Below are 252,356 nucleotides of genomic sequence, written 5' to 3'. Positions count from 1 at the left end.
GGATTATCACAAATACATAAATTAATGAAAAAATTCAAAAGGCCAGGAGCTCAGGAGAAGTGATAGTCTCAAAGGGGGAACCAGGACTCTGTCGTGGAGGAGTCCCGTGGGCTCAGAACAGCACCAGAAGGCACCAAGGTGTAAAAGGTAGAGAGTGCAGCTGAGGTTGGGCACATAGTGGAAACCCACCAGGGTGTGGGGTGCCCAACAGGTCCTAGCTTACTGCCACCCAGAGTAGTCTCAGAAAGACAGTTGCTGAAGATGTGAATGAGTGTGTGAAGAATGCAAAAGAACAGAGAGGAATGGCTCCAGGGACAGTTCTGGTAAGACCTGCCACAGCCAGGGTTCAAATGGGGAAAGCCTCGAGAGCTTTGCCAAGGATGGAGGACTTTATTCTGGAGGAGGCGAGGAGATTCTTAAAGTGGGAGTGTTGGCTATGACCAGATCCACAAGAGACCTTGGGAGGGATCCAAGGCTGGGACTGGATGTGGAACGCAGGGGGTACCCTGCAGCGCTCCAGAAGAGAATGGAGAAGGGCTGAAGTGGGAGGGAACTTTAGAAGGCTGGAGCCCACGGCAGCAGACACTGCCTTGCCCCCATCTGCCCTGCTCCTGCTCCATTATTTATTGTTGTCACTACTCAGAGGGGCTGATAAGACTGTTCTCTTAGAGAAAACCCCAAGGCAGCCAGATGACCCCAGAGTTGCTTAGGAAAAGGGGTGATCTCAGAGAGGGTTGAGGTTCCCATGGTTTCCCCCTGGCCCACAGAATCCCTCCTCCCAAGAACAGCAGCTTCCTGGGGATCTTGCCAGGACCTCACAAGTGTGATCACTGCACTTTATCAGGAACAAAAGAAAAGAGCCGGGTGGCATGGTGCCCAGGTCCTCCCAGCCAGCCAAGCGAGTGAAAGGCTGGGCAGAGTGGGGGAGTGCTGTTGGAGCCAGGGTCTGAGAGCTGGAGCCCGTGCAGCCAGGCCCCACAGAATGGCTGAGGGGGCCTTTGGGTCTGTGCTCACAGAGGGGGTCTCTCAGGTATGCTGGTGGATGGGGCAAGGTCACACGAGTGAAGAGACAGGTTAATCAGAGGGAGGGTGAATGTGGAAAACACCTTTGGGAAACAGCAGGGGTTTGGGGTAGGGAATGGGGGGGGACACAGTTCTGACTCAGAGCCCCATCAGAGGCAGAGGGCCAGTAGCTGAAGCAGCATGCTCCTCCTGGCTCCTTCTGGCTCTTCCTTTCATTGGTTGATAAAGATGGCCAAGACACCACTAATCTGTAAGAGACTGTCACTGGTGACTTTCTGTCAAGCCATGGCTCCTGGCTTTCACCGTTCATGCGTTGTCAGGTTTTGTGAATGAACAGTCAACCGTCTCTGGGTCTCCTTCCTGTCTCCCATTCATTCCTCTGATCGTTACCAGCTTCTCCAATTTTAATAATGGTGGTAACGATCCCTCGTGTTGACCTATTGCATTAGGGTATCCAAAGGACTCTCAGAGGGTAGACAAAAGCTTTTGGCACAATGCCCAGGACAAAGGAGGCATCAAAGTGGCTCTTGTCCTTCCTCCTCTGGATCTCATTTCTCACAGCAAGGCTGAGAATAGGTACTCTTACTCTGTCTTTGCAGATGTGAACATGAACACTCAGTGTAATGACAGGTCTGGCCCCTCAATCAGCAGATAGTAGACTGAGTCCTAGAATGCAAACCCTAGATTCCATCAAATCTTCTAGAATCCTCTCCGAAAGGTCATCAGCAAATCTGACTGCCTTTCTCAGACCTCTCAGAGACTTCTGGCAGGCTGACATCCTTTCCTCTTGCTATGTGATCCTCTCTTGGTTCCTTGGCAATCCACGATCCCAATTCTACCACTGAACCACCCCCTTTGTGGTCTCCATTTGCTTGTCTTCCTCCTCCTTCCCTCTAAATGTTCTTGGCTCTTGGCTCACCCAGTATTTCCTTCTTCAGGGGCCACATTTGGGATGTGACCGCCTCAGAGATGACTCTGGATCTCAAATCTACATCCACTTCCTACACAGGCAAAGCTGGATGTCCCACTAGCACTGCAGACTCAACATAACCTCCCAGAGTCAAGAATTAGGTCTCAGCAGATGTGTCCTTTGGACCTAGCCAGGTCTCACCTTCACTGTTTTTGATGCAAAGAATGAATTTGATGCTTCCCTTCCAGAAGACAGCCCTTCCTTTTAACTTCCTCATTTCTATTAATGACACCACTTTGCTTCCTGTCACTTGGGTTCAGAATCTCAGAATGCCTTTTACTCCTCTTCTCTTGCCTCTGACCTTTGTAAAGAATAGTCGTTCTGCTCAACAGATTCTACCTCTCCCAGTGGTTCCCATATGCCCCTTTTATTCCGTTGCCACTGCCACTGTTAGGGCAGAGGGTGTCTGACACTCAGCCATCGTTGCACACACTATGGCAGTGTCATTTTGCTGAGTAGGACTCCTGCCCATGGGTTTTCGCTGCCTAGGGAGTTAAGCAGGGGTGAGGTAAGGAAGGAATGCATGTAAATACTAATAATGTTCCCTGAAGGCATTGGCTTTACTGCAGCTCCAACCAAATGGCTAAAGAAGTATAGGAGAGAAAGGAGGATGGGGTAAGTGGGTGATGGGCATTAAGAAAGGTATGTGATGTCACGAGCACTGGGTGTTATGTAAGACTGATGAGTTACTGACTTCTACCTCTGAAATCAATAAGACATTATATGTTGATTAATTGAATTTAAATAAAAATTTTTTTTAAAGTGTAGGAGAGGATGCTAGGAGAATGTTACCTTATTTTTGTACAAAATCATAGTGGGAATGCTCCGCATAGTTCTGATCATGAAGCCAACCGATGACTAAGGAGATGGATGTTCTAAGTGCAAAAGGACGCTCCCCTGTTAGTCTGCAGATTGAACGAAGTGAGAAAGGATAAACTGGGGGAAATCAGACTTGTTCACTAAGTCCTAGAATACCAGAAGAAGAGGTGCCTCCTTGAGATCTGAGAAGAGCTAACACAATGATGCATCTCACAAGAAGGCTTACTTTATAGAGTTGGAAACCAGGGTAAGAACGAACGGGTAGGTAATGCCTGCTGTGGAATGCTTGAGTAACCCAGGCTGGGTGCAGTGTGTCTACTCTGTGATTCTCACCACAGATAAGATCATCGTGCACTTTTATGGCGTGTCTCTCTTTGTCCCTGTCAGGGAAGGAGAGTAGCCTGATGGACCATGAGCCAGATCCTGGAGACTCCAGGTATTAGAAGGGCCTGGATTCAGGGCACCCAGCCAGCTCAGTAGGTGGAGCGTAAGACTCTTGATCTTGGGATCATGAGTTCAAGCTCCATGTTGGGCATAAAGATGAGTTTAGAAAAAAAAAAAAAAAAAAGAGGGAGGCTTGGATTCTAGTCCAAGCTCTGGCCCCTACTGGCTATGTGACCTTCCTTGACCAAGTTACTATTTCTCTGAGCCTCAGTCTCCTCATCTGTCAAATGAAAGTAATACCTACCTCACTGGATGATAAGATGAAAATCAGGCAAATATAATAAAAACTAAAAACACTTGACGGTTTATGAAGTGACATGCCTGATATAAGGAATTTATTCTTATTATTTTATCAAAAGTGGCAGGTTTTTGGTATCACTGTCCATATCTGTTTCTCTGGCTACCAATACTGATAATTAACATTTCTTGAGCATTTGCTATGCACTAAACACTATGTTAAATCCCTTAAATCCTTATCTATTTTAATTCTCATAACAATCCTGCAAGTACCACCCAAGACATGCAGGCTCAGAGAGGTTAAGTAACTTGCCCAAGGTCCCACAGCTTATAAGCAGAGATGGAATTTGTCTGATTTTGTGGCTCTTGCTCTTTGCACGAAAGTGCACTACCTTGATGAGAGTAGTGTCCAAATGGTAAAACACAAAACCATTGATTCCTTCATGCAACAGCTATTTTTTGAGTGCCCCCTCCTGCTGGGCTCAGAGTAAGCAAGCAAATAGTGTCAGCGAGCCAAACAGTCCTACTCCAGGAGGAAAAGTGGCACCTGAGACCTTAGGTTCTGCTTTCAAGTTAGTAAGTTCAAGTGCATTTGTTCATTTTTTAACCTCATAGTCTTTAGAGCTACAAGGACCTCATTACACCCACAAAATGGCTAAGGCCTAGAAAGGATGAGGGCTTGGCCAAGGCCACGTAGCAAATTAGTGGCTGAACAAGGACTGGAAATTCAGATTTTCTAGGGCACCTGGGTGGCTTAGTGGTTGAGTGTCTGCCTTTGGCTCAGGTGGTGATCCCAGAGTCTTGGGACCAAGTTTCCCATCAGGCTCCCTGCAGGGAGCCTGTCTCCCTCTGCCTATGTCTCTGCCTCTCTCCGTGTCTCTCATGAATAAATAAACAAAATCTCAAAAAAAGAAAAATGAAATTCAGGTTTTCTAACTCAACAGTCAGTGTCAAAAAAAAAAAAAAAACAGTCAGTGTCTTTCATGTATGATCTTGTTGTCAGCACTACCCATGACAAATTCGTACAGTGAGACGTGATATGCCGCCACAAATCATGCACACACATTTGAGCATGATGCTCATGGAATCCAGGAGCTCCGAAGTGTCCGAGCCTGGACCCTGAGGGTTCCTCCTGCCCTTTGCTGCATCTGGTCTCTATCCCCTCACCCTGCAGAGACCCAGGGTTGGAGGCGCCAATGTGCTTGGTGCTAGGGCTTGTGGAGCCTCAGCAGACTAGCGCCCAGGCCCCATCCCCAGCTTCCAGCTCGCCCCACAGCTGGCTCTTACTGCCGGTTCACAAACATGAGGTGACTTCAAAGAGGGAACACTCAGAGAGTGGGTGTGACCTTACTGTCCCTATTTTATGGTTGAAGAAATCGATCATCAGTGAAGTTTAGTAACTGGCAAAACTAGGATTTGATTTTTAGGTCTAATTCCAAAGTACAAACTCTTTCCAAACTAGTATCACTTCATGCAACTCATTTAACTGCCGTTGTGACAGTTGCTCAATATAATGGATAGAAAAGTACTTCGAAATTGTTTTAAATAGCGGTTAAATAATGCAGGTGCACATCTATATATAGGTATAACATTTACATACATCTATGTAACGTTGGAGCTGGAGGCAACTTAGCATCTAAGCTAGTCATGTGATGTCACCATGGGTGGTTGCAGAGCCCTGGGACAGGAGTTTTTGTCTTTGGGTTTCTATTTCAGGGCTCTTGTACCAGGGGCTGTCAGGAGTCAATAGAGCTGGGCAGAAACGTTGTCACTGTGCTTCGGTGGCTTTCCACCCACATTCATTGTCAGGCAGGACAGAGTTTGGCCCGTGTATGAGTGGCAGAGGAAGCGGTGTCAGGAGAAAGGGCAGAGGGGGAGGCCCAGGAGCTGAAACTCTGGAGGAGCGCAGTCACAGGGGGCTCAGGCAGAGTGTCACCAGGGTACACAGCTCGAGACGTAGGCCAAGACGGGACAGGGTGGCAGGAATGCTGTCACTTGGGGTGGAGAGGAGCCTTGCAATGATCCGTTCTCACCTTTGAGACAGAGACACGGAGGCCCAGAGATCGGCTTATCCAAAATCACCTGGAAGTTAGGAAATCTGAGGGGTTCCCATTTCTAATATGAGTTGTCTAGGCACCTGGATCCACCCTCAAGGACGTGCAACAAAAATCTTGGATCAAATGCAGTAGCCAATGATTGCCTCTGCCCTACAAAGGCTTGTCAGTCCTTGGGGGACCTGTCCCTGTGCTGACAGAGCAGCATCCCTCACGCTGAGGCCAGGCTCCAGGAAAATGACATCCTGCTCTGGCATCACCTTTTAAGGTCCTCAGCATCTCTATCTGGAGGCCAAACGAGGCAGTGGACCACCAGATTGGTAGGTGTGCTGTACAGGTGTGCTGTAGTGAGAACACCAAATGGGGGCACAACAGACCCATGTTCATGGCCCTTACTCAGCACCTCTTGGCTCTCTCCTTTCTCATAAAGGAAATAGTTCCCTAAGTCACAGAACTTGTGATTCAACTTTTCTCCAAGAGCAGTAGGTGGCTTCAAAGTCAAAGTCCCACATTCCCTCATTTTAAGGTGGAATTGGGGCAGTACGAGCAGGGGCCAGCCCATCCCTGGAGCTGGCTTATGGGAGGAATGGTCTTGCCAGGTTTCTGAGTCATCTGTGGGCCTTGTCTAGACTGATTCTGGTAGACTAGGAAATGTTCTTAAAAAAAAAAAAAAGAGGGATCCTTGGGTGGCGCAGCAGTTTAGCACCTGCCTTTGGCCCAGGGCGCGATCCTGGAGACCCGGGATCGAATCCCACGTCGGGCTCCCGGTGCGTGGAGCCTGCTTCTCCCTCTGCCTGTGTCTCTGCCTCTCTCTCTCTCTCTCTGTGACTATCATAAATAAATAAAAAAAAATTTTAAAAAAAAGATTTTACTTATTTATTCATGAGAGATGCTGGCTCAGAGCTGAACCCTGGGCACAGGGCACATACTGGGTGTGATCATGATGCATTTGTACCAGCTCCAGGTAGAGCTTCGAGGAGAGACGTCTGAGCAGTGTAATGGGGTGTTCTGCCCTGTGGCCCCATCACAGAGCTAAGAAGCCAGGACCTCTCCACAAGTAACTGTAGCGCGGTGGAAAGTCGTGCTCTGTGCTAGAAGGCCACCATTCACATTCCAGCTTCACATCTCAGTTGCTTTCTCTGTGCCCTTGGGCAATCACTTCAACCTTTCATTAAGCATTTATAGGCATGGAGGTGGCTGAACTGCATTTCTTGGAATTCCCTTCTTTCTAGGGTCCTGGCCATATTGGCATTGGCCACAGGAGAAATGTGTGCAAGCACAGCTCTGAAAGTGATGTGGACCAGTCCCACCAGCACGGGAGCTCTGACCCCTTATTCTCTGTGGCTTACAGAGCTTCTGCTTCTCTGATCAGACCTTGCCAGATACTCTGTATCTGGCAACCGCAGGCATCCTTCCGAGGCATGGGAGACAGAAAAATAAACAAATTATCCTTCTTCTGGTCTTGGATTCCCCACCTATACGATGGGGAGGAGGGACGATAAAATGAAATAAGACTCCCAATGGCTCTGCCAAATGTCTGACTGGACGAGCCCCCAGTGAAAGGCACATGGAACCACCCATTGCAAAGCCTGCGGGTTTAGGGAGGCATTCCCTTGGAATGGGCTCTGTGAGACCAGGAGCCCCCAGGGGCCAGGCTTCTGTGACCCTGAGATGTGTCTGCTCAGGGCTGAAAGAGGGACCTTTGGGCTCAGTCCACCAGTTAGTCCAGACAAACAGCCATATGTTACTTCTCTTTCTTTAATCCTGAGGTCAAAGACCTTCCACGCTGTGTGTGGGAGGCAGGAGGCCCACAGCCTCTACACCGTGCTTGTGCTTCTCCAACTATTGGTGGTGAAGGACCAGCTTTAAAAAAAAAAAAATCCCCCCCATTACAGATGGACACTTTTGTAAAAATCCGATAAAAATAAATCATTAGAAAAAATGAAAGAACAAAACAGATTATGCAATATCCAAGGCTAGACTTCTTTTTATTAGCAGAGTTAGTAGGTATAAACCCTCTCCGCAGAAGTACTATAAACATCTCCAAAAGCTTATTCTCAGTTTCTGTACTTACTTCAGCACCACTGGATAATGATTTGCAGGCAGGTGCTGACATGGGAAGAGCACTTTGGGGAGGTCTGTGGCCCTCGAGAGACCAGAGGCGCAGCACCAGCGTCCTGATGCGTCTGCCATGCTGCTGAGGCTCCTCGCTCTTCTGATGTAGAACGAAGAAAACATGCCTTGGAGCCACTCACTCTGTGACCTTGCTTCTAGCCTTATCCTCTCTAGATGCTGGTTTCTCATCTGTAAAACGGGGTGCTGTCGGAACGATACAGTGACGCCTGTGAGGGCACAGTAGAAACTCTCCAGTGTGCGGGGAAGACGGCGGCTGCTGATCAGCAGGTGGGGAAAGGGCTCTAGAAGGAGCATGCTTCGGGAGTCCTGGGGCAGACACAGAGATGCCGAGAGTGGTGTCCTCCACTGAAGGATTGTCTTCTTTTTCTTTTTTAAGATTTATTTATTTATTTGAGAGAGAGGGATGGGGAGCACAGAGGAAGAGGGAGAAGCAGGCTCCCCACTGAGCAGGAAGTCCCACGCAGGGCTCGATCCCAGAACCCTGAGATCATGACCTGAGCCAAAGGCAGATACCTAACTGACTGAGCCACCCAGGAGCCCCTGAAGGATTGTTTTCATGAGCTCTCTCTGAAACTAAGGGTCCATGGGCCACCAGGCCCAGAAACACAGCAGGGTATGGATAGAAGGTCACATACCATCTTTCTGAGACACCAGCAGAGTGTGTGATGGTGAAGTCTGCAGGGAACCCTGTGGGCTTAGCTCTTAAGGCTTCTTAAGAGCTTCTCTTCCCAGAGAGTCTGGGAAGGTGATCCTGGGAAGCACAAGGTTTCCTGCAGTACTTGTTTAGCTGGGGCGGCGGCAGATTCTTCCAGGAAGAAAAAGCGGACACATGTGGGTAAGTCGCATGAAACACCCTATGTGGACCCCATAAGAAGTGGAGGAGATTGATTTATGGCTCACTTTCTCAATGAGGCAGGATCACACCCGGGGGGGGGAGGAAATGCTTCTTGGAGGGCAAAAAAAATCTCGCTCTTCTTATATATAAACACAAATGTACATACAGTAGGTACACAGCTACCTGTGGCATTCCACTTTTAAGAGGGGTTATGATTAGGGTGGGGGGATGTCTAAACTGGCCCTTAAGGGGTACAATAATGAAGAAAGGATTTGAGTCCAACATCCTGCCCTTATGTAGAAAAATGCAATAAGACCATGAAATCCACTCACCCAGGTTGTGTTATTGGTAACAACAAACCCCAAAGTCCTGAGCACCCTGCAGAAGGGACATCACAGACCCATGCAGCCCTTCTAATGCCCGCCATGCTTCAGCATCAGGCTACTCTCTTCCAAAGCCCTGATCTGTCCATATGTCACCCCCAGCTGTCTCTTGCCAGCTTCAGAGGTCTGGTTAGCTCTAACAACCCAAGTGCCTGCTTCTATACCAGTTCCTGAAATGGTGCGCAAGCCCGTGGCTGCTCCGGATGCATTAGCTAAATGGTGATCTCTTCCCTCTTCACCCCGTGTGCCGCTCCACACAGAGCTCATCTGCATGGCATCATTTCCAAACTGCCTCTCCCTCCTGGCACAGAGCCTCCTGACTCTCCTGACCCATTCTGACTGAGCGATCTTAAAATATTCATTGGATCTTGGCACTCCCCTGCTTACAGCCTTTCCCATGGTACTTAGAATAGCCTGAATGCCTCACTGCTTTCTGGTTTTACAAAGTCAAGTTCTTTCGCATGTCATGGCCTTGGTCCACAGCGATGGACCAAGGAAAATTGGCCTTCCCTAAAAATGTTCCTCCTCTGCCCCTGCCCTTGTCTGGCTCAAAGGTCATCCCTCAGAGAAATTTTCCATGACCACCCATGTCTTCCTTGTTCTCTAGCACTTGGTTTTCATTTCTTCAGATCTGTTGTCACACTTTGTTGACTGGTTTATTGTCTTTCTTCCCATTAGACTAGAAACTTCCTGATGGCAGGGACCAGGGGTCCATTTGCCCACTGCTGGATGCTCAACCCCTAGCAGAGTGTCCGGCACACAGCAGGCTTCTGTGATTTCTTATTGAGGGTGAGGATGCATGTGTGAGCAAACACCCTGCTGTTAAAGGAGCCAGCTGGTATGAATGCATATGGAAATAACAGGGACCTGGACGATTGTTTCCCAGTAGGCCTCCTACCCCACACTCAAGCCCCAGCAGTGCTATTAAGGATTCACTGGGGCAAGTGACAAGAAGGGGCTGAGGCCAGAAAGATTGCTGCCCAATATTGCCCAGGGCATAAGCCCTGAATGACCCTAGAAGATGTCTCGTTCTTGACCATCCCCAGAGTCTATTGGTAATTAACTCAGCAGATAAGTTTCAAAGTCTTACCTCCTCCCTGGGATGCCCGCTTAGTGAGCTGGTAGGAAGGGTAATTGCTTTTGGACCTGCTGTAGTGACTCTGTCCCCAGGGTTGGACAGGAAGGAAAAGGAGGCTTGGTCACCACTCCTACACAACCTCATATTTGTTTATGATTTATGGTGATGGAAAATTTCTTCCCAGTTAAATGGCATTTTCTAATACTATGTGTGTAGTGTTTTACCATCTTCCATTTGATCCCATCAGAAAGAAAGTGTACCTCAGCCAGTACTCTGGGTGCAATAAACCATGCTTATGAAGTGTCCCAGTGCCCGCACAAGCAGTGTTTCTGTGGAATGTTAAGGGTATACACTTGTACTTTATGTAAAGTGGTCCTTGTTCTCCATAACTGTGACATGAAATAATTGTGCTGTTACTGCACACTGGGAGTTAACGGGTGGGGAAGAGATGAGTTTGGCTCCTGTGAGGTCCCACTAGTGGTATTACAAGTGGTTATAACTGAGCTGTTGGTGCCCACTTAACAGTATGTAAACTTGGTTTGTAATTAAAATTTTTTTCCTTTTAAAAAAAAAATGTACCTCAGTACATTAGCAACACCCATGCCTGCAAGCACGGCACGCTCTTTCCTTTTCAAGCCACTGTCATGACTTCTACCCCATTTCCAAGAAAAGTATCCCTCCCCCCATTGCCACCCACCGACGCGATCCAGCCATGCTAATTCATTGTGCTGTTAGTTACACCAGGGAGTTTCCATTTTTAAGGAATTTTCAGGTCTTTGATCTCTCTGATCCAGCCAACTAACTGCTGTGATTAGCCAACCTGGTCATCTATGCCACGCTCTGGAGAAGGGACGAGAGCAGCAGACATCTGGCATATCCTAGAGCCATGCTTGGTGCTTGCCATCCATTATCTCACAGAGAAGTCACTACCTGAGAGGGAGCTTGTATCATACCCACTTTACAGAAGGGGAAATGTAAACTAAAGGACAACAAACCGTGTATCCAGAAACACCGAGGTTATCATCAACCGAAAAGCCATTAAAAAAGTTGTCTTCAGCAGAACAGGTTTTTAAGTCCCAAGGGACTGTGATAAAAGATTGATGCTTGGCTTATATTTAGACACCCAGTAGATGATCCTTGACCGGGCAAGTGTTCATTCGACAGGATTTGATATGACTAAAGGGAAGTACCATCTATTTCTCAGCCAGCATACGTGCATTGTGGGGGTCCTGGCTGGGGTGAAGTGAGATTAGGGAGGTTCCAGTGGCATGGAATCAAAACCTTGCTGGACCAAATCCTGGCTCCAGTCTCATTTTCCACACACCATGCATCTGTAAGCCTGTCCCTTCACCTTTCTGGGCCTCAGTGAAACCGAGAGGGAGAACTGTATGTCACCTACCGAGCCCATTCTAGCTCCGATATCCTATAAGTGAATCACTCATTGTGTCTAAGACTCACCTTGACCTTCCTGGATACACCAGCTCCTTTCCTGAATTCTTTCTTGGCAGGCGTTACCTTATTTTCTTGCTCCAAGTCACAAAAGTTCAAGATCCCCATTGCCTTCTCTATCTCCCTCACCCCAATATTCTTTTTCTCGTGTCATTCAGATTTCACTGATTCTTGTCCCTGCCACCCCCATCCTGCTGCAGGTTATGGTGGCTTTCCACCTGCTACCTTCCTCAGCCTCCATCTCTCTGGTCCAGCTTCCAGATGCTACCTCGTGGGTCTCAAGAGGCCACAACTCTGGTCTCAACCCTTCAGTGACTCCCCCAAAGCTTTGGCCCTGACTTCCAAGCCCTCCAAGGCTTAGTCCCAGCCTCTTTTTTTTTTTAAGATTTTATTTATTCATTCATGAGAGACATAGAGAGAGAGGCAGAGACATAGGCAGAAGAACAGGCTCCCTGCGGGGAGCCCGATGTGGGACTTGATCCCAGGACCCCAGGATCACAACCTGAGCCAAAAACCCTCAACCACTGAGCCACCCACGTCCCCAGACTTTTTGCCTCTTAATGAATCCCATGGGCACATCCCTTCTTGTGGCCTCTCTCCTCATCTATAAAATGCAGAGATTGGGTAAGGTCCCACTCAGAGCCCTTTTCAGATCAAAAATACCCTCACTCCTCTAGAGCCAGACTGCTGTATTTGCTGCCTTCTGGGTTCTCCCGGCCCCGGGCTGCCCACTCCTATTCTGTCCAGATGCCTCAGGAGTCCCTGAAAGTCTGACTGGTGGAGGGAAGGGGAGGCTGCAGCATGTTGTTTCACTCTCTGAGCCCGTTCAGCTGCACAATCAGAAAAGTCATTCTGTTCCTGCCTCCCCTAAAGCTTTTTTTTTGAGAATATCAAGTAAAGAAATGACTCTGAAAACAACCCTTCCTCCCTCCCTCCCTCCCTCAAATAATAACCCTACAGGCCATGCACTTACCTAGGCATTGGGTACATTGTGGTAAACCAGATGGATTTGGTCCTTCCGCAGGGGAGATCGCACAGGGTAGATAAGCGCTGTCTAATGGCACCTTCTGGATTGATGGAACTTTGGTAGCCACTAAACATGTGTAGCTACTGACTACTTGAAACATAGCTAGTGTGACCAAAGATCTCAATCTTGAACTTTATTTAATATTAACCAATTTTTAAAAATTCTTTAAAAAGATTTTATCCATTTATTCATGAGAGACACAGAGAGATAGAGAGAGAGGCAGAGACACAGGCAGAGGGAGAAGCAGGCTCCATGCAGGGGGCCTGATGTGGGACTCGATCCCGGGTCTCCAGGACCAGGCCCTGGCTGAAGGCGGCGCTAAACCACTGAGCCACCTGGGCTGCCCAATATTAACCAATTTAAATTTAAACAACCACCCATAGGACCCGTGGCTACTGTTGGACGGCACAGCTACCGACAGCCAGGGGTAAGGGGAAAGAAGACATCAAAAACAAATCAACAGTTCCTCAGGAAATTAACCATAGACCACAGATCATAACCTTAGATCATAACATGATCCGGCAGTTCACTCCTAGGTATATGCCCAAAAGAACTGAAAATAAGTATTCAAACAAATAGTTGCACATGAATGTTCGTAGCAGTGAAAGGTGGAAGCAACCCAAATGTTTGTGAATGGATGACAGAACACAGTATGTCCACACAATGGGATATTATTCAGTCAGAAAGGAAAATTCACAGAGGCAGAAAGCAGAGTCCTGGTTGCCTGAGGCTAAAGAGGAGCAGGGGTAGCAGGGACGGGGGGTGACTACTCATTTGGGGACAGGGTTTCCTTTTGGGAAGATGAAAATGCTTTGGAAATAGAGAGGTAATGATAGCACAATATTGTAAATGTACTAAATGACACGAAATTGTACACTTTACAGTGGTTAGTAGCATGTCTTGTGAATGAGACCTGACGGTGAGGAAGGGCCTCCATGGGAGGAACGGGGAGCAAGGTACTCTAGAGAAAGGCACCAGCTAAACAAGCCAGTCCGGAGTGGGGGGCAGAGCCCACTGCACGTGGCGCTGGCAAGGCAGGTGAGGGCCAGGCAAGGTATAACCTGCAGGGATATGCAGTCTGAGGGAGAACGTGGCTAATGCCCCTGGGGCTATAAGTGCCCTGGAGAAAGGTGTGTTGGCCATTTCTCTACCAGTTCCAGATATTGGCCCTTTGCTCTCCCCAAACCAAATCCTGAAGGTTTTAGCAGGTCTTGCTGTAGGTTGAAGTTGGATGAGGGGCTGTGCCTCCCATCTGCTCTCCTTTGTTCCTTAGTCTCTAGACTTCAGAGCATGTCTCCTGGGGCCTCCACCCGCCTCCTCTTCTTTCTCTCCCTTCCCCAAACAAGTCTCTGTCCCCCACCACCCAAATACCCCCATTGGGTGGCCCTGTCCACTTCCTCTCCAAGCTCCATCTTTCCCTAAAGAGCACTGAAGTCCCAATCCCTAGGATTTGTTCTCCTGAGGGGGCGGTGGGGGGCTTCCTCTGGAAATCAGTGACTCTGCTCAGCTCACCTCCAGCATGCCCAGTGGAGGGAAAAGTAAGCCATGGCTTCACAATCTACTAGCATGAATGTCCAGGTTGCTGGTTCCTGTGGCTGCCTTGATGGGAGACTCCATTCCTAGGTGGAGAAGACTCGAGCAACAGAATTAGGAGGAATGCATGAGCTCAGTTTTGACATATTAGAGTTGAGAGCCCCATACCCCTGTCTTATTTTCTCAGTGTTGTCCAGTGCTCCATGCAGAGGGTCAACAGGAGCTAAGGCCTGGGAGGCCTGGCAGAGGTTCCAGGGCAGGGAGGGGTAGACTATGATTGGTAGAAGCCAGAAATGAGGGCAGAGGGGTTTCCTGCCATGAGAAGAGTGCTTCACATCTTATAACACATTTGCACTGAGTTCACAACCACCTGTGGGTTAGCCAGGCCAGCTGGCTTCCTCCTTGTTTTATAGGATGAGCCCGAGACTGACTTGTTTCAAGGTCATCTAGCGAGGGTTGGGACCCAGGTCTCTGGACTCCCTAGTTTCAAGATCTTTCTCTGTTCTCCAATGCCTCCTGGTTACCCCCTAATGGGAAAGGCCCTTCTCTTTCAGAGTGTTTTCCATGAATGCTAGGGTGGTGGTGGACAGGCAGGAGGAATGACCATCTTCAGTTCTGGGAGTTTCCTACATGAACAAGACTATCCTTGGCCTTGGAAGGACGAGATGTCAAAGTCCTCTGGGCACAGATGCGTCCTAAACTGTTCTTTCTGAGTCATCAGCCAGGCAGTGACCAGGCCTTCCTCATGGCCCCAGCTAACACAGTCCTGTCACCAACGTGCCCACCAAGGATCTTGACAAGGCCAGAGATGCTTGATTCTGCTGAAAGGTCTAGCTAGGGGTTGCTGCAGAGACCCAAACTATCCACTGTCGCTCCTACTGCAGAGCTGCAGACAGAGCAAGCAAGGGGTTCTGCTAAGGTCACTGGGGTCCCAGGAGGCAGTGCAGAGGGCAGCAAAATGGTGCCCTGGAAACAAACACAGTCTTTGACCTGAGATATCCCAGGCTTAGCCAGGATCCCTTGGAGCAAACCCAAAGCTGGGCCTTCCTCCCTAGCCTTACCTGGCACAGAAAATGCCAATCTGGAAAGAGTGCCACCCATCCCCACTGTTTGCCTGTCTGAATGTTCATTAAATTTACCTTGTGGAGCGAAAGGGATCAGAGATGAAAGGTCATGGCTTCATTTGGTGAGAGGGTACAAAGCCCTCAAATATTGGGTCCATTTCCCCGCTGCTGTGGGGCCTCCAAGGGAGAACGTTCACCTCTCCCAAGCCCTAACTTGTCTGACCCTCAGCCAGACTTGAGTTCACTGTGGAGGTGGTTTCCTGCAACCAGGCTCCAACATTAATTTGCCATATGGCCTCCAGCAAGCCTTTCCTTCTGAAAACCTCCAGGTCCTATCTGAGTAATGAGGCCCCTAAAACCCTCCTCACCACTAGAATCCTGTAGCTCAGTGTTTCAGGAAGAGTCAGCATCAGGCCATCTGCCAGGCTTACAGGCCTGGGAAGTATGTCAGCATCCTGCACCCTGAAGGAATGTTGTGCCTATGCCTGGGCATTCATACTGCTGCCTTTTTCTAGGCAAGACCACCATGTAGAGAGTAGACATGTTACTGGCCAGGTCTTGGTCCCAGATGCCCATGCCCTCTCCGATGACATTGGCACAGTCCACCTGGTTTGGGCCACCAAGCCACTCTTACCCCACCTTGCCCCCTATAAATCATAAATACATGCAGATCTCCCCTGAGGCTTCATGATTAGCACAGGCAAGGGCTCTCTAGCTCTTACTTCGACCCAGGAGGTTTGGGCCACCAAGCCACTCTTACCCCACCATGCCCCCTATGAATCATAAATACACACAGATCTCCCCTGAAGCTTCATTATTAGCACAGGCAAGGGCTCTCTAGCTCCTGGGTCCAACTACCAGGGAAAGTAGGGCCAATAAATCCTTCCACCCACATGATCCCATTTAATCCCTCCATCACGGGATCCCTGGGTGGCGCAGCGGTTTGGCGCCTGCCTTTGCCCCAGGGCGCGATCCTGGAGACCCGGGATCGAATCCCACATCAGGCTCCCGGTGCATGGAGCCTGCTTCTCCCTCTGCCTATGTCTCTGCCTCTCTCTCTTTCTCTCTCTGTGACTATCATAAATAAATAAAAAAAAATTAAAAAAAAAATAAAGTTACCTACTTTAAAAAAAAAAAATTTAATCCCTCCATCAAAGCAGTTGGAGGAGGTGTTACAGTCTTAATTTGAACAAGTAAAGACCTCCTGGTGATATATAGGCAGGTTTGGGAAAAGACTGACGTCTGCTCTACTCCCCCAGCCTGTGTCTTGTGGCATAGCCCCGATTGCCATTTATCTGCCCCCTCCAGTGTGTCTTCATTGGAGACACATTGCCCCAGCCCCCTCTGTATCCCCATTCCTGAAGCCTGGGACCTTTCTGGGGTGGACAGCTTCATTTCCTCTGTTTTCCCATATGTCTGGTTGCACAGCCAATCCTTCAGGCTGATGGCCCTGGCCTCCCCTGCCCCCAGCAGGAAGAAGGAGGCCGTGCTGGGTCAAAAAGCCTCTCTCAAGTGGGGGGATTAATCCTGGTATTAGCTCACTCCTTGAAGCTCCATTGGCAGGTCTCTTCCCTTCACCTCCCAGATCTGCTTAGTCATCCTTCCCAAGAGCCCAAGTACTGGCAGGAGCAGCTGGATGCAGCCACCACACTCATCTGGAACCCCCAGGGTGTGGCTGAGAAGGGGCTCCTGGAGGGCTATGGCCCCGTCCAAGAGAACAAAGAGAGAAGACCCAGGGAGATAGGAGTTAGGGTCAGAGGACCCAGGGAGATAGGCGTTAGGGTGATCCTGCTGCTACTGGCACTAGGCCTGGGCTTTGCGAGGCTACATCCTGGGACACTGTGCAGCCAGAAGGGAAGCAGAATATCTTGAAATCCCTTGGACACAATGCTTCCTTTGTATTGGATCCCACTGACCTCACCTCCTCCTGTCTGCAAACAGCCAGCAGGTGCACTTGGGGGATCAGCGATGATGAGGAAGAGGTGACTGTGCTCCTCAGGATCCACAGTCTAGTGGAAAAGATAAAGTGCTTTCGATTTTGGTAAGTGAGAGAGTGCCCCAAAGCCGCAGGGGCTCAGGAGAAGCCCAGCTCACAGAGGAGGGTGAGAGAGGCGTCAGAGGAGATGGCACTGGAGTTGGCTCTCTGAGAAGGATTTGTCAGCTAGACAGGTGGAAGAAAAGAGTGCATTCCAGATAGTGGGCATGTCATGAGTGAGGTGCAGAAAACATCGTGGGGCCCCAAAGCTGCCCATGTACAGGAGCCTGATGGAAGGAAAACATGAAATCCATCTGAAATTATTTTGCTCATCCAAGAATCATATCCTGAGCTTCTCTGCATGGACAGCTGTACAGTGGGTCCTGGGGGCAACAAAGAACAAATTAGTCTCCACCCTAAAGGATATCCAGTCTGGCAGGGAAAGAAGGAAAATAAAATAATTGAGGATTATAGAATTTCAGCTGTTGGTGGAAACTTCCAGAGGACCCCGTACCCATTTCCTTTTCCTAAAGATGCAGGAACAATATGAGGTTTGACTCACCCAGGACAAAAAGCCAGCTGGAGAGAAAGCCTGGATCAGACTCGGATCCTTAGATTCCATTCCATTTTTCCCTGCACCAGGCAAGACACACACCACTGCAGGAAGCTTTGGATGGGCCAGGGAACCAGGAGGAGAGTGTGAGGACTTCTGGCTGGGATGGGGTGCTGGTGAGGTGCCCCAGGTGAGCCTTGATAGCCAGGATGGCACAGAGTGTGTGCTTAGGAAACAGGAGCGTCCAGAGGCCCTGACACAGTGGGGACAGCCGGGGCTCCCCGGAGCCAAGGCTGGGAAGGAAGGGTGGATCAGAGCTTGCACTGACCTAAGAAGTCTATACTCTATTTCTGAGCATGAGAAAATGAAGAGGCAATGAGAGTGCTGTGATATCTGGGCTGAGAGGGTGCCAGATGATGGAGAGAGGGCAGAGGCCAGAAGGAGGGAGCCTACTGTGGCCACTCCCTGCTGCAGCTCTAAGGTATTCCCAGCCATGCCCAGCATGGTCTTTCGGGCATTTCTAAATTGTTTACTTCCCCCACACACAGAGGGTAAGCTCCCAGAAACCAGGGATTATTCAAGATGACAAGTGTGCTGGTCACTGAAGGGGATACAGAAATGATTGTCTCTGCCCAGAGGATGTGACTATCTCGCCCTGAGGACACAAGTGACTCGGGAGGCAAAGCACCAGGGGTAGGGGAAGCATGTGGTAGGCCCATACACCTAGGAGATTAGGATGACTATTACTATCAAAAAAACCCAATCCCACCCCAAAACCCCCAAAATAAACCAAAACAGAAAATCACAAATGTTGGCAAGGATGTGGAGAAATGGAAACACTTGGTGGGAACGTAAAATGGTGTCATTACTGTAGAAGATAATAGAGCAGTTTCTCAAAAAACTGAAAATAAGGAACTTTCTAGAATGCTCAGTGAGACACGGAGAAGCAGCGGCTCCTGGAGCTGCGCCCAGCAATGCAGTCCTTCCCGCTCCCCCACACCGGCCTTGGCCCTCTCACCAGCTGTAGAAAATGGTGAAAGAAACCACTTACTATGATGTTTTGGGGGTCAAACCCAATGCCACCCAGGAGGAATTGAAAAAGGCATACAGGAAACTGGCCTTGAAGTACCACCGTGATAAGAATCCAAATGAAGGAGAGAAGTTTAAACAGATTTCTCAAGCTCATGAAGTGCTCTCTGATGCTAAGAAAAGGGAATCATATGACAAAGGAGGAGAACAGGCAATTAAAGAAGGTGGAGCTGGTGGTGGTTTTGGCTCCTCCATGGACATCTTTGATATGTTTTTTGGAGGAGGAGGCAGGATGCAGAGAGAACGGAGAGGTAAAAATGTTGTCCATCAGCTCTCAGTAACCTTAGAAGATCTATATAATGGCGCAACAAGAAAACTAGCTCTGCAACAGAATGTGATTTGCGATAAATGTGAAGGCCAAGGTGGTAAGAAAGGAGCAGTCGAATGTTGTCCCAATTGCCGAGGTACTGGAATGCAAATAAGAATTCATCAGATAGGACCTGGAATGGTTCAGCAAATTCAATCTGTGTGCATGGAGTGCCAGGGCCATGGGGAACGGATCAGTCCTAAAGACAGATGTAAAAGCTGCAACAGAAGGAAGATAGTTCGAGAGAAGAAGATTCTAGAAGTGCATATTGACAAAGGCATGAAAGATGGCCAGAAGATAACATTCCATGGTGAGGGAGACCAAGAACCAGGACTGGAACCAGGAGATATTATCATTGTTTTAGGTCAGAAGGACTATGCTGTTTTTACTCGACGAGGAGAAGATCTTTTCATGTGTATGGATATACAGCTGGTTGAAGCCCCGTGTGGCTTTCAAAAGCCAATATCTACTCTTGACAACCGAACCATCGTCATCACCTCTCATCCAGGTCAGATTGTCAAGCATGGGGATATCAAGCGTGTGCTAAATGAAGGCACGCCAATTTATCGTAGACCATATGAGAAAGGGTCGCCTAATCATCAAATTTGAGGTAAACTTCCCCGAGAATGGCTCTCTCTCTCCTGATAAACTTTCTTTGCTGGAAAAACTCCTACCTGAGAGGAAGGAAGTAGAAGGGACAGATGAAATGGACCAGGTAGAACTGGTAGACTTTGATCCCAATTAGGAAAGCCGGCGCCATTACAGTGGGGAAGCATATGAGGATGATGAACATCACCCTAGGGGTGGTGTTCAGTGTCAGACCTCTTAATGGGGCCGGTGAAGAACACTGCTGCTGGCATTTTACATGCAGTAGTGGATGGGATGAGTGAAGGACTATAATCATAGCTCACAGTGCTATTGTTTTTGTTTTAATATTCAACTATAGTAGTGTTTTAAAAGTTAAATGAAGAATACACTCAAATATAAAAGCTCTGACTTTGCCCTGTATGTATGATGACTTCAGTGTGCAAGATAAGTTTAATACTGTAAAAACTACTTTTAAAAAATCTCCCCTAGCGTTTGTTAGGCCATACCTTGTAATTGTTTGCAGCTCTATGTATATGAAACAGTTCAGACTGGACTGAGATGCTAGGTGTATGTATTGACTTCAGTGTATGACCCTTAACTGTTAAACTATGACGTTAAAACTTGTATTTAATTGGCAATCAGACGAAGAATTTATTAATTTGTAGAGAAGTGTTGGTCTGTAGTTACGTTAAGTGGGATTCATTGTGATGCCTCTGCATTTTATTGTCTCAACTGTTACTTGAAGATGGCATGCTATGTAATTTGGCCTGTGGCGTCAGTGATAGAAAAGATACCTCTAAAGAGGGGTTTATCATATGCTGCTGCTTGAGGGCTTGCACTTGTAGAATTGCACTCCCTTCTGCTGTGCCATCTTTTTTTTAAAAATATATATATATATTTATATATATATATATATATAAATATATATATATCAGTCCTGGTTACACTTTTTTTCCTTCTCTTTGGACCATGATAAACTTCAGAGTAGTGACTTCGGGAGCAGGCCAACTTAGAGTGAAGAGACATTATATGGAGAAGTTAATTTGCATGTATGAGACAGGAAGGTGTCTTCTAGGTATGTGACAGGCTTCCTTTAAACCATTTAACTTATGCTCCGAAGTAACTGTAATTTCATGTTCGTAGTATAGCAAATTATGATGAATAGCTTTAATTGAATGTTTAAAAGGCATGTTCACAAGCTTAAATCTGGAATCAGAATTAAGCAATAGAAATGTATGAATGTCTCCTTAATATACTGATTATAAAGCATTTCCAATGTGTCACTACAGGCTCCCCTCCCCCCCCGTAGATTAAAAGCACTGGTTTTTCACTAAGGTTAAAAAAAAAAACAAAAAACACTAAACTAAAAATAGAACACCATATGATCCAGCAAATGCACTTCTGGGTTAACATGCAAAAGAACTGAAAGCAGGGTCTCAAAAATATATTTTACAGCCACGTTCATAGCGGCATTATTCATGATGCTAAAACATGGAAACTACGCGAGCATCCACTGATAGATGAATAGAAAGCAAACTGTAGTCTGTCCACTCAATGGAATATTACTCAACCTTTTACAGGGACACCTGGGTGACTAATGGTTAAGCATCCACCTTCGGCTCAGGGTGTGATCCCGGAGTTCCGGAATTGAATCCTGCATCGGGCTCCCTGCATGGAGCCTGCTTCTCCCTCTGCCTGTGTCTCTGCCTCTCTCTGTGTGTTTCTCATGAATAGATAAATAAAATCTTTAAAAAAAAAAAAAAGAATATTATTCAGCCTTACAAAGGGAGGAAAACCTGACACACTTTATATTGAGGACATTATGCTAAGAGCAATAAGCTAGTCACAGGCTCAGTTGGTTACGCATCTGCCTTTGGCTCAGGTCATGATCCTGGGGTCCTGGAATTGAGCCCCGCTTTGGGCTTCCCTCTCAGTGAGCAGCCTGCTTCTTTCTCTCCCTCTGCCTTTCCTCCTGCTTGTGCGTGCTCGCTCGCTCTCTCAAATAAATAAATAGAATCTTAAGAAAAAATGCCATAGAACCGTACGATTAGAAATGGTTAAGATGATAAATGTTATATTGTGTGCATTTTACCGCAGTAGAAAAATTTGAAAAAGAAAAACATCCAACGAGAGATTAGAGGTCAGCAAACTTTGCCTGTAAAGGGCCAGGCATTAAATATTTTCAGCTTTGCAGGTCATACGATTTCTGTCACAAAAGTGCTCAACTCTGCCGGTTTGGTGCAGAAGCCACCATAGATAATGAATACACAACTGAGCATGGTGGGTTCCATGAAAACTTTCCCAGGTTTGGCCCTACGATTATGGTTGGGGGACTCCTGATCTCAAGATGCACGCGTGTATCTGACTTTCTGTTGAGAATCGGTGGAAGGCCTAGAATCTAGGTCTGTGAAGTTTCGTGTTGACTTGTCTAGCCTCTTGTCAGGCAGAGTGCAAATGATTTCCCTCAGGGAGAAAAGATAATTCCAAAGGTTAAGGATTTCTGCCCTGGAGGGCAATACCGGGTTTGTATCTGAACCACAAAACCTATTCTAACAATGCCTGTTCTTCAAATTCTCCTCCTGGGAGCTATCTCGGCTGTCCTGCTGGTTTCCCTCACGAATGAGTTAAATAAATCTCTGACGCATGTTCTTTCCTTACACACAACACAAAACAAAAACTGTAAGAGATCAAAAAAGGAGCGATTCAAATTGCTGGGGAGATCAGGGAAGGCTTCTTGGAGGTGGCAGCATTTGAGAAGAGCCTAGAAGGCTGGGAAGGCTGGTTGGTTTGGGGAATTGGTACCAATCTGTGGAAGGCTAGGGAAGTGTCACGGGGTGGGAAGGGTGGAGCCAGCACACTGGCTGAGAAGGTCTTCCAGTGGGTGATGGCTCAGGGATCACAGACCAGTTCCCTAGGCTCCATATGGCCTCCTGCCTGAGTCAGTCTGTATCAGGGTCGGGATCGGGATCGGGATCGGGATCAGGATCAGGATTGGGATCGATTCTGCTCAGGAGACACTCTGGAAAGGGGTACTTAGAGTGGAAGCCTGGCTCCCACACTGCTAAAGACCATGCAATCCTGATTTCATTTCTTAACCTCTAGCCATCAGTTTTTTCATCTACAAACAAAGATAATAATAATTATGGGTGCGGTAACCCTCTGACTCAAGGCCCTGGCGGGGACGTGGCCTCCTGTCTGGCTCCTCACAACTCTGATCACATCTGTCCTCAGGGTCACTCCCTCCTCCCATGGGCTTGGGCTGTGCCATCTACTCTAGGCCTGGGAAGGGGGAGGTGACAATGAGGCCCAAGGCAGGGACCTGTCCTGGCTGGGCCACCCTCAGCAGATGCCACTTCAATGATCATTCCCTCATTACGACCATAAACGATGACTGATATCATAGTTTATATTTATAGAACTAGATCTAGTCCTTCTGATGAATAACAATGATTAGGTGATTCTCAAAACAACTCTAGGTGTACACAAGAACCAGTACTGTTGGCCCATCGTACCCCTGACCAAACTGTGGTCCCAGAGGGAAGTTGCTGGTTGGCCTGGGGCTTAGGCTCCGTGCTCTGGCTGATGCTGATTCTGGGCCCGCTGCCAGAACACCAGGGTTTGTATGAACACCAGGGGCTGCATAGCAGGCCCAGAGGCTGCCCTGGGTGCTCTCAGACTGACGCCTCTAAGTAAAATGGTCTCTTAAACCCATCTCCAGGCAGACTCCAATGACACTAGGGTGTGTCTGGTTGTATAAAGTACACGCTAGGGGACAGGTTCAGCTGGAAGCCTGCAGTGTCCCAGACTGAGCCCGGCCAGCTGGGAGGTGCTAGGCATGCAAGGCTATCTTCATCTGCTTTCTGGGGAGATTACTGCCTCGTTTGCTTTCAGACTCTGATTTGCTGGCCCTAGTGGTACCACAAGCTGAACGCCTCGGGAGCTCTGGTCCTGCTGTGACTGGGTCTGTTGATTTGTTCTCTGGCTTCCTGCTGATCAGGGCTAATTCCTGAAAACTCAAAGTCCCTCTACAGGCAGGAACAGACCCTGGCCTGAACCAAGCAAGTCTGTCTGCAGCTCTGAGAATGTGAACTTAACCCCCCACCCCAAATACTCATTGAGCTACAGGGTGGAGTCACAAGGCACAGATAAACAGCCAGGGAAGTCAGTGAATCTCTGGCCTTGGAATGGGCCACTCAGCCTCACTCCTGGTGGTGGGGATTGGGCAAGATGACCCCTCTGGGTCCTGGGTCTCTTAGGTCAACCTCCAGCTGCTGCCCCTTCCAGAGGGGGATGACCTTGTCAGGCACATTTCTCCCCCTTCCACGGTCTTCCTGCAGCTCCTTCTGGGGCCTCAGCATTCATGGCCAGGGCAAATCCTTCTGAACATTTCCTTAAGGAACAAATCATGAGGGAGGAATTCCACTCCTAGGTAGATCCACCACAGAAACGAGCATGTGTGCCCATCAGAACACACGTACAAGAACAAGCAGGGCAGCTTTATGCATCATAGCCCCCAACTGAAATACAACAAATGTCTGTCAGTAGTAGGAAGTGTAAGCAAACTGTGACACAGGCCCACAGCAATAAGAAGAATAGGCACTGCTATATGCAATGACTTAGATGAATTTCACAGACATAATCATGATCAAAAGAAGGCAGACATAAAATACTACATGCTGTGAGAGTCCATTTAGATGGAATCCAAGAACAGCCAACATGAATAGAGATGGTGATACAAGTCAGAATAGTGGTTACCTTGGGATGGAGGGACTGCCTGCTAACGGGCCTAGCAAAATTCCAGGGCATTAGAAATGTTCTTTGTCTGGGTGGTACTTGCTTAGGAGTGTGTGTGTGTGCGCACGCGTGCATACACGCACGCACACATGAGTGCATGTGTGTAAAAATCTTCAGGTTGTATGCTTAAGATTTGTGTATTTTACTATTTGTACTTTGTACCTCAATTATAACAATTAAATGACCAAATGCATTCAAAATTTGTCCTTATGGTCTGCATTCTGGCTCTTTCCCCACCAATGGAAGCATCACAGCCACACTTGCTCTCTTTGTCAGCTGGGTGTTGGGTTGGCCAGCCCCAGAAATGGCTCTTCAGAGGTTTCCTGCTCTGAAGAGTGTGATGCTTGGATTTCTACCTCCATGACCAGCCCACAGAAGCAACTGCTTCTCTTTGTCTCCTGTCCCCTTAGCCTCTGTCTTCCCATATAAAGTGCCAAGGGGGGAAAATAGCAGGACAATATGGGGCCTGGTACATTGGAAGGCTGCCAGAAGGGATGAAAATTTGAGCAGGGCTGTGGCAGAAAAGAAGTCTGGGAGGATGTATGCTACCCAGGTAATTGTGGTTAACTCTGCAGAGAGAATGGCACAGGGAACATTCACATTTTACTCCACGTATTTCTGTAATGGTCAAAGATTTTAAAAGAACATGAATTACTTCTATATATATATATATTTTTAAGATTTTAATTATTTATTTGAGAGAGAGAGAGAGAGAGAGCATGAGCAGGGGGAGGGGCAGAGGGAGAAGCAAACACCCCTCTGAGCAGGGAGCCCTAGGTGGGGCTCGATCCTAGGACTCTAGGATCATGACCTGAGTCAAAGGCGGATATTTAACCGATGGAGCCATCCATGCGCCCTAATTCTATATTTTAAAATACTAATAGCACCACGTATTCACAGAAGTCATATAGTCCAACTTCTCAGTTTGAGCAGGAGTGAAGGTAGGGGCAGAGGTGGCAGTGTTTTGCCCAAGGCTACATGACTACCTTATGGTAGGCCATGGCTGGCCATCGGTCCCTCTGGTTACCTGTGTCTTGCTCTTTGGAACTTGGGTGCCTTGCTTGCAGATGGGACTGCCTTCTTGCCGTGTCTTCCATGGTAATTCCTGGGTGCAAAGAGAGAGAGAGAGGGAGTTCAAGCTTTCTGGTGTCTCTTCTTAACAGACCAGGTAGGTACCCACCCTCATGAGCTGATTACCTCCCAAGAACCTCGTTACAAATACTGTAACAGGGACGTCTGGGGAGCTCAGTGGTTGAGCATCTCTGCCTTTGTCTCGGGGTGTGATCCTGGAGTTCCGGGATCGAGTCCCACGTTGGGCTTCCCGCAGGGAGCCTGCTCCTCCCTCTGCCTGTGTCTCTGCCTCTCTCTGTGTCTCTTGTGAATAAATAAATAAAATATTTTTTAAAAGAGCAAATACTGTAACATTGGGGTTAGGGCTTCAACATATGAATGCAGGGGGACACAAATATTAAATCTATCATACATAATAATTCCTCCTACATGACATGATTTTTTAAAAGATTTTATTTATTTATTTCAGAAAGAGAGAGGGTACAAGCAGGGAGAGGGCAGACGGAGAGGCAGGAGCAGACTCCTCACTGAGCAGGGAGCCTGATGCAGGGCTCAATCCTAGGACCCCAGGATCATCACTTGAGCAGAGGGCAGACACTAAACCGATTGAGTCACACAGGAGCCCCTACATGACATGATTTGAATCCCTCTTCCATCTCTGTTTTTTTTTTTTCCTGAATTTTATTTAATCAGCAAATATTTATTGAGCACTTATTGTGTTCTAAGCTCTTAGACAGTGAAAAAGGGACAAAGATCTCTGCTTTCATGGATTCTTTTTTAATGTTGGTGGGCCCCAGGGCTTAGTCCTTGGTTCCCCTTATCTTGTTTTTTTTTTTTTTTAATTTTTATTTACTTATGATAGTCACAGAGAGAGAGAGAGAGGCAGAGACACAGGCAGAGGGAGAAGCAGGCTCCATGCACCGGGAGCCCGATGTGGGATTCGATCCCAGGTCTCCAGGATCGCGCCCTGGGCCAAAGGCAGGCGCCAAACCGCTGCGCCACCCAGGGATCCCCGCCCTTTTCTTGTTTTAATCTACTTTCACTCTCTTGGTGATCTCATGCAGTTTCACAGCTGGCTGTAGACAACATCTGTATGACAGGCTCCCACCTTTCTATTTCCAACTCTAGCTATCTCTCCTAACTCCAGCTGCCTATTCAACATCCCCACTTGGTTAACTAATATCTGTAGTGGAGGCTGTGGGATGCTATCTGGATTTTTTCCCCCTCTGGGTCCAACGCATTCATTCCCCCAGCTGTAGGGAATGTTGTATGCTCATAGCTGAATCCTTCCCAAGGAACCGCCCTCAGGGGCAGGGAGCTGCCTCACCCAATCAAGTCACTGGTAGCAAGATAAAGGATCGTCCTCTTGCTTCAATTCAAGTCAACCCTGGGGAGTCTTTCCCATTCAGGTACATGGTATATGGTCATTGATATGACAGAGAAGTTCTTTTCTGTCCTATCTGGAAGGAAGATAGGAAGCTGTTCACGTTTACAAGGGATGAACAACAGCATCCATTATGGTCTTGCCCCAGGGCTGTGTTCTTTCTTCTGTCATGAAATAGACTAAAAGGATTTGGAAAATCTGGGCATCCTGCAGAATATCTTATTGATCCACTGTGTCAATGAACAAAAGTGGAAAGTACATTGGAGTCTTGACAAGATATATTTGTTTCAAAGGATGAAAGATAAATCCTATGAAGAATCAAAGTCCCAATCGAAGATTTATGTCTACACACACACACACACACACACACACATACACACAAACCAGGCACACAGATGTTTATAGCAACTTATTTCATAATCGCCCAAGCTTGGAAGCAACGGGATATTTTTCAGCAGGTGAATGGATAAATAAACATCCAGACAATGAAATACTCTTCACTGCTAAAAAGAAATGAGCTATAAGCCATGAAAAGACACGGAGGAATCTTAAGTGCATATTACTTAGTAAAAGAATCTAATCTGAATCCAATCTGAAAGTGTGGCCTTTTGTGTGACTCCAACTATATGACAGTTCGAAAAGGCAAAACTATGGGGATGGTAAAAAGATCAGTAGTTGCCAGATCTTGGTAGGAAGGGAGGGATGTATAGGTGCAGCACAGAGGGTTTTTAGAGCAGGGAAACTACTCTATATGATACTACAATGGTGAATGCCTGTCATTATACATTTGTTCAAACCCATCAAATGTATAACACCAAGAGTGGACCTTAATGTAAACTATGGACTTTGGATGATTATTGTGTGTCAATATGGGTTCCTCAATTGTAATAAATGTCCCACTCTGGTGGGGGATGTTGATAACGGGAGAGGTTGTGCATATGTGAGGCCAGGGGTACATGGGAAATTTCTGTACCTTCTGCTCAATTTTGCTGTGAACCTAAAACTTCTCTGAAAAATAAGATCTATTTCTTAAAAAGAGAATTAAAGGCACACTATATCAGTAAAATTTTCAGGGATCTTGGAGCATTTGAGGACATCCTTTTCCAAGTAAAGAACAAAGGAAAGGATAAATTGCATCCCTCATCAAACAGGAAGCATAATGCCTGGTAGGACTCTTCAGGTTCTGGAAGCTGCACAGTCTACACCTGAGAATACTACTCTGACACATTTGCAGTGTGGCATAGAAGGCAGACTAGTTTTAAGTGGGGTTCAGCAGAAGGAAAGGCTTCTACAATAGGTCCAGGCTGAAGTACAGGAAGCCATACTGCTTGGGCTAAAAACTGGCAGACCCCTACCATAATATTAGCGTTATCTGTGCTCTGAAAAGAGATGTCGAGTTTATGTCAAATCCCAAAAGGAGAATCCCATCATAAACCTTAGACCTCTGAAATAAAGCTTTGCTGTCTGCAACAAAGAATTTGAAAACCAGCTCCTGGCATGCTCTGGTTCATGGTAGAAATGGAGTGACAGACCATGGGACATCAAATAATTATGTGGCCAGATTGCCCATCATGAGCTGGCTCTTGTCAGAGCCACTGGGTCACAAGGTCAAATGAGTCCAGCAGCAATGCACTGTAAGACAAACCAGAGGACAAGTAAGCTGGAATGAGCCAAATGCCCAGGTTCCTGTGTCATCTGGGATTATTATATCAGTATCTCTCCTAAGCTTGCATGTATGGCTACATGCTCAGTGCATTCTGACCAGCTGATGGAGAAGAAAAATGGCCTACTTAGTGCACATATTGGTCAGCTTGATATGTGGGTACAAAGCGAAAATGGACTTCTGACGTATAGCTGCTCCAGACAGTGGTAAGGGGAAGTCCTCCCAATGGGCATAACTTCGTGTTGTGTGGAAAGGGAAGTGGCCTTGGTTAAGAATTATGTAAGCTCATAGACAGTGGTGATGACTTGGCTGGTTGGTCATGGGGTCTGGAGGGTAGAAATACTGGCAGATCAGGGGCAAAGACGCATGTGAGAAAGCCTGTGGTAGTAAGTACAAAGTGTGAATATCTTTGTATCACATGTTATCTCCTAGCAGAGAGCATCCACCGTGGAAGAGGCACCAGATGCTCACGTGGTCAGAGTAATCCAGCCAGTTCATGGCAGTCAGCCTCTGTCAGACATTCCAGTGCTGAGACCGTTGTACATGAACAGAGTAGCCATGGTGGCCACGACGGAGGTTACATAGGAGTTCAACAGTGTGGGCTCTCCTCTTACCCTCTACTGTCACTGTTAAATATCCAACCTGGTTTGGGAGAGTCAACTGTTTACTTTTCAGGAATTTTGGGAATCAGTGACACCATGTTGAAATTGGCTGTGGTTGGAGTACTTACAACACAGAAATCAGCAGATTCTACGCGTCAGCCCCCACCTTGCCCCTGCTCAGAGAAGAGGTTGTTAAATGTTAACCCAGCATACTACTCAATAGAGACCAAAGCTGAGCCCCTGTTATGGTTCTATCCCTTCAACTGCCCCTTGGTGGCAAGTTGATTACTTTGGACTTCTTCCAACTTGAAATAGTTAGCAATTTATCTTGACTGTAATTGATACATGTATCAAGGCCCTTTCTGCCAACAGAGTCTCACCCAGCAGTATTATCCGAGGGCTTACAGCTTCAATGCGCTACCACAAGACCTCATATTATCTGGTATGGGACTAAGGAACATATGTTAGAGCAAAGGAGGTATGGCAGGGGCACATGATTATGGAATCCAGTGGCTCCATCACATAGGACAACGCCTAGAACCTGGTAGCCTGACAGAAGGATGAAACAGCATTTTGAAGGCACAGCTGGATTATCACCTTGTAGACAATAACTTACAAAGATGGAGGACCATTCTCCAAGATGCAATATATACCCTACATCGGTAACCTTTATAAAATGCTATGTTCCCAATAGATAGAATACATGAGTCCAAGAATCAAGAGGTAGAAGTATGAGAGGCCTTGTTTACCACCAGTCCTTGTGACCCAACTTGGGGTATTTGTGGGTCCAAATCCTGGAACTCTAAGCAACATCGTGAGTTTAGAGGTCCTGGTTCCCGGAAGTAGAACACCACATTCAGCACGAGTCCCGTTAAACTGCAAGCTATAGTTTGTTCCTGATCACTTTGGGATCCTCATGCCAATAGACAAGCCTGAAAATAAGTCATCATCTTGATAGGGCTAACTGCCCTCATTCATCACAAAGAGACAGAATTTTGTTTATTTGACAGAGAGAGAGAGAGAGAGCAAGCAGGGGGAGCTGTCAGGAGAGGCAGAGGGAGGAGAAGCAGGCTCCCCACTGAGCAGGGTGCCCCATGCAGGGCTCCATCCCAGGACCCCAGGATCATGCCCCAAGCTGAAGGCAGACGCGTAACCAACTGAACCACCCAGGTGTCCCTAACAACCATACAGGTCACTATTTTTAAGTGGACAGTTTAATGTTTTGACAAATACATATAGTAATGTAACCACTGCCATAATCATATTATGAAACATTTCCACAACTTCCCAAAAAGTCTCCCCTATCCCTTTGCAGTCAAATCTCTCATCCTGCCCCTTGGCCTCTGGCAACAACCATGTGCTTTCTATCACCATTGTTTTGTCTTTCCTAAAATTTCCTATAAACGCAAACATACAGGATGTAGTCTTTTGCTGTGACTTCTTTCAACTAGCGTAACACTTTTGAAATTCACCCAACCGTACTGTTGTCCAGTAGTAGTAGTTGGTTCCTTTTTGTTGCTGAGCAGTATTACTTAGTGCGGCTAGCTCACACTTAGTTTCTCCATCCACCAGGAGCTAGACATTTGGATTGTTTCCAGTTTGGGGCTTTCGTCAATAGCAGTGCTGTGAACATTCTATACAAGCCTTATATGGACAAATACTTTCTTTCCTCTTGGGCAAATGCCTAAGAGTGCAATTGCTGGGTCATATAGTAAATCAACGCTCAACTTGATAAGAACCTCCTAAACTGTTTTCTGAAGTGGCGGGTCATTTTGCATTTGCACTGGCCGTGCATAAGAGTTCAGGTGGCTCCACATCCTGCCAGCACTTGGTATTTTTAGTCTTCAATTTTAGTCATCTCATTGTGGTTTTAATTTGTATTTTTCCCAATAACTGATGATGCTATTTGCCACGTATCTATAACCTTTGGTGAAGTGTATTACGTGCCACCCATCTATATTATTTGATCAAGTGTCTGTTGGAATACTTGGCCAACTTTTTAAAAAAGATTTTATTTATTTATCTGACAGAGGGAGGTCGGCAGGTGGGAGAGGGAGAAATAGGCTCCTCATTGAGCAGGGAGCCCGATGTGGGGCTCCATCCCAGGACCCGAGGATCACGACCTGAGCTGAAGGTGGACACTTCACCGACTGAGCCACCCGGGTGCCCCTATTCTGCCAACTTTTTATTGGGGTTTTGTCTTCCTATAATTGAGTTGTAAGAGTTCTTTACATATTATATGTATGGATAGATGTTATACAAACATGTTCCTTGGTCTGTGACTCCACATCTCATTTTACGGTCTATGTATGTCATTTGAAGAGTAAACATTTTTTAAAAGATTCATTTATTTATTTGAGAGAGAGAGCATGAATGGGGAGAGGGGCAGAGGGAGAGAAAGAATCACAAGCAGAGTTCCTGTTAAGTGCAGAGCCTGACATGGGGCTCCTGACCTGGAGATCACAACCTGAGCCAAAAACCTAAGAGTCAGATGCTCGACCCTCTGAGGCACCCAGGTGCCTCTGAAGAGAAAACATTTTTAATATTAATGAAGTCCAATTTGTTAATTGTTTTCTTTTAGAGTTCATGGCATCTTGTGTAATCAAGATATATTTTAACTCAGTCACCAGGATTTTCTCCCGTGTTTGTTCTAGATTTTTATCATTTCAACTCTTACATTTAGGTTCATGATTGTTTTACAGTTCTTTTTTTTTCCCCCCCATGGGAAGCATTTCCTAATCTTCTATTTTCTGGAAGATTTTGTGTAGAATTGACAGTTCTGTTTTGTTTTTTTTCCTAGATGTTAGGTAGAATTTACTGGTGAAGTCATTTAGGCCTAGAGTTTTGTTTTGGTTTTGGTTTGTTTTTTGTTTTGTGGGAAAGCTTTAAAACAAACAAAACAAAAGAAAGCAACAACAAAAAATGAATCTAAACTGAAATCCATACTTTATTCAGAGCTCCTAGTTTTAACCAAATGCCCTTTTTCTGTTCAATAATCTTGTCCAGGTGACCGCATTATATTTAGTCATCACGTCTCCTTAGGCTCTTGGCTGTGACAATTTCTCAGACTTTCCTTGTTTTTGATGACCTTGACAGTTTTGAGAAAAAAAAATATACATACACATATATATGTGTGTGTGTGTGTGTGTATGTGTATGTATGTATATATATTTTTAATTAAGTAGGTTCCACGCTGAGCATGGAACCCAACCTGGGGCTTGAACTCACAATCCTAAGATGGAAACCTCAGCCAAGACCAAGAATCAGGCCCAAGTGAGCCACCCAGTCAACCCCTAGTCAGGTATTTTATAGAATGTCCCTCAACTGTGATTTCTCTGATGTTTTTCTTATGACCAGACTGGGGTTATGGATTTTTGAGGAGGTAGACCACATATAAATCAGCTATGGCAATAATTATCCATGATTTAAGTTCCTCTTATAAAAATTCAAAGACTCAAAATGTGAAAAAAAAAAATGGGAGTCAAACTATAGGTTGCTCACAGGAGACTCACCTAAAATGAAATTATCTCAAAAGGTTAAAAGTCAACAAGATGGCAAATGCAAATTAAAAATGAAAAAGGCAGTATTCATATCACACAAAGCAGAAACCCTCATTCAATGTCAAAGCCACTATCCTTTAGGTGTACTGAAAACTCACCTCTCAGCATCTCTGAGGGCAGAGCTTTTGGGGGAGGGAAGGATCTCGGGAGAGCCTGGTAGAAAGGCATCAGGCAGGATTGCCAGGGACCCAGGTCACCAGAGTGGCTAGGATAGATCTCACTTTCCTATTTCCCAAGCCACAGATGATTAGGTTGGCATCTTACCAACTTTGAGGAAAGCGAACACTGCGGAGATTCTCCCCCATTCTCTGACTTCAATTCACCTCTCTTGGCCCAGAGAGAGCCAGCTGGGTCAGAGGCTGGAGAGACTCAGTGGGGATGCCCTGTCAGGCAAGCTCACCATGCTCTTCAGCGAAGTCACTTCTCTCTAGACCTCAGTCTCCTTAACTACAAAAGGAGTTTGGATTTTCTGACTGCCAAGCTTCACGTAAGCGCTAAATGTCAAGGTTCTTCCTCTCTTTTTTCTTTCCCTTCTTTTGTTATTGTTGTTTTTAAATTTTGTGATGTTACTGGTTGTGTGCTGAATCTACCAGACATGGGAGGTGTGAGCAACCTAAGTCTGAGTCCCTGTCCTGGGGACACTGTGAGCCCACACTGCCCATCTGGTCAGCAGAGGGCACTGCAGGTGAGTCCTGGAGGGCTACCCCTACCCTTCCCATTCTCCCCCGGGTGCACTAAGTGGGGAGAGCTGGGGTGCCTTTTTCCATGCTGGCCTACCCCACCCTCAACAGGAGATCCCCTTCCAACTCTAGCTCTACCTGAACTTCCTAGAGCCATGAACAAGGGGCTCAACCACTTCAGTCCTCAGTTTCTATATCTGAAAAATAACCCTTACTTTTCCCTACCTTAGTTCTATAGATAAAGAAAATGTCAGATAAAGTTATTTTGAGAGTTGAAGACATAAAGCAACTTTTTAAAAAATTTTTATTTATTTATGATAGTCACACAGAGAGAGAGAGAGAGAGAGGCAGAGACACAGGCAGAGGGAGAAGCAGGCTCCATGCACCGGGAGCCCCACGTGGGACTCGATCCCAGGTCTCCAGGATCACGTCCTGGGCCAAAGGCAGGCGCCAAACTGCTGCGCCACCCAGGGATCCCAACATAAAGCAACTTAAAAAAAATTTTTTTAGCAAAGAAAATCCTTCTGTAAATATGACCCATGTTATTAATTTGAAGCAAATTCTCCTCTTTCTATGTGTAAGTAACTATTGAGGTTTGGGAAAGTTAACTGTCTTACCTGAGATCCCGCACAGCAAATTAGAATTAAAAAAAAAAACAAAAAACACCTTATCCTATGTTCCATCCACTTGAACACTGCCATCTCTTACTGATAGTGTTTATTTAGGTGTGCAATAATGGTCTTTTTTTTTATGTGTAAGAGATACATAATGAAATATTTACATATGATGACCTTTTTTAATGTCTGAGATTTGCTTCAGATGGACCTCTGAGGGTTCATTATCTTATTGTGTCTACTACTGTAGAGGCTTGACAATAAGGTAAACTATTCTTTCCCTCCTCTTCCACATGCTAATCTCCTACACCTTTTCCCTTCAACACATTTGATCACGTTTTCTGATAACATCTAATCTTAATCTGTAATCCAAACACTGAGGTCATGAAAAGACTGGGGCAAGGACAGAGACAGGAAAGCACTTGAGAATTGCAAAGAGACACTCATCACCTCCTGAGTCCTGGGAGAAAGAAAACAATGAATCCAATGGTTCCTTATGTTCTTTTTCTCATGCAGTGCAGGAGGCAGGACCCAAGGTGGCAGGGACTTCCCAGGGCCTGTTGAGCACAGGTTGGGGGTTCATCTATACTTAGGAACTTTGCTCCTGGGACCTTGCCCTGATGACCCAATCGCACAAGTTTTGGTCAGTCTACCACAAAGAACTTGTCCCGCCAAGTCCAAGGAAAGCAAACTCACAGTGCCTGCTTGCCCCAGAAAAGGTTCAAAGACTTCTGAAGGAAATAGCACAAAAGATGAGATGGCTTTCTTCCCATCTGAAAAATCTGTGGACCTCAGTGAGGCTTAGGGAAGAAGACAAGTATAGGTCAAGAGAAGAAGAGAAAAAAACAATGAAACAGATGAAACTCTTGCCAGCCAGAAGGAGAGGTTGCCAAGACACTGTCAGGGCTGACAAGAGCAGCAGGTTCTAGACCAGGGTAAGAGAACAAAAGAACTGCCCACAAAATGATTTCCAACTTTGGTATGGAAAAGTACAAGATGAGTTAACTGACCTACAACAAATTTACAGGTAAAAATATGTTATAACTGGGGCAACTGGGTGGCTCAGTGGTTGAACGTCTGCCTTTGGCTCAGGTCGTGGTCCTGGGATCTTGGGATCAAGTCCTTCATCAGGCTTCCCAAAAGGAGCCTGCTTCTCCCTATGTCTTCTTGCCTATGTCTCTGCCTCTCTGTGTGTCTCTCATGAATAAATAAATAAAATCTTTTAAAAATGACAATATTTTTAGTAGAGAGTTCTTACAAATGAATGAGAAAAAAGACTGTAGTCTTGATAGAAAAATGGACGATGGACATGAACAGGTTATTTCGGAAATAAAAAATCATCAGTAACATAGGAAAAAATGCTCAACCTCATTAGTAACCAAAGAAATGCAATATAAAATAGCAACAAGAAATTTTTTGATCAATCATAATGGCAAAGATCTTAAAAATAGATAATATTCAAAGTTTGTGAGGATGTCATTACCGATAAATAGTTGTCTAAATCAGTTCAGTTTGTAGACGGCAATTTGATAATATATAATGAGATTTAAAACATGGGGTGCTTGGGTGGCTCAGTCGATAAAGCATCTGCCTTCAGCTCAGGCCATGATCCTGGGGTCCTGGGATAGAGCCTTGCATTGGCCTCAGGGCTCAGTGGGGAGCCTGCTTCTCCTTCTCCTCCCCACTCATGTTCATGTCTCACTATCTCTGTTGCTATCTCTGTCACTATCTCTGCCTCTCTCAAATAAATTTTTAAAAAATCTTTTAAAAAATGTATATAGGTTTTGACCCAATTGTTCCCCTTCTAGGATTTTATTCAACTGGTCAAAAGCACAAGAATGTGCATACAAGGCTGTCTGTCCTGTTACCAGAGCACTACTGGAAACACTCAAATGTCCTCAATGGGGAATGGTCCATCTCCTGCTCTCTCTTTGGTCCTTTCCATAAACATACAAATGTGCTGAATTCTCTCAAGTCTGTAACCTCACCCCTCAAATCCATGCCCCCAAATGAAGCCCTGTTGCTTTCACTTCGCAGACCAACTTTCTAAAGGTCCTCTGTGCTTTTCTCCACTCCTTACCTTCCAGCTTACTACATCTGCATCCATCTGTGCCATGCTGCTGCTCTCACTAAGATTATCTCATATTGCAAAAGGTAATGGACGGTTCACAGCCTCTTGGAAGGTTCTAGTACTGTTGCCGTCTTTCTCCTTTTGGAAATATGCTGTTGCCCTGGCTGCCATGACCCCAGGCTCTCCTGCTTTTCCTCCTTCCTTCCTGGCTGCCCCTTCTCAGCTTCCTCTGCTGCCTCCCCTTCCTCAGCCCAGCATCTTGCTTGTAGGCCTGCCTCAGGGCTCCATCCCAGGATCTCCCATTCACTTGCCACAGGCTCCCTGGGGCAGCTTAGCTGCTCCTTGGCTTCCCTCACCACCTATGTCTCTAACAGGACCTCTCTCTCCAACTGCTGACAGGACAGCCTTGCCTGGGTATCAGAATATCCAAACGTAAACTCATTTAACCCTTCAGCCTGTTCCTGCACCCCTATCTTCCTTCTGCTAGCCAATGGCACCACTGTTTTCCCAAAGCAAAAAGTCACTATTGGTTTCTCTCTGCCTGGCCAAGTTCGTCAACATTAAGGGGTGCCCATTCATTCTGTTCCACTCCACCACCATCACCCCATTCAGACTGCCGGCCATTCTCACACTGCAGCCCAGAGTGGGTCTGGTCCTCCATGGCAAGTTAAGAAAAAAGTACAAATTTCTGGCCATGGCTTACTGACCATTACTATCTGTATGACTAACTTCTTTCTTATCACTCCCATCTTGCCTCCGGCTGTTTTTACTGAACATCCTGTCCCAGAGTGGGCAGGCTTCCTTTCTAGGTTCTTAGTGATCCTCCCCTTCTCCCACCCACATGGTACTGTGTGCCTTCCTTCACTGCCTCCTTGCTTCTGTTCCTCTCGGAAGATGGGTCTCATTACACAAAGCTTCAGGGGAAACTACCAGAACAAATGTCAAGGCTGACCTATCCCTAGATGAACAAAAATGCTGCACATTTCTCCAGAAGTCCATTGACAGGGGGAAGAAGAAGAAGAAGAAGAAGAAGAAGAAGAAGAAGAAGAAGCAGCCCATGTGCTGGCTTTCTACTCCTTCCTGGCCATCATAATGCTTCAGTGGAAGAGTCTCAGAGGCAGAGAACTCCGAAAGGGTAGTGGTGCTTGCTAATCATAAAAGGAGGGCAGAAGGAGAGGGAGAGAAAGAGAATCTTAAGCAGGCTCCATGCTCAGCACAAAGCCCAACACAGGGCTCAATCTCACAACACTGAGTCCATGACTTGAGCCAAAATCTAGATTTAGGTGCTTAACTGACTGAGCTACTCAGGCATCCCAGGAAAAAATACTCTTAATGTCAGCTCTGGCACTTAGAAATCCTGTGCAAGGGGTGCCTGGGTGGATCAGTCAGTTAAGTGTCTGTTTTTGGCTCAAGTCGTGATCTCAGGGTACTGGGCTATAACCCGATGTCAGGCTCCCTGCTCAGCTGGGACCCTGCTTCTCCCTCTGCCTCTCCCTCTGTTTGCTGTTCCCTTGGCTTGTGTTCTGTCTGTCAAACAAATAAAATAAAATAAAATAAAATAAAATAAAATAAAATAAAATAAAATAAATCTTGTGCAAAATAGGGTTTCTCTCAAGGGCTTGGGATAGGATGGGGGATGGCAAGTGGTTGCTTCATAGGAAGGTAGGCAATTTCCTTAGGGGATGATGAAGACATTTTGTAATTAGAGATGGTAGTTGCACAACCTTAGGAATGTACCAATACCACTGCATTGTAAGCATTAAAGTGGTTAATTTTAAGTTACGTGAATTTTACCTCAATTTAAAAATAAAAGAAAATAAAAGGGCTTTCCTTGCATAGGCTGAGCATGGTGGGTGGATCCTCTCTCCCCCCCTCTTTTTTAAAGATTTTATTTATTTATTTATTTATTTATTTATTTATTTATTTATTTATGAGACACACACAGAGATAGAGAGAGAGATGCAGAGATACAGGCTGAGGGAGAAGCAGGCTCCATGCAGGGAGCCCGACATAGGGCTTGATCCTGGGATCAAGGATCACACCCTGGGCTGAGGGCGGCTCTAAACTGCTGAGCCACCCAGGCTGCCCTCCTCCCTCCCTTTTTATCAAGTCACTTATGCCCTCGATAAGACAGTGAGAGATTTAGCCTTCTAGGACAGATGAATTCTCTGCTAATTTTTCTTAAAAATCTAGAAGCTTCTGACACATCAATCTGAAACCTTGGGCCCTAAGTTTTGCTGTTCCAGAGTATGTGGTGTGGTCCTGCCTCATATTGTTGGCTCTACCATTGCTACAGAAAAAAAGTGAGGAAACAAATAAAACTCCTTTGGAGAGGTTTGTTTTAAAAATATGATGTTTGGATAGCCTCAGGTTACTGAATTCCTTGGATTTTGGTCAGGGCAAATCATAAAATCAGATCCCCTTGTGTTGTTACAGAAGCAAAGGACCTGACGGCAAAAGTCAGGTTATGGGTTTTGGTTCAGGGAATGATTCCGGGATGGAGCTGCAGAGGAGACCCCTCAGACAGGGATTATCTCACATGCCATTTTCTGTTGTTTTACCTAAGCAATATAATTCCCAGTTTATTATTTACTTTTTTAAAGATTTTATTTATTTATTCATGAGAGATACAGAGAGAGAGAGAGGCAGAGACATAGGCAGAGGGAGAAGCAGGCTCCATGCAGGTAGCCCTAGGCGGGACTCGATCCCTGGAACCCCGGGATCATGCCCTGGGCCGAAGGCAGGCACTCAACCACTGAGCCACCCAGTGATCAACTAATTCCAGGTTTTATTTTTTTTTTAAGATTTATTTATTTATTCATGATAGACATAGAGAGAGACACAGGAGGAGGGAGAAGCAGGTTCCATGCCAGGATCCCGACGCGGGACTTGATCCAGAGACTCCAGGATCGCTCCCTGGGCCAAAGGCAGGCGCCAAACCACGGAGCCACTCAGGCCCCCCCCCCCGCCCCCCTAATTCCAGGTTTAAAAAAATAACTTTCATGTGCCATGATATCTTGTTCCTGGAAACTCATACCTTGTTGAAATAGGAAAGTGAGCAGAGGATCATGGATAGCAAGAGCTATGTGCCAGGGAGCCACGTCAAGGTCCCTGAATAACAGAGGGGAACCCATACCACGGTTTCTATCCTGAACTCATCTGGACTAAATCACAAGAAAGTCCCAAAGTAGGTAGGAGGACTGCATAGGGAACTTCAGAGAATCTCCTCCAGTCTCTGACTGAGTGTTCAGCAGAACACACAATAGAGGAAGCCACCTGTCCAGGGAAGGAACCACCAGAAAGTGCTGTAAGCCACATAATTCCTGAAGCACACACACAGTGCTGGGAACGGTTCCAGCAGCTGAAAGGGGACACTTCACGATGCCCAGAGCAGCACCTTAGTGTGTAAATGAATTAGCCCTCAATTGAAGGCTGCTATGGACCTGCCCAAACAAGGCTTAAAAGCAAGCCTTTAAAGGACCAAACTGATTCCAGGTAACTAACAGCATGCCAGAGCAAAGCTCAGTGCTATATAAGTACAGCAAAATCCATCGTGCATCAATGCAAACTTGACAATGTCTGGCAACAGATCAAATATTACCAGGCATGTGAAAGAGCAGCAAATGTGGCCCATATCCTGGAGGAAAACAGATCCAGTATTGATGGAGATTATGGGATTAGCAGACAAGGATATGAAGGAGCTATCATAAATTCCATATGTTTAAGAAGCTATAGGGGGACAGGAACAAGATGAGAGAAATGAAAGACATAGAAAAGACCCATCTATCTTTGAAAGAATTAATAAGATAGATAAACCATTGCCAGCCTTATTAAAAAGAAGAGAGAAGAGACTCAAATTAATAAAATCATGAATGAGAAAGGAGAGATCACCACCAATACCAAGGAAATACAAACGATTTAAAATACTTATTATGAGCAGCTACATGCCATTAAATTAGGCAGTCTAGAAGAAATGGACGCATTTCTGGAAAACCACAAACTACCAAAACTGGAACAGGAAGAAATAGAAAACCTGAACAGGCCAATAACCAGGGAGGAAATTGAAGGAGTCATCAAAAACCTCCCAAGACACAAAAGTCCAGGGCCAAATGGCTTCCCTGGGCAATTTTATCAAACGTTTAAAAAAGAAACCATATCTATACTACTAAAGCTGTTCGGAAAGATAGAAAGAGATGGAGTACTTCCAAACTCGTTCTATGAGGCCAGCATCACCTTAATTCCAAAACCAGACAAAGACCCCACCAAAAAGGAGAATTATAGACCAATATCCCTGATGAACATGGATGCAAAAATTTTCACAAGATACTAGCCAATAGGATCCAACAATACATTAAGATTATTCACCATGACCAAGTAGGATTTATCCCCAGGATGCAAGACTGGTTCAACACTCGTAAAGCCATCAATGTGATTCATCATATCAACAAGAGAAAAAATAAGAACGATATGATCCTCTCAATAGATGCAGAGAAAGCATTTGACAAAATACAGCATCCATTCCTGGTCAAAACTCCTCAGAGTGTACGGATAGAGGGAACATTCCTCAGCATCTTAAAAGCCATCTATGAAAAGCCCACAGCAAATATCATTCTCAGTGGGGAAGCACTGGGAGCCTTCCCCTAAGATCAGGAACAAGACAGGGATGTCCACTCTCACCACTGCTATTCAACATAGTACTGCAAGTCCTAGCCTCAGCAATCAGACAACAAAAAGACATAAAAGGCATTCAAATTGGCAAAGAAGAAGTCAAACTCTCCCTCTTCACAGATGACATGATACTGTACATAGAAAACCCAAAAAGCTCCACCCCAAGATTGCTAGACTCATATAGCAATTTGGCAGCGTGGCAGGATACAAAATCAATGCCCAGAAATCAGTAGCATTTCTATACACTAACAATAAGACTGAAGAAAGAGAAATTAAGGAGTCAATCCCATTTACAATTGCACCCAAAAGCATAAGATACCTAGGAATAAACCTAACCAAAGAGGTAAGGATCTATACCCTAAAAACTACAGAACACTTCTGAAATAAATTGAGGAAGACACAGAGAGATGGAAAAATATTCCATGCTCATGGATTGGAAGAATTAATATTGTGAAAATGTCAATGTTACCCAGGGAAATTTACACATTTTTTAAAAGATTTTATTTATTTATTCATGAGAGACACAGATAGAGAGGCAGAGACACAGGCAGAGGGAGAAGCAGGCTCCATGCAGGGACCCCGATGTGGGACTCGATCCTGGGACTCCAGGATCAGGCCCTGGGCTGAAGGCAGGTGCCAAACCACTGAGCCACCCAGGGATCCCCAATTTACACATTTAATGCATTCCCTATCAAAATACCATGAACTTTCTTCAAAGAGTTGGAACAAATCATCTTAAGATTTATGTAGAATCAGAAAAGACCTCGAATAGCCAGGGGAATATTAAAAAAGAAAACCAGAGCTGGGGGCATCACAATGCCAGATTTCAGGTTGTACTACAAAGCTGTGGTCATCAAGACAGTGTGGTACTGGCACAAAAACAGACACAGATCAATGGAACAGAATAGAGAACCCAGAAGTTCTCTACTTTATGGTCAACTAATGGTCATTAGTTAGGTCATTAGTTAGTTAGGGTCAACTATGGACCCTCAACTTTATGGTCAACTAATATTCGATAAAGGAGGAAAGACTATCCATTGGAAGAAAGACAGTCTCTTCAATAAATGGTGCTGGGAAAATTGGACATCCACATGCAGAAGAATGAAACTAGACCACTCTCTTGCACCAGACACAAAGATAAACTCAAAATGGATAAAAGATCTAAATGTGAGACAAGAATCCATTAAAATCCTAGAGGAGAACACAGGCAACACCCTTTTTGAGCTTGGCCACAGCAACTTCTTGCAAGATACATCCATGAAGGCAAGAGAAACACAAGCAAAAATGAATTATTGGGACTTCATCAAGATAAAAAGTTTCTGCACAGCCAAAGAAACAGTCAACAAACTAAAAGACAACCTACAGAATGGGAGAAGATATTTGCAAATGACGTATCAGATAAAGGGCTAGTTTCCAAGATCTATAAAGAACTTATTAAACTCAACAGCAAAGAAACAAACAATCCAATCATGAAATGGGCAAAAGACATGAAGAGAAATCTCACAGAGGAAGGCATAGACGTGGCCAACATGCACATGAGAAAATGCTCCGCATCACTTGCCATCAGGGAAATACAAATCAAAACCACAATGAGATACCACCTCACCCCAGTGAGAATGGGGAAAATTAACAAGGCAGGAAACCACAAATGTTTGAGAGGATGTGGAGAACGGGGAACCCTCTTGCACTGTTGGTGGGACTGTGAACTGGTGCAACCCCTCTGGACAACTGTGTGGAGGTTCCTCAAAGAGTTAAAAATAGACCTGCCCTATGACCCAGCAATTGCACTGCTGGGGATTTACCCCAAAGATACAGATGCAGTGAAATGCCCGGACACCTGCACCCCGATGTTTCTAGCAGCAATGTCCACAGTAGCCAAACTGTGGAAGGAGCCTTGGTGTCCATCGACAGATGAATGGATCAAGAAGCTGTGGTCTATGTATACAATGGAATATTCCTCAGCCATTAGAAATGACAAATACCCACCATTTGCTTCGACGTGGATGGAACTGGAGGGTATTATGCTGAGTGAAATAAGTCAATCAGAAAAGGACAAACATTCTATGGTCTCATTCATTTGGGGTATATAAAAAATAGTGAAAGGGAATAAAGGGAATGGAGAGAAAATGAGTGAAAATATCAGTGAGGGTGACAAAACATGAGAGACTCCTAACTCTGGGAAATGAACAAGGGGTAGTGGAAGGGGAGGTGGGCGGGGGTTGGGGTGACTGGGTGACGGGCACTGAGCGGGGCACTTGGCGGGATGAGCACTGGGTGTTATGCTATATGTTGGCAAATTGAACTCCAATAAACAATTTTTTTTAAAAAAGAAAAGACCCATCTAGAGATGACAACAACAATATCTAAGTCAAAAACCACACTGGGTGGGATAAACAGTCGATCAGACACTGCAGAAGAGATCAGTGAACTTGAAGACATAGCCATAGAAACTGTCCAAAATGAGGAACAGAGAGAAAAATGAAACATGAGCAGAGCTCCTGTGACCTGTGGAAATATCAACCTTTCTCACATACATGTTATTGGAGTTGAGGAAGGAGAGAGAGAAAAGGTAGGTGAAGACATGATCAGGCCATTCTCCCAGTGAACACGGCGTGATAATTTTTCATGTACTTTAAAATAGTGCCCACATTCCTTAGGTTGCCTCCAAGATTCTACCCACCTCCCCCGCTCACCTCTCCGATGTTGGCGCCATCTCTCCTTCACCCACTTTCCCAGCCATGCTGGACTTCTTAATTCTGCAAACTTCTTCCCAGCCCAGGCTTTTCTACATGCTGTTCCCTCTGCCTGGAAGGCTCTCCCCATTCCCAAATGACTTCCTCCCCTCCTTTGGATGTTAGCTAAATATCTAGTCTGCAGGGAAACCCCCTCTGACTTCCCAAATGGTCACAGTCCCCTCAGCACCCTGCACACCACAGCACTCCTTGGAAGCATTTTGCACACTTAAGATGAATCAGTTATGACTGTAATCTTTAATGTCTTCCTCCTTAGAGTTTTGCTCATCATGACATTCCCAATGCTCAGGCTGGTGCCTGAGGCATTCAGCTGGGAAGGGCAGAGATGAGGCTTTGGTGCTTACGTTCATCTTGCTCTCACACTATCTCTGTTATTACAAGAAATTCCCTGGCTTGATTGCTGCTTCTTTGGCATAGAATAACTCTCAACTTAGCCCATGGTTGCCTCTCTGGTATCTACCGACAGATACCCATCCTTTCCATGAGCAAAATGTGCCAGGAGAGCCCTTGGAGAGGGCCAGAGATACCCACTGGATGATCAGAACTCTCCAAAGAAACAGAACAGAATGGGTGTATATATACATATATAGAAAGAGATTTTTTTTAAGGTTTAATTTATTTATTCATGAGAGACACAGAGAGCGAGGCAGAGACATAGGCAGAGGTGGAAGCAAGATCCCTGTGGGAAGCCTGATGTGAGACTCGACCCCAGGATCATGCCCTGAGCCAAAGGCAGATGCTCAACCACTGAGCCATACAGGCATCCCTAGGAAGAGATTATTTTAAAAAATTGTCTCATGTGAGGTTGGCAACCCAAAAATCTGCAGGGTGGGCAGACTGGAGACCCACAGCAGAGCCAATGTGCAGTTCAAGTCTGAAGGCCATCTGTGAGCAGAATTCCCTTTTGCTTAGGGGAAGTCAGTCTTTTGTTTTATTAAGGCCTTCAACTGATTAGATGAGGCCCACCCACATTACAGAGTGCAATATGCCTCACTTCAAGTCCACTGATTTAAATGCTAATCTCACCCCAAAAACACCCTCACAGAGACATCCAGAATAGTGTTTAACCAAATATTTGGGCACCATGGTACAGCCAAATTAACACATAAAATTAACCGTCTAAGAACCTCTCAAACACACCCTCTGTGAAGCTCTCACCTATCTCTACAAGTAGAGGGTTGATCTTACTTATCTCCATGTCCTTGAGAGCAGATGTATGTGCTTAGTAAGTGTTTCCTCTCTTTCCTTTATTTCCTCTTTGCCTGGTGTCCATCTTCTTTCCCCCTCTAAGAAGTCTGTCCCAGAACTCAGTGAATGACCAGCTTCAGCTCTCTGTACAGGAATGGTTTATTTTTCTTTTCCATGCTCCTGATCTTTATCCTTGGTTGGCATTTTACATTTATTAATAAGGCGAAGCTGATTATCCTAGTAGCTAGTGGGCATTTCCTCTTCCCCCACAAAGCCCTTCTCCTAACTGGCCTATCTATGTACCTTGGTAGGACTTGTTGATTTGCAGGTGTTGCTTTGGGATGAATGGTTATGCTTTGAGCTACGGGAAACCTTAAATGGCAGAATGGAGAGGGCTCTTCTCTGGGGCTCCAGAGCTCACTTTAGCTGCAGTTCATTCAGCTTCTTTGCAGAACATCCTCCCGGATTTTTGACTAAGGCTAAATGGCTGACCATCTACCAGCACAGAGAATAGGGATGGAGGGAGAGGGAAGAGGGTTAGGGAATGTGAGTGGCTGGCTGATGGGTTTTCATTAATCTCTATGTGGCCTTCCCATCTTGTTCCCACCCTGTTTCTGGAGGTTCCTACTCTCAAGGATTTTGCTCAGCAGGTTGGCTGCATTCTCCAGTGCTGTTTCTTGGCTCCATTTAATCCATCAAGCCATTCTAGCTATTTTATATCTTCCAGAAATTCACTGAAATCCCTTGTCTGCTGAAAGCCCATCCTATTCTCCCCAGTTTTATGTGTTTAGCTTTCTGTTTATTTTGTTATTTCAAAGAACCATATCCAAAGGTGAACCTTCTTTTTTTTTACAAAGTTTTAATCCACATCAAAGTTCCAATGTCCCAGGAGAGGTACTATTTATTGCTGTTAGAAACACTTATGCCCTGGATGTATGTGAAGGCCATGAGCACATCTTCTGATTGACAGAGCAATGGAGGTCTGTCTGGATGTCAACATTCATGAAGTATTGGCCATATAGAACTTGTTTCCTCCACCTGAAAATCTAAAAACCTCCATCTTAAATACAAGCCAATTAGGACTTGGAAAGGCAACGAACATTTGGAAATAGTCACTGTTTTCACTTATTCAATAAATCAAGGGTGTTCTATGTGTCACTTTTCTTAGGGCCAGGGATACAGGAGTAAACAAGAGAAAGTCCCTGCCCTCCTAGATAGGGGCAGGGGGCTGGCAAACTGATGAAAGTATATATAGTATGTACATGGAAGAATAAAGCCAGGAAGGGAGAGGAGCCAGGAGTGTAGAATACTCCTTTACAGCAGGTGGGAAGGCCTTCTGAAAAAGGTGTCATTTGAGACCCGAAAAACAATGCAAGCCCCTTCTTGGATAAAGGATAACTTAAAAAAATGAGTTTTGTTTCAAGAGGGAATCAGCTCTAATGAACTGGACACTATGAAGGAAATCTTTGGACCAAAAAGTACTTTGATTATTCGGACACTGTGGGTACTTCTGTGAGAAGATGACTTTCCATTCCAATCTCAGAGAACTGTAACAGGATCCTTGATTAGTGGACAAATCAGCTTAGGCAAAAGTGGCATATAAAACCACAGCTCCATCTGTTTGGTCTTCTGCTATAGGTTACAGATCCTTCCGTTTGTGCTTCCTCTTATTTGACTTAAGAGAGAACAACTCTCCTGTCAAACTGGTTTTTTGTTTTTTTTTTAAAGTTAGTTTGTGGGGATCCCTGGGTGGCGCAGTGGTTTGGCGCCTGCCTTTGGCCCAGGGCGTGATCCTGGAGACCCGGAATCGAGTCCCATGTGGGGCTCCCGGTGCATGGAGCCTGCTTCTCCCTCTGCCTGTGTCTCTGCCTCTCTCTCTCTCTCTCTGTGTGACTATCATAAATAAATAAAGAAAAAATATAAAAAAAAAATAAAGTTAGTTTGTTTATGTAATCTCTACATCCAATGAGGGGCTCAAACTCCTGACCCCGAGATCAGGAGTCACACATTCTTCCGACTGAGCCAGCCAGGTGCCTCTCTTGTCCAATTGTCTGACTCTACAATCTGGCTTTACCACCTAAAATGTAAACTTTTGTTCTGATAGACAACAGATTGTAAAACAGGTTTTAAATATTTGTAAAAAGCTGTAAGTCAGTATACTACCATTTATGTAAAAAGTAGTAAAAAGTGTATATATATATATATATATATATATATATATATACACATACACACACATATATCCACTCATATTCACAAATATACCTATGGTACACTGCAAAAAGCTGCCACTCACTCTTCTCATACCTGAATGTATGCCCTTTTGCAATGTGACTTTATGACTCATACCTCCAAGATGTGGAGTCTACTTTTTCAGACCCCTTAAATTCAGTCTTGGCCATTTTCTTTTGTTTAATTTTCTTTGGTCAAAGTTTCATTAGCCGGGATCCCTGGGTGGCGCAGCGGTTTGGCGCCTGCCTTTGGCCCAGGGCGTGATCCTGGAGACCCGGGATCGAATCCCACGTCGGGCTCCCGGTGCATGGAGCCTGCTTCTCCCTCTGCCTGTGTCTCTGGCTCTCTCTCTTTCTCTCTGTATGACTATCATAAATAAATAAAAAATTAAAAAAAATTATTATAAAAAAAAAGTTTCATTAGCCATTTGCAAGCAAGATGGAAACAGAGGCTTTAAAAATGTATGTGCATTGGCGATTACCCTCTCTCACCACTGGGAGCTCTTCTGTCATCACATGAGTGCCTGCATGATAAGAAGTATGTGGCTGTCATGCCAGCTGACAGTGAGCCAACTTACAGATATGTGAAGATTCCCTCATCCAAATAGCCTGCCAACTGCCAGGCATGTGACCAGGGTCGTTCTAGACCATTCACCGCACTGAGCAAGCCTGGGCGAGAGCTGTCCCTCTGGCCCATAGAATCTTTTCCTTTTTTAAAGATATGCTTTAAATTCAAGTTAATTAACATATAGTGCATTAATTTCAGGGGTAGAATTTAGTGATTTATCTGTTGCATATAACACCCAGTGCTCATTACCTCAAGTGCCCTCCTTAATGTCCATCACCCAATTACCCCATCCCTCCTCCACCTCCCCTTCAGCAACCCTCAATTCGTTTCCTATAGTTTAGAGTCTTATGGTTTGCCTCCCTCTCTGTCCCTCTCTGTTTTTGTCTTATTTTATTTTTCCTTCCTTTCAAGATCATGCCCTGAGCTGAAGGCAGACACTTACCCAAATGAGCCACCCAGGCACTCCTCATTGTATTTGCATTTCCCTGATGATGAGTGATGTTGAGTATTTTCTCACGTGTCTGTTGGCCATTTGTATGTCTTCTTTGGAAAAAATGTTTGTTCATGTCTTCTGCCTGTTTCTTAACTGGAATTTTTTGTTTTTTGGGGTATTGAGTTTGAGAAGTTCTTTATAGATTTTGGATATTACCCCTTTATCTGATAAGTAGGTCATTTGCAAATATTTTCTCCCATTCTGCAGGTCGCCTTTTAGTTTTGTTGATTGTTTCCTTTGCTGTGCAGAAGCTTTTTATCTTGATGAAGTCCCAATAGTTCATTTTTGCTTTTGTTTCCCTTGCTTTTGGAGACATGTCTAGTAAGAAGTTGTTGTGGCCAAGGTAATAGAGGTTGCTACCTGTGTTCTCCTCCAAGATTTTGATGGATTCCTGTCTAACATTTAGGTCTTTCATCCATTTTGAATTTATCTTTGTGTATGGTGTAAGAAAGTAGTCCAATTTCATTTTTCTTCATGTGGCTGTCCAATTTTCCCAATGCCATTTATTGAAGACACTGTCTTTTTTTCCATTGGATATTCTTTCCTGCTTTGTAGAAAGTTAGTTGACTATAGAGTCATGGGTCCATTTCTGGGTTCTCTATTCTGTTCCATTGATCGGTATGTCTGTTTTTGGGCCAGGATCATACTGTCTTGATGATTACAGCTTTGTAATACAGCTTGAAGTCTGGAACTGTGATGCCTCCAGCTTCAGTTTTCTTTTTCAACATTACTTTGGCTATTTGGGATCTTTTCTAGGTCCATACAAATTTTAGAATTGTTTGTTCCAGCTTTGTGAAAAATACTGGTGTTATTTTGAAAATGATTGCATGGCATGTGTTGATTACTTTGAGTAGCGTAGACATTTTAACAGTATTTGTCCTTCCAATCCATGAGCATGGAATGTTTTTCCATTTCTTTGTGTATGCCTCAATTTCTTTCATAAGTGTTCTATAGTTTTCAAAGTATAAATCTCTTATCTCTTTGGTTAGGTTTATTTCTGGGTATCTTATGGTTTTTTCCCAACTGTAAATGGGGCTGATTCCTTGATTTCTCATTCAACTGCTTCATTATTGGTGTATAGAAATGCAACAGACTTCTGTGCATTGATTTTATACCTTGCAACTTTGCTGAATTCCTATATATGTTCTAGCAATTTTTGATGAAATCTTTCGGGTTTTCTACATAGAGTATCATGTTGTCTGAGAAGAGTGAAAGTTTGACTTTTTCCTTGATAATTTGGATGCCTTTTACTTCTTTTTGTTTTCTGATTGGTAAGGCTAGGACTTCCAGTACTGTATTGAACAACAGTGGTGAGCCTGAACATCCCTGTTGTGTTCCTGACCTTAGGGGAAAATATCTCAGTTTTTCCCCAAGGAGGAAGATATTTGCTATGGGCCTTTCACATATTCCCTTTATGATGTTGAGGTATATTCCTTCTAGCCCTACTTCTTGAGGGTTCTTTATCAAGAAAGGACACTGTATTTTGTCAAATGCTTTTTCTGCATCTATTGTCAGGATCATATGATTCTTATCCTTGCTTTTATTAGTGTGGTATATCATGTTGATTGATTTGGGTATTTTGAACCACCCCTGCAGCCCAGGAATAAATCTCACCTGGTCGTGGTGAATAATCCTTTTAATATACTGTTGGATCCGGGATCCCTGGGTGGTGCAGCGGTTTGGCGCCTGCCTTTGGCCCAGGGCACGATCCTGGAGACCCGGGATCGAATCCCACATCAGGCTCCCGGTGCATGGAGCCTGCTTCTCCCTCTGCCTGTGTCTCTGCCTCTCTCTCTCTCTCTCTCTCTGACTATCATAAGTAAATAAAAATTTAAAAAAATTTAATATACTGTTGGATCCAATTAGCTAGTATCTTGATGAGAAGTTTTGCATTCATGTTCATCAGGGATATCGGTCTGTTATTCTCTTTTTTATTGGGGGTCTTTGTCTGTTTTGAGGATCAAGATAATGCTGGTCTCATAGAATGAGTTTGGAAGTGTTTCTTCCATTTTTATTTTTTGGAACATTTTCAGAAGAATTAGGTATTAATTCGTCTTTACATGTTTGGTAGAATTCCCCTGGGAAGCCACCTAGCCCTGGACTCTTGTTTGTTGGGAGATTTTGGATTACTGACTTAATTTCTTTGCTGGTTATGAGTCTGTTCAGATTTTCTATTTCTTCTTGTTTTGTCTATTTCTTCTTGTTTTAGTTTTGGTAGTTTATATGTTTCTAGGAACGCATCCATTTCTTCCAGATTGCCTAATTTTTTGGCATATAATTGCTCATAATATTCTCTTATAATTATTTGTATTTCTTCAGTGTGGGTTGTGATCTCTCCTCTTTCATTCATGATTTTATTAATTTGGTTCCTTTCTCTTTTCTTTTTATAAGTTTAGCTAGGAGATTATCAATTTTATTAATTCTTTCAAAGAACCAGATCCTAGTTTTGTTGGTCTGTTCTACTGGTTTTTTAAAATTTCTGTATCATTGATTTCTGCTCTAATATTCATTATTTCCTTCCTCCTGCTGGATTTAGGCTTTATTCTTTTCCCAAATCTTTTGGTTATAAGGTTAAGTTGTATATTTGAGAGTTTTCTTGCTTCTTGAGGAAGGCCTGTATTGCTATATACTTCCCTCTTACAACTGCCTTTGCGGCATGTCAAAGGTTTTGGACTGTCATGTTTTCATTTTAATTTTCTTCCACATATTTTTTAATTCATTAATTTCCTATTTGACCCATTCATTCTTTAGTAAGATGTTCTTTAATCTCCATGTATTTGTGGTCTTTCCAAATTTTTTCTTGTAGTTGACTTCAAATTTCACAACATTGTGGTCTGAAAATATGAATGGTATGGTCTCAATCTTTCTGTACTGGTGAAGGCCCGGTCTATGACCCAGTGTGTGATCTATTCTGGAGAATGTTCCATATGCACTCAAATAAGAATGTGTATCTTGCTGCTTTAAGATATAATGCTCTAACTATATCTGTTAAATCCATCTGGCTGAGTGAGTAATTTAAAGCCCTTGTTTTTTTGTTGATCTTCTGCTTAGATGATCTGCCCATTGCTGTGAGTGGTATTTTAAAGTCCCCTACAATTATTGTATTATTATCAATGAGTTTCTTTAAGTTCATTAGTTTTTTAAAAGATTTTATTTATTTATTCATGAGAGACACAGAGAGAGAGAGAGAGGCAGAGACACAGGCAGAGAGAGAAGCAGGCTCCATGCAGGGACCCCGATATGGGACTCGATCCCGGGACTCCAGAATCATGCCCTGGGCCGAAGGGAGGAGCTCAACCACTGAGCCACCCAGGCATCCCTCTTTAAGTTCATTATTAACTGATTTATATATTTCGTTGCTTGCAACAATAAATATTTACAATTGTTAGATCTTCTTGTTTGGATAGACCCTTTTATTATGATATAGTGTCCCTCCTCATCTTTGGTTTAAAATCTAATTTGTCTGATATAAGGATAGTTACTCCAGCTTTCTTTTGATGTCCATTAGCATGATAAGTGGTTCTCCATCCCCTCACTTTCAATCTGGAGGTGTCTTTGGATAAAAAAGAATCTCTTGTAAGCAGTGTATTGATCGGTCTTATTTTTTAATCCATTTTGATACCCTATTACTTTTGATTGGAGCATTTAGTCCATTTACATTTAGAGTAATTATTGATAGACGTGAATTGGTGCCATTGTATTACCTGTAAAGTCACTGTTCCTATAGATTGTCTCTGTTCCTTCTTGGTCTCTGTTACTTTTGGTCTCTTTCCTACCCAAAAGATCTTCTTTAATATTTCTTGCAGAGCTGGTTTAGTGTTCACAAACTCCTTTAGTTTTTGTCATGGAAAATCTTTATCTCTCTTTCTATCCTGAATGCCAGCCTTGCTGGGTAAAGTCTTCTTGGCTGCCCATTTTTCCAATTTAGCACATTTAATATATCATGCTCGTCCTTTCTGGCCTTCTAGGTCTCTATAGACAGATCTGCTTCTAGCCTTATGTGTCTACTCTTGAAGGTTAAGGGCTTCTTTTCTCTCTAGCTGCTTTCAGAATTCTTTATCTTTGTATTTTGCAAATTTCATTATATGTCATGGTGTTGACTTGTTTTTGTTGATTTTGAGAGGAGTTCTCTGTGCCTCTTGGACTGCATGCCTGTTTCCTTCCTCAGATTAGGGAAGTTCTCAGCTATAATTTGTTCAAATAAACTTCTTTTTAAAAATTTTAAAATATTTTATTTATTTATTCATGAAAGACACACACAGAGAGGCAGAGACACAGAGGGAGAAGCAGGCTCCATGCAGGAAACCCAATGTGGGACTTGATCCCAGGACCAGGATCACACCCTGAGCCAAAGGCAGATGCTCAACCACTGAGCCACCCAGGCATCCCTCAAATAAATCTTCTGCCCCCTTTTCCCACTCTTCTTCTGAGACTCCTATGATATGGAATTATTTTGCTTTATGGAATCATTGAGTTCCATAAGTCTACCTTTTTGATCTCATAGTTTTCTTTCCCTCTTCAGCTTCATTATTTTCCATAATTTTTCTTTTAATCACCTATTGTCTCTGATTCTTCAGTTTTTGTTGTGATTATATCCAGTCAGTTTTGCATCTCAGTTATGGCATTTTAGAATTTCAGCCTGGTTAGTTCTTTTATCTCTGCAGCAAGGGTTTCTCTGGCATTTTCTATGTTTTTTTCAAGTCCAGCTAGTAGTCTTATGACTGTACATCTAAGTTCTCATTCAGATATCTTGCTTACATCTGTTTTGAGCAAGTCTCTGTCTGTGATATCTTCCTGACCTTTCTTGGGAGAATTCCTCTGTCTTGTCGTTAGGCTAAGTTTCTATCTTTTGTGTGTTATGAAAGCTTGTTATGTTTCCTGCATCTCAGAGTAATGCTATATTAAAAAGGGGTCATATATTGTCGGGTGGCCCATAGAATCTTGAGTGAATACAAATTCTTGTTATTTTAAGCTATTAAGTTTTGGAGTGACTCTTTTGATGCATATACAGCAACATATGCATGATGCATATGCAAGATTACTGGTTGTCTGGGGGATAGGGAGGACTCGGTCAGGGACAGGAATGAGAGGGAAGTTTCACTGTATTCCTTTTGAAAACTTTTGAATTTTGCACCATATGTTTGTGCATAATATGTTCTTTAAAAACAAATGCAATTGGGTAACCTGGGTGACTCAGTCAGTTAGGTGTCTGCCTTCAGCTCGGGTCATGATCTCAGGGTCCTGGGATCAGGTCCCACATCGGACACCCTGCTCAGCAGGGAGTCTGCTTCTCCTTCTCCCACTGCCAATCTCTCTGCTCCCCGCTTTGCACTCTCTCTCTCTCAAATAAATAGATAAATAAAATATTATTTAAAAGATAAATGCAATTGTAAAATGTTAGAATTATAAAATATGACTGCTGGAGAAGAAAGTGTCATTTCATAAAATGTTCTTTTTGTTATTAGTTCAAAAGAAACTGAGCTGAAAATGAACATATGGACCTTGTTTTGTTTTCCTTTTTCAAATAGATCTAAGACCTTTGTCCTCTATCACAAAAGCCTGAATGTACAACTGGTGTTTGAGACAATAGCCCAGTCTCTTGTCCTTTCTGTGCTGGCTTTAATATAAGTGCATCAAACAGTTTCCAAGGTTTTCACACCATGAAACATTGTTTTGTCCTCATCTTGCTAAGGATCTTTCTCTGAAGTTCAGACTCTTTCTATTATAATATAGAGTTTGCCTCCTTCCTGGGACAAAAGGATGAGAGCTCTTGGATCTATGCTATATTGATTATGTGTGACAAACCTTGAGGAGAAAAAGGAGGAATGTGTTGCCTCACTAAATTCAAGGAATGGTGGAACTATCTAACTGTGGCAAGATGGTGATAGAGGGTGGCCTCAAGAACAAATGGATCTAGGGACTTAAAGGTTCCAGGTTTCTTCCTCCTGTTTCTTGTTTGTGTCATATCATTCTCTCTCCTTGCAGACCAATTTCTGGTGGATAGACTGCTGAAAACCTCCAGATCTTAGATCTTATGGTTTGCTGCATTGGACTGTAATGCCTTCTAATCTCTTAAGATGCAAACAAACACATGAGGAAGGGCTCTGGCAGGCACTCCCTCCTGGGATCAAGTTCCAAGGAATCATGCATGATTCCTGCATGAATCTTGCATGAATCAACTATGGCCTAGAGTTCGATCTCAAGTAATCCACGTGTTGGAGTGATGGAAGGAGCCATTTTTAAAAGTGGTATTGCAAAAAATAAATAAATAAAAATAAATAAATAAATAAACAAACAAATAAATAATAAATGTGGTATTGCCTCCGCTACCATGTGATTCTGAGCAAGTTACTTTTTTTAAGCCTCAGTTTTATCATCTATAATATCTACCCTATAGTATTGTTTAAAAAGTTTTAAATAAGTTTAAAAGTTATGTCCAAAAAAATAATGTCTTAATCTTTCGTACTAAAGTTTTTTATAATAAAATGATAACAGTAGATGGAGTTTAAAAAATATATTTATTTGACAAAATTAAAAGTTGATAACCCTGCACTGATTTCTATTTTTAATTTACTCCTTCATGAAAAACACAAAAACACAAGAACAACAGATCTCGGTCAACTCTTCATTTTCAAGTAGAACCAAAATCAAGCACTCAAGTGGTCCCATGACTTATTCAAAAGTCCTAAAGTTAGGAAGTGGGTACTATAGGAGTGCCTGAGTGGCTCTGTTGGTTAAGCATCTGACTCTTGATTTTGGTTCAGGTCATGATCCCAGGGTTATGGGATTGGGATTGGGCCCCCTGTCAGGCTCACAGCTGGGCATGGAGTCTGCTTGATTCTCTCCCTCTCCCTCTCCTTCTGCCCCTCCTCCCACTCGCACTGGGGAACAAACCAAAAGAGACACTTAACTGTAGAGAACAACTGAGGGTTGATGGAGGGAGGTGGGCAGGGGATGGGCTAAATGGATGATGGGGATTATGGAGGACACTGTTGTGATGAGCACTGGGTGTTGTATGAAAGTGATAAATCACTGAGTTCTACTCATGAAACCAATATTGCACCAACTAGAAATTAAATAAAAAATTGAAAAGAAAAAAAGAAAGTAGATACTACAGAGATGGGCCAGCACTGACTCAAGGCATGATTACCTCTGCTACAGAACAAAGTTTTTTATTTTTAATTTCTCTCTCTCTCTCTCTCTCTCTCAATAAACTTTATTCTTCAGAGCAGTTTTAGGCTCACAGCAAAATTGAGTGGAAAGTACAGAGAGTTCACACATAACCCCTGTCCCTACACACATGCAGCCTCCTCCACTATCAACATCCTCCACCAGCAGTACATTTGTTATAACTGATTAACCTGTATTGACACATCATTATACCCAAAGTCCATAGTTTAGGTTCACTCATAGGGTCGTACATTCTATGGGTTTGGACAAATGTGTAATGACATGTATCTACCATTACAGTATCATACAGAATAGTTTTACTCTTTGAAAATCCTCTGTGATCCGCCTATTTATCCCTCCCTGCCCCACTAAGCCCTGGCAACCACTGACCTTTTTACTGTCTCCATAGTTTTGCCTTTTCCAGAATGCCATATAATTGGAATCATACACTATGCAATGGACTGAATCTGTGTCTCCCTCAAAATTCATTATGTTGGACCTAATCCCCAATGCAATGGTATTTGGAAATGGGGCCTTTGGGAGATGACTAGGTCATAAGGGTGGAGCCCTCATCAATGGATAGAAAAATGAATGGGCTCTTATAAGAGAAACCCTCCACCCTACTGCCATGGAGATAAAGGCAAGAGAACAGCCATCTAGGAAGTGGATCCCCTCACTAGACATTTTGTCAGCACCTTGATCTTAGACTTTCCAGCCTCCAGAACTGTGAGAAATAAATTTCTATTGTTTAAAAGATACCCAGTCTGTGGTATTTCTGTTACATTAGCCTGAAGGGACTAAGGTGGTTTCTTTCACTTAGCAATATACATTTAAGTTTCCTCCATGTCTTTTTGTGGCTTGATACCTCATTTCTTTTAGTACTAAAAAAAAAAAAATCCATTGTCTATATTGACTACAGGTTGTTTGTCCATTCACCTACTGAAGGACATCTTGGTTGCTTCCAGGTTTTGGTAATTATGAATAAAGCCAAACACTGGTTTTAGCACTGTAAACACTGGTTGCAGATTTCTGTGTGGACATAAGTTTTCAACTCAGCTGAGTAAATACCTATGAGTGCAATGCCTGGATCATGTGGTAATTCTATGTTTAGTTTTGTAAGAAACTGCCAAACTGTCTTTCAAAGTGGCTGTAACATTTTGCATTTCCACAGAGCAATGAATAAGAATTCCTGTGGCCTTACATCATTGCCAACATTTGATATTATCAGTGTTTTGGATTTTTGCCATTCTAATAGGTGTGTAATGATATCTCATTGTTGTTTTATTTTTTAGAAGATTTTATTTATTTATTTATTTGACAGAGAGTACAAGCAGGGAGAGGGAAAAGGAGGCTCCCTGCTGAGCAAGGAGCCCGATGTGGTGATCCATCCCAGAACCCTGGGGTCATGACCTGAGCTGAAGGCAGATGCTTAACCAACTGAGCCCCCTAAGCGCCCCTCGTTGTTGTTTTAATTTGCAATTCTCTAACTACATATGATGTTGAGCATCTTTTCATATGCTTACTTGCCATCTGTGTATCTTCTCTGGTGTCTGGTCAAATCTTTTGCCCATTTTTTAAAAAGATTTTATTTATTTATTCATGAGAGACACACAGAGAGAGAGAGAGAGAGAGAGAGACTGAGAGGCAGAGACACAGGCAGAGGGAGAAGTGGGCTCCATGCAGGGAGCCCGACGTGGGAGTCGATCCTGGGTCTCCAGGATCACACCCTGGCTGAATGCAGCGCTAAACTGCTGAGCCACCCGGGCTGCCCTCTTTTGCCTATTTTTAAATCAGGTTGTTTTCTTATTTTTTTTTCAGCTTTGTGGGATATGTTTGACATATACTATTGTACAAGTTCAAGATGTACAACATGATGATTTGATATACATGTATACTACAAAAAGATTACCACAATAAGTTTGGTTAACACATCCATTACCCCATATAGTTACCTTTGTGTGTGTGTATGGTGAGAATGTTTAAGATCTACTTTCTTAACAAATGTCATTTTTTTTCTTAGCAAATTTCAGATATACAATACAGTACTGTTGACCATAGTCACTATACTGTACATTAGATCCCCAAAACTTATTCATTTTACAACTGGATGAATTTCTTACCTTTGACAACCATTACCCATTTTCCCTATCCTCCCACCAATCTACGTTTCTATCAGTTTGCTTTTCTTAGATTCCACATATAAGTGAGATCATGCAGCATTTGTCTTTCTCTATCTGACTTATTTCACTTAGAATAATGCCCTCAAGTTCCATCCATATTGTTGTAAATGGCAAGATTTCCTTCTTTTTTGTGGCCACATATTTTATTGTGTGTACGACATTTTTTTAATCCGTGCATCCATCAATATACATTTAGGCTATTTCCATGTGTTGGCTGTTGTAAGTAATGCTGCAATGAACATTGGCTTGCAGATTCTTCAAGAAAGTGATTTCATTTCCTCTGGACATATACCCAAAGCGTGATTGCTGGATCATATGATAGTTCTATTTTTAATTTTTTGAGAAGCCTCTATATTGTTTCCCCTAGTGACTGTACCAACTTACATTCCCACCAACAGTGCACAAGCTTTCCTCTTTCTCCACATCCTTACAACACTTGTTATGTCTTGTCCTTTTTATAACATATATCCCAATAGGTGAAGTAATATCTCATTGTGGTTTTGTTTTGCATTTCCCTGATGATTGGTGATGTTGAGCAACCAATGTACCTGTTAACCATTTGTATATCTTCTTTGGAAAAATGTCTATTTATGTCCTTTGCCCATTTTCAAACTGGATTATGTGGGGTTTTTTGCTATTGAGCTGTATGAATTTCTTACATATTTTGGATAATAACCCATTATCATATATATGGTTTACAAATATTTCTCATTCATTTTTTTATTTTTGAGTTAAGAGATCTCTGTACGTTTTATTTTCTTTGAAGGTTTTATCTATCTATCTATCTATCTATCTATTCATTCATTCATTCATTCATTTATTTTAGAGATGGGAGAGAGAGTGTGTGTGCAGGAGCAGGAGCAGGAGTAGGAGCAGAGGAAGAGGGACAGGCAGATTCTGAGTGTGGAGCCTGATGCAGGGCTCCATTCCTGAAATCATGACCTGAACCAAAATCAAGAGTCAGATGCTAAACTGACTGAGCCACCCAGGATCCCCTCTGTATATTTTAGATAATAGTTCTCTATCAGATCTGTCTTTTATAAACACTTTCTCCCAGTCTGTGGCTTGTCTTCTCATTTTCTTGACAGTGTCTTCTACAGAACATAAGTTTTTAAAAATTTTAAAAAGGTTTTATTTATTTATTCATGAGAAACACACAGAGACAGGCAGAGACATAGGCAGAGGGAGAAGCAGAGCTCAGTGTGGGACTCAATTCCAGAGATCATGACCCAAGCCAAAGGCAGATGCTCAACCACTGAGCCACCCAGATGCCCCATAAGTTTTTAATTTTAATAAAGTCCAGTAAATCAGTTGTTTCTTTCTTTTTTCTTTTTTTTAAGACTTTATTTATTTATTTATTTATTTATTTATTTATTTATTTATTCTTGAGAGACACAGAGAGAGAGAGAGAGAGGCAGAGACACAGGCAGAGAGAGAAGCAGGCTCCATGCAGGGAGCCCGATGTAGGGTCCCCAGGATCACACCCTGGGCTGCAGGCGACGCTAAACCGCTGTGCCACCGGGGCTGCCCTATCAGTTATTTCTTTTATGGATCTTGACTTTGGTGATATAAATGCCATCACCAAAGCAAAATCATCTATATTTTCTCCTTTGTTATTTTCTAGGAGTTTATGGTTTTGTATTTCACACTTAAGTCTATAATTCATTTTAAGTTAATTTTTGTGAAGGGTTAAGGTCTGTGTTTAGATTCATTTTTTGGTATATAGATGTCTAGTTGTATCAACACCATTTGTTGAGAACTATCTTTTCTCCATTGCATGCCTTTGCTCCTCTATCAAAAACAAGTGACTATTCGTGTGGGTCTATTTCTATACTCTACTGTGTTCCGTTGATCTAATTTGTCTATTATTTTGCCAATACTATATTGTTATAATTACTGTGGTTTTACAGTTAAGTCCTGAAATTGTGTTATTATTTTTATTAGTACTTTAACAAGAAATGTTCATTTTGAGAATCAGAAAATACAGGTAAGCATTTTAAAACATTGAAAAAATTATTATCTTGTTCACCTAGAAACAACCTCCTTTACTAGCACTGTAAGCATTCTTCAAGACTCATGTATGTGTGTATAAACATATGTATAATTAAATGGAATATCCCTAGTCTCATGGAGATTCCAGGATGAAGGAGACACAGACACTACACAATAGTTACAAGATAGTGAGTTAAAACTGAGCGTTAAGAAGAGATACAGGTTCTAGAGTGACCTGAGAGCCAAGAAAGTTGTGTCGAGTTAGGTGAAAAGGGACTGAGGAGTGATAGCAAAATGTTTCTGGAAGTGAGAAGAGACCGTTGAAGGCACAGAAGTGAGAGAGAACTTGGCAATTTTGAGGATCTGAAAGAAGTTCAGTAGGTCTGGAGCACAGACACAGTAAAGGGTTGGAAGAATGGAAGGGAGAATTTCAGGCAAGAAGAGTGAGAGATGGTGCTGGAGGAGCAAGAAGGCATTTCTCACAAAAGGGCCTTGCAAGTTATGTTAAGGAATTAGGTTTTATCTCAAGGCAGTGAACAGCCAGGAAGTTGACTGGCCATGGGAAAAAGGGAATTAGAGAGTGGCAAGACTGGATGTAGAAGGTAACCACTCATTCATTCCACAAATACTTACTGAATACCTTTCTGTGTGTTGGAAGTATAGCTGTATACAAGGAAAAAAAAGTCTCGCTCTTGTGGTCTTTATATTTTAGTGGGGAAGACAGATAACAAACAAACAACTAGCTGCAGAGAGAAATAAGTGTTATGAAGAACAAAAGCCAGGTAATAGAGAGCAACTGACAGAGGGTAGTAAGAGAGAGGGTGCCACAGGGAGACAGGTTATGTGTAGTGTTAGAGGGCTGGAAGCAGAGATGTGGTTCATCCCTTAGATGAAGATGCAGTCTTGCTGGTACAGAGTATGGTTAAGAACTAGCAGACCCAGTGCTTATAAAGATGCCCTTAAATGGAAACACACAGATTGTTAGTGTAGTCTTCCCACTTAGTGATGTAAGCCTGAGTTTAAAAAAGCAGCCCGGGTGGCTCAGCGGTTTAGCGCCGCCTTCAGTCCAGGGCTTGATCCTGGAGACCTGGGATGGAGTCCCATGTCAGGCTCCCTGCATGGAGCCTGCTTCTCCCTCTGCCTGTGTCTCTGCCTCTCTCTCTCTCTCTGTGTCTCTCATGAATAAATAAAATCTTTAAATACATACATACATACATACATACATACATACAGTGATCTGGCAAGAATCTGGTTTCCTTCTCAATTCTGGCAGGACCTCCTTGTGCAAAGGGGTCAGGAAGCAAGTGAAAAGTTGAGACAGATGGACACCTCCACTCTATAGCTATATCACTTTCTACAATCCTGTATCATAGACTAAATAAATTAAGCATTTAAAGTAGAAGTGTATGTCTCTGCACATGTGTGTGCATTTGTGTTCTCTTCTTGCCCATCTTTATCTAATCTGGAACACTGCAGAAAGGCCTTTTTGACATAAGCACATTTATTTAAGCTAAGAATTGAATAAGAAAGAGCAACACTTATAAAATGTTGAGGGGAGAACATTCCAAGAGAAGAGAACAAAAGGGTAGTTAATTTGGAGTATTTGAACTGCAAAAAAGAACCATGTGGATGGAATATATAGAGAGTGCATGGGAACCAGTTGTAAATGGGGTTTGAGAGGGAAGTAGTGCCCACAACACTCAAGATCTTAAAAGTATTGGCCAGTGTTTATATTTCAAGTACACTGAGAAACCATTGAAGGGTTTCAAGCAGGGAAGAGGAATGATCTGGCTTTTTTTTTTTTTTTTTTTTAAGATTACTTCGGTCTATGTGTAAAGAATGGATTGTAAAGTGGCAAGATTAGAAACATGGAGCCCAATTAGGAGACTACTGGAGAACTCCAGGCAGAAGATAGAAGTGGCTTTATAAAGGGCAGAAGTGATGGAGATGTAGAGAAGTGGATAAATTCAAAATCTTCTGAAGGTACAGTTAAGACATATGAATGAATTGGAAGTACTGGGAAGAGGTGGTGGTGGTGATGAAAGAATAAAAGAAATTGAAAAAAGACTCCTGGCCTTTGGCTTGAGAACTAGGTAGATAATGATACTATTTACCAAGATGGGGGAGAGGAGTGGATGCCGGTTTGAAAAATAAAAAATTACATTTTTTAAGAAGATCTATTTATTTATTTTGGCAGGGAAGGGCAGAGGAGAGAAAGAAAGAGAATCTCAAACAGATTCCCCACTGAGTGCAGAGCCCAACACGGGGCTCAACTTGGGGCTTGAACTCATGACCCTGAGATCATAACATGGGCTGAGTCAGATACTCAACAGACTAAGCCACCCAGGTGCCCCCCAAATTCCATTTTTAGTATTTGATTTGAAATACCCATTAGACATTCACATGGAGCTGTCAAATAGCTTTCATTATAAAGACTTTGTATACTTCTTGTTAAAATATAACCCTAAATATTTCACATATTTGCTGTTACTGTAAATGGTACTTTTAAATTTCAGTTTCCATTTTTCCATTGCTAGTACATAGAAATATAACTGATTTAAAAAAAAAGATTATTTGAGAGAGAGAGCACAAGTGGGAGCAGGGGCAGAGGAACAAGCAGACTCCCTGCTGAGTGGGAGCTCAACATGAGGCTCTGATCCCAAGACCTTGACTTTATGACCTGAGCCAAAGTCAGATTCTTGACTGACTGAGTCACCCAGGCACCCCAGAATACAATTGATTTTTATATATTGACCTTGTTGAATTATTAGTTCCAGTGGCAGGTTTTTTCGGTTTTGTTTCTGCAGATTCCATACAGTTTCCTACACACACGTTACCTTGTCTGTGAATAATAAGTTTCACCCTTTCCTTTTCAATCTGTATATCTTTTTTTTTTAAGATTTTATTTATTTTTTATTTATTTATGATAGTCACACAGAGAGAGAGAGAGGCAGAGACATAGGCAGAGGGAGAAGCAGGCTCCATGCACCGGGAGCCCGACGTGGGACTTGATCCGGGGTCTCCAGGATCGCGCCCTGGGCCAAAGGCAGGCGCTAAACCGCTGCGCCACCCAGGGATCCCTCAATCTGTATATCTTTCAATTATTTTTCTTGCCTATGCAACCGGCTAGGCTGTCCAGTACAATGTTGAACAGAAATAGTGAGGATAGACTAAGTCCTTTCTTTTGTATCTTAGAATATTTAGTCTTTCACTTTTAAGTATAATGTTAGATGGGAAGCCTGGGTGGCTCAGCGGTTGAGTATCTGCCTTTGGCTCAGGCCGTGATCCTGTGGGGTCCCAGGATTGAGTTCCGCATCAGGGTCCCTGCATGGAGCCTGCTTCTCCCTCTGCCTGTGTCTCTGCCTCTCTTTTTCTCTCATGAATAAATAAATAAACAAAATCTTTTTTAAAAAAGTATGATGTTAGCTTTAGGTTTTTTCATAGATGCCCTTTATCAGATTGAGGGGGTTCACTTCTATTTCAAGGTTTTGGGTGTTTCTATCATGAAGGGTGTCAAATTTTGTCAAATGCTTTTACTAGTATCTATTGCATAATTATCACTTGTTTTTTTCTCCTTTATTCTGATAATGTAATGCATTACATTGATTTTCAAATTTTTTTTAATTTTTATTTATTTATAATAGTCACAGAGAGAGAAAGAGAGAGAGGCAGAGACACAGGCAGAGGGAGAAGCAGGCTCCATGCACCGGGAGCCTGATGTGGGATTCGATCCCGGGTCTCCAGGATCGCGCCCTGGGCCAAAGGCAGGCGCCAAACCTGCGCCACCCAGGGATCCCTGATTTTCAAATTTTAAGCCACCTTTGTATCCTTGAGACAAACTTCACTTGTTAATATCCTTTTTATATATTACTGATTTGATTTCCTAACATTTTGATAGAAAATTTTATGCCTATGTTTGAGAGAGATATTGGTCTGAAATTTCAACTTCTTATAATGTCTTTGTCAGATTTTGGTCAGGGTTATACTGGCTTCATAAAATGACATTTCCTTCTCTATTATTTGAGAACAATCATGTAGGATTGCTATTATTTTTTCTTTAAACATTTGCTAGACTTAACCAATGAAGAATCTGGGCTTAGAGTTTTATGAGAGGATTACAAATTTGATTTCTTTGATGTGGGGGATATTTAGATTTTAAATTTTCTGATGTCTATTTTATTAAGTTGTGTATTTGATGGAATTTGACCATTTCACCTAAGTTATTCATTTATTAACAAAGTTATTTATAGTATTCTCTTACTATTTTTTAAAGTCTGTAAGATCTGTAGTAATGTCTCCTTCATTTTTAATTTTGGTAATTTGTGTTTTCTCTTTTCCTTCATCATTCTTGGTAGAGATTTATCAATTTCGTTTCTTTTTTAAAAAAAAACTAATTTTTATTGTATTGGTTTTCTCTGCTTGTATTTTTACTGTATTGTATTTCTCTGCTTGTATTCTCTGCTTGTATTTCTTCTCTGTTTTGTATTGATTTTGTACATTTTCCCCCCAAAATAACCATTTAAAGCTATACATTTTCCTCTAAGCACTGCTTTAGGTGTATCCCACAAATTTCAAAAATTTGGGTTTTCTCTATCATTCAGCTCAAGATATTTTCTAATTCCTTGTGATTTCGTTGACTTATGGGTTATCTGGTAATATGTTACTTCCACATTTTGGGGGGTTTTCTGGACAAATTATTGTAATTGACTTCTAATTTAACACTGTTGTGGTAAAAAAATGTATTCTAAGATTTCATTCCATTAACAATTAGTGATATATATTTATTTTGTGGCACAGCATATAGTCTATCTTGGAGAATGTTCAATGTACTCTTGAAAAGGATGTGTATGTAGTAGTTGTTTGATGCAGTGTTTGATAGATGTCAATAGGTCAAAGTGATTGATGGAATTAGTCAAATATTCTATGTCTTTACTAGTTTTTTGGTGTTCTATAAATTACTAAGGAAGTATTAAAACCTCAATTATTATGCGTTTGCCTACTTCTCCCTTTAGTTCTATCAATTTTTGCTTCATGTCTTTTACAGCTCTGTTATTAAGTGCATATAAATTTTGGATTTTTATTTATTCCGGATAAATTTATTCTACATTTATTGTTTATTCATTAAGAAAATCTCTCAGACAATAGTCCTAATTTCATAGTCTATTTTATCTGATATCAATTAATACAGCCACTCCAGCTTTCTTATGATTAGAATTTGAATGGTTTATCTCTTTCCATTCTTTTACTTATCTGGGTCAGTATAATCAAAATACAACCCTTAGGGTGCCTGGCTAGTTTAGTCAATTGAGCATCTGCCTTCTGCTCAGGTCATGATCCTAGGGTTCTGGGATCAAATCCTGCATCGGGCTCCCTACTCAGTGGGGACCTTGCTCTCCCTCTCCCTTTTCTGCTCCCCCTGCTTATGCACGCACATTCTCTCTCAAATAAATAAATAAAATCTTTTTAAAAAATGCAACTTTTATGCATAACTGAATCTTGCTCTTTTCTTCAGTTTGACAATCTGGAATACATGGTCCATTTACATGTAGTGTAATTATTGATATGACTGATTTATCTATCATTTTGCATTTTTTTCTCTTTGTGTCTTATTTTGTTCCTTTACCCCTCTTCTCTTGCTTTTTCTTTTCTTTCGTATTTCATTTTAACCCCTCCACTAGCTTTTTAGATATACTTCTTTGTTTTAAAGTTTATTTCAAGGGACGCCTGGGTGGCTCATCAGGTAAATGTCTGCCTTTGGCTCAGAGAGTGATACGGGACTCCCAGGATCGAGTCCCAGGACCAAGTCCCAAATCAGGCTCCCTGCATGGAGCCTGATTCTTCCTCTACCTATGTCTCTGCCTCTCTCTCTCTCTCTCTGTGTCCCTCATGAATTAATAAAATCTTACAAAAAATAAAGGTTGCTTCAAGAAACACAATATACATTCATAACTTAGCACAGTCTATTATGAATTATTATTATAACACTTCACATGTAACACAAGAATCTTACATTACAAACCTTACAATATAGTATTATATATATTTTTTCTTTAAACTGTTATCTTTTAAAAGAAACTTAATAAATGAGAAAACATTTTATTTACCCACCCATGTGCCATTTTTGGTGCTTTACATTCCCTGATATAAACCCCAGTTTCCATCTTGCATCCTTTTATTTTTCTACCTGAAGAATGTGCTTTACCATTTCATTTCTTGAAATGCAGGCCACTAGTGAATTCTCTCAGCCTTTTTGTTTGGAAATATTTTTATTTTGCTTTCGTTTTTTCATAGACTATTTATGGAGTAGTTTTAGGTTCACAGCAAAATTGAGTGAAAAGTAGACAGTTCCCATATATCCCGTAAACACCCCACAAACACCACCACTATTGGTCTTCGTTATTCAAAAATATTTTCACTGGATATAGATTCCTAGGTTGACAATATTTTTGACATTATCCTCTGGGTAGCATTATTTCTGGTGAAAAGTCTGTGATAATTCTTATTGTTGTTTTCCTATCTGTAATGTATATTTTTTCCTCTAGGTACTTTCAGGATTTTATTTTTTACTTTTAGCAATTTGACTATGTTGTTGCCTGAGTGAGATTTTCTTGATACTTTTTCCTGCTTTGTGTTCATTGAGCTTGTAGGATCTGTGAATTGTTATTTTTCTTCAAATTTGGAAACACTTTGGCCATTATTTCTTTAAATATTTTCTTCTACCTCCATCTTTTTCTTCTCTTATTCTAGGACTGCAATTATATATGTTAGACCATTTGATACTGCCCAATGGTTATTGATCTTTTTCCTTTTTTTCCCCCATCTATTTTTCCCCTCTGTGATTATCACTCTAGATAATTCCTATGTTCCTACATTTAATTTCACTGATTTATCCTTCTGTAGTTTCCAATCTGATATTAATTCTACCCATTGAACCTATAATTCAGATGCTATATTTCTCAGTCCCCAAATTTCTATTTCTTTTTTTTTTTTAATTGTTTCATTTCTTTAAGCTTTTCCATCTGTTTACCCAATATGGAAATCTTTTCCTTTAAGTCCTTAAGTATATTTATAGTAGCTATTTAAAAGTTCTTGTTGGGTGCAGCCCGGGTGGCTCAGCGGCTTAGCACGGCCTTCAGCCCAGGGCATGATCCTGAAGAACCCGGATCAAATCCCACGTCAGGCTTCCTGCGTGGAGCCTACTTCTCCCTCTGCCTGTGTCTCTGCCTCTCTCTCTGTCTCTCATGAGTAAATAAATAAAATCTTAAAAAAAAAAGTTCTTGTCAGGGTGTCTGGGTGGCTCAGTCAGTTAAGTGTCTGCCTTCAGCTCAGGTCATGACCTCAGGTCCTGGGATTGAGCCCTTCATTGGGCTCCTTGCTTGGTGGAGAGCCTGCTTCTCCCTCTCCCTCTGCCTGCTGCTCTCCTTCCTTGTGCTCTTTCTCTCAAATAAATAAATAAAATATTTTAATAACAAAATAAAATAAAATAAAAGCTCTTGTCTTCTGTTTACAACATTTGTCATCTATGAGTCAATTTCTATTACCCCTTTTTTTAAAAAAAAATCTGGTTATGGGTCACATTTCTCTGATTTTTTTCATGTCCAGAAATTAAACATTTTATGCTGGACATTGTAGATGCTAAATTTTTTGAGTGTCAGGATTTAGTTGCCTTCCTTTAAAAAATGTTGTGTAAAAAAAAAAAAAAAATGTTGTGTATTGCTCTTTTTTAAAGTTTTTTAAAAGTAGGCCCCATGCCCAATGTGGGGATTGAACTCATGACCCTAATCAGATCAAGAGTCACATACTCTACTGACAGTCAGCCAGGCAACCCCCTGTGTCTTTTCCCAATCAACAGTGAACTTACTGGTGGGTAAGCCTGATTCTCTTTAAGCTTATTTTTAAACTTTATTGGAAAGGTGTAGAATGACGTATAATCTAGGACTACACTGGCCCTACCCCTAATCTATAGCCTTTTTGGGTCCTCAGCTAAATGCAAGGAGCATTTAGGGAAGTCTCCTGATTCTGGCTAGTAGGAACTCTTGTCTCCCAGTACTGTGAGACCCAGTAGCAGTTCTCTGCCAGACTTGTGAAGTCTTATTAAGTCTGCAAATTAAATCTTTAGTATTTGCCTAAAAACGTCAGAATATCCATATGCAGATTTCTGGAAATCCTTTTCTGTACACCCTTCTAAATACCATGACCCACAGATCCCAGCTGCCTCAACTTTCACACATTAAAATAAATCTCTGCTGTGTTCTGCTTAGATTCTACCTCACTACAGCATCAGAAAGTTTCATCAGGCAGAAAGCCACAGAGACAGTGGGGTTCACTTTGTATATCTCCTTTCACTTGGGGATCACAATCTTGCATTGTCTATTGTATAATATTCAAAATCACTTCATATATTTTGTCCAACTTAATGATTCTTTATGGTGGGAGGGCCATACAGTGTGGAATTTCAAATACCATATTTATGTAATTTGTTCCCTACTTTGATAGACATTTAGGTTGTTGGAAATGATAATTGTACCAGTAATGATTAAATGTACAGCTCTGGATTAAATTCCTAGTCATGCCATTACCGTCTGGGGGTCCTTGGAGGAATTTACCAGCTCATTTCCCCACATACAAATGGGAAGTGGTAACAACCACTTCATAGAGTTATATGAGATACTATATTTGAGTTGCTTAGAACAATTCCTGGAACACAGTGAGTACTCAAAAATGTTAGTTATATATAATATTATAGTTATATATATATATGATTATAATATAGTTCTTACTCTGATAAAAAAAAACTACAATGAATACTATTTATTCATTTATTTGCAAGTAACATTTATTACTGTAACATTTATTTGCAAGTCTATCTCTGTTATTCCTGGGTCAATAGATATATGCTTTTATGATTTGATAGATATTGCCAAATGCTTTCTAAAAACACTGCACTAATTTACCATCTCACGATCTGTTTTTTCAAACTCTTGCCAAGTCTAAGAAATATGCCAAACCTCTAAATTTTGCCAATCTGATACATGAAAAGTGCACCCCCTTTTTAAATTATGGGACAGAATTTGAGCATCCTTTCATGCTTTTTGGCTCTCTATATATTTTTTCTTATGACCTCCTGTTGGTGTCATTTTGGTTTATTTTTTCCTTATTGATTTTAGTCATTTATCCAACTGATTGTATTGAGAACATATTAGGGATACCACAGTGAACAAGACAAAGCCTCTCCCTTATGAAGTTTATAATCCAGTCAGGGAGACAGAAAATTGGCAAAGAAAGCAAAGAAAGAATAAAATAATTACAAATCCAGAGCATTTGGGTGTCTCAATTGGTTGAGTCCAACTCTCGATTTCAGCTCAGGTCTTGGCCTCAGGATCATGAGTTCAAGCCCAACATTGAAATAAATTTTAAAAATTTTAAAAAGATTTTATTTATTCATTTGACAGACAGAGAAAGAGAGAATGAGCATGAGCAGAGGGGAGGGGCAGAGGGAGCAGGAGGGCTGACTCCCCGCTGAGCAAGGAGCCCAACGTGGGGCTTGATCCCAGGACCTTGAGTTCATGACCTGAACTGAAGGCAGATGTTTAACCAACTGAGCCACCCAGGCAACCCCAAAATTGTTTTAATTAAAAAAAATAAATTTAAAATAAAAAATAGATGTAAAAAATTACAAGTCCTGTGAAAAGAAAACAGATGATGTTAAAATCACAAGAAAGCAGCAGAAGGCAGAATGGGGGACCACCTCCTTTAGAAAGAGTGGTAGTCATGGAAGGAACATTTAGAGAAATGAAATTTATGTTGGGAACAGATGGTTGAGACAATCGTGTGAGGAACAGGGGGTCACATTTCAGGCAGAAAATAGCCATATGCAAAAGCTCTAATTCAGAAATGAGCTCAGTGTGTTTCAGAAAGAGAAAGGCCACTGTGGCTGTAGAGTACTTGGTGAGGGAAGAAAGCCAGGAGACTGGAGAGGTAGGAGGGGGCCACTGGAGTAGGGATTTTATTTCAAGTACAATGGGAAACGAGTGGCAAGTTTTAAGCAGGAAACGGACATGATCTTAAATTCTTAAAAATCACTCAAGCTGTTTTGTGAATAGACAGGAGGGAGTCAAATGTGGATAAAGCAGGAAAGATAGTTAGGAGACTATTGCAGGGATCCAAGCAAGTGACAATAGCTTGGATAAAGTGGAGACCCTGGAGACTGAAGAAAGGGAGGAAATTTATGATATTTCTGGGGGTACGGCTGGCAGGACTTGGGATGGATCGACCATGGGGGCTCACAGGGAGTAAAATGAGTCCCAGTTCTACAACTTGTTCACTAAGTGAACAGAGCATTTACAACAATGGGGAAGACAGGTTTGAGGGTGATGTGGGAGATGGAAAGTTTGGGCTTGGATATCTTACTTTGGATGTGATGGGTGTGACATCCCAGCCAAAGTGGCAAGAAGGCATTGTATATGTGAATTAGGAGCTCCAAAGACTGGTCTGGACTAGACATTGAAATTTAATGAGGAATGCTCTTCATGTTTTCAGCATATAGCCTGAAGGTAATTAAATTTAATGACGTGAACATTTAGAGTTTTGCAAGCTAAAATGATTTAGCTGTTAACTAGATTTACTGTGCTCAGCAATACATACAAATATCAAATCATTATATTGTACCTGATGCTAATAAAAATGTTATATGTCAATTATGCCTCAATAAAAAGAAGTGCAATCACAGTGGGTTACAAATTTCTACAAAATGATTTAGCAACGGAAGGATCTTGCACTTACATGGGGCCTTTCCGTCAAAAGCACAAGTTGAGTCAGAATGACTGATAAGAATGAGGAAGTCTCACACTTGAGAAGAGGCTGGGGAAGGACTGGCTCTAGCAGTGTGGAAGGGTATGCCAAGTCTGGAGCCCTCCACCACAGGGAGGTCTCCTCCTCTGCCAGGGCTGAATCACTTGGCCACATTTTTATAGAAACTCCAACTCAGTTCTTTAGAAAAAAAGATAGTTCAGATGCCATAGTACCTGGTGAAGGGATCTCTCTTTTCTGAGTTTCCATAATTAGCCTTTCTGGATAAAAACTTCTGTTTTTGGCCCAGTAAATAAAATGAAGTGTTAAGCACATTGTAAGTGTTCAACGCAATTACTAACAGCTATTATTAACATTAGGAAAAAGGACCCTGGCCTGAAAGCCAGAAGTTCTGGGTTCATTTCTTTATTCCTTATACTAATATATAAGGAAAAAAAGAAATGTATTGGCTCACCGAGCCTGGAAGGCTAACCAGATAGGTTAGAACTAAGAACTAAACAGCTCCGGAAACCAGGGCCTCTGGAAGCAGTAATTCGACACTTTCTTTCTTTTTTTTTTTTTTAATAAATTTTTATTTATTTATGATAGTCACACAGAGAAAGGGAGAGAGGCAGAGACACAGGCAGAGGGAGTGCTTCAGGCTCCATGCACCGGGAGCCTGATGTGGGATTCGATCCCGGGTCTTCAGGATCGGGCTCTGGGCCAAAGGCAGGCGCCAAACCGCTGCGCCACTCAGGGATCCCAATTTGACACTTTCTAATGTCTCTGCTTCTTTCCCCTTGTTAGCTGGATTCTCTCTTACTGCAGAAAGGTCTTCTCCGTGTGACAGAAAACTCGGCTATGCCTGCTGAGCAACCATAGGAGGAAGAATGCTCTCTACTCCCTGCTTCTATGAATTAATCCTCTGGAATGTCTCTCATGGGCTGGAAGTTGCATGTCCACCCCAATTACATAGCCAATTACTGCTGTCAGAGGAATGAGACAGTTGGCTAGGCCTAGGTCTACAAATCCAGCTGTGGATCTGGGCTGTGGGGGAACAGGGTCTGTTCCTTCTGGTGGGAGGTCACAAATCAAAAGCAATCATAGAGCACGTTAGTATCCTATTCTGTCACTTTACTGTGGGCTGCTGGATCTCCCAGCTTCTCTGATTCATGGTTTTCTCATGATAAAATGATCTGCCTAATTTTTTTTTAAAATAAGGAGGGTCAGAGGACACATTGTGTGTAAAAATGTCATACACCTCTTACCTTAGTGAACAGTGTAAGTCAGGCCAAACTACTTTAACCAAGCTCACTGGGATAGCAACTTATTAGCTTGTGGTAAAAGTCATAACTGTTTTTTAAAATATTTAGTACTTTCGACAACGAAAATGGTATAATAAAAATAAAGCTGTCAAATTTAGTTGCTTTATGTGACAGGCTAGGGACTTCATCTGAGAAACGGAGTTATTATCAAAGGCATTGCCTTTAGGGGAATACCAGAGACAGGATGTCTTGAGTAAAACTTTCATCAAAAAAAAAAAAAAATGTAGACTGGGCAGCCCAGGGGGGGGGGGGGGGGGGCTCAGCGGTTTAGCGCCGCCTTCAGCCCAGGGCCTGATGCTGGAGACCCTGGATTGAGTCTCACTTTGGGCTCCCTGCATGGAGCCTGCTTCTCCCTCTGCCTGTGTCTCTGCCTCTCTCTCTGTGTTTCTCATGAATAAATAAATAAAATATATATTTTTAAAATGTAGACTGCTAGAGATGGAAGGCATTTGGCTTCTTCATTTTGGACAAGGAATCTTGAGACCAGAGAGGTTGACATGATATCCAACAACACATAGCAGTAGGTGGAGTAGAGGACAAGATCCAAGGCCTTTCAAATACCAATATTTATCCTTTCTATTCTACCATTGCCTCCCTTCCTGGCTACGTCCTATTGGAACTTGTCTAATTCAGAAATACATTTAGAACTGAATTTTATTGCAGTTTGATATTACAATTATCTGGACACATGGTGAGGGGACATGGTGAGGGGACTGAACTCTTGGGAGAGACCAGAGTGGTGGTGCTTCATTCCTGTACGTCCGGAGCTCACAGAACTGGTGGGGAGGCAGCTGGTGAGAGTGATTCCTTTCTTGTTCTGTGGATGGTAGCTGCAGTGGAACTAAAGAACACATAGTAAGTTCTCGATAGACCTTGCTGACAATCTGACAATAAGAAGAGCCTTAAAATGTTATCATTTGATCTACTAATTGCGTATCTAGAACTTATCCTAAGAAAATATTCATAAATTAAAACTTTAAGTTTTTTTTTTTTAAGTTCATCACTGGAATAGTTATATAAGCAAAACTTCTTTTATTATTTTTTTTTAAGATTTTATTTATTTGCTCAGGAGAGACAGACAGAGAGAAGCAGAGACATAGGCAGAGGGAGAAGCAGGCGCCTCACAGGGAGCCTAGTGTGGGACTCGATCCCAGGACCCCGGGATCACGCCCTGAACCAAAGGCAGACACTCAGCTGCTGAGCCACCCAGGTGTCCCAGAAGGGGGGATGCTCTGGGTCCTACTGGTTTAGACTTGCCTTCTCCTGTTTCACAACAGCAAGTCTTTGAGGAAGAAGGTGCCCCAGAGAAACAAGGACAACCACACTGAGGCTGCCACTTACTCTCTGAACCAGGGTGGCCTTATGTCAGACACATTTATTGAACCTACTATTTAGGAACTAAAGTTATAATTGGGTCTCAGAGTGAATTCCAGCTCCAGATCTCATACTTTTCACATGTGGCTCTAGCTCTTTGGATCCCAATCACCTTATCTATAAAACAGTTGGTTTAACATACCTGTCTGTAAGGTGCTTATACTCTAGCCAGTCATAAGCTCCTACTAAGAAAATTCCATGAGTTCATCCACCATGAGCCCCATGCCCCCCAACTTCTGTGTTCTTAGAATGTGGTAAACTGAAAGAATACTGTTTCTAGCCATCTCTGTGCCTCTAGTAAAAGTCTGATCTTGAGACTCTTTTTATTTATTTTGGGGTGTTTTTTTAAGGTTTTTTTTTTTTTTTAAGATTTTATTATTTGACAGAGAGAGAGAGAGCATAAGCAGGGGGAGCAGCAGGTAGAGGGAGAAGCAGGCTCCCCGCAGAGCAGAGAGCCCAACTCAGGGCTCAATCCCAGGATCCTGAGGTAATGACCTCAGCTGAAGGCAGAGCCTAACCAACTAAGCCATCCAGGTGTGCCAAAACTCTTTCTTTTTAGTTCAACCACCATACATCATATTTTCTAAATAGTATAATACTTGACATAACTTAGAGAGGTATTACAAATGATATTTCTTAACCCAAGGATTGATTCTGTTAACATTATTAGAGTCTGCTGTAAGGAACTCACTGTGTTCCCACAGATTAATTACCTAATTTCTCAGAAACCCAGGTACTATGAAAATGGCTTTGATCTTTAATGGTCTGATGCACTGTCAGTTGAGAAAAGGCTGCAACAGGAGCCAAGCACAACCAACACTCTTCCTCCTACCCTTATGATTTCTAAAGGATCCAGTAAAGTGTCTGTGATGTTTATGATTCATTTCCTGGAAAAGGCAAGTTAATGGGATCAGCAGACTCACAGGGCAAAGGGTTTGTCCAGTTGGCCCCTGGGTTAGGCCTGGAAATGGATTTTTTACAATCTACATGATCATGTACGTAGGACCACAGGCATATAAGCAGGCACTAGAGCATCTGCCTAGTGGCCAATATGCCTGCTAACTTGTATTTTCTTCAGGCTGAAAACATCAGTTATTTCAAAAAATTTATTGATTCCATACAGAACCCCAAACTGGGCTACTTTGAATATACCAAGTAGAACTAAACAGAATTTATAGTCCCTGCCCCCAATTAACATCTAGTTAAGGAGATAGGCAAAACACATAAAACTGGCATAAGAACACTTGCAAAGGAAAGAAACATAAATGCAAATCCATGTCACACAAACTTCTTAAATGTTGAGAATTAGAAAAAGGAGTAATTTGCATCTATTCTTTTGACCAATAATCACTAATTTGTCTTTCTTCTCCGGTGTTCTTTTTTTTTTTTTTTTTAAGATTTTATTTATTTATTCATGAGAGACACGTGGAGAGAGGCAGAGATCCAGGCAGAGGGAGAAGCAGGCTCCACGCAGGGAGACCGACATGGGACTCGATCCCGGGTCTCCAGGATCACACCATGGGCTGAAGGTGGTGCTAAACCGTTTGAGCCACCTGGGCTGCCCACATCTTGGTCATTTTTAATCATTCTGTAATTCCTCATCGTGCTAATATATCTCAGTGAGCATGAGGGTTTTCTTATTGTCAGGATCTGTAGTTGTTTCCAGTCTTTACTATTAAATTAGCGATAAGAACCTTTGTAGTTTCCCATTCCTCACTTTTCCAATAGTGAAATTACTTGATTGAAGAGTACAAATCCTTTTATACCTCTGGTTACAAGCTGCCAAGTTGTTGGGCAAGGTTTATTTTTTAAGAAGGAAAATTGGCAAGGCACCTGAGTGGCTCAGTCGGTTAAGCCACCGACTCTTGGTTTTGGCTCAGGTCATGATCTCAGGGTCCAGGGATTGAGTCCTGAGGGGTAGCTTTCTGCTCAGTAGAGAGTCTGCTTCTCCCATTCCCTTTGTGTTCTCTCTTTCTCTCAAAAATAAATAAATAAATAAAATCTTAAAAAAAAAAAACTATAAATATGGAAAATTGGCATACAGAGGAGCAGCTATCGTTCCTGAACAAGACGCAGGGCCCCGTGAACCAGATGCCAGGACACTTGAGCTTCCTTACAGGCATTTGCAAAGCCCCATCTCCCGTTCTGAAACTCGATTCTCTTATCTGTAAAATGAGATATTTGGATTGAACAGATTAAGGTCCTTCTCTAGCGGAAATCCAGCTGTACTTTGTACCCAGTCTGTACTGTATGACCCTCTCCTGACTCGTAGGGGCTCAGACTCTGGCTCAGTGCTTGGGACAAGGCTCTCCTTCCCTTGCCTTGGTTTACAGCCCCGTCAAACAAGTGCCCAAATACTAGTGTCCTCAGAGGAGAGACAGCAGAAACCCCTGTTCCAAGCACAGGCTGGTTTGAATCTGCGCCCTGCCACTTACTGGCTGTGTGGACAGAGCACCTAAGGTCCCCTCTGTCCGTGAGATTAATACTAGTTCCTACTTCAGCGGGTTCTGAGAAATAAAATGAATCCGTTTGTAAGACGCTAAGGACAGTGCCCGGCGCGCAGTGAGCGTGCGATGTACATATGTACGTAGATGAATACCGAGCTTGCTGAATAAGCGAGAGAAAATTCAGCAATAGATTCTGCGTCTCTTCACACTACAACAGCTTCTTGACTGGCACCCCCGGCCTCTGGGCGCTTCCTCGCCCCCTCCTAGGGCCCCGAGGTCTGAGCCCGAGATGCCTCCACCTGCCTCCTCCTGGAGCGTCCGCTTCAGGTGACCGCAGGTGACTCCAGGGCCGCCCCTGCTTCAAGACCCAGGCTCTCCGCACGGAACCTCGCCGAGGCCAGGAGACGCTGGGGACCGCCTCCTCTTATTTGAGGATCCTGATTAATTCAGAAGACACCAGGAATTGAAACACAGAGGGGAACAGGGTCACAAAACCCGTGGGGGCGCTTGCAGCGTTACTTGGGGCGGAGTAGAGCAGGACCGCGCTCCACACTCGCTCAAGGACGGCCGCGCAGTCCGCAAGGTGACCGCCGAGGGCTCTCAGAGGGCCGGTCTCGGGCCGCACCACCGTGGGGCGGCGAGGCGAGGGGGCCGCGCGGCCCCCGGGACCTCGTCGCGAGCCCTCCGCGGAGCCCGCGAGGGGGCGCGCCCGGCCGGGGCGGGGAGGCGGGGGCCGCTGCCCGCGCCACGCGGCTCGGCCAATGAGAGCGCGCGGAGGGGGGCTCTGCGGTCCGCGCCGCGGGTGTTGAAAGCCCGGCGCGCGCCAGCGGGTCCGAGCCCCGCGCACTCGGAGCCGGCGCGCTCTCCCGTGGGCCCCGAGCGCGCGCCTGCCCGCCTCCGCCCGGATGGACTCCGAGGCCCCGGCCACGGCCCCGGCGCCGGCCAAGCGCTACTTCACGTGGGACGAGGTGGCGAAGCGCTCCGGGAGCGAGGAGGAGCGGTGGCTGGTGATCGAGCGGAAGGTGTACGACATCAGCGAGTTCACCCACCGGCACCCCGGGGGCTCCCGCGTCATCAACCACTACGCGGGGCAGGATGCTACGGTGAGCGCCGCCCGGCCGCGGCCCGGGAGGGGCGGGACCCGGCGGGACGCGGCGGCTGCCGCGGGGGTCGGGTGCGAGGCGGGGAGCTCGGCGCCCCGGGACGGCCTCCCGGGTCACTCGGGGAGCACCAGCAGGCGCCGAGCACGAGCACGAGCACGAGCACGGCCGCTGCCCGCCGCTCAGCACGGGAAGCGGGGGCAGGACGTGGGGCCGGAGCCGGCAGCTGCCCCGTGCCGGGTCGCCGAGCGAGGCAGGCCCCGGGGCAGGACCGGCCGCGAGGGAAGCCGGGATGAGGGGTGCGCCGAGGCCGAGGGAGGAGGACCGGGGGCCCGGCACGGAGGGGGCTCTCGGCCCTTCTCGGCGGGTGGGGAGGGGGCGCCGGGAGCGTCTACACTGCTCGCGCAGAGCCGAGAGCAGGGCCGGGCGAGGGGGGCATTGTCCGGGCGCCGCTGTCTGGGGACCCCCGGCCGGGGTGACGGAGGGGCCCCGCCCACCGGAGAGCGGGGACTAATGGAGCGTCGTGCAGCAGGCGGGGGAGCCCGCGTCGTCCTACACTCGCAGACACCCCCCCCCCTCGAGCCGACCTCGGACCGTGCCGGGAGGTCACCGGCCCGGGCCCGCGGGGTCTGCAGCCGGCCGCACTCCCGGGCCGTGGTCCGCATCCCTCCCGCCCCAGCCTTGCTCTTCCCTGTCTGGATCACCTGCTCTCGGAGGTAAGGCGACCGGCGCCTCCTGCCGTGGCCCCGTGCGACCCTGGAGAGACTTTGCCTGGCCGCGCCCCCTCCCCCTGCATCGTTGCCCAGCCCGCGCCCAGCGGCACCCCCGTTCCCTTGCCGTCTGGGAGGGAGCCTGCGCCCCCCAGAACCCCCACGACGTCGCAGCGGAGCGTGGGCGTGTGGGGCTGAGGCCCTGCCCTTCCCTGCGGGAGCGGGGCGGGGGCGCGGCGGGCCGGGCCGGAGCTGGCGGGGGTCGCCCGGGCCGCCCCTGGGAAGCCCAGGCTGCCGAGGAGGGCGCGGACGTCGGCTGGCGCATGCGCACACGAGGCCGGCGCCGACGCAGGGTCTTCCCGCGTGTGATTTGGGGCCGGGGCTGGGGCCGGCCGTAACGGGGCTGGCGATTGGTCCAGATGCGTGGTGCCACCGGCCGCCGGCTCCGCCCCGACTCCCGCCTCTAGGGCCGATTCCCCGAAGGCCTGGGGCCGCCTTCCAGCCCCACTTTGCAAAACCAAAATTAGCCGCCCTGGAGCAAGGGCGTTCAGAGTCTTAGGGAACTGCGGAGCCCCACCAGGAACAGCAGCAGAGAAAAGGGGGAGCAGTGCAAAAAGCTCCCAGCCCAGAGATCGGGAGTCTTCCTGATCACATTTTAAAAACAACGCTGGCTCAGAGAGGGTCTGTTAAAAGTCCCACAGGAAAGAAAAAAACAGAAGTCTCGTAGCCCCACCCACTAGTTCTAGTTGTTTCTCACCTGTATGTTAAATTCTTGTGCCAAAACTGTCCCCAGACACGGCTAGAGACGGGCAGCCCAGAGACGTCTTTCTGTGGTCCCCCTACCCACACTTCCTATTCCTTGTCGTGGTGCCCTCTTCATTAGAACATACGCAGGATGTTCCTGAGCTGTGCACACCTGAGAACGGCCCAAGCACCCTCAAAGGGCAGCTGCCTGGAGGGAAGTGGTGTCCCTTTGAACTTAGACACGGCCTCCTTGCTGGGCCAGGAGAGTGGCCTCGGGTGTGAGCCCTCCTGGAGGCCGGGGGGCCCTGGGCTGGCTTCCTAACCGCTCTGTCTTCTCCCTGTCCTTGCAGGATCCCTTTATGGCGTTCCACATCGACAAGGGCCTTGTGAGGAAGTATATGAACTCTCTCCTGATTGGAGAACTGTCTCCAGAGCAGCCCAGCTTTGAGCCCACTAAAAATGTGAGACTCTGTTGTTTGGAGATACTGTGGCTGTCTCCCCGCTAAAGGGCAGGGGGGAGAAGGGAGGCCCAGATGAGATCACAGTTGATCACCGTCAGTAGTTCTTGCAAAGTCTTGAGATCCCTGTTTCTCCCAGTCACTGGAACACAGGCTTTGAAACCTTTGGCTCTCACAAGGCTACCACTACCACCACCACCACCACCACCCTCATCAGGACCTATCTGTTAAACACTTAGTATGTGTCCATCATAACCTCATATAACCCTCACACATTTACAGATGAGCAAACAAGACTCACGGAGGGTGAGCAACGTGACCAAGAATCACACTGTTGGTAAATGGCAGGGCACGCAGGGACTTGAATCAAATCTGTTTAATCCCAAAGACCACATATTCTTAGACATGATCCCGTAGCACCTGTCCTCTTTCCTCAGTGCTGTGGTTTATTTATCTAGGATTGTGGACTCCCCACAGCTGTCTGGGGGTGGGAGGTCCTGGAGCCCAAGAGAGCCCTCTGTTTCCAACAGGGTTGGGTTACAGTTGGGAAAAATAAAGAGCCCCTCCCTCTTTACTCTTCCACAGAAAGAGCTGATGGATGAATTCCGAGAGCTGCGGGCCACAGTGGAGCGGATGGGGCTCATGAAGGCCAACCATGTCTTCTTCCTGTTGTACCTACTTCACATCCTGCTGCTGGACGTTGCTGCCTGGCTCACTCTTTGGTTCTTTGGGACATCCTTAGTGCCCTTTCTCCTCTGTGCAGTGCTGCTCAGCACAGTTCAAGTGAGAGCTCTTGGCTAGTCGAGGCCATAACAGTATTCAGCATCCTTGAATCTTTGGGGAAAGCTCTTTGTTTGCCTCAGAAGGCCAAGGAGCTCTGCCCTGTGACCAGGGCAGCATCGAGGGTGTGGGGGGAAGAGTTAATCATCTGTGGCTTTTACCTGCTCGGTAGCCACATGTGTACCATCATTTTGCTCACCGCCTCTCCAGCTGCTCCTCCAAGGGTTCCCTTCTTTCCGTGGAATTTCTCCCCTGAAACTTCACATTCAGGTTTTGCCATAGCCTGAGTATGCCAAGAACCAAGGTTCTGATTTCTCAGCAAAGCTTGGCTTTCTTCTCACACATTGCCCAATGTGCTCATAAGGCTTGGGCTTTATCGGGACCCATTTGCCAAGCCTGCTACTCGCCTCTGAGTTTGTCACTCTGTCCTTTTTTGTAGTCTGGATATTCACTCCATCGTAAGTCCTAAAACTCCAGAGAGTTCTATGGGGAGGCTTCTAGGGAAACTGAAGAACAGGGAAAGGATAGTGATTTGTCTCAACTCTCATGTGAGTTAGTGGCAGAGCCAGTTAGGATCTAGGCTTCCTGACTGCTTTCCTGATGTGCTCAAGCGACTGTGGCAATTGCAGGGCTAGGCAGATGAAGGGGTGAGGCAGAGGAGCCAGAGCCACAGAGGTGAGTGAGAGGGAGCCTGGGCCTGTGAGCCACTCTTAGCGTTAACCTTTCTCACCCAGACCCAGGCTGGCTGGCTGCAGCATGACTTTGGGCACCTGTCTGTCTTCAGCACCTCTACCTGGAACCACCTGCTACATCATTTCGTGATTGGCCACCTGAAGGTCAATGGGACGGGGAGGGACTCTTGAAACTCATCAATGAAGGGTTTCCTTGGGGGGATGGGGAACATTAGACTTTCATACTCATGTCCCTGCTTTTCTGTAGGGGGCCCCTGCCAGTTGGTGGAACCACTTGCACTTCCAGCACCATGCCAAGCCCAACTGTTTCCTCAAAGACCCAGACATCAGCATGCACCCCTCCTTCTTTGCCTTGGGGAAGATCCTCTCTGTGGAGGTGAGTAGAAATGTTAATGGAAAGGTCTTGGAGAATGGGAGCCAGCCAGAACAGAGGGCTCTGGGGGAAATGACCACAATGCTATCCATGTGGATAAGACATTGGGACCAGGCTGGCTTGCTGGCAGTTGTGGGAGGCAGTAAATAAGCTGCCCAGGACAGAATCACCTATTCTCCCTAGTGAGTTCAAGGCAACAGTTATTGCATAAAGGTACTTCATGCTGCAAAGGAGCCGAAAGATGACCAGATTACCATGCAAATCTCTGTAAACCTAATGGATGGTCCTTCTTGGGAATGCTTTTTACATGTTCCTACCCAAGGCAGTCACCACCCCTCCCAACTTTGGAATACTGCTGTGCAGTCTCCCCCATCAATACTGCTGTGCAGTCTACCCCATCATCAGTCTCCCCCATCTCCCCCATCAAGGGCTGGACCAACTGTTTTACTCTTCTTTGATGCTCGGTACCTGGAACATTGATTTGCTGAGTAATTCTTCCCACCCATCTGACTTCCAGGGTGGTCTGTGTTGAGTTTGAGTTACCACGTGAGGTTAGGAGTAAAAATTGTAATGCTGCTGCTAAAGGATGAATGCCTGAGGGTGGAGATCTGGAGAGCTTTCAGTGAACATAAGGCAATAGGAGGCTTTGAATGGGCGGAAGAGTTGCTTATAAAGTTACTTTAAAACCCCTTGTGCTGAGGCTCCAGGCTGTAGTCACAGTCCTGCCAGATCCCCCTCCTCCCACTGTATGATACGTCAGCATGCCAAGAATTCAGCCGTTCAAGACCTTTCCATTCAAGGCATGAGTGACTGCAAGGCAGCCTGGCTCTCCCCCTCTGGCTAGGAGGATTCTGGAAAGGCTTTACTGCATTGGCTGTCCTGGTGCCAGGAGCCCCTAGTTTGAAGCTTATGCCCCACCCTAAATTTCCTACCTCCCAAGCAAGGACTTGGTTTGCTACACGTCCAACACTGTGTTATGGTCAACAGTGTTTGGCAATCAGTCAGCCCTGGCCCCACCTGGTTCAGGTGGTTGTTTCAAGCCTGGTGTGGGCAATTTGTTAGGCAGAGTGTATAGCCCTTGGTAGCATTTCTACTATCACTATAGCGGGTTAAAAAAAAAAAAAAAAAAAAGGTGGGAGTTTAAGTGGGAGAGAACCTGCTCACACCACTACCTTATTGCTTCTTGATACTAGGGTTTTCAAAAACTCCTACCTGCAGACATTAAAAATTGAAAGTGATCTAGGACTAGTAGACATTTTTCTGCTGGAGGATGGGTTGCCTATTAGTAACTGTCTTGGCTACAGGCTGCTTGGCCTTTGCTTCAGCTTCTCTGGGTAGTAATTCCAGGGCATCCATCTTGGTACCTTTCGAGTCTCCTGGAAAACAAGAAAACCCAGGGGACACCTCACCCTAAATACAAACTTTCTCTGTCCTTGAGTTGAAACATAATAGGGCAGTTATTAGCATCCTAATAGCATCTGATTGCCATTCAAGGAGGCATCAGTGACTAGGGATCCCTTCCATTAACAGTTCCAAAATAGGAGGCCAGTGTTCTTCCCTCTCACCCCCCACCAAACAAGACAGGTGCTCCTTTTCTGGTTTTCCCCTCAAAGTTTCTGGAGATGGGGTGAACTTCACCCAACATCTAGTCTATCAGCAAGCTTTGTTAATACGGTCTCCAAAATATCCCAAGTCATTGACTTCACCATCTCCACTGCTTCCCATGCATCTCAGAGCCTGATTACTGCTCCAGCCTCTTCACTGGTCTCCCTGCAACTATACCTCCCCCTACAGTTCATTCTCTCCTCCTCCAGGCAGAGTGTGCCTTTCAAAGCACAAAGCCCTCCAGTGGCTTTCCATCATCATGGGAATAAAACCCTTGCTCCCAAGGTCTTACTGGGGCTCTCTAAGGTCCAGTGTGAATTGGCCATCCCTAGTTTTCCAGCCTTATCAACCATTCTCCCCCATTGTTTACTATTCCCGTCCGTACTGCCCCTTCTGTCCCTTAAACTTCCTGAGCTTTGTACCAGGTGTTCCCTCTGTATTAAATGCTCTTCCTCTGAATTTCTGCTTTATTGGCTCCTTATTCAGTTTTCAGATGTCAACACTCAGAGCGACCATATCTGACCAACCTAACCAAAATGCTGCCTCCCTCTCACTTTGTCCTGTTTTCCTATTTTAAATCTATAATTACCTTTTTCTTTTTTCTTTTTTTTTTTTTTTTTTTTAATTCATGAGAAACACAGAGAAAGATGGCAGAGACATAGGCAGAGAGAAGCAGGCTCCCTGCGGAGAACCTGATGAGGGACTTAATCCCAGGACCCTGGGATCACGCCCTGAGCCTCAGGCAGATGCTTGACTGCTGAGCTTGACTGACAGGCATCCCTTACTTTGAGTTCTGTTCACAAGTTTATCACCAGCTTCCTCTCCTTAGTCTATAAGCTCCGTGAGGGTAGGATCTTTGTTTTGTTCACCTCTGTATCTTCAGCACGTAGAGCATTGCCTGGAACGTCATAGGTGCTCAATAAATACTTGTTAAAATTACTCAGTTTATAGAAAAGAATGCTTCATTTAGCAGAAATACCTTACACAGAATAAACTCTCAATAAAGAAGAAGAAATGTTATTATGAAAAACAGTGGGTGGATGCACAAAAGAAAGATGAGCTATCATTCTACTTGAGTAGAGTGCCTCCTATGCTCTGGGGTCATCTGGTTATCAGAACTGACTGGGGCAAGAGGAACAGGACCCATCCAGTAAGACAGCAGAGCTTTGCTGTCATGATTTTGTGCGCCCATGCTAGGTGTTCGGGCTGACTGACTTGGCGGCACCAGCCTCTCTCTTCAGCAGCTAGGCTTACAAAATAATCACTACCCACTGGGAAAAGCCTTGTCAGAACTTTTGGACTGCCAAGTTGTTCTTGGTATCCTTTCCACAAATATTTGCCAGACTTGACTTAAAATTCAAGGAATTTTGTAAAGTTCATGTGGTAGACCAAAAGACAAGACCAAAAGAGGGTCTAGTTGGATGGATGTCAAGGGAATACTGACCTGTGTAGGGGTATAAATGGTTGTCTGTGGAGATTCTGAGGTCAAAAAAGTACCAGATGGGTGGGGTGCCTGAGTGGCTCAGTTGATTGAGCGTCCGTCTTGTTTTCAGCTCAGGTCCTAATCTGGGGATCCTGGGATGGAGCCCCACTTCAAGCTCCATGCTCAGCGGGAAGTCTGCTTGGGATTCTCTCCCCCCTCTGCCTGTCCCCTTCCCCCCACCCACTCATTCTCTAAAATAAATAAATCTTAAAAACTACCAGATGGGGAAAAAGGGATGTGGAGAGGCCTGGGAACCTTATGACAAATGTGTCTTTGGATGAACATGAGGAGTCCTGAGGACCTGTAGACCCTGTTGTGCTCATGCCTCATGTGGGCCCTCATGCACTAGGTGCTGAGGTAAGGCCAGGGCTGTTGGAACATTCTAATAACAGCACCAAAAAGCTAAGCTGACAGCTGCTGGAGTAGGCCTAAGCTGAGCAGGGAATAGCCAAGATCACAGGGGGAGGGGAATGGGGTGATTAGTCTGTGGGCACTGATTTGTGTTGCTTTTCTTCACAGCTTGGGAAACAGAAGAAAAAGTACATGCCATACAATCACCAGCACAAATACTTCTTCCTGAGTGAGTGTCCTCATCCCACATAGGGAGACTCTCTTGGGATGGGGGTGCTGAAGGGATGTGAGGAAGAAAGGACTTTCTGAAGGATTATGGTATTTAAGTAGAGGCTGGAGGAAGTACCCTGGCCCCAATTGGTTACTCCCCGCTCAGGAACAGACTACCATCTCAGTTGAGCAAGGTTAACCGGCTAATTCCCTGTCAGGGGTCATTTGTATCGAGGTAAAGTTCTACCCTGGCTTCCACAAGAGCATTGAGTCCGGCCATCCTGATTAAACTTTAGCCTTGTAAAATGGGATGGCATTAGGGCGGCACCATTTTTTCAACTCCTAATTTTAAGAGAAGCCCCTTCCCATACCTGCCCTCCAGGGCTTCAGGTTGGGTGGTGCAAGCTCATTTCCCTGATCTGAAGAAGTGAGCTTTCTGCCTGTAAAGCATCAGGAGGGTCCCCCACCCCCAGCCCCACCCCAGCACACACACACTGTCCTGCTCCTGTCCCTTCACCTTAATGGCAGAGCAGCCAGGAACACAGGGCAGGTGACTGCAAGGACGGGCAGGGGCAGGCCTGTGGCCAAGGAACATGGGGAGAATTCACAGTGCACCAGCTGCTTCCTTTCACTGGAAGAGAATGCCACTCCCACCCTTACCCTCCTGGCATTCTCTTGGGAGGTTCTGCCTTCTTCAGACTTGCATTCATGCCTACCTTCAGCACCTGACAGTTCCAAGGGATCGAGGAATGCCAAGGCAGCTGGAAGGGGCCACAGGAAGGGATGGCAGGGGGGCAACACCATGCCAGAGGCTGTCCCTTAGGCACTGACCCCCCCTTGTGCTGCTCACATCTCCCTCCTGCCTCCATTTCCTTCCCAGTTGGGCCCCCAGCCTTGCTGCCTCTCTACTTCCAGTGGTATATTTTCTATTTTGTTATCCAGCGGAAGAAGTGGGTGGTGAGTATCCACAGCCCCCGAGATGCACATCCTTTGTCTTCAGAACTTTGAGGGGAATGGGGGTTCTCCAGAGGAAAGCCCACTGAGATCTACTCCAGGCCTAATTTAGAGCAAAGTTAATAGAACTTGAGTATAGACCTTCCTTGTCTCTAGATGGGATGATCTGGATTTACCAGACAGCCTGACCCCAATGCCATATTTCATTTTTTAAAAGATTTTCAAAAATTCATACATTTTGAGAGAGTGCACACGAGAGGGAGATTCACTTAGACTTGGCACTGAGCAGAGAAGACCAGGCTTGATCCCACCACTTTGATCATGACCTGAGCCAAAACCAAGAGTCGGATGCTCCACTGACTGAGCCACCCAGGCGCCCCCCCAATGGCCTATTTCATTCAGCCTGTATCTCCTGAGGCTTTTGTGCTTGGCATAAAGCCAGGAGCCAGGCTTGGGAAGAGATAGAAGCAGGTGGTTCTGGGATTCCAAAAGGGCCCTGCTTGCCTCTGACTTGAAGAGAGGCATCAGAAAAGGCTTTGTGAAATTACTTTTCTAGCTGGCCTTGGAGGACAGGCAGAGGTGGGCTAGGGAGAGGACTCTGACCAGAGAAGCTGGGAAGTGAGGGGCAATTTTAGCCACTGGACATGTTGTGGACTCACGTCAGGGGAGAATTGTGGTACAGAAGAGTGCCTGCAGGTTTGATCAGGGGACTGGCACAGTCAGCCGCTGTCCTGGAAGATTTGTTTGGCAGCGTAATGAAGGCATAAAGAACTTAGATGGGGGCAGCCTGGGTGGCTCAGCGGTTTAGCGCTGCCTTCAGCCCAAGGCGTGATCCTGGAGACCCGGGATCGAGTCCCACGTTGGGCTCCCTGCATGGAGCCTGCTTCTCCCTCTGCCTGTGTCTCTGCCTCTCTCTCTCTGTGTGTCTCTCATGAGTAAATAAAATATTTAAAAAAAAAAGAAAAAAAAAAGAACTTAGGTGGGTTGGGAGGAGCTGGAGGCAGAGAGGCCCTGCAGGCTTTGCCACCTGTGAAGGGAACAGGGAAGGAGGACTGGGGACTACCACCAGGAACGTAAGTGGTGGCACTAGATATTGCAGATCGTGCGATGAAGAAAAGCTGACAGTGATGGAGGCTTCAGTCTGGGTCCCTGGCAGAATGGCCATACCATGCAAATAAGCGAAGTGAAAGGAAGAGGAGGAAGTGCTTTATGCCAGCCTGCCTCTCTGCCTCTCAATGCAGGACTTGGCCTGGATGATGACCTTCTATGCTCGCATCTTCCTCACTTACGTGCCGTTTTTGGGACTGAAAGGCGTCCTGGGCCTTTTCTTCATGGTCAGGTAGTATTTGACAGGGCAGGAGGGATGGCGAAGAAAAGCAGGTGTTTGGGAGTCACGAGTCTGGTCTGGGGGCTGTGCTGGGGATTTCGGCAGCAGGGGATGTTTCAGCTGTTAGCTTAGGAAGATGGCCAGGCTAGAGAGCTCTTATCTGTACTGTTTTTGTCTGTGCGCCATATCCACCAGGTTCCTGGAAAGCATCTGGTTTGTATGGGTAACACAGATGAACCATATCCCCATGCACATTGATTACGACCGGAATATGGACTGGGTCTCCACCCAGGTAAGGGACGGTCACCTGGAAGACCTAGGGATAATAAAAATGGTGGGTGGGCACAGGGGCAGACTAAGGGGCAAGGGCAGTAACATAAAAGCCCCCAAACAGCACCACCTTATTAGCCTGAAGCTTCTCCTGCTACCTACCCTGTGGAGAAGGGAGTGACCAGGGACAGTCCCACACCCGTCCTCTTAGCCAGCTTGGCCTTTCCATCCGGCACCCAGACGCATCCCCTCCCCGGCCTTCTTCCTCCAGCTCCGGGCAACATGCAACGTCCACAGGTCTGCCTTCAACGACTGGTTCAGTGGACATCTCAACTTCCAGATTGAGCACCAGTGAGTAGGGGGACCTGAGAAGCAGGGTCCTTGGGAGGGTCCCTGTGGGGCAAGCAGGGATGTGGAAACCGGAGTAGGAGCCTGACTGTCCCATTCTCCTTGAAGTCTTTTCCCCACAATGCCTCGACACAATTACTATAAAGTGGCTCCCCTGGTGCAGTCCCTGTGTGCCAAGCATGGCATAGAGTACCAGTCCAAGCCCCTGCTCTCAGCCTTCGCCGACATTATCTAGTGAGTACCTGAGCCTGGGAAGATGGCTGGGGGGGCCAGGGGGGCAAGCCATGGGGTTGGTGATGTGTGGGGTGGGAGCAAAAGGCAGGTTTCCCAATCCTCTGGAATGGAGGCCACCAAGACAGGCAGGTGCTGTATTGGTCTTGCGGTTGTGGCCCAACCTATTTCTCAGAAGCAAAGGGGAGAAAGAGGGCCATATGCCATGGAGATCGGTCTCCATTCCTCTCTGAGAGCCTCACTACTCCATGTCTGTAGGGTGGTTTGGCTTTTGGGCTTGGCTATGCTCTCTCACTTCCTGCTCCTATCTTGCCCCCACAGCTCACTGAAGGAGTCTGGGCAGCTCTGGCTAGATGCCTATCTTCACCAGTAACAACAGCCCCCACCCCCATCTGTAAGAGATGCCTATCTTCACCTATAACACCAGCCTGAAAAAAAATAATAATAAAAAAAATTAAAAAAACAAACAAAAAAAACAAAAACAAACAAAACAAAACAAAACAAAACACACCAGCCTGTCTGGAAGAGGCGTTTCTGGCACCAAAACAGAGGGTAGTTTGAAGGACAATGCCACTGCCATTCTAATACTCAGAGGTAGGGGTGGGTTTGAGGAGGTAATAGCTCAACTCAAACCCTTCCCCTTTATCTTCTAGGCACAGATCTAAGACCCAAGGGGCTAGGGGGACACACAGCCCCCTAGAGGGGTAGGGATGGAACTACTGGGGCAGAGATGTGCGAGTTTAGTTTCCTTTTTCTAGTTTGGCAGATGCAGATGGTTGGTGAGGAAAGGGAGGGGATCTACCCAGCCCAAAAATCAGTAAGAGATTTAGCATTAAAATTCCAGCCAGGAAAGGGGTGAGCCCATCTCACTGGTGTGCTTCTCAGTGCCTTCTACACCCTCCACTATCTGAGGAGATAAGAGTGGCTGAACCTTCTGAGTAAGATTTCTATCCTCTTTGAAGCCTGGCATAGTACACTGCCTGGGAGGCTCAGCTCACTCTAGGGCTAGGTGGGACCTAGGTCTGCCTCTAGCTCCTGGAGAAGCAATTTTCCCACTTCTAGTAGCAGTTAGAGTAAAGCCAGGATTGCAGTGCTAGAGACCTCTGACTTTGAAGGATCTTGGCACTACCGATTTTGAACTTATGTTCCATCCAGGGCACCGAGAGAGCATTTAGGTCCTAGGTCTTGCAAAAATAGCAAGAAGAGTGCCTGGCTTTGGGTCACCTCTTGTAAGCACCACCCAAGGAATAAGACATTCGTAGGATGAGGAGTCCACTTCTTGATCCATAAGTGAACAGATGGGCTAACTTCATCTCTTCCCTAGAAAAAAAAGGGGGTTCCCAGTGGTTTCCCTTTGTCATCTTCCCTGTAGTTCCAAGTTTAACAAAGTAGTTAGTTGGCACAAGTGACCATGTTGGGAGACCCTGAATTACCAGTCATGAGGAAAACAAATTTAATTCCTAAAGACTATAGGGGTTGTTAAGAGATTTTCTACAACCTAAATTATTTTAGGTATTACTTCTGAGTAGGAACAGTGAATTAAATATAATCACTTCACAGTTCTAAACCAGAGATAGGAAGATAAAAACAGAAGTTTGTGAACTATCAACTCTGTTCAAGCATCTTCTCGGCTGGACACCAGGTAGGAATTTAGAATAATCTCTTTAAAAAGCCTATCAGTCTAGTACTGAAATACAGTTTTTTAAAAAATTTCCAGGGTTTTAAGCCCTCCCATGCAGGTGAGGGAGCTATTTCCCTGTTCATCAGCATCTACTGTAAGAATATTGAGCATTTTGGATACAGAGAGGAGAAAACTCAAACCTAGAAGGCAAAAAAGAGAGCCGTAGAAGAGTCCATATTTAGTTTTAGGAGAGAATAAAGGTCCTCTGAAAACAAGTTGTGATGGGGTCAGAGGTACCACCCGTGGAAAGGCTGTTGGGATAACTTACAGATTTGTCAGAACAAAGATTAAAGGGATGACAAACAGGGGCAGGACCGGTTACGAAAGAGTTCAGATCTCCATTTGGGCAGAACATGGTTTGAAACAAATTAGGAGTGGAATTGGAAAGTTCTATTTTCATTGGCTTCCTCACCCCGGAACAGGTGCTGACCTGCCCCAACCCCTATCCCCCGCTACCTAAGGTTTAGGGGTCACCAGCCTGTAAAGCCAGTAAGGCTCACTGAGCCAAGTCCAGGCCCTCAAAGTACTTTAACCACTGTGGCCTTCTCTCCTTCACCTAGACCAGAGTGGTCTCACATGGCCACAGAGGGATGCACCAATGATGTAAAAGGCTGAGACTGTTTTAACAGTCAGGGCAGTGATCTCAAATCCAGGCCGTTATGTGAGAAAACAGGCTTACGGAGGACAGGTCACAGAGTGTGGCAAAGCTTACATTTCAACCCAGTGTTGTAGAATTCCAACCTACATGTCTATCTTTGTTACTTTCGTCTTCGCGCCCCTTTACCAAAAGCATTTTCTTTAATTATGCCCTACATCTGTATCCTTTCTGGGTGTGCCAGTTTTGTTACCGCATCCAGATGAGGTAAAGCTGAAAAATAAAGTTAATTTTGACCAAATGAAGGCTATTCACTTGTTTTTTTTTTTTTTTTTTTTTTTTTTTTTTAAGGCTATTCACTCGTAATCCATGATGTTCTTGTGCACATGTCAACGCCCACCCCCACCCCCCGCACTGTAAGTTACTACCTACGTCTATGGCTGGAACTTTCTGATCAGGAGTTCCCAGACTCTCCCCTTTGCACAAGGCCTTTGGGCAGAGGAATAACAGGACTGTCCAAAAGAACACCAAGGCACAGGGAGACTATGGCAAGGAAAAGGAAAGCCAGCCCCTTCTTGTGACCCCTGGAAAGCCAGATGGTATCTCCCACTACCATGAGGCAATACCCTCACCCTTTTGACCTTGTTTCTAGCCTCAGTACAAGTATTCCCCTAAAAGTCTCCTTTTTGCTTGAACCTTTGCAGGTTCAACGCTTCAGAGACGGACTGCAAAGCAATGCCTTTTAAACCTTAATCCAACTAGAACAGCTCCCTTTGAGCAGGAACATTAAAATGAGCTAGGAAAAAATTTGCGGAAGTGGTTTTCCCCTGCAGTGTGCAGTGATTAATAAACTTCTAGGAAAGACCAGACAACTTAGCATGAAAAGACCAGAGGAAAACCACTCTACACATCCAACTCCCACAGGGTATAAGCCCTTAACTAGAGCCACAACACTGAGGCCATCACTCCCTAAGACCTCTTTCCACTTCTGGGCCCTGCTGTCATCATTACCACAGGCTTAGAAATACTACTTGGCGCTCTCAAAAGTTATGTGGCTCGGTCCAGTTGGAGAAATCCGTTTCATTGAACTGCTGGGTATAGCAGTGAACAGAACCAAGATCCCTGCCCTCAGAATAGAACTTTGTCTACACCAGTGGTTGTCCCCTAATTATAAGAGCGATGCTGGGGAGACTGTCCCACTCTTGCTTCAACCAGAGCAGCTCTTATATCCTGAGATTCCACGTAAGATTTCACTTAAAATACAGATTGCTCCCTTAGAAATTTTAAAACCCACCAGCTTCAGTCTTTTACCCACTTAATCTGTTAGAACACTGGCAGCTTAAACTTCGAGATGGCTTCAGGGTCTCTGTTAACCTCAAACGGCAGTGACAGGAATGCTAAGAAATCAGACTCCCCACAAGTTTCACCAGGATAAAAGAACTTTTAAAACATTCCATCTCTATGGGAAACAGCAACCTGGATTTGATGTCACAAAAGGAACACACAAGTGACTTGTGAAGTGCAATTTTTTTCACGATTTATAAATTCGTGAGGTGAATGCTTGAATGAAGTAGATCAAAATTGTGAAGCTTTCCTCAAAGTAGCTTCTTTATCTCACCCAGTGGGTTGGAAACTAGAAACCCATTCAATTTATTAAAAATTCTTTTCTAGTAAGTTAAACCAGGCAGGCATCCTCCTCCAAATGGCCTAAAGCACGGCCACAGCGGCTTTGGCCAGTCTATGGAGTGTGGCTCCATCTTGTGGCCACTCTCAAACCTCTTGTAACTACGATCCCAGGGTGTTCTCTTCAGCGTGGAAAGAACATTACATATGGCCTGAATGAAGCCTGGAGGCACTTGGGATGTTTTCAGATGTTCTCAGAGAATACGACATGCTGGTTACTTTTACAGTTTTATTGACTCTTTTCTCATACCTTTAAAACAAAACAGCACATGAAAACAGCATCTTAATCTCAAAGTCTCAACTGCCAAGGCAGCTGGAAGGGGCCACAGGAAGGGATGGCAGGGGGGCAACACCATGCCAGAGGCTGTCCCTTAGGCACTGACCCCCCCTTGTGCTGCTCACATCTCCCTCCTGCCTCCATTTCCTTCCCAGTTGGGCCCCCAGCCTTGCTGCCTCTCTACTTCCAGTGGTATATTTTCTATTTTGTTATCCAGCGGAAGAAGTGGGTGGTGAGTATCCACAGCCCCCGAGATGCACATCCTTTGTCTTCAGAACTTTGAGGGGAATGGGGGTTCTCCAGAGGAAAGCCCACTGAGATCTACTCCAGGCCTAATTTAGAGCAAAGTTAATAGAACTTGAGTATAGACCTTCCTTGTCTCTAGATGGGATGATCTGGATTTACCAGACAGCCTGACCCCAATGCCATATTTCATTTTTTAAAAGATTTTCAAAAATTCATACATTTTGAGAGAGTGCACACGAGAGGGAGATTCACTTAGACTTGGCACTGAGCAGAGAAGACCAGGCTTGATCCCACCACTTTGATCATGACCTGAGCCAAAACCAAGAGTCGGATGCTCCACTGACTGAGCCACCCAGGCGCCCCCCCAATGGCCTATTTCATTCAGCCTGTATCTCCTGAGGCTTTTGTGCTTGGCATAAAGCCAGGAGCCAGGCTTGGGAAGAGATAGAAGCAGGTGGTTCTGGGATTCCAAAAGGGCCCTGCTTGCCTCTGGCTTGAAGAGAGGCATCAGAAAAGGCTTTGTGAAATTACTTTTCTAGCTGGCCTTGGAGGACAGGCAGAGGTGGGCTAGGGAGAGGACTCTGACCAGAGAAGCTGGGAAGTGAGGGGCAATTTTAGCCACTGGACATGTTGTGGACTCACGTCAGGGGAGAATTGTGGTACAGAAGAGTGCCTGCAGGTTTGATCAGGGGACTGGCACAGTCAGCCGCTGTCCTGGAAGATTTGTTTGGCAGCGTAATGAAGGCATAAAGAACTTAGATGGGGGCAGCCTGGGTGGCTCAGCGGTTTAGCGCTGCCTTCAGCCCAAGGCGTGATCCTGGAGACCCGGGATCGAGTCCCACGTTGGGCTCCCTGCATGGAGCCTGCTTCTCCCTCTGCCTGTGTCTCTGCCTCTCTCTCTCTCTGTGTCTCTCATGAGTAAATAAAATATTTTAAAAAAAGAAAAAAAAAAAAAAAGAACTTAGGTGGGTTGGGAGGAGCTGGAGGCAGAGAGGCCCTGCAGGCTTTGCCACCTGTGAAGGGAACAGGGAAGGAGGACTGGGGACTACCACCAGGAACGTAAGTGGTGGCACTAGATATTGCAGATCGTGCGATGAAGAAAAGCTGACAGTGATGGAGGCTTCAGTCTGGGTCCCTGGCAGAATGGCCATACCATGCAAATAAGCGAAGTGAAAGGAAGAGGAGGAAGTGCTTTATGCCAGCCTGCCTCTCTGCCTCTCAATGCAGGACTTGGCCTGGATGATGACCTTCTATGCTCGCATCTTCCTCACTTACGTGCCGTTTTTGGGACTGAAAGGCGTCCTGGGCCTTTTCTTCATGGTCAGGTAGTATTTGACAGGGCAGGAGGGATGGCGAAGAAAAGCAGGTGTTTGGGAGTCACGAGTCTGGTCTGGGGGCTGTGCTGGGGATTTCGGCAGCAGGGGATGTTTCAGCTGTTAGCTTAGGAAGATGGCCAGGCTAGAGAGCTCTTATCTGTACTGTTTTTGTCTGTGCGCCGTATCCACCAGGTTCCTGGAAAGCATCTGGTTTGTATGGGTAACACAGATGAACCATATCCCCATGCACATTGATTACGACCGGAATATGGACTGGGTCTCCACCCAGGTAAGGGACGGTCACCTGGAAGACCTAGGGATAATAAAAATGGTGGGTGGGCACAGGGGCAGACTAAGGGGCAAGGGCAGTAACATAAAAGCCCCCAAACAGCACCACCTTATTAGCCTGAGGCTTCTCCTGCTACCTACCCTGTGGAGAAGGGAGTGACCAGGGACAGTCCCACACCCGTCCTCTTAGCCAGCTTGGCCTTTCCATCCGGCACCCAGACGCATCCCCTCCCCGGCCTTCTTCCTCCAGCTCCGGGCAACATGCAACGTCCACAGGTCTGCCTTCAACGACTGGTTCAGTGGACATCTCAACTTCCAGATTGAGCACCAGTGAGTAGGGGGACCTGAGAAGCAGGGTCCTTGGGAGGGTCCCTGTGGGGCAAGCAGGGATGTGGAAACCGGAGTAGGAGCCTGACTGTCCCATTCTCCTTGAAGTCTTTTCCCCACAATGCCTCGACACAATTACCATAAAGTGGCTCCCCTGGTGCAGTCCCTGTGTGCCAAGCATGGCATAGAGTACCAGTCCAAGCCCCTGCTCTCAGCCTTCGCCGACATTATCTAGTGAGTACCTGAGCCTGGGAAGATGGCTGGGGGGGCCAGGGGGGCAAGCCATGGGGTTGGTGATGTGTGGGGTGGGAGCAAAAGGCAGGTTTCCCAATCCTCTGGAATGGAGGCCACCAAGACAGGCAGGTGCTGTATTGGTCTTGCGGTTGTGGCCCAACCGATTTCTCAGAAGCAAAGGGGAGAAAGAGGGCCATATGCCATGGAGATCGGTCTCCATTCCTCTCTGAGAGCCTCACTACTCCATGTCTGTAGGGTGGTTTGGCTTTTGGGCTTGGCTATGCTCTCTCACTTCCTGCTCCTATCTTGCCCCCACAGCTCACTGAAGGAGTCTGGGCAGCTCTGGCTAGATGCCTATCTTCACCAGTAACAACAGCCCCCACCCCCATCTGTAAGAGATGCCTATCTTCACCTATAACACCAGCCTGAAAAAAAATAATAATAAAAAAAATTAAAAAAACAAACAAAACAAAACAAAACAAAACACACCAGCCTGTCTGGAAGAGGCGTTTCTGGCACCAAAACAGAGGGTAGTTTGAAGGACAATGCCACTGCAATTCTAATACTCAGAGGTGGGGGTGGGTTTGAGGAGGTAATAGCTCAACTCAAACCCTTCCCCTTTATCTTCTAGGCACAGATCTAAGACCCAAGGGGCTAGGGGGACACACAGCCCCCTAGAGGGGGAGGGATGGAACTACTGGGGCAGAGATGTGCGAGTTTAGTTTCCTTTTTCTAGTTTGGCAGATGCAGATGGTTGGTGAGGAAAGGGAGGGGATCTACCCAGCCCAAAAATCAGTAAGAGATTTAGCATTAAAATTCCAGCCAGGAAAGGGGTGAGCCCATCTCACTGGTGTGCTTCTCAGTGCCTTCTACACCCTCCACTATCTGAGGAGATAAGAGTGGCTGAACCTTCTGAGTAAGATTTCTATCCTCTTTGAAGCCTGGCATAGTACACTGCCTGGGAGGCTCAGCTCACTCTAGGGCTAGGTGGGACCTAGGTCTGCCTCTAGCTCCTGGAGAAGCAATTTTCCCACTTCTAGTAGCAGTTAGAGTAAAGCCAGGATTGCAGTGCTAGAGACCTCTGACTTTGAAGGATCTTGGCACTACCGATTTTGGACTTATGTTCCATCCAGGGCACCGAGAGAGCCTTTAGGTCCTAGGTCTTGCAAAAATAGCAAGAAGAGTGCCTGGCTTTGGGTCACCTCTTGTAAGCACCACCCAAGGAATAAGACATTCGTAGGATGAGGAGTCCACTTCTTGATCCATAAGTGAACAGATGGGCTAACTTCATCTCTTCCCTAGAAAAAAAAGGGGGTTCCCAGTGGTTTCCCTTTGTCATCTTCCCTGTACTTCCAAGTTTAACAAAGTAGTTAGTTGGCACAAGTGACCATGTTGGGAGACCCTGAATTACCAGTCATGAGGAAAACAAATTTAATTCCTAAAGGCTATAGGGGTTGTTAAGAGATTTTCTACAACCTAAATTATTTTAGGTATTACTTCTGAGTAGGAACAGTGAATTAAATATAATCACTTCACAGTTCTAAACCAGAGATAGGAAGATAAAAACAGAAGTTTGTGAACTATCAACTCTGTTCAAGCATCTTCTCGGCTGGACACCAGGTAGGAATTTAGAATAATCTCTTTAAAAAGCCTATCAGTCTAGTACTGAAATACAGTTTTTTAAAAAATTTCCAGGGTTTTAAGCCCTCCCATGCAGGTGAGGGAGCTATTTCCCTGTTCATCAGCATCTACTGTAAGAATATTGAGCATTTTGGATACAGAGAGGAGAAAACTCAAACCTAGAAGGCAAAAAAGAGAGCCGTAGAAGAGTCCATATTTAGTTTTAGGAGAGAATAAAGGTCCTCTGAAAACAAGTTGTGATGGGGTCAGAGGTACCACCCGTGGAAAGGCTGTTGGGATAACTTACAGATTTGTCAGAACAAAGATTAAAGGGATGACAAACAGGGGCAGGACCGGTTACGAAAGAGTTCAGATCTCCATTTGGGCAGAACATGGTTTGAAACAAATTAGGAGTGGAATTGGAAAGTTCTATTTTCATTGGCTTCCTCACCCCGGAACAGGTGCTGACCTGCCCCAACCCCTATCCCCCGCTACCTAAGGTTTAGGGGTCACCAGCCTGTAAAGCCAGTAAGGCTCACTGAGCCAAGTCCAGGCCCTCAAAGGACTTTAACCACTGTGGCCTTCTCTCCTTCACCTAGACCAGAGTGGTCTCACATGGCCACAGAGGGATGCACCAATGATGTAAAAGGCTGAGACTGTTTTAACAGTCAGGGCAGTGATCTCAAATCCAGGCCGTTATGTGAGAAAACAGGCTTACGGAGGACAGGTCACAGAGTGTGGCAAAGCTTACATTTCAACCCAGTGTTGTAGAATTCCAACCTACATGTCTATCTTTGTTACTTTCGTCTTCGCGCCCCTTTACCAAAAGCATTTTCTTTAATTATGCCCTACATCTGTATCCTTTCTGGGTGTGCCAGTTTTGTTACCACATCCAGATGAGGTAAAGCTGAAAAATAAAGTTAATTTTGACCAAATGAAGGCTATTCACTTGTTTTTTTTTTTGTTTTTTTTTTTTTAAGGCTATTCACTTGTAATCCATGATGTTCTTGTGCACATGTCAACGCCCACCCCCACCCCCCGCACTCTAAGTTACTACCTACCTCTATGGCTGGAACTTTCTGATCAGGAGTTCCCAGACTCTCCCCTTTGCACAAGGCCTTTGGGCAGAGGAATAACAGGACTGTCCAAAAGAACACCAAGGCACAGGGAGACTATGGCAAGGAAAAGGAAAGCCAGCCCCTTCTTGTGACCCCTAGAAAGCCAGATGGTATCTCCCACTACCATGAGGCAATACCCTCACCCTTTTGACCTTGTTTCTAGCCTCAGTACAAGTATTCCCCTAAAAGTCTCCTTTTTGCTTGAACCTTTGCAGGTTCAACGCTTCAGAGACGGACTGCAAAGCAATGCCTTTTAAACCTTGATCCAACTAGAACAGCTCCCTTTGAGCAGGAACATTAAAATGAGCTAGGAAAAAATTTGCGGAAGTGGTTTTCCCCTGCAGTGTGCAGTGGTTAATAAACTTCTAGGAAAGACCAGACAACTTAGCATGAAAAGACCAGAGGAAAACCACTCTACACATCCGACTCCCACAGGGTATAAGCCCTTAACTAGAGCCACAACACTGAGGCCATCACTCCCTAAGACCTCTTTCCACTTCTGGGCCCTGCTGTCATCATTACCACAGGCTTAGAAATACTACTTGGCGCTCTCAAAAGTTATGTGGCTCGGTCCAGTTGGAGAAATCCGTTTCATTGAACTGCTGGGTATAGCAGTGAACAGAACCAAGATCCCTGCCCTCAGAATAGAACTTTGTCTACACCAGTGGTTGTCCCCTAATTATAAGAGCGATGCTGGGGAGACTGTCCCACTCTTGCTTCAACCAGAGCAGCTCTTATATCCTGAGATTCCACGTAAGATTTCACTTAAAATACAGATTGCTCCCTTAGAAATTTTAAAACCCACCAGCTTCAGTCTTTTACCCACTTAATCTGTTAGAACACTGGCAGCTTAAACTTCGAGATGGCTTCAGGGTCTCTGTTAACCTCAAACGGCAGTGACAGGAATGCTAAGAAATCAGACTCCCCACAAGTTTCACCAGGATAAAAGAACTTTTAAAACATTCCATCTCTATGGGAAACAGCAACCTGGATTTGATGTCACAAAAGGAACACACAAGTGACTTGTGAAGTGCAATTTTTTTCACGATTTATAAATTCGTGAGGTGAATGCTTGAATGAAGTAGATCAAAATTGTGAAGCTTTCCTCAAAGTAGCTTCTTTATCTCACCCAGTGGGTTGGAAACTAGAAACCCATTCAATTTATTAAAAATTCTTTTCTAGTAAGTTAAACCAGGCAGGCATCCTCCTCCAAATGGCCTAAAGCACGGCCACAGCGGCTTTGGCCAGTCTATGGAGTGTGGCTCCATCTTGTGGCCACTCTCAAACCTCTTGTAACTACGATCCCAGGGTGTTCTCTTCAGCGTGGAAAGAACATTACATATGGCCTGAATGAAGCCTGGAGGCACTTGGGATGTTTTCAGATGTTCTCAGAGAATACGACATGCTGGTTACTTTTACAGTTTTATTGACTCTTTTCTCATACCTTTAAAACAAAACAGCACATGAAAACAGCATCTTAATCTCAAAGTCTCAACTGCCAAGGCAGCTGGAAGGGGCCACAGGAAGGGATGGCAGGGGGGCAACACCATGCCAGAGGCTGTCCCTTAGGCACTGACCCCCCCTTGTGCTGCTCACATCTCCCTCCTGCCTCCATTTCCTTCCCAGTTGGGCCCCCAGCCTTGCTGCCTCTCTACTTCCAGTGGTATATTTTCTATTTTGTTATCCAGCGGAAGAAGTGGGTGGTGAGTATCCACAGCCCCCGAGATGCACATCCTTTGTCTTCAGAACTTTGAGGGGAATGGGGGTTCTCCAGAGGAAAGCCCACTGAGATCTACTCCAGGCCTAATTTAGAGCAAAGTTAATAGAACTTGAGTATAGACCTTCCTTGTCTCTAGATGGGATGATCTGGATTTACCAGACAGCCTGACCCCAATGCCATATTTCATTTTTTAAAAGATTTTCAAAAATTCATACATTTTGAGAGAGTGCACACGAGAGGGAGATTCACTTAGACTTGGCACTGAGCAGAGAAGACCAGGCTTGATCCCACCACTTTGATCATGACCTGAGCCAAAACCAAGAGTCGGATGCTCCACTGACTGAGCCACCCAGGCGCCCCCAATGGCCTATTTCATTCAGCCTGTATCTCCTGAGGCTTTTGTGCTTGGCATAAAGCCAGGAGCCAGGCTTGGGAAGAGATAGAAGCAGGTGGTTCTGGGATTCCAAAAGGGCCCTGCTTGCCTCTGGCTTGAAGAGAGGCATCAGAAAAGGCTTTGTGAAATTACTTTTCTAGCTGGCCTTGGAGGACAGGCAGAGGTGGGCTAGGGAGAGGACTCTGACCAGAGAAGCTGGGAAGTGAGGGGCAATTTTAGCCACTGGACATGTTGTGGACTCACGTCAGGGGAGAATTGTGGTACAGAAGAGTGCCTGCAGGTTTGATCAGGGGACTGGCACAGTCAGCCGCTGTCCTGGAAGATTTGTTTGGCAGCGTAATGAAGGCATAAAGAACTTAGATGGGGGCAGCCTGGGTGGCTCAGCGGTTTAGCGCTGCCTTCAGCCCAAGGCGTGATCCTGGAGACCCGGGATCGAGTCCCACGTTGGGCTCCCTGCATGGAGCCTGCTTCTCCCTCTGCCTGTGTCTCTGCCTCTCTCTCTCTCTGTGTCTCTCATGAGTAAATAAAATATTTTAAAAAAAGAAAAAAAAAAAAAAGAACTTAGGTGGGTTGGGAGGAGCTGGAGGCAGAGAGGCCCTGCAGGCTTTGCCACCTGTGAAGGGAACAGGGAAGGAGGACTGGGGACTACCACCAGGAACGTAAGTGGTGGCACTAGATATTGCAGATCGTGCGATGAAGAAAAGCTGACAGTGATGGAGGCTTCAGTCTGGGTCCCTGGCAGAATGGCCATACCATGCAAATAAGCGAAGTGAAAGGAAGAGGAGGAAGTGCTTTATGCCAGCCTGCCTCTCTGCCTCTCAATGCAGGACTTGGCCTGGATGATCACCTTCTATGCTCGCATCTTCCTCACTTACGTGCCGTTTTTGGGACTGAAAGGCGTCCTGGGCCTTTTCTTCATGGTCAGGTAGTATTTGACAGGGCAGGAGGGATGGCGAAGAAAAGCAGGTGTTTGGGAGTCACGAGTCTGGTCTGGGGGCTGTGCTGGGGATTTCGGCAGCAGGGGATGTTTCAGCTGTTAGCTTAGGAAGATGGCCAGGCTAGAGAGCTCTTATCTGTACTGTTTTTGTCTGTGCGCCGTATCCACCAGGTTCCTGGAAAGCATCTGGTTTGTATGGGTAACACAGATGAACCATATCCCCATGCACATTGATTACGACCGGAATATGGACTGGGTCTCCACCCAGGTAAGGGACGGTCACCTGGAAGACCTAGGGATAATAAAAATGGTGGGTGGGCACAGGGGCAGACTAAGGGGCAAGGGCAGTAACATAAAAGCCCCCAAACAGCACCACCTTATTAGCCTGAGGCTTCTCCTGCTACCTACCCTGTGGAGAAGGGAGTGACCAGGGACAGTCCCACACCCGTCCTCTTAGCCAGCTTGGCCTTTCCATCCGGCACCCAGACGCATCCCCTCCCCGGCCTTCTTCCTCCAGCTCCGGGCAACATGCAACGTCCACAGGTCTGCCTTCAACGACTGGTTCAGTGGACATCTCAACTTCCAGATTGAGCACCAGTGAGTAGGGGGACCTGAGAAGCAGGGTCCTTGGGAGGGTCCCTGTGGGGCAAGCAGGGATGTGGAAACCGGAGTAGGAGCCTGACTGTCCCATTCTCCTTGAAGTCTTTTCCCCACAATGCCTCGACACAATTACTATAAAGTGGCTCCCCTGGTGCAGTCCCTGTGTGCCAAGCATGGCATAGGGTACCAGTCCAAGCCCCTGCTCTCAGCCTTCGCCGACATTATCTAGTGAGTACCTGAGCCTGGGAAGATTGCTGGGGGGGCCAGGGGGGCAAGCCATGGGGTTGGTGATGTGTGGGGTGGGAGCAAAAGGCAGGTTTCCCAATCCTCTGGAATGGAGGCCACCAAGACAGGCAGGTGCTGTATTGGTCTTGTGGTTGTGGCCCAACCGATTTCTCAGAAGCAAAGGGGAGAAAGAGGGCCATATGCCATGGAGATCGGTCTCCATTCCTCTCTGAGAGCCTCACTACTCCATGTCTGTAGGGTGGTTTGGCTTTTGGGCTTGGCTATGCTCTCTCACTTCCTGCTCCTATCTTGCCCCCACAGCTCACTGAAGGAGTCTGGGCAGCTCTGGCTAGATGCCTATCTTCACCAGTAACAACAGCCCCCACCCCCATCTGTAAGAGATGCCTATCTTCACCTATAACACCAGCCTGAAAAAAAATAATAATAAAAAAAATTAAAAAGACAAACAAAACAAAACAAAACACACCAGCCTGTCTGGAAGAGGCGTTTCTGGCACCAAAACAGAGGGTAGTTTGAAGGACAATGCCACTGCAATTCTAATACTCAGAGGTGGGGGTGGGTTTGAGGAGGTAATAGCTCAACTCAAACCCTTCCCCTTTATCTTCTAGGCACAGATCTAAGACCCAAGGGGCTAGGGGGACACACAGCCCCCTAGAGGGGGAGGGATGGAACTACTGGGGCAGAGATGTGCGAGTTTAGTTTCCTTTTTCTAGTTTGGCAGATGCAGATGGTTGGTGAGGAAAGGGAGGGGATCTACCCAGCCCAAAAATCAGTAAGAGATTTAGCATTAAAATTCCAGCCAGGAAAGGGGTGAGCCCATCTCACTGGTGTGCTTCTCAGTGCCTTCTACACCCTCCACTATCTGAGGAGATAAGAGTGGCTGAACCTTCTGAGTAAGATTTCTATCCTCTTTGAAGCCTGGCATAGTACACTGCCTGGGAGGCTCAGCTCACTCTAGGGCTAGGTGGGACCTAGGTCTGCCTCTAGCTCCTGGAGAAGCAATTTTCCCACTTCTAGTAGCAGTTAGAGTAAAGCCAGGATTGCAGTGCTAGAGACCTCTGACTTTGAAGGATCTTGGCACTACCGATTTTGAACTTATGTTCCATCCAGGGCACCGAGAGAGCCTTTAGGTCCTAGGTCTTGCAAAAATAGCAAGAAGAGTGCCTGGCTTTGGGTCACCTCTTGTAAGCACCACCCAAGGAATAAGACATTCGTAGGATGAGGAGTCCACTTCTTGATCCATAAGTGAACAGATGGGCTAACTTCATCTCTTCCCTAGAAAAAAAAGGGGGTTCCCAGTGGTTTCCCTTTGTCATCTTCCCTGTACTTCCAAGTTTAACAAAGTAGTTAGTTGGCACAAGTGACCATGTTGGGAGACCCTGAATTACCAGTCATGAGGAAAACAAATTTAATTCCTAAAGACTATAGGGGTTGTTAAGAGATTTTCTACAACCTAAATTATTTTAGGTATTACTTCTGAGTAGGAACAGTGAATTAAATATAATCACTTCACAGTTCTAAACCAGAGATAGGAAGATAAAAACAGAAGTTTGTGAACTATCAACTCTGTTCAAGCATCTTCTCGGCTGGACACCAGGTAGGAATTTAGAATAATCTCTTTAAAAAGCCTATCAGTCTAGTACTGAAATACAGTTTTTTAAAAAATTTCCAGGGTTTTAAGCCCTCCCATGCAGGTGAGGGAGCTATTTCCCTGTTCATCAGCATCTACTGTAAGAATATTGAGCATTTTGGATACAGAGAGGAGAAAACTCAAACCTAGAAGGCAAAAAAGAGAGCCGTAGAAGAGTCCATATTTAGTTTTAGGAGAGAATAAAGGTCCTCTGAAAACAAGTTGTGATGGGGTCAGAGGTACCACCCGTGGAAAGGCTGTTGGGATAACTTACAGATTTGTCAGAACAAAGATTAAAGGGATGACAAACAGGGGCAGGACCGGTTACGAAAGAGTTCAGATCTCCATTTGGGCAGAACATGGTTTGAAACAAATTAGGAGTGGAATTGGAAAGTTCTATTTTCATTGGCTTCCTCACCCCGGAACAGGTGCTGACCTGCCCCAACCCCTATCCCCCGCTACCTAAGGTTTAGGGGTCACCAGCCTGTAAAGCCAGTAAGGCTCACTGAGCCAAGTCCAGGCCCTCAAAGGACTTTAACCACTGTGGCCTTCTCTCCTTCACCTAGACCAGAGTGGTCTCACATGGCCACAGAGGGATGCACCAATGATGTAAAAGGCTGAGACTGTTTTAACAGTCAGGGCAGTGATCTCAAATCCAGGCCGTTATGTGAGAAAACAGGCTTACGGAGGACAGGTCACAGAGTGTGGCAAAGCTTACATTTCAACCCAGTGTTGTAGAATTCCAACCTACATGTCTATCTTTGTTACTTTCGTCTTCGCGCCCCTTTACCAAAAGCATTTTCTTTAATTATGCCCTACATCTGTATCCTTTCTGGGTGTGCCAGTTTTGTTACCGCATCCAGATGAGGTAAAGCTGAAAAATAAAGTTAATTTTGACCAAATGAAGGCTATTCACTTGTTTTTTTTTTTTTTTTTTTTTTTTTTAAGGCTATTCACTCGTAATCCATGATGTTCTTGTGCACATGTCAACGCCCACCCCCACCCCCCGCACTGTAAGTTACTACCTACGTCTATGGCTGGAACTTTCTGATCAGGAGTTCCCAGACTCTCCCCTTTGCACAAGGCCTTTGGGCAGAGGAATAACAGGACTGTCCAAAAGAACACCAAGGCACAGGGAGACTATGGCAAGGAAAAGGAAAGCCAGCCCCTTCTTGTGACCCCTAGAAAGCCAGATGGTATCTCCCACTACCATGAGGCAATACCCTCACCCTTTTGACCTTGTTTCTAGCCTCAGTACAAGTATTCCCCTAAAAGTCTCCTTTTTGCTTGAACCTTTGCAGGTTCAACGCTTCAGAGACGGACTGCAAAGCAATGCCTTTTAAACCTTGATCCAACTAGAACAGCTCCCTTTGAGCAGGAACATTAAAATGAGCTAGGAAAAAATTTCCGGAAGTGGTTTTCCCCTGCAGTGTGCAGTGGTTAATAAACTTCTAGGAAAGACCAGACAACTTAGCATGAAAAGACCAGAGGAAAACCACTCTACACATCCGACTCCCACAGGGTATAAGCCCTTAACTAGAGCCACAACACTGAGGCCATCACTCCCTAAGACCTCTTTCCACTTCTGGGCCCTGCTGTCATCATTACCACAGGCTTAGAAATACTACTTGGCGCTCTCAAAAGTTATGTGGCTCGGTCCAGTTGGAGAAATCCGTTTCATTGAACTGCTGGGTATAGCAGTGAACAGAACCAAGATCCCTGCCCTCAGAATAGAACTTTGTCTACACCAGTGGTTGTCCCCTAATTATAAGAGCGATGCTGGGGAGACTGTCCCACTCTTGCTTCAACCAGAGCAGCTCTTATATCCTGAGATTCCACGTAAGATTTCACTTAAAATACAGATTGCTCCCTTAGAAATTTTAAAACCCACCAGCTTCAGTCTTTTACCCACTTAATCTGTTAGAACACTGGCAGCTTAAACTTCGAGATGGCTTCAGGGTCTCTGTTAACCTCAAACGGCAGTGACAGGAATGCTAAGAAATCAGACTCCCCACGAGTTTCACCAGGATAAAAGAACTTTTAAAACATTCCATCTCTATGGGAAACAGCAACCTGGATTTGATGTCACAAAAGGAACACAAAAGTGAGTCATCAGTGCAATTTTTTTCACGATTTATAAATTCGTGAGGTAAATGCTTGAATGAAGTAGATCAAAATTGTGAAGCTTTCCTCAAAGTAGCTTCTTTATCTCACCCAGTGGGTTGGAAACTAGAAACCCATTCAATTTATTAAAAATTCTTTTCTAGTAAGTTAAACCAGGCAGGCATCCTCCTCCAAATGGCCTAAAGCACGGCCACAGCGGCTTTGGCCAGTCTATGGAGTGTGGCTCCATCTTGTGGCCACTCTCAAACCTCTTGTAACTACGATCCCAGGGTGTTCTCTTCAGCGTGGAAAGAACATTACATATGGCCTGAATGAAGCCTGGAGGCACTTGGGATGTTTTCAGATGTTCTCAGAGAATACGACATGCTGGTTACTTTTACAGTTTTATTGACTCTTTTCTCATACCTTTAAAACAAAACAGCACATGAAAACAGCATCTTAATCTCAAAGTCTCAACTGCCAAGGCAGCTGGAAGGGGCCACAGGAAGGGATGGCAGGGGGGCAACACCATGCCAGAGGCTGTCCCTTAGGCGCTGACCCCCCCTTGTGCTGCTCACATCTCCCTCCTGCCTCCATTTCCTTCCCAGTTGGGCCCCCAGCCTTGCTGCCTCTCTACTTCCAGTGGTATATTTTCTATTTTGTTATCCAGCGGAAGAAGTGGGTGGTGAGTATCCACAGCCCCCGAGATGCACATCCTTTGTCTTCAGAACTTTGAGGGGAATGGGGGTTCTCCAGAGGAAAGCCCACTGAGATCTACTCCAGGCCTAATTTAGAGCAAAGTTAATAGAACTTGAGTATAGACCTTCCTTGTCTCTAGATGGGATGATCTGGATTTACCAGACAGCCTGACCCCAATGCCATATTTCATTTTGTAAAAGATTTTCAAAAATTCATACATTTTGAGAGAGTGCACACGAGAGGGAGATTCACTTAGACTTGGCACTGAGCAGAGAAGACCAGGCTTGATCCCACCACTTTGATCATGACCTGAGCCAAAACCAAGAGTCGGATGCTCCACTGACTGAGCCACCCAGGCGCCCCCCCAATGGCCTATTTCATTCAGCCTGTATCTCCTGAGGCTTTTGTGCTTGGCATAAAGCCAGGAGCCAGGCTTGGGAAGAGATAGAAGCAGGTGGTTCTGGGATTCCAAAAGGGCCCTGCTTGCCTCTGGCTTGAAGAGAGGCATCAGAAAAGGCTTTGTGAAATTACTTTTCTAGCTGGCCTTGGAGGACAGGCAGAGGTGGGCTAGGGAGAGGACTCTGACCAGAGAAGCTGGGAAGTGAGGGGCAATTTTAGCCACTGGACATGTTGTGGACTCATGTCAGGGGAGAATTGTGGTACAGAAGAGTGCCTGCAGGTTTGATCAGGGGACTGGCACAGTCAGCCGCTGTCCTGGAAGATTTGTTTGGCAGCGTAATGAAGGCATAAAGAACTTAGATGGGGGCAGCCTGGGTGGCTCAGCGGTTTAGCGCTGCCTTCAGCCCAAGGCGTGATCCTGGAGACCCGGGATCGAGTCCCACGTTGGGCTCCCTGCATGGAGCCTGCTTCTCCCTCTGCCTGTGTCTCTGCCTCTCTCTCTCTGTGTGTCTCTCATGAGTAAATAAAATATTTTAAAAAAAGAAAAAAAAAAAAGAACTTAGGTGGGTTGGGAGGAGCTGGAGGCAGAGAGGCCCTGCAGGCTTTGCCACCTGTGAAGGGAACAGGGAAGGAGGACTGGGGACTACCACCAGGAACGTAAGTGGTGGCACTAGATATTGCAGATCGTGCGATGAAGAAAAGCTGACAGTGATGGAGGCTTCAGTCTGGGTCCCTGGCAGAATGGCCATACCATGCAAATAAGCGAAGTGAAAGGAAGAGGAGGAAGTGCTTTATGCCAGCCTGCCTCTCTGCCTCTCAATGCAGGACTTGGCCTGGATGATCACCTTCTATGCTCGCATCTTCCTCACTTACGTGCCGTTTTTGGGACTGAAAGGCGTCCTGGGCCTTTTCTTCATGGTCAGGTAGTATTTGACAGGGCAGGAGGGATGGCGAAGAAAAGCAGGTGTTTGGGAGTCACGAGTCTGGTCTGGGGGCTGTGCTGGGGATTTCGGCAGCAGGGGATGTTTCAGCTGTTAGCTTAGGAAGATGGCCAGGCTAGAGAGCTCTTATCTGTACTGTTTTTGTCTGTGCGCCATATCCACCAGGTTCCTGGAAAGCATCTGGTTTGTATGGGTAACACAGATGAACCATATCCCCATGCACATTGATTACGACCGGAATATGGACTGGGTCTCCACCCAGGTAAGGGACGGTCACCTGGAAGACCTAGGGATAATAAAAATGGTGGGTGGGCACAGGGGCAGACTAAGGGGCAAGGGCAGTAACATAAAAGCCCCCAAACAGCACCACCTTATTAGCCTGAGGCTTCTCCTGCTACCTACCCTGTGGAGAAGGGAGTGACCAGGGACAGTCCCACACCCGTCCTCTTAGCCAGCTTGGCCTTTCCATCCGGCACCCAGACGCATCCCCTCCCCGGCCTTCTTCCTCCAGCTCCGGGCAACATGCAACGTCCACAGGTCTGCCTTCAACGACTGGTTCAGTGGACATCTCAACTTCCAGATTGAGCACCAGTGAGTAGGGGGACCTGAGAAGCAGGGTCCTTGGGAGGGTCCCTGTGGGGCAAGCAGGGATGTGGAAACCGGAGTAGGAGCCTGACTGTCCCATTCTCCTTGAAGTCTTTTCCCCACAATGCCTCGACACAATTACTATAAAGTGGCTCCCCTGGTGCAGTCCCTGTGTGCCAAGCATGGCATAGAGTACCAGTCCAAGCCCCTGCTCTCAGCCTTCGCCGACATTATCTAGTGAGTACCTGAGCCTGGGAAGATTGCTGGGGGGGCCAGGGGGGCAAGCCATGGGGTTGGTGATGTGTGGGGTGGGAGCAAAAGGCAGGTTTCCCAATCCTCTGGAATGGAGGCCACCAAGACAGGCAGGTGCTGTATTGGTCTTGTGGTTGTGGCCCAACCGATTTCTCAGAAGCAAAGGGGAGAAAGAGGGCCATATGCCATGGAGATCGGTCTCCATTCCTCTCTGAGAGCCTCACTACTCCATGTCTGTAGGGTGGTTTGGCTTTTGGGCTTGGCTATGCTCTCTCACTTCCTGCTCCTATCTTGCCCCCACAGCTCACTGAAGGAGTCTGGGCAGCTCTGGCTAGATGCCTATCTTCACCAGTAACAACAGCCCCCACCCCCATCTGTAAGAGATGCCTATCTTCACCTATAACACCAGCCTGAAAAAAAATAATAATAAAAAAAATTAAAAAAACAAACAAAAAAACCAAAAACAAACAAAACAAAACAAAACAAAACACACCAGCCTGTCTGGAAGAGGCGTTTCGGGCACCAAAACAGAGGGTAGTTTGAAGGACAATGCCACTGCAATTCTAATACTCAGAGGTAGGGGTGGGTTTGAGGAGGTAATAGCTCAACTCAAACCCTTCCCCTTTATCTTCTAGGCACAGATCTAAGACCCAAGGGGCTAGGGGGACACACAGCCCCCTAGAGGGGGAGGGATGGAACTACTGGGGCAGAGATGTGCGAGTTTAGTTTCCTTTTTCTAGTTTGGCAGATGCAGATGGTTGGTGAGGAAAGGGAGGGGATCTACCCAGCCCAAAAATCAGTAAGAGATTTAGCATTAAAATTCCAGCCAGGAAAGGGGTGAGCCCATCTCACTGGTGTGCTTCTCAGTGCCTTCTACACCCTCCACTATCTGAGGAGATAAGAGTGGCTGAACCTTCTGGGTAAGAAGATTTCTATCCTCTTTGAAGCCTGGCATAGTACACTGCCTGGGAGGCTCAGCTCACTCTAGGGCTAGGTGGGACCTAGGTCTGCCTCTAGCTCCTGGAGAAGCAATTTTCCCACTTCTAGTAGCAGTTAGAGTAAAGCCAGGATTGCAGTGCTAGAGACCTCTGACTTTGAAGGATCTTGGCACTACCGATTTTGAACTTATGTTCCATCCAGGGCACCGAGAGAGCATTTAGGTCCTAGGTCTTGCAAAAATAGCAAGAAGAGTGCCTGGCTTTGGGTCACCTCTTGTAAGCACCACCCAAGGAATAAGACATTCGTAGGATGAGGAGTCCACTTCTTGATCCATAAGTGAACAGATGGGCTAACTTCATCTCTTCCCTAGAAAAAAAAGGGGGTTCCCAGTGGTTTCCCTTTGTCATCTTCCCTGTACTTCCAAGTTTAACAAAGTAGTTAGTTGGCACAAGTGACCATGTTGGGAGACCCTGAATTACCAGTCATGAGGAAAACAAATTTAATTCCTAAAGACTATAGGGGTTGTTAAGAGATTTTCTACAACCTAAATTATTTTAGGTATTACTTCTGAGTAGGAACAGTGAATTAAATATAATCACTTCACAGTTCTAAACCAGAGATAGGAAGATAAAAACAGAAGTTTGTGAACTATCAACTCTGTTCAAGCATCTTCTCGGCTGGACACCAGGTAGGAATTTAGAATAATCTCTTTAAAAAGCCTATCAGTCTAGTACTGAAATACAGTTTTTTAAAAAATTTCCAGGGTTTTAAGCCCTCCCATGCAGGTGAGGGAGCTATTTCCCTGTTCATCAGCATCTACTGTAAGAATATTGAGCATTTTGGATACAGAGAGGAGAAAACTCAAACCTAGAAGGCAAAAAAGAGAGCCGTAGAAGAGTCCATATTTAGTTTTAGGAGAGAATAAAGGTCCTCTGAAAACAAGTTGTGATGGGGTCAGAGGTACCACCCGTGGAAAGGCTGTTGGGATAACTTACAGATTTGTCAGAACAAAGATTAAAGGGATGACAAACAGGGGCAGGACCGGTTACGAAAGAGTTCAGATCTCCATTTGGGCAGAACATGGTTTGAAACAAATTAGGAGTGGAATTGGAAAGTTCTATTTTCATTGGCTTCCTCACCCCGGAACAGGTGCTGACCTGCCCCAACCCCTATCCCCCGCTACCTAAGGTTTAGGGGTCACCAGCCTGTAAAGCCAGTAAGGCTCACTGAGCCAAGTCCAGGCCCTCAAAGGACTTTAACCACTGTGGCCTTCTCTCCTTCGCCTAGACCAGAGTGGTCTCACATGGCCACAGAGGGATGCACCAATGATGTAAAAGGCTGAGACTGTTTTAACAGTCAGGGCAGTGATCTCAAATCCAGGCCGTTATGTGAGAAAACAGGCTTACGGAGGACAGGTCACAGAGTGTGGCAAAGCTTACATTTCAACCCAGTGTTGTAGAATTCCAACCTACATGTCTATCTTTGTTACTTTCGTCTTCGCGCCCCTTTACCAAAAGCATTTTCTTTAATTATGCCCTACATCTGTATCCTTTCTGGGTGTGCCAGTTTTGTTACCACATCCAGATGAGGTAAAGCTGAAAAATAAAGTTAATTTTGACCAAATGAAGGCTATTCACTTGTTTTTTTTTTTTTTTTTAAGGCTATTCACTTGTAATCCATGATGTTCTTGTGCACATGTCAACGCCCACCCCCACCCCCCGCACTCTAAGTTACTACCTACGTCTATGGCTGGAACTTTCTGATCAGGAGTTCCCAGACTCTCCCCTTTGCACAAGGCCTTTGGGCAGAGGAATAACAGGACTGTCCAAAAGAACACCAAGGCACAGGGAGACTATGGCAAGGAAAAGGAAAGCCAGCCCCTTCTTGTGACCCCTAGAAAGCCAGATGGTATCTCCCACTACCATGAGGCAATACCCTCACCCTTTTGACCTTGTTTCTAGCCTCAGTACAAGTATTCCCCTAAAAGTCTCCTTTTTGCTTGAACCTTTGCAGGTTCAACGCTTCAGAGACGGACTGCAAAGCAATGCCTTTTAAACCTTAATCCAACTAGAACAGCTCCCTTTGAGCAGGAACATTAAAATGAGCTAGGAAAAAATTTGCGGAAGTGGTTTTCCCCTGCAGTGTGCAGTGATTAATAAACTTCTAGGAAAGACCAGACAACTTAGCATGAAAAGACCAGAGGAAAACCACTCTACACATCCGACTCCCACAGGGTATAAGCCCTTAACTAGAGCCACAACACTGAGGCCATCACTCCCTAAGACCTCTTTCCACTTCTGGGCCCTGCTGTCATCATTACCACAGGCTTAGAAATACTACTTGGCGCTCTCAAAAGTTATGTGGCTCGGTCCAGTTGGAGAAATCCGTTTCATTGAACTGCTGGGTATAGCAGTGAACAGAACCAAGATCCCTGCCCTCAGAATAGAACTTTGTCTACACCAGTGGTTGTCCCCTAATTATAAGAGCGATGCTGGGGAGACTGTCCCACTCTTGCTTCAACCAGAGCAGCTCTTATATCCTGAGATTCCACGTAAGATTTCACTTAAAATACAGATTGCTCCCTTAGAAATTTTAAAACCCACCAGCTTCAGTCTTTTACCCACTTAATCTGTTAGAACACTGGCAGCTTAAACTTCGAGATGGCTTCAGGGTCTCTGTTAACCTCAAACGGCAGTGACAGGAATGCTAAGAAATCAGACTCCCCACGAGTTTCACCAGGATAAAAGAACTTTTAAAACATTCCATCTCTATGGGAAACAGCAACCTGGATTTGATGTCACAAAAGGAACACACAAGTGACTTGTGAAGTGTAATTTTTTTCACGATTTATAAATTCGTGAGGTAAATGCTTGAATGAAGTAGATCAAAATTGTGAAGCTTTCCTCAAAGTAGCTTCTTTATCTCACCCAGTGGGTTGGAAACTAGAAACCCATTCAATTTATTAAAAATTCTTTTCTAGTAAGTTAAACCAGGCAGGCATCCTCCTCCAAATGGCCTAAAGCACGGCCACAGCGGCTTTGGCCAGTCTATGGAGTGTGGCTCCATCTTGTGGCCACTCTCAAACCTCTTGTAACTACGATCCCAGGGTGTTCTCTTCAGCGTGGAAAGAACATTACATATGGCCTGAATGAAGCCTGGAGGCACTTGGGATGTTTTCAGATGTTCTCAGAGAATACGACATGCTGGTTACTTTTACAGTTTTATTGACTCTTTTCTCATACCTTTAAAACAAAACAGCACATGAAAACAGCATCTTAATCTCAAAGTCTCAACTGCCAAGGCAGCTGGAAGGGGCCACAGGAAGGGATGGCAGGGGGGCAACACCATGCCAGAGGCTGTCCCTTAGGCACTGACCCCCCCTTGTGCTGCTCACATCTCCCTCCTGCCTCCATTTCCTTCCCAGTTGGGCCCCCAGCCTTGCTGCCTCTCTACTTCCAATGGTATATTTTCTATTTTGTTATCCAGCGGAAGAAGTGGGTGGTGAGTATCCACAGCCCCCGAGATGCACATCCTTTGTCTTCAGAACTTTGAGGGGAATGGGGGTTCTCCAGAGGAAAGCCCACTGAGATCTACTCCAGGCCTAATTTAGAGCAAAGTTAATAGAACTTGAGTATAGACCTTCCTTGTCTCTAGATGGGATGATCTGGATTTACCAGACAGCCTGACCCCAATGCCATATTTCATTTTTTAAAAGATTTTCAAAAATTCATACATTTTGAGAGAGTGCACACGAGAGGGAGATTCACTTAGACTTGGCACTGAGCAGAGAAGACCAGGCTTGATCCCACCACTTTGATCATGACCTGAGCCAAAACCAAGAGTCGGATGCTCCACTGACTGAGCCACCCAGGCGCCCCCAATGGCCTATTTCATTCAGCCTGTATCTCCTGAGGCTTTTGTGCTTGGCATAAAGCCAGGAGCCAGGCTTGGGAAGAGATAGAAGCAGGTGGTTCTGGGATTCCAAAAGGGCCCTGCTTGCCTCTGGCTTGAAGAGAGGCATCAGAAAAGGCTTTGTGAAATTACTTTTCTAGCTGGCCTTGGAGGACAGGCAGAGGTGGGCTAGGGAGAGGACTCTGACCAGAGAAGCTGGGAAGTGAGGGGCAATTTTAGCCACTGGACATGTTGTGGACTCACGTCAGGGGAGAATTGTGGTACAGAAGAGTGCCTGCAGGTTTGATCAGGGGACTGGCACAGTCAGCCGCTGTCCTGGAAGATTTGTTTGGCAGCGTAATGAAGGCATAAAGAACTTAGATGGGGGCAGCCTGGGTGGCTCAGCGGTTTAGCGCTGCCTTCAGCCCAAGGCGTGATCCTGGAGACCCGGGATCGAGTCCCACGTTGGGCTCCCTGCATGGAGCCTGCTTCTCCCTCTGCCTGTGTCTCTGCCTCTCTCTCTCTGTGTGTCTCTCATGAGTAAATAAAATATTTTAAAAAAAGAAAAAAAAAAAGAACTTAGGTGGGTTGGGAGGAGCTGGAGGCAGAGAGGCCCTGCAGGCTTTGCCACCTGTGAAGGGAACAGGGAAGGAGGACTGGGGACTACCACCAGGAACGTAAGTGGTGGCACTAGATATTGCAGATCGTGCGATGAAGAAAAGCTGACAGTGATGGTGCTTCAGTCTGGGTCCCTGGCAGAATGGCCATACCATGCAAATAAGCGAAGTGAAAGGAAGAGGAGGAAGTGCTTTATGCCAGCCTGCCTCTCTGCCTCTCAATGCAGGACTTGGCCTGGATGATCACCTTCTATGCTCGCATCTTCCTCACTTACGTGCCGTTTTTGGGACTGAAAGGCGTCCTGGGCCTTTTCTTCATGGTCAGGTAGTATTTGACAGGGCAGGAGGGATGGCGAAGAAAAGCAGGTGTTTGGGAGTCACGAGTCTGGTCTGGGGGCTGTGCTGGGGATTTCGGCAGCAGGGGATGTTTCAGCTGTTAGCTTAGGAAGATGGCCAGGCTAGAGAGCTCTTATCTGTACTGTTTTTGTCTGTGCGCCATATCCACCAGGTTCCTGGAAAGCATCTGGTTTGTATGGGTAACACAGATGAACCATATCCCCATGCACATTGATTACGACCGGAATATGGACTGGGTCTCCACCCAGGTAAGGGACGGTCACCTGGAAGACCTAGGGATAATAAAAATGGTGGGTGGGCACAGGGGCAGACTAAGGGGCAAGGGCAGTAACATAAAAGCCCCCAAACAGCACCACCTTATTAGCCTGAGGCTTCTCCTGCTACCCTGTGGAGAAGGGAGTGACCAGGGACAGTCCCACACCCGTCCTCTTAGCCAGCTTGGCCTTTCCATCCGGCACCCAGACGCATCCCCTCCCCGGCCTTCTTCCTCCAGCTCCGGGCAACATGCAACGTCCACAGGTCTGCCTTCAACGACTGGTTCAGTGGACATCTCAACTTCCAGATTGAGCACCAGTGAGTAGGGGGACCTGAGAAGCAGGGTCCTTGGGAGGGTCCCTGTGGGGCAAGCAGGGATGTGGAAACCGGAGTAGGAGCCTGACTGTCCCATTCTCCTTGAAGTCTTTTCCCCACAATGCCTCGACACAATTACCATAAAGTGGCTCCCCTGGTGCAGTCCCTGTGTGCCAAGCATGGCATAGAGTACCAGTCCAAGCCCCTGCTCTCAGCCTTCGCCGACATTATCTAGTGAGTACCTGAGCCTGGGAAGATTGCTGGGGGGGCCAGGGGGGCAAGCCATGGGGTTGGTGATGTGTGGGGTGGGAGCAAAAGGCAGGTTTCCCAATCCTCTGGAATGGAGGCCACCAAGACAGGCAGGTGCTGTATTGGTCTTGTGGTTGTGGCCCAACCTATTTCTCAGAAGCAAAGGGGAGAAAGAGGGCCATATGCCATGGAGATCGGTCTCCATTCCTCTCTGAGAGCCTCACTACTCCATGTCTGTAGGGTGGTTTGGCTTTTGGGCTTGGCTATGCTCTCTCACTTCCTGCTCCTATCTTGCCCCCACAGCTCACTGAAGGAGTCTGGGCAGCTCTGGCTAGATGCCTATCTTCACCAGTAACAACAGCCCCTACCCCCATCTGTAAGAGATGCCTATCTTCACCTATAACACCGGCCTGAAAAAAAATAATAATAAAAAAAAATAAAAAAACAAACAAAAAAACCAAAAACAAACAAAACAAAACAAAACAAAACACACCAGCCTGTCTGGAAGAGGCGTTTCTGGCACCAAAACAGAGGGTAGTTTGAAGGACAATGCCACTGCAATTCTAATACTCAGAGGTGGGGGTGGGTTTGAGGAGGTAATAGCTCAACTCAAACCCTTCCCCTTTATCTTCTAGGCACAGATCTAAGACCCAAGGGGCTAGGGGGACACACAGCCCCCTAGAGGGGGAGGGATGGAACTACTGGGGCAGAGATGTGCGAGTTTAGTTTCCTTTTTCTAGTTTGGCAGATGCAGATGGTTGGTGAGGAAAGGGAGGGGATCTACCCAGCCCAAAAATCAGTAAGAGATTTAGCATTAAAATTCCAGCCAGGAAAGGGGTGAGCCCATCTCACTGGTGTGCTTCTCAGTGCCTTCTACACCCTCCACTATCTGAGGAGATAAGAGTGGCTGAACCTTCTGAGTAAGATTTCTATCCTCTTTGAAGCCTGGCATAGTACACTGCCTGGGAGGCTCAGCTCACTCTAGGGCTAGGTGGGACCTAGGTCTGTCGCTAGCTCCTGGAGAAGCAATTTTCCCACTTCTAGTAGCAGTTAGAGTAAAGCCAGGATTGCAGTGCTAGAGACCTCTGACTTTGAAGGATCTTGGCACTACCGATTTTGAACTTATGTTCCATCCAGGGCACCGAGAGAGCATTTAGGTCCTAGGTCTTGCAAAAATAGCAAGAAGAGTGCCTGGCTTTGGGTCACCTCTTGTAAGCACCACCCAAGGAATAAGACATTCGTAGGATGAGGAGTCCACTTCTTGATCCATAAGTGAACAGATGGGCTAACTTCATCTCTTCCCTAGAAAAAAAAGGGGGTTCCCAGTGGTTTCCCTTTGTCATCTTCCCTGTACTTCCAAGTTTAACAAAGTAGTTAGTTGGCACAAGTGACCATGTTGGGAGACCCTGAATTACCAGTCATGAGGAAAACAAATTTAATTCCTAAAGACTATAGGGGTTGTTAAGAGATTTTCTACAACCTAAATTATTTTAGGTATTACTTCTGAGTAGGAACAGTGAATTAAATATAATCACTTCACAGTTCTAAACCAGAGATAGGAAGATAAAAACAGAAGTTTGTGAACTATCAACTCTGTTCAAGCATCTTCTCGGCTGGACACCAGGTAGGAATTTAGAATAATCTCTTTAAAAAGCCTATCAGTCTAGTACTGAAATACAGTTTTTAAAAAAATTTCCAGGGTTTTAAGCCCTCCCATGCAGGTGAGGGAGCTATTTCCCTGTTCATCAGCATCTACTGTAAGAATATTGAGCATTTTGGATACAGAGAGGAGAAAACTCAAACCTAGAAGGCAAAAAAGAGAGCCGTAGAAGAGTCCATATTTAGTTTTAGGAGAGAATAAAGGTCCTCTGAAAACAAGTTGTGATGGGGTCAGAGGTACCACCCGTGGAAAGGCTGTTGGGATAACTTACAGATTTGTCAGAACAAAGATTAAAGGGATGACAAACAGGGGCAGGACCGGTTACGAAAGAGTTCAGATCTCCATTTGGGCAGAACATGGTTTGAAACAAATTAGGAGTGGAATTGGAAAGTTCTATTTTCATTGGCTTCCTCACCCCGGAACAGGTGCTGACCTGCCCCAACCCCTATCCCCCGCTACCTAAGGTTTAGGGGTCACCAGCCTGTAAAGCCAGTAAGGCTCACTGAGCCAAGTCCAGGCCCTCAAAGGACTTTAACCACTGTGGCCTTCTCTCCTTCACCTAGACCAGAGTGGTCTCACATGGCCACAGAGGGATGCACCAATGATGTAAAAGGCTGAGACTGTTTTAACAGTCAGGGCAGTGATCTCAAATCCAGGCCGTTATGTGAGAAAACAGGCTTACGGAGGACAGGTCACAGAGTGTGGCAAAGCTTACATTTCAACCCAGTGTTGTAGAATTCCAACGTACATGTCTATCTTTGTTACTTTCGTCTTCGCGCCCCTTTACCAAAAGCATTTTCTTTAATTATGCCCTACATCTGTATCCTTTCTGGGTGTGCCAGTTTTGTTACCACATCCAGATGAGGTAAAGCTGAAAAATAAAGTTAATTTTGACCAAATGAAGGCTATTCACTTGTTTTTTTTTTTGTTTTTTTTTTTTTAAGGCTATTCACTTGTAATCCATGATGTTCTTGTGCACATGTCAACGCCCACCCCCACCCCCCGCACTCTAAGTTACTACCTACCTCTATGGCTGGAACTTTCTGATCAGGAGTTCCCAGACTCTCCCCTTTGCACAAGGCCTTTGGGCAGAGGAATAACAGGACTGTCCAAAAGAACACCAAGGCACAGGGAGACTATGGCAAGGAAAAGGAAAGCCAGCCCCTTCTTGTGACCCCTAGAAAGCCAGATGGTATCTCCCACTACCATGAGGCAATACCCTCACCCTTTTGACCTTGTTTCTAGCCTCAGTACAAGTATTCCCCTAAAAGTCTCCTTTTTGCTTGAACCTTTGCAGGTTCAACGCTTCAGAGACGGACTGCAAAGCAATGCCTTTTAAACCTTGATCCAACTAGAACAGCTCCCTTTGAGCAGGAACATTAAAATGAGCTAGGAAAAAATTTGCGGAAGTGGTTTTCCCCTGCAGTGTGCAGTGGTTAATAAACTTCTAGGAAAGACCAGACAACTTAGCATGAAAAGACCAGAGGAAAACCACTCTACACATCCGACTCCCACAGGGTATAAGCCCTTAACTAGAGCCACAACACTGAGGCCATCACTCCCTAAGACCTCTTTCCACTTCTGGGCCCTGCTGTCATCGTTACCACAGGCTTAGAAATACTACTTGGCGCTCTCAAAAGTTATGTGGCTCGGTCCAGTTGGAGAAATCCGTTTCATTGAACTGCTGGGTATAGCAGTGAACAGAACCAAGATCCCTGCCCTCAGAATAGAACTTTGTCTACACCAGTGGTTGTCCCCTAATTATAAGAGCGATGCTGGGGAGACTGTCCCACTCTTGCTTCAACCAGAGCAGCTCTTATATCCTGAGATTCCACGTAAGATTTCACTTAAAATACAGATTGCTCCCTTAGAAATTTTAAAACCCACCAGCTTCAGTCTTTTACCCACTTAATCTGTTAGAACACTGGCAGCTTAAACTTCGAGATGGCTTCAGGGTCTCTGTTAACCTCAAACGGCAGTGACAGGAATGCTAAGAAATCAGACTCCCCACGAGTTTCACCAGGATAAAAGAACTTTTAAAACATTCCATCTCTATGGGAAACAGCAACCTGGATTTGATGTCACAAAAGGAACACAAAAGTGAGTCATCAGTGCAATTTTTTTCACGATTTATAAATTCGTGAGGTAAATGCTTGAATGAAGTAGATCAAAATTGTGAAGCTTTCCTCAAAGTAGCTTCTTTATCTCACCCAGTGGGTTGGAAACTAGAAACCCATTCAATTTATTAAAAATTCTTTTCTAGTAAGTTAAACCAGGCAGGCATCCTCCTCCAAATGGCCTAAAGCACGGCCACAGCGGCTTTGGCCAGTCTATGGAGTGTGGCTCCATCTTGTGGCCACTCTCAAACCTCTTGTAACTACGATCCCAGGGTGTTCTCTTCAGCGTGGAAAGAACATTACATATGGCCTGAATGAAGCCTGGAGGCACTTGGGATGTTTTCAGATGTTCTCAGAGAATACGACATGCTGGTTACTTTTACAGTTTTATTGACTCTTTTCTCATACCTTTAAAACAAAACAGCACATGAAAACAGCATCTTAATCTCAAAGTCTCAACTCAGCTGACTGCCTCAGAGAGGACACTAGAATTTCGCCGTCTTTTATGTTTAAGTAACCACCGTGAAGACTCAAGTTACAGAGCAGGTTCAAGTTTCTGCCCACCACAGGACACACAGCCAGTAATTAGACCCTTGTTGCCAACTCCAGGGACGCCAGCTCGTTCTACCTGTCTTAGCTCTCAGCAGCTCTCCTCATCTGGTCAAGACTGGGTCTCTGATGGCTGTCCTATGGGGTGGATCAAGGCTGAGCCAGAAAGAAGTGCATTCTGGTTCCAACACCCCCTCCCATCTGCCAGTCGGCCAGCCAAGAAATCATTTTCTGTCCAGTCTGCGGTCTCTACCATTTATCTCCCACTCCCTCTTCAAAACTTGTTGCTATCACTTTTATTTAACAATAGATTCAGTGTCCGTTAAATTGCCTGAGAGGTGTTTTGAGCCTGACATGCTTTCCTGAGCTAAAAAGGAAGAAAACAAAGTTGCTCTGTAGCGTTCCTGTTGTAAAATCAAGTACAAAAGGGAAAAGCACTACTTTTCAGCACTACTGAAAAGGGCAGAGTTAGAGAAGCAATGCAATCCCTCCTTGCCCCCAGAGGTTTCTCTAGTGCTAGCTCTTGAGGGTACCATAAGGCAGATACTCTGGGGTCAAGGAAGTATGAGGGGAAACTCCTTTATTTTCCCCTTTTGAACTTCCCTGCTACCCCAGTCTTTGCCTTCTTCTTAGCAGATCCCTTGGGCTCTGGCTCCTTGCGCTTAGCTGAAGAGAGAGAGCCAGTCACCTTGAAGAAATCATCCAGGCGGCCCTGGGTGCTGCCTTGGCGGCTCTTGCTCAGCCGCCTGACCCCACTGCGGATTCGCTCCTCCGAGAACTGCTTTTCCCCACACATGAACTTGACAAGCTCCTCTTCATTGGGCTCACTCCACTTCAGCTCCACAGACTCTGGGTCAAGCACCTCGGGCTCCAGGAAGAGCTGCTGGGCCTCCTTGTGGAGCCAATTTTCTGGCACAGGGTACTTGTTGGGGTCAAGTCGACGCACAATCTCCTCAATGCTCTTGTGCTTCTGGATGAGGTCCACAGCCCGCTTGGGCCCAATGCCCCGAATGCTCTCACAGTAGTCACTGCCCAGCAGGATGCACAGATCTACAAATTGCTCCTGGTTCAGGCCCAGCTCCTGCAGAATCCGGTTCAGGTGGAATTCCTGGATGGGCAGCTTCTTGGCCTCACTGGCAGTCAGGTGCCGCATCAGCACAGGGCTGCCGAAGGTCAGGCAATCCATGTCCTCAGTGGCCGCAGCATAGACTTTGCCAGCCTTCACTAGGGCAGCACAGCTAGCCTCAGCCTCACTGGGCGCATCAAGGTAGGGGATGCCCATGAGGCTCAGTAGGTGCTTGCACTCATCGTTGTGTTGCTTGGTGACTTTCACCAACCTCTTAGTAAACTTTTCCACCTCCTCCTCGGCCCCAGCAGCCTGAGCCTGCTGCAGCTGCTTCTCTGCCTCAGCCCGCCGCTCACTGCGTTTGGCCAGCTCACCTGACTTGAGCTGTGGTGGCTTGCCATCAAAGACATACACGGGCTTAATGCCATTCTCCATCATGCGGATGGTGCGGTAGAACATGCCCATCAGGTGACTGGTAGTCTCACCCTCCTCATTCTGCAGCACATCCCCACCCTGGCGAACAGCAATCAGGAACTGATAAATGCTCATAGAGGCATCAATAGCCACCTTGCGGCCAAAGTAGCTCTTGATGTCATTCTCCCGGATGGCACTGGGGGCCACATCAGCAATCAGTTTCGCCAGGCCTTGAATTCCCATAGCAATACAGAGGAGGGGCAGCTAAAAAAGAAAGGAGTAAAGTAAGAAGGGGAAGCACTTAAAGGTTGCAAAGGATCAAGGGTTATAACTGGTGCCATCTCAGCAACTTCATGCCTTCAACTGAACAAACTTGAGTATGACAAAAAGGATGCCAATTTGGGACCGAAGAAGATGAAAAGATGAATGAGACAAGGTCACCTTCGCAAAAATACTTATAGTCTAGCAAGGAAGCCCTTGCTAGGGTAACTCAATTAATACTAAGGCTTCCTGAGTATGGGCGGGGGGGGAGTGGGGGGAACTGGGTTTTAAGAGGAATAAGATACTACTGATGTCAAGAGACTTATGGTTTCGTGGCTAAGGCAGCAACAGGGCTAATGTGCAGTAAGGGCTACCACTGGCTTGGGCATCAAGGACACTGCAGGTCCAGAGGAGGGTGCCCAGCCCGGCCTGAGGCGCCCAGGGATCATAATGACAGAACCAAGCCCTGAAGAACAAGCAAACAAATACTGGCTGAACAAAGATGACAACTCAAGCACAAAAGCAACCATGATACAAGGCTGAATGTGCACAATAGCAAAATAAATATGAGTATCTACTTGCCAATTTGCTGACAACTCATACATTCCTCCTCTGTACCTTTCTGCCAGTCATTGAACATCCCCAACTAATGCCTCTGGCTCCCTGCCACTTCGCAGCTGTGAGTTTTATGTCCCGACTAGGCTAGGCTAAGGCATGTAGTTATTTACTCAAAACACTAATCCAGTTGTTGCTGTGACGGTATTTTGGGACATCTATCATCAGTTGACTTTAAGCAAAAGAGATCATCCTTCATTATACGGCTGGGCCTCATTCACTCAGCTGTAAGGCCTTGGGAGCAAAAGCTGAGATTTCCCAAAGAAATTTGGCCTGAAGGCTGCAGCATCAACTCTTGCATGAGTTTCTAGCCTGAGGTCCCGCCTGATCATTTTCAACCTTGCCAACCTCTACAATTACCTGAGCCACTTCCTTAAGATAAATCTCCTTATATATGTCCACATTCTATATCTTACTGTTCCTCTGGAGAACCCCGACTCATAGAGTAGCCTTGAAGGAGGACTGGCAAAGAACATCATATCTGGACAGGAGTTATGTGGCTTTCTCACAAGCTCCCTTCAGTGTCCCCTCAACACGGTGATTGGTTTCTACTTCTATGATGTTGCTAGGAGTTTTAAGGCTTTCCCTTTGTATTTTCTCTCTACCACTAAGTCTGAAATGTGAACTCATGGCTCCCACTAGACCCTAGGTCCCAATCTAGGAACCCGGCAAGCTGTAGTGGGTGAGTCCCGTACTGCACTTCTGTGGACAAATTACTTCCTAGGGTAGTGTTTCCCGAAATTCGGTCACACCCAAATCACCCTCACAATGTCTTGCCATTTCCATGTAAAACCCGTACTTTCATTCGCCTAATATTGTTTTTTTAAATGGACACCATGGTTTTAAAAACGAAGGTAAGGGACACCTGGGTGGCTCAGCAGTTGAGCACCTGCCTTTGGCTCAGGGTGTGATCCTGCGGTCGGTCTCAGGATCGAGTCCCACATCAAGCTCCCTGCCTGGAGCCTGCTTCTCCCTCTGCCTACATCTCTGCCTCTCTCTTCTGTGTCTCTCATGAATAAATAAATAAAATCTTAAAAAAACAAAACAAGGGATCCCTGGGTGGCGCAGCGGTTTGGCGCCTGCCTTTGGCCCAGGGCGCGATCCTGGAGACCCAGGATCGAATCCCACATCGGGCTCCCAGTGCATGGAGCCTGCTTCTCCCTCTGCTTCTCCCTCTGCCTATGTCTCTGCCTCTCTCTCTCTCTCTGTGACTATCATAAATAAATAAAAAAAAAATTAAAAAAAAATATATTAAAAAAAAAACAAAACAAAACAAAAAAAACGAAGGTAAGTTGAAAAAGAGAACTCAAGCAGTATGTCTGTGCTGTATCAGTTACATTTTAATGCGTTAAACGTATAACTATTAAAAAGGATTTTTTGCAAAATAAATAAATAAATAATAACAATAAAAAGGATTTTTTGGGTGCCACTTAAAAAGTCATCGCGTGCCCATTGGTGTTATGTGTCCGATACTCCCAAGAAATATTACACTAGATCTTTTCGTTGCTCCCACTTTTCAAAGGGCTCTTTCTAAAGCATCAGGGACCCTGTACATACCCCCTTCTACCTAAGTCCAAACACCTCAACCCGGCATCAGGATCTTCCGCGCTCTGCTTCCCAACCTGCCTTCACAGTCTGGGGGCCAACACAAAGGATGGGATAAGACCTGCCCTTCCTCCCGCCATCCTCTAACTCCTGCCACACCCTGGGGGCTCGGATCCGTACATCCGATCCTCTGGGTCCAGCTTCAGGCTGGCCGTCCTGCTAGAAGGCGTCCCGAGGGGTCAGGACCTGCCGGCCGGCTGGCCTCCCCCAGCCCCCAACACTGGGAGGCGGGAAAGGGGTCCAGACCAGCGAAGTCTCCAAAACGTTCCTCGTGCAGAATCTCGGTCAAAATACACAACGGCCCCCTAAAGTGGAGGCTACTTCCCTCCTTCCGCAAGTGAAGCAAGAGGCTCAGAGGTTAAGCGACCGACCCAAGTCGCGCAGCGGGAGGGCGGCGAACCCGCGCCCCGGCCTCCGCCCCGCGCGCGGCAGACGGTCCCCCACAGCACCCAGCGCGAGGCGGACCCGCCGCCCTCGGGGGCGCTACCCGTGGGGCCTCACCTGGCCTTTGCGGCGCGAGGCCTCCGCAGCTAGTGCTCAGTCCGGCGCTGCCCAGGACAGTGCTCAGGCCCTCCCCGGCTTCCACTCTGCGGCAGACCCGGTCCCGCTCCGCCGCCTTCCAAAGCCCGCGCTCCCGTCACGTGACCCGCCGCCGCGCATAGCCTCCTGGGAAGTGTAGTGCACCGTGCCCCGACCCCTCGGCCAGTTCCCCTCGTGGCAAACAGTCCCGCCAGGGGCGAATGAACCCTCTCAGGGGATCTACCCTACCCTTCTCCATCGCTTGCCCCGGCTCTACGTCAGGCGCCCACAGGCACTAGCCCCTGTGCCCTACACCCGAACGCACAGGACTACAGATCCCACAATGCCACGCGCGTGGGTGCACTTCCTCTTCCGGCTGGACAGAGCGCCCGCTCCTGCTGCCGACGTGTGATTCCGGTGGCGGAGCGGCGGATGAGCCTACACCTGGCGAGATGGTGAGAGAGTCCCTGAGGCCCCCTCGGGGCCCGCCCCACATTCCATTTCTCTCGCAAAGGCCGCAGACGGCCGGGATGCAGATGGCGGGAGGCTCCTGTATCTTCCGGCTCGGGCCGAGGGGCGGGAAGGGAAGCCCCTGGCGGTGGACTCGTTAGGCCGAGGTTTCGCGCTCGCGACTCTTAGGGGTGAGCCGCGTGAGGTGCATTTTAATACCGTGAGCTTTTATGTGTCGGCTGTGATTGAGCTCTTGTGTCTGTTTGGAAGGTTCTCCCCCTTGCCGAACTCGTGCTCATCCTACAAGGCCCAGGGCAGGTGTCGCCTTCTTGGTGAAGCCCGTCCAGCTCTCCCAGGCGCTTGGCCGCTCTGCCCTGGGCGCTCCCGCGACCTCTGTACAGGCTTGTTGCCGCAGGTCATGGACTCCTTTGTTATCTGCCACGCCTCCGAGTGACCAGCCTCTGACGTGCCTCCAGCTCTGGGACGCTGTCTTATTCATCTTTGTATCCCCCAGTGCCCAACACAGGGCCCGCAATTGGAGGCCCAGTAAATGGCAGCGATTGTCTTTGTCGTGTTCGGGGAGGCACAAATGTTTACTGAATTGAATTCCAGTGTCTCTTAGGACAATGGGGTCAATTCATTTCTCTAGAGTTGTTATGTTCTGGACTTTAGGAGCGTTGGCTGGTGAGTGACAATGGAAGTTAACATTTGTACGGAACTTTACGTTTACAGCCCTCCTTCACAGGCATTATCTCATAATCTTCCCTGTAAGCCCGAAGAGGAAGCAGACACCGTTCGAGCAACTACTCCATGCCAGGAAGTGAGCTACATGCTTTGACACTTTGACGTTGGTCATCCTTCTTAAATCATACATCAGCCCTATGAGTGGTGTTATTATTATTATTATTATTTTATTTTTTTTTTTTATGATAGTCACAGAGAGAGAGAGAGAGAGAGAGGCAGAGACACAGGCAGAGGGAGAAGCAGGCTCCATGCACCGGGAGCCCGACGTGGGATTCGATCCCGGGTCCCCAGGATGGCGCCCTGGGCCAAAGGCAGGCGCCAAACCGCTGCGCCACCCAGGGATCCCTGAGTGGTGTTATTAATGACTACTGAGATGCATGTTACTCGGTAGAGCCAGATTATTAACTGAAGTCTCTTGGCCGATAGATCCTGAGACTCCATAACAGCACGGGGTGAAGCACGCAGATGTAGCAGTTGAGATTGGGTCCTGGCCCAGGCTCGGAATTACAGCAGGATTCTGAGCTTGGTGTCCACAGACGAGGGTCCGTACAGCTCCTAAAATTAGAGACAGACTTCTTGCTTGTGGTTTACCCTGGGCAGAGTCCATACCTTTTCTCGCATGTTTTTTAATAGTCTTCAGCGGTCTCAAAAAATGTTAGGAACCACACTGGTTGATAGCTAATCGATCACCTTCTGTGTCAGCATCAGACCCTCAGCTGCCCTTCTTGTCTCATATTGAAAAAGCAAAGTATCACCTTAGTTTTAAGATGTCATTGTTGTCATTTCCGAATGGGATCGCTCGATGTTGGTTCCGAGGGACTTCCATATTTCCCAGGCTGAAACAGACCCATAACAGTCCTAGCAGGAGGAGGCTCCTTGATGACCTCACATTCCCCATTCCCGGGTTGAAGTCTTGGGATTCTTTGATAGCTCTGATCTCATACCCTCCCTTAGGAGCTCGAGGCCATGAGCAGATACACCAGCCCAGTGAACCCTGCCGTCTTCCCCCATCTGACCGTGGTGCTATTGGCAATTGGCATGTTCTTTACCGCCTGGTTCTTCGTGTATCCTTTTACTGAGCAGCCCGTGGGCCTGAATTAGCAAAGTGGGAAACCACCCTGCCAGTTTTGCGCTGGTGTGGGGGTAAAGGGAAGGGAAGGAGTTGAAGGAAAGCTGCTGAGGTTCAAGGTCAGGTGGTGGCCTGATTTCCCAAACTCAGGCGAACTCAATTTGCTCTTCAGATTCCCAGGATGGTGACAGAAGGCTTGGCTGGACTGGAGGTGGGGGATAGGGGATCTGAAATCGGGAAAGTGGTAAGAGAAGGGTGTGCTCAGGCAGTGGGAAATCCGAGGGCTAGTGTCAGTCCACACTGGCTATGTGACCTGGGGCAAGTGACCTAACCCCTCCGGACCTGATTTTTTTCATGGTGGTTGAGAGCTGGTATGAAGCAACAGAATACAAGTTGTCTCTCAGGTCCCTCTTCCTGGCTGCACTGAGCCAGGCAAGCCTTCTAGAAAGCCCTCAGCCCATACCTTTTTCCTAGAGCTGCACTGGGCAGCTTCCTGTCCTAGGCAGTCCATCCCTTTGCTTCTCCTTAATCACCCTGCCAGTTATGAGGTCACCTCCACCAAGTACACTCGGGATATCTACAAAGAGCTCCTCATCTCCTTGGTGGCCTCACTCTTCATGGGCTTTGGAGTCCTCTTCCTGCTGCTCTGGGTTGGCATCTACGTATGAGCTCCCAAGGGTAAGAGCTGTGACAGGGTGGGCACTAGAGAACTTTCCCATATCCGTGTTGGCGGGGTCCTCAGGCCTGTGTGACACTTTGGTGACAGACCCAGCAGAGTGGATAGGGACACCAGATGTGTGTGCCTCTTGGCTTGTCCCTAATGGGGATCTGTGACCTCGTCTTATTCTAAGTTCTGCATGTTGCCCAGGGCCTTGAGTTGGCTTTGGGATACACTTCACAGGGCCACGGGCACAGGCTTCCCATGTGAGCCATTTGCATTCTTACACATCATACACCATTGACCAGCAAGGCTACTTGGGAATGGGTTAGAAGGGAGTCAGAATCTGGGACTTACAGCTTGCTGCAAGGAGTACTATTGTGGTTAGTTTGAATGTTTTCAGGCATTAATAGAAATCTTGACTAAGTGATTAAAAAAAAAAAAAAGCCCAACCCCTTGGTGCAGATAATCCACTAAACAGGTCACTGAGTATCGGCTTTGGTGGCTCAGCTTCAGAGTACATGCCCATCAGCCCTAGCGCCGGGAGCACAGGGTTTGGTGAGAAAAGGAGGTGGAAAGAAGGGTCATTGGTCTCATTTTTATACCCCTCTCCTCTTTCAGGTTCCAACAAGGTGGCTTCACTGAACTCCTGCTTTTGTAAATTAATTTTTTTACTATTGCTGGAAGTGTCCCACCTGCTGCTCCCAATAAAAGCAGATGTGTGACCGTCCTGGCCTGTCTTATGCCCATTCCGCAGGAGTGGGGTGGCCTTTCAGGATGGTTCCTGCTGCTGGACCTGTGCGGAGTGAGGCGGGTATGGGAGGGGTTCCTGTCTTTGGAATCGAAAACTCTGTGGATAGGAAGGGGGTCAGGCCTATCCTCTTCTGTTGTTTTTAGAGCAGACCTCTTTGGGAATCCGCATCAATTGCGTCTGCCTTGGGCCAATCCCGTTCTCTAAATGTAGCCACCCTTCTGTGTGCTGGGGACTTTCACAAGGCTCAGCTTGTCCCCAAAGGAGATTTACCCTCGGGTGGCTACTCTGACCCCAGTGGGGCAACGGTAGGTCCATGGGTTAATGGCTAAGGGAGGGGGCTGCTGAGTCCTGTTCCCAAGCTGAGCGTGAAGCCAAGAAGGGTAATGGAATACAAGGCATCCATCTGGCCAGTTGGCCTGAGCCCTACAGGCAACTCCCATCTCCTACCCACAATACTCTCAAGAAGAGATGAGGAGGCAAGGTCAGATACAAAGCCATATTTTTACATTTATTTATATACGTATATTTACTTCAGAAGAAAAGAACAGGGACAGGAAAAAGCAAGCCCAGGGCTGCTTCCCTCTGCCCACTCCAGAGTCAGAGCTGGTACACGATAAATAGGAGTCAGCACTCAGAGACAGGAACTGGGAGTTAACTGGGGGGAAGGGGTGCTCTATGCACATGCAGGCTTTTATCAGGGGAGGGTATAATACGGGCAGAGGGACTTGTGCCTGAAAGGCCCTATGTACAGCTTGAAGCTTTGGGGAGATGAGCCCAGTGGCTACAGGAGTAAATGCCAGAGGGGAGAGAGGGAGGAAGGAATGGCTGCTAGACCCCACATAGGGAATGGAGCCAAGACACCCACTTACCAGTGCCAGCGGGGCAGCTGTCAGCCCCCAGCAGGTGACCCCGCTCCTCTTCCCTGTAGCCCTTTTACTTTGGTCCAAGGTTGACCCCCTGCTCAAGCAGCTTGGAGCCCAGCCTGGCCCCAACCCTTGCACTGAGGATCCCTCCTCAGGCATAGAAACAGCCAGCTGCTCACCAGATTGGGGCTATGCCGTTTCCAGAAGGGCTCCAGGGGGCAGTGGAGGGTCACTTTCCAGTTAAGGATGGAGGGGCCACAGTCCAAGGACAGGCACCCTCACTGAGGAAGCCCCAAAATCCTATTACGAAAGGTGGGGCTCAGCAGTTTTAAGGCGTTTTGGAAGGGTTCCCCCACCCCTGTGAGGGGGGAGAGAGAACAGAGTAGTCATAAGTAAGGCCTGGCCCCCTGCACGGTGTCGGGAGCCACATAATTCCTATGTCAGGATGAGGGAGTGGAGCCACACTGGGAAGAGAACTGGGAGGCAGGGTAGCCCTAACCCCCAGTTCCTCTGAGGATAAGTGCTTTTGAGACCCATGGCAGAAGGGGGCGCACACCTCACAGGTTTCTTCAAATCTCAGTTCCCCACAGAAAGGCCTCCCATTCAAAGCTGAAAACGAGATGTTGGGGAAGGGGAAGGCCTGGTTCCCAAAGGCAGAATACCACGGGGCAGGGATGGCAATTCCTATTCCCCTTTCTGAACCCATGTAGATGCGGCTAAAAGATTTCTGTACTCCTTCCGTGAGCCTGGATATGCGGCCTCCGAACGCTCCAGGCTAACGTTGGCACTCGAGTTAAGACTTCAGTGACACAAGCCCACTGCTCCACCTCTGGGACGGGAGAGGGGGACCGAGCCTGCTGCCAAGCATGGCTTGTGGAGCCGAGCACAGGAGCCCTTGACTGGGGGAGACACGGTTACCAGCAGACAAGAAGAGGGAGAAGCCAGAGTCTTAGTGGCCGGGAGGGGGAGGGATGTCTCCAGCCTCCCTGGGATGGATCAGAGCCAGGGCCCTGTCTTTGTGTCTCCCCAGGGCTCTGCACTTCTCTGGGCTTTCCATCTCCATCTTTCCACTCCTGCTCTGGCTTAAGTGCATTTCAGTAACTACTCCATTAATTACAGCAAAAGCTATTTTTTCCACGCACCAGCCAAGGCCAGCCTGCTGCCTTGCAGGGATTCCCGCTCCTCTGCTCAGAGAAAATGATAGGTCACTGATACCACCTGCAAGCTCTGGCAGCTCCCAGGAGCCTGGGCCAGGGGGCCACAACACCCATCTGGGGGCTCACCAGGAACTTCCCTTCCAGGACACTCCAGGTTCAAGGCTTACCTGGTGCGCTAGCGCCCCCACCGGTTCAGCCAGGCACTAAGTACATAAGGCACATGATCAGTCTTTCCAGCCCTCCCAGGGAGAAGAAACTTCCTGGGTCACACTTAAAGCTTAAAAGTTCCAAGTCCAGCGTAACAGTCAAACCCTAAGAAGTCGACCACCTCGCCACCCCCCAGGGAGCAGCCTCGAAGGTGAGGGCTGCATACTCTGCAGTGACTCATGGATGCAGCCAAGTCTTGTAGGGATCCAGCCAAGTCCCCAGCTGTTACCAAAGGCAACAGGCCCCCATTTCAAAAGCGGGATGGCTCGCAGTCTGAAAAGGGGAGAGTGGGAGGACAGGCTCTGGATGGTCACAGGCTCCAGCCACGGACCTGAAGCCAGCCTTCCAACCACAATATGCAGATTGATACATATCAGTCCTGTCCTGGCCCCAGGTCTCTCTGGCTTCCTCTGTGGTATGTGAGGGGCAGCCAGCAGGAACAGCAACTCCAGTGTGAGGACTTCCAGTTTGACCAGTCGTGGGGGAGGGCCAAGCCCAGTTCAGTCTCCCAGGGAGTGCCAGTGAACAGCAGAGAGCTGGCGGGTGGCAGGCTCCAGTATAACACCACTGCATCCAGTGTGGAAGGGGCGCCCAGGGCTCCAGGCCCCAGAATGCTGCCACCTTGGAGAAGGCAGCTCAGTCACACAGCCGGTAGAAATGGAAGTAGTAGTCTGTGGCTGGCCGGATAGGGGCCTCTGCACTGCAGTTGGCCTGATCCTGGTGGGGGAGGGCAGCGGGAGGTGGCTCTGGGGGTACAGGACAAGAACACCCCCCACACACACAGCACCTCACACTGTGCCCCAAGTCTTGCCGTGTGCTCTCTGAACCCCCATATCCTTTCCCCAAGCCCCACGCTTGAGATGCAGGTGCCTGGACTCACCAGCAGTGCCACCCGGAAGTGGTAGGTGAATTCTCGGAAAGACAGGATAGTTATTGGCCACTGATGGGAAGTGCCCTGGAGAGAGAAGGGAAGAGAAGGGTGAAGACAGCCCCTACCCCTATCCCAACCAACATCCTTCACCACAGTCACTGCAGCCCTGGGCTCTAAGGCAAGTTTTAGGAAGGGTCAAGTCAGAGCTGAGAAGAGAGAAGGGAGGGAGCACATTCTGCTTGGGGAGGCAATGGCAGCCCCACTTTTCGCAGACTCTGTGCCAGTACCATAGCGGCCCTCCCCTGGTCCCTGCCTTGTCCCTTGCCGCCTTCCCTCCCCTTATGCTCCAGGCACATCAAGAGTATTTCTTTAATCCCATCCCCACTACAACCCAATAAAGTGATGCTGCTTGTAGATGAGGAAGCTTAAAGTCACACAGCACCAGCATCTGGCAGAGCAGGGATGGACACAGGTCTGTCCTGCTCTGTCCCTTACAGAGGAGCCTAAGGCCCTGCTTCAGACAGCTTGCCTGTGTCCTAGCTGAGGCCCTGGCTTGGCCTCCCCAGACATGGATTCATGGATTCGGGCCTGAACTCCACATCCTGTGAGCGGCTGCCTAGGCTCTCCCTCTACTTCTGGGCGCTCTCTTCTCTGCCTGAGCTTCTTTTGAGCTTCTCACCCACTTTGCTCTACTCAAATTACTTTCTGCACCTCTTTTCTCCCCAGCCAGAGAATACATTCTCCAGGGCAAGGCCAGGATCCGCCCCCCACTGTCTCCACAAGGCTAGGCCCGGCACAGGGCCAGGGACATGGCCCCAAATACATTTTTGTTGAATAAACATGAGTTGGTGAGAAAAGATTCCCTTCACTTGTGCTGAGAGTCACAATTTGGGGTCACGCGGGGGTCACATGGCCAGTGAGGAGCTGGAAAGGAAAGGGTCTTGGTCGTTTCGTTCTCAGAATAAGAGGCAGGCCTCCACAGGGCAGCCTGAGGGATCTTCCAAAATGGTAGACTGAACCAGGCCGCTGCCCAGTCTGAGCTTCAGGACCAGCCTCCTTCCTGTTTCCAGACTCCTAGCCTTTTGCCACAGCCCTGCCAGAAGGCCACACATTCCCTGGCCTCCAGACCTCCGCACATGCTATTCTCCTGAGACACAGTCTTCTTTTCTTCTTCCAGCTGACCCCAAATCATGCTTCAGGTTTTGTCTTAAACATGACTTTGGGGGTGGCCGTTCTGACCCTGAGGACAGACAAGGCTAGCTGTCCCTGCCAAGGACCCCTAGAATTCCCTCCCCACCCCCACACTGCATCCATCCCAGATTAGTCCTGGCAGAACTGTTTTCTTCCCAGGGGCTGTGTCAGGGCAGGGACGGGACAGGGCAAGGACAGGGCCAGGAGATGCTCCACAGTGAGCAGTGCATGTGTGCCCCCACCCCGAGGCTTAAAGTGCCCCTTGTGCGGGCTCTGACTCCCGGCTCCTTCCCTTCCCCTGTCTGGGGGCTCAGCTGGACCAGGGGAGATGAAGCTCTGGGGCCTGGCTGGCCTGCAGCTTCCCGGTTGCTTCCTACCTGGGTGTCTTGGTAGGTGTGCAGGCTCTGGGGGAAGCCCCCCTCCTCACACGGCTCCTCCTTTGACGTCAGGCTGCACAGCACCACAGACACGGGAAACGAAGAGCTGGGGGAAGGCCCAGTTAGCGGGGAAATGGGGTTCTGAGTTCCTCAACCCCACCTCACTCCCAGCCAGCCCTCCATGCCACCTCCCCTGCCCCGCTGACACAAGCCACGAATCCTCACACAGCCTGAAAATAATGCCTACTAGTCAGGCCTTAGACAGCCCTTCCCTGTCCACCGTTTCCACATGGTCTTCACACCCCTGTGAGGCAACAACAGTTTACAGATGAGGAGCTGAAGCCCAGAGACCGCCAGGGTCACACAGCCAGTCAAGCACAGAGCAGGCGGTAAGTTAGCATCCCTCCTCGGATCCCTTCCCCAAGTGGCTGTGACCCCTGTGTCTCCTCGCTCCCCATGCTGGCACTCACTTCATCTGCAGAGTCAGGCTCAGGTGCAGTGGGGTGCTGCTGCTGACAGGGATGTGGTAGGTGAAGTTTCCAGGCCTGAAAGGGCAAACCTGGCTCCTTATTCCAAGGCTACCCTGCCTAGGCCCCCTGCCTGGACTCCCCAGCCCCTGATCTGTACCAGAGCCCATGGAAAGGGGCTGCCCCTCCCCCACCTTGTGGGGAAAGGGGGACGACATCTGGTCATCTGTACTGCCTGGGCTCATATCACTTGAGGGGATCTATCCTTGGGGCAAAGGGAGGGAGCCAAGCCTACCTGCAGGCATCTCCTGGAGCGCAGTACTGGGAAGTGATGGGCATCGAAGTCTCCAGCACCTGGATGGAGGTCAGGGAGGGCACTGGGTCTGCAAGGAGAGAGACTGTTGGGGCGGGGCGGAGGGTGACAAGGCAGGATACAAATGAGAAACTACCGTGCCTTTCCTTGCCAGGCTTGCATTCAGTCAGTCACTCACACCTTAGTATAGATAAGTTCCAGGTTATTCTTTTCCAGACCCCCCACAATGCCCAAGGTCACAGCACCATCTTCCCCAGCAGCACTACAAAGAGCCACTTCCCATGAGCCTGAGATCTGCCTCCTTGATAGAACCTGAACATGAGGAGCAGGGATGGGTCCTCCATATCCTTTGCCAGGGGCGTATAGGAGCCCGCTCGCAGAACCATGCTTCTGACTACACACATTTCTACATTCAGTTCAGTGGCATCAAGCTGGTTGCTTGAAGTCAGCCATAGTAGGAATATTCGCCACCAATCAGGGCTTTTTTTCCGAAGAGCCAACTGTTAAACACCTACCAGCACACTACTTGTGAAGGCTGTGGCCTATGTGGATGAACCCCCCACCAACTGGCTGGCTGGGGGTAGGACTGAAGTGCGACATGATGGGTGGGGGAGACAGGCTTTCTTGGTCATCTGGCTGCTGCCTGACCATCCCACTAGGAAGGGGAAGCTGGGGTCACCAAACATCTGCTAGACCTGGTATGTTTTCAGCTCTATGAGGACTAACCCAGGTACCCAAGGACCCCTGCAGGACCCAGCATGCCTGCAGGTTCATGAACAGATACCAGAAGGTACCCATCTCATTTCCCTTCCAGGCAAACTCCTGTGGTCCTTCAGGGACTCAGCTCCAATGTCACCTCCTCCAGGGAGACCTTCCCTGATCACCTCCCCACCTCAGCCTGGGTGAAGTGCCCCCCCCCCCCCCAGCCCTACATGTCCCCTCAGAGCCCCGTCACTCTACTACATGACTGTTTTCATGTCTCTGAGCATGAAATCCGGGGTCAGGGCATACCTGTCTTCATCACCCCAGTACCCTGTAGGGAGTCAGCCACGGAGCAGAGAAGGCTGGCTGGTGAGCAGCTAACCTGTGGGGTTTCCCCATCACTCTGAACTTTAATCTTAGCAAGTCACAGTTTCTAAGCCTTTTTTTTTTTTTCTTTAAGCCACAAAACCCATCAGATGAAAGCTGATAAGGAGGCCCAATACCCAGAGCAGAGCCGCCTGGCTGAAGCCTGGAAGGCCCCTGGCTTTTTCTGTGGCCTTGGCATCAGGCAGACTTGGTCAGTCTGTGGTTCTGCTGACAGGCCACATGATCTGTCTCCGCTTCCCCATCTGAACCACGGGGATGTGGGGAGGATTGAACGAGGTGATCTACATAAGGTTCCTGGCCCGACTGGTGGTACTCGGTAACACCCAGCAAATGTCTGTGGACTGGCAGTCCTGCACCAGGCCTTCGGGTGGCTGGGCTGAGGAGATGGGGGATGGGGAGGGCAAGTACCTGGCTGGCCCCGGGCCTGAGTTGGCTGAGCAGGGCTCGGGCCAGGCTGGGAGGCCCCTCGGCGGGTCCGACCATGGAGACTAAGGCTGGGGCTGTTCTTGGCTTTGCCCTGCCCTCCAGAGAAGGGGACTGCAGGGCTGGCCAGAGGCTCTGAGCTCTTTGGATGTTTGGAGTGGCCAATGCCATTGGCTGATAGGCTCCAGGATTTGGCTTTGATGTTTGTGACCGGCAGCAGGGCCATCTGGCTGGGGCCTATGGACAGAATGAGGGATAGGCTGAGAAGAGGGAACCGGCTGCCTCTGGTCCAGCTTTCTCTAGGACTTCACAGACTCTGGGTGACCTGCATCTGTCTCTTCGTCCCTTCTGGGAGACCCACCAATCTCTCTCCAGAGCCTCATTCTGGGCTCTGGATACACTCCCTCTAATGAGTCTTTAGGGCCTTTCTCTGGACTCACATAAAACCCCCTCAACCCAAACCCTGGACCCGAGGTAGCCATACCTGAGCGGTTGCCGGAGGGACTGGGACTGGGGTTGAGGCCACGGCCAGGGTTAAAGCTGGGGCCAAGACTAGGGGCAGTGGTCAGGCTGGGGGTAGACAACGAGCAGCAGACAACCGGGCAGGGGTGGCTGGAGCACAGGTCCAAGGTGGGGACGACCGGACCTGGTGCTGAGCGGGTCAGGCCAGTGGTAACTGAGGAAGCCAGAGGCTATGTGAGCTGGGCAGCTGGGCCCCCACCTAGAACATGGCCACCTCTCCCCCGTCCCCACCCTCCAAACCCAGTGCTACACGCACCCAGCAGCAAAGAGGGCTGTGTGCCTGGCAGCCCGGTGGTCACAGGGGACTGTCGGAGCTGAGTGGTCCCAAAGCTCTGGCTTAACCTGCTGGGGAAGGGTGGGCTGAGCTCAGAGCGACTGCAAGAGCCTCAACAGGGAGGCCTGGGAGTCCCGGAGGAACAGGAGGGACAGGAAGAGGTGGACAAGGATGGTGGAAAAGAGTCAGGAGCCAGAGGTAGGAGGGAGGGGACTTGTTCCAGACACATACCATGGGCACAGGGCCTCACTCCCCCCAGCGAGCTGGGGCCGGAGCAGGGCCAGAAGGCAGGAAGTGGACACGGCAAAAGAGCTAAGGGGCAGCAGAGAAGAGGAGGAGGGGAGACAAGTGCAGGGGAGGAGAGAAAAGACACAGTCAGAGGTAGCCCCAGAGCTGAGGTGACAGTGGGCAAACAGCCCAGGGTCCCACCCTGGTCCTCCTTACCTTCCAACCCCCATCCCAGTCTGTGCCCCTCAGATGCCCCAGACTGTCCGAGGCCCAGCTACCTCAAGGAGCACAGAGTAGACCACAGAGAAACACTGGTTTGGGCAGGGACGGGGAACTGGTCGCCTCTCCTCCAGGGAGACCTCCCCACCCACCCCTGCAGGCCCCAGCAGGCTGAGAGCCTGAGGTGCGGTCCCCATGGGAGGAAACAGCTTCCATAGCAACTCTGCCCCTGGGTGGCCCACCAAAGCCCCACCTGTCCTGGCAGCTTGGCCAGCAGCCAGGCCTCCAGGGACATACCCATCAGTTTCTACCAGGTCCTCCTCGGTGCGCAGGCTCAGCACATACAGTGTCGACATGGACACCACGCTGGGAGCCACAAGAAAGGGCCACTGTTAGAGCTGCAGCCACTGTCCCAGTCCGCTCTCTAGGGCAGGGTCTGCAGGCCTTGGCTCCAGGGGATGGGCTTGCGAATGAATGATGCCTGTAAAGGCGTCTTCCCAGCCCCAGGGGCAGGCCCTAGAGAGGGGGGTGGCCGCTACCTCCCCCAAGACCTCAGCCAGGGCTTGATCTCCCAGCCACGGCTTCCTCTTCCTCCAGGCAGGCAAGGGCAACGGCAAGGGCCGCTCAACTCCCCCCAACCCCCCTCCCCCGCAGGCCACCCCTGGAGCCCGGGGAGAGGACAAGTCACCTGAAGGCCATGACCACTACCAGGGCAATAATGGTTCCCTGTAGGAAGCGCTGGTTGATGCAGGCCTGGTCTGGGACCACAGAGGATGACTGAGGATCGAGGGGGAAGAAGCAGAAAAGGTTCAGGCTTAGGGAGCCTGTGGTGTCACTTGGCGGGCTTGGGCTCTGCTGGATGTGGGGGTGCTACAGTCTACTCATTCCTATGGGTGTTGGGATGGGGGTGGGGGGGGGTGCAGCACAGAGGGAGAGGAAGGGGAACTGGGGCCAGAGAGCTAGAGAGCTGAGAAGACAGAGGAGCTCTTGCAGTCCGAGAGGCTGCAGAGGGAGGGCCCGGTCCAAACTGCCTCCCGTCCATGCTGCCCTCACCTTGCTGGCCACCTTGGGGGGCCTCTTCTTGTGGGGCACACTGCCCGCCCGGCTGAACTGGCTCCCTGCATGGCTGCAGCAAGAAGTCCAGGGTCAGAGGAGCCTCTAGGAAGGGGGTCTTGCCCTGCCTGGCCCGCGCCCCCACCTGAAGGCGCCCGAGCTGCCGGTGGACTTGAGGCTGTCCAGCCGCCGCAGTTTGGCCAGCCTGTGGCTCCAGCGCTCCAGCTCATCGATGCGCGTCTCCAGGTTGTCCGTCAGCTTGCACAGCTCCTTCACGGCACCCACGTTCTCCATAAAGATGCGCTCCTGCCACAGGCAAGGGGCGCCATCAGCCCCCAGGAGCCTGGGCGATGGGGGGCAGGATGGCAGCCCCATAACCCGCGGCCATGTGGAGGCCCTCAAAGCCTCCCTGCCCTGGCCAGCCTGGGCTCCCCCACTCCTTGTGCCTGCCTCCAAAATGCACCCCCACCTCCACTGGGCCGGCCCTTTCCACCCGTCAGAACACCACGGGCTCTCAGAGGCTCCCAGCCTCTCATCTGACGAAAGTGGTGCCTCAGGCTTTGGCTCCCAACTATTCAGCCAGAACAGCACTTGGTCCCCACAATGAGGGGTGTTTCGGCTGACAGCCACCTGAGGCAGTGGTCATCTTCAGCCTCCTTTTGAAGGGGAAGAAAACGAGACCCCATGAGCTTGCTCTCCCTGCTGAGCACACACCCAGAGTGTTGCCAAGGCCCCTGCCAGCCCTTCCCTGGAGGGTGGGGCTGGGGCTCTGGGCACAGTATGAGAGGAGGCTGGGCGGCCTCGCCCCTGCACCTCGGGGTGCCTGGTCTCTGAGTGGGAGATGAATGCCCTCCCGCTGGCCCCCGCCCTCCCGTCGGCTCCCTCAGCCCTCCCCACCACAGACCTTGTTCACCACCAAGAAATTCTCTACGGTTTGTCCATTGGCAAAGACCATGTCTCCAGTGTCCTTCACGGCTTCAGGCAGGATCTCCTTCACTTCCTGCGCGATGACACCTGCGGAGTTGTGGGGGAGCCACTGGAGGAGGGCGAAATTCTGGGAGCTAGAGATTTGAGATGCAAGGAGCCCCGGAGCAGGGGGTTCCCATGGACAAGTGTTCAGAAGGTTGCAGTCCGGGCTCAGGTTGTGGGGTTCCCCAGCCTGACGTAAGGCTGGATTCCTGGGAGTAAGGATCCAGGGGAAGTGGGCAGAGATAAAGGCAGGATTCACCTAAGACCGCGATGCCAGGACTTCCAGTGTCAAGAGGTGAGCTACTGGGCACCTGAGGAGGCCCCGTTTTCCAAGGGCCGAGGGGCAGGACTTGTAGAGGGTAGGATGTTCCAGTAGTTGAGGAGAGGGGCTCCTGGGAGTGGGGTTTCCAGGGGGCACGGTTACTGAGCCCCGAGGTGGCTGGGTTCCCAGACCCCAGCCCCAGTCCGCGCAGGCCAGTCGCTACCTGTCTCTGGCGCCGTGGCCTCGATGCCTGCGGTGGCTGCAAACTCCGGCTTGTATCTGTAGTGCACCAGCCGCATGCGCGAGATCCTCTTCAGCTGCTCCGTGGTGTCCACCTGAACGGGACCCAGGGCCCAGGTTGAACCCCTCCCCTCCCGGCCCATCCGAAGTGGGCCCTGGAGCTCAAGACTGCGGCAACAACACAGGCCCTGCCGAGTGGCGCGGAGTCCTTCCAACACCAGGGTCCCGGGACGGAGGGGTGGAGGATTCGAGAGCTGCCTGCCTCCCCGAGGTCCTCCCGCAGCCCCGTACCTCCCGAGGGTGACTCGGCCCGCCCGCCCGCCCCACGGCCCGTCCTTCGCCCTCAGCCCGCCCCCACCTCCTGCACGTGCTCCTTGGCCCGCAGATCCGAGGGGTGCATGAGCGAGCCCATGACCTTGACGTTGCCGTGCACCACCAGCGCCTCATCGGGCCGGTCCGTGTTGATGCCCACGCGGCCATGGTGGAAGACGGTGTCAGGCACCTGCGCCCGCTGCCACAGCACGTCGCTGTCACTCTCAAACTGGCCTGGGTTGGAGGCCTAGCACGAGTGGGGGGGTGGGGAGCTGGGTCAGTCCCGGGGGAGGTGGGACGTGCAGTGCCCTGGGAACAGGGGAAACCCTGCAGCCACCCCTCCGGCTCCAGCCAGAAAGTCTCATCCCACCACGCCCAACTTAACCTGTCCCTCCCATTGTGGCGCCTTTCAAGTCACTCGTGGGATCGCAGAAGCTATCCAGGTCTTATCCACCTCCACTCTTGTGAAGGAGACACCGTGGCTCTGAGGGGGGAAACTTGCCCGAAGCCACACAGCTAGTGCCTACCAGGGTCAGCACTCGAGCTCCTGACTCCCCAGTACCCCAGTATTTTTCCTGCGTGCTGTTTCTCCCCGCACTGGGGACGACTCTTGATCCCCTGGGAGGAGGGAGCCCTCACCCTCACGATGATGCGCTCTGAGATCTGGGCAGCCAGCGTGTAGTTCTGGTTCTGTGCGTGGGCCTGGAGGGCCACCACCAGCATGAAGTACCTGGGGTGCACAGGGGTTTAGAGGCCCCCCGGGGTCTTGCCCCACTGGCCCCTGCCCGCCAGTCCCCCTTCCCATGTCGGATGTACAGTGCCCTGGCTCCAGCTCCAGCATCCCAGGGGCCGAAGGGCATGAACACCTCAGCCTACAGAGGAGGAACCCGAGTCTCCACTAGGGGGCACAGACTCCCCAGGGCCTGGAGCTAAGGAACCACTGAGCTGTTCCTCCAGAGCCAGGCTTCTGCTTCCTCATCCTTAAATCCGTTAGCCTTAGGTCAGAGTCTCAGGTCTCTTGCATAAAATGGGTCCGTCTGTGGGACACTGCCCCGCGGGGTGGTGCCTTCCTGCCCCTCCTCCTCAGAAATAAGAGGGCCCGCCAGGGCAGGGCTCCAGCCTGCTCACCTCTGGTCAGGGTTGGGTTTGCCCTTCTTGCGCATGTTGTTGGCAGTGGTCTCGCTGAAGTGCAGGCGCCCCACGGTCACCTTCGTGACCTGCTCAGGGGGCAGATTGACCCTGCGGAAGAGCGGCAGGGGACTCAGGAGGCAGGGAGGGGACAGATACTGTGGGTGCTCCCCAGCCCTTCCAGGCACCACCCCTAGAGGGTCAGATACTCACGTGACAGGATTAAAGGGCCGCTTGCTCCGGTCAGACTGCGACTGTTCAATGTTGATGGACTGGTTCAGGGCCTCCAGCTGGGGGAGAAGCAGAGGCCGATATACATCAGGGCCGGGGTCCCTCCCTGGTTCTGTCTCCCTTTAGCCGCTCAGTCCAGGCCTGGCCCAGCCAGAGCTCCCCAGGAGGCGGAGGCATGGCCCTCCCCTCCATGAGGGCACCGTCACATCACTCTCCCCTCCGTGCGCACGCACTCATGCATTCCACAGACATACGGCCCCCATGTCCACACCCCACATGCCTCCACCTTCGCTCACATAACCCTAGCCGACCTCCATGAACACCCACTCCCACCCAAACCCACACCCCCCCCCCAGACCCTCTCCCACACCCACATCGCCTCAACCTCTCCATGCCATGCCAAGGTGCCAGGCCTGGCTCCCCACACAGGAGGAAACACACCTGGCCGTGCCCCCAGGAAGCTCAAGGGCCCCAAGTCAAGCACTCCTGGGGTGGGGCTAGAGGTGCCACAGGGAAGGAGCCTCAGGGCAGGTGTCCCTAAGGACCCAGGCCAGTAGCAGAGTGAATGGGAAGGCCAAGGAATCGTCTCCCAGGAGCGGAGGGATGGGCATTCTCAAGGCATCCCAGAGAGCGGGAGCTGCCTCAGGAAAGCAGGGGCTGTGTGAATGGCCACAACCGGTCTGGGACTGGAGTGAAGGGCTAGGTCCCAAAAGCCTTTGTGGCCTAAGCTTAGAAGTCAAGGCTTTGCTGGGAGGGCACCAGGTGCTTTGGAAGAATGGCTAGTATCATGCCCACCAGTGTCTCAGGGGGAACATGAGTTGCAGCCAGAGTGGATGCTGCTGTGGTCATTTAGATGAGGTTGGGGGTTATGGTCTGGTCTGGGGAGAGCCAGAGAGGAGAAGACAGGGGAAGGGGCCAGGGTGGGCAATGCTCTAGGGGAACAGCCAGGCCCGGTGCATGATGAGGTGAGGGCAAGTGGGCCCCTGGAGCCCCACTCCCTGAGTGGGGAGCCCCAAGGGCGGGGTAAGATGACAGGGAGTTCATCTGGGGATGGGGACCAAGGCAGCAGCCAGCTTAGGGCAGGGTCTCAGCTGAGGGCACAGACTTGGGGTCAAGGTAGAGAAGGAATCAGGAAGCATGGCTGAGAACCAGGAGCCTGACAGTTCGGGTGCAGGTACACTCACTTTGCCTGGAGGTCTTTCAATCTCAGGCGTTCCTGGCTCCCACCCTCCCCTCCTTGCTGAGCCCCAAAACCTGCCTTCACTCCATGCAGTTTCAGGTAGAAGCAGTCAAGAGGCTTGAGGCCTTCAGGTGTCTTGACATACTTGGGCTCACCCAGCATCCCGATGTACACTGTCACCTGGAAGTGGTTTTTCTTCTGGCACACGAAGGCGTCGTCGCCCACCGAGAAGTTGAAGCCCTTGTCAGCGTCCACACGGTAAGTGAGCATTGGCCTAGGGGCAGGTGAGGGTACTCGCTGGAGGCCCCCCAAAGCCCGGCCTGGAATGTCCCTCCCACATGCCTACATTCCAAAGCAACTTCCTCTCGGTATCACCAATCCTCAAACCACTCATGAGGCTGCCCCCCCCCCACCACACCGCCACCGCTTCTCAGAAATGGAAACTGAGTCCCCGGAAGGATCTGAGCTCAGGTCTGCCACCTCTTCAGCCAATATTCTCTCCTCTACGTAGCTTGGAGCAGCCCACCCTGGTGATGAGAGAATCAGGGCCAGAACCCCGAGGCCCCACCAGATGGGAGTGAGCTCCTGAGGAGGGGGCTTGATGGCCCCTCCTCACACTTGGCTCCTTCCCAGAACGCTGCCTGAAGACCGCTCCTCATGGGAGATGGGGTGAGAGAGGGTGAGAGGGGATGTGTCTGCAGAGCCTCACTGGCCTGACAGCTGGTTGCCATGGAAACGGTGGAACCAGGCGCCGGCTCTGCACTGGCCCAGCCCCTGTCCACTGGCTTGCTCAAGCCCCCAGAGTCCTCATTCTGACTCCTCCATCTGCCCAGGTGGGGAGAGGGGCACTCTGTGCAGCCCAGACCCAGTCTCAGTTTACCCATCTATTGCTGGGCAACTATTCCAAGTATGGATCCTTTAGGGGACCTCTAGGTGGCAGGAAAGAGGGCAACTGTTAGCCCATCCTCACCCAGGTCCCCAGGCACAAGCGGTGCCCCTGACGCCCAGGAAGATGGACAGAAAAGGATTCCAAACTTGAGGGAAGAGGCTTTGGGGCCTGGCTACCACCTATATAGGAAGGCCTGGGGTTCCACCCACCTGCCCGCCCCAGGGGAACACCCACCCAGGAAGTATGCAGGCCACACCAGGGTTTCAGCTGCCAGCTTCCTGGCCTTAGGGCCTGAGATGGCAGGGCTGACCCCGAAAATATGGTAGTAAGAGCAGGGGGTCCCCACCAGGCCATAAGGGTGGGATCCCCGAAGACCTCCCCCCAGGCCTGGCAGGGCCTCAAGGGATCCTTCAGCAACTTACAGCAGGCCGGATCCCCCCAACCCTGAGGGCTTCTGGCTAAGAATCCCACACAGCTGGGGAGCCCAACTCCAGGAGGCCACCCTGTCCAGGCCTGGCAGTGTCCAAAGGGAATCAGTGAGCCACACTCTCAGCCCCACTGGACTTCTGCGGGAGTGAGGGGAGTGGTCCCAGAGTGCTCTTGGCCTGGTCCCAGGAAGTGAATCTGCATGGGTGGGTGCTGAGGGAGAGCTAGGAATGCCCGGACAGCCTGTCCTCCCCCACCCCTTTGTCCCTCCCTCCAGGGAGGGGGCTGCTGCCAACACAACTTCCTGCTACCTTCCTGGAATGCAGGAGTGGGGGAGGAGGAGCCAGAAAATATCCATCCACCCACTTCTCCCTGACTTGACTCCCACTGGCCCCACCCTAAAGACGCTGCCTTCTTGGGGAGGCCTCGGGCTGGCCCAGAAACTGGGAACCCTCAGTGCCAATCCTGGTTCCGCCCTGAGCCTGCTGCGCTTCTCTAAACCAGGAAGATGCTGCGCCCTGTGTGCTCCCAGGCCCTGCTCTGGGACCCTGATGCCAGGGCTGGGGGTCCCCAGAGATGGTAACAGGAGGGGCGGGGTGTGGCATGAGACACTCACAGCTCTTTGTAGTTTGCATCGTACAGCGTGGCCCACTTGTTCTGCTGATGCGGTTGCCACTTGATGGACTGATAGTTGGGGTCCAGGTAGGAGCCGCTGAGGCTGTCATTGTCCTGCAGGAGACCTGGGAGGAGCAAGCACCTGTGTGGGCCCTGGGCCCCTCTTCCCAACCCTGTGCCCCACACCCAACGTCAAGGGTCAGCTCCCTGTGAGGTTCAGCAGGCCAGGCACGTACCTGGTGAGGGGGCACCTGGCGGGTGCCAAGGTGGCGTCTGGACCCGGGCGATGCTGAGGGGCAAGGAGCTGGGGCCAGGTGACAGTGGGCCCTGGGGAGGCCAGGGGGGTGATGGGGCGCGAGCTGGGTGTGGGGGCAGGCTCGTGGTGGTCCCGGGCTCCTGTTTGATCATTCCATTCAGCATCTGGGTATTGAGGGTGTTGGGAGGTGATTCGGAGTGCTTCCTCTTCTTGGAGGGGTGTGTGGGGAGCCTGGGGGTGACACAGGCATGTGCCATGTGGGGGCTGGCCCTTTCTGAGCCCCCCTCCCCTCTTCACCCTGTCTCAGCAGGCTATGCCCAATCCAGAGGACACCTCCTCCAAAAAGCCCTGGGCTTTACCTCTGTGCTCCCCCATTGCTCTGTAATGTCATTCTCTGTTTCTGTCACTCCTCTCTACCCCCCAGATTACTGAATCTAGGAGGAGCCACCCCTGACTTGTCTGTGTCCCCATCCTGCCCAGCAATGGGCCTGGTGCACAGAGTGCTCAGAACTGTCTGTGGAATGAGCAAGTCGGTCCTTTCCCTGTGGGGACATTCCCAGAGCCACCCTTCATAGTGGGGGCTCCAGGGAGAGCAGCCTCCATAGCTGCAAACAAGCCCCAGAGGGCACGGGCCACCGAGTCTGGGAAGGAGAGTTTCTTGGGAAGGAGGCTGTGGAATCTGGCCTTGAACTAAAGCTTTCATGACATCTCAGTGTGTAAAATAAACAGATAAAAGTATGATTTTAGGGGAGCCTGGGTGACTCAGTCAGCTGGATGTCTGTCTTCAGTTCGGGTCGTGATCTCAGGGTCGTGGGATGGAGCCCCGCATCAGGCTGTCTTGTCTGCTCAGCAGGGAGTCTGCTTCTCCCTCTCCGTCTCTCAAATAAATAAGTAAAATCTTAAAAAAGATGATTCTACTGGTTGGAGTGTGAGTGGAAGCTTGGGTCCGTGGCTAGAACTTCCTCCAGAGCCCCTGGACTCCGTGAAAAAGGTTGGAAAGTCACTGGTGTCTGGGTGAGGGCACAGCTCGAGGTTCAAGTCCTGGCTCTGCCCCTTCCTAGCTCCATGACCAGGACCAACATTTCCTCCCCTGGGAACCCCAGTTTACCTCTCTGGACAGTGGGGCAGGCCATGCTCACCAAATCAGGTAGTCGGAGCACTTGCCTGTGGCCCTGTATCTGCAGCTGGCTGCTGGTGGGCACATTCGTCACCTGGGGTCGGGGCCTTCTGCCCTCCTGGTTCACCCCTGTCCTGCCTACTGCTGCCCTGGCCCCCCACCCAAGCCCACCTGCCCTGGTCTTACTCAGCTCCGTGCTGCTGTAGCAGCTGGTGTAGCATCTGGGACTGCTGCGTATGGTGGAGATCGCTGGGCACGAGCCCCTGCCCCATGGCGGCATAGGGGGGCATCGGGGGCTCGGCCTTCATGTACAGGTCCCGCTGCAGGACGGGGTAGTGAGGCGGGGGTGGTGGGGGGCCCGGCAGGTGGGCCGGAGGTGGAGGCGGGTGCTCTAGGCGGGAGGGCACTCCCACGTGGCACAGGGTCTCGGGGGTTATGGTGCGCAGAAGATGGGGGTCTGCGGGAGAGACGGCGGGGAGCGGGGATCAGCGCCCCACGTCACTCAGGTTCCCAGGCACCGCTCGGCCCCTGGCAGGGTCCCCGATCTCCACCCCGGGGGCTGCCCTCGCACCAACCCCCTGTGGGAGGAGGGCTGGGCGCCGAGGTTGGCCACTAGAGGCTCCGGCGGGGAGACCAGCCCCGGCCAGCGGGTGCGCAGCTTTCCCGAATGTCCGAATGTCCTGCCCGGCCCCTTCGGCGCAGGCCCGGCCGCCAGCTCCCGCGGCCTTCCCGGGCCCGAGCACGGAGCCTCTAGGGACCCCCGGCACGGGCCGCAGCCCCTCGGGCCAGCCCCGCTCCCTTTGTTCCCCAGGAGGCATTCCAGAAATGTTTTGGGTAAGATAAACAGAACTCTTGACCCTTCCCGGCTGCTGCGGCGCGGAGAAGCCGCCCAGATCCTTCTGCTCCGCCACCTGGGGGCCGCGCAGCCCTGCCCCCGCCCCGCCACGGGGGCCAGCGGGGCCCGGACCGGGCTGCACCACGGCCCCAGCCGTCCACTCACCGCCAAAGGGCGCGTCCATGATGGCGCAGGCGGCCAGGCGGGTGGCATCCCCGGCAGGGACACTTGCTCAGAGGCAGGGCCAGGCTCCCCACCCGCCGGGGGGAAACAATAGCAGCGCCGGGGAGTATTTGAGCAGCGATAATCTCGCCTGTTGGGCAGCCGCGGCCCCCTCCCTCCCGCGCTCCCTCCCTCCCGATAAGGCCGCCCCAACCACTTGCCCAAACCCCAGAGGGGAGGGCGGTGCCCGCTGGACTCACCATTCACCTGCTGGGGGGAGTAGGCCTCGGAGCCCGAGTCTGGGGGAGAATCCGGCAGCGTGCTGCGGGGGCGGGAGGAGGGCGCTACTGGGCAGGCCGCAGGGTCCCCGGGACCCCAACGCCGGAGGCCCTGACGTTCCCTCACCCCCACCCTTGGGGCATTTTGAGCCACCTGGGAGTGCCAGGCAGGGCCCGGGGCTGAGGCGCGGGTGTGGGGCCTTGGGCAGCCCCTCAGACCCACCGGGCACTTGGGGACCAGCAACCAGTGTTCCTGATGACGCACAGGGATTCACGGATTCACGGAGCAGGGGCCAGGTCTGCTTCTGCCTTCCCACGCCCACTGAAGCCCCACTTTCTAGAAAGTCTAGAGGGGCTCTAGGGGGCTCTAGGGGGCTCTAGGGGGCTGGGCCGTCCCACCGTGGGCAGGTATGGGCTGGGCAGGCAGCCAGCTCCACCAGGCCTGGGCTTATTTTTTTCGTTCGGGTTTTGTTTTATCAGCGGTTCAGGCAAAAGAACAAACTCAACCCTGAGAGATCAACAAGTCCTGGGCGAACCTGCATTCACCGGGTGAGGGGGGCCGCAGCCAGGCGGGGACCCAGCTCTTTGGCCGTCCTGGTCCTCACGTCTGCAGAGGCTGCCCAGGCACCATCTCCCGCCTGCTCCCTGCACAGGGCCGGTGGGTCTTCTGGTGTGTCAAGATCCCTTCCCCTTCCGCGGGACCTCATGTTCTTTCCTCACGACTCCTCCTCATGCTCCTCGATTTGGTGATTTATTAATAACTCCCCAACCCTGCCCCAGCCAGCCTGCAGGATCCACTGCAGAGGGGATGTGTGTTCGTCTTGTTTGGCACCTAGAACTCGTCCAGGCAGGGACAGGGGCAGGGGCAGGGGCAGGGGCAGGAAAGGGCTCTGGGTCCTGCCCAGGGAGCAGCCCGGGCCCCGTGGTCTCTGTGTGGTTCTGGGCAAGCCCTTTCTCGCCCTGAGCAAGGGCCTCAGTGTGCTGAGGGTCAGCCCAACTTTACTCGCAGGCCAGCTGGTTTTGGGGTCCCCGGAGCTGTTGCTGGAGAGGGCTGATAGGCTTACACAACGAGAGCCACGGGGCAACAGGTACTAGCAGGTGCTCATAACTTGTCAATTCTCTTCCCTCTGTCTTTGCCCTTCGGGGTCTCGGCTTAGGGACAGACTCTCACCCGACGTCTGTCTCCTGTGGCAAAAGTTCACCCCTAACACCCCAACTCGCCTCTGCGAATAAGCCAGGAGAAGCTATGGTACCCCCCGACCCACACTTGCTGTGGGCCTCCTCCCCTTATTTCCACCGTCCTGGAGGGAGACACGTTTTGAGGTCACTCTACAGCTGCGGATGCTGAAGCCCTGACCGGGGCTGTGGGTTCCCAAGCCAGAAGGTTGCAAATGCTGGAGCTGGAGGTGGGGCCAGGCTGTGGAGATAAGTGTCATGCCTCCCACACTCTAGTATTCTTCTACCCAAAGACAGGGTCCCCTGTTCCTGCCCCAGGCTGAACCCAGAACTTCCTCGAGCCCCTCTGCAGAACCCAGCAGACCCATGTTCCTGCCTATCCTTATGAGCACATGTCTGTGGCTGGGATGGTGGCCGCCTGCTTCCTTCGGCCACAGCCAGACCCAGGCTGAGCCCCAGGGTCAGGCCACTGGTGTGGACCCCTTGGAGAGAGGATTGAAGGGCGGAGGCTGGCTTGGGTGGGGGAAGCTTCAGGTACCGTATCTGTGCCACTGGCGGCCAAAGCAAATAGCAGCTAAATGCACGAGCGGATGGGCCTGGGGCAGTGCGGGGACCCCGTGTGCCCTCTGTATGTACGCGAGTATGTACATGCGTGTATCAGGACAGGTACATAGCTGCATCCCCTCTTTACAGAGCTGTCAGAATTTTCTAGCACTTACACCAGCCCTCATCAACCCGCTGCTGCTCAGAATCCTCTGTGGCTGCCCAAGGCCTCAGAACAAAGTCATGAGTCCCTCCTCAGCCACTTTACCTAACCAGTCACCACGGCCAGGCCAGGCCGCTGCCAGCACCTCCCAGACCCACGCCCGACCCCCTCATTCCCGGCCCTCACTCACCCTGGGGCATAGGGAGCCTTGGGCTCTGCCTTGATGGGGGGCCCAGAGGCCCCCAGGAAGGGCTTAGGAGCGCCACTCATAGCATTATTGTTGCAGTTGAGCGGGGTGCTGTAGCTTGGGGCTGGGAGGGAGCCATGGCGCCCTGGGGAGGGTCCACCCCCAGGGGGGCTCAGGTGGTGGCCCCCGCTGGAGCCTGGGATGGCTGGAGGCCCGTGGGGGTAGGAGGCTGCACTGGCTGGAGCAGAGATGTCAGGGAAGCAGCTGTGGAAAAAGGAAAAAGCTCAGCGTCCACCAGGACCCCCGCCCCTCCCAGACTCCCCCTCTGCAGGGCAGCTCAAGGAGACAGCAGAGGAGTCAGCAGATGGGAATAGAGGGGGAGGAGCTTGCAGACTGGGGCTCCATCACCTGTCTGGTGAAAGGTGAGGCCAGAGGGGGTGGGGGTGGGGCCACTCACAGGTCAGAGGCATCCTCCTTGCTGATGTACTCCTCCAGGATGCTGGTGTCTATGTTGGAGGGCTCCAGGGCACCGTTGATGTCGTGGCCTATAGGGAAGGGGCAGGCATGAGCTAGGCTCCCCAAGACCCCTAGGCCTCTGGGCTCTGCCCCACAGCTCTCCGCAGGGTGGGCCCTCCAAAACCCATGCCCCCAAGCTCCTCCCCACCTGTGTATCCATGTGGGGGGAGAGTCCTTCAGGGCCCAGCACTTCAGGGCCCAGCACCTGATGCCCGTCCAGGAGGAGGGGAGGAGCCCAGAGTGCAGATCTGGGACAGACAAGCCATTTCCTGGGATGTAAGTCTGTAAAATGGGTAATCGGGGACACCTGGGGGGCTCAGTGGTTGAGCATGTGCCTTTGGCTCAGGTCGTGATCCCGGAGCCCTGGGATTGAGTCCCACATTGGGCTCCCCATGGAGAGCCTGCTTCTCCCTCTGCCTGTGTCTGCCTGTCTCTGTGTCTCTCGTGAATAAGTAAATAAAAATCTTTAAAAAGTGGGGGGGGGTTAGTCATCCCAAGGTCTTATGGGGTGTGTGAAGAGTCAGTGAGATACTTCCTTGAAATGAGTGCCCAGTGGATGCCCACCACCCGTGGATGCTGGACCCAGACTCAATGACCCTGTCCTGCCCTGCCTCCTTCCAGATGGCCCACCTGGTGGGCACCGAGGAACCCAAGGCCTGGCTGGGCTGAATCACATGTCCTGAAGGTCCCATGGGCCAGGGGAGCCTCCTGCACCCCAGGCCCCAGTCGCAGATACCCAGGGAGTGGGGCCTGGACTCAGCCTACTGCCTAGCTCATCACCCCCACGACGGGGGCCAGGGGGCCTAGCCCTTGTGTTCCAGAGAGGTGAGGGCTTGCCTGGCCTCACAGCAAGGAAGGATGGCGGCCAGAGCTCTGCTCCTCCACAGCCCTCTCCTGGGCCCTCCCTGCTGGCCCTAGCCCCACAAAGGGGAGGGACTCAGAAAAGGCGCCCAGTGCTCTTGGGCATAAGCAGGGGAGGAGAGGGGAGGTGCTGGCCTTTCCCCTCCCAGGGTCACCTTGCAGGGGGGGAGTGGGAAGGCGGGGTGATAAGGCGGTGACGTAGGAGATGTGTCAACCCCGATAATGGAGGACGGCCCCACCCACACTGCTGACTCAGGCTGGCCAGCCCCACTGAGGCAGAGCTGCCCCTCCCACAGGCCCCTGGGGCAGCGAGCCTGGGGTCTGCGCCTCACGCCTCCTCCCTGATGAGCCCTGGGAACAGCTCAAGAAGATCCAGGAACAAATCCTGGCTTGCTTAATGCCCACTGTGTGACCTTGAGCAGCTCACATGCCCTCTCTGAGCCTCAGTCTCCTTATTAGTAAAATGGGGACATGAACAGCTCACGCTTTACAGGGCTGAATACGAATCAAGTTAAGGTACATACGGTGCCCGGCACCGGTGTTCAGCAAACGGAGTGGCTGTCCTTGCTTCACAGTCCCAGAGCCCTGGGGTCCCCAGGAGCCCCTGGCCCAGGCCCCTCCCTGGCCCCAGCTGGCATTTCAAGAATGCTGAGCCCCGCTTAGGTGATTAATGAGTGGCTAAGCCCTCCTAGGAGTCACGCGCTGCCTGGGACAGGCCCTCCTGCTGGCCCCCACCCCTGGCTCACCCAGCCAGGAGCCAGGGACACCCTCCGAACAGTGCCAATGGCCCGCCAGGGCCCTGTGTGGCCGGGGAGAGGAATGACCAGTCTGCACATCAAGGTTCTAGGATTCCCATCTACGCTCTGGCCCCCACCCCGTCCTTCCCTGTTAACCGAAGGTCCCGTTTCTTCGATGCCTACTATATGCCTGGCCCTTTTGGAAACAAAGACATTAATGATCATAGGAATTTCTTATACAGAGAGTGTGTTCTTCACGTGCAGTGTGACACTCCTCGTCCCCCTCTGGAATGGTGATGATAACACGGGGACAGTGCTCGGGACAGCGGCCCCTGCGGACTGAGCACCTACCAGGCCCCAGCACTATTCTAAGTGCTTCAGGAGTTTGTCTCCCAATCGCCCCCCCCCCCCCCCCCCGAGATTTAGTGTTATTAGCATCCCCTTATTCAGACAGGTCAAGCCTCATGCCCAAGGCAACACAGCAAGGATTCAACCCAGGCACAGGGGCCTGACTCCGCCGGGAAGGTGTGGCTGGTGACAGATGACTTTCTGGCCATTCCGGGGCTGTCCCATCTTATGGGCTGGGAGTGGCCCCGGGGATGGAGATGAAGATGGGAATGGGGAAGGAGGGAGCACCGGAGCATCACCCCTGCCCTGGCTCCTGAAGCTTCAGGTTTTTTGAGACTGAACTTGGAATCTACAGTGAATGATGGGGTGATAGAGTCACGGTGTTGCTATTTATAATAGGCCAGGCCCCCTCCTCTGCTCCTCCCCCTCCTCTGGCCAGGAGCACTCCTAATCACCCCTAATCCTCCTGCCCACCTCCCTTGGGATAGGGGGGCCTCAAGCAGAGGCATCCTGGGAGACCCTAATGAGAACCAGATGTGGCTGAGGGGAAGAGAGACCCTCCCGTGCCAGGGGCCGGGAGGACGGGAGGACAGAGGAGGGAGGAGGGAACGGAACTGGGAGGGAGGGTGGAGGTGGGCCGCGGGGAGGGAGAGAAGTTTGAGGTTTGGGGGGTTGGTGGGCCTCCTGAAGAACAGCGAGCCCACCTCTTCTCCTTCTCTGGGACCCCACAAGGCCTGCCTGATGTTCTCCCCACATGGCTCAGCCACGTGCCCCCAGGCTGCCCCAGAAACCATATCGGACATTTCTAATTAAACCTTTGGGAGGGCAGGGTGGGGGTGGTGGCTTGCTGGAGCCCAGAGATTACTGAGGCAGGGGCAGAGTCCCCAGAAGCCCAGGAGGAAGGTGCAGCACACTCTTGGGGGTCCCCTCTCACTGACTGCTCCCAGAAAACCCCTGAAACATCCTTGAGCCAACAACAGATCCCTCCTAGGCAGGACACTAAGCATGTCTCCTGCTGATCCTCGAGACCACCCTGGGAGGTGGGAAGGCTGCCCAAGGTCCCAGCGTCAGAAAGTGGCACCACCAGGTCACAAACCAGCATCCCAGCCCCCCCCCCACCCCCGCTCAGGATACCCAGAGCCCACCTTGAGATCCAAGGCACCTGCCCTGACTACACGCCCTGCCTACCCACTACAGCCTCCTCTCCCAACCAGCTCCCTCCCGGCAACTCTCCACAGCCCCTGTCTCTCTCTCTCTCTCTCTCTCTCTCTCTCTCTCTCTCTGCCCTGGGGCCTTTGCACATGCTCTTCCTTCTGCTGGACAAAGCCCATTCCTATTCACTCTTGAGGTTTGGGCTTCAATGCAAGTTTCTCCAAGAGGTGCCCTCTGACTCCCTGTCTCCTTGGCTGGCAGCCTCCTTTCTCCTATCTCCTGGGGCTCCTCACTCTGCGGCCTGGCACAGACCATCGGACAGAGCCTCCGCCCACCCGCTCCCACGGCTCATGCACCGAGTGCTCACTCTGTACCCACACTTCAGATGGCTCAGATTTAACTCCCCTAACAACTCAATAGGACAGGCGGTTTTCCACTTTACAGATGGGGGACCTGGGATGGGAGCCCAGCCCTGCTCTGCCTCTCTGGGATATAAGCATCTAGGCATACAGTAGGTACTCAATAAATGTTCATGGAATGAATGAGCAAAGTGGCACGCAGGACACCAGAACCGGCCTGCCTGGGCCTGGGGACCTCTACCCAGCCGTGTTATGGAAGGGTCCGGGGCCACACAGGGCCCCTCCAGGTACTGCACCAGCGGCTCCTCATTAATTAGGGCCTTTATTACCTGCTTTTAACAGGAGCCAGACACTGCCCAGGCAGGCTGGGGTAGGGGCTACGGGGAGGAAGCACCTCCCCTCTTCCCTCCTCCCCGTATTGAGGCCACCCAGCTCGGCAGAAGAAGAACTGACAGGATACCAGGCAGGTGCGGGATGAGGGCGAGTGGGGGCCCAGGTGGTCCTCCCCCCTGGACCCCTCCCTTCGCCCCCTCACGCTCATGACTACCCCCCACACACACCAGCTGTGGCCGCTGGCTGAGTCTGGGCCATTGTCCCAGGGAACGGGGGAGGGTGGGGACCCGGCACAGTGGGAGGCTTGTGCCCTGCCCACACCTCCCCCCCACCCGTCAATGGGGCACTTGTCAATTCATGTCCCAAACATGGCGGAAATCCCGTTGGCCACGTGGCTATAGGCAGGGGCAGCAGGGCCCAAGTATGCTGGCCAGGCCTAGCTGATCAGAACCCGAGCTGGCAGGGCCTAGGGCCCGAGCCTGTCCCCCAACTCTGCCCTGAGTGTCCACCCCCAGCATCTGAATCTGAGGGCATCCTGGCTCCAGGCAATGGCTGGGAGCCAGGGTGCTGGGGGGCAGGGCACTGTCCAGCCTAGCACCCCCACAATGCCCTCAGGGACTCCCAGGGTCAAAGAGGCCTAACTGCTAGGATGGGGCGCCCCCCGCCCCCGTTGCTGTGTGACCCTTGGCCCGTGCTCTGACCTCTCTGAGGCTCGGCTTGCTTCTCTACCAAGTGCATCCCAGAGCAGCGTGAGTCTTCAGCGAGACCGAGACGGTAGGGAAGCTCCTGGGCCGTCCCTCCGATAGCACTCATTGCTGTTTCCGCGTCTGCGGGGCTCCCCTCTCGCCCAGGCCTTTCCACCTCACTGCATTTCCACCCCAGAGAGCCTCTGGGGGGCCTCTGACCTCCTCCTGAGTCCCTCGGACACACGACCTGGACGGTGCTATTATTCTGGCACATACACAGCCAAGTCCAGCCTTCAGGCCTCAGCTACAGCCCTCGCCCCTCTCTTGGCAGGTCAGCCTCCTCTGCCTGCTGCCTCTGCAGCCCCTCCTCAATCTTCCCAATCCCAGAGGGCTCCCAGGGCTCGCGCTCATTTCCCAATGTTGCCCGAGCTAATCAATGAGCTCCAAACTAATTCACTCTGGGACAGGGCTCTCGCCTCCTTTGGCTTGAACTCTCTACCTTTATTGATATGATCTGTGATTAATGTGATAACTGCTAGCCATCCCTGCCTCAAGCTTCAATTTGTGACCAGATCTTCTCACTCAAAATGCCTTCAGGTCAGATGCTTGATTTTGCAAGCTATCCTTTACGTCTCTGCATCAAGTCCCCAGTTAGCTTGGGACTTAATGATGAGGATGTGCCTCCTAAGTTATTGCCATCGGGTCCTTAAATCTGAGCCACGAGGGCAGCCCGGGTGGCTTGGCGGTTTAGCGCCGCCTTCAGCCCAGGGCGTGATCCTGGAGACCCGGGATCGAGTCCCACGTCAGGCTCCCTGCTTGGAGCCTGCTTCTCCCTCTGCCTGTGTCTCTGCCTCTCTCTCTCTGTATCTCATAAACAAATAAATAAATAAATAATCTGAGCCACGATTGCCTTTATTATCTCTCAATTTCTTGCCAAAAATGCATAGGAGACCCATTGCCTCCAGGAAACCTGGAGTCTTTGACCACCCCAGGACTATAGCCATGTCCTCCTCCCCCAGACCCCGCATAGCGACCACAGGGCTGAACTCACAGCTCAAGATGCTCCCCAGCCAAGTCCAACAGAACTGAGCCCGGAAGCTGCAACGTGTTCTATAGGAACCCACACTGGTCCCTAGGGTTCTTCAGCGCCCCCAGCCCTGAGTCTACAGGGCCAAGTTAGCTCCCACCTGACAGCCCCATCCGTCTCCCATTGGGACTGGGTAGGTAGGCTGGGGAAGGCCCTCCCCACAGAGGTAGAGACCCTGTAGCTTGGGGTGGGGGCACGTCTCTACCAGGGTCACCCATGTCCATCTGGAGTCACAAAGCAGCATGTCCCACACATGTGTGTTCACAGGGACAACTCCCACCGACATGCACATAATCGTCTACACACATGTCCTTCCTTCCCTGCTGACACACACATGCGCACACGGGCATGCTCCATGAGGGCTCACTGATCCATTCATCCAAACAACTGCCGAGCATATACTATGTATCAGGCACAATGCTTGGCTCTGGGGCTATGGTAAGGAACACAACCAAACCTCCTGCCCACGACAAGCTGACGTTCTGGAAGCAGAGTCAGAGGACAAGACACATGGGAAAAAATCCACAGCATTTCAGAAGGTGACAAATACAACAGAGAAAACAGAGCAGAGAGCAGAGGCTGGGGTGGCAGGAGAACAGGGTGGCAGTTTTAAATAGGACAGTCAGGGCACCTGGGTGGCTCAGGGAGTTAAGCATCTGTCTTCGGCTCAGGTCATGGTCCTGGGGTCCTGGGATCGAGCCCCGCATCGGACTCCCTGCTCAGTGGGGAGCCTGCTTCTCCCTCTCCTTCTGCCTGCCACTCTGCGTGCTTGTGCTCTCGCTCTTTCTCTCAAATAATTAAATAAAATCTTTAAAAATAAATAAATAAATAAATAGGACAGTCAGGGAGGGCCTCACTGAAAAGAGATAATAAGAAGGTGGTGAGCCACATGGATATCTGAGAGGAGCATTTCAGGCAGTGGGGAGCCAGTGCAAAGGCCCTGAGTCATGAGCAGGCCCACGCGTGTTCACAGATCAGCACACCTCCCAGACTGGAAAGCTCGTGTACACAATCCTCACTGACCCGATGGCAGGCCCAGGCTGACAGCCCTCCCGATTGGGTCTGGCTAGAGCCAGATCCAAAAGAGCCAATTCAGTGCCGCAGACACCCCAGCTACCCCCACCCCGGGCCGCAGACCCAACAAGGGAGAACCACAGAGGGTGAAGAGAGCTCAGGGACTGAGATGGTGAAGAGGAGAGGGAAGGGAGCAAGGGTCCCCAAACTCCACAGAGGGACAGAGGCTATAGGTGCACATTAGGAGGGCTGGGGGGACCTAGGGCAGATGCAGGCCTGGAGGCAGGTGGACGGGACGCCCTGCGGCCTCCATAGGCCGGGCCAAGGGAGGCTCTGGACCCAACTGCCCCCCATGCCGGACTTTGCCCTCCGCTCTCTCCATCCAGGCCTTGGCACTTCATGGGTCTCACTGCCTGCATCATACGGCACACAGCTTTGACCCTCTGAGTGATGGCTCTGAGGCCCAGAGAGGTCAAGGGGCTGAATGGAAGTCACCCAGTCCAGCCCTCAGTGGTGGATCAGGACCCTCAGCACTGGAGGGCTCCCTTCCTGCCCCACTCTAGGCTGGCACCCAACTGTGTTCGGGGAGCCCCAGGATCCCACTCTGGCTCTGCTGCGGCTGCCCTCAGTGCTCCCGGCACATCACCTTCCCCTCCTCCCTCTGCACCTCCCTCCTGGAAATGAGAAATACCACCTGCACTTCCACACAGCCCCAGGACTCCCACTGGATGACTTATGCAAAACCTCCCACCCTCACCCCTCCCACCCAGGCCTGGGGGGGGGGCAGGTGAAGACAAAGGACAGCCAGCCCCTTCCCCCTGCTGCCAGCCCGAGGCCAGGTCCCCACGCGGAGGGGCAGGGAGGCAGGGTGGGGCCACAGCAGGAGGCATCAGGACGAAGGCAGGGGGTGCAGACCTGTGTGAAGCTGGGTCCCTGCCTGCAGAGCACATCCAATAAGGCTGTTGGGATTAATCCTCGGAATAAGTGGCCCAGAGAGGGTGAGTGGCTTTCCCAAAGCACACAGTGCCAGCCACGGGCCCCAGCCCCAGGTGGGGCGCTGAGCCCGTGGATCAATAAATCTCCAGAGTAGGGAGCATATGCCTGCCGAGAGCCGGGTGAACTAGACCGTGCAGGCCCCCGTGGGACAATGATCACCCTCCAGGCTAAGCTTTCTGGAGCATTACCGCACCAGGTACCGCAGCAGGCCTCCAGAACACCCAGCTTCCCTCCCTCCCCACAAACACCCTGACAAGTGGGCACCAGGGCTTCAGCTGTATCCCCATGTTAGGGATGGGAAAGCGGGGGCACAAAGCAGTGCGGCAGTGCCTGGAGGAGGGCTGCAGGCCAGCAGCCAGCAGCAGACCCTGGCAGCCTGCTCCGGGGAGGGCATGAGGCCCCAACACCATCCATCGCCTGCCCCCTGCCCGGGGCTCCCCACACCCAGCAGCAGCAGGGGCCGGGGACGCGAATGGGAGAAGAGCCCCCCTACTGCCACCCTCCACACACCCGGGCCGTGAGGGAAACTAAGGCCCAAAAGGGTAGCGTGAGGAGGGAGAAGGCGGGAAGGGAGGGCAGGCAGCCTGGGGAGGGCAGGGCCGCCTCGGTTAATGATTTCTGCTCCCCGTTCTTATCAGAGGGCAAAGTCCAGGGGGAGCAGCCAATCAGCAGCCCTGCCGGCCGCTACCCAGCAGCCTCAGCTGCCAGGGCCCCCCAGGCCTGGGAGCCCTTGAGAGTCAGAGCACGGGGGCTGGGTCCCCAAGACGAGGCCATTCTGCTCAGGGTGACCTACCTGTCTCCCCGACAATGCCCTGCTTGGCTCTGCCCAAGGGGCACGGCGCCAAGGGCCCCAGACTCAGGAGAGGCCCTGAGGCCAGGAGGTCGGAAACAGCTTGCTCCCCACCCCGCCCCACTGCCCCCCTGCACTGACCCCAGGCCTCCCAGAGAGTTGGCTTCCTGGGGTGCACCCCCCACCCCACCTTTGTTCACATACCATTTTCTCTCCAATGACCCTGAGAAGATTTCCTTCCCCCTCAGCCCATGCCACCCTGTGCCCTGTGCTGGGTGTTGGGGACACGGGGATGAATCAGACCCCCCACTGCTACTTCCCCTCCAGCTGGACTCAGGACCTGGGGAGGAAGGACAGGGACAGGACTCCCCCAGAAGGCACCCCATCTCATCCTCTTGACAGTCAGGGGTCCAGCTGCCTCCCCCTTCCACCTGCTCCTTGGTGTACTATAGACAGATGGACGGACAGACATGCCAACATGGAGCACAGTGCCATGAGATCCACACCCCAACTCAGCCCCAGACTCCTGTCCAGAGTGGGCATCCGTTTCCAAAAGTCTTCAGGTAGTCTCCCCCTATGGCCTCCTCCTGCCCTCTGGGTCCTCCCCCTGGAAGGCCACCCTTCCTTCCCCAAGGCCATGGTGGTACAGGAGAGAGGTGGGGGCTTCTTGGTGTCAGCTCTGGCCCAGCTGACTAACTCCCTTCTCTTGGGAGTCTTGGCCCCTGGGAAAGGGGGCCAGTGCCAGCCCCTCCCTCAAGTGGCTCTCAAATCAGGATCCCAGTGCCCCGGAGGGCAGTGGAGAGCCCAGCTGTACTGGGAGGCCCTGAGCGTGCCTTTCTTTGGCAGCTAAAGAAAACCTCATTGGAAGCCACGGCTCTGGTCCAACCCCCCTGCTTGCCCCAGGAGGGGACATGAAGCCAAAGAAGGGAAGTCACTAGCCCAAGCCACCCATCCGGGCTGGAGGGAGTGAACACCAGCCTCCCACCTCCAGCCCTGGCGGGGCTCTAGAGGCCAAGTGGAGGTCCCCCAACCTTTCAGTGGCCTTTGCAGCACCTACTGGAAGCCCAGTTCTCCTAGGGCTCTCAGGGTTCCTCCACAGCACCTGCTTTCTTGGAGTGGGGGCGCTACTCACTCAAACTCCTTGTGCCCCTGGAACCAGGAGTCAATACCCTCCACCTCTGTGCTCTAGAACACTCCTCCTTCCCAGGGCTGGGAGATGAGGCTCATCCGAAGGCATCATCAAGACCTTCTCTGCAACCCCCTCCCGTCTTGCAGGTAAGGAAAATGGGCCCAGAGAGGGCGAAAGCTCAGCACAGGGTCACTGCCCTGAGCAGCAGGGGCCTAAGCCTGCAGGGGAACCTCTAAGGCTCCATGGGGCTCCTCTGATGCCATCCTGCCCCTGTCCCTGACCAGGCTCTGGGGATCCAAGGCCCCAGCCAGTCAAGATGCTGAGGAGTGTACCTGCCACGAGGACCCTGTTACCTGCTGAGAGCCAGTGCATCCTGCCTGGAGGGTCCCCTCTCCACGGACCGTGTGCCTGCTGATGCAGAAGGCCGTAGCCTCCTTCTAGGGGATTAGCAGGGCGGTCACGGGGGCCCGGCTGTACCAGCCTCGAGGGGGCTGCCCTGTCCCAGCCTCCCACCCGACGCCCAAAGCGCCTTAGCCCCCAGCCCACCACCCTGGGGTGGGGCGCAGCCTGGTCCACTGCACATGGTAGGACCCAGGACATAGGCCCGACGTTGCTAGAGAGTGGGCCATGCCAAAAGAGGGGTCTCAATCCACCCCTGCTCTTCAGCAAAGCCGGTCTCTGTCTCCAGCCCCGAGCTGAAAGCACAGAGCCTGCCCCCTGTCCCCACGGTCCACAGGGAGTGACCAAGGCCAAGTGCCAAGCAGGGGACAGAATGAGAACTCAGGTTCCAGCCCCAAGTGTGAGAGTGTAGCACAGCGTACCCGACGCACGACACTCACTTGCTTTAATCCTTCCACTCACGAGTGCACACAAAGGCTTGGCCTTGAGGTCCCCCACGCACCCCTGCACCCTGATCCCCACCAGCCTTGCCCCTCCCAAGTGGTCCTGGGAACTCCTAGCCCTCAGCACCGGCCCACCTTCCCTCCTGTCTCAGGCTCCGGGAACACTTCTCCAGGTCCCTGGCTCCCTCCACCCACCTCAGCAGGCAGCCCCACACCCCGCTCCCTGCTCCCCACAGACATTCTTGAGTCTCCTCTTATCTCTCTGGAGGGAGCAGCGCAGCCTCCCCAGCCAGGCCAGCCGCATGGCTGAGCTGTGGCGTCAGCCCCCACCCCCCACCCCCCACCCACGGCCAGGAGGGAGAGTTTGGCTCTGGAGATGGGGAACCTGGGCCAGCTGGGCCCACTCCTCTGCCTGGGGTGCCAGGTCCTGGGGGAGGACGCATGGGGACGTCTGCAGGAAGCAAGGGGGCCTGGCCCGTGGGTCATCCTGGGTATCTAGTGGGCTCAGGGCATCCCCAAAACAATACCCTTGAGCAAGGAATCATGTCCCTTCCTTCTTCCCCAGGGACCCCCAGCCCTCACAAGGCTCTTTGGGGGTTCATAAAGGATGGACAGTGTCTAGGGAAAACAGAGCCCCTGGAACTGATGGGAAGACTGCTGAGGACCCTCAAATAGCCCACCTACCTCAGGATCAACCATGTAATCCTGTCCAAGTCTGATTTCTGGGGCTCTGGGTGTGCTAGGGCGGCCAGACTCCTGAAGTGAGGAAGCCCGAAGCTAGGGGATGCCCTTACCTACTCAGCAAGCAGGAGTGGACAAAGGCTGCTACACCCCCACCCCCACCCCCCTGCACTCCCCCACATACACCAAACACATAAAGGGAGACGCTGAGACACGTCCTCTCTCCCTCCCAAACTCCAAAGGCATCTGGGTCCTAGGCTTGAAACTCGGGGGCCGCAGCTCAACAGCCCTTGCACAGCGGTACCCCAAGGACCACCCCCTTCCCAAGGGCAGGTTCACACTGAGGAGTAAGATATGGGCTTAGGGGCTGGGGAGGGAGGGTGGGGGCAGAGACCTGGCTCCCCAAACTGGTGGAGAGAGCACAAGAGGGGCCCAAGGGCCTGGCCAGATGCTCCAGTGAGGGTCTGAGAAGCAGAGTGGGCTGGGAGATGTCAGCCTGCACCTCTGCCCCCGCTTCCCACACTCCATCCAGAATCCAGCACCCTGGAGGAGGGGGGAGACCTGGAGGAGGGGCAGAGGCTACGTAGGCAAAGGGGAAGGGAGTCTGGTTAGATGTAGGAACGAACCTCCCAAACCACAGTGTGTGTGTTGGGGGGTGGGGGGCAGGGGCAGAAGAAAATAGTGTAGATTGTGTGTGGATGTTAGATCCCAACCTTGGGGAGGGTCCTATCAAGGGTGAGGTCACTCCTGGGGTGGGGGTGGGGGCAACAGCCGGAGGAGGCAGAGCTCGAGGGACAGGTGTGGGTGGAAGAGCCCTGCGGAGCCCCAGTGGACCGGCAGGATGCAGTTCACCACTTTGGGAGGGTCCCAGGGTGCGGAGATGGCTGGCACAAGGGATGCTGACTTCGAGAAGGTTCTAGCCCGGGGAGAGCATTTCAGGGTGAGGGGGGAGTCTAGCTGATGGAGAAACGCTGGGGACGGGTTCCAAGCCCTGAGTAAGGGAGGGGTGGCTGGTTCAAGGGGAACTTCGGCCTTGGGGAAGGGAGCAGCCTTGCAGAAGGCAGATGGCAGTCTTGAAGGGGATCCTAGTCTCAGGGAAGCACAGGGGGCAGGTCTGAGCTCCTGGAGTCAGGCTGGGGGGAGGGTGTCCACCTGAGAAGCACGCAGGGGGTCTTTGGGCGGGGGTCCAGCCTCTGCGAGGCGTGCTGGGGGCTGGGGTGCCGGCCTTAGAGGCAGGGGGATCCCAGAAGGCTGCCCGGTGGGCCCCCCAAAGGGGGTGTGGGAGCCCGGGTCTGTATGGGGTTCCGGGGAAGCACCGCAGAGTCCCCAGACTCAGCCCGGGTGGGAGGGACCAGATTTTAGGGGTCCTGGGGGGCACGAGGAAGGACCAAGGATGGAAGCTGGGCGCTGGGGCACCGGGAGGGGCGCCCACCTTCGGGGGATCTGGGCAGGAGCCCCCAGGGGGTGGGGCCGCGCCCACAGGGGCCCCTCGGGGCAGCGCCCGCGTGGTCCGAGGCCCCGGGAGAGGAGCTGGGTCCCCACCCCGCCGCCGGCCCGCGGCTCCTCACCTTCGAAGAAGCGCTGCAGCGCCTCCGTCTCGTCCACCACCTCCATGGCCCGCCCTCCCGGCGCGCGCTCCGCCGCCACCCGCTACAGCCCGGCCCGGGGGCGCGGCATCGCCGGTGCGGCCCGCGCGACAGTCCCCGCTCGGCTCCCGCGGCCCGCCCCGCCCCGCCCCCGTGTAGCCCCGCCCCCGTGTGGCCCCGCCCCCGGGTAGCCACGCCCCCTCGTGGCCCCGCCCCCGCCCGCCCCGCCCAGCGGCGCCCCCTGCCGGCCCGGCCCGCGCTGCAGCAGGGCGCGGGCTCCGCAGGCGGGGCGCGGAGGTGGGGCTGGGGGCGCCAAGCGGGCTGCGCGGGGGTCCTCGCCCTCTCCCGGGCCGCGGGGGGGGCCAGGCCTCCCGACCTTAGCTCCTCGGGCCGGGCCGCACCTCGGAAGACCCTTTCCTCCGCGCCCGCCGACCTCAGCAGGAACAGCAACCCGCACCTGCTGAGCAGACTCGCCCGGGACTTCCAGGGTGACGTCACCTCACCCTCGCAGGTGTCCCACCAGGTCGTACTATTCCGTGCATCTTGCAGGCGAGGAAACAGGCTCGGGCTGAGAGATGAGCGGGCTGCGAGACGAGCGCCCTCCTGCACAGCCCCTGCCCGGGGATGGGCTCTGGCCAGGGCAGCAGGGCGGGCCCCGGCCACACGTGGCCACCCAGCACCCGAACCGTGGCTACTGCACTGAGGAACTGACTTCTCAGCTTTATTTAACTTTCAGGAATCCGAGTGTAAGTAGCCGTGTGTGGCTCGGGTCTCGGACGGCACAGGTCCAAGGCTTTCAAGGTGACTGCGGTCAAAGCCTGGGTTCAGAGCCAGATCCTGGCTGACCTGGAAAAGCAGCCTCTTGGTCACTATTGCCTTGTGTGCTAGTGCAAGGTCCACGCGTTCAGCCCCCTAAGCGTGTCCGGGATAAACCCACCAGCCCCGGCCCTCTTCTCTGCCTGGGAGCACCTCCTCATCGCTGTTCTGTCCATCGGCAATGCCTCTGTCCTCAGCGATGGCCTCTAGAACTTCCCAAATCATTCTTTTAAAAAAAAAAAAAAGATTTTATTTATTTCTTTGAGAGAAAAAGAAAGCATGAGCTGAAGGGGAGAGACAGAGGGAAAGGGAGATGCAGACTCTCCACTGAGCTCGGAGCTGCCCCGTGGGACTCGATCCCAGGATCCTGAGGATCATGACCTAAGCTGAAGGCAGACGCTTAACCCGCTGAACCCCCCAGGCGCCCCTCAAATCCCTTTTTTAACAAATGTCAATCAGATCATGTCATTCCTTTGCTAAAACCAGTAGTTTCCTGTCCAGTTCAAAACAACATCTAAACATCTCGCGCTGGTTTCTGAGGCCTACTAGGATCTGCCCTTTCCCGTACCACGGACCTCAGCTCCTCCTTTCCTCCCCATTGTCCACTACGTCCCAGCCACCAAGGCCTCCTTGCCCTCACTCCCACATGCCAGGCTTACGTCAGCCACGTGCTGCTCCACCTGTCTACAATGCTTGTCCCGCATAGCTGATTCCTTATCACCTCTCTAACGCTTCACCTGAGGCAATTCCCCCTACCTGCCCTTCCTTCTCACCACGTAAACAATTTATTTAGAAAGATTTTATTTATTTATTCATGAGAGACACAGAGAGAGGCAGAGACACAGGCAGAGGGAGACGCAGCCTCCCCAAGGAGAGCCCGACGTGGGACTCGGTCCCGGGACTCCGGGATCGTACCCTGAGCCAAAGGCAGACGCTCGACCGCTGAGCCCCCCAGGTGCCCCACGTACATGATTTTTATCGAGTTTTGTGAGTATCCTCCCTCCAGAGTGGAAGCTCCGTGACGGTGAGAGGTACTTTTCAGGCTTGGTCACTGCCTTGACTTCAACACCAAGAGCGCCAGCGGGGACGCAGTACGTTCCCGGTAAACATACATGGAGTGAATGGACAATGGCATCTTCGCAGGACGGGATCCCACATCTCTGAAACTTTGGAGGTGGAGAATTCTGGAATTTCGGACCAGGGAATCAGGTCACTGTGGAGTGGTGCTGCTTGCACGGCCTCTCCGGGTCCTCAGAGACAGCAGGTCAGATCTCGACAGCCGATCCCACCTGAGCACTGCTCGACAGTTGATGGGGCTGAGACGGAGGTCCAGGGGCCGGAGGGCCGCGGCAGGTCGGATGCCAGACCTGCTGGCCCAGAGGGGGCCATGCCGCCTGCCAGGAGCCGGCATGGGCATGAGGGGGCGAGAGCCTGCGAAGCACCCCCCACCCAGGCGGCCCTCCCTTTCCTCAGTGGCCAGTCATGGGGGAGGGGCAGCCGGGCCGGGCCCCAGATGTGGCCCAGTCAGCAGGCCCGTGGTGGCCCACCGAGGAGGGTCAATGCCACGACAGTTCTGGGGCTGGGGGAGGGGGTGCCCAGGCTGGCGGGCGCTTCACAATGAGGTTTTGTCCCTCCAGGGGCCGCTCTCCGAGCCGTTGCTCTTAGATATATAGAATGGGATCTTGCTGGAGGCCCCAGCTGTGTGTGCTGACTGGTGCTCCCCCCACAGGGGCTGGGCTGAGAAGGGGGGCAAGGGCCACACTGAGACGCCTATTCTTTTCCAGCTGATACACCCCAGAGAGTTTTCGCCCTCTGCAGCCTCCCTTAAGACAATTGTTATTCTCTGCCCTGCCCCTCCCCCCGCCCGCCTGTGGTAGACAGAGTGGACACCCGCTCACGCCATGTGATTTTTTTTTTAAATGAATTTATTTTAGGAGTTGCCTGGGACCAGCTGGAAAACAAGCTCCCACCTACCCACAGGTCTTTTCACCATATTCCACACGGGGCTGAAATGTATACCCGCTCTTCGAGGGCCAGCACGACGAGCTAAGCGTCGTCCTTGTATTGGTCACCGAAGGAATGGGAGATGCCTATTTGGTCCCCAACACCCCAACTCCTCAGGTCGGATCACTAAGCCTCTGGGCTTCGCGCCTTGAGCTTCGATGGGGTGGGAGGGAGCTTCCTGTTGATCCTGCAGGAACTGGCCTGGCTAAGGGGGTGTGGCCCTACCATTACCCTATTCCACTAGGCCACGGAGCAAAGGAGCAACTGCCCCGGGGCTTCCCATCTCTGGGCTGGGGGAGAGGAGTGGTTCAAGTGCCAGACTCCGGAGCTCAGCCACAAGTCGACGCTGCCACCCCCAAAGTCCATCATGAAGCTGGGGCGCCGGCTAAGGCTGGTGAGGGAGCCCAAGGGAACGTTGCATAACCAGGACTCTGAGGGAGCCGTCCATAGAGAAGAGCCCTGTCTGCACCCCATCCCCACCCAGCTGTAATGAGTGACCAACTGAGACTTCATTCCTGGCCTAGCAGTGGCAGCTGTGGCCTCTCAGCCATGGTCCAGGGCCTGCCCTCTGGTCCTTGGAGGACTCATCTGGAAATCAGCCTATTACTCCCGCCCCTCAGGGTAGCTAAAATGTCAGGGAAGTGATCAATCAGCGCTGCTTTCTTCTATTCCAGAACAGTTCCAGGTGCTCAGTACCGGCCCATGAGTGACAGCAGGGCCAGCGGGAGACAGTGCCTGGGGAGAGGGAGGCAGGCACTGAGGGTAACTGGGGGAACAGAGGACCGGGCTGGAGGCCAGCCCAGGAGAGGGTGGGGCTCACCAGCTAGCCAGATGGGCAGGTGACCCTGCTGTAGGGCTCCTGACCCCCCCATGGGCTCATGCAGCCCTGGCACCTGCCCATTGTGTAGAGAAAGGGAGGTAGGCCCAAGGAGCAGTGAGTGGGAGCCCAGCGTCAGTGAGGCTGGCGGTGTGGCTTCGTCCCACCGACTCGGGTGAGACGGGCGGGGGAAGCCCTGCAGGACAACCTCTCTCCCACCTCCTCACCAGCTGAAGTGGATGGGCCATCCACACGGCCTGCAAGGGGATGGGAAGCACAGGTTGCTCCAGCCCTTCCCCACAGCCTGGCTGTGTGACCTTGGGCGAGTCACAGAACTTCTCTGGCCCTCAGTATCTTCTGCTTCTGCTCCACCAGTTGGACAGGATAGTTTGCAAACACAGTGAGACTGAATTTCTGAGGAAGAACCTCGCAAAACCATAAAGTGAGGGTGGAGGCCAGAGTCCTCAGCCAGGAGGCCCGGATTCTGGTCCAACAACTGTCCCCGCACACAGGTCCTTGCTGTCTTTGGGCCTCTTCTGTTCAAGAGGCTGGGGGTGGAGCCAAGGCACTGTTCTATCACCTTCCCCTAGAATTTCACAAGTAGGGTGGCTCTGGACTCAGGAGGGGAAGGGAGAGGAGAGGGTCAAGGTCAGGTCAAAGTTTAGCTGGGTCAGTGCCCATTCCACATCCCTCGGGACTGGCTGGGGGAACAGCGCCGCCTGCTGTGGGGAGACGCAGGTGCAACAGCAAGCTGCCTGCTGGCCCTGAAAGCCGCTCCCCAGGCCCCGCTGTTCCGGAGCCCTGGAGCCCTCGGGTGGGCCCTTGGCCGCCCTGGGTGGGCCTGGCCAGCTATTTTGCACCCTCCCAAAGAAGCACTCAGCAAAGGTTTCCAGTGGCCCTTGCATCTCAGTGCTACCCTGCTGGGGGGCTTTAGTGGAGTCCTTCCCCCTCTGTCTAGTTCTGCCTTGGGGTTAAGGGGTGGGAACCATCAGACCAGCCCGGTACCCCACATGCTAGCTCTGTGGTCTTGGGAAGCTTACTTACCCTCTCTGCGCCCCAGACCCCCTCAGGAAGGAGAAGGGCTGACGAGTCCCATCTTTCAAGGCCCTGATGAGGTCCTGAACGTGGATGCCCTGGGTCATCCTTCACATGAGCAGAGCTCAACAAGGGACTGCCCCCATTCGTGTGGGGCTTTGAGGGTCTTCTGGGCCCTCGCTGCGACTCGAAGTGTGGTCCTAGATCAGGGCTTGACAGCAGTGAGCGCCCGTCTCAAGGTCCCTGCCCACCACTGACATCAGCAGGAAGCCCCCAGCCCATCCCCACCTGCCAGGAAGAGAGCTTACTCGAGGCAGCCAGCACGTTCCTACATCCAGTTTATACACAGCTCTATACAATATACAGAAACCGTTATATACAGACATATTTATAGAATAAGCTATATTAATTAGTCTCTCCTTTTTACAGCAATATTAGTTTGGATCTTTCATACAGTAAGTACAAAAAGTCATAGGGGAATGGCACGTACAGTGCCTGAGTGTCTGTGCGGCCCAGCTGCTCACTACCGATTGCATATAGAGGTCACCCAGGCCCCTTAGGAGAACAGGCCAGCTCACGGCTGGGGGAGTTTGTGCTGCAGTCTGGGGGATAGAGTGGGCGTGGGTCTGAGCCTTGCTGGGCTGAGGGGGGTGGCTCAGACTCCCCCAGGTGTGGTGTGGGGAAGGAGAGGGGTGGGTCAGGCCTATCATCAGGAGTGTGGCGGGCAGGGGGTGGGTTTGGGGTGGGCTGACCCTGGGGCATCCAGGGCTGAGTCCGAGCCTGCCTCAGCCCCAAGTCTGTAACCCTGGGTGGCTGCAGCCCTGGCGGTGGGGAGTCTGTCCCTGATGGCTCAGTTCTGGGCGTGGGTGGGTACCACGCCCCCTTAGAGGTGCCAGGGCCCACCCTGGCAGAAGAGGAATTAAAAGGCCAGACACTGAGTCTCTCCCTATAATTGGCTGAGGTGCTTGTTGGAACTTTACTCTGATTTATGATGGTTTTTTTTTTTTTTTTTTAAACTCTGAGAGCCACTGATTCCATCTTCTGCTGGGCCCAGGCTCTGCCAGCAGCGGGCCCCTCAGCAGGGGCGTCCTAGAGTCTCGTGAGGGGTGGGTGTCAGAGAGGGAGGCCCAGACCCCAGGTCTCTGCCTCCATCTGTCAGGGTGGGCAGGGGTCCCAGAGCAGCGTCCAAGCCAGTCCCAGCTGTGTGGGACAGGGATGGGGGTGATCAGGACAGGCCAAGACACCAGTGTTCATGAGCTTGGGGGGCACCCTGGAGAAGCCGTGGAGGGGCCAGCATGGGGGAGTATGCCTCCGAGGAGACGAAGGCACAAGCGGGCAGTTAGCGCCTGAGCACACACGTTTTCCAAACCCGGGGTCAGAGCCACAAGTAGGACAAGGGGGATGGCAATGTCTGAAACTGAGCTCATCCTATGGCCCCCTGTGCACAGGCCCCCATCCTAGTTTATTTTCTTGGTGGGCTGGGGAGGGGTAGCAAGCAGGCAGGGCAGGTGGGGTGCAGTGGGTGGGTGCCCCCAGCAGCCCCTTCCTCAGGAGTGGCGCACACTCATGCACATGCACAGACATGCCCCACGCATGCACAACCTTCTACCCACGGCTTCTGGGGACAGGCCACTCTCCAACTCCCCTTGCCCCCCCCAAACTAGCAGGGAAGGAACCCCCCTCAAGCAGGGGCTGTGGCGGCTTCCGGCTAAACCGGGAAAGCCCCAGAGCCTCTGGCCCTCCTGCTCCCCCTTTAGCCAAGTCCCACAACTCCCCACTCTTGGCCCCATTTCCTGCCAACAGGACCTCAAGGGTGGGAGGGAAGAAAGCCCTACCACCAGGAGAGAGCTCAGGCCAGTGAGGAGGAGCTGAGGCATGTGTGGTTTTAGATCCCAGGGCCTGAGGCTGCTTGGGTGGGGGAAGAGGGGTGATATAAAGGGGTTACATGGGGCCCTCAGAGGAAGGGGGATTTGGGCGCCCTCCTTCTTCCCAGGGCACGGACTCTGCAGCCAGGAGTGGTCACACCTGTGCCTTCCACCCTGTGAGTGGCCAGGATCCCTGGAGGATAGAAGGCAAGCTAGGAAGTAACAGGCAGATGGGGCAAGCCAGGGTGCCCAGGACCTGCTGCCAGAAGGATCGACATGACGGGCACCAAGCAGAGGAGGGGTAGTCTTGACCTCACCCTCCTCCAGGCCCCGTGGCTGCCCTGGGCTCTGTGCAGTCAGGCTGCTTCCCCTCCCTGCTCAAAACACAGGAAGAGGCTGGGGTGAGGGGGTGGCGGGAGGGGGCTTGCAAGCCCAGGACACATCCTGAGCCCAGCCCAGCAGCATCTGTAAACATACACAGCACTGCGGGCCACCTTGGTGTGGGGTTATCCCAGGGGGCTGGCCAGCAGGCACCAGATCTAGGGGAGGTGGCCAGGGCAGCTGCCAGCCTGGGCCACAAATGTGAAGGTGTGGGGAGAGGGCTGCTCTCCATCTCGGCCCTGTGAGAGCAGCAGAGGGCAGTGATGGGGAGTCAGCATGCCCATTGGCCATCCTGTGGCGTAGTCAGGCTGAGGGGCCAGTGCTGCCCTGCCCACTTGGCAGGCTGCCCCAGGCTTCTCCCTGCTTCACCTTCTCCCCAGTCTGGAGGACCTAGATCCGGGCCACCTGGTGGTCCTAAGCTGAGGTAGGGATGCGGACCCCCAGCTCAGCAGCAGTGCCCCATGCCTGAGGCTAAACTGGCTCCTAGGGGCCTCTCCACAAAGCAGCCTGGCCCTGGGGGCAGCCACCAGGAGCCTGAGGGGCCACCTGCTCTGGCCTGGGCCTCGGCCGGCAGCCACTCCTGGGGTGCTAGCGTGCTGAGATAACCAGGTCGTCTGGCTTGGCGGGGCCGGGCCCGTGGCCGGTGGGGGTGGAAGTCCGGATCTTGTCCACTGCCAGGCACTCCTGGCTGCTGAGACCTGTGGGTGTCAGGTCCATGAGCTCACCCGAGGAGCTGAGCGGGAAGGAGGGAGAGAGTGAGATGCCCGAGGAGGGGTCGGCTGAGCCAGCGAAGAGCCTCGGGGGCTTGGGCACCAGGTTGGGCTCAAACTGGGCACGGAGCAGGATCTCTTGCTGGCTGGGGGACTTGGGGCCCTCAGCATAGTCGCTGGTGGGGCTCTCGGGCACCACCATGCAGTAGAGGTCCTGCAAGGAACTGCTCTTACTGTCTAGGTTGAAGAGGCTGTCGATGAACTCGGCGAACTCTAGCACCTGAGGGCTGGGCGAGTCCCCCAGGCGCCCGTTGTGCAGCGCCAACTCTCCCCCGGGGGCCACCCCCCCGCCCCCCTCCTCCTCCTCCTGGTCATTGGCCACCACGCTGGGGGGCCGCTGGGGGGTGACGCCCCCGCTGCCCAGGGCTGCCTCCAGGGGTTGCGTGTCCTGTGAGTGCTTGGACAGGCTGTCGGCCGCCAGCAGCTCCGTGCGCGAGCTCAGGGATGGGTTCTCCTCAGGGATGGTGGGGTCGATGTAGAAGAGGTGGCCCTCGTCGCGCTCCAGCACAGCATGGAGGCTGGGTGAGCCGCGGATGCTGCGGAAGCCCGAGGAGCGGCGGGAGTCGAAGCTGTACAGGGACTCCGTGTCGGACAGGCTCTCCATGGTGGCCAGGGGTGCCCGCCGGGCCTGCAGCTCCGCTGCCAGCCGCTCCTGGGTAGACAGTAGCAGCAGCTCCACGGGGTCCTGGCGGGTCACCGCTGCCGCCACCACCGGGGACAGCAGCCGCCCCTCCGAAAAGCCCTCCAGGCTCATCTCAGACTGGGACTTGCTCCTACGGGGGCGGGGGGAGGTGTGTGAGCGGGGAGAGACTCAGGAAAGGCAGAGACACAGGCCCCCTCCCCTCCCGGGCTGCAGGGAGCTTGCGGAGGGGAGGAGGGGAGAGTTAACTTAGCGGTCATTCAAGAGCGTTGGGCAGAGACCCTTATTTTTAAAAAGCAACTGGCAAGAGCCCAGGACAGAAGGCAAAAGGGCTGATGCTGTGGGTGGGGGCACTGAAGGCCGAAGGAGCCTGGAGCCCAGAGACAGCGGCTGCCCCAGGCCACTCAGCAGGCCATGGGGGGAGGGGAGAGGGGAATGGGAGTGACCGCTGCCCAGGGCCGCCCCCACTGGTTCCCTCAGGGCAGCACCCCTTGGTGCCTCTCTGGGGGCTGAGCTGGCTTTCTTCCTCACACTGCAGTCCCTCCCAGCTGGGCCACGGGTTAGAACCCCCAGAAACCCCGCTGGAAGAACAGGGAAATGGGAAGTGTGTGGGGGGAGGAATGCAACAACTGCTGCCGGTGCACACTGGTTCCCTCCTGTGGGCATGCGCTGGAAACACACCAACGGCAAGGAGGGATGTCCAGGTGTCCCCACCAAGAGCCTGGATCTGGCGACCACCCTTTGGAGCAGCCTCCTGGCCAAATCTGTGACCTGGGCTGGAAGGGTCCCAGAGAAGCAGGAAGACTCCTACCCCCCAGGAGCCACCCTTTAAGAGATAACCCCAGTAAGAGTGTGTGTGAATATGGAATGTGTGTGGGTCTGGGAGCAAGGGCGCATGGCTCTGTGTCATGTGTAGAGTGTGCAAACCAGGCGTCGGTACGGCAGGTGGCCCAAATATGTGTCTGTGTGGCTCCGTGTGCATACAGGTGCACTCCTGCACTCCGGTGCACGGCCGCCATCCTGGCATGCCGTGTGCGCTTCTCAGCCTCTGACTTGCTGGATGTCCTACCCAGGAGCATGCCTGCGTGGGGCTCTCTGCGCGGAGAGCTACCGTTTATGAACACATATGTATGTGCATGTGTAAGTGTCACTACAAATACACACGTGTGTGTGTATATAAGCACACGGGCATCCACCTGTTTGGGGCTACACGGCCATGAGGGAACCTGTGTGCTTGTGGCTCCGGGTCTGTGCATCCCTAGAAGGCCACTATCCCACGTGGGCTTCAGTGAAGGCAAGCTGTGGGCAACGGGAGCAGCCCCGGCGACTGCAAGCAGAGGGGCACCGTCAAGTCCTCCTGCACATGAGTGCAGAGCTGTGCGAACACCAGTGGGGCTAGCACGTGCATGTATATGTGTACAAAGGCATTCAAGCTTGGAACACACAGGGTGGGGCTGTGCAACAGGGCTCACCTGACGCTGCTATTTCGGTGGTCCGTGGTGGGAAGCTCCAGGGCCAGGCCGGTGGGCAAGGGAGGCCCTGTTGGCAGCGGCTGCTGTTGGAAGATGAGCTCAGGAGTCAGGTCCACCTCAGTGGGGCTCACCATGACCTTAGCAGCAGAAAGCAGGGCTGTCTTCCCCTTGTTGTAGTTCTCCAGCACCTGGGGACAGGTCGGGCAAGCTGGTGGTGGTGGTGGAGGGGTGACAATCACATGTGGGGGCAGAGGGCAACAGGCCAGACTCGCATGTGGTGGGCTGAGCCCCATGCCTGCTGAGGAGCCCAGGTCCCTGCTCCACCAGGAAGGCCCGGGACTGGCCCTGTAATCATGCCTGGCCCACAGATGGGCCGAGTTGGCCTTCTTCCCTACGGCCAGGCTTTCTGCAGCCAGGTGATGTCTGTGGATGCCCCTGCTTGGCTGTGCATCTGTCAAGGGCCAGGTCCCTGGGGGTCTCCCAGACAGACCCCTCCCCGCCGTGGGGCCCACCTGGTGGTGTGGACAGCAGGGGTGCGGGGGCCAGAACACAAGTTCTGACCACTTCCCGGAGCGTCCGCACCCTTGCCTGTCCCACGTGGACGGAGGTGCGGCCAGCAGAGCGCTGCAGGGTTCTAATGAGGCGTCAGTGCCCAGGCTGCCCAGGGGCTCACCTTGTTGAGCCCCTCCATGACCACATAGGGGAGGTGCTCATGCAGCATGGCCGGCGAGATGATCACTTCATTGAAGGCCTTGTTGTCGCCCCAGATGGCGAAGTATGTGGGCTCCTCCTGCTCACAGCAGCTGGAGGGCAGAGGGACCGGAGGGAAGCTGAGGGTGGGTGGTCCCTGGGCTCCCTGCTCCTGCCTCACCCTGAGCCCTTACCCCTACCCCCACGGGAGCCAGGAACATTTTTTTAAAGATTTTACTTATTTATTAGTGAGAGACCCATAGAGATAGAGAGAGAGAGAGAGAGAGAGGCAGAGGGAGAAGCAGGCTCCATGCAGGGACCCCAATGTGGGACTCGATCCCGGGTGGTCTTCAGGATCACGCCCTCGGCTGAAGGTGGCGCTAAAGCCCCCCCAGGGCTGCCCAGGAACATTTATGTCAAATGAGCCTCAGCCATAGTCCCTACACACCCTACTACCTGCCTGTGCCTGGGAGAGGCCCGGCCCACAAGCCTTCTGTCACTGGGCCAGAGGGTCCAAGCCCCACCCTCTGAAAGAGTATGAAGTGGGAGAGGCCTATGTACTACTGGCCCACATCTCTCTCCTACCACCCTCCCCACCCCCCCTGCTGCCAACTAATCCCAGAGGGGATGCCAAGTGACCACTGAGGTCTCAGGGTGACCCCTCCAGGGCATCTGCTTTGAAAAGGACCATAAGTGGGGACACCAGGGAAGGCCTGACACTGGGGACAAAGGCTGGGGCTGTCAAGAGAAGAGCCTGGGGTCCTGCTCTGGACTGGTCTTTTATTTCATTTCCAGGCCCAAAGGAGACACCCCCGCCCCCGCGTCCTAGGCCATCATCTCCCAGCCTCTGCCCCCAGTCCCAGGGGGAGACAAAGCAGGACCACAGCCCCATCCCCTACACCCCAGCTGCCCAGGATCGCATGCAGCACCTACCAGCACTGCTCTGCTGGGTGGTTATGGACCACGTGAATGATGCGGCCGGGTGGGTAGAGAGGGGTGCTGGCTGACAGGGCGATGGTCAGGTCGCTGGGGTGGGTCCAGAGCCGTGTACTAGAGAGGGTGGCCACCTCAACCTCCTCGGGCAGCTCCGACTTGGGGATACATTTGGTGGCCCCCACAATAATTCGCCACTGTGCAGGGCAAGGTGGGGAGATGAGGACAGAGCTGAGCAGGGCTGGCTGGGTGGGCAGCGGCAGAAGGGTCCTCAGAAGGGGGTTCGGAGGTAACAGGTGGGAGCTGGGATGGCCGTGGGACATGGGAAGAACAGTGCCCTCCTGACGAGGCACTGGCTAAGGCATATGGTGGCCATGATGGCTGAAAAGATGCCAAGGACAGGTGACATGACAGTGTTGAATTTTAGGGCTAGAACAGGGCTGGAAGACCAGTCAAGGCCTTATCTGGAGGATGGGGAAACAGCCCAGCAAAGGGAAAGGATTGTTCTAGGTCATTTCACTGGAGACATTGCAGAGCCCGAAGTTTAGTCCAGCTGTACCTATGAGGCCTGGCCACGTCTGGGTTGGCTCCCAGCCCCCTGGCCTCCTGGGCCTGACGAGCGCACAGGCCTGGGGCTGACAGGAGCAGTTCTACCTTCCGGAACCAGACTCCTGCAGGCAGGCCTGGCCCCCTAAGGCTTTGTTGCCCTGCCCGCCCTGCCAACTGGTGCCTGGCCCGTGGCCCTGCCTGCTGGAAGGTCATGGGCACCAAGACTAGGAACAGTCCAAACTGGGCAGAGATGATGGTTAATGGGGCAGGGGCCAGCCTGGGGCTCACAGAGGACATGCTGGTCCAAGTTAGTCCCTTCCCGCCTGCCTTGGGGCCCCTGGCCACAGAACCCTTGCCTGCCTGGCACACTGAGGCCAGCTTGCCACAGGAAGAGGCCCCTGTGTCCTCGGACACCTGATAAGGGTTGAGGCATGGCTGAGCCTCTCCTCAGCCACAGTGGAACATCGCAACAAACTGCACCCAGCCCCCCTCCAGTGGGAGCATCCAGGCTTGTGGAGTCTGGGGAACTGCCGTGGGCTCAGCAGAGGACTTGCTGTCATAAGCTTGAAGCACCGAGCCTCGGGCCTGCTTTTCCCTGACTTTAGGCAGCTCTGGGTGATGGGGCCAAGACTCAGGAGCCCTTGGTCCCAGTCCTGACAGTGTGTGTGAGTAAAAGCAAGTCCCTTGCCCGCTCTGGGCCTCGGTTTCCCCCTCTGTACAAGGACAGGGCGGTGGGGGAGGTGAGATGCGCCTGGAGGTGTTGGGAATTTGATGGCTTGGGGTTCCTGGGACACCAGCCACACCCAGCCTGGCCTCTCATGGCTGGGCCCTCTTGTGCTTTGTGCCAAGGGATAGGCAAGGCATGAGACAGATGAGGTGCCCAAGGCCCAGCATGCCCGAGCAGGACAGAGGGGCAGGGGCTCACTTTGGGCTTGGTGCTTCGCTGGAGGACGTCCAGGAGCTGTCTGCGGAAGCCTTCCAGCTGGGAGAGGCCGATCCTGGGGAAGGAAGCAAGCTGGGTATCAACCTGGCCCGGCCAGGGACCAGGAGAGGTATGGGGCGTGGGGGCAGCGGGGCAGGCACACGGCAGCCACAGAATCGAGAAGACCATGCCACCAGGGTCACAGGGTAGGAGGGGCGGGTAGGGGTGAGTCTGCAGCTTAGCAGGACCTAGCCAGGGAAGGGAGGCCAAGCAGGGTGGGGCCACCTGTCCTCTCGCTCTGGAGGCTCTGGGATCCCCCTGGGAGATGGGAATCCGAGGAAGAGGCCCTGAGGAAGGAGGAACAGCTGGCCAGGACATGGTGAGAGGGAGCCACTTGTGACTTGCGACTCGCCTGGGGACAAGATCTTTGCCCAGAACCACAGCCGTCACAAATTCCTTGGAGTACTCCATGGCGTCCTCACTGCAAAGGAAGCCAGGGGGTGCTCAGGCAGGGGTGGTGACGGGGCCCTGCTCCAGCACTCCTGTAGTGAGTGTTTGGATTCAAGGCCCTCTGGGGAGCCCACAGCTGCCAGGCTGGGCTGCCTGTTCCCTGTTGCACCCTTCCTACCAGTGAGGGTTTACCGGGTGTAGATCTGGAGTCTGCCTGGCATTCGACAGAGCACCCCTCCCTCCACTTACCAGGCCATTCTCAGGCCCCCAGACCAGAAGCCAGACTGCCCAGGCCAGCTCCCAAGTCTTTTGCCCCTCCTGTTACCCAAGCCAACTCTCAGGCCCCAGGCTACTCACCTCAGCAGGCCCCCTGGCGGGGAGTACGCAAAGCACTTGAGGGTAGGATACTGGGGGCGCAGCAAGAAGGAGAGGATAGCAGCGGTGCCTGCACCCAGGGAGTGGCCCACCACAATCAGGCCGTAGTGTTTGGTTCCTCGGCCCTGAAAACCAAGAGAAGGCGGAGAGCCCTGCCTCGCTGAGTGGAGGGCTGACAGCAGTCAGGTTCTTTCCCGATCCTGACACTGTGCTGTGTGGCTGCCGGGGCAGAGGGAGAGCCGACCTAGACTCACAGGCGTAACCTCTTGGGGAGACCCTTCTAACAGACTCCTACTCATCCTTCCAAATCTTGTTCAGAGGATCACCCTGGAGAAGCACTTTCAGATTTGCCGGGAGAGGCTCGCAGCATCTACACTGGTGGAAGACCTTCACGTACGGTGATTACGCTTCACTGTGATAAATGTACATTCCAGGGAGAGTTTCTTCTATTACAATCGTTTGCTCGCGTGCCCCAATTTCTGTGCCCCAACAACCAGACTGGGGCCTCCTGAGGCCAGGGACTACCTGGCTTTGGGAAGGGCAGTTGGCAGCACCTTGGGGATCGCCTGCCCAGGGAGCAGGTGGTGGGCAGGATCCAGATTGCTCCCACCAAACCAACACCCTTCCTTCCTGTGGGCTCTGTAATTACTTTTCTTTGTTGCCTGCTTGGTATTTTGAAGCCCCTGGCCAGAGCCATTTTTGTTCCAGTTCTGGCATGGAGTAGGTGCTCATAACCAGGTGGGGCTGGACAGGGGAGCCCAAGGAATGCTTGTACAAAAGAGGAAGGGGTCAGAGGGGGTGGGGGAAGCTCCACCATGTAGGCACCCTGCCCCCCAGTGTTGCCTTGCGGGAGGCAGAGCTGGCATGGCCAGGGCTCCCTGGCAGGGAAAATGCCTCACCAGGTCTCGCCCAAAGGCCTGGGACAGGACCATCTCCTGCTCCAGCTTCTTCTTGATGTACTCAGCCGAGAGGACCATTCCCTGGGCGTCAGGGGGAGGGCAGAGGGAGGGAGAGAGAGAGTCTTAAGCAGATTCTGTGCTGAGCGAGGAGACTGACACAGGGCTGGGTCTCATGACCCTTAGCTCGTGACCTGAGCCGAAACCAAGAATCAGACGCTTCAATGAATGCGCCACCAGGTGCCCTGGGAGGGAGGCCTTTTAGAGACCAGCAAAACCAGCGACTGGAGACTCACCAATCCTGTCCCAACTGTTTCCCCTTTGGCCCTCCTAGCAACCTGGCTGTGGGGGCTGTGGACACTTTACCACATCATTTCCATTTCACAGGTGATAAAGCTGAGGCTCAAAAGAGTTGTGTGTGTAACATAAGTCAGTCTCTTCCCAGCTGCCTCTTCAGGCTCCTCTGGGACAGGATCTGGGCTGGGCAGGACTGTGCGGGGGGGGGGGGGGGGGGGGGAGGGCACAGTGGACCTTCTAGATGAATCCAGACTCCTCTGATCCATCTCTCCCGGGGGAACCCCCATCCCAACGACAGGATGGGTCTGAGTGCTGGCAGGGGAGGAGAGAAGGCAAGGGGCTTCAGGGGCTCCGAAGGAGGAGTACCTTGTGTCCCAGCCAGGTCCCATGGTGCCCCTCCACAGGGAGGCGCTCGGCATCACCAGTCAGGTCTGTCAAGGCATCCTTGTGGAGAGAGGACAGGTGAGGGGTGGGGTGAGGAGGACAGAAAGGGAGAGGCACACCCCTTGGGCACTGGGAGGGGTGGGCTGGGAGCCATGGGCAGCATACCTTCGGGGAAAGGGTTCCCCGGATACTGATCACCACCTTCTTCTTGTCATGGTCCACTGCCACATAGAAGGGGGTCTCATAGACCTAGGATGAGGGTGGCTTGTGAGCCAAATGGCCCTGGGATGGGGCCAGGCTTGGGCAGTGACCTAAGCAGGTCTCCCGGCCAAGGAATCCCTCCCCACCTGGCACACAGCCGACCCTGCATTCTCAGCTCCCCTCCCACCTGATGGCTGCTGTCCTGCCTGCAGAGTCTACAGAGACCGCCCCCCCCGCCCCCCCCCCCCCCACAGTGCTTCACTGCTTAGTCCCTCCATCCCGTCCCCTAGAAGGCTGGGCTGAGAAGCCCTGGGGCTGGGTGTAGGGTCCGGGACCACTTCCTAGCCCCGGAGGGGGAGCAGGCCAGGCTGTGGGGAAGGGAGGGGGGCCAGGCCCCAGCCCCACCTGCCCCTGTGACCACAGAGGACAAAGGCTGGGGAGGACGTGTGGCCCCTCACCGCGTCATGGCAGGAGGTGTATACTATGTCCACCGCAGTCATGTTCTCATCCAGGAAATGACGCCGGATGGCAATGGCATTGCAGCCACAGCAGTTGTCCTCCTCGATGGTGACTCCTGGGGCAAAGCGGGGCCGCGCGGGACACAGGCAGCACCTGGCAAGGGGTGGCAGGGGGCTCAGAGGCCCCGGGGGCAACTGTCCCCACCAGCCTCTCTCGAACCTCCCTCGAGGAGTCCCACAGTCTTCACTCTACTTGGCCTCCTGGCAGCAGGGGACCTGGTGGGCCTCTCCCTCTCCCCACCTCACCCCTGGATTGCTCTTCCTTCACTGGTGGCCTCCCTGGCTCATCCCTGGCCACAGTGACACTGTCTCTGGCATTAAGCACCGCCTCTGAGCTACAGAACCACCTGCCCTGCTCCCAGCCTCCAGATGCCCCCATGTCATCTTTCCAGGTCCCAGTCCCCACCAGCCCCCCCCGCCCCCCGCATGCTCCCTGAGCCCTCCATGCCTGGCTGCTCATTGCCCAGCCCCGTACTTGGAGCTGGCTTCAGGTCCTCGTCCCACCTCCCATCCCACAGCCTGTCACCAGCTCATTCTGCCTTCAAATTCAGAACAGACTCCAACCACTTTCCCTCGTGCCCACCCCTTCCACCATTATCTCTGCCTTGGAGTGCTGTGGTGACCTCCTGGCTGGTCTCCCTCATCTACTCTTGCCCTCAGCATTCTCTCTCTCTCTTTTTTAAGATTTTATTTATTTCTTTATTCATGAGGGACACAAAGAAAGAGGCAGATAGAGAGAGAAGCAGGCTCCTTGCAGGGAGCCTGATGTGGGACTCGATCCCAGGACCAGGATCACGCCCTGAGCTGAAGGCAGACGTTCAGCCACTGAGCCACCCAGGTGTCCTGCCCTTGACATTCTCAATTGGCAGCTGGAGTCACCCTCTGAGATGTAAGTCAAGCCACGTCACTTCACTCAAAACCCGACAGTGATGCCCTTCTCAACCACTGTAAAAGCTGGAGTCCTTGCAAGGGGCAATGGCACTTCCCCCTCTGGCCCCAGTGCTCTGGCTCACTGACCCCGACTTCCCTCCAGCCACACTGGCTCTCCTACCAGCCCTTGGATGCCTCGGCCAGACTGCATGGCAGGACTTCTCCCTTCCTTCGGGCCTCTGCTCAGATGCTGTAGTGAGGTCCACCTGGATACCTTCTCTAGCACAGCCAGCGCCCTGCCAGAGTTCCCCAGCCTGACAACACACCCGGCTTGTTTTTCCCCAAAGCGTCCATGGCTCCTACCGGCTATGTGTCCTGGTCTGTGTACTGTCCATACCTCCCCACCAGGCAGTGGCTCCACGGGACAGGGTTTGCTCTGCTTGGTTTATAGCTTTAGCCCCAGCCCCAGGCACATAGTAGGTTCCTCCAAATGAACAGCTGAGCATCGGAGGGGGCACCCTGCTGGGGTGCAGCTGCTCCTCAGGCCACCAGGGGGAGTCAGCACCCAGCAGATCGGGCCCTGGAGCCAGACCTTGCAGGCCGCTGTCTTGAGAGGACAGCGGAGATTTTTATTAAGAATCCTGAGTTTTGGTGATGCTGAGAACTTTGTCCTCACCCAAGCAGTACCTAAGGGACTGTTACATACTCCCCAAAAAAGAGAGGCCTCACTGAGAAAACTCCAGCCCCTGGAAGCTACCGGGCCTGGGGCGGGTGACCACTTCAACACACACTGGGGCTGCTCCCACAGACTTGGGCCAAGTGGGGGCTGGCCTGGGTCTGCGAGCAACTCCTTTTCTCAGGCAGTTGGTATGTGGCCACCACTGGTGTCTTCAGGGACAGACACCAGGACTCGAGGATGGTCTTCTTTCTCCTCAAAGCCCTGGGAAGCTGATGGACAGCAGCATCCCTCCTGTCTGCAGATCACCTTGAGTGCCCAGCTTACCAGCCGTTCCCTGGCTTCTGAAATACCACACGGGCCGGCGGGACAGACACTGCCTGCATAGATGTTGTCCCCACCGTCCCAGTGGTAACGGAGCAGGGCCTATCAGAGCCCAGGTCTCCAGACTCCTGGTCTGGTGTTCACTTTGAGAAGCTCCTCAGCAGTGGCAGGGATGCCCAAGGACACTGGGAGGAATGCCAGCTGTGGAAAGGCATGGGGAGGGTGGTCCACTCACTCTGTGAGTCACTGGGGGATGGGAAGAACAAGGTCCCAAGAGCCACCCAGCTCTCCCCAGAAATGAAGAGCACTGCAGGAAGGGTGTGGCTGCCCCAGTGGCAGCAGGGGTGTCACAGATGGGGTGCCACCCTTTCTCGACCAGGAAGCCAGGGAGCCTTCCTTCTGTCTGGGCTGGGCTGAGAGTGGAGACGCCAAGCCCAGTTCCCCTCCTGGAACTGTGCCCTCCTCTGGCCCACTTAGGAAAGCAGGGGGTCCACCCGGCCCCCAGAGATGGGGCTTGTGGGCAGGTCTGGGGCAGGTGCCTTGCCAATTTCCTGTGAAGAGCTTCAAAGTCTTTCACTAAAGGACCTTCTCGATGCCCTCTAGAGGCCTCCATGGACTGGGAAAGGCAGAGCACAGGTCAGGAACAGCAGAAAGAAGGATGTAGGTAGAGGGGAGTGGCTGAGTGGGGCAGATAGGGACAGGAGGGAACTAGCAGAGCCAGAGGCTGGGTGACTCTCATGGAATCCTCTTAAAACAACTCCAGGAGGTATGTATTGCCAGCCCCATTTTACAGATCAAGAAACTGAGCCTTGCAGAGGTAGGGTGACCTGCCCAAGGTGGTAAGTGACAAAGTCTGGATTCAAGCCAAATACTGTGTGATCCCAAAGCCTGAGCTCTTCCCCACCTAAGGAGAATGCAGAACTAGAAAGGTCGAGGCCCAGAGGTGGTGGGGAAGAGAAGCAATGCAGGCCTCAGACCACAGGGGAGGTGGGGGCAGGCACAGTCTGTCTCGGGAGACTCTCACACAGGCTGGCCCAGCCTCAGGACCTCTGCTCCTCCACACATGCTGGCCAGCTGGAAGGATGGGGCAGGGGTACTCACGAGCAGGACCGTGCCAGCTGACAGAGGCCACAGGCAGGCTTCCGCATCAGGTACATGGGCCACCCGTAAGCGGCCAGGGCAAAGAGCATGTAGTAGCAGACCTCTTTATAGCGGAGCATCTCTTGCTGGAAGAAAGGAGGCAAAGGCGGTCACCTCTTGCCCTTCCTGCCTACGGCCTGTAGGCCGAATGGCTCCCCTGGGTGGAGGAGGGAGTGGCCCTTCTAGCCTCCCCAAGGACTGCAGGCCTGACCCTGCTCCTGCTTTGGAGGAAGGGCTGCTCCTCCAGATGATAATTGCATTTCCCTAATTATCTCCATGCAACCAGAGCACGAAGCCTCCTGGGACCTGTACTGATGCTCCAACCTCAGAATTAATGATTTGGGGACAGAAAAACACTCGGAGCACTGGATCGATTTCCTTGCCTGTTTTCTAGAGAAGGGGTGAGTGGTAATCACCCCTCCTCCACAATCAAGCCTGGCAAGGGAAGTTTAGCCTTGAGAGGCCCTGGGCCCTCCAGCTGGGGGGTATCTGACCCTGTAGACACTGGGTGATGGGATAAGTCATCAACCCTATCTCAGCCTGCAGGTTCTTTGTCTGCAAAGCTGGGGAGATTCATTTGGTTCCCCAGGGACATCTGGAGCCGACTGGGATCTCTGCCGAGAAAGGCGCCAGTTTGAAACCCAGTGTCTGAGGCCGTTGGCTCCTGTTATCAGCCCAAAGGAGGCAGGAGGCACAGGTGTCCTGGGCGTGCCAGGCACTGGAGGGCTCCTGCACTTAGGGGGGATTAGTCACCTTGTAAAAGTTAAAACAGGTGATTAGTCATCTTCTGAAGTGCAATAAGTATCACCTTAATAAGGGCCCAGAGGGCTGGAAGCTTCCCCGGGCCAGCTCTGTCTGCTCTTTAGGAACAAGCTGGAGAAGGCAATTATCCTCCCTGCAGGTTGGAGCTGCTCCGGCTGGAGGGTGGGGTGCTGGCCCATCTACCCAAGTGGCAGGCAGGGACTCCAGCACCTCAGGGCTCTGAGGCCCACCTCCGCCCCCTCCCCCTTCAGGTGGGGAGAGAGCCCAGAGTGACCCACGGGAGCTGGACTGGGCCACCTGCAGCGGGGGTACACACACCTGCCTTGGGTGGTGGGAACAGGCAGAGACTGGAGGCTTTTCTAGGAGATTTGGATACAAGGGAGGAATCCTTCCTATTAAGTCCCGATGGAGATAGTAGACTCAGAATGGCTCAGGTCCTCCCCACTAGAGCTCTGGGTGGAAGGTGTGCCCAGCACCATGACCCATGCAGGAACGGGCTCAGAGGGGATGGAGGACTTGCTCAAGGTCACAGTGACGGTGGCGGAGCTGATGCATCCCTGAATCAGTTTGCTCCTAAGGCCGCTGGCCAGTCTCAGCCCAGGCCACACAGTGCCCTCCCTGGGCCAGAAGACCGGCCCCACCTTTCCCTGGGAAACACTGGGTTTCTAGTACAGATGCCTGAGAAGAGGTTCCGTTGCTCAGACGAGCTCGAAGCCAATGAGTTATGTCATGCTGCCTTTTAGGATGACAGCAGCAGCAACCCTATAAGCAGCTCACCCCTTTGAGGCACTTTAGAGTCTCAAGGGGCCAGAACCAAACATGCTGAGCGTGGGGAAGCCAATTCCAGGGCTCTGACCATGGAAGCCACGTGATGGGGGCAGTCCTCAGGGGGAAGGGGTGTGAACTGAGGAGACAGGCTCCATGGAGAGCTGCAGGAGGCTTCACGGAGGAGCAGATGTAGCCTGCACTGTCAGGGGATTGGGCAGGTGTTCTCCTCAGGCCACCCCAGCACAGGGAGAGGGGCCCCGGGCTGTTTTGACTAACCGAGTTCTTGAGGTCGAGATACTTGGTGTTTCTGGTCACTGGCATCCCAGACAGGAAGGTCAAAATGTCGTTGTTCGCCTGTAAAACCATGCGTGGAGGTGGCTGCTCCGGGTCCAGGTGCGTGGCTGGGAAAGGTGCTCCAGGCCCCCCAGGCTCTGCCTGCTTCCCAAGGGCCTGAACACCCAAAGGAGGGTGTGGTTTCTAGTTCTTCTCAAATCTGAGGTCTCCTCACATTTCCAGTTGCTCCCCTTCTACCATAAGCATCAATTCCCCCCCCGCCCTTCCCCTGCTTCTGGGGCATTTCTGACCAGGCTGAAGGTCACATGGTTTGTAGGGCATGCCAGGAGACCTCAGCTAGGATTGGGGTGTTGGGGTCGGGGTGGAGGCAGGTGCAGAAGGGTGAAGCACTGAGCATCATTCAGGAGGGCCCTGTGGTTAGAAGCTTCCTGTGACTGGCCCAGCAGAGGGAAGTCGCTCAAGCCAAGGCCAGGAGGGGTTGCTGAGGGGATGAGCCGGGGGGAGAGGAAGGGGAGCTGACATCAGGGGGCAACCTGAGGGACCCTGAGGAGCAGGAGCAGTGGCAGCAGGGCAGTGGGGAGAGGCCTGGAGGAGGGTGGGCGCTCACCTCGTCCAGCACGGCATTGCGCTTGGCCCGCTGCCGCTGCCGGAGCAGCACCAGGCCTGCGATGATGTCGGATGGCACGATGTCAAGATCTCGGAAAAACTCGGCAAAGAGGTAGGCGATTTCTGAGTAGGCGTCCTGTGAGGTCCGGGGCGGGGGGTGGGGGGATGGGGGGGTGGGAAGCAGGGACAGGGGAGCGGAAAGAGGGCGAGAGATGGGGCGTGAATCCCTCCATGCTGGGGGTCTGCCGTGGGCCCAGTGCCAGTTTGCCCCTGGCACCTGCACGGCACAAGCCAGGCCCAACCCCATGTGGCCTTCCACAGCCGTGACCCCGAGGGTCCTAGCCTGGGCTCCTGGCCTCCGCAGACCTGGCCAGAGCTGTCTGGGACAGCCACCAACCTTGTCCGTCCTCCACCTCCCGGCCCTCTTCTGTCCTCAGAGCTCCTACAGCACTCACCATCACCTCCTACCACGCACAGATGCCAACGTGAGCCATTTCCTGTTCTTTCCCAAGCCACTAGGAATCAAGGCCTGCTCGGCCTGGCTTGTTTCTCCTCCGCCTTTCTCTCTAGCAGAGAAGCCGAAACTGAGCTCCTGGCTGCTGCCTCCCCACGCTGAGTTTCTTCCCACCTCCCACTGGCTGTGACCTTGAAAGGCCTCCTGAGGGCTGAGCTTCCGGGTGTCAGGCCCTCTCCCCCAGCTCCCCATAGTTACAGACTCAGGGACCCTCGTGATGTGACTGGAGGAGGCTGTGAGGCTGGGTCAGTGGCCCCTCTGGCTTCCCCATAAGCCTGGTCCTCGGGCCAGCCTGAGCCCAGGGCAGGATGCAGGAGGCACATAGGCAGAGGCAGCCAGGCCCGTCCATGTGCTCAGCATCCTTCCCACCTGAGTCCAAGTGCAAGTCTGGAGCCTCTTCCCTAACCTGTCAGGGGAGGCTGTGATGGGAGTAAACTCATGGCAAGTGGTTCTCTTGCTGGGTTTCGCTCTTGAGTGCCTGGCACTTGTAAGAGAAGAAAAATCAGGGGTTGCAAACTCAAAGGCCTAATGAGGCCAAATGGAGCTAGCTACTACTCGCTCCGGCTGACTGCCCCGCAAGGGGCCCACACTGCCAGATCCAGAAAAATGAAACTGTATATGAATGCCCTGATTTTTCATGCTGGCACTCAATTCAAATTTTAAGCAACACAGCACAGAGTGATCAAAACATGCTCTGGGCTGGACCTGATCCCCAGGCCAGTGTTTGACAGGACTCAGATCCTGGGCCATCCCTCCCTGCAATGTCCTGCCTTTTCTCCAAGCTCTACTAACATCAGCCTTAACTCTGCCTTGTGCCCTGGAGGGGGGATGTATCCCCCTAGACCCCCCTCTCCACCCACCAGGGAGCCTTCAGGGAGAGGGGGGATTTCTTACACCTGATTACTCACTCTAGAGCTCACCAGAGGCTGCTGATGGGAAGGAGCCACTCAGGCTTCCGATGGCTTCATGGAGGGCACTTGCTGTCTTGGCTTAGAGGAGTTGTCTCTTGACCTCCCTGGCTCTGCCACTAACTAGCTGTGGGACTCTGAGCAAGTCAACCACCTCTCTGGGCTTAGCTGTCTGATCTGCAAAACGAGGGGCAGGTGAACGTAGGGACTAGGTGGTCTCTAAGGGCCCTGCCAGCACCAGTGGCTCTGCCTCAAGGACCCCAAGGGCCCTACCTCCCCTCCAGGAGCCACCCTTGGCTGAGCCTGCCTTCCTTTGGAGAACCTGGCACTGACAGACCGGGCCCCTCTGGCTCCTCCTCTGAGCACCAGGTATGAAGTGCCAGCTGTGTGTGTCTGGGGCTCAGCACCTGACAGCTGCGACAGATCTTCCAGAGGCATTTGCAGCTGGTGACACGCTGCTTTGCTTTGCATATGGGTCACCCTGATTTTTTAGTATCTGCTCTCCTAAACTAGGCTCTGGGTTCCCAGGGGGTGGATGAAAAGTCTTGGCACTTGTCCGTCCCCCTGCCAAAGCAAGGGATTGGCTGTTTCACATGCTGGAGGGAGTCGGTCAGTGGATAACAGGTTGTCACCTTGCTCCTGCTTAAAACCCAGTACCCTTCTAGTAGCCCTGCCCACCCCCACCCCCAGCTCTGCCAAGGAGTGAGGGCTCCTAAGTGGCTGACAGCAGGATGTGAGCCTGGGGATGCGACTTACTGACTGGGAGTCCTTCGTCCGAGTACAGCAGAGGAACACTTTGAGCCGGCGTGACCAGCTGGTGGCCTGACCCTCCTCTAAGCGGTGCCTGCAAATGGAGAGAGAGTTGGTATGTGTGAGGTCAGAGGGCGGGACCAGAAGAGCCATGCCCTAGATGTGATGGGAACAGGGCAGCCTGTTCCCAGGATCACACCAATGGTGCCCCAGCAGAGGGTCTAGGAGAAAACAGGCCTGGGCCTGGCCAAAGCTGGGTGGCCAGTGAGCAGGTGACACGTCAGCCAGCATGGCACTCCCTGAGGGGACCCCTGTTGGCCTAGGCTGGCACACGGTCAGCCATGCTCCCAACCTTTGGTGGACTGAACACCTGCATTCCCTGGGGGCTTCAGAGGTGGTAGCCCAAATCGGGGGCTGCCCTGTGGTGCAGGTGTCCAACGGCTTAACCCAAGCCCTGGGATACCCCAGCAGGGTGCTGGGCCTCTCGGTCAGTTCGCTGGAGCAGAGCTGTTGGACAGGCATGCTCTCCTTGAAAGGATTTCAGATACCTAATCCTTTCTGTATTCGGGAAAAGTTTAAGAGGCACAGGGGGCTCTGCCATCTTCCAACTCCTTGGATCTGTGACATCAGAGGGGACAAGGCCGCCTCTGGGGGCCCCTTTCACCTACATGGCTGGTGCCTGTCCATTCCTGCACTCCAGCCCCAATGTGTCTAGCTGCTCTGACACGGAGTCAGGTGTCCAAGAGTCTGCACCCAAAGGCAGAGCTGCTGGCCAATTCTCCACAGAAGCCCTTCCCATGCTGGGTGCCCAGAAGCCCATGTGTTTTGAGCAGAAGTTTAAGAAACCCAACATTAAATACTTAAGTTTCCAGATTGAACGAGAAGAGGCTGGTTTGCTTTTGTGGCATGTGCCCTCTCCTCCCTCCAGTCCCTTCAGATGCTGATGCTTGGTGGTCAGTAGGGGAAGGCACGGGTGGCCCAGAATGCCTGCAAGGCACTTAGTATCCGTCAGGAGTGAGAGGCCAGGCCCTCCTTCCCAAGCCTGTTGCCGTCTTTCTGCAGCTAAGGGCTGCTTCACACAGCCCTGGTTCCATAAGGCAGTGGGCCCCAAGGACAGGGAAGGCCACAGAGTTTCTAGGGCTAGAGGAGGGGTTAGGAAACGGTAGGAGGGTACAAGGGAATTTCTGCTTCTGCAATCTACCAGCTCTAAGGGATTCGGGCAGCCTTACATCATACACCAACATCCCACCTGCCAAGAGCTTGATGAAGGAAAAACATGCTGGCAAGCCGGCATCCCAGAGCATCACACTCTTTAACCCTTCCTGATCGAATGGACTTTTAAACTTTTGGAGAGTATTTCCTGCTAGGCCTCTCTGGCTGATGGAAGTGCTGACTGTGCACTTTCCTGCACCACCTCTTCCTTACACCCACCAGGAGGCAGATGGAGCCAGTGACAGGTTTGGCCTGATGCATCAGTTAGGCTACAGAGAACACAGGCAGAGAGATACCGAAGCTGGACAGCAAGCTCGTGGACCCAGCACCCCTCTTCCCTGGGGCTCACTAAAGCAAAGGCATGGCAGACACCCCTGCAAAGATCATGGTCAAGGCTCCCAGGAAGTAAAGCTGGGAGGAACCCATCTCCCAAACCCTACCAGATTTCACTGGAAGGAGAGAGGGGCCAGGACTTAAGCAGCTTTCTGACTTCCAGATGATAAAATAACCTGTCGGTGTGGCACGATGAGGCTTGTGCATGTCCCCAAACCTGGAAGAGGATGAAGGGTGGGCAGGCAGGCTTAAAAATGTCCTTGTTAGAAAAACTATTGGATTCAGAGCCAAGGGAAGACCAGTTGAGATCAGCCTGAGAGGTGATCACCCTCACCAGGCCTCAGACTAGGCTGTCCTCCCAACCCCTGCGGGGAGCTGAAGAAAACACAACAGGTGGGAGCTGTGGGCTCTGAGGCCTCTTAGCCTCACAGGGCCTGAAACCACAGGAAAACTTTCTTATTAAAATGACAGCCCCCCAACTGCAAAGGCATTGGCTTCCCTGGGCCCCAAAGGCAATTACCCAGAGTCAGGGAGGGGAGATTTTTTGTCCCAGGGTCCCAGAAGCCCAGAAACCAGGTCAGGTGGGGGCATATGCTCAGAATGAGCAAAATGGGATGAATGCTGATGGCCTGCTCCACCGGGAGGGAAAATGAGCTCTGGGGCCTTGGCTCCAAGATCTGGTATTTTGGGCTGGGAGGTGGCCAGCCCAGGAGCGGGTATGGCTCTGGTTGCAATGCCAAGCTGACGTGGAGGCCCCGAGGGGAGCTGAAAGCAGAGCCGCAGGAGGGTGGGGTGAACAGAGTTCCCACTGGGCCCTGGCTGAGGGCCCTGGACTGCCCTGCCCTGGAGATGGGAGAGCCAGGTCTGCACCCAACATCTGTGGAGCTTGGACCCTTCATCAGTAGAAGAGTCTCTTGAGGGCGCCAGGGTCAGCGAAAAGATCCAATGGATTGATGGTGGGAAAGGGCTCATGACGGGACCTAAGTCATAGTAGAAACTCAATTAACAAGAGTCACCATGCCCCCCCGGAAGCACTCCCCCGCCCCAGTCTTTTTCTTTCACTAAACAAGAATTACTATGACCCTGTAAGTCTCATTTTCTTTACCATGGCACAGTGTTCTCCTTCCTTCAAAACACCGTGCAAAACCTAGCCTGTCCAGGAAGCCTTCCTTGATTAATCTTCTCCAGCCCCCTTAATCCTAGAGGCAGCCTAGCCGAGTGGTTAGGAGCAAGCATCCTAAAGCCAGACAGCCCGGGCTTAAGCCTAGCCCTATTGTATACCAGCTGTGTCACTCAGGCAAGTCACATAATGTCTCCATGTCCCAGCTCTGTCTGTATCATGGGGATGATGCTGACAGCCTCATCCTAGAACTGCTGTCACTTAGTACACACGGTGCTTGGCTTGGTTCAGGCATGCTTCCTGCTACAATGACTGCTGTGGCTAAGAGCACTGAAGATGGTGCCAGGGGTCACAATGGCACCATTTAATGAACACGTACTTTATTTCAATCTCGTGGTAGCAGTGTGAGACAGGAGCTGCCACTATTCCCACTTTCCAGACTGGGAAACAGAGGCAGGGAGTGGCTAAGACCGTAACGGATGCCCATGGCCCACACAAGTCGCTAGGTGGTGTGGGAAGCCCGGGGCCAGCTCCACCCACCCGCCCGCACCTCTCTCACGGGGCACCCGCCTGCCAGCAGGCCAACTGACCGAAGGTTGTAGGTGCGGAGGTTGCGTTGTCGCCTCTTGGTGGCTCTCAGCTTGACAAAGGTGCGGCCCGTGGGGTCGAAGACGCAGAGGACAGTAATGCAGACACTGAGGATGACCACCCAGTTGCAGACAACCATCCCTGCGGGGGAAGCAGTGGGAGGCAAGAGGCAGGGGTGCTGGGGTGACCTCCCGGGCTCAAGATGGAAACCTCCCCATCATCATCAGCTCCTGGGGACCAACAGGGCTCCAAAGCCCCTGGCCCCAGCCTCTGGCCACCTGGTTGGCCCATGCTGAGCCATGACCCCCGAGGCCCAGCCTTGGTACACATAAGCAGGCAGCTCTGGGGGTTTCTGGTGAGGAGCTGAGGGGCCCTCCACTCTTGCCCTGGGCCGCTGTGTCTGCTCTTGCCCCCCCTCCCTCACATACTCCGTTCCCCTGTGGGAGGATGGCAGACCACAGGATGAAGCCCACAGCCTCAGCCACCATCCTGCCCAGCATCCTCACAGACGCTGCCCCCCTGTAGGTGCCTGAGCTTCCCCTTCTCTAAACTGACCTGTCCCTTCTACCCCTGGGCTGGCGGGACATACCGAGGGTGACATTCTTGGCAGTGAGGTCATTACAGGAGGTGTAGTACTGAGTGAGCCAGACGATGCCCACGATGGCATAGATGAACTCGATCACCAGGATGGCTGCGAGGAGAGCAGGGCCCTGGCTGAAGGACGGCCATGGTTGGCCTGCCAGGGAAGGGTCCTGGGACCTCCACCTGGCCCCTCCTGCCGCAGGGCCTCCAGCCAGCTCTGTGGCAGGGGCCTCAGACCCCGACCCCCCACCCCTACCCCCACCCCCGGCACAGGCCTCATGGTGGATGGGGCCCAGGGAGTGTGGCTGCCCCACCACCTTTCTGTCCTGCTAGCTTACGTGCCCTCAGGGCCCCCAACGCCTCCCTGAGAGGGTGACTGGAAAAGCAGATGACAAAGAGGCATTTCTCTGTTCTTTCAGGATTTTAGAATTATGTTCATGAACTCTGGTGGTATCAGACATATCTTAGGCAAGTTACCTAATCTCCCTGGGCCTCCGCTTCCTCATCTGTAAAATGGGGTGACAACGTCTGCGTTACAGGACTGCAGAGAATTGAGAGAGTGTTCATCTCATGGAGACTGCTATTTCCCAGAAGGAGGCTCCAGCCCTTGGGGCAGGAGGAGGGAGGAGCCCTGCTTAGGCCAGTGGGGTAGGGGCATGGGACAGCCTTAGGGACCCAGCTCCAGAGGCAGTGCCTGTGGTGGCTGAGAGTCCAGGCTTTGGAGACAGACATCTTGGGTTCGAATCTCAGCTCTGACACACACACACACTAGCCATGTAACCTTGAAGGAGCTAATTAATCTCCCTGAGCCCAGATTCCTCATCCATAAAGGCGAACCCATAATGCTCCTCCCTCAGTTAATAAGGGGGAAAGGCTTAGCACAGTTCCTAGAAGTGGACAGAAGTGTTGCTAGGAAAGACTGGGAGGGGCAGCTGGAACCCAAGCCCGGAAAGTAGACATGGGCTGGCCCTCCAGGGAGCTGATCTGGCCCCCTGATGGGCTTCCGGAGAAAGGGGGCTCTTTGGGGAAGAAGTTCAAAGTAGCAGAAGAGAAGCACAGAGGCCAACAAATTCTTCCTGTAAAGGCTGGAGTAAATATTTTAGACTTTGTGGGTCCTATGCTCTGGCACAACTACTCAGCTCTCTGCAGTCACGCGTGAGCAGCCAGAGATAAGTGAGTACATCAATGAATGAGTGTGGCTGGGTTCCAATAATACTTTATTTATAAAAATAGATGGAAAGCTTGATGTGGCCCTCAGGTCACAGTCTGCCCACCCCTGGTCTAGAACACAAGCCCAGTACGTCTGCTGGTTTGCTGCTGGACCCGGTGCCAGCCCAGGGCCTGGCCTATCGCATATACCCCACAAATGTTGGCTGAGTGAATGATGGAGCCCAAGAGGAGCAGGAGGTGGGGGTGGTCTGGAGCAGCCCCATTCATGGTGGGTGGCCCTTACCCAGGCGCACGTAGAGCACATACTGCATGGACTCGCGGGGCTCCGTGTAGAGGATGCCCCCGCGCATGCTCAGCCAGATGATAGCCATCTCGGCGATCATGCAGCTCAGCAGGATGCCTAGGTAGCCGCGGCCGTGGTCCACCAGGTTCAGGGAGCAGGCCTCATTTGGGTTGTAGACCAGGCCGAAGAGCACCACAGACAGGATCACAAACCTGGGGAGATGCACACATGAGGGGGGCCGGGCAGCCTGGGCACCTCCCACAGTCCCTGGCCAGCTGGGAGGACTCGGCAGGGGGAGGGCTTCAACTGCTTCAGGCTCAGGACCACCATCCACCTGGTATCTGGTGCCTCTGGGGACACTGGCAGCCAGGGACAGGGAAGTGAGAGTAGGGAGCTCAGCTGCCAGCTGTGGGGAGAGGGCAGTGGCAGCCCTGTCCAGTGATGGCGCCAGGTCCAGTGGTGGTCAGGCAGGGTCTCTGGGCTCCACGCAGGTATCTCCCTAATCGGTGTGTGTTCCAGACACCAACTCCTAGGAGCCAGGAGCATGGCAGGGTCAGGACAAATGGCCAGAAAGCCTTCTTCCAGGCCTGTGGGACAGCCCTAAGACTCACCAAGTGGTATGCAGGAGGAAGAGGAAGATGGCTGGCAGGACGAGGTCATCACTGCCCACAGACCAGCGCCGCCGGAACACCACAATCCCGGGCATGGCTGGCAGCTCTGCAGAGGCTCAGCGGGCCTGGTGCTCACCTCCTGAAAGATAGCAGAGGACCCTGTGGCTGCCTGGGCTGCTGTGGCATCCAGGGCCACCACGGTCCTAGCCAGGTGTGCCCAGTACACAAGCATCTCTCAGGCCCCACAGCCCAGGTGCTTCCAGGCTATTGGAAAGGCTGATCCATGCCTGGGCAAGACCCACCTCCGACCCCGTCTGCCCCCCAGAGCCAATATAAAGAACCTTAGCAGCCAGAGACGGGCTTCCCCTGAGGACTTAACCCTGAGGGACTCTTGCCCCCAAAGACTGGCACCAGCCCTTTGGGATCGGCTCTCCCTGGGGTTACTGCAACAGTAACTGCTCAGTTCCATTAAAGACCTGGGCTCACCTTCTGCCTCCTACATGGATCAGGGGAGCCCCCAGCTCCGCTGTTGCCTTTTCTTAAGGAGACCCAGCCGAGTGCATGTAGTCCTTGGGGGTAGGGTGGGGGCTTCCCACACCAAGCATGAGCCAGTCCCTCAGCACAAACCGATTAAGACCGGTAGAAGGCAGAAGACCTTGGGGGAGATGAGGGTAAGGGCATGCATGGATCTAGCAAGTATGGAGGCAGGAGAGTGCCCAGCACATAGCAAGTGCTCAGTAAAGATCTGTTGAATGAGGTCCAGTTTCTTGCTTGGCTGGACCCCAGGAAGTATGCTCTATGACTTGATTTCACACTCATCAGACAGATGCCCAACCACAGCTATGCCTCTTGGTAGGGAGGGACACAGCTGGGATCCACGGCAGGGGTGTGACTGGGGCCACCCAGCCCCTCTGCTGGAAGGGCAGTGAATGAGTCCTGCAGGATGTCCCGTCCTCCTGGCAACATACCTCCCATGCCCACCTCGAGCCACTCAGCCTTTGCTGCCCAGTTCAAAACTCTCTGAAGCTGCTGAATTCAAATTAGCCACAGGCCAGCTCAGAAGGAGCACTCAGGAGTCCAGGGCCCCCATGCCCCAGAGCCCTAGGAACAAGGGCAGCACTACAGACCAGAAGGCTCCCCCCGGGGAGGCTGGTCTAGGAGATATTGGTGGGGGGCTCCAGTTCACCTGGGCTGAACTGTGCAGAGGAACCCCTGCTGTGGGGGTGGGCACCCCACTGGTGGGCACCTGCCCCCAGGCCCAGAGGCTTACACGGCACCTGGTTCAGAGGCGGGCGGCAAGTCCTCCTCTCCCCGGTGGCAGCTCCGGGGAAAGCAAGTGTCCTCAGAGACCAGCATCACTCGGGAAGCAAGTGACCAAGTGTCCCCCTGCCAGTTGGCAGGGCCCTCAGGTTGGATGAGGGGCCGTGGGGCCGGGTGGCCCGCCGGCATGTCCAGGCCGGGCCGCCTCTGTCTCTGTCTCCCTGGTGCAGCCACTTTAGCCAGCGGCTGCCAGGCTGCTCCCTGCAAGCTGGCGGGCGGGCTAGCCTGGCGGGGTCGTGCCTACTCCTCCCCCCCTCAGGAAGTGACATCATCCCACTCTCTCCAAGGAGGAGTCAAAGCACGGATTCTGGGAAGTGGGGAAGAGGATCAAGAGCACGGGAGGGAGCTGCGTGGTGGGGTGGCTGGGCGGGGGTGGGGGTCTGGGGCTCCAACAGGGGATGTGAGTCCCTCACAAGGGGCTGACGGGCCTGGGACGGGAGGGGCAGGGACACTGTGGGTCCGTAGCCAGGCTGGGGTGGGACAACCAACAGCTGGGGTGGCAGCCGCCGCTTCTCTACAGCCCCTCCCTGTCTCCAGGTGGCTCCTCTTAAAAATACTGGGCCGAGGGGGCCCCCTCACATGAACAAGATTACTGGGAGGTCAGCTGGTGGGGTCCCAGCAGGTGCCGCAGCTCCAATCCCCATCTAAGCACTAATCCAACCCCACCCCTGCGGTAGCAACTGAAGGGGAGTGCCCTCCCAGAGGGGGAAGGTCGGGCCTCTGCCAGCAGCCCAGAACATCCTGCTCTCAGGTGCCCCCCAAGGCCCTCCCCCACCGCCTGGAGGAGCACCCGCCTCTCGTCCCCACCCTTCACTTCTGGGAGTCTAGACAGGCGAACACTCAGCTCACACCTGCAAACTCAGACACACAGCCTCGCATGTGCACACAGCACTGCCCTTCCTGCCCTCAGGGGGAAAGGTAGGGAGAGCCTGGCTCCCCACCCTGCAGAGGGAGCCGAAGATGTGTCAAGACTCCTGAGAAGTATGGCCAGTGACAGCCTCTGGCCAGGTTCAGGGGGTGACCAGCCTGAGGCCAGCAGCTGTGGTCAGTGCCAGTGACCACCTACATCACGTGGCAGGGCTCCTTCGGGCTGACCCCACTGGGTACCCTGGTACAGGCCTGGGCACCACACCCTCATCCTCCAGCCTGTACCTAGGGCCAGCGCAACACTGCAGAATCCAAGGGTGGGTGCCCAGGCTGCCTGGCTTCAAACCTGGACCCTACCACCCACTCACTGTGACTTCCTAGCTGCGCCTCAGTTTCCTCATCTGTAAAATGTCGCTTGACGCCACCTGCTAAAGTTCTGGTGAGGACCACGGGAGAGGAAGTCTGCAGAGGCCCCAGGAGTGCTGGATAATGTCAGGGATGGGCCCAGTGAGTGGGTGAGGCAGAGGAAGGGCTTGAGAGCCCCGGTGGACCAGCCGTCCCTCCCCCGCCTGGGCTAGTGAATACTCCAGCTGGTCAACGACAGGTCACAACAGGTCACGGGTATGTGGGGTGGGGGTGACAGGGCCGGTGCTGCTGGGAGCAGACGGGCCACTCCATTCCATGAGGATTCATCAACATCAGGGCTGCTATTCTTAAGGGCCTGAAAGGCACCCTTTCTCTGAGACCCCAGCCCTTCACAATGGGGGCCTGTTCCCCTGCTGGGATGTGATTTCATTTGGAGGAAATGTCTCAGGAGGGGGGAGGGCAGAGGCTACTTCTTGGTCTGGGGTGGCCACAAAGCACCTCCTCTGGCTCTCCTCCCTTGGGGAACAGGGTCGATGCCCTCCAACAACTGCATTAGTGGGACATACAGCCTCCCCTCCTTCCTTACCCCAGATGAGTGGCACCTCCAGGGTGGGAATGGTGCCCCCTCCAGCAGCAGAGAACCGAGGCGCTACTGGGGGCTCCCTATATCCCCTGGCTAGGCCCCCAGCTCAGGCAGGTCTGAATGGGGTCCCAAGACCCTCTTCATGTAGATCGTCTGACTCGAGTGGCCCTTGGGAGCCCCTTTCTTCCCCCATCCACAAAGCCCCATTTCCCTGCTGGTGATGCAGGACCCCCAAGTTAGGTATTAACCATTTTTGGGAGTTCCTCTTTCTAAAGATACAAAACTCTTTTTAAATAATGCACATGCTGGGATCCCTGGGTGGCGCAGTGGTTTGGCGCCTGCCTTTGGCCCAGGGCGCGATCCTGGAGACCTGGGATCGAATCCCACGTCGGGCTCCCGGTGCATGGAGCCTGCTTCTCCCTCTGCCTATGTCTCTGCCTCTCTCTCTCTCTCTCTCTCTCTCTGTGACTATCATAAATAAGTAAAAATTTTTAAAAAATGCACATGCTATCCCCTACTTTAGAAACCCTCTACAGCTCCCCATGCCTGCAGGATAAAGTCCAAGCCCCTCAGGCAGTGGTTAAGGGCCTTAGTCTCTGGCTGGCAGGCTGTGCAATCTTGTGAGGGTGCCTTCCCCTCTCTGAATCCTGGACCAGAAAGATACTGTCCAACCCCTGGGGATCCGGGACATAGTCTGATATAAGCACAGAACCCGCCTTCAGCCAGCCAGTTCCTTCTGGCTGGGGAGGCACTCCATCCCCTTCTCACACTGCCCCACCCTCCTTTCCTAACTGCCCCCAAAACTTGCTGTCTCCCTAAAACACCTCATGGGAAGATTCCATGCTTTGCTTACTCTAGTTCCTCTGCCAGGCAAAATCCTACTCATCTTTCCAGAGGAGCCAAAAGTCATGGCCTCTTTGAAAACCATCCCTGACAGCACCCACCCCCTAACCCCACTCTTCCCAGGCAGAACAGGCTACTCTCTGATGGGATCTCCAGACCTCTCACTCCAGCGTAGCCCTGGGCACAGTGTCGTATGGTAAACTGGCCAGTTCCTCAGGCCTGTCCCTGCTCTGGTTCAGCTGAGTCCCCTAAGGGCCTGGGTCTTACAGAGCCGCCCATCTTCCCACCCACTTTGTGCCCCTAGGGTGCAAACACATCTCACCTCAAACCCTCTCCTCCTGAGCAGCCTCAGTGGCCTGAACCACAGCTCCATCTCCCCAAAACAAGTTCCCCTTCAGCCAGGAGGGCCAGAGGGCCAGAGGTGGCTCCTTTCCCTTTTAGCTCTCACATCCTTGGCTTTTTGGTTAATGTCCCACCCCAGTGCCTCCCCTGACCACTGAAGGAGAACCATCTTCTGCCCCCCTCTGGCTCTCTTACAACCTAGGGCTTTAGTTTCTCTGGTTGCAAACCCAGAATAAGGCCACCCCTGAGGACTATAGCAGGAAATGGTTGGGATGGTGTCATTGAGGGCTAGCACAGGCCCCGCAGATGGGGCCATCATAACCAAGCTCCTGCGGGGCTCACTGGGGCCTTTGTGGCAGGGTGATCTGTGACTGGGTGCTGGGGTCTGGGCCAGTGCAGCTGCCACCCATGGTTGGCTCCAGCTGGGCAGAAGGGGCTGGACTAAACAGGTATAAGCCTGGATAGGCTCACCTGCCCTTGCCGTGGGCCTTGGGGGATTGCTGGTTAAAGGTCTCCTTGGGCTTGGCCCTGGGAGCAGGTTTTAGGGAGAAGAGCCCCTCCACGGTGGGTGCTAACCAGCAAGGTGCCAAGAGCCCCCAGGTGAGGGAGGAGGAGGAGGGCGTGGCTGTTGTGTCTATTCTCTGGAAGACCCAGGGCTGCAGGGAGATGGGAGTGGGGCCAGGTCACTGGAGCCAGGCTGAGCCCAGCACCCTCAGGAGACAGGACGACATGCTGCGGGAGGGCTGTGGCGGGCCATCTCCAGCTTCCAGGTCAGCCCACGGGACCTCCCACTTGGCCTGAGGTGGCCCCAGGCATACAGGATGGGCTGGAGTTGAGCTGGAACAGAGGGATAACCGGCAGGTCCAGGCCACAGGTCCTGCCATCAGGTGAGCACCTCCTGTGCCCCCAAGTTCTAGACTAGTTACCTTCCACCCTCACAGGTGGGAGGGGATGCAGGGTGACAGCTGCACTTGGTGCACAGGTTATAAAAACAGACCGTGCCTAAGAGCTGGCTATGCACGTACTGGCCGTGTGCCCTTGGACAGGTTACTTACCTCTCCATGCCTCAGTTCCTCCTTTCTCAGATGGGCTGAGAACAGTACCTACCTCAGAACTGTCACGGGGTCAGATGAGCCCACACTGTGGTGGCCAGCCAGTGCCCCTCCAACAGCACTGCTCCCGAAGGAGGTACTGAGGCTCAGGCATCACCCGACTCCTTCCGAGGAACAGGAGCTCTGCAGCAGGAGACACAGGCCATACCTGCTGCCACCCAAGACTCACACCTACTGTGCAACGGTGGCGAGAAGGGGCTCAGAAACAGTACCATCACCCTCTTTCGTGGGCGAGGAAATGGGTCCAGAAAGGTGCCAGGGACTCCGGGCTTCCCCATGCATCCAGCTCTGCGGTGTCACCACCCTGGTGCTGGACACACTGTCCCAGAGTCCTGGGGCTGGCCCCTGCCCTGCTTCCTCATGTGCACCCCACTCGAACTCCTTACAAGAGATCTTTCACACTCCTGACGCATAGACGGGAAAGCTGGCCAGTCCACATGAGGTCCACCCACAAGAAGGTATCAACTACTTGTACAGTTTCCAACAGAGTCATCCATGGCTGGCTCTCCACCTCCCAGGGCAGGGTCCTCATTACTCTGCAGTTCGGCTGGCGAAAGACAGGAGACCTCAGACCTGAGCCCACCCTCCCTGCTAAGGCTGGAAATGGAGCCAGGTCTAGCCAGTCCTGGACCAAGAGCAGTGTCCCCAGGCCAGAGTGTCACTGCCCCTCCAGACCTTGGTTTCTTCTTCTGGAGAATGAGGAGCCTGGCCTACTGACAAGAGGTTCGTGTTTTTGTACTCAGATTAGTATTTACTCGATTTCACAACAAATGGCTCCATGTGCCTTACGGGAACCAGAAACAATAGAGGTGGAGAATAAATTTAAGAACAAAGTTCAGCAACAAAAACTAAGGAAATTAAAACAGAAAGTGAGGGGAATCTGTTGCACACATGTAAGGAGACATAAAGGCTCTCACAGGAACTATTATTAGACTCTGTGCTTCCTGGCGGCCAAAGAGAAAAAGGAAACTGGGTAATCTGTAAGGTCTCTTTTAGCTCTGCAGGGTACTTTGATCATTAGTCCTCAGAGGGGAGGGCCGGGGACTCCCCCCTACCCACAATGAATGGGATTCCCCACTTGAAAGGGCTGTGCAGGGACACCTGGGTGGCTCAGTGGTTGAACATCTGCCTTCAGCTCAGGTCTGATTCTGGGGTCCTGGGATCGAGTCCTGCACTGGGCTCCCTGCAGGCAGCCTGCTTCTCTGTCTGCCTATGTCTCTCATGAATAAATAAATAAAACCTTTAAAAAAAATGTTAAGGAAAAAAAAAAAAAAAAAAGAAAGAAAGGGCTGTGCAATGGGAAGGTACTCCAAACAAGGTGAGAGGGACAGACCCCTGCTACCTGCTTGGCTCTCTTGGTCTGATTCTGATTGTGTCTGTGTTGGAGGCCTGAGCTGGTCTAGTCTGGGTGGGGAAAGGCTTCTGACCTGGGGGGGTGACTACAGGGTGGCTGGGCCCCAGGGAGGCCCGAAGGGTGAGTGGTGGCCAGAGGCTCCATCCTAGCTGGGATGGGCTCACCACTGGGACACCCTCTTGCCTAACCATGTGGGCAGATCACTCTGCCCTCTTTATCAGGGTCCCAACCCCTCCATGGGGTTCATGGCCTAGCTTCATGGCTAGTTAGGGAGCTAGTTAACCTCCTGCTCACTCGTGTGGCTTCCACGAGAGCACCTGTAGAGGGAGGGGATCAACACATAGTAACCTGGTTCTGATTTCCTGAAACTGCAGGGCGGTTCCAGGGTGTCAGGATGATGGGGAGGAGATAGCTCACCTGTAAGGAAGGGTCCCAGTCATTTCCCTTCCTCTGCCATTTGTCAGTTGCCTACCACATCGTGGGCCTGGTCTAAGCCCTTTGTAAACCTAACTGAGTCCTCAGAACAGCTCTAGGAGGTCGGTACTGCTATTACCTGTATTTTACAGATGAGGAGATGTGACCTGCCCAGTGTCACATGGCCTAGTTCCGGAGCCAGTGTCTTTGCCACCACACGCTGCTTCTGAGGAGCAGGCCTCAACTAAATGCCCGCTTCTGAACCCAGAAGCTGGCTTCAAACCCCGTCAGAGAGTGAGTAGGTGGGGGCCCTGGAAGCCAGAAAGAAGGCTCTGGGACTCCACCTGGCTGCAGACTCCTGGTCACACCACCACGTGGGAGAGGGTGGCTACTGGCCTACTGTGCAAATGGGGAACGCTAAGCCCGGGCAAGTCCCTTGTCCTGTCTGGAGGTGGGCAGGCTGTGCAGCCAGGAGAGATCACAGAGTTAAGGCTGTAAGTGTGGTCTCAGTCCAGCCTCATCAGGCTGTTACGCCAGCCTTACAGATGAAGAAACCATGGCTCAGGGAGGTGCCATGTCTGCCCAAAGATCCCGCGACAAGGAGCTGGGATCAGGAGCAGTCTCCTTGAGTTACTTGAAAGGGAAAAGAAGGAAAAAGAAAAAAGTCTGTGCCTCCTTCCACCAGAGTCCTCATTCCTACACATAGACACGAAGACCCACCTGTTCCTGCCACCTCGAATGCCCCTTCATCCCTCTCAGGTCTGCGGCCCCACACAGAGGCTGGGCTCTGGAAGGCTCAGGGAGGAAAGAGTGAAAGCACATGGGGGCTGGGGGCTGCGTGTGCCACCAGCCTGTGCCCAGGTGTGTGCTACCCAAGTTAGGGCCCCAAACTGAGCTGTTGCTTTTCATGCCTCAGCTGTGCCCAAGCAGAAGGCAGAGCCGAGCCTGCCCAGGGCTGGGGCCAGATTCAGCACGAGACGGGCCCTTACATGCTCAGGCCTGGGGACTGACACCGCCAGCCTGGGGTGGCAGGGAGTGGGATGGACACCACTGCCACTTGTCCCTGTTGCACCCAGAGCCCTAGACTAACAAACCCATCTCCTCCCTCCCCCTCCCTCCAGGCTGGGACAGCAGTGAAGGGGAGGCACCTCCTCCACCCCTCCCTATGGCCCTGGGAGTGGGGATGACTGTTCTCAGTGGAGACTGAGGCTCCAGGAGGTTGAACCATCTTCCCACACCAGTGTGCTTGCTGGACAGGGCCCTTGGCCCAGAGTTCAGAGAATGAAAAGGAGGAGCCCAACTGCCAGAGGTCCCGACTGCTAGCCATTCATCACCCCAACAGTGATCTTAACACCCAGTTGGGTTTTTTTAAAAGATCTATTTATTTGAAAAAAAGATTGATTTATTTGAGAGAGAGAAAGTGTGCACGTACATGAGCAGAGGAAGGGGCAGAGAGAGAGACCGAGAGAGAGAATCTGAAGCCGACTCCCTGCTGAGCATGGAGCCTGACGTGGGGCTTGATCTCACGATCCTGAGATCATGACCTGAGCTGAAACCGAGAGTCTGACACTTAACCGACTGAGTCACCCAGACGCTCCAACACCTGTTTACTTTCTTAAAAATTGTTAAATAGCACTTATTACATGCCAGGTACCTTAGCAAGGAGTTCACAAATATCCCCTCCTTTAATTTAACCTTAACCTGGTGAGTAAGCGCTAGTCTTACTCCATTATAAGGTTGAGGGAACTCAGGCCCAGAGAAGTTAAGTAATTAGCCCAAGGTCACTTAGTAGGCAGCAGAGGCAGGCTGTGAAGCCCCAGGCTGCACTCACAGGCCTCTTGAGAAGCCTTCATCAGGGCTCCATTTATCACAGAGGCTCCAGCTTCTCACGCTGATGCTAATTATTTTCCACTCTTCTACAACAAACAGGATTTGCCATCTGCCACCAGCCTGGCCTGTCACTGACACCAGCCAGCTCCCTGGGAATCAATTGGGGCCTTTGGTCTCCTGCTAGTTGCTCTGGGAGGGCAACTGCCTGCTGGGGAGTGAGGAGGGAGGGCTTGGGGCCTCCTCCCACTCCACAGCCCTCCCCTGCTCCTCCGTTGGAAGGTTCACACTAGGACCCACTCAGTCCTGGGCCCAAAGGCCCTGTTTCCAACAGTAGAAAGGGGTTCCCCAGGTTCTGTTTCTGAATTCCTTCTCAGGCTGTTTATTTTCCTGAAATTAGGAAAGGGCCCTTGCCCCACATCCATTCTTACACCTGGGGTAAAGGTACCCTGGGGTGGCTGCATCCAAGCCCCAGGCCAGGTCCTCCTGCCTGTCTGGTGGTGGTGGTGGTGGGGGAGTTGTTTCCATTCAGGGGAGTCCCTTCCCTACAGTGCCCATGGTCCTTCCACGTGCTCTAATGAGCCTTTCCCCAGCTCTCCTCTGGAACCTTTCCTCCCTCATACGCAAGGACCTGGAGGGAGTAGCCAACCAGTGAGCCCACCACCACTGCCTCCCCTCGAGCCCTGGAGTGAATCCCGATTCCATCCCTTCTAGTTGTCTGTGACCTTCACCTCTCTGAGCCTCAGAGTCCTCATCTGCAAAATGGGATAGTGAGGGTACCTGCTTCAAAGGGAGTCACCAGGAGTAAAAGAAGTAATACATACAATGCACTCAGCTCATAAAAAGTACTAGTTGCCACTGTTGTTCTTTATTAATCATGTCTTCTGAGTGCTCAGAAGACACTTTCCCTCACTGCACCAAGCCCCTGCCCTCAATGGGGTGTGGCAGGGGTGCTAACCTCTCTGTGACCTAAGACAACCCTCCTAAACAGGAAGGCCCAGCTCTCTATCCCTGGCCACCAGGCCAACCCACACCTACCCTCACCCTTGCCCACCTGCATGATGCCCTGCCCACCTACGTGATGCCCTGCCTGACCTCTCCTGGGAGCCCCACCTACTTGTGCTGAGGCTTCACTGGCAGCCTCCTTTAATCCATAATGCGCCAATGAGGTGGAAATCACCATCCCATGGGTTAGCCTGTAGCACAGAGCTCCACCCAAGGCCACGCTTGTGCTCTTGCTAGAATTCCCTGCATCAGTGTCTGAGTTTCAGGATGTCCCACTGCTCAAACTCAGGATGCCCCAAGCCCATCCGTCCAGTCCAGCATCCTATTCACTGTACCTCCTGCTCCTCTTTGTCCAGCCTCCTGCAGGGGCCTGTGTGAAAGCCAAGACACCCACGTCCCCCACGGCCCCCTCTACCAGGCTGCAATGCCCTGGTCTAGCTTCTCAAAGCTTCCCGGAGAGGAGAATCCCTGTCCCAGGTGCATTGACAACACCTCTGAGAGGAATTAGCACTTTCCACTTCATTAGAGGTCCCTGGTGAGGCTGTTAACGAGAATGTTAAGGGGGCACACCCAGCCTGACACCTCGCCCCACGCCCAGCATACCCTACGCTGGCATGATCCTGTTGCACCTTCTCAGGCTGCAGACTGGGTCTCGGCGTCTGGCCTGCACTGGGGAAAATGCCTCCCAGAGTCTGCATGGGCCACGGATCCATGAAGGGGCCGCCTCCGTGGGTGGCATGGTCATCTAGGGCACAGGGCAGCTGCTTGGGCTATCAGCTTTCACTTCTACCATTCCCTGGGCATCAAGGAAGCAGGCAGGCATCGAGTGACAACGTAACACTAGCTCTTTCCCAGGGGAGATGTGCAGAGTTCCCATATGTAACAGCAAGAAGCCAACAACCTCTGCCCCCACCAAACGTGGATGGAGGTAGCATGTGGGGCTTTGAACTGTACCTAGGCCTAGGCCTGGGCCCAGGCCCTGCGCCTACGTGGCCCTCCTCTCCTGTGTCCAAGGACTCTCCCAAGTGGGGTTCTGGAAACCCTCGGGGACCCCCAGATCAGGGGAAGCAGCCATAGCAGACAGGGCTGGGGCTTCATGGGGCTTGCATGCTACATCAGAATTGATGTTAGCTGTTTTACATATTGGGGTTCCTTGTAATATTTTATTAAAACGAAAACAGTCTCAGTGTTAAAAAACATTTGAGAGGCTCTGGACAGGATGACCTCTCAGGTCCACTAGCCTTGACTTGTAGAATTCTACTTGGCTTTGGTGTATAACAGCGAAGGAGAGCACCTCAGGGCCCCAGGCAGGAGCCCGAACTAGTCCCCTGGCCTGAGCCCTGAGGGCAAAAGGGGTCACAGAAAACCCTGCTGTGAGGCAGCTCTGGCTGAGGCCTGTGGCTGACTCTGCTGTCCTTCAGACAGCCCTCCCCTGCAACCATTCCGCCCCCCACCGCCCCCAGGCGCGACAAAGCTGAGCCCAAGCACCAGTTACCCCAGGCCTCCAAGGAGGGGCAGGGGTCAGAAGGTCCTCTGCCACTGGATGGAGGGCAGGGCTAGACCTGCTTTCGCCCTGATGCCTCTCCTCACTCAGATGTCCCACTGAGCCACAACCTTCCGAGCACAGTGCAGGAACAACTTCCCAGGGCAAATCAACTACAGAACCAGCCACTTCCTCATTTGTAAACCGGGATGGTGATGACAGCACCTCCCTCATGGGGCTGCTGTGAGGACAAAGTGAGTTCAAAGCTGTAAAGTGCTGAGAGCAGGGAGATGCTCGGTAGCATTAGCTACACATACATACAGTTTAGAGTTTTAATTAAATCACCCCCCTCCTCAAAAGCATATTTTGGCTCTGAGATGCCCTTTAAATAAGATTAAAACTGTCAACTATTGGCTATAAGCTCTCCACCAACCACTGCCCCTTCTGTCCCTGTCCATTGGACAGACTCATTTCCTGCTCCTGACTTGGCTCTCATCTCAGAATTGAGCAAGCCCAGGGGTTTCCTCCTCTCCAGATGGGCCGCTCACTTCAGGGGCCCCTCCCTAGTGAGACTCAGGTCCTGTCCCCAATTGGCCATAAGCGTTTGGCCTGCTTGATCAGCCTCTGATGGGCCAGTGGAACCAAGGCCTGCATTCCTGCAGGCTCCTGGTGCATCTGCTTCACCTTCTCCATTGTGTGGGTGCTCCCAGAGAGAAATCTGAGCCTTCCCCAGCCTCTCTTCTGGCCTGGGGGCTCTGAGCAACAGTCTGGAAGTGGGGTAAGCCTGGGAGAGGAGCCCAAGCCCCCATTGTGGGGGTAGCACATCAGTTACCTTCTCTGCTCAGACCTGGGCAGGACCAAAGGGCCCACTTTGTATCTGGGTAGGTAAAGGCTCTAAGAGAGCAGGGGCTTGGCAGGCTTGACCTCAGACTCCAGAGTCTGGCATCACTTTCTTTCCCAGAAGACTCACTCTGAGGGCCTAGGGCCCTAACCTTGTCACGCTGTCACTTTTGTGGCCCCTGCTTCCCTGCCTGCTCCCTGAGTGTGGTGGGAGGTGGAGCTGGGACTGCCGCCCTCCTGGCTCACTTCACACAGACACAGCAGGGAGGTAACAGGCATCTGGTAGGGCCTCTTCTCAGTCATTGGAGCGGGGGGGGGGGGGCAGCTGTCCACGGCCCCGTTAACTGCCTGCTACCAGTAGAAATGAGGCAGGCTTTTCACTGACCCCTACTGGCCCCAGGAAGGTTGGCAAAGATCGTGGGGACTCCAGGGATGGACCTTTCAACACAGAGCTGACAGCATGGAGAGACACCAGCAGGGCCAGGCACCGCGTGCTAACAGGATGCCCACCTAGGGCCATGGGGACAGACAAGGTCCTGGCCAGACTGGCAGAAGCCAAGGCTCCTGCCAGGCAGAAAGTGGCACCTCATCTCCTCCAGGGCTTGAGGATGGCAGTGTGGCAATGCCTGCTCTCTTGGCAGGCCCAGCCCTTCACCACTCGTCCCAGAAAGGCTCTGGAGTAGGGGGTGGTAGTGAGGGAATCAGGGAGAGCTAGGGGACCTGAATGGGGGGTGGCCTGCGTCACAGCTCCTGCTGACTTCCCCACCCTTGGTGGCCGCTGATTGCTATAAATACCACTCTTACCTCTGGATGTTGCAGAGGTGACCTAGAATCGTGGGCTCTGGGGCCTCCTGGGTGCCCCCTCCCTGCCAGTGTTAGACTGAGCCTGTCTGACTAGAACGTCCTCACAGCCTGGGAGCCCACGAACACTGGCCAGGAACGGGAAAGCGCCAGCACTGAGGGAGACAGCTATGGCTTCCAGCCCCGAGCCTCCCAGCACCAGCGTTCTACCATTTTATGGCCGGTGCTGAGAATACCAGGTCCCTGGAGAACAAAGGCCTGGCCAGCCTGTAAAGGAGATGCAGTGCCCAAGGCTGCGCACTCGGCCCCAAGATCACCCACCTGTGGCCTCAAGCTCAGGGGAGAAGGCTCCAAAACCATCTGACCCTGGGCCCCCTCTCCCACTTCCTTGGTCCCACTGTGAGGCCAAGATTCTACCTGGTTTCCTACTTTCTCGTCACCCTTGAAGCCTCCCCGAGTGGCCTGATGGTCTCTATTAGAATGTGGGGCAGTTGTTCGTTCTTCCAGCCGCGAGCATGCTTTGAGAGCACCCGTTTCTCCATGATAATCCTGTGACAGGCTCAGGCCCCAAGCCCCCAGCTTGGCCGACCCAGGGGCACAGGGCAGGAGGTGGCCCCTGGGTGGGCAACATCTCAGAGCTGATGCCAACCCCACAAAGGAGGAGACAAACAGAGACGTTTGTCTGCTGGTCAACTCACCCCCAACCATCTCGTCTCTTCACTTAGAAAATGCTCCCCTTCTTCCACCGGCCTTCCTGCCATCACCTCCTCCTAGGCCGCCCTCACTGATCACTCCCCAGTGCTCGGGCCTTCTCTCTGTCCCTCACACGGCCAATTGTGCCCAGGCCCTCCAGCTTCCCCTTGCCTGGACGTGCCCCCCCACCCCCAATAATCTCTGCATGACTGGCTCTGTCCTGCCACTCAGTCCCCAGCTCAAACCTCGCTCCTCTGACCTGCCTGCCCAGTCTCAGGTGTGCTCATCCTTGTTCCTCTCCATCACCTCACTGTCCCTCCTGCATTCTCCTCTGGGCATTCACCGGTATCTAGCACTCTCGGGTTTACTGTCAGCCTGCTTACTGTCTTCCCCTTGCCAGGATGCTGCTCCTGAGGCAGGGGCCCTGCAGGAGGCGGGAACCCACGGAGTCCCTGCTACCCCAGGAGGAGCTGTGTTGAGCACAGGCGGAGGGAGCCCATGTAGACTCCAGCCCAGAACCCAGGGCTTCTGCCTTCCAGCCCCGTGGCCCACTCCACACCATCCACTGGCCCCACCTGCTGGATCCAGGCTCTATCCTGAACCACCCTCCCAGCAACAAGTGCAGGGGGCCTCCCTGGTGCCCGACCACCACGCCATGGGGGAGGCAGGGAGGAAATGTGGCATCTTCATTTCACTGATGCAGAAAACCGCGGCAGGGGGATGCCTGGGTGGTTCAGCAGCTGAGCATCTGCCTTTGGCTCAGGTCATGACCCTGGGATCTGGGATCGAGTCCCACAGTAGGCTCCTTACAGGGCGCCTGCTTCTCCCTCTTCCTATATCTCTGCCTCTCTCTGGGTCTCTCATGAATAAATAAAATCTTAAAAAAAGAAAACTGGCAGGAAAGGGGTGCTGGGTGATTTGCCTGAGTGACATAGACAACATCAGAGCAAGGTCATGGCCCGTTTATCAGGGAGGTCCTGTTGCCTGAGGGGCTCCTCTTCACCTCAGAGCCCCATCCTCCCTGCACACCTGCAGGAGGGTGACCGGTGGCGCTACTCTCTGCAAAGCGTGGTGTGTTGGGGAGGAAGGGAGCACCCCTGCAGGATGGCGCTGAAGAAGGTCACCCAAGCCCTCTCCCAGCGCCAGGGCTCCCCGGGGGCCTAACCCTAACCCTAACCCTCATCGCCCACAGCCCAGATCTAGCCTGCCTGGTTGTCAGCGAGACTGGAAGGAGGATATGGCTTTCCCTCCTAGAGCCTCAGCATCGTCATCTGAAAACAAGGTGAGTGACCAGATCACTTCTAGTTTCCCCAGGACTCGCTTGGCTATTCCCCTGAATGCTCGACTTCTGAGGCTCTTCCATCTGGCTTAGGAACATGATCCCTCGGAAGTGTCAGAAAGTACTGACAGTAGCACCTCATGGCTGCCCGGGGAGGTAGACAGGCCTGAGCCACATGAGAGCCCAGTGGTTTAAGAGCACCAGCCTATGAGGTAAGCCGGAACCAAGTTCAAAACCTAACCAGTCACTGGCTTGCCCGTGACCTAGTGACCACAGATCATCTCTGAGCTTGGGCTCCTCCTCATACAATGCAGACATGAATAGGGCTGCCTCCAGGGCCACTGGAGGAGCAGATGGCTTAAAGGACTTGTCCTACAGGTCCTCATTCTGCCTCCCTCCCCATGACCCTCATCTGCTCTCTGCCAACTTCTTAGGAGCGTGAGAACAAACAGGAAGGAACAGGGGCTTCATGGAAATAAAATTCTATAAAAAGCCTTGGCAATGGGATGACTTCCCTGAAGACAGAGCACCGGGCTGCTACATCCTTGCCCCCATGGGCCTTATGCTAGGTTCTCTCCTCCTGGCTCATGCAGGCACAGCCCCAGAGGGCCCAGAGGCAGGAGAGGCCGTGGTGTGTGGCAGGGGCAGCCAGGACGGTGAGGGGGCTGGTTTCTTGACCTGAGGCCTCCTGTGCTGGCTCTTCCATCCCCCTTTACACAGAACCTCCTTTCACCTCTTCTGGGCCTCTGGAGGATGCATGAGATCACGTCTGGGAAGCACTCAGAGCTCCCCAGAGAGAAAAGAACAGAGGGATCCAAGGTGGGATTAATTATGTATCAATGTGCTCGTTTATTAGCACTTCGATTTACTGCAGGGCACAGAGTGGGAGACATGTGGGGCCTGGTGTCAGAGAATCCAGGCTTGGTCCTGGGCCCAGCCACTAATACATGTGGGACAGCCACAGTCCTTTGGACCCTAGTTTCTGAGTTTTGTGAGTAAAAGTAGGACATAGACAGGAGCTTCTTTCCCTGCAAACAGGGAGGGGGGGGTGGGGGTCACCAGGTTCCAGACCCATAGCATCGGGGTGAGGGGTGACAGCTGGGTGCCACACACAATACACGTTACTGCTGCTGCAGGAGTGGCATGTGGGGTACAAGTCCTGAGGACTGGACTGTCCTGGGGTGGGCGCCCATCCCTGATCAGCAGCAGGAGGGAAGGCTGTGCGGTGCCAGGCGGCCACAGAGACTTCAGTTACAGGAGACCAACAATGCCCTTCCTCTGCATCTGTCCACCTCCCCAGCTAAGAGGCAGAGGGACCTGAGCCCCCCATGGCCAAGAGCCAGACACACTGGGCCAGCTCACCAAGGGCCAGGATGGGAGCGGCCAGGCAACGTCCTGCAAGCTGTGCCCACCTGAGAAGGGTGTCCCCAAGCCTGAGTGAGGACACTCTCTGGGCTGCCATCTGTTTACAGAGCTCTTTGCCCATGGAGGGCACAACATGGCCTCTTGGTGACAGCCTACTTGTCCCCACAGCTTGTCTGCTAGGTACCAAGTAGTAGAGAGACCACGGGCGAGGCCAGTGGGTTTGCTGAAGGCCCCAGTGCAAAGCAAGGTGGACACCCCAAGGCATGCTAAAGTCCCTCACCCTCAGGGGACCAGAGCCACTCTCTAGGCTGGCCATAGGCAGGACTGCAAGGAAGGAGATACAGACTTTCTGCTCAGCTAATATAGGCCTCTCCCTGGGGTCCCGGCTGCAGTGGAGAGAGGGCTCCCTCTTCCCTGGGCTGCCAGATGCACCCTGCCTCTGTCTTCCTAATCCATTCCTGTTGGTTTTGAGGACCAGGCCCATGGCCTGAAAGAGGCACCAGCATATTCCTGGTCAGTGACTGCCCATGTAGCAGACAGCTGTCAGACCAGGGAGAGGAGGCTGGAAGCCTGCTGTCAGGAGGGCAGGCAAGAGGCAGGCCCAGGGCCCAAGAAGAAGTCATCAAGTTCCTGGGGCTGATTCATCGGAAAAGGGGTGAAGGGCAGGGTGGGGTGGGGATTGGCTGAGTCTAGGCAAGCTCTCCTCACTGGGAGGAAGGGTGGCGGCTGCAGACAGCAGCAGCACCAGGAAGGAAGGAGGCAAATGTGCCTATGCGAGACACTCCTGGCTTGGATCCTGTGTTCCTGCCCCAGTCACACAGAAGTCCCACTGATGCCGCCTCTCACCCCCACACTCCCACACCAGGGCCCAACATAAGGGCTCTGGGGACCTCTTCTGCTGCTTGCCGACTGTCCAGCTGCCACTGCCACTGCCGCCCTGGCACGCCAGGCATGCCAGACCCAGCACTGCAAAGTCACATGCTCCATACGGGCAAAGCCAGGCGCTGCTGGGGACAGCAGAGGGCCTGGAGGGCATGGCACTTAGGGACAGTGCAGACCTCCTGGGTTGTGCAGGAAAGCTGGAAGCCCAGAAGAGGCAGGCCACCTGCCTGCCACCCTCACTTCACCTCACCTTCCTGGAGGGCAAATCCCTGGGCAAACAGTGAGCCAGGTGTAAGCAACACAGCAAATACAGGGCTGGGAAAAGCAAACACTCCAGGCCACCACTCTGCAGGGCCTGCTGCCCTACAGGATGGCATTCGGCTGCTCATAGCGGCCGTGCCTGCAGCTGCTGCTGAGGCCCCCCGGAGGATCCTGAGCATGAGGTGAGGAGGAGGCAGCAGCAGGGGCCAATGCACAGGGCACAAGTTGTCAGGGAGCTGGGCTTCCCATGCTTCGTGCCCCCCACCCAGGCTCCATGAGCCTTCTCTAAGGTACAGGGTATGTAACCCAGCAGGAGCTATGCTGAGCAAGGTGAGGCTGACCTGGGCCTGGAGGCTCCGCCTGGCTGTGTCCTGGCTGCGTGACTCTGAACAAGTCTCAGGACCAACAATGCCCACATGAGTGACCCTTGGGAAGGTAAAATGGGACCAGGCCCGTGGGGGAAACACTTCGAGCACAGTTTGGCACAGACGAGGGTCTCACTACACAGATGCTCTGCCCAGGGTCACATGGATGTAGGGTAGAGGCAGGGCAGGTCACAGAACATGGGGCAGCACTCTGGAAACCTGGGCACCTCATCCTCCAAGGGCATATTCAGCTACTGCCTGACTTCCTGGCCCCAGCCTCTACTTCTCCAGGGGAGGCTGCCCCAGTAGGGGCTGCTCCACCAGCCCACAAGCAGCCCAGGGAGCGAGGTCTCCCCCTTGCAGACCCCACCCTGAGGTTGAACAGCACATGCTGATGAGGCAGCTTGCCCTTCATCGGCTCTGCCTTTTTTTTGCCACAGCCAAGTGTTCTGCGGGGTCAGAGCCCTTCATGCCTTTGCACAGAATGCCTTTTCAAATCCTGCTCGCCTGGAAACTCCTCCGCCTTCCAGAGCTCAGCCCAAAGCTAAGGAGCCCTGGAGCTCCTGTGAAGCCTCCAGAAGCCTGCCTAACCCGGAAGCAGACCTGATCAGTGTCCTTCCATTCCTCTCCTGAGTATCTTGGCTCCTTGCTATGCTGGCAGCTCCTAGAGGACAGGACTACACCTTCTGCCTGTGTTCTTGGCACCTAGCTCAGGGCCTGGTGCTTAGCAGCTGCTCAAAAAATGTCAGGCTAGGCCCTGGGCCTGCTCCCCTGTTCCTCTGAGATCATGCTGCTGCTGCTCGTTTGACCAGAGACTCAGCATGCAGGAACCAGGGCAAGACTAAGCTTTCCCGGCCAGTGGATGGGTGCTTGAGATTTCCTTTCCTTTGGAAACTGTCCCTGCTCTGAGCACCTAACCTCACCCACAGTCACAGGTGGCTTTGGGGGCTTGCAGGCTGCCATCCCCCCCACCCCCACCCCAGCTTGGAGAGCAGAAACCAGAGTTAACAGGAGGGCTGAGCAAAGGGAAGGGAAATGCAACTGGCACTGCAGGGAGAAAGGGAGCTGCGGCTGCCATCTGCTGTGAACAAGATGTTTGGGGACACGCACTCCTCAGTTCTGAGGTCTCCTCGCCAACTCGTGGAGGGTGGGCCGCCCCTCTGCAGATGGGAGCCAGGGGCTTGGCCAAGCCTGAGAGGTGCCAGAGCCCTCTCCTGCTCACTCGGACCCCCTAGCTACGTACCCCCTCTGACCTCTTGCAACTCAACCTGACCACGGGGCCAGGAAGGCAGCCCAGGACACGAGCCATACTGTCTCTTCCAGGGAGCCCCCCCTACAGGCTCTAGGGAGCCAACTCCACAATAATGGTGATAATAAGGGTACAATTCCAGCCCGACTACCTGCTGGAAGGCCCAGTCCTGGGAACTCTGGGCCGTCATCTCACCTGTCCCATCACCCTGGAGAGGGAAGAGGGTAGAGGAGACAGAGTCCAAGGGAGGCAAAGCCCTGTCTTGCTCCTCACTGCAGAAGTACCTGGCCACCTAGGCATCAGAAGAAGGTCCTGTTCTCTAATGCTGGGGGCTGAGTAGACAACAGGAGAACATCTAGGTATGCAGGAACCTTCAGGGCCACTGAGTCATATATAATCATTTTAGGGAGGAAGGTGAGGGCCAAAGATGCAGATCCCAGCCTCAGGCAACACTGAGGTCAGCTGTAGGCTGGGAGCAGAACCTGGAACCCTGCCCTGCTGTCCAGCTCCTGTGCCCTTGGCAGGCTGCCAGGCAGGGCCATCCTCTGTCTTTTACAAAGCGCTGCCCTTCGAGGGCTGAAGTGTGCTGGCTCTGCCTTAAGGGCTCATCATGGTTTAGGCCGGGCCTCCCCTGCACCCTCCCTGTCCATGCTGCTTGCTCAGGCCACAGCCAGGCAGCCTTGGTGCTTCCTTGCCCTCCTGGCTGTGCCCCTAGCCCTGTCACTCAAGAGGCTGGGCCCACAGGACACATTCCTTTCCCGGGCTCTGCCCTATGCCGGCTCGTGGAGGGATTAGTGTGGCCAAAGCGGTTTAAGTGGCCTGTTCATCAGATACACTGGGGCTGCCCATGGCACCCGGCCAGCAGAAATGGCTCCACTTCTCACCAGGCCAGGCAGTGGGTAGAGGGCTGAGAAGTCTGTCCGCTGAGACTGAGCTGTGCCAGGGTTCCAAATGTCACCCTGTGAACCTCAGCCCTGGCAACCTGGCCCCTGGGGACTGTGAGCCCCCGCTACTCCAGCCTGGAGAGGTTGGGGGGTAACCCTTCACCCCATCAACGAAAGGGAGGCAAGGACTCTGGGGCAATCATTCAGAACTGTACATCCCATCCCACCCCCAACCCAGCCCGCCCCACGCAGCTCTGCTGCCACCGCCCCCACAGGCCTGCTCACAAGGCGCACACTCCACATTTCTATCCGCACTGCCCTCCCCCGGTACCCCCCCACACACACTGTAAGTATGACACCTCCACCCCACTGCCAGCTCTCAACTGAGGGCGGCACCAGCAGCTGGGGCCGAGGAGGGCCCCAAGATGTGCTCTAGGGCATCTGTGGGCCTGGAAATCTCACACAGACTTATGTGAATTCTTCTGGTGGTAGGGGGGAACAGCCTACAGTTTTTTCCCTTTCTTCAAGGGTCCTTGGCCCCTGGCTGGGTCACTGTGCTGGCCCCACTTCCTGCCTCCCACAGCCCCCCCCACCCTGCGCCTGTCTATGAAGTGCCTGGGGATCAGGGGAATCAATGGCTTCTCTATTCTCTGAAGGGAAGGCATTTCATCCTGGGGAGCTGGGGGGTACTCTTGCAGGGAGGCAGGGAGCAGCCCTGCTGGTGCTCAGCTCCCTAAATGTCTCACCACTCCTCCTGCAGTAGGATGTACAGCTGCTGTGCTTAGAGAACGTAGGGTCTCCCGCTCTGTGGAGGGCCTGCTTCCCCCATTCCTGGGACTCCCTCTGTGTGAGCTGCGGTGGCAGCTACTCAGACACCTTCACAAGTAACTCCCGCCTAGACTGTGGCACAGCCAGGCCGGGGGTGAGTCAGCCAGGGAAATCCCAGCCCGGCACCCGCCACCCACCGCTGGGTGACAGTTCTGCTGACACCTACGGAGTGGGGCGCCCGGCCCGTTCCAGCAGAGAGTGAGAGGAACACCCGGGCTCCCCTACCCCCAATTCCCTTTCCCTGAGAGGGGAGCCTGGCGGTAGTGGTGGCAGCAGGGAGGAGTCACAGCGCCAAGGAGCCCTGCCACAAGGCTCTGTGGCTTCTCAGGCCTCTAGTCCCTTATCTGTGGCATGGCAGTAGGAGAGGAGTTGGGAGAATGATCTCCATGACCCCTGCCAGCTCTTGCCTGGTACGTGTCCCCCCAACCACTGGGTATCCTGCTGCCAGGGCCTCAGCACCCCCAGGATCTCACCGGGTGAGGGTCATGGACACCCCCACCTCATTCCTGGGAGGCTCCGATTTCTAGGTCCTGCTGGGCACCCCCACCACACGCTGCCCTGCACCTCAAGAAGGGCAGGGTCAAAGCCCTCCCGGAGAAGTGAAAAAGGTAATGAGGAGAACAAGGCCAGGAGAGGACCAGCGTGAGAGCCTGAAAGGAGAAGGACAGAAAGGACAGGCACAAAGGCTGCTCCCAGCAGGACATCCTGTCCCTCAAGAAACTGGGCCAGATCCCCACAAACCAGCTAGACCGGTTGGTGTTAGTGGCCACTTCGTTGCTGCAGGCTGCCTGAGGGTGCAGGGGATAGGGTGTGTGAGATCCCTCCCCTGGGGCAGCTGCAGCCTGGATCTGTCCTGTGAGACATCCTGGCCAGTGCCTCCCTGTCTATCACCACCCACCCTATCTATCGCCCCATTCCCTTCCAGCCTGACTCCTGCGCAAGGGGGGCTGCCTTCTCAGCCTAGGAGAGGAGAGTGAAAGAACGGTGATGTTCTGAGCATGCCCCGATCCCTGCCTCAGTGGGCTCCAAGACCAGGGCAGACCAAACTCAGGGCCTGAGAATACCAGCTGGGGCTTCAGATGCACCAAAGAGAACCTCTTAAGGAGCTTCTTGGGGGGCAAGTGGGTAGCTCAGTCGGTTGGGAGTCCAATTCTTAGTTATGGGGTCGTGATGATGTCATGATCTCGGGGTCGTGGGATGGAGCCCCATCTTGGGCTCTGTGCTCAGTGAAGGGTCTGCATGTCCCTCTCCCTCTGCTCCTCCCCCCACTCATGTACACGCTCTCATGCTTGCTCTCTCAAATAAATAAATTAAAAATCTTTAAAAAAAAAAAAAAAAGGAGCCTCTGGGGATCAGAAAGTGGAGGTGGCAAGCCCTATCCCCAAGGAACTCACAGTGCAGAAGGAATCCCATATGCAGGCCAGAGGCTACAGAGCTGTGAGACTAGAGACCCTACGGTGGAGACACCTGTCAGCCCACGGTGGATAGAGAAGGCTTCCCAGAGGTGCTGGAGGCTGAACAGGTCACTATCAGGAAGAAAAAGGCAGGGAAGTAAGGCTTGCTTATTCTCTGCTGTCCCTAGAAAGCCTCCCAGGACCCCTGAGGCAAATGCACCTTGTTGTGGACCCCAGAGACAATGCCTCCCTCACCTTTGCTCTGGCAGGGCTGTGTGCTGAGACCACTATTAGCTCCCAACTTCCTGCCTCCAGAATGCTGGCAAAGCTGATTTCTACAGGCTCCCTGGGCCAGGAGAAACACATTCTGGGGGACTGAACAAAGGACAGGACCCCCCCTCCACAGGTGGGGACATGAAACTCAAGCTCCAATTGCCCCCCCTTCACCCCCCACCACTGTCACCCTCCCACCCTGGCAGTGCTTCCCCTTCTGCAGGATTCTATCTAAAGCCTGGGCTTCGTGCACTTGCTAGGCAGGAAAGCTGGTGGTGGGACAGGCCCAGAAACCCATCCATTTCTTTGAAAGAAGACTGAAAAAAATGTGGCCACACAAATCCCAGGAGTTTACTTAAATGTCTTTAAAACAAATGGCCTGAATGGATTTCTCCCACCATCCCTCCGCCCTGAGTCACTCAGTGGAAACAAGCAGCTGAAAGGGCCAGAGACTTGGGGGTGCTGGGGCTGCTGGAAGCAGGGTCTTGGCCACCATGCCAGGCAGGGGGCACTGGGATAAAGGCAGCTCTGGCCAGGAGCAGCTGGAAAGCAGACACCTGACACACAGGCACCAGGGGCTACCCAGGGGCTGCAAGAGACCAGTAGCAGATTCACGACTGTCTGGTGCCCTCTGGCACTGGAGGCTACACTGTTTCCCAGCACCATGGGTCCCCTCCCTCCTGCCGCCCTTGCCTGGAGGTCCGGCCCTGAACAGCTGCTTCCGCAAGCTGGGACACTGGGCAGCTGGGACAGACAGGTGGGGTCTTCTTGGACAGCATGAATTGCTTTAGAAAACCAAGCAAGGGGACAGGAGTGGGAAGGCACGTGACTCTCCACAGGTTGGAATTGGAAGGGCCTTGGTTGGGGTGGGGGTGGGGGGTGGGGGTGGAATCAGAGCTCAAGTCTCTGAGAATCTTAGAGATGGAAACCCTAAGCCCAGGGAAGCACCCTGGCATGCCCAAGGTCAGCCCAGCTATGCATCTTGTCCAGGGTGTCCATGGCAGGAGGCTGCATCCAGACCTCCATGCAACCATGACTTCCCAAGCACATCCTATGTGCCAGACCCTGAGACTGAGGTTTAGGCATCTAGGTAAGCCCCTGATGAAAAGTGAACTCTGCCAGAGGCTTGCAGGGGTACCCACCCCTCAGCTTTCCCCTCCCTGTATCCCTTACCCCTTGCTTGAATTGGAGAGCTGCCCTTGCCACGGACAGGGAAGACTCAAAGCAGAAAGGAAGTAAGAAAAAAGAGAGGGGGGAGAAACAGTGTGAAAGTGTGAAGGACTGGGGGTGAGGTCACGGCCTGGGGGTAGAGGGGAACTCTTGTGAAGGTCAGCCCAATAGGTAGGTCAAGCACTGTCCTGGGAGTCTGGGCCTCTCACTGGCAAAGGTGACCTGATGACCCTGGGCCACACATGCTTATCTGTGTCTACTTTTTTCTTTTTTTTTTTTTTTTAAAGATTTTATTTATTTGTTCATGATAGACATAGAGAGAGAGAGAGAGAGAGAGAGAGAGAGAGAGAGAGGGGCAGAGACACAGGCAGAAGGAGAAGCAAGCTCCATACTGGGAGCCTGATGCGGGACTCGATCCCGGGACTCCAGGATCACGCCCTGGGCCAAAGGCAGGCGCTGAACCACAGAGCCACCCAGGGATCCCCTACTTTTTTCCTTCTTATCACCAAATACACGTTCTCTGTAGAAAACAGAAACAAAAAAATAGAGAGAAATAGAAGTCACCATGATCCTCCTAGGAAAATGATTAACTATTAACATCCGTCTAGCTTTTCCTCTGTCCAAATACGGGATCATTCTGTACCCACAACTTTTTTCCACTGAGTAGAGAAGGTGAACGTTTCTCCTCATTAAACATTGTTCCGGCCCAATCTTCCCTCGTCGTTGTGGAGGAGGCCCCATGCGTGCGTATACTTGAGTTCATTCGACCAGTTCCCCACTGGGGGCTGTTTCCCTCTTCTGGATGTGAGAACCCCACCCCCCTGCAGCTGGGGCCAAGGCAGAGCAGCTCCAGCCACTCCAGGACTGTGCTGGAGCCTAGGGCTCCTGGGCCCCATCTAGCACTCCTTCCCCCCTGCACAAGGTGGGGAGGGCTGGGGAGTGGGGGCCCTGCTCTTCTCCACAGCTCTCGGGCAGGGCAGCGAGTGAGTCCCACTGCCTCTCAACGGGAATGGCAGTGAGGAGGTGGATAAATGCAGATCCCCAGGCCCCATCCAGAAATTCTGAATCCAGTGGTCTGAGGTAGGGCCTGGGAACCTGTATTTGGAGCAAACCCCACCATGGCCAGCCACAGGAGCTTCTGAGGCTTGGACTGACCACCACCCCGCACTCAGAGAAGCCCTGTTCTGGAAGGCGAATCCCAGCAGTGCTTCCCTGACTGCAGGAGGCAAAAGAAGCACCTTGGAACTGCTTAAACTGCAGGTTCCTGGGCCCCATCCCCAGAGATTCTGAGTTGGGGTGTGGGGACATGGATTTTATACCACTAACCTGTTCCTAGGTGATGCTGCTGCTGGCACATGGGCCATACTCCAGAGCACTCATATAAGCCAAGAGGGCACTTTGCCTGCAGGGATGACTACAGCTAGCTCTTAGGTCAAACACCTCGTTCTGGCCACGCGAGGTGTGGTCTGTGAGCCACATCAGGAGAAACAGATCTGGGACCCCATCCAGCCTCCAAGGGAAAGCTGCATTTGCAAGCTCCCCAGGTGATCTGTGTGCCCATTAAAGAAGCACCATGCTGAGTCGTTAACAAGCCAGCATCCCACACCACGCTCCTGACTCTCCTCAGAAGTAGTTCAATGATTTCCCTGATTCTACAGGTGCAGCTGAGAGGTTAAGGACTCGGTTAAGTTCTTATACCACAAGGAGGAGATGTGGCAGGAAGTGGATGGCCCAACCTCAGAGCCTGAGCTCCTAACACTGCATCCCAACACTCCCTGTGGCTTCCCCAGTTGAAAACCCACCACCCAGGTGGGCTCAAGCTCTCTACTTCCCGGGCAGGGACCTCAGACCCACAGCTCTCCAGCTCTCCCCAGGAAACGGTGAGCCTGGGGCCCACCCCATGTGCCCTGTCTACACCCGTGTTCACTCCCTCCCAGTTCACAGTGCATTCTGTCTGCAGCGGAGTCAGAGCTCAGGGCCTGGGTGGGGGTCCAGCCTTCAAAACCCCGCAGGCTCTGGAGACAGTCAGGGGCAGGAAATGGGAAGTGAGGCGGAGGAACCAGGAACTCAGTTTGGTCTGAGGCCGGTCTTTTTTCACAGCCAGACTGTTCTGTGTGCCTTTTGAAAGGAAGTAGAGAACAGCTGTGCTCAGCCCAATGAGGTCGGCCTCTTTCAACCTTCCAGTTGCTGCCATTTCCAATTACAACTTCAGAGGACTCCTGTAATTTATACATCCCAGGATGCACTGTTCCAGCTGCTTTATGATGGGAGTTTGTTACACCATTAAGGTTAAACTTTTATAAAGTACTGAGCAGGTGGTGGGCTGGGTGCCCGGCTTAGTTACCGCTGCCGGAAGCCTGCTGAATGGGGTTCACCTGGGGAAGGGAGGGGGCCTGACGCTCTAAAGAGGCCAAGATGTGGAGAAGGTGGCTCCAGAGAACAGGGGCCCTCCATTAGCCCGTTCATCAAACTATACAGTAGAGCAGGAGCAGGCAGGCAGCATGGAGAGGGATCTGCAAGAGCTCAACACTACTGGCAGGGGCATGTGGGGTGAGAGGAACAATCCTGTGTGTGCCTGAAAGCTGCCTGCCAAAGCCAGCAAGGCGTGGGGTCTGAGGAGGTAGGTGGCTGCAAGCCACAGACGGCCTACATGTGGGGAAGGACAGGCCTTCCTGGCAGTGGGGGAGGCTGCGCTCTCAGCAATAGGGTGGCCTGCTTTTGTAGGAACCTGCTCTTCCCACGGTTCAGAGGGTCCCCAAACCTGATGTGAGGTGGGAAAGCAAGAAGGGACAGTCCAAGAGCAGAGGCTGGACAGGTAAGGGTCTGAGTCCCAATCTGCTAGCTGTGAATTTATGTCCTGTAGCAGGTCCTCTCAATTCTCTAAGGAAGCTGAGGTCCTGGACCTGCCCCTCTGCTGTGAAATAAGAGGGCCTCCCTCCCTCTGCCCCGAGGGCAGAGCCTCGTGCTGGGCGAGCCCCGTCATAGTCGTCACTGTTCTTTCCATTATATCAACTACCCTACGCAAAGAACTCAGTACTGTGCCCCATAGAGAGGACTAGCCACATTGCTCCTATTCCTGCTGTAAAGTCTGTTATAGGTTGGTCCCTTGCCTGGGAACTCCGGGAGGATGAGGTGGGAATTTTCTCTTATTCTTCTCAGCCCCAGTTATAAGCTTAGCCTGCAGCAGGTGCTTGATAAACAGCCCGGAAAGAACCGAGTGGACAGAGGTGGAAAGCTGTCCTCTATAGCCTGGCCCCTGTCCCAGGGAAGGAGGTGGAGGAGGACCAAGTTCTTTTCAAAGGTATGAAACTGGAGGAAACTCTTGACAAATTCCTTGACTTCCCAAAAGGAAAGAGATTCCAGCTGCGGCTGGTTTTCTAGCTCCAGGAAACTGGGATTGACACTGGCCGCCTCCTTCTGCACGTCCTTGGAACTGAAGAGGATTTGCTGTGACTGGAACCTCAAGCCTCAGTTGGGGCTTTGGGGCTCCATACAGTGGGCTCCCCTCAGCAGCTGTGGCCACCTCCTGCAGTCCCTGGAGTGCCTGTCTGCCCGGCAGGCTTCCGGGGCTGGACGCGTACACTATGGGACTCTGGATTTGTCAAGGTTGCCAGCGTTCTTGGCTGAGAGGCCAAGTTGTGGCCCCCACCCTCAGGATGCACAATATGACCCCCAAGCTAGCTCCCCACAGCTGAGTGGAACTGGAGGGGCTGAGAAGCCACCTCTTTGCACAGGATGGTCAGAGGATCTCCGAGGAAAGACACCGGCTTCCCCCCAAAGGCCTTGGGGGAGGAAAAGATGTACTAAGAAAAGCAGCCAGAAGGAGGAGGTGCCAAGGGGAAGGAAACCAACCCAGGAAAGGAACCAAAAGGAAAGGGGATGGGGGTGGGGGGTGGGGGAGGAGCCAGCTGAAAAGAGGGTTGGGGCAAGAACAGGGTAAGATGCCAGAGGGAAGGTGGGTCACTGCCAGCCCTGAGAAGTGGCCCAGAAGTGGGAGGGGAGTAGGGGAAGCCCAAGGGGCTGGCCTGCATCTCAGGAGCGAGGCTAGGGTTGCCTGGCTGCAGAGGAGAGAGGGAGCAGCCTCAGCATAGGGAGGGTCCTCTCAGCTTAGCGCCCACCTCAATTGACCAAGGAGAGCTGAAATAATCAAGATAACCAATAACAGCACAAAACATTTATTGAGGATCTACGATGTTCTTGGCACTGGGCAAAACTTGCACGGTGGTATCTTATTGGATGCTGACAGCAGTCCCATGTGCCATATTCCATTAGAGCCCCCATTTTCGAGATGAAGAAAGTGAGGATCAGAGGTCAAGTGACCTGCCCAAGCAGTAGTGGATGCAAATAAAGCTCCATCTTTATGTTAAGGTCCATGCTCACAGGCCTATGCCATGCTAAGTTTAAAGAGAGAAAGAACGAATCAGAGGTGGATAATCAAAGGAATTGAAGGGTGGCATGGTCTTGGAGATCAGTGGTCCTGAGGGGTGACAGGTGTGGACTGGGACCTGCTGGTGTGGACCTGCAGGGTGACTGGTGCCCATTGCTGAGCCGGGACGGTCCCCTCTGCTGCTGGGCCCAGGGCAGCCTGCTTGAAGCTGCTGCGGGCCAACTGTCCCAGGGCAGCATATGCGCAGGGGCGCGGTGGGAGTTGGATAAAGGGCAAGCTTGGGGAGCCTGATGTAATCCCGGTTGCAGAAGGCCCAAATGAAAAGTGCAATAGTACAGTCACCTAACAGCAGCCCTGCCACAGTCTCCAGCAGCAACACCAGGCCTGCCTTGCCCAGACCCACTGTCTCAGACCTCTGCCTGCCTCCCCAGGCCTGGGGACCCTGGCAGACTGCGCCGTATTACCCAGGCTGATGAGAAAATAGCGGACTCCTAGCCAACGCCCTGGGAACCCTGCCACGGGGAGGCTGACAGTCTCACAGCTTTCCGGAACAGACGCAGGGCTCACCTCTTCACCAGGCTTTCCGCATATTTTGAGGGGTGAGGGGAGGTCCAGGCAGCTGCCTGGCAAGCTAATCTCTTTCCACACTGAATCTAGCCCAAATCAACCTAGTCAGGCTGCCCAGATGAGAGGGGTAGTGGGGCCCAGAACTGCCAGGGACGACTCAGCCAACAGAGACACCAGACTACGCCCTGGTACCCACTCTAGGGACCTCCTACCTGGCTCTTGGCCAAGTAAGCAGGGTCCTTGAGCCAGTCCTTGCCAGCCAGCAAGTCATGAAGTTCATCTGCCCACCCAGGGCAGCTCAGAAGGCAGGTACAGATCCCCTGGCCTGGGTTTATGTGTCCAGCCTTAAGCATTCCTGGCCTTCATGCCAGCTCTTAGATCTTCTACACAAGCAATCGAACCCTTGATTAGCGCAGTGTCTTTCCTATCTCTCATTACCTTCAACCATGGGCACAGCCAGTGAAGGAGAAAACAAATATCTCTATGGCTGATATACAAACAGGGGAACTGAGGCTCAGAGAGGCTCAATGACTCATGTGAAGTTCCCAGCTGAGTCAGGAGCAGAATCCAGACCTGGTACCTTCCACATGCCTTGCTGTCTCCCTAAAATCACCCATCCCATGGGAGAGGGCACTCCTGGTCCCCAAAGCAAAGGAGGGGGCCTCAGTGCAGGCTGATACTTCAGGCCAGACATGAGGAGGAGGATGTGGCCACTGGATAAACATACAGACGTCTGATAAACAGGCCCAAGGAGATGAAGAAAGTGGGGGATGCAGGGAGAGAACTAGTAAGCACCTGCATCTCAAGGTTCCTAGGGGCCAAATCCTGGTTCTGCCACCTATTAGCTGAGTGCCCAGAGCACTTTTTTTTTTTTAAGCATGTACTTTCCCAGGCCTACTCCCTCAGGTTTTGTTGTTGTTGTTGTTTTAAGATTTATTTATTTATTCATTCATGAGAGACAGAGAGAGAGAGAGAGAGAGAGAGAGAGAGAGAGAGAGAGAGAGACGCAGGGACACAGGCAGAGGGAGAAGCAGGCTCCATGCAGGGAGCCCGATGTGGGACTTGATCCCAGGACTCCAGGATCACATCTTGGGCCCAAGGCAAGTGCGAAACCACTGAGCCACCCAAGGATCCCCCAGAGCACATTTCTAAACCTCATCTATAGAATGGGTTAACATCACCTGCCCCTTGGGGTGGTCATGAGGATTAAATGAGCTAATGTACGAAAAGCACTTAGCACAGCGCCTGGCATCTTTGCTCAGGAAGTGCTGTTTGGCCTTTATTGTTAGTCTTCAATGAGGCAATGGATTAGTGAGGGGGACAAGCCACCAACATTTAACAAAACCTTCTCTCAGGGGTGCCAGCGCTACATGACCTAATGTTAGCCAGGCCAGCACTGGAGTTCGGGACAGCAGAAGAAAGGCTTCAAAGGGAAAGGGCCCCATGTGGGATCTGAAGGAGAGGCAAGGGTCTTGGGCTCACTCCTGGCTCTCCATCTATTTGCCATGGGTCCTCAGATGAGTCACTTGGCCTCCCTTAGTCTCCTGTTAAGATGGGGGTTGGACAGATGAAGGAGTAGAGGAAATGCCTGGCACAAATGCCATGTGCTGGGTTAGTTCCCCCATGTTCACAAAATGGAAAGGATCATTACTGTTACATTGTGGCTGAGAAAAGCCTCTTCAAGACAGAAACCCTGGAGCCAGCTTGGACTCCCAAACCCAAGAGAGTCTGACAAAAGCCGAGTGCGGGGCTCTGTCCCCAGGGGTGAGGGGGTGAGGACCAGAGAAGCAACCTCACAGTGCTCACCCCACTGTGTGGCCTGCCTGGCAGGAGCAGCCATGTGCTCAACAGTACAGGGTGAATTGTATATAATGAAGGTTATCAATAATAAATGAACCTCAAGTAAGTCCAGGAACATCAATCATAAATTAATTAAATGGCTCCAGGAGAGGCAATGACAAGGAGCTTTTTTGGGATGAACGAGAAGTGATGTCCTGCCTCCCCTTACACAGCCTCGGCCAGCCCTTCCCCAGCTGCCCCCCCACAGGCTCCATGGCCAGGAGCATCTCCAGGTATGGAATTGGCGGCCCCCAAAACACAGGTGAGGACAAGCCCTGTTCTCCTCCCACCTGCCCCCCCTCTCCCCCCCGGCTCAGAGAACTCTCAAACGCTGCTAGGGTTTTGATGAAACTTCCCAGAATAGTAACCTCCTGGGCTGAACTCAGGCAGGCAAAATTTCAAGGGGTAATTTGGTGAGAAAATGATCAAATGCCTAGAAATAAATGCCAGGAACACTGGAACCCCCTTGATGGGTCCTCGGGGGATGAGAACAGCCTTGCAGGCATAACAACCAGCCTCATGGGGGTCCCTGAAAGCCTCTCCTCAAACTCCCAGGCTGGAACAGACAGGAATCAAGACAACAGAAAGGCACGTGTGGGAAATGCATCCCGGGCCAAGACTCTGGGGCCCAGCTCTGATCCTGGGCCTGACCTCCCTGCCCTTCCCCGGGCCCACCCCTTACTGACCAAACAGACGGACGTCCTGGTTTCTACCTCCCCTCTGTGATCAGGCAGGCTGGTCCCTTTCCTCCCCAGGGCCCTCTGTACCTGGGAACTGCCCTAGCCACTTGCTGCCAGAAGCCTGTGGTGGGAGGGGGCACCTGGCCTTTCCCTCTTGCACAGAACATTTGGGAGCTGGATAAAGGGCAAGCTTGGGGAGCCTGATGTAATCCCGGTTGCAGAAGGCCCAAATGAAAAGTGCAATAGTACACTGTGGCTGCTCATGTTTTCCAAAGACCCAACCTGCAGCCCCGCTGTCACACTTCCAGGGACCCAGCTCCAAGTCACTTTGTCAACCCTAGCTTTCACTTCCATTTCGTGTGCCCTGCACCCAAGCCAGACCACAACCTGTCAGCACCTTGAGTTCCCGGCCACATCTCCCCTTGCTGCCACTTCCTCTACCATCACCTGGATGGCCCTGATTAAGGGCCATTACCACCCAAGTCTCTGCTGATCTCCCTTAAGTTCCTCAATCTCCTTTGACCTCCAGTGGCCCCCTCTCCTGGAATGTGGCACGGACCTTTATGTCCATCACATATCTTCTCGATAGACTTCAAACTCCTGGAGGGCAGATCTACCTTATAGGCCCTGGTACGCCCAATTCATCTCTGGTCTCACCAAGCCCAAACCACTGCAAGGGTTCAAGAAAGGAGTACTGACGGAATTCTGTCCCTAGGGATCAAGACATTATTCCTGTGTATGATTCTGTTGCCAGATAAGTGAGATTCCATCCATGCCAAGGGCAGGGTGGAGCTATCTTCTTATCAAGAAAAGGGTCATGACCTATTACATCTTCCTTGGTACTAATATATACAGATCATGATGTAACTGCTTTTCTGTAGAAAAGATTCTGACTATAAGAACAAAAACGTGTGTGTGTGTGTGTGTCCTTGCTTTTGTCATGATCTTTCCACTCACCAGACATTACTAGGTCATGGAATTCTTACGACCACCCTGGTTGCAGGTTTTACTGTCCCTATCTTACAGATGGTAAAACTGAGGTGTACAGAGGCACCAGGATTCAAATCCGGGTCTGTCTGACCGCAGAGCCCCAAGTCAACGCCCGTGGCCACCATGTTCCCTTCTGTCATCCAAGTGGACTATCCCTGGCTGACTTCCAGGGGGGCTCGAGGAGGAGCACGGCAGCAGGCATGAGTGAGTACATATGGGTGTTGGAGAGCCACACCTCCAGCCTGGGCTTCCTTCTAAGGAATACCAAGAAAGCAGAAAGGCTCCTTCCGTAGCAATCACAAACGGAGACATTAAACACCCCCTCCAGCTGGAAGACACTCCCCACCCCTCCCTGCTCCTACTGTTCTCTCCTGCTCCACGGAGCCCAGCAACGCCCTGCTCCTCACACCCACTGACACCAGGCCAGCCACACACAGGAGCCCACAAGTTCCCACACCACCAGGCGCTCCACACCCCCTCAGCCCTCACTTCCCGCAGCAAGCTACGGGCACACGCGGCTACACACACGTGCAGTCCCCGGGTGGCCCTGCCTTGGCAACAGCCCCACCCCTGCCCAGCTCAACCACCGACGTGGGGAGGGCCGGGGCGTTCCTGCCAAACACCCTCACCTGGGGCCACGGCTCTCCTCTGCCTCATCTCCTGGACCGCTCCCTCTGCAGCCAAGGTGCCCAGGGGTGCCAGGATGGGTTGGGGGGTGCCTCCAGAGTCTTCCTCACCTACACACGCGCTGCCCCCACCTGCCCCAGAGAGATCCAGCCCAGCCAGAGTTGGCAGCAGAGAGCAAAAAGGAAAATCAAGATAAAGAGTTTTCAGCCTTGCCCGCTGGGAAGGTAACCACATCCTGCAAGGTCCCAGGCTCCGCGGTTCTAAAAGATTTATCTTCCTCTGACCACATGCTCATTGATGTTTCTTTCCCCCAGTGCTACTTGCCCGGTCCACTAGCACGTAATGCAAAGCGATCCCAGTGAGAGAAGATGAACTCAGGTGTAGCACCGGGGCAACAGATGATTACACTCTGAGGTCCCCCTCTCGTCCCTGGCAGAAGGGCTGGGGGAGGAATGGCTTCCAGCGACAGGCTGTGCCTTCAGCTGTGGCCGGCTGGCCTGGCGCTGCCAGCAATGGTCCAGAATCCTCTGTCCAGAGATGCCCGATTCCCTGGCACCCCTGAGGCAGAGCAGTCGGGCACCATGATTTATGAGGCAGCTGAGGAACGAAGGTTGCCGGGAGCTGACTTAAGCAACTTTTGGAGAAACACGGACAAAGCAACGGGAACAGGACTGAGGACCAGGATTGAAAACATCTCAGCTCCAGAGAGCTGCTTGCTCTTGACATCCAGTCCTATGTGACCAGCACCCTGCCCCTGCTGGAATCTGCTCAAAAGCGCATCTGTGCCCAAGGTCAGGGGGTGGTGACCTGGCTGGGCTCTCTACTGGCTCAAACCCTGAAGACTCAGAAGAAAGCTCAGCTCTGCTTTTGGGGAACGGAGGCCAACTCCTCCTCAGCAGCTCCTATCTGCCCCACCTGCCACCCAGCTCTGCTATGCAGAGTCCCAGCCTCCCAAGCAGATGGCAAGGGGCTGCTGCAAAGGGGTCCCGAAGCCTGAGCCCATAAGGCTGAGCTGCAAATCAGAACAAACGGGCCAAGGTGTGGAGGGTAAGCTGAGGGGACATGAATGCTGAATATTCACAACAGGGAGGCTGCGGGCTGCGGGTGGCATGCCTCTTAAGGGGCTTACACTGTGGAGAGCTCTCCAAGCAGGAGCTGAAATGCGGGGCAGCTTCCAGGGGAGGCGGGGAAGAGCGCTGCAGTGAGTGTGTGGGACGGGCCTCAGACCCTGGCACCCACCTGGGAAGGAACCGTCCAGGAAGCTCTTGCAGTGTCCAGGCAGCAGCCACTGAGGCAGGGTGAGTCCCACGGCACAGGAAAGTCAGTTCACCACCCAGGTCTGGCAAAGCTGTGTCCTTCCACCCACAGGGCTTGACACTACAGCCTGCATGTGGGGCAAAACCCTTCTGCCTCGGGGACCCAGCCTGTAGAATGGGCTGCTGACTAAAACGGATGCATGGAGTGCTTGAGAAGTGGACCTGAGCACGCAGGGTCTGTAATTCAGCCTGCTGTCAGGACCTAGGTCCCTGGAGGCAGGAAGCAAAGCAATCTGGAGCTGTCCTCATCTTCCCCATGTGAGAAGGCCCTTCAGACAGAAGTGGGGCCATGGCAGGTGAGACACCCTGCAGAAGTTGTGCCACACCCATCCACTCCCGGAGGACCCCTCTGAGGGTGCCCCTCGCCCCATCTCCTTGTCCTTGCGTCCACTGGCCTCCCCCACTGCCCCCAGACCTCCTGTCATGCAGCCACAACCTCCCTGGCGAGAACATCCAGCCCTGCATCTACTCTGGTGGCTCTGACCCACTTTGCTTTCCTCAGGCGATGGCCCCAAAAACACTGATGCGACTGCACCTCACCCCCATCCTCAGAACCCAGAGCCAAAGGAGATTCTCAAGAGAAAACACACACTTCCAAGTCTCCCTGCCACACGGGCCCCTTAGATCTGTCGGCCACAGACACCCCCCAGCCCTGTGCGACCATGAGGCATGTCTTGCTCTGGCCGCTCCTGCAGGACTCCACAGTTGCTGTGGCCATGTGCCCGGGACCGTCCTCGGGAGACCTGAGGCCTGGTTCCAGCTCAGCAGCTGACTCACAGTGTCGACAGATCCCACTTTTTCCCCACCAGGAGCCTTTACACTCAGGGCCTCTAATTCCCTGTGACAGGCTCTCAACCTCCGGCTGCCATCCTCCCCAGTTACATTCCAGGCCTCCACCTCTGTTGCCTTTGCTCTCACCCTGGTCTCTCTACCTGGAGAGAATCCCTGACCTTCGTACGGCCTTTCACTGTTTACAGAGGGTTTCCACGTGCACCATCTCTTTTCCTCCTCCATGACCACCCGCTGACATGGATCTGACAGGTAAAGTCGCCTGCCCAAGATCACGCAGCTAAGACTGCACTTTAAGTCTTCTGGCTCCAAGTGCACAGGACGACACGCCAACTTTAAGGAATTTCAGCGTCATCTCCAAGCACCCACCTTGGCGAAGGAGCTGCCACCTACCACCCTAGTCTCCCATACCCTCCACATCGTTCTTGTGGATCCTCAAGGCCTTTGCCAGGCCCAGCACAAGTTCCTCCCATTTATTCTTCGATCCCATTTCCATTGCCCCCAGAGATCCACAAAGACCCAAAGATCTCCCCCGCCCACAGACTTCCCTGGAGCTCTGTAAGTTACCCCTCTGCAAGGCAGAACAGCGTGTGACACTGAGTGAGACCCTCGCCCAAAGCTTCCCAGAAGATACGCAATCCTGTCACACTCCCAGTAGCTGCAGATCCATCCTTCAAGTACTGTACCCCCACCCCCACCCCCGCCCCCGCCACAATCCTCTGCACCCAAGGGCTTCCAAGCATCAGAGAAGAGGGGCAACTCCCAGCTACCCCGGAGTGGACCATCAACCCAAAGTAAAGACAGGGCCCGGGCGGTATAGGGAGATGGTGCGCCACCTCCCCGGCGCTGTGCCGTGGGCCACCTGTGCACAATCCTCGACAGTTGTCGCCACGCGCGTTCAAGGGTAGTGATCACGGCCGAGAACCCCCGGCCCCCTTCCTCCTTGCCCAAAGCTGGATGATGACGTGGGCCCAGGGCAGCGCCGGGAAGTGGCCGGATTTCCATGTGGGTCACCGTCGAGTTCCTCGTGGTCCCAGCGTCTCCGGGCATCTCTCTTCCGCGTCCCTTCTAAAGGGCACCCACCTTCTCCCAGCCGCTCCTTCCTCCTCCGGTGCACCCGGCAGGCGCTTCGAGGTGAGCCCGGGGGGCAGAGGCGATGCCCTTGGCCGCCGCCAGAGTGGGGGCGTGGACGTGGAGCCCCCATCCTCCAGGTCCGGGAGCCGCGGACCCTCCCTCCCGCGGCCGCGCGTGCCGAGGCCGGTTCTCACGCTCCTGCCGGGGGCTCCTGCCGTGCGGGGACTCCCAAGCCTCGGGGCCAGGTGCCGTCGCTGCACACCCTGTCGGGCCAGGACCCTCCGACCGCGAGCGCCGGGCAACGGCAGCGCTGCCTCCCAGCCGCGCCGCCACCGCGGGACCTGCCCCAGCCCGGGCCGCCGCCTACCTGCACGGGGGGCTGCACCTGCCGGGCACCTGGGCGGCCGCGCCTCACGGGGGGGGGGCGGGGGCGGGGGCGGGGGGCGCGACCTCGGGCAGCCGCGCCGGGGAACCCCGCTGCCCGCGCCCGCGCCGCCGTCCCCACTCGGGTGCGCGCAGCCCCACGGACCTCGCACCTGCCGCGGGCGCTCGAGGCAGCCGCAGCTCAGCCACGAGCCCCGCGCCCGCCCCCGCCCGCGGCCGCCCTTACCTCCCGCCCGCCGCAGGGCTCGGCCCGCCGCCGCCGCCGCCGCCGCCGCCTCCATCCTGGGCGCCCCGAGGCCCCGATTCACTAACGCCGCTTCCGCAGGGCGCCGGCGCCGGCGCGCAGCCCGCCTCCGCCCCCCGGGGACGCTGCGTCCTTTACGTAAACCGCGCTGCGCCGCCAGCGGTGGCCATGGCGACGGGCGTGGGGCGGCAGCGCCCCCTGGTGCCAGGGAGGGGAGCCGCGCCGAGGCCGGGCCCGCCGAGGCTGCTGCAGCGCGGGCGGGGGCGGGGGCGGGCGCGGGGGCTCTGGCCGGGCCCCGGCTCCGAAGCCTGCAGCCCGCCCGGAGGGGCGGACCCGCCGCGCGGCGGGCGGGGAGGGGAGCGCCCGGGTCCACCTCCTTCAGGCCCCGCGTGACCGGCTTCAGCGTGGGAGACGTAAAAAAGCAAGTAGGATCACTGGGGAGAGAGACCTGGTTAACTTAGGGAGGAGCAAAGAGCCGGGTTCCACCTCCTCGGGGCGACTGCGTGGTCCTTGAGGGGTGGCAGCACCACCATTTGTGTCCCGCCCCCGTTCCCCATCTTTCCAGTGCCCAGCATCCTGCCTGGCATCCAGAGGGGCCCTCGGCCCATTGTGATTTCCTGGTAGATGAAGAGAATCTCCCTTCCCATTCGGCCTCATGCACACGCGCACACGCGCACACGCGCACACACACGCCCATTCATTCAGGCTGTAAATCACTTAACACATCGTCCCTGAGAGCTGCTCTTGAGCACTATGCATTGGGCTTGTAAGTGTGGGGAAAGGGGGCAGTGGGTGGGCTCGGAGAAGCAGAAGCCAGGCCCTGGCCTCAGGGAGCTCAGTCTGCAGGGGAGGGGACACCGGACAACCTGGTGTGGGAGCTAAGCACACAGGGCTCCTACGAGGGGCACTTGTAAGCAAGCCCTGGAGGAGGGAGCTGGGTTGGCAGGACTGGATGACCCAAGTGGGTCTCAAGGGTCCAGTAGAAACTCTTCAGAGGCGAACATGGTGAGTGCTGTGTTTCTGCAGGGGAAAGCCCACTGAAATGTTTCCCGGGCTCTGTTGTCATCACAGGAAGGCAGGGCGAATGGCCATGGCTCAGTGCAAAAGGGAGCCACAGTGGAGCGCAGGAAGCTTTGTGTCAGAGGGTCTGAGGTGAGCGTCTGCTGAAAGATCACCTGGACGCTCACGTCTGAAGTGAGACTGAGTCCAGAGAAGACTGCCTCTCTGCTGAAGCAGGTGGGAGCTACTTCTCGAAGGAATTCTGTGTTGTGTTATGTTGAAGGCAAATTCCAGCTTAGTTAAAAAAAAAAAAAGAAAAAAAAAAGAAAAGAAAAAATGAAAGAAAACGGAATGAGGGATCCCTGGGTGGCGCAGCAGTTTGGCACCTGCCTTTGGCCCAGGGCGCGATCCTGGAGGCCTGGGATGGAATCCCACGTTGGGCTCCCGGTGCATGGAGCCTGCTTCTCCCTCTGCCTGTGTCTCTGCCTCTCTCTCTCTCTCTCTCTCTCTCTCTCTGTGTGTGTGTGACTATCATAAATAAATAAAAAATTAAAAAAAAAATAAAACGGAATGAGTAGGGGAACAAATAGCGAGTGGGATACTGAGAGGGTTTAAAGGAAATGCTGCACCTCAGAAAGGGCAGGAATCAAGGCTTTAAGGACTGAATATAGTGCTGGCAGTTTACAGGCCTTTACCAGATCATTGCAATTAATCAGAACCAAAATTGCCAAGTCTAATGTCTCTCGGTTCCAAGTTCTAGATCCCCAGGAGAAAGAATCTTATTGGTTCGGTTTGGGCCATGGCCAATTGTAGTAGCTACATTCCACCCATTAGCTGCCCTGTGCACAGAAAATGACACACACACACACACACACACACACTCCTTCCATTCATCTAAATGAGTTCCAGTATTCTGTGGTCAGGCCGCTCCAGACTTGATGTCATGGTTAAGATCCAAGCCTAAGATCTTCAAGGTGATGTCCGTTTCTTCTCAAGTCTACTCTCCTCAAGTGAGTCCATCTGGGCATCTCACAGCTGAAGTAAAGGGAACATTTAACCACCACCAACGTGTCTTTTAGTTTCCCTACTTGAAGTGTGTCATTGACACCATTGGGAGTGTGTTAGAAATGCAGAATCTCAGGCCCAGAGGTCTAAGCAGGTTAAGACCCCAGGTGATTTGTGGGCACAGTAACATTTTGATATAAATATAACTTTGACTTAACCGCTCTTATAAAAATTGGGTATAAGGAAAAGGAAAGATGTGAAAAATGTTTTTTAATTGCAATCATTCCTATTTAAAAAGAAAAGAAGAGAGGGGTTAGTGATTTCATCTTTAGCAACTCCAGTAACCAGCAAGAAAACATAGGTGGGGGCTGAACTCTTTATTTTTGCAACTGGTTGCAAACTCCTAAATGGTGTTTATGACTTCATTTCCCTGACTATTTCATGTTCCACTTGCCTCCCACTGCATCTCCTCTGGTCAGGATTCTTTGCCTGGTGGACTGACCCATCTTCATCCTTGTGGGCCTGAGCCACTGGTCATCCCAGCTATAAGGCGTGACATCTACATTTACCACTGGGCAGGATGATGTAGGAGGTACTCCTTGGGGACCCTCAGTTCCACCCCATATACCCTTTGTGAGCCTGTGCGCGCGTGTATTTTGTGTGTGTGTGTGTGTGTGTGTGTGTGTGTGTGATGAAGATCCCCAATTGGCCAGGTGGCAATCCGAATTTCCAATCCAATGGAACCATTATTGTGCTTCCCGGTGGAAATGCTCCTTCCTTCAGTCCTAAAGACAATCAAACCCCAGAACTGTCTGAACAAGAAGCAGACAGAAGACATTCTGATGATGGTGGGAGTCACCACCATCATTTCCCCCCCGCCCCCCACTTCTGAGACCTTTTGGAAGAAGCATGCCATAACAGGTATCTGGTTCAGAGCACATATTCCCTAGCGTCTGGCTACCAAGCTGAACTTTCTCTGCTCCAATGCCATGCTTGCTCTTTTCCATGAGTCCCTTTGGGCCCCCATTCTGATAGTTTGGCCAGGTGTCTTTGGAGACAGCCACCAGTGCTATGAGCAGCCTGAAGCTGGGGAGGAGGACAGCAGTATGGCTGCCAGAAGGGGCCGTAAGTCACAGACTGGTCCTGGTCCAGCTGCCAAGCTGTGCTGTATCAGCTCAGTGCCAAATTCTCACTCTGGCCTCAGTTTCCCTCTGGGTCCCAGTGGGAATAATAACATGGCTCCTCCTCCCAGTGGGGCCGTGCAGATTAACTAATTAATGAGTGTGACATCGTCTGCTTCCACAAAGGGGCTGATTAAATGCTGAGTGTTGTTATTAGAGCCACGGAGGGTGTGTGACAGGCAGAGTCGACTGGAGACGGATCTGCTCCCCTCGCCTCCTTCCCACCCCCTTCCTCTGTCTGCCCCATGCTCTACAAGCTGAACATTTTGCAAGACAAAAACCAAGATGATTTTTGGCACCCCAGAGACAGTGTATAACTTTTGCACATTTCCCCTGTACCAGAATGTGAGTCATGGCCGAGCTTCATAGCGTAATCTGTTTCTGACAGCTGGCACAGCTGTGCCCTGCCCTAGACTCTCAGCTCCCAGCAGCTGCAGAATGGGATGGCTTGGCCAGTTATTGCATCAGGGTAGAGCTGCCTGCAGAAAGGCAACTGCAGAATTCCTGAGGTGGGCACCAACCCCCTGACTGCGCTGCCTGTGGTCCAGGGGATCGAGTGACCACCTTTTCCCACAGCCTGAGGAAGGGAGAGCTAACATGGCACATGGGCTTATGATTGGGGGAAGTCGAAGCATGCAGGGTTTTAAAATATAGAGTATCTGCTCATGGCTGTGGAAGATCCAATGACTCTATTTTAGCCTAGATGCAGGGTATAGGATAACTGAATGAAATCACAGTGCTGGGCCATGGTGACTTTAGCTCTAGCTTGTTCCCAGGTGCAAAAGGCCAGAGAGACCCCTGAGTGAAGTAATGAATGTCACTGTCCCAGATGTTGTTGTGAGATGTTGAGTCCCCTTCCCTAAGCATTGTTGGGTGCTGGCTCTCTGCCCCACTCCCAAGTCTTGCTATCTGTGTTGGGGTAGGAAGAAATCAGTCAGTCCCATCACCAGGTAAGTAAGCCTGCCTCTGACAATCAAGGGAATATTGTTTACCCAAATACCACAGACTCAGCCTGCCCCGGGAGGCGAGAGAAAAGCTCTCAGGAGGCCCAGCTGTCAGACTCCTACAGGGAGAGAAATGAGCCAGTTGTGAGGACTAGGGAATGCACAGGAATTGGGGTTTGGGGCACCTGGAGCCAGCTTTGGATCATCTAGAGCACCTGCTGGCAGCATTTCAGCCCTTGTTCCCTCTGAAAACTGCTGCCCACCCCCCTTCTTGTTCCTTCCGCTATGAGAAACAGGAATGGGTCATGGGGGCAAATAGTAAGTGGGGGCTGGACCCCCCACAGGATTAAAAGGTCAGCCACCACTGGGATATGCTGAGGTTCTGTGCAAGAAGCAAGTTGTAAAAGAAGGAAAGGAAGGAAGGAAGGAAGGAAGGAAGGAAGGAAGGAAGGAAGGAAGGAAGGAAGGAAGGGAGGGAGGGAGGGAGGAAAGGAGAGAAAGAGAAAGAGTGAAAGAGCAGCAATTTGCTCCCACCCCACACAGGGGAGCCTATAAGCCCACACCTTTTACCTGAGCAAGTGCAATTTGCAGAGTCTCAACAAATCCATAGAGTGGTGGGATGATCATAGGGTGGAGCTGAAGGAGGTGATGTGCAGGTGGTTTGGGTGGCAGTGATGATAGGGTGGGAAAGGAGGACCAGTGGCTTCCAAGGGGAAGTACTGGGAGGCTTTCCTATTCCCACCTCATCCTCCATTCACTTGGGTATTGCCAGCGCTTTGACTATAATGCCCAGAAGATTGGGGAATCCTTGCATCTCATTAAACCAGCCTATTTGTAAGTGCCTGCTCCCTGATGGGTATTGTAGTAACTAGTTTTTCTCCTTGGGACATTGGGGAACTACGGGAGTGTAAACACATATCTCAGAGGAAAGCTTGCATGCTTACTGACTAGTGCAACTCATCTGCACTTTCTGGACATAAATAACAAGGTAGAGTCTGTGCTCTTGAGAAGGTTCATCCTCACACCCATCCACCCGGCCACTCATTCCCCCACCTGCCTCTTTGCCCATCCATCCTGCCACCCACCTATTCATCCACTCACCTACCCTTCTACGCATTCTGTCCATTACCCACCTACATACCCATCCATTCACCTGCTCTTCTATCCATCCCACTCATCCACACATTTGTCCATTAACTCTTTCACACATCACCCATCCATTTATCCAACTATATCCTAAATCATGTCTTTTTTATTCTTTCTTCTAAATGTCTTTAAAACCACCCACTTCTATCCATTTCTACCAGTACCATCCAATCCAGGGCACCTTTGTCTCTTTTTCAAGGCAACTGCAACAGATTCCTCTCTGCTATGACTGCTCATCTATTTTCTATCCAATAGATAGAGTGACCTTTTATAAATGGACATCAGATTATGTCACGTCATTGCTTAAAATCTTGCTGTGGTTTCCTATTGCTCTTAAAATACAGATTCCAATTTTTTTTGAGTGTACAGTATAGCATACAGCTTGCAGAAGATATAGAATATTCCCAATTCCTGGTGCAGTCAATATCCACCCCCACCCCCCAAAAAGTAATCACCATTCAGACTTCTATGTCATAGATAAGTTTTGTCTGTTCCTGAACTTCTTACAAATGGAATAATTTCTTTAGAAGATTTATTTCTTTGAGGGAGGGTGGGGAGAGAGGCAGAAGTAGAATTTCAAGCAGACTGTGAGCCGAGTGCAGAGCCCAATGTGGGGCTTGATCTTACTAACCTGAGGCCGCAGCCCAAGCCAAAACCAAGTGTTGGATGTCCAACCAACTATAGCACCCAGATACCCCCCTACAAATGGAATCATATACAGTTGGTCCCCAGCTTACCATGGTTCAAATTAAGATTATTCAACTTTACGATGGTGCCAAAGCAATACACATTCAGTAGAAACCATACTTCAAATTTTGAATTTTGATCTTTTCCCGCTAGCAACATGCAATGTGATCCTCAAGCTGGGGCTCCCAGTCATACACAAAGTCATGAGGGTCAGCTATGGATATATTCATGATCCTTTTTCCACTGTTGGTATTCAATAAATCACATGAGAAAGGCAACATTTTATTACAAAATAGGCTTCAGCGAGATGGTTTTGCCTAACCGGGGGATAATGTAAGTGTTTGGAGCACCATTGAGGGAGGCAAGGCTAAACTATGATGCTCAAAAGGTTATATGTATTAAATGCATCTTCGACTTAATGATATTTTCAATTTATGATGGGTTGATCGGGAGGTAACCCCAGTGTAAGTCAAGGAAGATCTATAGTAGGAACTCTTTTGCATATGGCTTCTTTTGCTCAACATTAAGTCTGTGAGATTAAGCTATGTTATTGTGTATCAGAAGCTCGTTCTTTTTTTTTATTATAATGTAATAATTCATTAGGTGAATACACTATGATTTGTTTGTCTCTTCTACTTTTTAAAAAAATTTTTTTTTAAATTTTTATTTATTTATGTAGTCACAGAGAGAGAGAGAGAGAGGCAGAGACATAGGCAGAGGGAGAAGCAGGCTCCATGCACCGGGAGCCCGACGTGGGATTCGATCCCAGGTCTCCAGGATCGCACCCTGGGCCAAACGCAGATGCTAAACCGCTGTGCCACCCAGGGATCCCTGTCTCTTCTACTTTTGATGGTTATATGGTCTTTTCCAGTTTGGGGTTCTAATGAATAAGGCTGCTGTCAATATTCTTGTATGAGTCTTTCGGTGGACTTTATGATTATTTCTCTTGGATAGTGTGATAGGTTGAATTATGGCCCTCCAGTGATGTCACATCCTAATCCCCAGAGCCTGTGAATGTGTTACATTACACAGGGAAGGGGGGAATTAAGGCTACCGAAGGAATTAAGCTTGCCAATCAGCTGACCTTGAGATGGGGGAGATTATGCTGGATTATCTGGGTGGGCCTACTGTAATCACAAGGGTTTCCTTGTAAGTAAGAAAGGAAAGCCCAGTGAGCGAAACCAGCGAGATGGCAGCAAAAGAAAGACTCAAACAGCCATTGGCTGGCTTTGAAGATGAACCAAGGAATGAGAACGGCCTTTAAGAGGTGGAAAAGGCAAGGAAATAGATAATCCCCTAGAGCCTCTAGAACGAATGCAGCCCTGCCAGCAGCTTGATTTTAGCCCAGTGAGACCCATTTTGGACTTCTGACCTTTAGAACTATAAGATAACAGATTCAATTTCATTTTAAGCCACCAAATGTGTGGCAATGTGTTGTAGCAGCAACAGGAAATGAGTATAGGTAGATGGGTAGGAATGGAATTGCAAAGTCATCAGATGGGCTAACGACTCAAATTCCTCTCACTGGTCCCCACCACCTAGTGTGTCTGGCCCTCTGCTCTGTCCCCTGCATTCTGGCCACATGAGCTACACCTCGCTGTTCCGGAGAGGTCTCTGCATGTGCCCTTTCTGCTGCTGGGCACACCCCCTCCCCCACTCTTTAGATACCAGTTCCCAGGATACATCCCCAAGGAGGGAGATAAGTTTCCCTAATCTTTTTCTCCAGGGGCCCATCAAGGTTTGCCATTAGCATGTTTCTTTAAGTGATCGAGTTTTGCCTGCCCCCACCCCCCCAAACCCCGAGTGGGCAGACTCTGGGTCACCACTGTGTCTACAGTACATCTTTCCAGGGCCTGGTACAGAGTAGGCCCACAGCAGCCACCTGCTCAATGTTGAATGAACTATTTCCACTTGAGGGGTAGGGGAAGTGGACACAGTAGGGAAGCCAGGAAGAGGAGAAAGGGAGGAACACAGGAGGAGGGCGAGGAGATGAAACAGAGACCACCCGGCCCCCAGTGTGCCCTCTGCTACAGTCTCCACTAGCCAGCATCCCCGGGGGCAGAAAGACTCTTGAAAAACTTTTCATGTGGATCAGACCCCCAGGAGGGAAATGATCTCTTAGTGAGAGAGACCCAGTATTCCTTTACAGAACAGCTCGATGCCTTTCCAGGGACCTGTGACTCATACTTTCCTGCTTTGGAAACAGTTGGCCTGGCCCCTTGAGGAAGGAGGGATTTATAAGGTGACCAAGACTCAGAGAGGAACAGTGAGTTGCCCAAGCCTGCCCCCACCCTATGTTAGAATGAGAGCTGAGACAGGGCTCTCAAACAGGTCAGTGGTGGGGTGGGGTGGGGTGGGGTGGGGTTGTCAGATTTATCAAATGGAAAACCAGATGCCCAATTACATTTGAATATCAGGTGAACAAATAATTTTTATTTTTATTTATTTTCTAAAGATTTTATTTATTTATTCGTGAGAAACACACAGAGAGAGGCAGAGACACAGGCAGAGGGAGAAACAGGTTCCCTGTGGGGAGCCCGATGTGGGACTCTATCCCAGGACCCCAGGATCATGCCCTGAGTCGAAGACAGATGCTCAACCGCTGAGCCACCCAAGTGTGCCAACAACAAATAATTTTTTTTTATTTTTTATTTATTTACGATAGTCACAGAGAGAGAGAGAGAGAGGCAGAGACATAGGCAGAGAGAGAAGCAGGCTCCATGCCCCGGGAGCCCGACGTGGGATTCGATTCCGGGTCTCCAGGATTGCGCCCTGGGCCAAAGGCAGGCGCCAAACCGCTGCGCCACCCAGGGATCCCAACAAATAATTTTTAAAGACAGGTATGTACCAAATATTGCACGGACATACTTATACTAAAGAATTATTGCCGTTTATCAAATTTAATGCTGTTAAATTCAAATTTAACTGGGCATCCTATATTTTATCTGGCAATCATAGGTGCGGGTCCGGTTAGGGTGGGGCTGAGGGTGAGGTGGGGACTAACCCCTGCTCCACCACCAGGCAGGCCTTTCTGGGTGCCCAATTGCCCACACTGTTCAGAACACACAGCCTGCCTGTCCCCTGGACACCCTCCGACCTCTTTGGCCTCCTCGAATCACCATCCTCCTTCTGCCAGGTCACTGGTCCTCAGTTCGTTAGGCTCATCTGCCCAGGCTGCCCCTCCAGGCTGATTATAGCAGAATCTCTGTGGCTGAGACTCAACATCAGGAATTTTCGATGCTCTCAGCAGGCAGTGGTGTTTGAGATCCACTGTGCTAGCAGGACCTGCATTTGCTCTGCACGGCCTCCAGGAAGAGCCCTGGGACTTCTCCACTCCCTGCTGCTCCCTTTTGCAAAAGCCACTCTGTGCCAGGTGCTTTTTTTTTTTTTTTTTTAAGATTTTATTTTTCATTTAAAATTTCATTTTAAATTTTATTTATTCATAGAGACACACGGGGCGGGGCAGGGCAGAGGGAGAAGCAGGCCCCATGCAGGGAGCCCGATGTGGGACTCTGATCCTGGGTCTCCAGGATCACACCCCAGGCTGCAGGCAGCGCTAAACCGCTGAGCCACCGGGGCTGCCCATGGCAGGTGCTTCTGCCCTCACTCCTCCAGCCCTTTCTGGTCAATTGCGAGGAGTTTCAGTTTCTGAGAAAGATGGTTTCTCTCTATCCCCAGGCTCATCAAAAGCAAGAGGAGGGGGCGCCTGAGTGGCTCAGTTGGGTAGGCATCTGCTTCCAGCTCAGGTCGTGATCTCAGGGTCTTGGGATTGAGTCCCGTGTCAGGCTCCCTGCTCAGCGGGAAGCCTGCTTCGCCTTCTCCCATTCCTGTCTCCCTGCTCGTGTTTTATCTCTCTCTCTCTCTCTCTGTCAAATAAATAAAATCTCCAAAAAAAGAAAGCAAGCAAGCAAGAAATCTAGGAGTCCTTCATTTGGGATCCCTGTGCCCCTGACGTGCTGCCCCTGGCAATGGGGTCCGGAGCACAGCACAATAAAGGCTAGGCAGAAAGCAGGTTGTTTTTTGAGCTGATTCTTTGTTATTTGAGTCCAATCCTTGAGGTGGGGTTGGATCTATTGGCTGTGGGTCTCTGTAGCCCCCTGTGTCTCTCCTCCGCGGCACGCAGTATGCTTGTGATTACTTACCAGTGTCTATCTTCCCGACTAGACCCAACCTAAAGAGGATAGGGGACCCATCTGTCTTCTGTGTCCCCACAGCTTAGCTGGTGGCTAGTCCAGGGTCTCAATTCATCTTAGGGTAATTGATGAATGAGCCCTTAGCAATCATGAACTTCAAAGTCACCCTCATACAGATGAGGAAACAGAGGCACAGGAAGGGTTGGGGACCTGCCCCAGTTGCACAGCGTAATGGAGGCTATTAGGACTAACACTGGAGGCTCTAATTTCCATTCCAGGGCTTTGTCCACTTGGTACCAGAAGGCACCCCTCCCAACCCCCTCCCTCATGCCCCACCCCCCTCAGCCTGCTTTGAGCAACATCAGCTTCTCCATTCAGGATTACTTTCCACCCCCTTCCACTCCCCCCACATGCACTCTCTCTCTTCCCAAGGCTTTCCTTTCTGGGAAGGGTTGAGCTGACCCTGGCAGTGAGAGAGGAGACAGGCAAAGAGTGCTATTCTGTGGGAGACACCGGAAGTCCCTCGGGCCAGAGGCCTTCTCTACCAGACCCATTTCAGGTTGAAGAAGCCCCGCAGGGTGTGGGAGAGCTGGGACTTGATTTTTTTTTTTTTTTTTTTACTCTCCTGGGGCGCAGGTGTCTGTTAGTGTCCCAGGGAGCCCTGGAACTTCTATTTTGATAGGCCTCCAAGAGTGGACTTTGCCCTCCGCTGCATCTCTGAGAAAGCCCTCTCCGGCTGCTAAGCTCCCAGAACCTATTTCTCCCAGGAATGGAGACCGGAAGGTCAGCAAGCAGGCTTTGGTGCCAAGCAAAGCTGGCTCTAAAGTCCAACTTCCGCCCGCACTTTTCTGGCTGTGAGACCCTCTCTGAGGCTCAGTTTCCTAGTCAGGAAACTACATTTCATCCATCAGTGGGCATTTAGGTTGTTTCTACCTTTTGGCAGTAATAAGAATGACATAACATGAGTGTACAAATATCTGGTTAAGACCCTGCTTGCTTCTTTGGGATATATATTTGTGGTAAAGACAAACTCAGGCATGTTAAAAATTTTTAAGGGTTTGGGGCACCTGGGTGGCTCAGTGGTTAAGCACCTGCCTTTGGCTCAATCATGATCCTGGGGTTCTGTGATGGAGTCCTGGATGGGGTTCCCCACCGGGAGCCTGCTTTTCCTTCTGCCTATGTCTGTGCCTCTCTCTGTTTCTTATGAATAAATAAATAAAATATTTTAAAAAAGTTTTAAGGGTTTGAACAAAAATTGATTTGAATCAGGCAGCATCCAATTTAGCAGATAGAGAGAGAGGAGCTCTGAGGAGTGAGAGTAAGGAAAAGTCAGTTGGTTGCTGTTAATTACTTTCCTTTAAGGAATGGCAGGGGGTCATCAAGCAGATTATTAACAAGTTTGGCCAGGTAATCCCTTCTTTTTTTGTTGTTGTTTTTTTATGTAATTTAAGTTAGTTAACGTACAATGTAGCACTGGCTTCCGGAGCAGAATCCAGTGATTCATCACCCACCGGTGATTCTGATGGACTGGTTTAAGATTTTATTTCTGAAAGAGCCAAAAGCACCATGAAGTAAAGCCTCGGTTTTGTGGCTGAGCTTAGCATAAGCTATTCCATTTTTGGTCTATTGTCTTGTTTTTAATACTCAGAAGTGGCATTGCTAAATCCTGTGATAATTTCACGTTTAAGTTTTTTTCAGGAACTGCTACACTATTTTCCGTAGTGGCTGCACATATGGCGTTCCCACCAGTAATACGCTTCTAATTTCTCCACATCCTCGCCAATACTTGTTATTTTCCAATTGTTTGTCTTTTATAATGGCCTTCCTAATGGATGTAAAATGATATCTCCTTGTGATTTTGATTTGCATTTCCGGATGATTAGTGACGTTGAGCATCTTTTCAAGTGCTTATGGGCCATTTTTAAGGTGGTTTTTTACTTTTTCATTGAGATAAAAGTTACATGCTAATCTTCAGTCTGTAACTTGATTAATTCATTAATCACCTGGGTAACCGTTGTCTATATTCAAATTTAGAACATTCCAGCATTCAATAAGAGTCCTCGACGCCCCCTCCCAGACAATACTCCCTGAAGGAAACCACCATTCTGATTTCTATTCCCATGGAAATATGCTACCTGTTCTAGGACTTCAAATAAATGGAACCATAGATTATGTTTATTTTTGTGATTGGCTTCTTTCACTCATTGTTATATCTGTGAGATGCATCATTTCAGATAGCAGTGGCTTATTCTTTTTCATTGCTGTGTAGTATTGCATGGCATAAATATGCCAAATCTGCGAGAAATAATAAAATGAAATTGCTAATCTTCAACTTTTCTATCTATTAAAAATAAGGCCATTTCATAAGGTTCAACCTACTATTTATTCATTCTATAGTTGATGGATATTTGCTGCTATGAAACTGTGTATATGTCTTGGTGAGCATATGCATGCACACATTGCTGTTGAGTATATTCTTAATGATAGCTTGCTGGGTTAGGGTGTATGTATGTTGGTTTGGTCAATTCTTCCAGTTTTACAAAATGATTTTACCAATTTACACTCTCATTCACTGAGTATGAGAGTTCCAGTTGTTCCACATCTTTTCCAGCATTTGGTATGGCCGCTCCTTTCAGTTTTAGTCAATTTTCCAGCCACCTTTTGAGGAATGGGTCTCCAATTTGTTCCCTTCCCCATCCACTGCAGTGGCTCTCTTGGTCAGAGCCGATTGTGCTGGCCTTGCCCCCCAGGCGCTGAAGGCAGCTCTGTATGGGCTGGACAGGTCAGCTAATCCCCATGGGAGCTGGTCTAAGCTCCACCCCACTGCTTTGCTCCATACTGAGGGTGTGGTGTTGTGATTCATAAGAAATATATGTTTTTCATTCAAATTCAAAATTTGTTTCTCATAGATATTTAGTCTTCGTCCATGGTTCCTAGTTCACAGCTCTTTGGAACTTCCTAAGCAAAAGAGCATTGGGAGCATCTTTTGTTATATTTGGCCTCTTGTCCTTAGTTCCTGAAATCCCTTCAGAGACAAAGGTGAAATGAATGTCTTATTATTCATTATAAGCCTCTTTCCACCATACCTGCACTTATGTTAATGAGGTGACTTTCAGAAAGCACCTAAGAATGGGTGTAGGTTTCCAGAGGAGCCAACCATACCCACTCCCTAATTTCCAGAGAGGGAGAGGGGCTGACGGTCAAATCAATCACCAATAGCCAATGCATTGATCAGTCATGCCTGTGTGAAGAAGCCTCCATAAAAACCCAAAAGCAAGGTTTCAAGAGCTTTAAGGTTGGGGAACCAGAATGCTTCCATGTGCCATGATACTGGTCCCAAATTCAATGAGGACGGAATGGGCCCTGTGTCGCCTCATCTGACTGTTTTGTATCTTTCAAATCCCTTGTAATGAACTGGTAATCTAGTGATGGGTTTCCTGAATTCTGTGAGCCACTCTAACAAATTAATTGAATCCAAGGAGGGGGTTGTGGGAACCTCTGATATAATAGCCAGTTGGTCAGAAACACAGGTAACAACTCGCACTTGCAATTGGCACCTGAATTAGAGCACAATCTTATGGGACTGAGCCCTTCACCAGTGGAATCTGACACTACATCTAGGTAGATGGTGTTGGAATTGAGTAGAATTCTTGAATACCCTGTTGGTGTAGGAGAATTGCTTGTTTATGTGGGGAACCCCCCGCATCCTTCCCCCACACATTGGAATTGGGCCCAGGAACCCAAAGTTGTGTGGCTTTAGGACCACCCAATCAAAGCGTTTCTTCTGGACATGTACCAGCAGGGAGGAGGTGACGTACCATGCATCAGGACTGTTGTAGTGACGCAGAGCCTCACCAGTGTGTGCTCTGGGGCCCAAGGGATCAAGTGCTTAACATGTCAACTGCCTTTCCCAGTTCCCACCAGTACCTATAACAAGAGTTAAATGCGTTTATTATCATTGTCTGTAGGTTTCCCAAGCATGGCAGATGGAAAGCGTTTGGCTTCCACATATGTTTCCACATATGTAATGTTTTTCAAATGCAGGTGGATGCCATTGTGATTAATAATGTTCAAAGTCACTAAAAAGTTTTCTGAATTCACAGTAGTCCTTTCTGTTATGTTTCCTCAGCCAATGAATACATAAATACAGTTTTTAACAAATGGGGTGGGAATAGTTAAAACGGCAGCCTTGTAAGTGTGTAGAAAACAAAGTGTTCACATAGGCCCTGGGTGTAAGCTCATGCTGCCGTTTTGGGGTTCTCAAAATGGAATTGGGGAGGGTGTGAAGGAAAGCTTGGTTCTTCCACCTTCCTGGAGTCAGCCCTCCCTGAAAGACCCAGTGGAATGGCTTACATCCCTCTTCTTTGACCTGGAGGAAATTGTGTTCGCTTCAGCAGCACATATACTAAAATTGAACCGGAGGAAGCCTAGCATACTTCTCTGTGTCTCCAAGAATCGGAGGGATGCTTGTGATCAGTCTACTGTTACCTTTTCGTGCAGCTCTCTGCTCCCCTCCCCCAGCTCTGCACCTGCCTCTGCCATTTCTTCCACGGTGCTTCATCACTGGGACACAGCTCTGGCTTTTGCTGATGAGGTGGTCAGGCAGGACAACAAGAGCCAGACTGCAGGGTTCAAAGTCCAGCTCTGCCACTGACAGGCTGGCTAACCTTGGGCAAGGCATTCTCTCTGGCTTGGGTTTTCTCATTCATTATAAAACAGGGACAACGGACCCCACTCAGTGGTTGAGTGTCTGCCTTTGGCTCAGGTCATGATCCCAGGGACCTGGGATCATGTCCCAAACTGGGCTTCCGGTAGGAAGCCTTCTTCTCCCTCTGCCTGTCTCTACCTGTCTCTGTGTGTCTCTCATGAATAAATAAATAAAATCTTAAAAAAACAAAACAAAACAGGGACAAATGGGGCCTATCCTTTTTGGGAATTGATGTGGTAAAGCATCCAGTGCCTGGCAATTAGGGCACATGAGCCCTTATTTTTAAAAAAGATTTTATTTATTTATTTATTTATTTATTTATTTATTTATTTATTTGAAAGAGAGGGAGAGAGAGCAGGGAGAGGGAGAGGGAGGGAGAATCTTGAACAGATTACAGATTCCTCAGTGAATACAGAGCCCAACGTGGGGCTTAATCCTACAACCCTGAGATCACAACCTGAGCCAAAACCAGGAGTTGAATGCTCAACTCACTGAGCCACCCAGGCTCCCCAGCTCTCATTTTTTACTTATGCTCCATTAATCACTACTGTGTGCAACTGATTTTATGAAAGGTTTGGGGGCGAAGAGGGGAATTACAGGATCCGAACCACTTATAACTGAGCCACAGATCTTGCCCCCATCCATCCTATCACAGAAAACGTCTCACCAGCCAGCTGTGTCCTCTGGCTCAGGCCTGATGCCATTTCTCAGGACCTGCTCACAGCCTCCTCTCTAGAGCTTCCTCACAACCCACGCCCCCCCCCCCCCCCATCAGCCACCAAGAGTAGACGCAAAGTTGATTTTGCAGAGCTACATTTTGGTCTCAATTGCTATCATTATGGGAGACACTCTAAGACAATGATGCTCAAGGAGGCCAAGACAGTCCCTTTAGGAGGAGTCTGGGAAATCTGTAAGGGCATTTTCTTTTTTTTTTTTTTTAAGATTTAATTTATTTATTCATGAGAATACCAGAGAGGAGAGAGAGGAGAGAGGCAGAGACACAGGCAGAGGGAGAAGCAGGCTCCATGCAGGGAGCCGGACGTGGGATTCCATCCCGGGTCTTCAGGATCAGGCCCTGGGCTGTAGGCGGCGCTAAACCGCTGAGCCACCGGGGCTGCCTTATAAGGGCATTTTCTTTGTCACAATGTGTGTGTGTGTAACGTGTTTATATATACACACGAAGAAATTTTTGCATGCTTTTAATACACACAGAATCTTCTAGGAATGTGACTATTATGTATATGGTGAGAGAAGATCGTCCTTTGTTTTGTTCAGAGTTTTGCCAAGACTTGTTGCCCATTTCACATCACCAGCAACAACACTGCTCGCAGTATCTGAGTCACCATTGGAACCACCTGGGTCCATTGCCTCTGTGGCTGTGATGTTCCCTGTGATCCCACCTCTAGGAGCAAGCGTGGGGCTACGTCATCTCATCTCCTGCTGCCATCAGCTTGTGCCTTTTCATCCTGAAATTATTTGATTATAAATTACTCTTCTTTTATTTCTCCCTCATATAATGGTTAGGATATTACATTGATTTTTTAAAGCATGTGTGATTATTTATGAATTTCATTTCAGCATGGTAAAGGGCACATTACAAAATACTTGTCATCCAAAGGGAGCTTGAGTCTGACAGGGTTGAGAGACCCTTGCCCCCCTTTTGCATAATTTAAGAAACTCACTTTTGAGCCTTTGCCAATCAGGAGTGATTTGTTCCAGAGACAAAGTTCTCAGTTCACCTGAATATGGAGGCTGCTTCCGTGTACTCTTTTAAATGGCTCTTTTTCCCTTTCTCTGTAAGTGTTTAGAGTTAACGATCCTACTGCTGGTCTCCCTGCTCCTAGATCTGTCCTCACAGAGTGGCCCTAAGAAAGGATCCAAATATACGAAGGTGATAGTGTTACATCTTGACCTGGCCCCATGTGCCCCGTGGTTCAAGTCAGACCCCCTTGGCCTTGACCACAGACCCCATGGGTCATGTACAAGCACAACCACATCTCAGCAGTGCATCCCCTCCCACTGTGCCACCAGCCTCTGCCTTTGCCTGTCTAGTTTCCTCTGCCTGGATGCCCAGTCCTCACCATCTGTACCTCCACTTCTGGCTGTACCCAGGGACTCCCTATTCTTCTCCTCTTCAGTAGAAACTCAATCCTGAGGTTCCATCACCAAAAGATACCTCTAAAAGATCGGCTTTGGGGCACCTGGGGTGGTCAGCGGTTGAGCATCTGCCTTTGGCTCAGGTTGTGATCCTGGGATCCCAGGATCGAGTTCCGCCGGGCTTCCTGCATGGAGCCTGCTTCTCCCTCTGCTTGTGTCTCTGCCTCTCTCTGTGTCTCTCATGAATAAATAAATAAAATCTTAAAAAAAAAATCAGTTTCCACCAGGACCTGGGGTGCTGCAGGGGTAGCCGTGGCCAGGGCAGGAGAGCCACATGTTGGGTTTTAGAGAATCCAGTAAAGGACACTTCACTTCCCCATCCAAGTTTGGAACCAACTGTGTGTCTACACAACAGCTAGACAGATAGAGACCAAGATGTTTCCTTATGGCTGGGAGTTAAGATTTATGGACAAGGGGCTTCTTACCATCTCAACCTTGAACTTGACATTCACTCACCAAAATCAGGCAGTCCCTGGCCCAAGTGGGAAATGCAGGAGTCTCCTGACTGCCCACCAGGAGCAGGCCAGTAACGGCTTCCAAAGAGTTCCTGTGGGACGCCTGGGTGGCTCAGTCAGTTAAGTGTCTGCCTCCGGCTCAGGTCATGATCCCCAGGGCCTAGAATAGGGCCCTGTGTCAGTCTCCCTGCTCGGTAGGGAGCCTGCTTCTTCCTCTCCCTCTGCTGCTCTCCCCGCTTGTGCTCTCTCTCTGTCAAATAAATAAAAAAATAAACAAACAAACAAATAACTAAAATCTTAAAAAAAAAGAGAGAGAGAGTTCCTTTCTGCTGGGGCCATCAGATAAACTTCTTTCAAGGGAGGAGGAGGGAGAGGGGCCAGAGGGCCACAGTAATTCAGTGGACACTCCTCTACCAGGAGACAAGAGGGGAGGGAGGGCAGGAGGCTGTGGAAGAGGGATCCCTGGGTGCCTCAGCGGTTTAGCGCCTGCCTTTGGCCCAGGGTGCGATCCTGGAGACCCAGGATCGAATCCCACGTCGGGCTCCCTGCATGGAGCCTGCTTCTCCCTCTGCCTGTGTCTCTGCCTCTCTCTCTCTCTCTCTGTGACTATCATAAATAAAAAAAAAAAAAAAAAAAGGAGGCTGTGGAAGAGACCCAGGCGTCCCGCATATATAACTTTTTTTTTTTTTTAATCAAAAGGAGATCATAGTGTCTGTGTTGCATTACAATCAGCTTTTTGGTTTTCTTCAGTTAGGGATCTTCACCTCTCCCTGTCAATACATTTTCACTTGTCTGTGCCCAGCCATATTCAGATTCCCTCATTGTTCCCTAACTGTCCTTTATGCCGACTGGTGTGAACCAAGATGTAGTCAGGACCCTCTGGTTGGATGCCCTTTGGTCTCCTTTTGTCTGGCAGATCCCTTTCTTACATGTCACAATGACATGTGAAGACTGGACCAGCTGTCGTGCACAATGTGCCACCTTCAGGATTTGTCTCCTTGATTCTCTCTTGTCTTGTTATGTGCATTCCTTCCTTATCTGTATTTCCAGTGAAATTGCTGGACTCAGATGATTGGGCATTTGAGTGAGGACAAGTCATGGGTGATGCTGGTACTTCATGGTGCATCACACCAGAAGCTACATGACATGAGTGATGCTGAGTTGGGGGATGATTTCTTTCAAAGCTGGACCGAACTACTTCCCCGCTTGAAGAACCCTTTGAGCTCCTTGCTCTCATTTCAGACATGGAAAGTAAGGACCAGGGAACAGTCTCCTGGAGCACCAGCCCTGGCAGTTACAGAGGGTCTTCTCCCTCTGATGCCCAGGTGACCTCCTTTGGAGCTTTTACACAGCTTTGAGATGTAGGAATTATGAATCCATTTCAAAGAAACTGAGGCTCTGTGGGGCTAAGTAGCCGGAGCAGGGATTGCTTTGTGTCTTTAGGTCCTTTCTCTTGCCCTATGCCCAGCCACAGGGCTCTGCTTGCCCTTCCTCAGCAGGAGACGCCTGGGCAGATCTGGCCCAGGAGCCCCATGGGCCCAGCCTGTGAGTAAATCCCAGGACATGCTGCTGCCCCGAGGAGGCTTGGCATCTGTCCTTGCCTTTTGGATGGATAGGTCTTCACTCTGGGCTGGGAGGCAGGGGTGGGGTGACAGAGATCTGGGCCCCAGAATGTGCCAGCTCAGCCAGGCTCAGGTTTCTCTCTGGAAGGGAGGGAGCCTTTTTGCAGGTGGCAGAGGACAGAGGTGAAGCTCTGGGGCTCTGAAGGCAGTCCTGGCTTTTCTGTCCTGCTGCTTTCTGGCTCTCCTTTCTGCAGGACCCTGTTTTGACTTGGGAATAAACTGAGTCTCAGAGAGTTTGGAATGTAGCTGGCCCTGGGACACACAGCTGGATGTGGCAAAGTCAGGACTTGAATACAGGGCCTTGCTTCCTTACCCAGGGCAGCTGGCCATTGTCCCCCACTCCCCACAAACCATCCCAGTGGGGCTCCCCACTCACCAGCCAGTCTCCAGCCCAATTAAAAGCCAGGGAAAGTAAAAAGAGCACTGGATAAGGAATCCTAGTCACAGTCCAGCCTGCTTTCCACCTAGCTATGTTGTTCATTCATTCATTGACATTTATTGCTGCCCGATGTGCACCAAATTCGCACTAAATGAGGGGGATACGGAGACAAAAAATGTTTTTGAATCAGATGAAATCGTTTTCATACCTTGACTCAGTGACTCACATACTGTGTAACCTTGGACAAGTTAGCTGACCTCTCTTAACCTCAGTTTCTTTTATTTCTTTTTTTTTTTTTTTTAAGATTGTATTTATTTATTCATGAGAGACACAGACAGAGAGAGGCGGAGACACAGGCAGAGGGAGAAACAGGCTCCATGCAGGGAGCCCGATGTGGGACTGGATCCCAGGTCTCAGGATCAGGCCCTAGGCCGAAGGTGGCACCAAACCGCTGAGCCACAGGGCTGCCCTTAACCTCAGTTTCTGACCCACAAAACAATGATAAGCCTCTCTGATTGCTTTGTTGAGATAATGAAAAGCAGGAGAGTGCTTAATAATAAGAGCTCACACTTGTATAGTATTTACTACTATGTGCCAGGCACGCTGTATGCATTTTATACAAGCTAATTTGCTTAATCTGCATGACAGAGGTAGGGACTATTATTCTCACCCTCATTTTATAGATGAGGTGCCCCAGACCCAGAGAAATTTAGTGACCTATTCAAGGTCACACAGCATATACATGGTGGAGCTGGGTTTTAAACCCAGTGGACAGTCTGGCTTCAATACAACCTATGCTTGTAATCATTATGCTTCGACTAAGGCCTTGCCACAACCCTCATAAACGCTAGATGCTATCCTTTGGTCCCAGGAGGGGAACATTCTTAGTTTAGATACTCTCTACCATTGTGCTGTGCCCCTAATGTCCCCTGACGCCAAAAGAGCTTGGGGCTGGTATGTCTCCCCACACCAGTCTGCAAAAGTGTAGTATGCAAAGCATTCTGCAATAATATTGCATAACAAAACAACCCAAAACTCAGAGGCTTAACAAGACAATCACATACTCTCCCCACTCGTGGGTCTGCAGCTTGGTTGGGCTTGGCTAAGTGGTTCTGCTGCAGGCAGCAGGTCCAGCTCAACCCAGATGCATGGCTCATCCTACGCCCAGAGCCCAGACTGAAGGGACAGCAGCCACCTGGGACATATTTTTCCAGCGGCTTTGGCAGAAGGAAAAAGGAGCAAGCTCAGCCATTAAAGCACATTTCAAGCCCCTGCTTAGCTTATAGCTCACTGGTCAAAGCAAGTCACATGGGCAAGCTCAATGTCAAGAGCAGGGAGTGCATCCAGACACCTTGAGGCCAGGGTAAAGCGCTAATCCATAATACAACTGCAGGACAATGAAGAGCTGGGGTCAGAAACACAAATTTCCACCCTGGGAAGGGTCCAGAACCGGGCAAACTGGCCTATGGCTGGATATTGGGTGGAGAATCTCTCAAACAGAGGGGGGCTTGGGCCAATTCCAGTTTTGGAGGCTCCCAGCTTGTATGAAAAAAACAAGACAGGCTAACATGGTTTACAATAATCGTAACATATTTTAGATGTTTACATCGAACAAATTAATGCTTTTAGCACACACACAAATTGCCAAGGAATGTAATTATGCTATTCACAAGAAAATTATAGGACTTATTAAAATTATTAATTGCTGGTGTACTACAAGCAGCAGGCAGCAGAGTCCGGTGATGGGCCACAGGCAGGAAATTTCCTGGTTCGGTTAGGCTAGCTCTCTGTCACTGGACAGATGACTTCCTTGGGAGACAATGTCACAAGCCTAACCCTGAGGCTCTTACCATGCACTAGAAATACCTGAGAAGCTTTTGTAAAATGCTGATCCTTGGGCCTCACCCACAAAGTTTCTGACTTTACAGGACTGGGGTAATGTTTGGGCACCAGGTGGTTTTTCAAAAACCCCTGTGTGATCATGATGTGCGCCCAGGGGTGAGAACCACTGGATTATGAGATGGACAGATCTAAGTCAATTTATGTTAATGAGATGTGAGGTGTGGCTCACTTGCAGCTTTCAGGAAAGAATCTTCCTGATTCTTGAGACAGAGCCCTGGGAAGCTTACTTAGTCTTTCAGGACACAGACAAGGAAACATACTGGCCCTGCTGCTCTGGTGGCTATATCTCAGCCACAAGGGAAGGCAGCATGAACATAAAGAGGATACAGAGGAAGATGGAGAGGTAGCCAGAGCCTTGATCTCACCATACCTGAAGCCTACAAACCTTGAGTTGTACAGGCCAATAAAATCTTTTGCTTAAGCGAGTTTGAGTCAGGTTCATGCCCCTTGTGCCTACAGGCTGCGAGTAACAGAAGCACTTTTGCACATAGGGCTATTGTGAAGACCAGGAGAGATGCTGCCTGCCAAAGAGTGCTCAGCATAGAGCTGTACATGTGTGAGTGGTCCATAAATGTGAGCTACAGCAAATGACCCCTGCAGAGGGACTGCAGAGAATGGGATGCCCTGGGAGAGGAAGCCCGACGGTGTGCTGCCTTGCCGTATCTAGGCCGGAGGCCTGTACATGGCAGGCATGTGATAAACGTCTACCAATGGGATGGAAACTCTAGGCTTTCATTTCTCTTTCTGTCATGCCCTGATCTTGGCCGAATGCAAGGGAAGGGAGTAATCTGATTATCTGATTAAAGTAATATGGCCTCACGTACCAGCAAGTCAACGGGCTTAAGCGGCTGGGGCAGATTTGTGTAAGAGGCTTACCACCCTGAGGGTAAAATAATCAGGCTGGTGAGGGAGCAATTCACTAAGCAAACTTGTAAAGAGCCTACTGTGTGCCAGCACCGTGCCAAGCCAAGGCAGCTGAGGAAGCCCCAGGCTCTTGGTACCCGATAGAAAGCTTGAGGGGTCCTTGAGGGAAGGAAAACCCCTGCTCTCACAACTGTGTCACCTTCTGCATACCTGGGCCAGTACAATGGAGGTGACGCCCCAGAGACGGTCCGAGGCTTCACCTCTGAGCTGAAGTGCCAGACAGACTATATCACCCCAAGGGGTTGTCCCCAACACCCAGAATTCACCACAATCCACCAAGCCTCCTCTTCTTCAAGCTTTCCCCATGCCCTGGGGGTGGGGGGTATGGTATTTTTCAAAATTATCTTTTTTTTTTTTTTTCCGCCAGCAATACAATCCTATGGTTCAAGCATTAAAACAATCTAAAAAGGCAGAGGCTGGGAAGTCTGGTCCCCACCCCTGTCCTGCTCACCCCATTTTCCTGTCTCTACAGGCACCCACTTCTTCAGTTTCTTGGCTAGCGGTCTCTTCTTGGTGGTTACAGGGCCAGTGGTAGTCTGTTCCATCCTGGACTGGATGTTAAATATTTTGATTATTGTTCTGCCTTCCAGATCCAAAATATTTTTTCTCCCTTTGCTTCTTTCTTACACAGAAGTAACATTATGAATACTCTGTTCTGAATCATACCCTTTTCTTTTCAAGATTTTATTTATTTATTCATGAGAGACAGAGAGAGAGAGGCAGAGGGAGAAGCAGGCTCCACTCAGGGAGCCCGACGTGGGACTCGATCCCGGGTCTCCAGGATCGCGCCCTGGGCTGAAGGCAGTGCGAAACCGCTGAGCCACCCGGGCTGTCTGAATCATGCCCTTTTCGATAAAGATTATTTCAGTGCTCTTCCCCTAGCAGTATAGAATGCTTCCTTGCTCTTTTTTTTTTTTTACAGTTGCATATTATTCCTTTCAGAGTTTATTTAACCAAATACTTATAAAATGCATGCTTAGGTGGTTTCTGCTCCTTTGCTGTCATAAACAATGCTGCAGTGAGTAACCTCATATAATATGAGCACAGCTCCACTTATAGGATTCAATGTAGACTCAGGATTGCTGAGTCAAAAGACAAATACATCTGCAGCTTTGAGAAATACTGCAAAATTGCCCTCCACTGCGGGTACCCCAGGTTGATCCCCACCGGCGAAGCATGAAAGTCATTTACTTTTTAAAAGTGAACCAAGTAAAAGACTTCTCTTCCCGAAAACAGAAACATACTCCTTGTAGAAAATTGGGAAAATACAATCATGAGGCAGAAAGGAAAAATTAGACCTACTGCAAGTGTGCAGAGTGCTTCCCTATTTGCAGTTGGGCATATTTCTTTCATGTCTTGATTCGTAGTGGGCACCCCCCACCATAACCCGATTCCTTCACCGAGCCAGTATTCTGTGAATGGTTCCTCACATCAGTAAGTAGTTTTCCTGCCTTCAGAGAGGTAAGAGGACAGAGGCATGAAGCTAGTGGATCCTGATTCAAATCTCAGCGCCACCACCTTCTAGCTGCAGGATGTTGAGCAACTTCCTTAGCCGCTCCATGCTTCTGTATCCTTATCTAAAATGGGAATCAGAAGAGCATCTATCTCATGGGCTGCTCTGAAGGTTGAGTGAGTCAGCAAGTGTGACATACACACGCGGGGCTTGGCATTGTGAGCATAATAAAAGTGGGCTGTTAGTGTGTCATGTTTGACTCCCTAGTATTCTCTTGGATTGACGTGACAGTTTATTAAACAAATTCTTTACTGTCAGACCTTGAAGTTATCTCTGTTTGTCACTGTTTGGCAATGCCCTAACGATGCCACTTTGGGGATCCAGCTTTGCCTGGGTCCCCGCTTATTCTCATTGAAAGGCGTGGGAGGAAAGGGGTGCTCAGGATCTGCCCACTGTGCCCCTGGGAAGTCTTCAGGGTTGATTTGCACAACCGTGCTCTGCTGGGTTTTCTTTCATGCAGGCTCCGGAGGCAGTGCCCCAACTCCCTGGTGCCTCTCTGGGCCCCCGCTGCCTGGGTAAGTCAGGGCACCTCTCTTGGCCAAGAGAATGTGAGAGCCTCAAAACTGATGAATGGATTTTCAAATGTGGTACCTGCATATGATAGCCTATTATTTATCAACAAAATGGAATAAATTACCAGGACATGCTACAACACGGACGAACCTTGAAAATACGGTGTGGTGCCCGTGGCTGGCTCAAGCGGAAGAGCATGGGACTCTTGATGTCGGGGTCATGAGTTTGAGCTCTATGCTGGGCATAGAGATTACTTAAAAAAAGAAAGAAAGAAAAGTATGGTAAACAAAAGAAGCTGAACACAAAAGGCCGTGTGTGATTGCATGATTCCATCTTCGGGAACTGTCCAGAACAGGCAAATCTGTAGGGGCAGAAAGTAGATTAGTGATTGCAAGGGGCTGGAGGGAGGAGTAATGAGAAGGAATCGCTAGTGGGCGCAGGGTTGCTTTTTAGGGTGATTTAAATGTGGTGGGGATGGTTCATAGCCTTGTGAATATACCATAGGCCACTGAGCCATACACTTTTTTAAAGGGGCAAATCTTGGGGCACCTGAGTGGTTCAGTTGGTCATGCATCTATCTGCCTTTGGCTCAGCTCATGATCTCAGGGTCCTGGGATCGAGTCCTACTTTGGGCTCCCTGCTCCACAGGAAGGCTGCTTCTCCCTCTGCCTCTGCTCCTCCCCTGCCCTGCTCATGTTCTCTCTCTTTCAAATAAATAAATAAAATCTTTTAAAAAATAAAGGAGCTAATATTATCTAATAAATCCGGAATGAAAGGTAATTAAGAAGACTTGAGCCCAGGGGGAAGGAGGGAAACTCCACAGGCTTAATACCTGGCAGAATAAAACCTAATCACCGTACCAGGACCTAGAAGGTCCTTCTCAACCCTCAGTGCACATGAGGGTGACCTGGGAAGTTTATAAATTCCAATGCCTGAGGATGTACTCGAGCAAGTGAATCCAGCGAAGCCCCTGTGCAGCCGGGGCTGGGAACCAGCCAGTGTCCACAACAAACAAAACTGAACCATCTGGCCTGACCAAGGAGAGCACTGAAGCCCAGAGAGGTGAGTAAATTCTAGTGGCTTCCTTCTCCACAGGGGCTGGAGGCCAGTGAGATGCCACACGCAAAGGGCTTCTTCCAGTACCTGGCACATCATGGGCACAGTTTCGAGCAAGTATCTAGCAATTTGCAATGTGCTTAGAGAAAGCAAAAGGGGTGTGACCCCTGGCTCAACGCATCTGCCCTTTTGTACTTTTAATATCATAATTTTTGCTCCTGCTCATTCCAGGGGCTCTGTGGGACAGCGCTCTCATGAGGCACATGTGCAGAGTAGGACACCGGATCCAGGCTGTCTTGCCAGAAGCCTCCTCACTGATTGCGCAGTTCTTAGTGGGGGCCCATGGAGTGGAGTGGAGTAGCCCCGCCTCTGCAACTCTCGTGGTGGTGGGCTCCTCTGGGGTGGGAGTCACTTACTCTCTACCACCGCAGCACCTATAGCATGAGGCCTGTCACTTAGCAGGGCCTCAAGAAACGTTTGCTGAGACGCAGAGGGAAGTCCGAGGTGGGGAGCGCAGCCCGGCTCCTTGTGGGAGGCTTCAGGCGGGGAGTGCAGTCCCCCACGAGGCCACTGGGGGGTCTCCACGCTCCGCCAAAAGGCTGCTGAGGCCCTCCAAGGGCTCTGGGCTGGCAGCAGCTAATTAGGAGCTGATGGGGGAGGAGGGGAGGGAGAGGGAGGGGAAGGGAAGGAAAGGGAGAGGAGGAGGAGGGCCCTCCCTCCTGCCTCCCCCTGCCCCCAGCCTTGGCTGAACGGAGACAGGCCAGAATGCCCAGCCCCAGCCTGTGGATGCCATGCGCTCCCCGCTGGGGTCAGGTCACACACCTCAGGGAGGACCTGCTTCTGAAACTGTCAGGCACTACTCGGTGTTGGGGGGGGCTCCAAGAGGTTGAACACCTACTATGTGCTACCCCTGCGTGAGCTTCTTTTCTTTAATCCCCACAGCTACAGGCTGTAAAGAAGATATTGTTTCCTCCGTTTTATTAAAGAAGAAACTAGCTCTAGCATGGCGAGGAGACAGGGCCATTGGCAGGCCTGGGGCTCCACCTTAGGACTGTTTCTAGAGGGGCTGATGGTGCCCCCACCTCCACACTCACACACATCACACCATGTACACACACTGGCATGTGCACATGCGCGCGTGCACACATCCAGGATCTCAGAGCCCCTCCTCCACTGCAAAGCAGGGTTTGCTGGGAGGACTTATTACCACCTTGGTTGTTCTAATCTAACCATCTGTATTCTTTTTTTAAAAATTATTTATTTATTCCTGAGAGACACAGAGAGAGGCAGAGACACAGGCAGAGGGAGAGCAGGCTCCATGCAGGGAGGGAGCCTGACGTGGGACTCGATCCCGGGTCTCCAGGATCACACCCGGGCTGCAGGCTGCGCTAAACCACTGCGCCACCGCTGCCACCGGGGCTGCCCTAACCATTTGTATTCTTAATTTTCTTCCCTCTGAATACAGTTTGTATCAAGGGCTTGTCTTCTTGGCTCCTGGGAGAACACTGCTTTTCCTTAAATGAAGATTCCGTTATGATTTTTCCCCCTGTTATTACAAAAGCAATTTGTACAAAAGCAACTGCAGAAAACACAGAGAAGCCAAGAGAACAGAAACTCCCTCGTGCCCACCTCCACGGGCAGTGCAGGCTGACCTAGGG

General features: G+C 51.3%; 8 protein-coding genes, 2 long non-coding RNA genes and 1 pseudogene across 37 annotated transcripts; 6 read left to right on the top strand and 5 right to left on the bottom strand.

Annotated features, from left to right (window-relative positions):
- Positions 1-18,567: 18,567 nt before the first annotated feature.
- LOC140613278 (dnaJ homolog subfamily A member 1 pseudogene) lies at positions 18,568-19,820 on the top strand (annotated as a pseudogene).
- Positions 19,821-71,995: 52,175 nt separating this feature from the next.
- On the bottom strand, positions 71,996-77,283 carry LOC140612256 (uncharacterized). The gene is made up of 3 exons (XR_012013537.1): positions 76,985-77,283; positions 75,484-75,617; positions 71,996-72,200 (listed from the first exon to the last, which is right to left on the bottom strand). It is a non-coding gene; the product is annotated as an uncharacterized lncRNA (long non-coding RNA).
- On the top strand, positions 76,011-96,018 carry LOC140612247 (acyl-CoA (8-3)-desaturase). 4 transcript variants are annotated; one of them, XM_072789412.1, is made up of 12 exons: positions 76,011-76,283; positions 78,085-78,195; positions 78,778-78,975; positions 79,707-79,808; positions 79,912-80,040; positions 83,645-83,705; positions 84,567-84,643; positions 85,882-85,979; positions 86,163-86,259; positions 86,509-86,588; positions 93,338-93,463; positions 93,782-96,018. In XM_072789412.1, the coding sequence occupies exons 1-12, from the start codon at positions 76,086-76,088 to the stop codon at positions 93,831-93,833; spliced, it is 1,329 nt and encodes a 442-aa protein (XP_072645513.1). In that variant the 5' UTR covers positions 76,011-76,085; the 3' UTR covers positions 93,834-96,018. The 4 variants fall into 4 exon arrangements, with proteins under 4 accessions (XP_072645513.1, XP_072645509.1, XP_072645510.1 ...); XM_072789408.1 differs by lacking the exons at positions 93,338-93,463; positions 93,782-96,018 and adding exons at positions 86,694-86,819; positions 87,138-89,393; XM_072789410.1 differs by lacking the exons at positions 76,011-76,283; positions 93,338-93,463; positions 93,782-96,018 and adding exons at positions 76,854-76,996; positions 86,694-86,819; positions 87,138-89,393.
- LOC140612255 (uncharacterized) lies at positions 78,480-100,530 on the bottom strand. Its single transcript, XR_012013536.1, has 3 exons — positions 99,661-100,530; positions 90,387-99,544; positions 78,480-82,540 (listed from the first exon to the last, which is right to left on the bottom strand). It is a non-coding gene; the product is annotated as an uncharacterized lncRNA (long non-coding RNA).
- LOC140612253 (acyl-CoA (8-3)-desaturase-like) lies at positions 97,246-102,630 on the top strand. Its single transcript, XM_072789422.1, has 6 exons — positions 97,246-97,904; positions 99,143-99,240; positions 99,424-99,520; positions 99,770-99,849; positions 99,955-100,080; positions 100,399-102,630. The coding sequence occupies exons 1-6, from the start codon at positions 97,731-97,733 to the stop codon at positions 100,448-100,450; spliced, it is 627 nt and encodes a 208-aa protein (XP_072645523.1). The 5' UTR covers positions 97,246-97,730; the 3' UTR covers positions 100,451-102,630.
- Positions 102,631-104,327: 1,697 nt separating this feature from the next.
- On the top strand, positions 104,328-109,269 carry LOC140612252 (acyl-CoA (8-3)-desaturase-like). Its single transcript, XM_072789421.1, has 6 exons — positions 104,328-104,516; positions 105,755-105,852; positions 106,036-106,132; positions 106,382-106,461; positions 106,567-106,692; positions 107,011-109,269. The coding sequence occupies exons 1-6, from the start codon at positions 104,343-104,345 to the stop codon at positions 107,060-107,062; spliced, it is 627 nt and encodes a 208-aa protein (XP_072645522.1). The 5' UTR covers positions 104,328-104,342; the 3' UTR covers positions 107,063-109,269.
- Positions 109,270-110,958: 1,689 nt separating this feature from the next.
- LOC140612251 (acyl-CoA (8-3)-desaturase-like) lies at positions 110,959-115,889 on the top strand. Its single transcript, XM_072789419.1, has 6 exons — positions 110,959-111,147; positions 112,382-112,479; positions 112,663-112,759; positions 113,005-113,084; positions 113,190-113,315; positions 113,634-115,889. Exons 1-6 carry the CDS (start codon positions 110,974-110,976, stop codon positions 113,683-113,685), a joined length of 627 nt encoding a protein of 208 aa, XP_072645520.1. The 5' UTR covers positions 110,959-110,973; the 3' UTR covers positions 113,686-115,889.
- A 1,591-nt stretch (positions 115,890-117,480) lies between these two features.
- Positions 117,481-122,987, bottom strand: FEN1 (flap structure-specific endonuclease 1). 3 transcript variants are annotated; one of them, XM_072789417.1, is made up of 2 exons: positions 122,386-122,987; positions 117,481-119,400 (listed from the first exon to the last, which is right to left on the bottom strand). In XM_072789417.1, the coding sequence occupies exon 2, from the start codon at positions 119,377-119,379 to the stop codon at positions 118,237-118,239; it is 1,143 nt and encodes a 380-aa protein (XP_072645518.1). In that variant the 5' UTR covers positions 119,380-119,400; positions 122,386-122,987; the 3' UTR covers positions 117,481-118,236. The 3 variants fall into 3 exon arrangements, with proteins under 3 accessions (XP_072645518.1, XP_072645519.1, XP_072645517.1); XM_072789418.1 differs by having other exon boundaries at positions 122,806-122,987; XM_072789416.1 differs by lacking the exon at positions 122,386-122,987 and adding an exon at positions 122,119-122,368.
- On the top strand, positions 122,435-125,787 carry TMEM258 (transmembrane protein 258). Of its 2 annotated transcripts, XM_072789423.1 has the most exons (5): positions 122,473-122,591; positions 123,319-123,406; positions 124,285-124,394; positions 124,941-125,077; positions 125,679-125,787. In XM_072789423.1, the coding sequence occupies exons 1-4, from the start codon at positions 122,569-122,571 to the stop codon at positions 125,065-125,067; spliced, it is 348 nt and encodes a 115-aa protein (XP_072645524.1). In that variant the 5' UTR covers positions 122,473-122,568; the 3' UTR covers positions 125,068-125,077; positions 125,679-125,787. The 2 variants fall into 2 exon arrangements, with proteins under 2 accessions (XP_072645525.1, XP_072645524.1); XM_072789424.1 differs by lacking the exon at positions 123,319-123,406 and having other exon boundaries at positions 122,435-122,591.
- A 506-nt stretch (positions 125,788-126,293) lies between these two features.
- On the bottom strand, positions 126,294-159,273 carry MYRF (myelin regulatory factor). 17 transcript variants are annotated; one of them, XM_072789377.1, is made up of 27 exons: positions 159,134-159,273; positions 146,492-146,579; positions 146,038-146,298; positions 143,948-144,009; positions 142,877-143,147; positions 141,554-141,804; positions 141,319-141,442; positions 139,466-139,661; positions 138,190-138,266; positions 137,977-138,087; positions 137,488-137,578; positions 136,895-137,095; positions 136,520-136,631; positions 135,970-136,079; positions 135,211-135,371; positions 135,066-135,138; positions 134,701-134,789; positions 134,310-134,378; positions 133,797-133,877; positions 133,548-133,636; positions 133,254-133,445; positions 132,755-133,006; positions 131,240-131,342; positions 130,948-131,022; positions 130,478-130,583; positions 128,919-128,993; positions 126,294-128,784 (listed from the first exon to the last, which is right to left on the bottom strand). In XM_072789377.1, the coding sequence occupies exons 1-27, from the start codon at positions 159,177-159,179 to the stop codon at positions 128,539-128,541; spliced, it is 3,612 nt and encodes a 1,203-aa protein (XP_072645478.1). In that variant the 5' UTR covers positions 159,180-159,273; the 3' UTR covers positions 126,294-128,538. The 17 variants fall into 17 exon arrangements, with proteins under 17 accessions (XP_072645478.1, XP_072645480.1, XP_072645479.1 ...); XM_072789379.1 differs by having other exon boundaries at positions 131,240-131,327; XM_072789378.1 differs by having other exon boundaries at positions 133,548-133,633.
- Positions 159,274-164,144: 4,871 nt separating this feature from the next.
- On the bottom strand, positions 164,145-225,483 carry DAGLA (diacylglycerol lipase alpha). Of its 6 annotated transcripts, none has more exons than XM_072789395.1 (20): positions 225,357-225,483; positions 188,678-188,816; positions 188,067-188,278; positions 186,621-186,722; positions 186,034-186,172; positions 182,785-182,872; positions 180,608-180,742; positions 179,983-180,060; positions 178,138-178,262; positions 175,107-175,260; positions 174,613-174,696; positions 174,430-174,507; positions 173,770-173,850; positions 172,853-172,995; positions 172,458-172,526; positions 172,049-172,121; positions 170,575-170,771; positions 169,625-169,754; positions 168,952-169,139; positions 164,145-167,612 (listed from the first exon to the last, which is right to left on the bottom strand). In XM_072789395.1, exons 2-20 carry the CDS (start codon positions 188,770-188,772, stop codon positions 166,658-166,660), a joined length of 3,126 nt encoding a protein of 1,041 aa, XP_072645496.1. In that variant the 5' UTR covers positions 188,773-188,816; positions 225,357-225,483; the 3' UTR covers positions 164,145-166,657. The 6 variants fall into 6 exon arrangements, with proteins under 6 accessions (XP_072645496.1, XP_072645498.1, XP_072645497.1 ...); XM_072789397.1 differs by lacking the exon at positions 225,357-225,483 and adding an exon at positions 194,106-194,233; XM_072789396.1 differs by lacking the exon at positions 225,357-225,483 and adding an exon at positions 189,955-190,244.
- Positions 225,484-252,356: the final 26,873 nt, after the last annotated feature.

Source organism: Canis lupus, chromosome 21 (genome assembly GCF_048164855.1).
Source record: "Canis lupus baileyi chromosome 21, mCanLup2.hap1, whole genome shotgun sequence".
Lineage (NCBI taxonomy): Eukaryota > Metazoa > Chordata > Mammalia > Carnivora > Canidae > Canis > Canis lupus.
Note: the sequence above shows the minus strand (reverse complement) of the source record. Positions and strands in the feature narration are given on the sequence as shown.

Bases quoted from the DNA above. Each gene is read 5' to 3' on its own strand.
- LOC140612247 (XM_072789412.1), top strand. From the start codon at position 76,086: ATGGACTCCGAGGCCCCGGCCACGGCCCCGGCGCCGGCCAAGCGCTAC. The intron at 78,196-78,777 runs GTGAGACTCTGT...ACTCTTCCACAG, and splicing joins GCTTTGAGCCCACTAAAAAT to AAAGAGCTGATGGATGAATT. The intron at 79,809-79,911 runs GTCAATGGGACG...GCTTTTCTGTAG, and splicing joins TCGTGATTGGCCACCTGAAG to GGGGCCCCTGCCAGTTGGTG.
- LOC140612253 (XM_072789422.1), top strand. From the start codon at position 97,731: ATGGCAGGGGGGCAACACCATGCCAGAGGCTGTCCCTTAGGCACTGAC. The intron at 97,905-99,142 runs GTGAGTATCCAC...CTCTCAATGCAG, and splicing joins TCCAGCGGAAGAAGTGGGTG to GACTTGGCCTGGATGATCAC. The intron at 99,241-99,423 runs GTAGTATTTGAC...CGTATCCACCAG, and splicing joins GGCCTTTTCTTCATGGTCAG to GTTCCTGGAAAGCATCTGGT.
- LOC140612252 (XM_072789421.1), top strand. From the start codon at position 104,343: ATGGCAGGGGGGCAACACCATGCCAGAGGCTGTCCCTTAGGCGCTGAC. The intron at 105,853-106,035 runs GTAGTATTTGAC...CATATCCACCAG, and splicing joins GGCCTTTTCTTCATGGTCAG to GTTCCTGGAAAGCATCTGGT. The intron at 106,133-106,381 runs GTAAGGGACGGT...TTCTTCCTCCAG, and splicing joins TGGACTGGGTCTCCACCCAG to CTCCGGGCAACATGCAACGT.
- LOC140612251 (XM_072789419.1), top strand. From the start codon at position 110,974: ATGGCAGGGGGGCAACACCATGCCAGAGGCTGTCCCTTAGGCACTGAC. The intron at 111,148-112,381 runs GTGAGTATCCAC...CTCTCAATGCAG, and splicing joins TCCAGCGGAAGAAGTGGGTG to GACTTGGCCTGGATGATCAC. The intron at 112,760-113,004 runs GTAAGGGACGGT...TTCTTCCTCCAG, and splicing joins TGGACTGGGTCTCCACCCAG to CTCCGGGCAACATGCAACGT.
- FEN1 (XM_072789417.1), bottom strand. From the start codon at position 119,379: ATGGGAATTCAAGGCCTGGCGAAACTGATTGCTGATGTGGCCCCCAGT.
- TMEM258 (XM_072789423.1), top strand. From the start codon at position 122,569: ATGAGCCTACACCTGGCGAGATG. The intron at 123,407-124,284 runs GTGAGCTACATG...ACCCTCCCTTAG, and splicing joins CAACTACTCCATGCCAGGAA to GAGCTCGAGGCCATGAGCAG. The intron at 124,395-124,940 runs GTATCCTTTTAC...TCACCCTGCCAG, and splicing joins TTTACCGCCTGGTTCTTCGT to TTATGAGGTCACCTCCACCA.
- MYRF (XM_072789377.1), bottom strand. From the start codon at position 159,179: ATGGAGGTGGTGGACGAGACGGAGGCGCTGCAGCGCTTCTTCGAAG. The intron at 141,443-141,553 runs GTACGTGCCTGG...TGCTCCTCCCAG, and splicing joins GCCAGGTGCCCCCTCACCAG to GTCTCCTGCAGGACAATGAC. The intron at 130,584-130,947 runs GTGAGTGCCAGC...GCCTTCCCCCAG, and splicing joins AGCCTGACTCTGCAGATGAA to CTCTTCGTTTCCCGTGTCTG.
- DAGLA (XM_072789395.1), bottom strand. From the start codon at position 188,772: ATGCCCGGGATTGTGGTGTTCCGGCGGCGCTGGTCTGTGGGCAGTGAT. The intron at 178,263-179,982 runs GTTAGTCAAAAC...CCTTTCTTCCAG, and splicing joins ATCTCGACCTCAAGAACTCG to CAAGAGATGCTCCGCTATAA. The intron at 174,508-174,612 runs GTATGCTGCCCA...TCTCTCCACAAG, and splicing joins GGGGAACCCTTTCCCCGAAG to GATGCCTTGACAGACCTGAC.